A 288,358-nucleotide genomic window follows, 5' to 3' on the forward strand; every position below is an offset into this window, starting at 1 on the left:
TTTTGTTTAACTCTTCCAACCTGCTCAACAGCATCCTTGCTGCGACAATTTGTACGTTGCATAAAAATTCCGTTATCCTCAATGTGCTGAATATTCTTCTGGGACTCCATCACCTTGCACGTCGTCAACCGTGCAAACTCAGTGGGAAATATATATAGGTTCTGCTTTCGGCTGTGAACAATTGTGTAAGAAGATACAGCCTCTCGAATGCACTTTCGTTATTGTTGGGGTCTGTTGTCTGTTTTACTGAAGATCAAAATAGCGGCTTGTAAACATGCTCTTTCTAGTGTACTTCGATGTGTGCGTCAGTCATTTATACTCCGTTCCATACATAGTAGTCAACACTGTGGAAGCTACACAAGAAGTTCGGCCAAGAAAAGTTATTTTGCACACTCCGTCCATGCTTGGCTGCTTGGCAACAGCGTCCGCTCGCGCGAGCATGCATGTGAGGCTCCTCGTGACGGGTTGCAAATAAAAAACGCGGAAAGAACAAATGAAAATGTTCTAAAACAACGCATTAGCAGCTGTACACCACAGTGTGTTTGTTTCTGAGGATTAAAACTTGCTTCATTCAATACTGAGCCTACATTAAAAAAAAAGAAACAGTTGCGCACAATTGCGGTAAAAAAACATTGAACTATATTCAAGCGCGAATGAAGCCACTGCAAGAAGTCTCTCTAGCCTCCACGGTGTTAACTACTATACAACGAATGCAGGGCCTGAAAAAATTGCCCCTTTCACACGCTTATTACGCTTCACCGTACTACTTCACGTACGCTTCACCGCGAAACATAGCTGTACTAAGGCGAAGCTGCCCTTCAGAAACCGGGATTATGCAATGCGCCATGCTTTCTAAGCTTCGAAGCAAATCGCGAGGACCACAGAGGCGGAGTCGGTGCCATTGCTGACAGCAGCGAATTCTTTAAATGAGAAACACGGTACCGAACGGTAAAAAGCTCAATAGCGAACGTCGAAGCAGCTGCTAGGCCTAGCACAGCCGAGGTGATGGCTAGGGCTGCCAGCAGATCTGCGTGCGAGAGCGCCAGTTCGAGGCGGCGAGGTAATCAAAATGGCGCTGGTGGTGGCTTTGATTAATGCCGTTTCGGACCTGCGGTCATGGCAAAAAGTTAGGAAAATCGGACGGCGAAGTGTTCTTACGTCCGAAATTTCACACGTTCTTATGCATTGACTCCATGGGGTACGTGGTGGTGTACGGAAAGTCGGTCGTTCACTGTACACTGGCAACTCCTCCAGCCGGCGAAACAGCGTCAAAGACCATTCGTTACGATTCCTTTTTACTTGAGCCAGCATTACCGCGACATTCGTTCCCTTTCAATAAAATCACGGCAAATTTTTCCCTGTAGAAGCACACATTCCCCGAGTTTTCCCAGAGTATTTTCAGACTGCTCAAAATCCGAGAGAATTACCGGTTTTCCCCGATTCCAAGTGGACATGTCTTGCAATCTCAGTGGCTATAGTTCATAAATTGCAAAATGTGCTGTAAAGTAATTATGACATTAATTAGCAAATCTTTGTTAATTTTTGAATACATGTTATGATTTCTCATGCTATTACTGTCTGCCTCTGAATAATCCAGCTCTAAGACAAGAATTATGCTATCAGCCTCAGGCGATTTTTGGGAATTCCGTAGAAGTTAGAAATGATGACTCCGTATAGCTGTCGCTTGAGTGAAACTAGAGGAAAGCACAAAAACCAAAATGTAGTTCAAGGCAGCTCACCAACACATTCAGGCTGCCTGAAACCACAGGAGGCCAAGCACACAAGCTCGAGAGCATTGGCAAAGCAAAGCTTAAGTTTATGTGCTTATTTAACCATCAAAACAGATCAGTTCAAGTTTCAGACTGCTGCGGTTTTACTTCCATATTCAATCTCCCTCGTCACATCTGGCTGGTACAATCAGGGCAAGTATAAATGCTGAGCTACAACAAGACAAAACTCCCAAAGAACATTTTCCTGACATTTGGATGCTGAGTGCATGGAATCCTTGGAAACGACACAATGAGTTGGAGCAGGCTTCTCATCACCTTGATTAAATGATTTAGACGGCAAATGCCTAGTGTGTCAGAAAATTTACTGAACACCGTTTCACACAAAGACACAAATTTAAACATCACGGCTTAGACGAACAAGGTTTTTGTTGACTTTGTGCTGCATTCTGGGTCAAGGGGCAATTTAAGACATGGGTGTCGTTTTTCCATTGAACTGGTGCACAAACATGCACAGCAAACAAGCATGGTGGTGTATTTTTAGCAATAAAATCGCCAAGCATCTTTAAGCTCACATTGCGAGCGCGAAAAGTCAACTTAGTGAACACATGCGAAGCACCATTCACTAAGTTGTGGCAGGCCTCTCTACCACAGTCAAGGATTTAAATAAAATTAGCACAGTGCTCAAGTGGCCATGACTGCAGGAATGATGGTGTTCATAAAACAAATATGCAGGACGAGATCGGCGTGTCTACAGGTGAAGTTTCAGCTTTCTGTGATGACACTGTAACACTCTCCCATGTTCACAAGAACTTTGGACATGGAATAAAGGTTCTGGAGCTTGCACCATACTGGTGCTGAAATTTCTTCACAAGTTTTTCAGCTTCTCCAACAACACAAATTCAATTTATACAACAAGTATAGCCAAAGATTGTTTACTCTGGACATGGAAAACAGATTATGCAGGTTGCTCTATGCCGAACCAAAACTTAAGTGTTCCTCAGCTTTTCCAGCTTTAGCATGAATTGGCATGAATTCATATGTGAACAACTCTAAGCTGCTCCAATATATTGACATGTGTACTTGTCTTTATCGGTCGACACCTAACAAATGTTATTGCACAGCGCAGGACGCGCTTGCATGTGTGGGAAGTTTCTGGAATGTTATCGATGGTTCCATCCACTGTCTGTGACCAAAACTTGTGTGCGCGACGCGAATAATGTAGAACTTTGCGGAAGACGTGTGGGTCCCAGCGATTAGTCTGCAACATTCGACGATTGATGTATAAAAGCCGACACGCTTGACCCGTTGATCAGATTTTCGACGATCGCCGACTGTGTTCGCCGCTCTCGTTGTGCTTTCAGTGTAGCCTGTTTTGTGGGCACAGGTTCGCCCAATAAAAGTTAGTTTTGTCTTTCACAGTATTGCTACTGTGTTCTTCAACGTCACCACCACGTGACAATATTGTTCCATTTCCAGGTTCACCAGCATTTGCAACAGTGACTTAATGCAGATTCTAAAACATACACTTTGGACTACTCCATGCTTGGGAACCTACTACAGTCAAACCCTGTTACAACGAACACCACATTAATGAACATTTCAGATTAACGAACTTTTAAGAAATCCCATGCAGACTACTTATAGTTTCGATGTAAAAATATTTCACTACTACAAACTTCAGAATAACGATTGTTATTTAATTTCCGTGTCATCTTAACAACACCTCTGTACTACGAACTCATATCCCAAAATGCAAGGATTCTTAGATTTCAGTGTATCCGTCATGGCAGTCGGAGCTCTAAGCTAGCAGACGACGCAGCGCGAAGAACGGGCGCCTTGCAACTTGCTTCCCGCAAAAACCTGAGATGGCGCGGGAGGAGAAAGATGCGGGCTTTTGTTTTTTCCTTCTCCGTTGAGGAGGCAATGACGCGCCAGGTTTTGTGAGTGGAGAGGCGCGGAGCATGGGCTCGTAAAACCTGAGATTGTGCGGCAGAAGGAAAAAAAAAGTTGTAATTAACGCTGAAGTGGGCCTTTTCTTTTTTTCCTGTTGCGGAGGCGACAATGCATCATGTTTTTCTTGCTTGTTTTCTCAGTTGTTCGCGTGCTGTCACCCATATCAGGCCTGTCCATCTTGATTTTTTTTTTCTGGTTGTATTATTGTGTTAGAAGTGCGTGCCGGCGTTCGCGCTGCCATGAGCTCAAGAACTCTAACCATGGCGAAGAAGCGAAAGCAGTTTTCTTTGAGCGAGAAAGTAGACATTCTTCGCAAGATAGAAGACGGGAAGAAACAATCCATCGTGGCGCAGTTGACGATCGCCACGATTCTCAAAGATAAAACCTTTAAGCACCAGCAAGAATCTCAGCTTACCTCATCAAGGAAGCAATTGCGGCTTGGCGATTTCCAGAATATTGACGCAGCAGTGCTGACTTGGTTTAAAGACGTGAGAGCACAGAATGTGCCCGTGTCAGGCCCAATGCTGCAGGAGAAGGTGCGGCAGTTCGCTGCAATTTTCGAGGTCACTGGCTTCGAAGCGTCTTCTGGCCGGCTCCACCGTTTTCGCCAATGAAATGGCATAACCTGGCAATCTGTGTCTGGCGAGGAGAAGGCAGCAGATGAAGCAGCAGCAGCCACATGGAAGGAGGAAAGCTTCCACGAAATGGTCAAGTCTTACGCAGCAGCTCATGTTTTTAATGCAGACGAGACGGCCTGCTTTTATCAGCTGCTCCTGGGCAAGACAATGCATTTTAAAGGAGGACAGTGCAGAGGCGGCAAAAAGTTGAAGCTTCACGTCACGGTGCTGTATTGCTGCAATGCAGATGGCACTGAAAAGTTGAAGCCTCTGGTGATCGGGAGGTTTTCGAAGCCACGCTGCATGAAAAATGTAGTGTCGCTGCCGTGCCAGTATAGGGCGAATCAGCGTGCCTGGATGACCCGCAAGCTCTTTTCCGAGTGGCTGCTGACGGTAAACGAGAAGATGAGGAAGGAGGGGCGGCACATTTTGATGATTGTGGACAATTGCTCAGCATACATTGTCAACATACGGCTCACGAATGTGCGTCTCGAGTATCTGCCGCCGAACTGCACATCAGTACTTCAGCCACTGGACCAAGCAATAATAAGGAGCGTGAAATCGCACTTCCGGAAGTGCCTTGTTCATAGGCTGCTCATCAACCTGCGCCTGCAGCACTCGACAGCCATCAACGTCCGACAGGCTGCGGAAATGCTGACAGGCGCATGGTAGAGCGTCACGTCCACCACCATCCAAAACTGCTGGAAGAAGGCCGGCCTGACTATCACAGATGGCAAACCACAAACCGATGAACCAGCAGCGGAGGACAGTTCGAGCGAGCTTTGGAGCGAAGTGGCCGAGCAGCTAGCTGTCAATGCTTCAGTCACATTTGACGACTATGTCCAGTGTGACGAGGCGACGTGGACCTCAACGGAGCTTACCACTGATGACATACTGCAGAGCGTCCAGGGCACGGTGACTCAAGGTGAGGAATGCAGCGACGACATGGACGATGACGTTACGGCAGCACCAAACACCGCGACGAGTCCGTGTCGGCCACAGATGCGTTGGACTGCTTGCGAAAACTCCGCATATTTATAGCCAAAAGTGGCACAGCGACCGAAGGGGTGCATAAAAATGTGGACGGTCTGGAATCGTTCGTGCTGCAGAGTCTGTGCCGCACCCGTCAGAAGACGATCATGGACTATTTCAAATAAATGTGCCTTGTCTGACGATCACGTGTGCATTGTGTGAGAAACGAGTTCAAGGAGGTACCGTTTCAAAGGTAGGACGTTTGCGTTACTGAAATGCTATTGTTATGGCTAATTTTTGGGCTTTCACTATAACGACCTTTCAGAATAACAAACATTTTCCCGCAGTCCCCTGAAGTTCGTTATACCGAGATTTCACTGTACGGAGCAATTATATGTCTCACTTTCATGTAATTATGTATAATGGTGATTCTGATCAGTCATTTCTTATGTGTGTTTCGATTTATCCTGATCGTACACATATAGCAAAATGTTACATATCATACTATGTCTCCAGTGCTGCAGGAAAGGAAGCAAGCAAATGATTCAGAATCTGCATATGCAATAGCACAAAGTCCTCATTATAAATATTTTCAATCAGGAAGCAGAGAACTTCACAATATGCCCACTGAAACAGAGTATGCACATTTATTTTACAATTTCAGTTTCGTAACAAGATGAGCAGCCATGCCATTCTGGAGGAATGCCTGCACAAATCACTGCTCACCACTGCTGCACACGACTTTTCTTACAAAAAATATACAACAATGCAGCTGGCGGCTTAAGGTACGAAATATATTACACAGTGTACACAATCAACATCTGTGATACAATAAAAGCCTTGATGCATTAACACTACAGGCAAACCAACAGATGAAAGGGCAATTTTATGAAATTAGTGATTCCTAGAGAAGAAACTGCCATGTCTTTACAGCTCGAGCCTTAGCATTCATCTAGCACACGTAAAGTTGCATACCTGTATTGAACAGAGTGCTGATGCCTGAACAACACAAGTGGCCTAACACTGGCTGAAGCAGAAGTTCGCACAAGATGAGCGAGTCCTTCAAACGCACAGTAACCAAGTCCCCTGCCGCACGCTGATGAGAAACAGTAGTCCCCGCTCACCACACCCCCCAATAAAAGTCTTGAGCAACTCTTGACCACGCCGCTTACTGCCGGCCTCGCTAGCAACTCTTCAATAGTTGGTCTGGGTGCTTTACGATTCTTCAGTTTGGTGTCTTTCTGTTTCTTCAACCTCCTCAGGCGCTCGCATGGCGCTTCCGCTGAGTCAGCAGAATTGCTTTGCTTTATTGCCAGCATGTCCTCCGCTGTGGGTAGAGAGATGGAGTCAAACTGTTTCGGTACTCCCCTTGAACAGCTGACAAGTTCTACGCAGACAAGCGCGTGCGAGAGATCCAGGTTCGTTGCCCCTGCCGTGGTACGAATTTCGTCTAACTGCTTGGACACTGCTGTCGGTGAAACCGTACCTTTCTTCCATTTCTTGTTGACATCTGCGAACAGAGCTGCCAGCCTCCTGAGGACTTTACGGCTTCTAAGGACGTAGAAAGTCGACTCGTTACGGCTGGCGTCAGCACTCAGCTGGTCCAATGTGCTGCGCCACTCTTGAACAAGTTGTGACCATGGGAAGAAGAAAGGGCACGAGATGCGCAGCTTCTGGAACGATGGCCGCTTGTCAGGAGGGTACCTGTAACGATGGGACAGACTATGTAACAATGGTACACTAGCAGAAACCACAGACACCCGTTTGATTTGTTTGTGTTTGTTTTAAATGCTGGATAGCACCAGTCAGGCTGCATTATGAAAATGCACACGAGTGACCTTACAGCTGTAGCATGAATCCCACAGATGCACACCGTGTTTTCTCCCTTAGTTATGCATCTGCTGCTTGCTCTGTTCTGTACTTCTGGCTCATTTCCAGGATGGTCATCTGAATGTCTGCCTTTTTAACCCCTCTGCCTCCTCCTGCCCTTTTGACAGGTACGGCTCTGTCGCTGTCACAGAGCTACCTGCTTACCTTGTGATGCACTTGGAGTGTCCCACTTACGCACCCCCGACACGACACACTCAGTTTTCTACAGTGCACTCTCCTACTGCACACCACCTCTCCTTTCATGGTTTTGCTCCAAACTGCTCACATGAAATTTTTTTTTCTCGACTTACTGTTAGCGCTAAATGCACATGCCAGCAAGAAAAAAGTACTGTAGCAAGAAAAGGCGGCAACTTTCTGTGGCAATGAGAAGTAAGTTAGAAAAGTGAAACCCTCTGTCACGGTGGGGAAGTTGGCGAAGCACTGATCAATGGGCGGCAAAAGGTCGTGGGAATAGGAACAGGCGAGCAAGATGGTTATTGCTGGCCACTCGGGTACGCGGCCGAAAAAAGTCGAAGGCAGATTAGGAGATTATTTTTTTTTGTTGTTGTTGGCACGACCGTGATGCCCCGACAGCTTCTTGCAGGAACCACTGTGTATTCTCTGCCCCACGCGTGCATTGAGAAGCTTGCCAAGATGGCAGGGGTGCAAATACCCTGAAATATGTGGTGTCTCTGTGCAACCCCGTGTCCACGAATTGCTGACAGTGTACGTGTGTCAGAGGGTTTGGCGCCGTACGGCCGGCTGCCATCATTGCTTCTGTGTTTGTCAACGAACAATAGAGGTTCGCCATGGACTCAAGGGTGTGCGTGTGTGTGCGTGGTGCAATGCAAGTGCGCAACCTCTAACAGCAAGGGGGAAACACCCGTTCCCTCGCCCCTAATTAAAAGGGGCGCGGCCAAGGCCTTGTGAGGAGTTGTGATACAATTTAGTGAACTTGATTGGATCGTCACCAATATCTGCCGCTCCACGACCCAGGGGAGTAGGAACCAGGGGGGAGTCATTTAAACTCAGGTTTTAGGCCGAGCTAAGGAGTCTGAAAGCTGAGCCTATAACCATCTGAGAAGTGCTGAGGAGCTAGTGCCGTCCAGTATCGCCTGGCCGCCTAGCCGCGTCTGAACTGCAAGTTACTAGTTGGAGTAAGAGACGAAAAACAAACGTTTGCAACGAAGCTCACGGTAGATCCACTCAAGTTAGCTCAACCTGCTCGAGGGAAGACGTCAGACGTAGACTCCGGGGAAACCCAGCACAGCAATCGCATCCACCACAACGAGATCGGCTCGCCACTGTTCTTCGGAAAAGCTCTGCTGTCGACTCCACATTTTATGTACTTGCTGTGGCTGCCCGGACATGCGTATACCATCATTTGTTTTTTGAACTCTATTTTAGCGGAGCTCTGTTAAGTGTATTCTTGTGTAGTGTTAGTTTTTATATCCACTGTTAATTGTTTGTTGTATTTCTTTTGTCTTCATCATTGATCTATATTAAGTGCATGCGTGTTAGTGTACTTGTGTTTTTGTTACTTTTAATTTGTGTATCGCTGTCAGTCGATAATTTTTTTTCCTCCCTTTTTCCCTACTCCGACTTCTTGGCTGTATTCACTTGAGTACGGTACAACCAACCTGCTTGTATACCCCATTGACGACTTCGTGCTGATGGCGAATGGGTGAGAAGCCTTGACACGCTCCCTAACAGTCCTAATGTCTCATTCATATTTGTTTAAGCTGGGGAAGAGGAAATATAAATTTGTTATTTACTACAGCACATATATTAAAGATAAAAGATAAAATAAGCAACTCAGTGCCATGTATGAATTTTATTTTTGCACTTTGCTGGCTGCCTGTTCGGTTTTCCACCAGCACAGCCAGCTTTTCTCTCACAGTGCTGGCTGCCGGTTTGACTCTTAAACCGGCACGTCATGTGCCAGTTTTCCAGTTCTTTCTAAACAGGCACAGTATTAAGTTCATTGCACACACTCTCTTGAGTTTCCATCCATATCAGACAACCAAACTGTCACAAGTGTGTTCATTCTTAATTTTCACTTTTCACCATCATGTGGCAAGCCCTCCATCCTTTCACTTATTTTTCTTCTTCCAAGTCCAAGCGCTTCGTTTGCTTCTCTCAGATACATATTCTCAACGGTCGCCCACTGCTGGTGCTCATCATATCAGCTGGTACAACCAGTTTGGGTCATGCAAGAAAAATGAATGCAAATTGTTTGTCCCCCTGCTCTCACACAACCAACCTGGGACTATGCGAATGATGTCAAAAGGTATACCAAATTTGTAGCGTTCAATAAATTTCAGTCATGCAATGTTGATACTTGGTATGAGAGAAAAATAGAGTGGTGATACACTATTTTTGCTTACAATACTCTTAAGAAAAAAACATTGAAATACCTTAAAAAGCCAATCACGTCTATACAATGTCCTCACAAATGGCGTGGCAGTGATGAATCCTACTGAACGTTGCAAACATGCATTTTCATTTATTCCACCTTAAAGGCTCATAGCGATTACACAAGGTTTGTTGTACAGCAATACTACATGTAAATGAGCAAGCTACTACACTACAATGAAAAAACACAACAGTAGGGGCTATCAAAGTACTATTATGGTAACAATGGAAAGAACATTTCTGCAATTACAGTTTGGAAACGCAACTGTAAGTAAGTAGTATGTTAAATACAAAAAAAAAAAACTTTTTGTGTTTTGGTTTTCAGAAGTGCGCCGGCTGCAAAGCATCTGCAGTCACAATGGAGTTTGATTAGTTTAGCCTTCCAACAGCTTCTTTCGATAGAAGCAAGTAAATTGGTAAGTACAACGCTTGTATCTGTGCGCTTGACCCTTTGAGCACATGTGCAAGTGCAAAGAAGGTTGAATAACACAGATTCGATCTTGTTTCTTTAGCTGTCCAGGCTAGTGTGGTGTCCAGAAATCAGGATCACCACAAGTGAAGCCTTGCCAGCACCACTTGCCATGCAAAATTTGCATGAATAAGTGTGTACAGAACCGCACCAAAGATGCAGACAAAGAACAAGAGGACAATGACTTAAGCTCCTGTGTCGTCACCTTCGGGTCCTTTGTCTGCTCCCTTTGTGCTGTTTTTCAAATTAAGAATGCACACCAACTAGCACGGCTTGCAGTCTTGATGCAATCCCTATATTATTATTATCATTATTTCACTTGAAAACATATATACTTGAAAAAGACGAAAGGAAAGCAAGGAGCAGGCTGGCCACTGCAACTGGAATGCAGGCACAATGCCTGCATACTCTTCAGGAAGGAGGGTACACTGTACAGAAACGCAGAAATGGGCATTGGGCATTTGAGGCACTTCTGCTGGAGCGGTATTTCCGAAGTGCAACAAATTCCATTTCTATTCAAGTGACATATTACCAAGCTTTAAATGCAGATGCTATTTATTTGCGACGTTGCTGAACATCTTACATTAATCCGAAAATTCTAAAAAAAGAAATATTAAGACTTAATGGTGATTTTAATTAGGATAATTAGTGTGCTGCAACCAACATGGCCTCTTTGTTGCTGTCATTGTCACTTGAAGACCCATTGTTATCCACACCAAGATCCACAGAAATAGGGTTTGTAAGAAACTAGTGGATTTTTGCATTGTTCAGGAAATGTGCAGCCTCTTTGCACCAACCTGCCATGTTGGAAAACAAGGTATGCAAGCAACACCAGCAGATCAGCTTCGTCACACCATCAGCCGTAAAAAAACAAAACCTGCCATACAATGTTAGTTTAATCAACTTCAGCGGTGGAACTTCAGTCTACAGCCTCAATCTGATAGAACCAGATTACGAATATTTCCCATTTGCAAATTGTCTCGAGAAAGGCAGGGAGCATTCAGAAATAATCAAACAGCTTTATCCGGGCACGGCCAGTGGTGTGCGGTGGTGCCCGAGCAAGTGCAGTCTTTGACTGACAATTCCAACTTGACAGGGGCACTGCCAACATGCCCTAATATAATTGGGAGTTCGCAATACCAGATTCACATTCGAAAATATGTGACTTTATTTCACAAGTGGCCAAGAAAGGTGCGCCGTATTCTTGGATCATCACTTTCGGAGATACCTTCGATTTTACGTGACCAAAACAAGACACATTAGAGTTTAGGAGCTATGGTATTGACATGTGTACTTCCTTATCATTCTCCAGTGACCGCTTTTCACCAGCCAACAAATGTTGAATGTTATCGCTTGGCACAGGACCCACCTGCATGTAAGTTTCTGGAATGTTATCGATGGTTCTATCCGTTGTCTGCTGTCACCGAACTTTGTGTAATCTGATTGTATGCGTGACGTGAATTTTGTAGCACAGTCGAATCCACTTATAACGATACCGGTTTCAACAATATATCGGTTATAACAATTAGAAGCTGCAGTACCGTCAACTTTTGTATGTTTTCCATGGTGAAACGGCCAGTTTACTACAATGCCCAAATGCTGCATTATCAGTTATAACGATGAAGTCTGGCTGCTGGGTGTCCAAGCCGAAAGGTAGTGAAATGCGAAATCGTTGAAAAGATAAAAAGAGAAAATCAAGTTGCTGCACATTGGGCCACGGCTCCAACAGCCATCGCGCACTCATTTTTTAGCCATCTCTGCGCATGTCTTTCACGTCGCCCTTCCACCCCTCCAAACACAAATGGGCTGTGCTCATATCTCTACGCTGCCCCACCCTCCAAAACCCGAATGGACCGTGCCAACTGCACTGCTCGCATGTTGCTCGCTGGCTCCTCATTCAGCGCAGTTCTGCAAACAGCTTAACCGCTTGGGTTTGTCTTTCTTGGTTGCATCGAAATCGTTCCTGGCCATGTAGTTTCTCAGCCTCGTTTGACTAGCCGCCGAAAGGAAAGACAGTTGATCCGCCCGCAGATCATCGGCAAAGCACGATGTTGACGGTGAAGAAAAGACTTGGAAACTAAGTGCTTCTAACCGATGATGTGATCGTTGCGAACGTGCTTGCATCAGATAGCGATGACGCGGTTGGGCCGGCTGCCTTAACATTGCCCTCACGGGAGGCCCGGAAGATGATTCAGTCCCTCCAGGGCTTCGTTTTCACGAGGAACCTTCCACCGCACTACATGGAGCACGTGGATGCCTTAGAAAAGGATGTCAGAAAGCTTTGCATAAAGCATGCAAGGCTGACGAACGTAGGGTTCTCTCGTGCAAGCCAGTGGGAAGCATGTGGCGAGATGCTCGTGGCGATATCTCCTCAGCGTTTCTTCTGGATTTCTCAAGCTGACATGCTGCGCAGCAGCCTTTTCACAATGTTTAAAATTCACCTTTTTTTGGGGCCACCAAAGCGATGCCTCGGCGATGCTCGCATATCGCTTGCCACCCCTGACACCCCTTTGGATTTGTTATAGCAGTGCCATTCTTTAACGCAGACAGCCGCAGCTTGTTTCACGTGATTGGAGCTCCCCGGAAGCTGTTCAATGAGTGAACACAATCAGAAGCCAGATGGAGGAAGGTGGTGGGGAGGGGCACTGGCCTACCCGCCATTATAGTTTTCTCACATCAGCTCTGCCATCCTCCGTTTTTTTTTTTTTTCATGCAACCCGGTTATAACAATTATTGGTTATAACAATGGTATATTTGTGGCACTTGAATATTGTTATAAGTGGGTTCGACTGTACTTTCTGAAGGACACGCAGGCACCAGCGATTACTATGGAACTTTTGATGACTCGTGTATAAAAGCTGAGGCACTTGACCCACAGATCAGATTTCAACGATTGCCAAGTGTGTTTGCGGCTGTTGTTATGGTTTGAGTGTAACCTGCTTTTGTGGGCACAGGGTTGCCCAATAAAGAGTAAAGTTACTCGCAGTTTTGCTGCAGTGTTTTTCATCGTCACTATAATATGCGACAGTTTCCTTGGCACAATGCCAAGCATGCTACCTTTTGCGTGAGTAGTGCAAGACATGTAAGCACCTAAGAGCAACGCTATTCTTGGCACAGTGCCGAGCACGCTGTTTTATCACAGGACAGAAACGCTCCAGCCCATCGACGTGTCCGGTGCTAGTCACACATACCATCACGAAAATGAAGGTATCTTTTTTAAAGTGATCGTCCAACAATACACCCCAAGTTTGTCAATGCATGTTTCTGCATGCACACATGCTTGCCCTTGGCCTAGGCATTCCGTGACCGCGATTTTCCAGCAGTGTCTCTTATAATATTTTCATTTTCACACTTTTTGCGCGTCGTCAGTGGCCAGAGCGAACCTCTGCACCCCTTACCTACAGAATCAGCCGGTCATGAACAGTGGATGATAAGAGCGGCATCAAATTGAAAGGAAATCATCACTACTACATCGTGGCCCGTAGCTGAACCACTGTAATGCTGTCGTTACAAATAAAAAAAAAGTACAGTCAATGTATGTGCTTAACTCTCTTCGACGACAATGCCAAAGACGTCTCAAAACAAAAATATTTTTCTTTCCTTGACTTCGTGGCCAAATTAGCACATGGTCATGCTGTCAGAGTCTAAATTACTGCACAATGCGTGCGGTGTAAGGTGTTCAACATTTTGGTTGTCCTTATACATTACATCTATGGGGCTAGTGGCGGTGCCACAGGCTGTCCAAATAATCAAGCATGTTCGAATTATACGTGTCCAAATAATCGGTCACTGATTCTATACTCAGGCACGGCACTTTAAAGGGTTAAAAGGACCCTCATTGGGCCTTGTCACAAATTTTAATTATACACAATAGGAGTACGGCCATCCACGAAGCATTACACCACAATGATGTTTAACCAGGGTATTTTAGCAGCAGCAGAATAGAAGCGAACTGTCATAAAGCAATGGCGAGAGCAGCTTAGACCCTTGCCACAGCAGAGGCTCTCCCCCGTTGCCTCAACTACCTCCTGCAAGCAAAATTCTTCACCTGCCTTCACCGATGTCGAAGCCAAGTGTAACTCTTTCTCCTTTGTGCATAAAGCCCCCCACATCTGTGGCACCCACCTTCTTGTTGCATGGCACATTTTCAGAGACAGTTCTGCACCCTCTGCATTTCATATGAGCACTGCTGCTGGTACTGCTGCACTGCAGGTGGCATTGTGTGCGACACGACCACCATGGGCTTGCATCATCAAAATTAAAAAATACAGTTTTACGTGGCAGATCCATGACATCATAGTGTGGAACTCCAGACAAAATAAATAAATTAATTAAATTGTGAGCTTACTTGAACCACCCAATGTACATGGGCGCTTTTGCATTTCCATACCTGCCAACCTGGCGAGATAAAAAATCTGGAGACCTTTTATTCACTGTTTCAACTTCCAGTGGGACAGGGGGGACCTTGCAGCAGGGACCTTGCAGTAGCAGGCTTTGCTCACTTCCAAAATTTGTCAGAGTAGCTTTGCTCAAAACATGGTCCAGACTGATGGCCCTTCACTAGCAGCAGGTGCTGGAGGGTTGTGTTGTACATTGATGAGCGGAATTAAGTCCTAATTTTTCAAGCTGTGCTAAAATCCTTTCACACTCTGCCTTGCTATGTGGTATCACGAGTAAATCGAGCATCACCTTAGCAACTCTGTGAAACATGTTTTTCATCAGTGTGTTTTTCATTCTTCCAACCACAGACCTCTGCACGTCCCACCTTTCTTCATTCAGAATGTGCTCTTGAAGACTGTACGCCTGTAGTGTGACAAACTCAGCTTTGAGAGCATCTAAAGCGTATTCAGCAGATTCACTGGAATCTCGGGGCAGCAGCTGAGGGAAACTCTGAATAAAAAAACGAAAACTGGAGAGCGATGCCTGTGAAATAAATTTCAGGTTGGCCACCTCCGCATTCTTCCGAGTTGCGTTTCAGAGTTGCGTCGACAACCATAACGCTTCGCCTCGCCGCATTTCGGAAACATTTTCAATAGGCCCAACGTAGTCGCTGACACTAAGGGGTAGGTTGTGTTCGATGAGGAATCCCGTAAACAGGCACTCCACATGTATGACACTGTCGTCGCAGTTGTTCCGGAGAAGGTTCACTACGTTGTCTTGCTGCTCAGCGGTGCGCCATGGAAATGTGCAGTTTCAAGTCGCCTTTGCCACCGTGTGCTGACGTTGCATCAACACGTTGTACAAAATGCATAAGGTTCTCCTTTTCTTGATGACGAAAAGCACGGAAATTCAGAAGTATAAGATCGCAAAAACTTCTGCAAGTACCTTGTCTTGGGCTTTGGCAGCGCCATGGCATCAAGCACACAAGGATTGTAACTTTATACTGTGCACCGCAGGCACACGGCCTAGCCAACACTAATCATGCACACAAGCAGCAACGCCTTGCAAGCAGCAGCAACAAGATGCACCATGGAGGAAGGCCTGCATGAAATGCAAGAGCTACATTGGCTCTGGCTTTGGTCGGCTTACTAGGCACCGTAGTCGGCTGCTTAGTCGATGATACCGATGGTGCTAGTGTGGCAGTTGTTGGTGATGCTGACAATTATGATGTGGCTTTAGATTTCGCAAAAACCATTATTGCGCGAACAGAGACCACTTTTCGGGAGATATAAGACAGTGATCGTACAATCGGAAAGTTCAGTAAAAAATCGGGAGTCTCCTGGGCTATTCGGGAGGGTTGGCAGGTATGCATTTCGCCCCCATCGAAATACAGCCGCACTGGCCAAAATTTGATCCTGCAAACTCGTACTTGGCAGCGACGAGTAGCGTGACGTCATATTGTTTGTGACCAGGGTGACTCCTTTATGGAGAAGAGCATGCCAGCGTTTTGTGTGAATTTTTCAGATGTTCTCGCAGCAAATATTGGATCAATACTTTGCAGGCGCAATCGTCACTGTGCGATTGCCCTGCAACTGTTTCTTTGCAAGGCCTGAACCTGGCAAATGTTCCTTTAGAGCAATACTAAATGCTACCAAGACTGCAACTTATATTTCTAAGTTAGCAACGATTATTTTACGCCAAGCACCAACTAGGTCCTAATAAAATAGCAAGAGGAAAGGCCACACAATTATTCTGCAATAGTGGGTGTCCCGAACAAGGTGTCTACTACGTGTGTCTGGTTCAGCAGTAGCTTCCGACACATGCAGTGAGCAAAAGCATGGCCTTCAAGATCAGCTTCTGCCACCCAGACACAGCCGTCGGGATAGTGTGAATTTGAACCATCTGTTGAAAACAGCCGCAACAGTGATATGGACAACCTTTTCCGTTGGGCACTACAACTTGCTTTGAGTGAGAGGGCTACACAGAAAGGGCACCACACATATTTATTCATTTATTTATTTAAAAAGCCTCACAGGCTCCAGCAGGAGTATAAAAATGTGGATGTGGAGTATAAAATGTGGAAATGGATGTTTTTCTCATTGATGCTGAAGTCTCACCCAGCTTGAATGTTTGACGATGCCTCTGCAGCTAGCACAAATTTTTGTTTGTGGCATCGCTTGTTTGGTGCCATTATGATAACCCCATGCCACCTGTCAATACGACACAGGTCAAAATGACAACGCTGTTTGTGTACTTCAGTTGGCTACTGGTGCAGCTGTGATACTGACATTCCTACATGGCACTAGCTATGCACCATATTTATCATCTTCAATACAAACTGGCGTGTTTTTTAAAATCCTGGAATCTAAGCCGACCCTAGGCTTTGGTATATGATTATATGAAAAAAAAGAAAAAAAAAACATAAATATGGTAATAAAATTGCCAGACAGCACTTTCCATGATGCATGTATGCCACAAAAAAAATTTATTTCTTTTTGTTATCAGCATGTGACTAAAATTAAAAAGTGGCTCAGTTGGCAGTACCCATGTCGATATGAAGGACACATACAGTCAATCCCATATACATATATCAAACTTGAATACAATCGCCAAATATTTCGACTTATCAATCGTTCGAAATATAAAATATGCGTATATGAAAACTATGCCCATCTCAGACCGTTTCCAGAGATTCTGACAAGCAGGAACTTACAGAAGTTGGATGTTGGGCTTGTTGGTATGTGATGAAGGAGGCAAAAGGCATAGCGCATCAGAAACAGGACAAAAAAAGAACACAGAAACACACACGTTTGGTGCCAAATGTGTATGTTGTCTGTGTTATTCTTTTGTCCTGTTTCTGATGTGCTACACCGTTTGCCTCATTCAGGAACTTACAGATCTCTTTTTCAGAAGCCTGCAATACACAAGATGCAGCGCGATAACCATCACACTTTACCTGGCATAAAAAAAGTCTGTAAGCTTACCTTGCTTTTCTTTTCTCCACCATAAAATTCATTAAACCATTCTCAAACTGCTTCATGCCATCTAAATAAAGCAGGCCAGTACCTTCTTCTGCACCACAACAGCAACGAAAGATGGTGAATGCAGATGCAAGCTTAGCTGTGGAGCAAGGCAGTTTGGGATCTTCACTGCTGTTAAGGTCAACTTCCTCAGCATTGGCGATGTCAGCTGCAATCTCTGCACTATTGCGATTCACTATGGCTTCCACATCGTTGTCAGCACTGACAAAATCCCTCGCCGTTGCCCTATCCAAGACTGTGGCTGGGAATACACGGAGCCCGTGAAATTTGTCATTGAGGTAGGCAAAGCCACCATCTGCTACCACAGAGCCTGCTCTGAAGAAATCCAACTTCCAGCCAAACATGCATTAAGAGCCTCTGCAGCAGTCGTCTGCATCCTACCTTGAATGCTTTTATAATACCTTGGCTGAGAAGCTGCAGCTTTGAAGTAATGTTAGGCAGCAGATAAACCCCAAAGAATGCCAAAGAATTTGTTGGAGAAAACCCAGTGATAAATTGCTCCATTTTTTTCTCCAGCGCCACTTTTATGGTGCAATTTTGCTCCACTGAACAACCGCCGAGTTGTTTTTGGTGAAGCAGTGCACTCGGAAGAAAAAAAAAAATAAAGAAGATGACCACACAAACATCAATGATGAGGACATACACAAGTGCCGAGTTATGCTGCTCACCTCAGGTGCTTGGTCATGAGCTCCCGGCGGTGATCCTCTTCAGATTGCTGGGTGGCTGCCGTGTCTGGGTAGTCGAAGGGAAAGCAGGGCAGGCCCATCTCCAGCGACAGGCTCTGCAGCTCCCTGAGGCCGGATGCACGGGCACCCCGGTAAACTAGAGCGATCCAAAATGGCCGACCCCAGCCTGCTGGCAGCATCAAGTCCCAGCCACTGCCAAAACCTGTGAGGTCAGTAAATGGAGAAGGGCAAGTATTGATTGACTGATTGACTCTTTATGGCTAGTAATGCTGGGACAGGAGTTAGTGGAACAACATGACTACAAATATGGTGGCCGCGAGCACAGTTGCTGCCATTCAGGCTGTTGCATGTGCCCTCACTTTCGTTGAAGCCATTTTTCGGCTTTCCTAGTGCCATGTAACCATTGTGAAGAGAGTTTGGCCAACTCCAACACCAAGCTGCAACATTCACTGCTGATTCTCGACAAAGTGGGGCTACTTATGTTAGGCCTTGCAACCAGGGGTGGCCAGTGGCAAGCTGCCGCTGGAATCTTGCGTTTGATGTATCCCTACCCACATACAAACTACGTCGGAGACCAGGCATGAGGTCACGAGCATGGGCTGGAATGACGACCACACATGTGGAGCAAAGTTTAGGTTTGCAGGTGATCAGCCACCAACTACCACAAACACCTAACAAGTTTGCATGTGCTTACTGGATGAAACGGTGTAAGCTTGTGTATAGGCATAAAGCCAATAAAGTTCCAAACTAATTTTGTGTAGCACAGCATAAAATGACAGTGTCGAAGAGCACAGGTCGGCAAGATAAACGGAACTCACTCAGACCCACTCACAAATTACATTTTTGCTTAAGGCTTACTCGGACTCAAACTCTCCAGAATGATACTCAACCGGGTCTATTGAGACTCACCAGAATTTTACTCAGCCGGGCTTACCTGGACTCAGACTCGCTGAAACTCTACTCGGGCTCACTCAGACTCACTCACGAGAATCAGACTCAGGTAGGTCTACTTGGCCAACAGACTCACAAAATCAGGCTTGCTTGTGAATTCAACATATCAATGATTAAACGAACTTCATACAAGATATATAACACACGCAGAGGGATTAGAAACACTAAATGTGAGGAAAATGTGCACACAAGAGGCTTAAACAAACGAGAAAGTTCTCTATTTTCCGTGTGTCACTATGCCTTTTAAGAAACAAATACCGTATAAACATGTGTAAAAGCTCTTTTCCTGGATAAAACATTAAAACAAATTTAAAAATCCATAAGAGGGTTGGAACCACCTTTTCAATGACGCATATGCAAATAGCCCTCAAACGTGCACGCGCAAGCTTCTAAGCGCAGCCCACAGATCGTACAAGAGAATGTGGCTTCAGCTTCTTTCTCGCCACGAACTTACGCTGCCCTTAATGTTTGCGCAATTACACTGTTACATTGTCACTTACCGTAAAAACCGGAAGGTAAGTTGAACTTTTTTGCAAAAAACCATTGCGAAAAGTCGACCCTCGTCTTATATACCGGACATTCGCGGAAAAACTACGGAAGTCTTGCAACAATGGGCAGATGAAGTAAAGAGCCGCCCTCGCCATCGCCACCAGCAGCAGCGCGGCATGGCAACATTGTGGCACCGCCAATTTGTGTTTACATTGTCACAAAGTTATAAAGGCTGCTTTCTCACATTTTGTTTCAAAATGAGCGGAAGCCAACGGCAATTCACCGTTGCCTTCAAAAAAAGGCGATTGAGTGCGCGGACGCCCACGGCAACCTCGCGGCACAGCACGAATTTGCAGTATTCAAAAAGAGCATTCGGTACTGGTGGAGACAGAAGCAGCAAACCAACAGAAGACGTCATTTCGTGGCCGGACCACACAACTGGAAGACAAGGTTGCGGAGTTCGTCCGGGAGCTGCGTGTAAGGCTGCTGCCTATGACTGCCGAATGCATCCGTTTGAAAGCGGTAGAGATCTCGCACGCCTCTGGACTGGGCAGCGAGAAGCACTCGTCATCCGACTCTAGTTCGGACGACTCTGATCAAAGGCGTTGCTCTGATTCGGAGTAGTGCTTGCGCACTTCGTGCCCTTCTGTGTACTGTACACCCGGCCAATTTTTAACAGTATCGCGCGACCATCGACCCGCGTGTTTGTCAGCACCTTATCATCACGGCACGGAGCGGCGAAATAGCAGAAGCAAGCGCACGTGTACACATGCCCGTATCTCATCGTTTCGCCGCTCAGCGCTGTTAAGGGGGAACGTGGCTTTGAAAATCAACTTCCTTACTTCTTCATGGATTTTGATGTTTAGAATGTCTCCCTGATGCTCCCATAAAAGTTTCAGAGTGATACCTTGAGAACATTTCATTAAATTTGATTCAGCAGAATGTTTCAATCTCGAACTTTGTGAAGAGCCTGGGGAAATTAAAAAACGTGATAGAAGGCTTGTTAAGTACTAACTGCATAGCTAAATGCACGCTGAAGGTCGTGACATTCTTGCTTTCTTTTTTTTTTTCAACACAGATTTTTTGGAGTGTCATTTTTAATGTTGCCTTCATATTAGGCACACTTTCGGGGTGAACGACTAGCCACATCATAAATTTATAAAACATCAAGGCCTAAAAGCAAGAATGTCACGACCTGCACTGTAGACCAAGGAACAAGACAAAAAAAAAAAAAAAAAAAACAGAGTCAGAATAGGCCAAACGGTAACAAAGAAATCAGCTCTGCAAACTGAGCAGAAAGGCAAAAACACAGTTTTGAGAAAAAGGCCTTCAAAGTTTTGCCTTGCCTCCACTCTTCTAAAATGCACCAGGATTGTATTCCTTGGTGTCCTTAGCACAGCGGGGCTTCTTGGGCATGTGGCCTTTCATCTGATGTTTTTTCGATGCCTTTTTTTCTTGTAGGGCATCCTTTTCTGCAGCTCTTTGAAGGGAATGCTTTCCTGGCTTCAAGCCAAGTGAGGCACAAAACTGTCTGTATGCACGAAGCGTTCCGGCGTTGTACTTGTAGACTGCCTCATTGACAGCTGTCTCCACTGCGATCAATGAAGCATTTTGCTCTTTTGGTAGAATTGACCAAATGACACAGTGGAGACTCTCGGCTGCATTCTAAGTCTTCTTGCCTTGGCAACGGCTGAGTAGCTGAGGATCCGAAAGGCGTTGATACACAGGCAGCAACGCAGCTGAAACATGTGTTGCCAATTTGTACTTGTGTTCTGGCGGAGCTTTACCTTCAGCTTCTGCAGCCAAGTGTCTGCACCAGCTCAGGGGTCCTGGAGGGCAGAGCTCATGATGAGGGTCTTTATCTGTTGAAGTGATATGATAGAAGGTTGCCATTATGGCCCTTTGCATATCATCTACTTCACTATTGTTACGTATAGCCATGCCATAATAATTGGTGAGCTTTTTGATTAGGTCTTGGGTCAGGCCACCATTCCCTCCAATTGGTTTACTTCTGCTTTTTGAGACAAGTGTTCGCACGGCTGTACCCATCCTCTTTTTCATGTGATTGATACAGTCCTCTTTGTTGAATGTAATGAAGCCATAAGCCTTGTCTTCACAAAGGGCCTGGAAAGTATGGCTATCCCCATTACAAACAATAGACGTGTAGCGGAGGTCATTCCTTTCCATTGACCTTCTGAACAAGATCAACGCTGCCTCGACCTCCATTCGGCTTGAGTTTGCATCGGTGTTCTTTTGGCACACGTGATTCTCTTTCCATTCACTGTAGCCTGTATCGTTTTCTTTCGGCCCCAGCGTGCATCCATGGCATCTGTTCGAGAGCACAACGCAGTCAAAAATTCAATTATTGTGCCCACACCAATATGGGATGCATGACCACATGTCATCCATATCCCGTCGTAGACTACCGTCACATTTATAGTGAATGCCAGGTCCATTTCGCTGTAAACTTTCCACACGGCTGCCACAGCATCAGAAAAGAGACTTGCCGCAGCCATCTCACCAGCAGGCCTGAATTTTGATTTCAGATGCCTTGGAATGTCTTATTGTGCAAGCCTCGGTGTGAAAGGTTCATTACTGACCAAAAGTCAGTCAGTGCAGTTGCCCCTCTGCCGGTGGTTTTAATTGCTTGCATTGCACGCATATTCACGTCAAAAGTGATGACCATTCACTTGCAACAATGCCGCAGGCATTGCAGGTCAGTAGCATTCATGCAGCCAATCCATGCCTTGTTCCCAAATGAACAGTCAGTCCCAGCTGAGAGCATTCTTGGCACAACGCATTCTTGTACAAAGCATTCAATGCTGTGACCTGCACAACCAAAAACTCATCCGCCAGCTCCACATCGGCACAACTTCCTCTCTCACCTGTGAGCTTCATTTTTCTCTCGGTCGCCGAAACAGAACCGAGTGATGCTTGCATTGTCTCAGCTTGCCCACGAGAAGCTTCTATTGATATGCAGTGCAGTTCCAAGTAAGCCTGAATTGTACTGCCGAATCTCGACTGCGTTTCATCCACGCGCGAGGTGCTTGGCCGCAGGTCCAAGTCGTCGGCGCGTGAAGTGCTTGGTCGTGGGTCCGAGTCGTCGGCGCGCGAGGTGCTTGGTCGCGGATCCGGGACGTCGGCGCCTGTAGTGCTTAGTCGCGGATCCGAGACGTCGGCGCCTGAAGTGCTTGGTCGCGGGTCCGAGACGTCAGCGCGCGAGGTGCTGGTTGCGGGTCCGAGGCATCGATACATTGAGGGAACTGCTGCTACGTTCTCCATCGGCCGTATCACGAGCCTCTCCATAGTTTCGGTAGCGGCTCCGAAGCTCCGTGGCGTGGTTTCGCGTTGGATGTCAGCTGTGATCATGGATCATGGCGCCGCTGTCACATAGCGCGCGCCGCCAATCAGGAACCTCCGTGAGACCTCGAAACTTTAGCTTTTTCTGTGTTTGTTCTCGCTCAGGGGAGGCCGGGAAGGCGGCAGATTTGAAGCTTAAGAAATACTCTTTCTGTTGCGAACAAGATGGCGGTGCTCGGTTGCGCCGTTACGGAGATATCGTGGCTTGAAAAACACCGTCTTTTTGCGATTTCCACAAAACTTCTCGTCGCCGTGGCTGATACAAAAATTTTTTTAAAGCACTTCTAAGCGGTTTTCAGGGAAGACATATTGGAATCAGGTAGAGAAAGGGTTATAAAAACTGAAAATGTGATTTTCGAAAAATCGGTTTTTCAGTCCTATTTCGGGCACACGCCCACGATGTCCGCGCCGCACTGAACATCAGCAGAATCAGCACTGGAAGCTGTTGATGACGCTTTACTTTTGGGCATTGGAGACTTGCACTTGCAGCTGTCAAATTGATGCAAAGTTTTGTATTTCTTCTTGTGCCATCGCCGATCCATGATCACAGCTGACATCCAACGCGAAACCACGCCACGGAGCTTCGGAGCCGCTACCGAAACTATGGAGAGGCTCGTGATACGGCCGATGGAGAACGTGGCTGCGGGAAGAGCAGACAACACGCGGCACTTCGCCCGCCGTTGCTAGGGGCAACCGCTCCGGAGACCAACGGGGCCGCGCGCCGCTGTCACATAGCGCGCGCCGCCAATCAGGAACCTCCGTGAGACCTCGAAACTTTAGCTTTTTCTGCGTTTGTTCTCGCTCAGGGGAGGCCGGGAAGGCGGCAGATTTGAAGCTTAAGAAATACTCTTTCTGTTGCGAACAAGATGGCGGTGCTCGGTTGCGCCGTTACGGAGGTATCGTGGCTTGAAAAACACCGTCTTTTTGAGATTTCCACAAAACTTCTCGTCGCCGTGGCTGATACAAAAATTTTTTTAAAGCACTTCTAAGCGGTTTTCAGGGAAGACATATTGGAATCAGGTAGAGAAAGGGTTATAAAAACTGAAAATGTGATTTTCGAAAAATCGGTTTTTCAGTCCTATTTCGTGATGCGAAAGCCGCGTCCCCCCTAAAATAAGGTGCTGACAAGCACGTGGGTCAATGGTCGAGCGATACTGTTAAAAACTTGGCCAGGTCCACATGCGAGCAGCATTTAAATAAATACTGTAACAATTGTGCATGAGTCACATTTGTTTCAAGGTAAGGGTGTTTTTCGGTATTTTCGCCATTGAAAAAGATTTTTTTCATTTTTAGAATTCGTTAGTTGGCGGATCGACCTACATTCCCGTCCGACCTATAGTCCGGTTTTTACGGTAATTACATTGTTAATTACACTGTTACACTGTCCATATTGTTTGCACACAAAAAGTTTTAAAAAATGAATCTGTTCCAACTAGGCCGACTCGCAGTTATGTCCATATTGGCTATCCGCATCAGCAACACCAGTTCCGGCTTTTGAGGCTGTCAATGGTGTGTCATTTAGCTGCTTACTGCAGGTGAATACATGCGTGCATTGTTCACTGTCTGGCTTTTCATATGCCATTTGCGTCCTTTAGAGCACAGCTCTTAGGCGCCCCCTCCTACGGCAAGCAGTTATGTAACCAAGCAAACGAGCACAGCAAAAGATGAAAATGAACACGGAGTGCTGCAGGGGATGAAAGGCATGAGGAGGAAAGCGGAGGAGAGTGCAGAGGAAAGGCGGAGGAGGATACGGCGAAAGCGTGAGAAGAAAAGCGTAGTGTGGCAACGATGGCTACGAGACGGCGCCAGAGTAGCGCGCGTAGTCTGGGAGGTCTGGTGGCGGCGGCTGCTGAGAATCACGTCTATGTGTCACCCACGCACTGGCTCTCACAATCTCCAGATTAGCGGGGCAGTTGCGCCACACTTCACTCCGTTTGCAACATGCTGCATGAGACAGATTGTCTGCACCAGCCAATATATTCCGAAACGAAAGCACCTATAAAGCTGCGCTCGAATTTCACATTAGGGAGCAACGCAATCATCAGTGAATTCCCCCCCCCCTCCCCAGGGGAATCAAAGTTCGAGCCCAAGAAAAGGGCTGGATGGATGATGAACTTGTTCTTGACTGGCGTTTGGCAGAACCGGCCAGGTCTATTCTTGTCTCGGACAGCTTCCGCAGTAATTTGCAGATAATAATGTTAAAGACGAGCTGCACTGTATTCGCAGGGATGGCTGTTATGTTGAGCGGACTCACAGGTAAGTTGCAACCAATGGACATCAGCATAAACTGGCCTATTAAGGTTGAGTTCCGAATGCAGTACTCGAATTGGATAGCATGTGGCAGCTGCAAGCTGACCCCGACTGGGAGGCTCAAAAGGCCGCTGCTCGTGACTGTGCTTGGCTGGATCCTGTCCTTGTGGAAGTGTCAACAGACATTGCCTCCTAAAGTTTCAAGGGAAGCGAAATTTTGAACAACTTGGACAGTGCCGAAGACTTCTTTTGGGATGACCATGCACTGGAGCACAGCACAAGTTTGGAGTCGGAGGAATTGGCGAGTGATGATGACTGAGCATAGATGACAAAATCTAGCAAGGCATGTCCTTCATATGCTAAATGGTGCGTTGTTTTCACTTAAAAAAAAAAAAAAAATTTCGCACCGAGTGTGGGCCACGCCCTGGAAATAGACCCTAGAATCTGGAAAAATAGTGTGGTCCTTACACGATTTTCACACAATTTTAGCAGTGCTGAAAGTATTTCGCCTAAGGTTAAAATGTGCTAAAGGGATGTTTAAAAAAACATGGAAATGCTTATATGTGTGTTTCTGCACGCATGCAGCCCATGCTTGCGTTTTTTGCTGCTCAGAGTAGCACTGGGTCTTTTCTTTCTGGAACTCAGCAGTACAAATGCCGACCTGATAAACAAAAGTAGATGCTGCTAAAATTGTGCACAAAGAAAACTTCACTTTAATTAATGCGAATTTTTAACTATGATTCACAATATCAAAGGTACGAATCACTGTTTTGCTTTTTTGTGTTGTCAGACATTGCGCCACTGTAAAAACCCGCGTATAATACGAGTTTTTCCCTATTATTAGCATCCAAAAATTTTTGCCTTGTACTATATGCGGATCCGAACAAAAATTTTAGTCAGAAATTTGGGCTAGAAGTTTCGGTTTCGTTATTACTGCGTGGCTATGGCTTGACTTCATTACAGTCAACGATTGAATTTTCGGACGCCCAAATTTTCGGACATGCCCGATATTTCGGACGTCTTCGCGGCACCGCCACGAGTCCCATAGAATCAATGTATAAGGACATCTGAAGTTTCGGATGCTCGAACCCCCCCGCCGTCCAATTTTCCGGACTTTTTGACGCAATGGAAGGTCCTTTGGCTCCTCGCGCAGCACCCTTGCGAAGGAAATCGAGTTGCAGCCGAAGCATATCACCGCTTTGAACCACAACTAGCCGAATCCAGCTGTCACACACCGATTTGGTCTGGCCACGCTGGCTATGTTATTGCCGCACTTCCGCCTCCGGCGGAGTTTCCGGAGCGGCGCCATTTCGTTTGTTTGTGCAGGCCACGTTATGGTGGCTAGCCACGTTTTGGCTAGCGTGGTGTGTGGTTGTGCTGTTGTGTCAAGTGTGTTCTGCGACGCTAATCCTAGGTGCTTCGATGCTCGTCAGCGAACTCCACTGTTTGCAACTTGAGGATTTTGCTTGCCTTCGATGGCCCCCACTCCATCTTCGTCCTCGCCGATGGCATCGAAGCGCGGAAAGCAGCACCGTCGGTTAACGATGGAGAAGAAAGCCGCCATTATTAAGCAAGTCGTGAGCGGCCGACAGGTGGCTGACGTGAGCAAGGAGTTTGGCATCGGCTCCGCTCTGCAGGGGTTTCCATACCCGCGGAAATAACTTTTGAACAGTTTGTTGACGCTGACAATGAGCTCGACTTCTGCGCAGAACTGACTGACGAGGAAATAGTCCGTCAGGTTGTGGGGGATTCAGAAGACACCGATGTTGAAAATGAGGAGCCAATGCCTGCGCCGAGTTGATGCGAGCACTGTTGACTCTTTCATCGGTGTACAGTGCTGACGCGACCCTTGCTCAGATCGAGGCGAATATGAACGCATGCAACCGGAACGCCGTCCAAACAACAATCAAGTTCTTCAAGCCACTGCAGCAATAACACCGGCTGCCCGACGATGCACATGCACTACATAATAAACCGGCAGTCGGCTATATACAGAGTTTTTGAACGCCTCTTTTTATAGCCACTTCACTCCGGGTTTCGGAAGCCTGGTACTTCGCCCTTTACCTCTAGATCCGAGAAAAAAAGAAAAAAAGTCAGTTTTTTGCATGTATTCATTTTTTCGGACTGCCTGAATTTTCGGACGTTTTTACATCCCCTAGAGGGTCCGAAAAATCGGTCGTTGACTGTATTGCTGTGTGGCTGCGGCTTGGCCTCATTCTTGCTGCGAGACTACAGCATCGTTTCTTTATTGTTGAGTGCGCACCCTAGCAGCACACCTACAAACCACGCTTCCAAAGTGCATCTATTTTATTCCACATTGAAGGACCAAGATGCCTGGACCACAAAAACAGTACTCAGTTGCTTTCAAGAGAAAGGCTATTTTAGCCACACAGGACATCGGCAACAGTGTGGCCAGGAGGCAGTTTGGCGTCAATGAGGAAAGTATTCACGGCCCGAAGAGTGGGACATTCCCAGAAATCGAACTTGCCCTGACGGAGTTCGTATGCCAACATCAAGCCACGCATCTAGCTGTGAGCATGGAGCTTATGCAGGCAAAAGCTAACGAGCTTGCAAGAGAAAAAGGGCTACCGAGCTCCGCCTTCAAAGCGAGCAAGCACTGGATTTATTGCTACATATGCCGTGCTGGATTTTACTTATGCCGCCGAAGTTCGATTTTGCAAAAGCTGCCCAAATTGTTCGAAGATCTGCTTGTGGCTTTCTAGCACCACATTATTTCGCTGTGCAAGTCCAAGAACTTCCAGCTAAGGCAAATCGGCAATGCGGACCAAATGCCGGTTTATCGGGACATGCCATCGCCCCTCACCGTGCACAAAAAGGGCTCTAAACAAGTTTATGTCCGATCCACTGGCAACGAGAAAACGCGAGTTACTGTGATGTCGTGCCTGGCAGACGGACACAAGCTCTCGCTTTATGTTGCCTTCAAGCATAAGACAGTGCCTAAAGGTGAGGAGCTGCCAAAAAATGTGGTCGTGAGATGCCATGAGAAAGGCTGGATGAATGAGAAACTTGTGCTCGACTGTATAAAGTCAGTCTGGTGTAGGCGGCCCGGCGCATTGTTGTCGTTCTCGTCCATCCTCATGCTGGACGCATTTTGTTGCCATTTGGCCGACTCAATGAAGACGCTGTTGCGTGAATCCAGCACTGAACTCGTCGTTATCCCGGGTGGGATGTCGCAGCTGCAGCCTTTAGATGTTTGGGGGACAAGCCGTTCAAGGACGCGGTCAAGCGGTGTTACGCAGATTGGATGCACTCAAGTGAGCCTGCAGTGATGCCGATCGGGCGGCTGAAGCGGGCTTCACCAGCCACGCTATGCAAGTGGATTGTGGACGCATGGGCCAGCATACCAGAGGACCTCGTGCGCCGCGCATTCAAGATGTGCAGCAGCTTGAACGTGCTCAATGGCACAGAGGATGAGTACCTCTGGGAAGACATGTCCGACAAGGAACTATCTGAAGAGAGCGCAGCTGAGGAAGACAGCGATTGAAGTCCGGAGTGCAATTTAAGAAAATGTCTTCCTCGAGTTTTCCTAACTCGTATTATACACGGATAAAACATTTTTTTCCATTATGCATTCCAAAAATTTCACCTCGTACTATATGCGGGTTTTTACAGTAAATGCTGGCTTTTGCAAGTCTGCTCTGTTCACAAAGCGAACAGTATTTTTGGCTGATACTACATGCCATAAGTGCAGATGTACAGCTCCAGCAGTGACACTACACTACTAACATCCATATTTGTTGTCAACCGAGCTGAACACGACCGTGAAACACCAAGGAACAAAAAGGACCAGGAGGGAGCGTCTTGTGACAATCCTGAAGCCTAATCACAAAAATATAAAGGAAAGGCTTATGGGAAATAGGCCCTCACAAGTGATGTGCAAGTGTTCATTTCTAGCTGCTGAGCGCGAGCAGAGTGTTCAAAAAGAATAGACCGTAGAGCATGTGATGAGGATCGATTGTGAAGAGGGCACCACTAAGAGTTACAATGTTCCAAAAAGTGTCTCGAAAAGACCCGGCAACCCGAAAAGGCCTAGTCCTCAAGAATCGCTGTGCAAATAGGCTCCGGAGAGAAAGTAGCAGAGCTTGAGGAGATTAGTCATGCTCCCTAATATAGTTGTTTTTTTCTGTGCTTCGCGGTACTGAACTGTCCACAGGAAAGCCACATGGCCAACATTCAACTGAAGTACGATTCACAAGAGCACTGCTGCTCACTCCAGCTCACCTCGTTGCTCTCGAAGGTTGAGCTGGCCACTGACCATTAGGAAAATCCAGTTGCTCTGCAGAAGCAACAGGAGTACCACTAATTGTAGAAATTTCACTGCCAGACCAGAAAACGAGCAATGTGGTGATGTCAGTCAGTTGCACTGAATGCCAGCTATCACTGCATTTGCTCGAAAGCAAAAGTGCCTATGGTACTACGTTCATTCGAGACAAATTAAGGAAGGAATCGAACAAGCACTGAACGGGAATGATAGCTCAGCTGACCAAACACCAAAACTCTAGAAACTCGCACTCCTTTGATATCGCTTACTTCTTTCAATACTGTATCCCACAGCACCATAGCGTCTACAGTAAAAGCTTGTTAATTCACAACTCGTTAATTTGAAATTTCAGATAATTCGAAGTAGCCGCTGCGGTCGCTCCAACAATGCACTGAACGCAATATGTAACACATCCCGCTAATTCACACTGAAATAAGCACTGACACCGATAATTCGAACTCCGCACCATTGTAGATTGGGAGAGTGCTAGTACAGCACTGTCCCCATCCAGTACAGGCCACACAGCTTTGCTTTTTCCATCAGCAGCAAGGACGATAACACCATCGCAGTATGCCACGTTTTTTGTGTACGAGAAAAGTGTGAGAGGGTGAGCCTGCAAACTTGGCTCAATCTCGCATGCGCGAGTGAGGCACGGGGGTAAAACGAGGGAGGGAGGGAGGGAGGGGGGACATTCTTTTCTAGTGGCTGCTGCTTAGGGCACAGCCATGCGGGCGCCGTATATTGAAAGCGATCTGCGACATGGCCAAAATGCGCACCCGCATGGGCCTCATCTTCAAAGCGATCTCCGATGTTTGCATAGTGCGCTTAGTGTCAGTAGGTTCATATGTGACTAGCTTTCTACGTTTTGTTCGCACTGAAGTGAAAGCTGTATGAAGGTCAATTTGCTTGTTGCTATTGCCACGTTTCCTCACTCGTGTTCTTTAGTGAGTTTCCGTAGTCATCGAGCGAGATGTGTTCATGCTTACCTGTGCGCATGTGACACCGTGCTTGTTAATTTAGTTAGTAAGCGAATGTTTACAACTTTATACAGCTGATAAAACTATCTTTACTTAGTATAGCTATCTATCAATTTGCTGTCGCAATCAATGCTTCACTTTTCAGGCGAAACTGTGAAAATTGTTTTTCTCCACGCCAGTCAGCGTGACGAACGCATGGATGGATGTCGGGCATGTCGGACCACGTTGGCCGCATCCGGTTACGTTGGCTGCGCCAGTGATTCGAAGTATAGACATTGTTCACGCCAACGCGACGTAGCGCGTGCGTGTTCATGCCACGTCGGACTATATACGCACCTTAACTGAGCTATTTTTTTCTCTGACTTTCATTAGTACGAATTCTGTATAATTCAAATTTTTATAGCATCCCTGCGGAATGCGAATTAACAAGCTTTTTCTGCATATAGCCTTCTCTGCCCTTGGCCACAAAAGTCAAAGGAAACACTCACACAGCATACACTACTCGCATGTGCCGGAGTATATTGAGCTTCACAGCAAGCCTTCCCACCCTTCCCTTCCAAACCTGCCTCCCGCGTTCTGCATGGCACGAATAGGAGCAAAACGCAAAGCGGAGGCAATACAAGAAGGCAGGGAGGTTTGAGGCTTGGCACCATGAGTCTGGACTAAGGTGTGCCAACTTGCATTGCTGGTGCTGCAAAGGGACGGACGTAAAACTGGTGGCACGCGTTCGGGAGAGGAGGGGGGGGGGGGGGGGTTGGGAGGCGCGGTGTGGTGCAGAGCCGGATGACAACATGAATGATGGTGTAAAGAACTTAAGACAATGTATGCACCACGTGGAGGGCCTGCATGGTTGTGGTTCAGAATGATTATTGCGACGCCTGCAGCGTCGACACCGTATTTTCTGCAACACGGGGCCCTTAACGCTATTGCGTTAGTACATAACAGGAGTGTGGCACAAAGGAAAGATGACCAGAGAAGCTTGTGTCAAGATTTACGCCACATCGCATCTGCACAACACCCTCTGGACGCCGTAACTAGGCGTGACCCCTATCAAATGCTGTGCAGGAGCTGCTGCGCTCACCTCCATGCTCACCCGCGATGACGGTAGAGGGAGGAGGTGGGGAGAACATTAGAGAGAGAGAGAGAGAAATGAGGCAGTTTTGTGAGCTACAACCCTACAACCCAGAATGGCGCCGAAGTGTGCACTTAGTGCCGCTCGAGTGAAGCAGGCAAGGTAACATTTCACATCCCGTCACAACTGTCATATGCCATCAGTATATCACCGCCAAATAATGTTAATGAACGCAAACAGCAGTCAAAGTTTCACTTACATCAATTCCCACAGTGCATGGGATCTGCATATTTTTTATTATTTTTATTGTCCCCACCACCGTGACTTTAGCGATGTTTTTTCCTTAGGTCAGCGAAATAAACTAACTCGGACTCACTCACAAAATATATCTTTAGCTTACGGCTAGCTCGGACTGATTCCCACCAAAATTTCACTCAGCCAGGCTCACTCAGATTCACAGATCGGTCAAAGTCTGAACGTGCAGCCCTGTGTGCAGAGCACACAGGGCTGCATGTTGGGAGAATACAAAACACACCCGTAACCTCGACCATCAGAAGATTTCAACTACAGTGGAACCCCGTTCATACATTTTTCACCGGACCGGGGAAAAAAAACGTAACAGCCGGGAAAACGCAACAGTGAGAAAAGCTCCGAATGAATGAAAAAAGTGCAGCGTCAACTATAGAGAATTTATTTCCACAGAGTGTGCCTAAGACTTAAAAAAGTCCAGAATGGTGGCTTGTCGTTTCTTTCGCTCGCTAGAAATCACCACGTTTCTCAATAGCCTGGAAGGCTGCATTGCTGTCAGCGTCGCTGTGAGGTGCGACGTACATGCGGAGGAGGTCCACAGCCGCGACGGCTTCTCCAAAGCTAGGATTTGGCAACTCCCCGGCATCATGCGGCTAGTGCTTCTCGTCGTCACCGCGCCACGGCAATGGCAATGGACGAAGGAATATCCGCGGGAAATTTTGCCCTCTTTGGCGTAATCATGCTAACGATTGTTTAGTATTGCTGCGGAGCGCCCGCGTCCGAGCAGCCTGGTTGCATGCAGCGCGGTGTGGTTTCGCGAGAAATGTAAACAAGAGAGGAGAGCTGGCCCGATAGGCGGAGCAACGCCACGAGCAACGCCAACTTCCAGCTTCACTTTAGCTTCCCAAAGAGTGACGTCAGGGCCTCTCCTGAGTTTCCTTCCTCCGTGAGTCGACCCGTCCAACAACCATGCGGGGACCGTAATCACAGTGATGATAGTAAGAGCCTTTTTCACGAATGGCCACCTAGTGGCGGCCTCTCGAACTGGCATGTGGCTTCTTGCAGCCAGTTCCATAGCCAAGCCCAGCCAAAATTCGTCAAAAGCCAAAATGGCGGTTGGAGCGCGTTGCCTACTTTAGCCCAGGCGTACAGTGTTCTAGAAGGGGGCAGTGGGCTCACTGTCGTATCCCTGCGCCGCTCCGCCGCGGCGCACTCAGCGTCGACTTCCCGCATGCCCGCCAGGGGCGCTGACGCATGTTTCACCTGAAAAACTTCTCTTGCCTCGTGTTGCGGTTGCGGTGGTGCGCTCGGTACAGCTCGCTTGGTTCGGCGTTGTCGGCGCTCGACTGCAAATACCACCGGCGTTGTATGCATGGCAATATCTCTCTGTGCCTGTGCTGTGCTTGGTGCTTGGCTCAATGTGCAGTATGTGTGCGTGAGAATGCCTGGCCGCCGTCGAAATTACTGTTTCGCGCCCGGGTGCCGGACTGGATACAGTCGTGCGAAGGATGCACCAAAGGCGTCTTTGTTCACCCAATTTCTCATTACGGTGAACTGCATGTCTTTTTACAGTTTAGTGAAAACCGTGAGATATGGTAATGCGGATCTATGTGCGGTAGCTGCCTTGCTAAACACACAGCAGAGCAGCGCAAGTTGCTCTCCCAGCAACAACTTGTGGGACCAGGTAGATGCTCTCATTGTTTCGGGGAATTTACCAGGCGCCGAAGTAGTGTTGTCTTCGGTCGATCACGACCAGCACATAGAGAGGAGCGACTCTCGGATAACTTACTATGTGTCTGGATATGTCGCACGAAAGTGCGTAATGAAAACCAACTGCCAGGACTGCATGAATGCGCTAACCGTGTCGTCCGAAGATGAGAATCCTGGGCTTGCTGCGTTGACACTGCACAGGGATAGAGGCGGGCTTCTCTACCCACGTGGAACACTTTTTTCGTTTGTAAAAATGCTTGAAGACATGTTTACTGAATGCTTCAGCAAAAAACAACTACATGCTGATAGCATCTTGGATGTGCTTAGTCTGGTGAAAGCAAAGTGCTCGCACAAAATTGGTTGCAGTGAGCATTCAGCCGAACTCACCAAGAATGTAATAAGCTTTTATATTACAACGCAGTTCCATTTTTTTTACAAAGGGCATTAACTCGGAAAAACACGAGAGAAGAAAAACAGTCATGCACAGGAAGATCGCGAAAACTTCCTGAGGCGAGTCTGCAGGTGCATGTTTATATCAATTTGTAAACATCTCCACTTATAAACATTCAGCCTTCTTGAGCCTGATTTTTCTGGTTCACATTCCTTCCTCGTTTCTTTGTAAATAAACATTGCATAAATGTACCTGGATTTTGTATTTCCTTTCTATATGCTGTGTCGTGTTAACAGTGCGAACGATGTCATGCATATAAATCATGAGCTTAACACTTGAAAAAGCGATTATCTAATGTTAAGTGTCGTGGAAAAAATTTTACTTTGTAGCGCGCATTCCCGCTGCAGGCCAGCGATTACGAAAAAAAAAAGGCAATGCTAAAATTCTGTCCAATATGACTGCTGCATTAGCGAAACCACATTGCACATTTTAATAGCAGGAAATAAAAGAGGATCGTCCGTTGCTTCGCGCCCTGTATATGCGTTAATAGCCAGGCGCGTTCATCCGCGCTTTCGGTACAAGACATCGCCTACGCTCCGTAGATCAGCCACAGCGGCGGTAATTATTTTCTCTGTACACTGATAAGACGCACCAGAACAAGTATCGCGCATTGCACATCGTGAGTGTTGCATTTCTTTCGGGAACTGCAGCAATGCGCGGTACCCGTTCTACTCCGACATGGCAGTGAGTTTCAGGTGACGCTGCGAACCGCGCCACCTGTCGGCGGCGACACGAAGTGCATCAAGCGCCGCCACCATGTGAGTGCACTACCTCCTTCTAGAACACTGTACCCAGGCGGGTTCGGGATGCTAAGTTGCGACGTATCATGCGGGAATGTTTTCACAGCTGCTACGTAACAGCGGGGTTCCTTATACATTGGATCCTATGGAAGCTATGCCGGGACCGGACGAAAACGACATAGCAGTCAGGAAAACGCAGCAGTGAGGAACGTAACAGCGGAGTTCTACTGTATAGATATTATTTTACTTATGCACAACACTGAGCAAAAGTCTGTAAAGAAGTTTTCCATTGTGGTGGCATTCTAAGAACTAACAAAATTTCTTTTACGAAACGGCAATTCGCTTTTACAACTGCCATTTTTGCAGTTTTAAATGGACATTTTTGCAGCCCTGCCTGTTTACAAAAAATTGGCCAGCGACTATAGTTGAAAGAAGAGCTTTGCTGTACAGTGGAACCCCGTTCATACGTTTTTCACCGGACCGGGGAAAAAAAACGTAACAGCCGGGAAAACGCAACAGTGAGGAAAGCTCCGAAAATGAATGAAAAAAAGTGCAGCTTCAACTATAGACAATTTATTTCCACAGAGTGCGCTTAGGACCTAAAAAAAAGTCCAGAATTGTGGCTTGCCGTTTCTTTCGGTCGCTAGAAATCACCACACGTTTCTCACTAGCCTGGAAGGCCGCATTGCTGTCAGCGTCGCTGTGAGGTGCGACGTACCTGCGGAGGAGGTCCAGAGCCGCAACGGCTTTTCGAAAGCTACGATTTGGCAACTCCCCGGCATCATGCGGCTCGTGCATCGCAGTCTGCGACTTCACTCGCGACCGAGATCCCAACGATCTCGGCGATGCTCTGACACTCTGACGTCCCGACAACAACATCCACGGCGACGTAGTCGTCGTATGTGACCGCCATTTTGGCTTTTGGCGAGCTTTGGCCGGGCTTGGCTATGGAGCTGGCTGCAAGAAGCCGCACGCCAATTCGATGGCGGCATCTCGAACTGGCGTGCGGCTTCTTGCAGCCAGTTCCATAGCCAAGCCCAGCCAAAACTTGTCAAAAGCCAAAATGGCGGTTGGAGCGCGTTGCCTACTTTAGCCCAGGCGGGTTCGGGGGGCTAAGTTGCGACGTATCATGCGGGAACGTTTTCACAGCTACGACGTAACAGCGGGGTTCCTTATACATTGGATCCTATGGAAGCTATGCCGGGACCGGATGAAAACGACGTAGCAGCCGGGAAAACGCAGCAGTGAGGAACGTAACAGCGGGGTTCTACTGTATAAGCAAAGAAAGAAACCAAACAAATCCAGAGTGTGCCTGTGCGCTTGACCCTTAGAGCACATGTGCAAGTGCAGAAATGGTTGAATAACACAGGCTTCCTCTGTTTTCTTTAGCTGTCCAGGCTAACGTCGTGTCCATGAAGTAAGGGAGCATCAACAACAGCCGTGGCAGCAACTGCCCGTGGCACAACACCAGCGGAACATTTTGACCCAGGCAGGAAAATATGAGCTACCACACCACATTGCAACTATGCTCACACAGAATGAAACACGACAGGAAATGTTACGCTAGAACATCCAATACTGTACGCGCATTTACTTGAGGCTGTGACGTCACGCCGCTAAGTATTTGGTTGCTAAAGGTGGTGTAAACTCTGATCTAGGCACAGAGTCAAACCACAGCAATCTAACACAAACTGAAGTTGGCGGAAAAAGAAGTATGCGTATTAGTTAGGCCTAAACTGAATGATTTACAGTGGACGCTCTTTAAACGGAACCTCAAGGCATGAGGGATATCGGTTCCGTTAACCAAGAGTTCTGATTATCAGGAGATAAAGCGTTTAGCACTCCGTCAATACAAAACCAACCAAGCATGACATCGGTGTTCTGTTTAAGTGGCAGTTCCGTTTAAGCTATTTCCGTTTATTAAGATTCCAGTGTATTCTGTGTGAATAGTACACTCAGAACTTCAGCTAATATCTCAGCTAGTGTTCCGTTTGCTAAATATGTGCCTCGATCTCCTGATGCTATTCACCAGAAGTGACGAGAATGTTATCACCAATCATATCTCTACGAAAGGTGAAAAGGAAATCAGAAGGGGGCACGTCTGCTTGTGACAAGGCATTACAAGACCAAGAGATAAGATAATCCGAGAGACAAACCTAAATTGGTTCGGGAACCTTCCTTCCGAATAGCCACGATGGGTATCCTAGATTCAGTGTCTCCCAGCTCAAGTAGCATGCCTGCAAAAATCACAGCAGTTGCATCTGGCAGACACCAAAAAAGTGTAGGTCCTTCAGAAAAATACTAAAACAGCCACAAGAAAGCAACACCAATAAAATTTTACTTTTCGTAAATTGGTAATACAGTTGAAACCGGACATATCGAACTGAACAAGGATCACAAAATAGTTTGATATATTGATGATTCGAATGATAAAATATGCCAATCAGAACCTTATCTTGGACATATTCACAGTGGAAATTCACAGTGGAAATTCAAAGATTTGCTTCTCTCAAGGCCTGGAGATTACTTATTTTTTTGCACACTAATGTTGCTAGTCACTCACACTGCAGAAAAGTCTTCAGTAAACTGATCGCAACGATAACCTTAAAGGCTCATGCTGCCCGGATGCAAAACAGCAGTGTGCGTCATACGCGTCAAGGTGCTTGTTGCACATTATTATTCAGGATAAGGGGCAGAACAAAAGCAAACCAACCTGCGTAGGTAAGTGCTGTGGCACCCATCTATTACACTATGCCGTTTAAACTACCAATCGTCATACACGCGAGTCAACCAGCCAAACTTTTGTGCGGGGTTTCAGTTTCTGTACCGAATATTTGCTAGAGCAAGTCATCTTTATTTGTAGCCCCTCTAAATCTACCCATCTCTTCTTACATGCCGCTTGGCGCTTTGATGCCTCGTGTACCCTTAGTTCTCAGTCCTTCTACAGCCACTGCATTGGTGAGTGCCAACACTAGATGGTCACTGTTACATTTAAGGTGGCTGTACGGAGTTGGTGAAGTGAAATCTCACGAAAGTGACTGCACAACCCCCAAAAGTGAACAACAGAGAATGCCGCCCCTGACTTTCAGCCTGCACTGTCAGACTTCAATTAGAAATTATCTATAATGGTGCACCACAGATTGAGAGCCAATCTTTTGTCTGAGCACTTCAAAATTGACTGAATGATACATGATCACAGGAAAGTGCAAGCATGGTGCCAAAACTAAATGTCCTGTTTTGCTTAGGTTTTGTCTTTTTAAGCTTCTGAAAAAAGAAAGGAGAAAAAGAAAAGCAGTTTCAATTTGAAAGCTGCAATTTAGCAATGCGGTTATAAATTATAATGACAAGCAATGGCTAGTTCTTCTTCACAAGCAAATTCTGTATGTACAGTGGAACCCCGGTTATACATCCCCCGGTTTTTATGACGGATTAGCGCAGTCCCGGCGAAGTCCCTATAGAAGCAATGCATTAAAAATCCCGGATATCAGACGGAATTTTACGCCTGACCCGCGTTGTACGACCCTTGCAAAGCGCGGGACGGAACGGCGGACAAAAGAAAAGTGCCGCGGATCTCTTTCCTCGCCCACTTTCTCCCTCTCATCTCGATGGTGTCACCTCTCATCGAGTTGGGGAAGCGTTTCTCTACCCCCCCCCCCACCAGCAGCCACCTGCGACACCCGCTGTGCTAAAATAGCGCCTTTTGTTCTCCACAATCACTTTCTCCCTCTCTTCTCAGCGGTGTCACCTCTCATCGCGTTGGGGAAGCATTTCTCTCCTTCCAGTTTCTCAGCAGCAGATCGCCAACAAGGTTGCGCGGAGAGGCCTAGGTTTATCACACGTGTCCTTCGTCATAGACCTAGCGACCAGCGTTCAGCGGAGGTTTTCGAGTTGTGTGGAGCAACGCAACGCACGATGTCCAGAAAGCAGACAGTTCTGTTGCTCGGCGATAAGCTGAATATTATCAAGAAAGCGGAAAAGCGGCATGGAGCCACGAAAGCCAGCATTGCCCGGGACCCTAAGATACCCGAATCTTCACTTAAGACTATCGTGGCTAACAAAGCAGTGATATTGCAGAATGCCAACAAATTTGGGCTCAAGTGCAAAGCGGCAAAAGGAGGACAGCATGAGAAGTTAGAAAAAGTTCTTGTCAAGTGGCTGCATCAAACACGGAGCTCTGCAATCAACGTTGATGGTGCTATTCTAAAAGAAAAGGCGGAACTTGTGGCATTGCATCTGGGCATCGACGACTTTCAGGCATCGAATGGGTGGCTGGATCGCTTTAAAAAACAAAACAGGATTGTGTACAGCCACTCCTGCGGGGAAAGCACTTCTGTGGACGTTTAGACGGTGAACGAGTGGAAAGAGTCGCTGCCAGAGATGATTGCTGCATACAAGCCCTGCGACGTTTTCAACGCTGATTAGAGTGGTATTTTTTACCATATGCAGCCCGAGCAAACCCCTGCATTTAAGGGTGACAGCTGTCATGGTGGCAAGCGTAGTAAAGAGCGTGTGACGACACTATTCTGTGCTAACTCATTCAAGCACTGTGGCTTTAAGCGAGAGACTGCCTCCTCTGCTTTGGACGCAACAACCTCAATGCCGCTCAAGGCCGATGCAGGCTTTGCCGACGACGATTTCGAGGGTTTAAACCTCACCACGACCTTCGCCGAGTACGTGGAGGCCGCCGACAATGTTGCGATCCGCGGCGAGGTGTCACTAGATGACGCCATCGAGAAGGCTTTGCCTATTGCCGACACTGCTGCGACATCAGACGAGGACAACGACAACGCCACAGATGCCATGTCTGTGCCTACCACGTTCGCCTAGGTGCTATGGCAATAGACGGCATCCGAAACTTCAACTGTACACGCGACGCCGCAGAGGACCTCCTTTTGGACGTTGGCCAACCTGAGCGAAAGCTCTTGGTTCACGGATCAAACAAGGTCCAAAAGAAACTTAGACTTTTTTTAAAGTTCGCGCCGGCTGGCAGGAATCGTGGCAGTGGGCACTGGAATGCCGTAATGGTTTGTTTGAATAAAGCATGATTGGTACCTGTACTGCAGCATTAATTCTTATCGCATTTACTTTTTTGGTAATTTGGGTTTCCAAGCCCTGCAGAGTATGTTAGTAGTTTACATTGAAGTTTCTCGTAAACCCGTCACGCGAAATAAGTAGTATTTTTATAGGCATAACTTATGTTCGGATTTTACGACGCCGGCATATTACTACGCTTTTTCGCGGTCCCGAGAAAGTGGTATAATCGGGGTTCCACTGAACTTCTTTGTCTTTTTTCAGTGATCGTTTATCACCAGCTAACAAGTGTTACAAAATGCAAGACTTGCATTCGTGTATCGGAACTTTTTCGCATGTTGTTGCTGATTCTCTCTGTTGTCTGTGTTGTCACTGAACCTTGTCTAATTGTGTGCACGACACAAATGGTGTTGCACATTCTAGAATGCACGCAAGCATCAGTGATAACACTGCAATCTTCGGGCGAGTCAGGTTTATGTGATCAATAATCATGCTCACAGCTTTGTTGTGCTCTGAATGTCAGTTGTCTTTGTGGGCACAAGTACGCCTAATAAAGAGCTAAATTAGTGACTTACAGTTTTTTCACCGTCACTACAATGTGAAAATATGCAGTGACAATATGCAAAATGTAGCAAACTTGGAATGCAGCAAACTCCAAAACTGCAGCAAACTTGGAACAACATTGTGACGAGCAGCACACTCTTTCTAGATAACAATCAGTTTGCTGTTGCTAATTTGGCTTGCTTTAGGAACTTGTATGAATAACGTTGTTCAAGGCAACTACCTCACCAGCATGTGGTTACTTGGGCTGCCACAAAGAGGATGGCGCATGTATCATTACAATTTCCCTTTTATGCACACTGTTTTAAGATGTTGCATCATCCCACCTTTCAACATCTTATTTTCCATAAAACTTAACAGCATTCACAAAATCATGTAGCAAGCCAAAATTCATAAACTTTATGACTAATTTGGGAGAGTTGGCACGTATTGTACTGCCACATCCACACACACATGGGTATATTACCGCCAGTCTCATTCTCACAGAAATTACCTCTGTTCCTGTGCGCTTGACCCCCAAGGTCCACACACAAGGACCGAGACGGTTGAATAACACAGGACAGTTTCCTTTAGCTGTCCATGTGGGGATGACGGCCAGAGGAGGGGCCTGTCATCCCGAAGCTAGAGACAGCAGAGAAGCATCAGCTACGATTTCCCAACACAACAGGCGAAATAATAACCTAACAATATCAAAATCTACGTCAAGACCAGGGATTTTATTTATAATAATTTGGAAGTTAGTTGTGTTCTTAGGAGCAACAGTTTGGCAAGCCCTAACTTACATTTTTATATGGGTGCACAAATATCAAAATTTTCTCATTCGAATTGAATAAGGATACTTTGCTTGAAATATCAAATCGAATAATGATATCCACATGCATTTATTAGCAAGCTTGGTTATTTTAGCATGTTGGAACATTGCAATCACATTGTCAACGGAAAATATTAGACTAGTAAGCCATTACACTAAATGATTGTCCCTTTGGCTCATGTTAATTCAGTAATTCTCACTAGCTGTCTGTTCTCGCCAACCTGTGCCTTTTAGCGTGCAGTGCCCATGCACTCGGAGGCACTTGATCCTGTGCTAGCCATTATTCATCGCATTTGCTGTCAAAGAATAAGCTCAGGATCGAGGCACTGCTGCTAAGGATCTGCCCATTGAATCTGTACTCCCAAACGAGCATTCTTATTGCATTTAGATTCTCTTTCACAGCCCTTCCCCCCCCCCCCCCATCCCCTTTCGTTGCGCTATAAGTGCCCTTCATTATCTGCAATTCTCTGCCCCTCACTACTGAGACGCTGTCTTTTCTGCACGGCTTAGCTGTCTAATGGCTGAGAGTGCTTTAAAGAAAAAATTTCGCCAACAGCACAAAATCAAACACATACTCTTAGATTACATAGAAATGAACGCTAAGGACCATGCTACCACAAGCCATCAATATATTTGATTTGTTTGAAATATTCCTATCAAATTGAATATTTGAAAATTTTCGAATACGCAGTTATAGAATTGAATACGAATTTTAAGGTTGCAATAATTCAATGGTATTCCAAATTTCTTAACATTTGCACACCCATACATTTTCAGTCTTCAATAATTGCTTACTACGCATTTTTCTCGAGCTGAGCCTCGTACCGAAATGGACACATAGACACCAAAGAAAACAGTGCAATAACAAAAATGCAGACTCCTAAAACACTGGATATTCACATTGAACTTCTTCCCCAAACAAAACTGCCAAATAAGTGAAGTACAGTGGTGGTCCAGCCAGTTTAGGATTTGGAGCAATTTTTGGAGCAGGAAAATTGTCATTCTGGAGCAGTTATGGAGCAGAAAAATTTGTGTTTTTGGAGCATTTGGAGTAGTACGGCAGTAATCTGTAGCCATTTGGCAAAGCTTGTTATTACTGTGCAATCAGTAAGTGAAGAGTGACACAAGACACAAAGCCAACGGCAGCACAAAATTACGAATGCGCCAGAACGATTTGCGCCGTTATGCGTGCACAAGACAAAAAGTGATGGCCAATGTCCTATGTGCATTCCAAATGACCGATGTGCTTTGATTGACTTTACCGCACCGCACAAAATGTGTATTAGTATGCCTAAAACAATGCTAGAAGCTTTACAAGACTATGCGTATATGAACAGTGCCAAAATGAGTACCGTTGTGCACCATGTCGCAAAGATGGTACACTCGCTTTCGTTGCGAGGCAGATTGTCGCCTTCCCGTGTGTCGTGTGGCATCCGCAAATAAGTATCAGTCGATTCGGCGCAAAACCGTAATTTTTCTCACCTATACCCGACTGACCATTCGTAGCGCTACCGATTAGGCCCAACTAGGCCGAGGCAGTGTGCCAAGGCGAAAATTGGCTGTTAGCCAATTTGACCGGCAAGCTTTCCACTAGTCATCACGGAAAGCTTGCCGCTAATATATTCGTATGAGTGGCTAACCGGCGATCGGTTCCGAGATCATGTAGTACGTGTTTTTGACAACTGTCGAAGCCGGCAGCTACTGCAATCGCGCATAGAAGCTTGCAGATTGGCAGAAGGTTCCGAACTGCATGTGCAAACGCATGAATCCGCGTGCATGAACACGTATATGATACGATCTCCGTGCCTTCTAGTGGCTAATTGGCCCTATACCTTCGCACATGAGCGCTGCTTTCGTCGCCGTTCCCTTTGTCGGCGTCGGGTATAAGAATTGTTTCGATTAGAGTTGATGACCGGGACGACCCTTGTACCAATACAGGCGTGCCTCATAATCAGATTGTGGTTCAGCCACGTAACTGTTTCTGTCCCGGACTTTCCTGTCCTGAAACCATCCGAGTGCCCCGGTTAGGCTACGTGCAATGCATCGGCCTCAGCCGAATATTTCATTTAATATGCAAAAACAGAGAAGCAAATAATTGAGTCGCGAAATGAATTATTTGAATGTTAAATTTATTCGTATAGTTGATTCGTAACGTCCGATTTTCGCACTCCCTAGAGGCCGTGAAAACGTCCGAAAAACGAATCTGCCTTTTACTGCCCCCAAGGGCTCAAATCACCACATAAACGTTCGAAATAGCTCTGAAGGCCTGAAAGTACAGTTACTAGGCTTATCGGTGCTCGCACTGTGACAGAGAAGCGAGTGCACGGATGTGTAATTAAGGAATACAGTACATACTGCGTGCCGTGATAATTGCCCCTTCCACTTTTGCAATGCTTCACCGCAACAATATTTCGCGTACGCTTCACCGCATAACACTGCTGTATTAAGAAGAAGCTGACTTTCAGAAGCCGGCATTATTTAAACGCGTCGTGCTTTCCGAGCTTCGAAGCCATGGGGGAGGATTACAAAGACGGAGTCGGCGCGATTGCTAACATCGACGAATTGCTTTAATGAAAAACAAGGCACCGAACAGCAAGAAGCTTGGTTGCGGACGTCGAAGTAGCTGTAGGCCTAGCTGCGGTGGCCTAGCGCAGCGTTGCCGCGGCAGTGGGCGGCGGCCAGTGGATCTGCGTGCGCGAGCGCCTGTTCTAAACGGCGAGATAATAAAAATGGCGGCGGAGGTGGCTTCGATTAATGCCGTTTCGGATCTACGATCATGGAAAAAGTCCGGAAAATGGGACGGCGAAGAGTTTTTGCATCAGAAATTTGAGACATTCTTATACATTGATTGTGCGGTACCATGGCAGTGGCGCGAAGGCGTCCGATCATTGGGCATGTCCGAAAAGTCGGGCGTCCGGAAAATCGTTCGTTGACTGTAGTCGCAAACCCCACTGAAAACATTGCATTGCCGCAAAATACCGCGCTTTTGCGCAGTTGGCGCAAATGGCACTTGAGTGGGCGCAGCCAGGAGCAGGCAAGTCGAATTGTAGCAGAATGGCGCAAATGGCGCAGTTGGACCACCACTTTCAAGTAGGTGCCCAGTGCCAACTACTGCCATAAATTATCAAAAGTAGTCATATAAAATAAACTTGCACTCTGTTTCTAGTTTTGATAAAAATATCATACATAGCACTTTTTTTTTACTAAGAAAAGAATGAAGTGCACATTTACCAGGCCTGGGGCTCTGCGATCTCAGTCGGTTGAGCTCAGCCTCAGACATTTTCTGGGATGACACAGCGTTGCGCAGAAGTGGATCCCACAATGCTGAATCACTTGCCTGTGGAAGCAGAGGCAGCCCGTTGAGTTTGTCTGGCGGACCTGCATAAGCAATTCATTAGTATTCTAATTATTACTACAATACACCATGTCTGAAAAGGTCAGTTCAGTGCTGCAAGAACCAAACTGAGCCAGAAGGATGCACCAGTGCATTTTGTTACACTGGAACTCAGTATAACTGCCAGGATGTTATACTGCATAACTTTGTCGCCATAATACACACAATAGTAGAGGGAGGGCTACGCAGGAAACTAATCTTTTTTTTTCTTTTTTTTTCCAATAGTATCGCTACACTGTCCTCAATCGAGTGTCGAACAATTTTGCCTTTTGGACGTATTAATGGAATAAATGCAAGCCAGCCTACAGAGGTCACTGAACGTCACAGGGACAAATAAATGCATAGCTCACCGCCATCAAAATGAGCGTTAAATGTGCACCTGCAATTAAAATCTGCATCAGTCCATAGGGGTGCGTCCGGTGCACACATGGCAGAAGTAACGCACCACAACACTCTTTTTTTGTCTTTTTATCGTTTCTTTTGTTTTCATTTTTACCTAGCCAAATACAGCACTGTGGCTATCTGAAGCTCCCATATCTTCTCTTTATGACGGTACCAAGATGAGTCAACAGAAAGCTGCACAATCTGCGATCCGATGGCACCTGCTAAACCTGATTTCCTATCTCATTTTTGTTGAGATTTTCAATTGTTGAAATTGCAATTTTCCCAGCTTCCACTTCACATTTTTTTTTAAAGTACTTCCCCACATCATTAAAGATGGAACACTTGAGGATTGCAAAAAAAAAAAAAATCTAAATTTTGATCGAATGAAATCATCCTTGAAGGGTGGCCAGTAGAGAAGGGGTGGTTAACGTCCTTTCTCCCACTACTTACCATGGAAAAACACTGGATGCACATCATCATCATTTACTTGGTTATGTGCACTGCAGGATGAAGGTCCCTACCAACGATCTCCAACCACCATTGTGTCAGCTGACTCTAATCTCGTCTCAACACTTAATCTACTGCCAGCATCTTTGAGGCAGTCCAATTTGGCGGCAACGCGAGTGGAAGTTTCATGAAATTATTGCTGTGGAGAGAAATTCAAGGAGAAAGACGCTCACCAGCAGAACTTTAAGCAGTAGTGCCTGCATTGTAAGCCCTCGGGCATGGACAGAACTTGCTGTCACTAGAACGCTGCACTGCTGATGCTTGTTGCAAAACAGCAATGGCGACATTGGTGGTGTGAGAGCAAGACTTTAAGCCCAGACCACACGTATGCAAGCTCACTCTACATGCCTTGTGCCTTCCACGCCTCGCGAGGAATGGTGGTTTGCATACACAAAGACGTGTGACAGCGTGCACTCACTGGTTTCATTCATAGATGCCCTGGAGGATGCTACTTCGTACTTTGTTACTGACAGTGTTTCAAAGTGTTTTGATATCTATAAACGTAATTGTTATATTTTTATAGCTGTTAGATCAGCACAAGAAGGAAAGACTAAGCACTTTCTTGCATCATATAAATCTTCTTCATTAGGAGTTGCATGTATTGCACGGTAGCTGCATAGCCAGGTGTGCCGATGCGAGGCAGCCCAAGCACGCGATAACAGAGAGGAGTGGTTCTCCGAGATCGCACCGCATTTCGACATATACGAGCTGTGCCGCACTGTCTGCGCATGCGTGGGTGCAGACAGTGGGCGTGCGGATGCAAGCTTACGTGCATCCACAAACGCACATGTGGTCTGGGCTTTAGAGCACAGTTGTTGTTCCTGCAGCAAGCATCGGCGGTGCAAAGGCACATTTACAGTCCGACGTTTTCGGCATGCGTCACTTCTGGATGGGCATGTTGCATCGCTTGTGCTGCGCTCAGAGAATAAAGAACGCTGCACCAGCTGAAATGCTGTCCCCCCTGGATTTCGACGCATGTGCCGTTCGCTGCTCTCTTCGGAGCATGCGCAGAACAATCCCCGACCTGCGTACCGCTTTGAACAGCTGTCTCCGATCATCGGCGAAATGGTGTGGGCACCTTTTTACACCATGCATTGTGGGTCGGTGCAGTTGGTGTGACAAATGCGCGGATGCAGCAAGAGCCATCTCAACATCGGACCGCGTTGGCCCTGTCCGGTTACACTGGCTGCACCATTGCTTCAAACGGTAGAAGGTCATTCTCGCCAACGTGATGCAGTGTGTATGTGCGCGCACTTACTGTACATGCGCCTTAACTGTCAGACAATACATGTGCCTTAACTGAGCAATTTTTAACTGGCTTTCATTATTTCGAATTTTGTATAATTTGAATTTTTGTAGTGTCCCTGCGGAATTCGAATTAACGAGCTTTTACTGTATAAGCATGCATTGTATAATTCAATGTAAAAATTAGACCTCATACTTCTACGTTGCAAAATGTGACGCAGTTACATAGAAGGCATTCCAGATCTGAAACCTATTTAACAATGAACAAGCAAACTGAAACGTTTCTCACAATCGTTTATCAACGTTATCAAACGTTTATCACAATGCCCGAACTTGCGTCCAAAACAAAGCCTGGCACATACTGGACACATGATGGTGCACAAATAATATGCAATTTGACCAACATCAGGTCCACAAGTTGTACTTGCAATACATGAAGTAGTTACTCCTTAGATGGCTTCACAAATAAAAAAAAACAACTGCATTGCGAACCACATAGGGTGAGACTTCTCTGACTGTGCTATTTGCATATCTTCCGCAGTGTTGCCTAAGTTTGAAACAGATTATACAGCATTAAAATGGAGTTAAACCTTGACGTAACAAACTCCAGTATAATGAAATTCTTGGTATAACAAAGCATTCTACTTTTTTTATAACTTAGTATCCATAGAACACCATGTACTTAGAGTCTCAATATAACAAAGTGTGTTTATGCAAGATTGCGACGCGACAAATTTTACTGCCACCACGAAGGAATACCGCACAATAAATAGAAACTTCTGCGGATGTAGCTGGTCACATGGCTTAATTACAAGCGGCTGCTTACGAATGCCATCCTCAAATCGCACACCATGCCACAGCCAGCGACTGCAGAGGAGCAGCATCATGTTCCTTGTACCATTTTAGAAGTGTTTTAGAAGTAATCTGCAGCGTGTGCAAAAAGTGGACATGCTGACATGGCGTGGGATCAGGTGCGCTGACTTCCCAGGTCTTTAGTACAAGAGGTAGTGTTTATTTAGAGTTTTGAAGACGCATTGAAGCGAGAAGCAGACAAAGCATACGCTCCCTGCTGCTGGCTCTTTTCATGAGAGAGCACCAGTCTGACTGCGGGCAAGCTGTGGGGGCAGAGTGGACACGAAAGTGTGGCTGGCTTTGCTTCGTACAGCCAATGCGAAGACAAATCATGAAACTGAATCTTTCACTGCCAACTCTCAAATCCAACAAAGTGATTTTTTGTTTCTCATTAAAAACTGCTTTTTCCGATTCCCCAATTTGGAAAATGTTGTGGCACTTTCCGTGTGAAAAAAATGTAAAAAGGTACTGTACTTATTCACATAAAATCTTGAATTTCATTACAAAATTTTTATACAATGAAGCGAATTCCCAATTTTAATGACTTAATCAGATCGTGGTTTAACCGTATATGTCGTGTTTTTTCTGGAATAAAATGTTGCAAGTCATCACTCATCCCGTGTAGTACAGTCGACCTCCGTAAATTTGGCTACGGTTAATTCGATCCCTACCAAATGTCCCGGCCAGCAGCCATGCATTTCAATGAACTCAAGCTTTTGTTATTTCAATCCTAAAATTCGCCTTCGCTGAATAATTCGAACTTGAGCAGACAGCATGCATGCACTTGACCCCATAGCGTCCTCAATAGCTACACCTTTAGTGGCAGAGTCTGTCTCTGCAAAGCTTAGGGGACAGCGAGTGCGTTGAACGCACATAAAAAAAAAAAAAAATCACCCTTCGAAAACGCCTATTTTTGGTCTGCCCCAAGAAGATTTTCAAGCAATAATGTTAACTCACGATGTCTGATGACGGTATTTATCCAATTCTAGCACGCGGCTTCATTTTTTAAAAATAGAAATTAGATATAAAATTGCCTGCACACTTCAATCGCACTAAAACTGCCTTCGCTGCGTTTGTATGCTTTGCCGCCTAACACTACCGTATTGCGGCAAAGCTGACCTAAAATCGTGAGGCGAAGCTGGCTTTAGGAACCAGCCATCATTGTGCAACACATCTTTTTTTTTTCTTTTGCCAAAAAAACCAGGCACGCATTATACCCCTGTCACACTGGGAGCTTTAATGGCATTAGATTCGAATTACATTCGGTGCAACGAATGCTATTCGACCCATGGTGGTGCTACACATGAAAAATTAATGCCATCCGGTCATGATATCAATATGTAGCGATCCTGCCAAGAAATTTGGGAAGTAGAAGGTATGTGCGAGTGTCTGAAAAGTAAATCAATATATTTTTAAATAAATATGGAGTGTCACTTCACTGAAATAACATGCATATAAAGCTTCTATTTCAGAATTTCTGGTCACAATAAGCCAGGACAAGGCTTAGCCAGCTTAGTAGTCATAGCCGACAAATTGAACACAAACACTACGACTGACATGGCACTGCTGAACGGTGATGTTCTATTGCAGCAGGTGAAGCAGTTAGTTGCTGCATACCTTGCTTTGTACATGCACACAGGTGCCCATTTGTTTGCAGTATGGCCGACTAGTAAAGCGACGGCAACCAGACGCCACTAAGGTGGAGAGTAAAAACATTTTGTGACAACCTACCGTACAGCTTTCCTCTCATTGAACAAATGCCTTCAAACATGCAAAATAATTACCTTTTTACATGAACGCTTCCCAAATTACGAACACTCAATATCATATTTTACCTTGTCTCGGGGGTAGAGAGTACACATTTGCTTCGAGTGTGAAGCCGAATGAGTTTATCAAACTCATTCGATTCTAGTGGCATTAAATATCGCTGTGTAACAGCCGAATAATGTCATTCGATGCTCATGCCATTCAGTTCAAATGGCATTAAAACATCCATGTCATAAAAGCCAACAAGCACTGACACCAAGGAGAACATAGGGGAAATTGCTTGTGCTTAATAAATGAAATAAAGAAACAATAAATTAATGGATGAAAAAACAACTTGGCACAGGTGGGGAATGATCCCACCTTGGTGTCAGTGTTTGTTAGCTTCTTACGATATGACTAATAGGAATTGGGCCCCCCGGTTCACCTCCCCTCTTCTTGATTAAAACATTCAGTGTGACAGGGGTACTGGATTTCTACTGTTTTGGACTTTAATGTTTCTATATTAGTTTACTACTTTGGACACATAGAATGTGGGCGCACGTTTGATGCAAGGACGCCACAGAATCCGGCAAATACTGCCAAATGAATCAGCAGTATGTTTTGGCGTTTTTGCTGCACTTGTTGAATTTGACTTGCCAGATAATTCGATCAACTTCGTCGTTATTGTCAGGGTCGAAATAACAGAAGTTGCCTGTGCTGCGCTCTTATTTTATCACTTTTCTGCCGTATACCAAATGCAGTTCAACACACCTACCCAAATTTTCAGTTCGATTCTGGCATCTGCACACTTCGTTAGACAAGAATTGATCCAACTTTTAGTCCTAACTCTGGATAACGCAAAATCTGCCATCAAAGAATTAGATGCCAGCGTCATGGGGTGCTCACAGTGGCCAGTCACCTTGGTCTTGCAGGCCGGCAAAAGGATCCGCGGGTCCCTCACAGTCCGCCCCAGGACACGGGGAAGCAGCGCCGACTCGCACTCGGCGCCTTCGCTTTGCAGCCTCTCCCAGGCTGCCTCCTGTGCCTCCTTCTCCTCCGCCCGCTTGTTCCACCACACGTCCGTCTCTGGTGATGAAGCTTGCAGGGATGGCACGAACGTGTTGAGCACAACTCCCGTCGCAAGCGGCCCCGTCAACGAGAACCTCACCATCTGTTCCTTGAGCTGCACCATCGTCACCGAGCCGTTTGTGTATACAGGCAATTGCAACACCTCGGCAACCGATGGTGCATCGTCTTTTTCCAACTCTGCATTGGCAGCAGCAACCGTGAAGGCTGCCTTCTTTTCTTTGGCTTTCCTTCTTTTCGGTGACTTCGCACGGTTCTTTGTCGCCACCTTTTCCTGTTTCTGCGCTCTGTGGGAACTGGTCATCGATGCCTTCCTTTGAGACTCTGTCCTGTCTGCAGAAACTGTTGACTGCGCTGATGGCTGGTTAGGTTTGATTCTCTCCTTTGTAATCGGGCTATCCTCTGCGTCTCCCATTGACTCATAGTTTGTCGCAGGCGCCAAGTCTCCACACTTCACATGTTGAAAGTCACCAGCTGTAGCTCCTACAGTGGACACTTGAATGCCACTCTCACACTTTTCGCTAACACCACTGCTTTGGACTTTCACTATCGCTGCATGTGCGGGCATTGCTTGCACCCTTCGAAGACCAAACAATGCCACCAGTTCCTCAGATACTTTTCTGTGAATGGTGGGGTGCACCCAAAGCCACAGTTGGCGATCACCTTTCGCATTGCCAATGCCACTCTGGTTAGCAGGGGCACGCCACAGAAACTTCACTGGTCCAATGGCACCAAATGGGTAACAGTCACGGTGGTACAACACAACTGTGCCTTCCCGCGTTCCAGGGAGGTAGGACTTGGCTCCAAATGTAAGACCTGCAGCAGAGGAGCGTTTTAGTACCAACAATATTGACTTCAACACAACTGGTAGCACAAATGAACAAAGGGAAAGACTGTCCTCCACTCTACTCTAGAACAACACTGCAAAGAAAACTCAATACAGGTTTCTCAGAAAGGAAAACCTTGCAGTTGGAGACAAAATCGTTCTCGTCCGAGGACTGAACATGGGACTGAACGTGCTAGCTGCTCCCAGAGCAATTGGGGCAGCCGTATGATCAAGTTTGTCAAATCTCGGTTGTGTATCCAGCTCGAAGGTGAGAGCACCTGTAAGCACTCCGAGCTGCATGGCGCTCTGTATTAACCAGACAAATGTGCCCCGAGCGCTCAATTTTGACCAGCCAAATGTAAGCTAAACTGTGAGGTCGCTCGAAAGCGACCAGTCAAATGTACTATATTAGCAACATAACGCGACAATCACTGAACCACCGCCACCGATCTGCTGACACAGGTGTGCAGTGTAACATTCCCAGAGCTTCGCACCACACAAACCATAAATGAGCTGTTGCACTAACCTGCGTCTGCGTTTGTCACAAGAGCCAGCTTGGAGATGAGCTCTTCTGCATTGCCAATCAGCTCGATGCAGTTGTAGTATGACAAGTCCTGCGTAAGCAAACAAACAAAGTGCAGTTGCTTAGCAGACCTCAGTAATAAAATGTATCGGGCCAGTTGGGCATATGATCTTCACATAAAACTGCACAATGTAACAGCGACAAAAGGAAGGCACAAAAACGACAGACACAAGCACTCTCTGTGCGTTTCTTTTTCTTTTTTTGTGCGCATCTCGTTGTTTACCTGAAGCTAACCTCAGCAGTTTAGAGGGAAGAATAAAAGCTGCCAAAGAAACATCAAATTTGCCAGAATGCATACACGATAGCTCCGAAATTCAAAAGAGAAAACCCATAGAACTTATGAATGAGAGATTTTCAGGTTCACAACCGCTGTCTGCATCGCGTCCAGCTGCTGCGTGAACACTAGCGCCAATAATTTAGCATGCATGAAGTCAATGAGCGACTTGATCGACAACAATGCACTTCGCATGAACATAGGGTATTAGTGTCAAGTACGGGTCATTGTTAATCTTGTTGCTTCCATTGTATAACACTGCCGTCTGACACGGCAGTGATTGCCCCGTCAGAGGCAGCTCATAATGCACAATGAGGCAGCACTATCTGCACTCAGAAACTCCTCCATCGAAGGTTTAGCTGCTTCATCATCACTAGTGACATGCTCCCAGAGCTCGGCAATGTCAGCGGCTTCCATCGTGTTGGTTCCACTATCATGGGGGCGGTTTTCGCCCTGGCGCACAAAGCCCGCCTTTTCTGTTGGTCAGCATGGCGCCTGGTTGCAGCCGTCATGATCACGGCGCTCCTACGTGAGCTCATACTCTGAGTCTTGCAAAACTTGCAGCTTCATCTCAAGTGACACAACATTCCGCTTTGTCGGCGCCATCATCAGCTAGGCTGTCCGCTGCTGCTTCCGCGGTACATTTCCGCACTCGCTGAGAAGGGGCAAAGGGCAGGCGGCACTTCGTTTCTAGTTGTTTTCCCCCTCTCCTCAAGTGTAGCATGATCATGGTTGAAGCGGCTGGCACCACCTTGTAGTGAACTGTGCCAACTAGCGTTGCTCTCCGTGGCTTTTGCAATCAGCACACAGGCAGGGCGCACTGCGCGGTTAACGGCAGCAGATACGAACTCATGCAGGCAAACGTATCACCCCGTCTCGGCATTGTTCATTTAAGGGAAACCTAGCAATGCAAATATCATGATTGTTCTGCTTGGAAAACACCGTCCAGAAGGCAAAATTTTGATTGTTATATCCAACATACGGTGAATAATGTATCATTATATACAGTCGAACAGACTTAAAACATATTCAAATGCCACGAAAATTCCATAACCGATAATTGTTATAGCCAGCTTGCATTAAAAAATCTAAATATGGGAATGGCAGAGTTGTGAAATCTTGCCATCTGCCGCAGGTGTCCCGTTGCCGTCATTTCTTTCCAGACAAAGTTGCTGATATATTATACCTTGTTTGAATAGCATCTGAATCACTGTGTGCTCGCATGGGCTACCACCACGAAACGTAATCTTCGTGCACTTCTTCAACTTCAAAAACGAGCACTTTGACATGTAGCAAATGTACCTTATTTCCATTCTACTGCGCAACTTTTTGAAACTTATAACATAGTACAGGTAACTATCCTTTATGAATACCGGCCACTGCATTCTTTTTCCTTCGTCTCTGAAAATTCCACAACATTTTTAAAACAAACGTCACGACTTCAATGTGAAAGAAGTGATGCGCATACCCGCAGCTATGACAGGTGGTTAGCACCGTACAGGCGTACAAAATACCTCATGCAGTCGCTGAGATACATACCTTCACTGTCAAATAAATTTGGGAAAGAAAATGCTATCCTAAGTACCTTGACTCGAGAACAAATTACAGTGTATTTCTGTAAACATACTTTTGAAATCTGATCTTTGTAATTAATGTAAATGTGACCCATTGTAATTGTATACCCTAATAGATCAGTGTTTCATATGTTGACTTACTGCTGCCATGTGAGGGCCTTCTGGCACATTCCAGCTGTATGTTGCAGCTTTTCGCCTGGACGACCCTCAACAAGTTTTGTTGGACATAAAGGATTTGATTAATCTTGGAGAACTATAATGGAGGGGAGGCCAGTGCCTCTCCCCACTACTTTCCTCCGTCCGGCTGCTTATTGTACTCGCTCGTTTAACTGCTTCCTGGGCACTCCGATTGCTTGTAACAAGCCACGGCTGTCGGCATTGAAGAATGGCACTGCTTAACAACTGCAAAGCGTTGTCACGGATGGCAAGCGATGTGCAAGCACCGCCGAGGCAACGCTCTGGTGGTCGCACTGCATTGCACGAGAAAACCCTATGTCCGCTAGCCTTGCATGCTTTACATGAAGCTTGCAGACATCCTTCTGCACGGTATTCAGGTGCTCCACATAGTGCAGCGGAAGGTTCCTCGTGAAAACGAAGCCTCGGAAGGATGGAATCCGGGTCTCGTGCGATTGTGTTGAGGCAGCCTGCCCTACCGCGTCATCGCTGCCGTCGTCGCTATCCGATGCAAGCACGTTTGCGACGATCGCCTCATCGGTTAGCACTTAGTTTCCAAATCTATAGCTGTGCACTTCCTTTTCACCGGCAAGGTCGTGCATTGCCGATTATCAGCAGGCAGATCAGCCATCTTCCATTTCGGTGGCGAGTCAAAAGAGGCTGAGAAACCACATGGCCAGGAACTATTTCGACACAACCAACAAAGATGAACACAGGCTGTTTGCAGAACTGCGCTGAATGAGCAGCCAGCGAGCAAGATGTGGGCAGCGCAGTTGGCACGGTCCGTTCGTGTTTCGGAGGGTGGGTCGGCGTAGAGCTACGGGCACAGCCCATTCGAGTTTGGAAGGGTGGAAGGGCGACAGGAGAGAGGCGAGCGGAGAAGGCTGGGAAATGAGCGCTCGGCGGCCGATGGAACAGCAGGCCATCGTGCAGCGGCTCGAATTTCTCGTTTTCTTTTTTTTTTTGTGTTCAAGGATTTCACATTTCACTACCTTTCGGCTCGGACACTGAGCAGCCAGACTTCATCGTTATAACTGATTATGGGCACCTGTGCATTGTAGTAAACGGGTTATTTCATCATGCAAGACATACAAAAGTTGACGGTGCAGCAGCTTCTCATTGTTATAACTGATACATTGTTAAAACGGTACCATTATAAGCGGGTTTGGCTGTATGTGTTCTTTTCTCGTAGGCCTAATGTATAAGTTGGCACTATTATGTCAACTCATCATTATAACTGATATATTGTTACAGTGATAAACCTCGATATAACAAAATAGGCAAAATTGGGAATCTGCTTCGTTATAGTGAAATTTCGTTGTATTGAAAGTCGACCTTTCTGCAAATAAGTACAGTTGCCAATCTATTTTTCTTACGCAGAAAGGGGCCGCAGAATTTTCCGAATTATCGGGCAGTCGAAAAAAGCAAATTTGAATGAGAAAACTATTAATTTTCACGCATTTTTGAGTCGGCGACAAATGATATGGTTTAATGCCCATCAATTATATCTTCACATCGGCAGTATGAATTAAGTGAAGCCAGTCACACTTTTGCGTGCAGTGGGGAGTGAATGCTTCATCTGCCTGCCTCTCAACAGCTCGTTGTCGAAACTCAAGAATACACAGCCTCCAATACCAAACGTGGTGGCGCAGTAAGACAGCTTACCTGACTGATGTCACACCATCTCCCTACGCCCACTCATTACACAGAGGCAGATTATCTCTAAAGTAGGGTGCCCGGATGCTATGTGCTCAGCAGCGCTCACAGCCATGTAGCCATGGCCCAGACGGAGACCAACTTACCTCCTCACCTACACCCCCCCCTACCCCACCGTGAGCTCGCTCACCTACCCTTCTTTCCCTCTACTCACAAGGGAAGGTGGCACTTGAGAAGCCACCATCTCTCTTGTCTCAACCTGGCACACTTTCACTCGCACCTAAAGCACAAAGTGCATGGGGCGCAATAGGAGCTTATCGCACTTGGAATTTATACAGAATGTGATATGGCTCCACTTCAGTAGTGGCTCTTGCGTCGCAGTGGCTGGTGATTTGAAAGGTGTGTTTGCAAGCGGCTGCTTGTAATTCAACCATTTGGCCATCTGCGTCTACGGAAGTTTCCATTTATTGTGTCAGCATTCCTTTGTAGTGGAAGCGAAATTTCGTTACATTGAAATAGCATACAAACATACTTCGTTAAATTGAGGTTCTAAACACATGGTGTTCTATGGACAAGAGGTTATGAAAAGTTAAATACTTCATAATATTGAGAATCTTGTTATATGGAAGTTTGCTATATCGAGGTTTAACTGTACGTGGTATCGCTATAAGTGGACTGCACTGTATATGACAAAGATGCCACATGCGAGCCCTGAATATGTGCTTACATGGAGCAAGACATGCTTGGCACTGCCACGATAGGCTGCTCGAATGCCCTTGTCTGTCGGGTGGAGCGGCACACGGTAGCCCCACAGGTCGGCCATCTTGAAACGTTTGGCATGCCAGATGTGAGTCTCGAGCCAGACGTGGCGCCGCTGACGCCGCGCATACTCTGCCAGCAGGTTGCGTGGCCGACGGCGGTGCTTACGGCTGGGACGCTTGCCCTTGGGTGGGTCAGGCTGCAGTGGGGCAATGTGACTATAAATGAAATGTCACTGCAAAACAACAAAGCCCCAATGGCTAACAGCCCATTCAAATAGTCACATCTGAGTGTTCCAAGCAGGTAAGTTGAACAGCAAGGGAGAATAAGTTTCATGAGATGAAGGTTTCCCGTTCACCCAAACATAGCACAAATGTACACAGGTCTCTTGCAAGGTTTCACAGCTCAGCGAAAAACCTTTCTAATTCTAGGAAACAGACCAGGATGAATCTTTCAACTGTGAATTGTTGTTTACAAGAAACCAATGTAGGCTTCCTGTTGTCCTATATTCAGTTGAACCATTGACCCTGCCCCCTAGCCAATATTTTTTAAAAAGGGGCTTAAAGGGTTCCTACCTTCATTTAACACAACTAAATGACCAATCGAAAATGTCATGCAACTGTATCCATAACATGTTTTAACGTAAATCGAACAGCATAGTTTTCTTTTTCTTTTTTGTCTTCTTTGTAGTTGTTACATGCCTCGTGTGCAAGCTTTTCCTGAAGGCGCTTGGGCAGGCGTCTCTTGTCGTGGCTGACTGTACGCCTCCGCATGTGCCGAGGCACCTGCTGCGAGATGAGCTTCGGGTACTTGCGCTCAACATCTTTCACGAGTGACGCGATCTCGTCTGCTCGGCTTCCCAGGAATTGAAACAGCTGCACCTCTGAAATGAAAGGGACAGAAGCAAAGAACACCACATCAACAAGTATCATGGCCTAGAAGCACAATCAATCCAATTTTAATGTTGCCTTCAGGCATGCACATCAGTGTCCTGGTCAGCCTAAACAAAAGGGAGTTTCTTGGGAACCCTGTAGTTGGCGAAGCATAACCAGTAGTGAAGACATGTAACAGTACATAAAAATGCATGCTCATGGATGTATCAAAAACTCAATGTTTCTTTCAAATTGATGATGCTCTTTTCTATCAGAATTAAAACCAAGACTGACAAATATATTGGCTTAACCCTTTCAGCATCACTAATGTATTGGTATGTTTCTGCGTTTCTATCTCGCCATGGTCCTTTTAACATTCTTTTTGTCAGACAGAAATGTGAGGACCACACCAAGAGCATTTGTCATTATTCGTGTCACTTTTTCATTTCTGCAAAGCCAAAAACAAATCACTTTATTCATTTTATAATACTGTTACAAAGAGGAAGCCCATTGCACAAATGTATGTACAACTATTTACATGGGGAAAAGTTTGTATGGGGAAAGATCGCGCAGGCTGGTACAAAGGTCACAGCTCTAGGAGACAGTGTACCACTTCCTCTTCGTCTCCCTCTTGCGCGCACAGTCCTGTCTAAATGTATCATAATATAACCTCCGAGAGCTGAAGCGCTGTCCCGGCGCTTCTTAGAATGATAGTGAAGTGGATGAAATGGGTTATGTGGACTAGTGAAATGGGTCATGTGGACATCAGTTCGTAGCTGGGAGCAGGACAGCATGTCTTCAACTGGGGCGATTTTGTCATTTCAGGGATCTAATTGTCGCAATACATGGTAGGGCGCAGTATAGTGTGACAGCAGTTTTTTGGACAGGCCGACATGGCGACTTGAAGTCCACAGATGAACGAGATTTCTGGGAGAGAACTGAAGGTTCTGGTGGCAACTGTCGTAGCAAGTCTGTTGTGACACCTGAATCGTTGCAAGTTGATCACAAGCAATTTGGCGAGCCATACGAGCCCGTCCAATTGCATCATGCGCGTATTGCGTGGTATGGCGCGACACCGAAGGTAGCAAGGTGTCAAAAAGCAGAGTGGGATGGTGACCAAACCAGAGGTAGGGAGGCGAAAAACCGATGGTATCAAGACGTGATTAATTGTATGCAATGTAGGACTAAGTGCGATTCCAATCATGATGGTCTGCTGAAACGCACATAGACGTCTCTGTAAGGGTGCGATTCAGTTATTTAGTCAGTCTGTTTGTTTGTGGGTGATATGCAGTTGCGAGCTCATGTTCACTGGAGCATGAACAAAGTATGTCTTCAACAACTTGGGACAGGAAGTAGCGGCCACGATCTCTCAGCAAATGCCTTGGTGCGCCATGGTGAAGAATCACGTCTTGAAGTAAAATGTCTGCTACATCTGTAGCACAGCTGGTGGACAGGGCACGTGTAACAGCATAGTGCATCGCATAGTCTGTGGTCATGGCTATCCATTTGTTCCCTTTTATGGATGTGAGGAAGGGGCCAAGAACGTCCATGTTGACATGGAAGGCTCCATGGGAACATAGATTGGATGAAGGTGGCCAGCAGGTTGCGCACATGGCCTCTTTCGATGTTGGCAGGGGTCGCAAGCAGCAATGTAATGTTGCACAGAGCGGTAAAAGTCTGGCCAGAAGAAGTGTCAGTGAACTCTGCCGTAAGTGCGGGAGATGCCAAGGTGTCTGGCAGTGGGTGCGTCATGGAGCTCAGCAAGAACAGTAGAACAAGAAACAAGAGATGACAAGAAACAACTAGCAGTAAATCTAGTCCATCAGAGCTGATGTTGCATCGATAAAGAACATCGAGCACAAACATTCTGGTTGAGCGATCCGACTGTCCTGAAGTCAAGTGATCAATGATCGACCGGAGAGAGTTGTCCTTTAGCTGCTCGGTAGCAATGTCATGAAAGTCAGAAATGGCCAGAAGGCAAATGTCGGCATCCTATTTGTCGTTGTTAGGAGGATCGATGGGATGACGAGACAAGCAGTCGGTGTCCAGATGTATGTGGCCAGACTTGTACATCACAACGAAAGAATACTCCTTAAGGCTGAGTGCCCAGTGACCAAGGTGGCCAGTCGGGTCTTTCAGTGATGATAGCCAGCACAGGGCATGGTGGTCCGTGATGACAGAAAATGGGTGGCCAAACAAGTAAGGGCGAAATTTAGCCACTGCCCACACCAGAGCAAGGCACTCGCGCTCGGTGACAGAAAAACTGCGTTCTGAAGGAGACAAGAGGCGACATAGGCAATAACGCACTTGACTCCATTTTGCTTTTGGGCAAGGACAGTACCTATGCCATAGCCACTGGCGTCTGTGCGAACTTGAGTTGGTGCAGATGGATCAAAGTGACCTAATATTGGAGGCGTTGTCAACAAGCGGAATAGGGTATAGAAGGTGTCAGCTTGTTCACGGCCCCAAAAGAACAGTGTCCTTTTCGAGAAAGTCAGTCAGTGGCTGAGTGATATTCCCAAAATTTTAGCAAAACGGTGAAAATAGGTGCATAAGCCCACGAAGCTGTGCACATCTTTTGCTGAGCAGGGCACAGGAAAGTTCTTGACTGCGTGAATCTTATCAAGGTCAGGATGTATACCGGCAGCACTGACAAGGTGGCCAAGAATGCTGACTTTGCAGGGTCCAAAATGGCACTTAGAAGAGTTAAGTTGAAGGCCAGCTTCCCTAAAGACTTCAAGAATAGCGGCTAAGCGACTCAGATGGCTGTCAAATGTAGGGGCAAATACGATGACATCGTCCAGATAACATAAGCAGGTGGACCACTTATAGCCCTGAAGGAGAGAGTCCATCATTGTTTCTAAAGTTGCTGGGGCATTACGAAGTCCGAAAGGCATAACCTTAAAATGGTAAAGGCCGTCCGGTGCAACGAAAGCGATCTTCTCATGGTTGAATTGATCAGTCGAAATCTGCCAATAACCAGATCGGAGGTCAATTGAAGAGAAATACTTCGACCTGTACCTGTGAAGGCAGTCGAGAGCGTCATCAGTCCGCAGGAGAGGGTGCACATCCTTTTTCGTTATCTGGTTCAGTCGACACTACTCAATACAAAATCGCCAGCTGCCATCCTTCTCTTTGACCAAGACAACCGGTGATGCCCAACGACTTGAAAAGGGCTCAATTACACTTTTGATTAGTATCTTGTCTACTTCAGCTTGGATAACATGGCGTTCTGTGCGAGACATGTGATAATGTCGTCGGCAGATAGGGCTACTGGCACCGGTGTCAATCTTATGGGTCACAACGGAAGTCTGTCCCAGCGGGCGATCCTCAAGAAAGTCACGATAAGACACCAGGACGCAACAAAGATCCACAGCTTGTTCGGGTTGAGCTATCATCTTCGAAAATATGCTGGGATCAGACATTGCGGAACTGACCGAACAGCATGTGGCTGCAGATGAGCACAGAACATCTAATACAGAGATGGCGGTATCATCGATGGGAGAAATGTTGCCGAGCGACATGCCTTCGGGCATATCTTGTGTATGTAAACCAATATTTAAAACAGGAAGAAATACGCGGTTATTGGCGATAGTCACAATGGTATGAGGAACGGCACTGTGAGTTGCAGGAGGTCATTAACATTAGGAGTCAGCACATAGTCGCCGTCAGTAATAGATGGGAACCACATCAAAGGCATATACATGCAGGCTTGGGGCGGCAACCGTACAGGCAGCTAGAGTGGGAGGAGGCTAGACTGCATGGCAACGGTGAACAACGGCACCATGCAGTCGTACCATCAGTGGCTTGGCTTGCACCTGGATATGGCGAAAACCGCCGTCTGGATGAGAGTTGTTTGAGAACAGCATCAAGGACCAGTGGTTGCGACAGTATCGGGCGACGTGACCAACGTGGCGAAAATTGAAGCAAATAGGTCGGTCATCCGGTGTTCACCACTCTGCCATGTTGCAAGTACTTTGAGGGATCCATTAATTTTGAGCATGCACGAGCGAAGGACGTTCGGTTGGCTGGGAACTGGCCATGGTGCAAACTGATTGCAAGCTAATATTGGTGAATTCCTGGTGCACAATAGCCTAAAAAAAGGGTAACCACATGAGCGCATGTATTGTTGACAGGTCGGTACAGAGCCACGGGACACATGGCTTCCAGGTTATGATGCACAATCTTCGTCAGCTGCTCTGAAGGCTACTCCTGCCGCGAAGGAGAGTCCTGTCGGTCTTCACAAACAATGAAGCCGTATTGGGAAGCCGTGCAAATGACTGATAGATACAGCTGCTTTTTAGCTGCTCGAAACGCTTGCACTCCCGTGATTATGTCATTAACCGAAGCACAGTTCTTACAAATGAGTAAATTGAAGGCGTCATCAGCGATATTTTTTAAGACATGCCCAACTTTTATTTTGCTTGCCATAGGTAGAGAAAATGTTCGGTTTAATGCATCTTACACACATTAACATCAAGAACTCCCAACACAAAACATTTTTCCTTAGTAGATACTTATAGTAAATGTCTTCCATAAGTGAAAATTGTTTAGGCTCTTGTTATTGTGTTGTCAATTATTCTTACTTATCGGAGTAGGTCCTGTATAAACTTGAAACAAGCAATAGGTTCCACTAATGATCTACACATGTTGAGCCTTAAGTTATCAGAGATTTCACTTGGAGTATATAAATCATAACCGCCATAATTCTCAGCTTTTTACAAGTATGCATTACGTGATTATTCTAACTGAAATGTTCTATAAAGAGCCCAATTCATTTTACTTAGCATGCATTTGCAAAGGTGAGAGAGACAACTAAAAAAAAAAGTTTCACGCATGCTTTGCCGGGATTTCAAAAGCATACGAAGGCAATTTAAAGACGACATTTTCCATTTACGGAAGTTAAAGGACACAATCGAGGCACCATTCCATGCATGTAAGTAGACTTTCTCAGTGTGTTGCTGACGTAGTTATGTTTCCAAATCTTTGACCTTGTTTATTGGAATCAACAAGAACACTTTACAAATCTGCGCTTAAGAACAACCATTGTAGAGTTCGAAGTGAAAAGCGTTGACACATACCTCGTGGCACCTTCACGTCTTCTACCTCCGAAGCATCTTCTAGACGTGGCTTCTTGGATTCACCACACGCTTTGCCATCGTCAGCTGCTCGCTGAAATGACATTCATTGCCGGGTCAGTAGACTGAATAAAGTGTCCCGTTGAGCAGCGAATTCAGATGCAAGCTTTACGCGAACACTCGATTTGAAAAAAAAAAAAAAATACGTCCCCGCAACAAGTACTTGAAGGTGAAGCCTCCCCGTGCGACCAATGAATTACTCACATAAATTTAGGGCTGACGGGCGAAGTTTTTTTGTGAGGCCTGTTGTGAGGCTTGCACTTACTTTTCCGGTCAGGGTCTTCCCAGAAGAAAGTTCCGTGTCTTTACTGTCACCACCCGCAAGCTTCGTCGTTTCACCGTTGACACTGGTTGATGAAAAAGCAACATTCTTGTAGTACTCTGCTGGGTTTTCCATTCCCGCCGGCATTTTGCATGAGCACGCTAGGATCCGGGCGATCACCTTCCGACGCCTGCTTGAAGCTGCCGGCAATGAGGTGATCGTAAAACGATCCAAATACTACACGCGCTCGGTACTAGCTCAGTGTTCGGGTCATTTCTGCAACAATTTCGTCATAACCTAGCCGTGCTCTGAGAGAAAGTTTGAATAAATAAGCTGCGCAAAGTACGTAACGCTAACACGTGCCGAATCAGCGCCGCCATTTTCGTCGAATAGAGAAGCTAATAAAATATCCAATCCAAGCCATTAAACATTTTTTTGTTTCGGTTTCGAAATCAAGTTTTAAAGGGACCCTGAAACGCTTTTGACGATTTTCTACAAACGTATTGAGACGTTAGAGTGGGTCCTTCTGATCATTAATTGACACATCTAAGTGCTCCGCGTAAAGCGTGTAATTTATTATAGGGTTTTAAATATGCACATCGCTGCCGATCGCAGCGTACTGCTCGGCGGAATTTTAAGCCGCCCCTACCCATATGACCATAGAGTTCATAGAGTTAGTAGAACAACTCTAGAGGAAAAGCTGGGCCGGAAAAGTGGGAACCTCTAGGGCGCCGCCCTGTTGCTACTGGTCAATGTGGCCAGCGCAATTACTATTGAAAGAGCTGAAAACAAGTACAGGTCACCTTATGGTTTGTCATCTAAAAACGCATACCTGATGGCTTTATGAAGATGGTACGTCAATATTAAGTTTACAGAAAGCGATCGCTAAGTCCGTGACTTATGTAAATCACGATGTACGCATTCATGCAATAAAAGATGACGCGAATTTCGGTTTCGAATCTGTTTTTTGGATGCGTAGTAGTTTCGCACAGTTTAGGTTTGACATGCGATCGCGCGTCGACCTTTCTCTATGCGTCGACAGCGGACGCTAAGGCACACTCGTGCCTTATGTGCCACCGAAGCCCCGAAGTGCTCTGGCATATACCGTCACATGTAAGTAAACGAATGTATCTCCTTGTTGAGACTATCACGCGAGTATGCAGCTCTTGTGGTGCATCACAATCGTTTGAGAAGCGTCACAGTAGAGCATTTTTCTACATGCGGAGCGGTGTTTTTATTTTGTGTTTTTATTTGTAGGTTTCCCTTCAGTAGGAAATTGCTGGACAGGCGGACCAGCGCACCGGAATTGTGCTGGCAAAGCCACAAGCAACTCATAGAATCTGTTTAATTGTTGCACTTTGAACAATCATGATTCTACAAAGGCCACAGCAGAAAAACAGTGTGATGCCGAGTATTTCTGTGCCACGAAGTAATCAAGAGGCGAGTGCCCAATGCGAACGAAATCGAGTGCATCGAGACTTAGAACGGCAGAAAGCTCAGCTACTTGGTAAGGATTCATTATGCAAAACAGAGGTGAGGCGTGCAGACAGGACACAAGAGTAGAGAAGTGGGCGGCGCTCGTGTTGTCCACTTCTCTACTCTTGTGTCCTGTCTGCACGCCTCACCTCCGTTTTGCATAACGAGTGCAGCAACCCACATATTAATAGCGTAGGCGTTTTATTAACTGTGCAATATTTTCAACACTTCCTTGCATGCCATTTCATGTGGCATATCTTTTCTGGTCACAAATTTGTGCAGCGAATCTATTTGCATGATCGACTCCGCGCCTGTGGGACCGTTCACTTGCACTTGATGCTGAGTCTTTTACATGTATCCATAAACTGCAGATATTCACATCAGATCCCTGCGAGCATTTTCAAAATTCAATTATTTTAGACAACAGGCACATATGCAATACTGTCATAATCTCAAATACCACTAAGCAGCTGGGACACATTTTTGTTGACCATACTCGCAGGTAAAATAAGTAGATCATGTGGACAGCTCCAGCTCATTCTCCTTAAATCAGTGTGTACAAGGGGTATGCAAAAATAATTTTTTTCTCGCGCACCGATTATTTTGCTGTATAAGCAAGAGAACCCACCACGTTAGTGTAACGTATCTTGCACATCACACTAATATGTGCTTTAATTTACCAAGTGAAATGAGTTACTTTTATGGCTCATTCAGTCATATCACACTGCAAGCTGCATTCATCAATCTTCAATTGGATTTTGCAAATGTTTAATGAAACATGTTTCCCTTTTATGCAGATATGCAATGGCAAGCCCTTCCGTGTGTTCCAAAGGTAAAATTTAAGCTCTAAATTAAAAAAGACATTTTTAGTCAGAAACAAGCAAAAATGGTGAATGCTGAGTATCGAAGCCCAAGGTACAGAAATTATGAGAAGTGTCGAATGATTTTAAGGAAATAGTCATATTTGAAAATGCAAGACTCTTTAGTGGAGGTCAAGCAAGTCTATATAGGTAGAATACTCTGCAAAATTATGCGAGTGAGGGGATGTCAAACAATGGGTCAGGAAATGCGTTGTTTTTCTGCAAAACAAAAGCTGATTGCCAATACATAAGTCATTTTAGCATCATGAGACTGGTGCTTGATAAATTCAGAAATAAACCAAAGAACAAGACAAGCAAAAATAAAAAAAAACAATTTAATGATGCTCTCTCCACACTGGGATAAATAAAAACAAACACATCACATCTAATGTGGACATATCAGACGCCTTGTGAAACACTAAAGGAAAAATTCAGTTTCGAGCTACGGAACTTGCCGCATAGATGTGGGGGGCCTTGCACTAATAGTGATAGTTACCACTGCATTTAGAAATTGAAAGCATTCGTGCAGACAAGGATGATTCTTTATATTTTTGGCTACCACTTCAAATGCCTCCACCAAGTGTTACAATGCTGCACGCAGCCATACTAAGGATCTCGCAGCAACACCTGCAGGTAAAAAGCAAAAGCAGTCAAAGTCCTGGTGTGTACTGGACACTATGTTTGAAAAATTTTGGGCAAGAAGAGTGCAAGAAGCAGACATAACTGCATTGATTTCAATAATTTCCCATTTGAATGGCCTTTTCTTTTTGCTTAGACAATGCCTACACCTAGTCACAGCAGCTCCCTCATACAGACTCCGCAAGCCAAGAGGCCATGGAGGCAAATGCAGGTAAGAGGCAAGAAGCAATAGCACTGGTATCGACACTCATCTAATTTCTTTCTTTTTCTTTCGTTTAGGCAGCCAGCACACCTCGAACAGCCACCTTGACTGCGGGTGTGTCACCCTAGTCGCCAAGGAAACATTTGAGGGAAAGCGGCAGACAGTGTGAACAGCCACTTCTCCATGTAAACGATACTCTTTCTCTCGGATGACTCCTAAGCCTCGCCACGCCAGCACACTTGTGCACAAAGATGTCGTGGAGGCACGTGCAGGTCAGAGGCAAGAAGCAGTGGCACTGGTGTCGACATTCACCCAATTTCTTTTTCTTACACTGAGGCAGCCAGCACACCTCGGAACAGCCACCTTGACTGCGGGTGTGTCAGTAGATTCCTGTTGTACATATGCTCATAATAAACTTCAGTAAACTTGAACTTTATAATAAACTTGAAGGCAAATGGGACATTGATGCATTGTATTTTTGAACATTTATTGTACACATACAATATATGTTACACTTTGCAGTGCTACAGAGCGTATTTTGAAGCTTTCCCCGATATTTTGCACCTTTAATTACGTATGTGTTGTGTGGCCCTCAATGCAGTTCATGTTGTAGCAGCTGCTTTGTCTGTGTATCGCACATTGGCTTAAGCTCGTGATATCCACATACTTCTCTCACATATACAAAATAAAGTTCTATGTAGTCCTCAGTGTTACAACAAAAAATGAAAGTAAACAATCCGATCGTGGAATTGTGTTTAATACAGTGATTGCTATGACAGTTACTGACAAGTTGACAACTTGAACAGGTCAATCCGTCCATAGCCTCCTCTATTTTTCAAAAATAAAGGAGGCTATGGATCCGTCATGGCAAGGAATTGTATGTATACATAAAAAGAGGGGGGTATGTGTGTGTATGTTTGTAGTAGGGCGTATAGGATTAGGGCGGTACGAAAAAATGTACCAACACCGTCCTCCAGACCCATTGCGTTAAGGTACCGTAACAAAGCGTATTATGCATAAAGTTCACACAACCAACTCTGGTATTACTGCACACGCCAGGCGACGCGAGCTACATTTGTCATGACGCATTCGCGACTGCACCGGATGCCCTCCATATTATTCTCTTTAATCGTGCTCACTGCACCGAGGCAAAAGAAAGATGATGGGCGCAGGTGCCTTTAAGGTATCTCGACCTTGCGAGGCTCTGCTGCGCGTGCCAGGGGAGCTGTCCGTGCGAACACTCCCTGGCACACACCTGCCTCGGCGGCCCCAACCTACGTACCGTTCTGCCTCGAGCTTTGATCCCCCCACTGTCCCTTGGGTGCCCTGTGGAGTTCCTGCGCCGCCTGCTTTATTATAATCTCGAGGGGGGATCAACTTCCGGTTCGGATGCGAGCGCACGTCTTTTCCTGGCGCTCCGTTTCTTTTCGACAGTTACGCGTGCTGTTCGCGTCTCACCATCTTCTGTCGCACATCCTCTTCATCGGTGTCGCTTCGGCCACACGTCGAGACAAGCCTCGGAAAGGTGCGTTGCTTTCTGGCCGTTTTACGGCCGCTTTTACGCGCCAGCGGGCGGCCTTGCTAAGCCTAATGCATGGCCACGACTGCGTTGATGACCGAGCCCGGGTCATCGCAGCTACCTCCATCTGACGACCATGAACAACGCCAGAGACAATCAGCTTTGATGACGCCTGCCCAAGACTGGGGCCAGGAAGCGGCTACGCCACGTCCCGAAGGCGTTCCGGAAGCGTCTACCACAGAACGCTCTGCTGGGATGCATGAAGAACGCTGTGGGCATGCTACCGCTGACCAACAACATAGACGCGAACGCCAAAGACGAAAGAACAATAGGGAACCGAACGAACGCAGCCGCAGCCGCCACCGTCGTGATAGAGACCGCTCTGCAAGTCTGTCAACGACGGCCAGTGCGGTATCGAAACGAACGCGGCACGACTCTTTCACGTCATCGACCTACGAAGACGCGTCCGCCCCTTCCAGTGACGAAGACGACATGCAAACACAAGCACCACCGACATCCTCAAGCCTACAGTCTGATGTGACAACGCCACGTCAAGCAGAGACTGCATTGCACGCGTCTCAAGAACTGTTTTCTTACGCAAACTCAACTGAGAAGCTAGAGACAATTCGAGACGCCGGAGCCCTCTCCCAGGACGCGTTTGAATATTACGGTGCCGAAGGAGTGTGGAAAGTGCAACGCCGTAAGCACAACCAAACGCGGCCCGAGAAGGAAACACCGCCAGAAACTTTTGTGCTAGTCGTGAAACCAAGGGTAAACGTGGCGCTCACGACTGTACCAGGCAAGGACCTCCACCGCAACTTCGTGATGGCCACACCCGCTGCCGTCAACACCAAGACTTTGACGTACACGTTGCAACCAGCATCTAACACCATAAGATTGCTCGTTCACGACAAGAGGCAAGCAGACGGGCTTCTCAAACTTTCACACCTAGACGTGAACCACGGACAGATACCAGTACAAGTGTATCAGGCACCCGGACGAGACATGTGTCGAGGTGTTATATACAACGTTGACTGCAATGAAACAAAGGCTGAACTCCGGGCAGCCTTGACCTGTGAGCACCGACGTATCCTTGACGCGCGCCCAATGGGAAAGCGTGGGGCATGTCTGCTGACTTTTGAGGGACGCCACCCTCCTAACAGAGTCGTGTATTACGGCCGCATCACCCGAGTTTCAATTTACGAACCTAAAAGCATCGTGTGTAATCGTTGTCATCGCTTTGGTCACAAGAAGGATGTCTGCCCGCACGAAGCGGTATGTCCTACATGCGGCAAGACACACGAAGGTAGTACTACTGACAATGAATGCAAACAGACGACGCCCAGATGCCGCAACTGTGAAGAAGAAGGTCACACGGCGACTGACCCGAAGTGTCCAGCTAAACTGAAGTCCGACGCGAAAATTGCTAAGAAACTCCGCTCAAGGCCCCGCTCTCGTCGTAGAAGGCAAGGCGCACACCGATCGAGAAGCCGCACTAGAACTGTCCCGTGCCATGACGTCAAATTGACGCAGCAGCTACGTGAAAGTGAAAACATCTCACCGCAGCCACGTACCATAAAGGAAGCAGTGAACGAGATTGTTTCAAAGAACTGCGTACAACCAACAACGGGAGGAAACGGCTGCAACCTCAACTACGCAGCAGCGCTCAAGCGAACTCAACCAAGTCGAGACAAACCGGCGAACTCTTTACCTTATACCACACCTATGCTGCATTCACCATCGCAGCTGGTTGATACATCGAAAGACAATGTAGAAGCTGAGATTGCGGAACTCGCACGACAGAACGTCGAACTGCGGCGGAAACTAGAAGAGAACGAAAAAAGACATGCAGCACTGCTCGAAAGTGTTCGTGCCAAGCGACAGCAGCAGCCATGCAATCCGCAGGAGCTCACTAAAACGCAAGAAACAACCTCTACTACCACACCGCAGACAGACCTGGCTCTGCTGGTACAACAACTTTTGCACCCTCTCCTCCAAGCGCAGGAGAAGCACTTCCAACGACAATATGGCTTGCTCCAACAGCTCTTCGCCTCGCGTCAATAGCCACCCGGCTTCGCGTACAGCCCTCGACAGTCCCACTCCACACGTTTTACAGTGGAACTGCCGAGGGCTCGGCACTTGTGCGACAGAACTGAACCTCTTGTTTGACTGTGTCGGACGCCCCCTTGCGCTTTTACTTCAAGAAACTAATGGCACAGATCGGACACTACGACAGTTCAATGGTTATTACCAACCGTCAATAGAGCATAGAAACAGGAAACGACACCGAAACCCGCAGCACAATGGTATCGCCAGTGCAGCCGAAGAATTTGTAATACGGGGACAAGCGGCTGTCTTTGTCCGCACAGACATTCCGCAAACGCAGATTGACACTTCTCAGTACTCGACTGCCGTGCAGGAGGTGGTGGCTGTCCGTTGCAAGATTGCAAAGCGAAATGCAGTGCTGGTATCGGTATACATGCGCCCTGAAGTTAGCTCCCGTACACGCGGTTCATTCACGTGGATTCACGCTTTGCGGAGACGTTACCCAAATGACGACTTCCTGATAGGCGGCGATTTCAACGCCAAGCATCCGCAGTGGGGCTATGACTATCACACGCCCCGCGGAATGGCGCTCGCAGATGCCACGGAGTCAGCTGACTTAGTGCTCGCAAATGACACCGACTACCCCACCCGCGCCGCCCTGCATAGTGGACAACGTAACACGACCCCAGACCTGACGTTATCCACAGCAGCCTACGTGAAAGACTGGCGATGCGATCCGGACGCCTGGGGTAGCGACCACTATCCACTGTGGATTACTTTGAACGTGGGACGAAAGCGTGCGGCCGGGCGCACTGTGCGCACGATCAGATGGGATGCCTACAGGAGAGCATTTGCGGAGCAACCCAAGACTTCATTCGTACGGGAGCGGGCGTCACGCGCCCTGCGCAAGGCCACTACTGAGACTGAGGTGAGAGCTGATGCTCCGGCGCCGGACATACATATGCTAAACCTTTGGGATGCGCGCAAGCGAGCACAGTTGACCTACGAAGCCAATGGCCGACGACATCGCGACCGCGTGCGACTTCGACGTCGCACTGCCATCGCTAGAAGATACGCCAAGCGCCTGTATCGGGAACGTTGGAGCCAGCACTGCTCCTCATTCAACGAAAGAACTGGCCTCCACAAGGTGTGGCACACGTTCAAGGCTATGACAGGTCAGCGTAAAACACGCAGCGCTATTTCAAACGTCTTGCTCAAAACTAGCCAGTCAGTCAGCCAACTCCAAGATGATGCCGCCAACACGTTTTTTCCCCAACCGGCGACGCCCCCGAACGTCGACATTTACCGGAAAACGCCGCCAGTGACCGATGAGGGCATCCAGGCTCCATTCTCACTCTTCGAGCTCGAACAGGCACTTTCTTCCATCAACGCGCGCAGCGCGCCAGGCTATGATGGCGTGACGTGGGCGGCTCTGAGAAATCTGGAAGAATACGCAAAAAAGCAACTTCTCGAGGAGATTAACGAAGTGTGGATCAACGGTGAAATCCCAGCAGGATGGAAGCATTCGATAGTCACACCCATACCGAAACCAAACAAACAGCCAGATGTACTGTCGAACATGCGCCCTGTATCTCTCACACTTACTACGTGTAAGCTGGCGGAGCGAATGGCCTTGACACGCATATCTCACTTTCTAGAAACAGAGGGTCGCTTTCATCCAGCCCAGACAGGGTTTAGACCAAACCTTGGCACTCATGACAGCCTCCTACTTGTGAGGGAAGGTGTACTGCGTCGAAAGACAGTCGGTCGCGCAAAGCGACACCCGAGTGTCCTGGTGGCGGTGGACCTCCGTAAAGCTTTTGACACTGTGACGCATGAGGCAATCATCGAGGCAGCTGAGAGGCACGGAATCACGGGCCGCCCCCTCAACTTTGTGCGTTCCTTCCTTCAAGATCGCACTTTTTCCATACGGGTCGACGGAGACGTCGGGAAGGTTTACCCAAACATAGTGGGAGTCCCACAAGGCTCCATACTATCACCCCTCCTCTTCAATTTGACTATGATAGGCCTGGCTGAGCGACTGGAGGCTATTTCCGAACTGGGCTTCACAATTTACGCAGATGACATCACGTTATGGACTGCATCACGACCAATTGATGAGCAGCAGGAGACCCTGCAGGCGGCACTTGACGTTATTGACGACTACCTGCCACAAACTGGCATGCGGCCATCTCCAGAGAAGACAACCTATGTGGTGATCCGAGGTTCAACGCAGGACGAAGCAGCCCTCACGCTCACTCTCGCAGGCAAAACGCTGCAGCGAGCAGAAAAATCAGTGCGCGTTCTCGGGATACCTATTGACCGCACAGGCACAGCGGATGCGTGGCTCGCAGACCTTCGTCGGACATGGCACAACACTCTGCACCTCATAAAACGAATCTGTTTCCGCATGGGCGGTGCTGGTACCGACGTATGCCGAAAGCTTGTTAGTGCTTTGCTGACATCCCGAGCGATATACGGAGCGCGCTGTTATGACCTGCTTGTTCGGCACTGGACACAGCTAGAGGTACTCCACAGATCAGCTCTCCGTGTTATCACAGGGCTCCCAAAACACACACGTGTCGAGGAGCTACATCGCTATGCGAAGTTGCCTACCCTCCGTGCAACCATCGAATCATCGAAGGCAGGACACGAGGAACGCCTGAAGCACACCAGACAAGGCAGGACTCTACTGGCCTACATGGGAAAGGATATATCAACTTTGCCACAACTGCCATCCGACATCTCACCGTGGGATGACATTGCTGTCGTCGACACTACACCAACGCCCCGAAACATGGGTGCCCAACATGCTCACCGCCGGGCAGCATTCGCTGCGCGTCATGTGCAGACATTGGCAGACGCACCGCCAAGCCATGAACAAGTGTACACTGACGCAGCTTTCGACCCACGCACCAACGAGGGAGCAGTCGCCTACCACGTAGTGGGTTCTTGTGAGACACATTCTACCTTTACAACTGCTGATGCTGACGACCCAACGGAACTTGAACTCCGCGCAATAGCCTGGGCATTAGAGTTTCAAGCACCACGCAAGCAAAACACATCGATATATACACCGACTCTCAGTGTGCGCTGCATGCCTGCAAGTCGCGCCACACATCATCATCGGAAGTACTCCTCGTCAAGCAGGCCTTCAGGCGCGCGGAAGCCCACGGGGTCACTGCAACACTTCATTGGATCCCTGGTCACCAGGGCATCGAGGGAAATGAGAGAGCCCACGAGGCGGCGCGCGCCCTTCTTTCCAACCGCGTCGTCTCCCGGGATCCTTCAGAAGCCCTTACAACCAGCACAGGCAACACGACAAATGGAGCCCCGTATGACCCCGACAGAGCTCTGAGAGCAGCAGCCAACCGACGCAAGAGGGAACTCCGTGCGAGTGTGCCCTCAGACCCAGACCCACTTCCAGCGGGCCTTCCCAGGTCGGGACAGGTGCTGTTGCATAGGCTCCGTTCCGGCTTCGTCCTCACACCGGATGTGCTGGAACGGTGGCGACAGTACCGGCCACGCCGGGAAAGACGCCCTCCATCTCCGTCTCCAAACTCCCTTCCATCGCAGGAACCCGGCCATCCCACAGCCTCCGCGGACCAAGAAGCGCTCCATACGCCACACAGGTGCCCTGACTGCGACATGGCTACGCGGCCATCCGCAGCCCATCTGTTTTGGGAGTGCCAGCGACACGCTCAACAGCGGGACCACCACCTGAGGGCGGTGCGAGTGTCGTCCTACGAGGAGTGGATTAGACCGGCAACTGGATCGACGGATTCTGACAGGGCCATTCTGGACTCGCTCTTGGCTTTCGCCAAGGACGCGCAGCTCCTAGGACGGCTCTGAATACGCCTCCCCCCTCCTCTTCCTATTCCCCATTATAGGCCTTCGCGCCATCCTTTAATAAATACATTTTGTCATCATCATTATAATCTCAGGTGCTCTCCTGAGACTTCCGTTTGTAGGTTACATGTGCCCTACCCCAAATGGATCAGTGCTTATAATAATAAAAAAGCCCGATCTATCGTCGCGACGATAGATCGCGAAAGCGGCTTTTGCAACATACCGCGCCCGTGCGAAGAGAATTACGGAACGCCAACGAGGAATCTGACCACAGCTTCGAGCTCGAAACCTCGTCGAGTGACACTCCTGCAACAGGCGTGACCGCTGAAAACCGCATACCACCGGAAACTTCAGCAGGATCATCCCTCGGTTGCATAACTGTCACCTGTACGGCAAACATGGACCACACCCGCACCGTCCCGCAACATAGAATAAAGAACCAACTTATAAAGCCCAAACACACGGCTGCACGCACACATCACGCCAGTACAAGCGAGACGCCATGCTGCTACGCTGCTACTGTTGCCGGATTAAAACTGACTACTGTCACCAAGTCTAGCAAGCGTCTCAGGAGCTGGCAACCTCAGCGCGTAGCAACATGGCGGCGCTCTTGCGGTTCCCGATTTTAATGCATGGGCCCACGGAGGAAGGAAACTAAGGAGAGGCCCTGACGTCACTCTTTGTGAAGCAAAAGTGAAGCCGGAATCTGGCGTTGCTCATGGCGATGCTCCGCCTTTTGGGCCACCCTCCTCGCTTGTTTACATCTTTCGCGAAACCACGCCGCGCTGCGCGTGGTGTCGCGCGCTCGCGCAACATCTGGCAGAGCACGGTGCAGGTAACACAGCGCAACAAGACACGGTGACTAACGCAAACCCGCCCACTCAGCGCCTTTGCCACGGCCCAAAACCTACCAGAGCAACACGTGTGAGCGCTCAAAACCATAACAACGCCGCCATTGTGACCCAAAAGGCGTGGCCATACAACAAAAAAAATAAAAAGCAGCAAAAAAATGAGAACCTACTACGTCATTTCCGCCACACTTTTTTCCTAGCGCGCGGAGGGGGTAGGGCCTCTCCTTAGTTTCCTTCCTCCGTGCATGGGCCCTATGGGTAGCTTGTCCTCTAGAGTCAGTATAGTAACTCTATGCATATGACCGAGATCACCCATACGACGTCAGTGGGGCGAGCTATCCGATTGGCTGACAAGGGCGCGTGATCGATAATTTTTCCAACTTTATGGTAAAAAAATGATCTTCGTAATAGTTGGAATGTTAGTTAATTTGTTTTTTTGAAAAGAGAGTAACATAAACAGAATGCACAAGAATAATTTTTCGGTACACTTAAGCACTTCCGGCACAGAGCATGTGTCGTCTGCTTGTGTTACAACCTACTCCATCTTGAAGAGAGCTCCGCGGTCAGAGTCGGTCTCAGTCTTTTCGCGAGCACTATGATTCGACTTTGTTGCCTTGTGGACGGCAAACGTAGCGACTGGCAATATGTCAAGCTGCGACATCGTGTCCCTCTGCAAGGCAGCGTACGAGCGAACTGGCTGCTGCGCATCGGACTGCCGCTATCCGATCGGCGCCAGGATTTGCGCGTTTGTGGCCGTCACTTTACACCGGAAGATTACTAACGCAATAGCGTTTCCCGAGTCCGGTATTAGGGAAAACGCAAGCGCAAGGGGACAGAGTCTGGCCGCTTGACTTTGCCGTAACGGGATGAGCCATGAGATGAGCAGAAGGGCAAATGCGAATGGCCTGCACGGTGCAGCCACCTGGAGGCACAGAGCTCAACCATACACAGTAGCAGCACCGAAGTGTATTCTTCTTTGTTGCTGGTATGTATTTTTCGTAGGAGTGTAATCATGAACACGTTGTTTTTATAAATGTTTGAAATATTTTACACTTGGTTAGAGCGATATTAGCGCTTTGTTTGGCTGGTTAAGCGCTGCACCAACAAGTGTATGGACCGTGCAGACCGATCAGGCCACTCACGTACGTCTACGCTAAAGTTCCTTCATCAGCTTGAGTTTATGCCTACAGTCATTTGCCGAAATGACCAGCTTGCCTGTGGTTACCGGAATACAAGACACGTTCGGCGCTACGACAGAATGCTCGCAACGCACGCTGCTTCGATAGCTCTCGCTTGGGGTCGACGGCCAAGCGGCTAGCGGAGCGGTCTCGCGCGGGCGGGGGCGGGCTCCAAAACAACCGGAAGTGGACGATGTGACGTCGCATCGTGACGCTGAACCAGTGAAGGCGGAGCTTAGCCCCACTCGCTCGGCGAACGAGTTGAGGAGGAAAAGCATGGCTAGGGAGGAGGGTAGCTTCTAATCGCTTGTAGCTCCATTAATACGTAACGCTTCACTTAAATTGTGGTGCGAATGTTCTACTTAAGCTGTACCCTACGCGTCTACAAAATTTGTCCGAACCGTTTCAGGGGCCCTTTAAAGCATATGATAGCCAACATCGAGTTCACTGTTGAAGCTCTTCGGTAGTATACTCTTATAAAGGTTCGCACCCTTTGGGGGCTTATCTCGTCCCGCAACTATAATCGCCATCTGCCTTTGTAACCGCTATAGACCGTTTCATCGGGCGAGGAGGATAGGGCGCACGGAGAGTTTTTCCTCCTCTCTGGCTTGGGCAATCCGGCGCGGCGTTGCTTGAAAGTATTGCTGTCGCGTGCTGCGGAACGATTTCGAGATGTTTTAGATTTTACTTTGGGAAATTTACGCCATGTCCGTTCATATAAGGTCGTCAGGGAAGCCTTTCGGTGCATCGGCAACTACTGTAGGCGGAAATATGTCTTGGGGGCGCAAAAATGTGACGCGCATAATCAGCCACGGTGTACGCGCATTATCAGTCGCGGTGCGTGTATGAGTTGTTTACTATTTTGCTTATATTGATTTTAATTCAACAAAGAAAACCGGCGTCTCTGTATTACGAGCATTAAATGGTAAATCAGCTCACTGTCTGATCGATTAGCGTAGGGAGTAAAACATAAAACATACGAGCGCATGCTCGTGCACGGCCAACCTAAGGCAACCACGAAACATCTGAGCGGCAGGCACTATCAAATATATGTGATACACTGGCATCGTTCCCACGCATTTCAAGTCTAGTGTGCTTGAAATTACCATATGTCTACGCTAGCCTTGCTGCATGAGGCCCATGGCGCTGCTCAACACAGCGATCACTGCGGTTGGTGAGCCAGCACGATACATAGATAATCTGCGTGCTTCGGCATTGCGTTTTTGGCCTGTATACAGGCATAGTAAATGAGAGGGTTCGCATAAAAAGAATGCGATGGCTATTTTTGAGCACAAAATTTCCGTAATACGTGTCAGTACGTCGTAGAGAACTGAACGAACGCAACCGAAAAAGAATTCGGTTATCTTCTTTCTCCAAAAAGCAAGTTAAACGGGCTAACGCCGCACAACGTTTATAAATATATAACCGCTGATGCCGCATGCTTGGACCATGCGCTGTATAGAACAAATATATCTGTAACCCAGCACCTACTACTGCTTAGGACGCTCGCGCAGTTCGTCAACGGTCGCTTTGCTGGGCAAGCTTAATTCAGACTCTAAGGTATGCTGCTATTACTAGCCAAAACTACTTTATTCATGGGGGGAAACCTCATCCATCCAACCAAGTAGTCACGCAATGTAACCTGCATCGAACAGTTTGAATGCTTGTCAAAGTATAACAGCAGTTAGAGCACAGCTCCTATTCTAGCAGAACGGTGCCCACGCTGTTACGATCGTCGCGTATTTTTCATGGCTCCTAAACCGCAGCTTCAAAATAGAGGATAATACTGCAATAAGGTCACATTAGTGATTGGCACATTCAGAAATACACAATTCATCCGCGCACACATCGCGCTGCGTGTTCCGTCCACCTCAACGCCAGCAGAAATTTCGGCCATGACGCCTTAAACCACTTCAGCACGTCTCACAGAACCGTTTACCACGTAGAAGACGCACGTCATACTAAACAGAACGCACGACCGCGAAAACAAACGCCAGAACCTACCGCCAAGCGTATACCTGCCATGCAAAAGACCGCTTTCACCCAAGCCAGTATGGCGCTGCTCATAGGCGGCGCCACTGCGTTCACAATATGGCGGCGCCTACGAAAAAATGGTCTATAGCAACTAGGGGCAAGCTCCACCACTGCAAAAGCTGGCGCCCCCGTCGGCGTGACGTGTAATGAGGGAATCACGTGGGCACAGCGGCCGCGTCGGCTGCTTTGGAAGTTCCGACTCCGAAGCGAGCTGAAAACGAAAGTTTGTCCCACCTGCGCTGCGGTTCTGATTAAGTGGTGAGGCTTTCCTGTCTTGGGTGTCTGCTTGACACTATAATAGGTAGTCGCTGCCTTTGGAAGCGTGCAGTATGGTAGGCTACTGTTCGGTGCGGCAGTGCCGGACCAATGCCTGCCGGACGTGCGCAACCGAGCCCGGTGTCAGCCTTATTCACACGTAGCCGCAGGACAAGAAGCTGCGTGAAGCTTGGCTCACGAAACTTAGAACCGGCAAACAGCCATCGGTTACAACTCGGGTATGCAGCAAGCACAGACGCGAGGAAGATTCTGCTACAGCGCCGGGACTGCCATGCCATGTTCAGAAAACGCGCACTGAGACGCTCGCCCGCACTCGCTGCCCGACTAATGTCATAACAGTTTGGTCTATAAACTTGTTGATGCTAGATACTGGCAAGTTCAATGGAATGAAAAGGTGCGGTAAGACGCACATTAAAAGAAGCACGGCATATGGTCATGTTTGTGTTATGAATTAAACACCCTGCATTACGATACAGACGCAGCGGGAAATCGCACGCTGCAGAGTACCGGTAAACATTCAGTGCGACGCAACTTTAGAAATAATATTGAAACGTCGAAGAATTTAGAAAAAGAAAATGAAGATTGAGTCTTCGCGACGGCACATCACAGTCACCGTAGGCATCGACGTCTCTATAACGAAATTATTTTTGAACAACTCTAATAGCGTACACTCAACAATGGTCGCTTGTGTACTGTCAACCGCTCATATTCTGCGGCCTAAAAGCTCACGGCACGGTGCGACAACGCGCTCGCAGCGAAAGCGAAACATTATTGCGCGGACATGCATGCAGACGCCCAGTCAGTTGCTGCGAATCCGTGCGATCGCTGCATTGAGGCTTCATTCTGTTATGCTCCATTTGGTTATACAGACAGCCCGCTATAAAATCATATTTCACATAGTTTGCTCTCAGCGTTTGCCTACCTTTCACGCAAGAAGCCGGTTCGAGAGACTCCATCGCGGCGATCGCGCGCAGTGGCGTTCACTTTACGTATTCGGTACGTAAACAGAGAGTCTGTAAACGATTCTGTGCATTCAGTTTGCCAAAGATTATTTCGACAGTCGAAAACTTCCTTCGTTTTGAGAGTAATTACAGAAATGTCCAGGAGGGTGGCCACGTGGTGTTTTTATTGAGCGCCGTAAGCAAAACCTGTGAGGTGCGCGCCGCGTGATCCCTCATACTACGCAAGGGAGGAGCTTCGGACAGATGGCGACTCCGTAAGTCCTCGCCCCCAACAGAGGAAAGGCGCGCACGACAGGTGCCGATTATCGTTGTGGGACAAGAAAAGCCCCAAAGGGTGCAAATATTTTAAAAGTATCTGTGGATCGAACTATTAGTAGGCATTCTAATACATCTATAGCACAAAAATGGCAAATACTACGCTTCCAAACGGCTGGAACTTATTCTCGAATGCCTACGATCGGCCTGCCGAGGCATATCCAAGTTGAAAAACTCCTCACACGGTAAACATCATCATCCCGCAGGGGACGTACTGAGGACGTCACTAGCACGACCCGATATTTGTTCCAGCCGTACGTGCATATATCAATGGCACAGCCAGCGGGTGGAACACCGGGCACGCTTGCCCGTTAAAATTTATTAGTATGCACCCTGTCCAACCTCCCTCCTTGCTCATGCTCCCCATCTCAGGTGAACTGCGCTCACTCCCTTTCAAAAACAAACATCTGGCTACGCGATTGATGCATGGTCTCATCCAGAAAGCCTCGCACGTGCCTTTGCTGAAGCCAATGGACCCGAGCAGATGACGCTATTTTACACCCAGTATCTACTATTGCGCGCGTGAGCGATCTCTCATCCCCCTTTCCATGCCCTTTTCCCCAGGCAGGGTAGCCAACTGCAGTAGTCCGCGTGGTCAGCCCCACTGCTTTACAAATGAATTGTTCAACATCCCTCTCCTTTTTTTTTTTTTATTTGTGTTCTGTGCAAACTGGTTCACTGCTTACATATATCTTTATAGTCTTATTGTGTTGTATGTACCTCTAGACTCCCTGTAATCCTGTCCACCAATTAATGGACTCATTTCCTGCGTCACGGGCCCACGAATTTATTACAACCCTCATTTCAAATTGCATCACTTTAATGAACACAAGCTTTTTGCCTCGATCACCCCTCCACCTCACTTCTGTTGATGATACTTGCCATGAGCGCCCTTCAGTCACCATACGTTTTCGCTCAGCAGTACGTCATAGCCACCCATCAGTGATGTGCAAATAAGTTCTTGAGACTGAGTGCGAATTGTGCCAGAAGCGAATCAAATTCAATAATGAATACTTTTCGAACAGTTCGCTAATTAAATGTACTGCTCACCAGCCATGGTTGCTTAGTGACTTAGTGCTGCTAAGCACGAAGTACGCTCCTAAAAAAGATTGCATCCCTTGTAGCTTATATTGTCCCGCAATAATTGCCACCTGCCTTGCTTTAGTTTTCTTAAAAACTCTACACTCGCTCTACTTTTCGGTTCAGAATGCTATGTCATGCTGATAGCACGCATGCCGTTCGCGACCTAGAAGTACTGAGTTCACAGCCTTTAAGGTAGATGACGATTATTGTTGTGGGACAAGATATGCACCAAAGGGTGCAAACATTAAGCATGCAGTGGGATCAAATCCTGGCCGTGGCAGCTGGATGCAAGAACACCCGGGTACCGAGCATTGGGTGCACGATGAACAACCCCAGGTGGTTGGAACTGATCCAGAGTGCCCCACTACTGCGTGCCTCACAATCATATTGCAATTTTCGCCAATGAAAAAAAAGATATGTATGTCCTGCTCTCCCCCCTCACGTCATTCTCATATCTTAATATTTGCAACATTATGAAGTTTGTGCAATTACACTGCAGGCCAAATACATTAGGAACCACTAAGCAGGTTGTTGGCAAACTATGGCTCTTCGGAGCATATGCAGTATGCATTTTTATAGATTTCAGAGGTAGTCTTGTGGACTCATTAAAATGTATACACCTTTTCAACAAAACCAGAAATGAGTGCCATTTACGACAATGGCAGGGCGAAAGCTTTGCTTAGTTCAAATGTTCGTGCCAGCTTGTGCCACTATTGTATCATGCCGAAATGAAACATTCAGATTTTATCCAATGAGAGGACACAGGTGCTGCATCGTATAAAAACGAGTACCAAACAGTACCCATGCACCGAGGGACCTCAATAACGTTATTCATCCATCCAGCCATCTTACTGCTGAATGCCACGCCTAAGCATTTTGCTGCAAGTGAACTTATTTAGCTGGAAAAGTAGGGCTGCCTCAGCAATGCAGCATGCTCAAGTATGTTATATCCACCATGGATAAAACGAAAGTTGTTGCATTTTGCTTGAATTTCGGATCTTGCATTGTTGACATCATGTATTTAAAACCTACCTGAAAAATATTTGCATTATTGAAGTGACTATTCAACAAACAGCAATACTAAATAAGACGAGGACAAAGAGGATTGTAACACGAGCAAGCGCTCTACTTCTACCAACTCGTCGAATTTTCATTACTATTGCAGCCATTATTCGATTTGTTACTGAAAATTACTTGCCCACCCTTCCCACTGAGCCACCATGGTAAGTCGAGCGTCTTTTACTAATACATCATTCCATTCACGTATGTGCAACACAGCTTACTATACTTTTTCTCAGCAAAATCCATGCATGGCAAAGTCAAAGCTGTGGATTGCTTCAACCGACAGCAATGAGAAGCAGGGAAAAAAGGGCTCATCCCCCCCCCCCCCCCCCGAATTCGGTGCCACTAAACCATCTGTCAATGTTACTGTCAGACATGAGGGGTTTAGCAGCAGACAGGAATGTGCTTTTCCGCAGGTTCCAGTCTTCAAATGACTGATGTGATGCACAGCACGAATTTGGCGTGACAGAGTACGGGAAGAAACAACCTAACATTAAACATGGCATGCATACAAAGTAATCGAGTGCACAATATTTTGTTTAGGTACACAGCCTCCCTTCATGCACAAGGCAATGTGGAAACTTGTGCCCATAATACTCAGGTTAAGCGAGCCTACATTAGGACGTAAAATCAGGGTGTCTACCAACCGGGAAAACCGGGCATTCTCAGGGACCTTTAGTAGTCTGGAAATACTCAGGGAATTTATGCTTCTATCAGGGAAAATTGGCTGTAATTTTATTTAAAGGGAACGAAAGTCTCTGTAATGCTGGTTCGAGTAAGAAAGAGGAATCGCAACGAATTGTCTTTGACGCGGTGTCATCGACTGGAGGAGCTGCCAGTGTACAGTCAACGGCCGACTTTTCCGATGCCTGATAATTTGGACGGCTTCGCAGCACCACCACGTACCCCGTAGAACGTCTCTGAAAGTGTCAAATTTTGGACGCAAGAACCTCTTGCCACGATTTTCTGACTTTTTGCTGTGACTGAAAGTCCGAAATAGCATTATTCAAAGCCACCACCGCTGCCGTTTTGATCGCCTCACCGCCTCGAGCTGGCGCTCTCGCACGCAGATCCGATGGCAGCCGTAGCCACGACTGCTACAACGCTAGGCCTAGCTGCTTCGACGTTTGATATTAAGCTCCTTGCCGTTCAATGCTGTGTTTTTCATTGAAAGAATTGCCGCTGTCAACAATGGCACGGTCATCGCGATTCCATGGCTTCGACGTTCGGAAAGCACAATGTGTTGCATAAAGCCGGCTTCCGAAAGTTAGTTTTGCCTTAGTACAATTCTGCCATGCAGTGAAGCATAAGTGTGGGAAGGGGCAATTCTTACGAGGCACATGTTCAGACAAAGCGCAAAAAAAAAAAAAAGACACACACAAGAGAAGGAAATCAAGACCCAGAGCTAGTCATGTAGTTCCAAATAGCCCACCATTCTTCTCTTGAACACATTATGTATTCCTTAATTATACACGCATGCACCTGTCATCTCCTGTAACAGTAGGAGCACCGATATGCCTAATGTGTACTGGCAGGCCTTCAGAGCATTTTCTGGATGTGCCTTTGGAGACTTAAACCCATGACGGCAATAGAGGACATGCATTCTTTTTTTCAAGCTGCCCGATTTCTCGGACGTTTTCACGGCCCCTAGGGAGCTCGAAAAATCAGTCATTGACTGTACAACTGACCAAGAGGATACTTCAAATGGTCCGTGGGGCGAATGCGCGGCGGAAGGACGACGTGAACACAAAGGACCCACGCATTGAGGAATGAATGGGGAAAGGAAGCGTGCCATCACTTCTTTCATGGAGCTTGGGCTCAAAAAACAAAGTGGTGGCCGACGCCGAGATGCAGGTGATCATCATCCAAACCAAATAAACACTTAAAAGCAGTGAAACGCAACACAGAGGCGTAGTGTGCGGGCTGAGAGTATGTCAAGACAGTTGAGGTTGACTTTGCAGCTGCTGAGAGAGAATCTCGCTTGTTACAAAGTTCAGGCCTCATACCAATGAGCTTACTATAAGTTGATAGAAATAGCTATTGTTTGAAAATATTTCCTTCTGCATACATCTTTTTTTCATTCATATTTTAGAATGCTCTACTGAATTTGCAATGGGCTTTACCATTTTTTCCAGATATTTTATTTGCTGTGCACTTTAGTAACACCTGCCTTCTGTTTTCTTTTGGAGCAAAATAAACGCTTCTGCTTACTATTCAAACTGGATTAAGTTGTTTTTTTTAACACGCTTGCTAGAGAGTGACAGTATTGGGCGACATGGTGTCTGCCCATTTTTACAGAAAACAAATTTCTGGGTCACTCAGGAAATTTTGCAAAGGCACTCAGGGAAAACCTGGAAAACTCAGAGAAGTTGGGAGATGTCAACTTGGTAGACACCCTGAAAATTTTACATAGATAAACCAACTCAATACAAACAGCTGTCGCACCCTTTTTATTCACATGTCCTAAGCCCTCAGTAGGGGGGCTCACGGAATTCGAATGTCACTTCCTTGCCAGTCAGCTTCTTGTACACGGCTGCAAAGGTGTCCGTCTGCAAGAACAAGAATGTTGCAGGTTACCACATGCACTGTGAGCGAAATACAAGCCACTTTTCACAGGCATGGCCATCAGAAAAAAATTAGAGTGACTTTGGAAATAAGAATCACAGAGAGTCATTTTCCAAGAAGGCTTTCATCACAATGGGCCATATGTACAAAAGATGTGGCATGTTAGAGATGATGCACGTAGTTACTTCAAACTAGAAAGAGCTTAAGAAGTTTAGCCAAATTTTGAGGTTTTACGTGCCAAAACCACAATGTAATTATGGAGCACGTAGTAGCCCCAGGGAACTCTGGTCATTTTTGACCACCTGCAGTTCTTTACCATGCACTAAATGCGCAGTACAGGTGTTTTGCATTCCACCCCTATGGAAACGTGGCCGCCAGAGCCGGGAATTCAACCAGCAACTTTGTGCTTATAAGCCCCCCCCCACCGCGGCAAATAAAAAAAAAATTGCTTGGTACAATGTTTATCATGGCCAGGCTGCCATCTCACTTTGACATGCACATGCAAATGTTCAGATGCCTGGGATTTGCATTCCCCATAATTTGTCAAGCGCTACAGATAAAACTAGTGTTTTTACAATGTCAGGAAAACCGGATTTTTCTGCGCCTTAGGTTGTATGAAAAACAAGAATACAAAGTGTTTTAATACCCAAATGCACACACAACAATGAAACTCAGTCAGGCAGCCCAGGGAGCTGCTGCGTGTGATGCACTGAGAGGCCATACTAAAAGCCCTCCGATAGTGATTTCTATCAAACAGGTTAACCCTTTGCACACACTAGTGCGTGCAAAGGGTAACAGTAGAGTACCTGTGGTCATCTTTACAAATGCAGGAACCACGCTAGCAAGGTTATTAGCATTCTGCTCGCCACTCAACCTTTCCAGACCTCTACTATTTACAGCAAATGGACAGCAGGCAACCAGTGCATTCCTCTGGCTCCGTCTGTGTTGTGTCTTTTCCAGTATTCTTAGACTGAAAATCAAGCAACTAAATGATGCAAGATCAAAAAGAAAGGGTGGGGGGTCTGACATGTACGTGATTCTGGCATAGAAGAATGCCGGGAAGGAATTTTGTTGGAGGAGGCTCGATAAGGCAAATGTGGAGTGTTTATGTTAGCAGTGAAGCTCACCTCCTGATATCCCTATAGGTTGACATTTGTATCTCTGCTCATAATGAACCAATTTGAAAAATTGCTGGAATGCTCCCTAGAAGGAACGTCACAATTTCCAAGCATACAATGAAAATTTTCTATGTCGCCTGTTAAGGGGCCCTCTCAAAGAAGGTCGAGCAATTAACAATACGAGATCAGTGCCTGAAGTCGGACGTTACCCCTACGTTTGACTGCACCAAATTGAAGAAGCGTTATTTCTTTGGCCTGTTGTAATATTTCGTCACACGATAAAGGTTTGAGGACTGTGGAAAGAAAGAATTGTGATCAATTCAGTCATTCCAGCTGCCCCGTCTCCTCTTAAGGGGGGATATGGGGATCAAAGCTAACTTTTTTATTTACCAGCCGATTTTGATGAAATTTTGCACAGATGTTAATAATATCACATAAACAAAACTGTGAAAATATGGTGAAAATATGGCTGCAATATCTGAAGTACTTTTTTGTTTACAAAATTGGTCTGCTTTCATTTTTGCAAAATGCCTGCACACCTGTATATTGATGCTAGGAGTTCAAACAAACATTGATAGCACTCCTATATGTATCCTCCACACAGTGACATTCCTGTAATTTTTTTAGCCTAACAGAATTTTTTTATATTTTCATTCTTTTGCAGCTACTTCAGTTGCATGAAAATATCGACTGTGAAAACAAAAGATAAATTATTGAAGCAACTATTTTGAAAACAAAACATGTCACTGTGTGCAGTGGTGCACAATGAGTGTAACAAAACAAACGGTGTAACAAAACAAACGGTGTAAAAATATTCATAACGGTGGCTGAGATATTGGCTTTGCAAGCAGACCTTGGCGGTAGAAAAAAGTTTTGAGAAAAAGGTGTTTGAAGTTTTGGGCCATGTTTATTCGACTAGAAACCACCGGCCTTGTAGATACAGGTGTCAGGTTGATCTCTTGGCTTCTTGGATCTTTTATGCTTGCTTTCATGTGCTTTTTGTGCCCTCTTCTTGCGCAAGGCATCTTTCTCAGCTGCTCGACTCGCTTGAGTCCGTCGCCACCGAGCATGCTCCTCCAGCCGTAAACCCTCGGTTGCCGGCACAGAACCAAGTGACGCGCGGACAGTGGCGGCGGTGATATTCAACACCTCCGACAAGATGAATTGTGACTCAAGATGCGACTGCATGGTGCGACCGTTGCTGATGCACGGTTCGTCTTCACGACCGCAGACGCACGCGCTTGGACCGCACTTTCGTCGTTCATCTCGGTGACGGCGGTGGCACAATCGGGGTACGTCGCGGAGCATCTACAGGGCGTTGCTGGCCCGGAAGCATCGGAAAAGGCCGTTATTAGTTCGGTATCATCATCACTGGAACTCAAGGCTGCAACAGCGTGCGAATTGCTCGGCAATGCGTCGACAGTCTAAGCTTGCGCGCGGACGCATCTCTGCTAGGACTACTTATCCTTCGGATGTTCGGCGGCTTGCGCTTGCGGCTGCCAAAGCAGTGCTTGGTCGCGTATTTCGCCGTCCACGTCCGCCCAGTCATGCTCGAAACCACAATATGAAATAGAAAACTCAAATCCGAATAAAACGATGAAGCGGTGGCGTACCTCGAATATCCAACACGTAAACAAAGGGGCAGCAGCGAGCGCGCGAAGAAACGGGAGAAGCAGACGCCGCAGCAGCTCGCTTCCAGGCCCGGCCAATGGGGCGGCTCATAGAACGCACGTGACGGAGCAAGCCAATTGGCGGCCGCGACAAGTAGCTCCGCGACTTTCAGACTTTTTGTTTTTTCATGCTTGCTCTTCTCTCTATCAGGAAATGAAAGAGAGGCGTCAAAAGGCGAAGAGGCGCGCTTTTCAACGGTACCAGCATGGCCGCGCCGCGTACTGCCGTTCCGGAGCTAGGGACGCTTGAAAACCGTGACTTTTCCACCGCTTTTCACGAAATTTTCGCTGTATTGCCTTATGTATATATATATTTATGGTACTTAGCAGTTGTTTTCAGTGGAAATACTTGGAAAACTTATAGAAAAGGGGTCAAAGATTCGAAATCTGCAACTTTCTAAAAAGTGATTTTTGGGTCGTTTTTCCAGAGTTGATCCCCGCGTCCCCCCTTAAACTCACTACAGTGATTGTACTAGAAGAGTACCTTTGTTCTATTTGTAGCAATTTGGCGACAGTCTTTAATGATCAGATGCAGAATGTCATGGCAAATGTGGTAGGTCACTGCCAAAGCTGTGCTGCACTTGGCGCACATTTTGAAGTGGTTACATTAAAGTGGGTCTTAAAGCCTTCTTCCTTTCCAAATTTAATGAAACCGTACAATAAAGTTCAGTTTTTGTGCTAGTTACAAATATGTAATTATCTTTATAGTAGGCCAACTAGTTCTAAAGTTAATCAGAAATACATTATTGTTTCCAGGAACAATGACCACTCACCAAAATATTGCTTGAGGAACATAGCTAGATACAGTTGAAATAACGTATAACAATATTCAAGTGCCACGAAAATTCCATTGTTATAACCGATAGCTGTTATAACCGGGTTGCATGAAAAAATAAAAACAGAGGGGATGGCAGAGCTGATGTGAGAAAACTATAATGGCGGGAGGCCAGTGCCCCTCCCCACCACCTTTCTCCATCAGGCTACTGATTGTATTTAATCATTTAACTGCTTCTTGGGTGCTCCGATCATGTGTAACAAGCCGCGGCTGGTGGTGTTAAAGAATGGCACTGCTTAACAACTGCAAAGGTGTGTCACGGATGGCAAGCGATATGCAAGCAACGCCGAGGCATTGCTTTGGTGGCCCCAAAAGGGGCATTTTAAACATTGCGAGAAGGCTGCCGCGGCAGGCTGTCAGCTTCAGAAATCCAGAAGAAACGCTGAGGAGAGATCGCCACAAGCATTTCGCCATGTACTTCTCACTGGCTTGCACGAGAAAAGCCTATGTCCATCACCCTCGCATGCTTTACGCGAAGCCTGCTGACATCCTTCTCCAATGCATCCAGGTGCTAGACATAGCGCAGTGGAAGGTTCCTCACGAAAACGAAGCCCTGGAGGGATGGAATCATCTGCCCGGCCTCCTGTGAGAACAACATTGAGGCAACCTACCCTACTGTGTCATTGCTGTTGCCGTACTGCACTGACCAGTGAGCAACAGATCAACACACGAGCAATCTGTGAGAGGCACAGTTGGTGTGGTCCATTTGTTTTGGAGGGTGGGGCTGTTGGAGCAGCGACTCATCGTGCAGCGGCTCCAATTAAAAAAAAAAAAATCTTTTCAAGCATTTCGCACTTCACTACCTTTTGGCTCGGACACCCAGCAGCCAGACTTCATCGTTATAACCGACAATGCGGCATTGTAGTAAGTGGGTTATTTCACTATGGACAACATACAAAAGTTGACGGTGCAGCAGCTTCTCATTGTTATAACCGACATATTGTTAAAACCGATATCGTTATAAGTGGGTTCGATTCAGAAGCATAAGGTTCACAATGGTATGAATAGTTTTTTCGTATAACAAGTATTAATTATACAGCACTTTAAAGTGTTCTGTTAAAAATGTAGCTAGATCATCATTTAATGAACAGAAAAAAAAACATGATTTAAAAATCTGCTCCTACCCCTACGAGCATTACGCATGTAGCTACTTGCTGTAGTATTGCTTGCATAGTACTTGCTGTAGCCTAGGCCCTGTGTGCGCTTTTTGAGGGACTGGTGCAAGTTTTCTGACACTTTGCCGCCTATCTATTCGAAGCCTACCTTAGCCATGCGGCTGCGACTTTGCTGGCATAGATTTAGACATAGTTCTTTCATTATGTCCTTTGAGGCCCTTGCATTGCCTGCACTGAACTTTAATACTGCCTCTGCCACAGCAGCCTCCACCGTGAACAAAGTGTGCCGGTCTTTTGGCGCCAGTGCCTAGATCATCGAATGCAGGCTCTCATTGTTATTTTGCATTGTACCACGCTGGCAATGTTGCAGTCGTTTCTTGTCTGAAAGACGTTCATATACAGTAGAACCCCACTGTTACGTTCCTCACTGCTGCGTTTTCATGGCTGCTACGTCGTTTTCATCCGGTCCCGGCATAGCTTCCATAGGATCCAATGTATAAGGAACCTCGCTGTTACGTAGTAGCTGTGAAAACGTTCCCGTATGATGCGTCGAAACCCGAACCCGCCTGGGCTAAAGTAGGCTACGCGCTCCAACCGCCATTTTGGCTTTTGACGAGTTTTGACCGGGCTTGGCTATGGAACTGGCTCCAAGAAGCCGCACGCCAGTTAGAGAGGCCGCCACTAGGTGGCCATTCGTGAGAAATGCTCCCACTATCATCGCTGTAATTACGGTCGCCGCATGGTTTGTTGGACGAGATGACCCTCGGAGGAAGGAAACCCAGGAGAGGCCCTGACGTCGGAAGTTGGCGTTGCTCATGGCGTTGCTCTGCCTATCGGGCCAGCTCTCCTCTCGTTTACATTTTCACGAAACCACGCCGCGCTGCGCACAACCCGGCTGCTCGGACGCGCGCTGCGCAGCAATACTAAACAATCGTTAGCACGTTAGCATGATTACGCCAAAGAGGGCAAAATTTCCCGCGGATATTCCTTCGTCTGTTGCCATTGCCGTGGCGCGGTGACGACGAAGAGCACGAGCCGCATGATGCCGGGGAGTTGCCAGATCCTAGATTTGGAGAAGCTGTCGCGGCTCTAGACCTCCTCCGCAGGTACGCCACACCTCACAGCGACGGCGGCCTTCCAGGCTATTGAGAAACGTGTGGTGATTTCTAGCGAGCGAAAGAAACGGCAAGCCACCATTCTAGACTTTTTAAAGTTCTAAGCACACTCTGCGGAAATAAATTGTCTATAGTTGAAGCTGCACTTTTTTCATTCATTTTCGGAGCTTTCCTCACTGTTGCGTTTTCCCGAATGTTAAGTTTTTTTTCCTCGGTCCAGTGAAAAACGTATGAACGGGGTTCTACTGTATGGGACGTAAACCCTGACACATGAGGAGGAAGCTTTCGAGGATGTTTTGGAACCGGCTCACTTTGGCCACTGCAGCATTTTGCTTGCACCAGGAGTTTGGGCCTGACGGACAAAGAGTGTGATTAGCCCCATCATCGTTTGATGTAATGTGATATGTGGCCATCACTGCATTTTAAGTGGCATCTACATCTCCTTTGTGGGTCTACAGAACCCATCCATAGTATGAGGTTAACTTGCAGATCAAGTCTGCTGTCAAGCGGCCCTTTCCACCAAGACTCTGATGTCCAGGGCCTCTGTGTTTTGCCGCGAAGTTGCGCAAAGCCGTCCCCATGTGCTATTGCACGTGATTCATGCAGTCCTCCTTTTCAATTGGGATATACCCATACACTTCATTATCTTGTAAAGCGAGATAACTGCGGTTGTCCCCGTCACAAAGTACTGATGTATACAGCAGATTGTGCCGCTCCAATGATTGCCTGAAAAGGATGAGGGCAGCTTCCACCTCCATCTCCCCAGCTTTCTTATTAGTGTTCTTCTGACACTTGTGGCCTTTCTTCCAGGCTCCATAGGAAAGGTCACCCTCTGCAGGCCTCGGCTCGCACCCAGCACAGAAATTGCTCAATACAGTCGCCGACCGTTTATTCGGACCTCACGGGGACTGCGAAAATGTCCGAATAAACAGGTGTCCGAAAAAGCAGATTATGAAAAAAAAAATGAAATCCTTTATTTCTACGCACTTATTCGGGCTCGGCAGTAGGCTTGAAGAAATCGTGAATGCGCCGTAGCACGCCTTTCCGTTTACGTGCAATCGGATAAGCCTGATCTCGGAGAGGGTCGTACGATCACTATAGGTGGCTGAAAGCACAGTCACTGCTTGTACACGCTCCGCATGCGACGGCAGCGTAGCACATGGTGCGTCATCTTCCGACTCGAGAGTCATCGTCCAGCGGTGCAGCAGAAATCTGACGAATGATCTCGCCGTCGTCGAGTTCTGCGCACGTCAGTACAGCTGTGTCGGCACCTGTGAAACTGTCAAATGAGACGGTGTCCGGAGTCGCAATGCAACCACTGCGCAGGTCTCGGCAGAACATTTTCCGCGTCAGTAGGGAGCACATCGGAAGGCGATAAATCTTAGGCCTCCCGGCACCCGCTTGCCGGCATTCCCCAGCGCAGTCTGTGCGGGCACTGTCGGCGCCATTAGACACTTGACGCGATGTTTCCGTATGCCGTGTTGGATCACCGAAACCTCGGCAAAGCGCACAAAGCAAACACCACCGTGCCGAGACCAGTCGCACAAACGAAAAACGCGGCCTACTCGCAGCGTCGTGCGCGAAGAAACAAATCAGCTGCTGGATTGTCTTGACATGGCTTACTAAGCTGAAACCGGAACTGCTGTAGAGCCACTCTATCGAACCAGTAGAAACGATGATGATGAGCGGGGATTTCCAGTAGCGCCACTTCGTGGGGCAGCAAGGAGGCTCCGTGCAAAACAAAAATGGCGTTTAGCAAGTCGAGCCATGCGCCGGTCAGAGTCGGTGCATGGTGCCCTCGATCGAGTTCGCTCAAGGAGTGTCCGAAAAATCAGACGAGAGGTTGCAAGGTGTCCGAACTTTCGGCAGTTGTTATACATTATGGTCTATGGGGAGAATGGCGGTGCCGCGAAGCTGACCGAATAATCGGACATGTCCGAATTTTCGGAGTCCGGAAAATCGGTCTGCGACTGTACAACAAAGTCGAGCACAAGTCCGCTGAACAACTTCATTGCGGTGCAGACGCCAACATGGGACGTATGACCATGGGTCATCCATGACCGGTCATACAACACCGTGATGTTCCTGGTATGACCCCACGTTCAGTTCGGCGTAAAGTTCGCAAACCGACCGCGCACAGACACTCGTCAGATTACGCGCCGCGCGATCGGCCGCTGGCGTCAACTTCGTCTTCACGTAGCTCTGCCGCGTTTTCGTGTGAAGAGCCCGACGGCTGATGCCCACCAATGAGAAAATGTCATTGAACGCGGTCTGTCTGTTCCCCATTGCCTGCATGGCATGCGTAGCCAAAACGTTCACAGCAAAGGGTTTCATTCGTTCATCACTGTGAACATGCGACCAGCTTCACACCAACACAATCTCTCCACACTTTGCGCACATGAAACGCAGCTTTACAGTGTGTCCGTATTCCCGCTCGTCTCGGACGATTTTTAAGGCACCATTGCAGATATTGCAGTTCGCAAACGTTAATAAAGTGTTCACGACACTCAAATCCACAATCGTAAACATAGTCTCATAAGGCGGGCAAAGTGCATCGCTGGTACTGTCACCCACGAACTCGAATTTCGTCTGCCGTTGCAGTAGAAGACAACTCCGATACAGCTTTGCTTTGGCTTCCTCCTCCTCCAGCTCGTAAGGTTGCTGGTAGATCATATCCTGCTTTTCGCGAGCGCTGGTTGAAGAGTTCGCGACTGACTGGCTTGTCACAGTATCCGCAGCAGCCGATGCGGTCGTTAGGCCTGCTGTTGCTGCATCTACGATTTCAGCATCGGATGCCGAGGTTGTGGCGTCCTGGGCATGTTGCAGTGTCGAGCACCGTTTTTAAAATTTGATGAGTGTCCGTCACACTTATTCTGCATCAAACTTGTGCCGCGTCCGAAATTTGTGCTCTGTTTCAGACATTGCGTCTCGCTTCCTCGCTGACACAGGTGGGGCAAGATAGCGCGCCTCAATCAGAAATTTGCGCTCCATTTCAGACATTGCGTCTCACTTCCTCGCTGACACAGGTGGGGCAAGATGGTGTGCCTTAATGCGCAGCTCCGAGCACGGAACAGACGATGGCCATGCAGTTCCGCCAATCGGGAGGCAAGCTCAAGTCACGTGCACCAAGTGACGAAGAGGAGAATGTTCTAGTACCTTTTCTTGCCGCGCACTTTCTAAGTGGCCAATGGCTGAATGGGGCCCATTCTCGCGGGAATTTGAAGGGAAAAGTCGGCTCTTTCAAATGAGACCAAGATGTCTGCACTAGCACATGTGGAAGAGTAGGCACGCGTTACATAAAATGTGCAGCTTCAGCGCAAGTTTCGCCTGAAATTCTGCTAGTACATGTCGTATAAGGTGTCACTGCAGCTAAAATATTGATGTTATCGGCATGAAATGAACAATGTAGATGCAATAATATCTATACACTCAAAAAATGCCATAAAGAAATCCGTTTGTCGCAATTTTTGGTCGCCACAACCCGTGTCCCCCTTTAAGAGTAACGTGATAGCGTTCGAAGATCCCTGACTGCTGCTCATGCTTCCCGGTAACTGCAGCTTACGTAGCTGTAATGTTTACTGGGAAACACTGGCAGTGAACATTATGCACAAAGACGAGAGCGCGAGCTTTCTGGTAGTAATGCAGCCTCTTGCGTAGGCCACGGAAACATAGTGTTCCTGTATATGCTCCCGCAGGGAGCAGAGTTGCGCATACCTTTTCCGGTGCCACTCGCACCGCTATTCGCCAAGCTACAAAATGACGTGAAATGTTCAACTGCGCCGTGCGAAGCAAACTTTGCGGGCGCGACGCCGACTCGTCCTTTCCATCAGTGCCATCGACGTTGCAATAGCAGACCATTGAGCGTACGTTGCATTCATCAGCTCCGGGCTGTAGGTACGTTATTCAACGATATTGAGGGGGGACACGGGTCTTGAAACGGCAAAAAATCACAAAAAAGCCGATTTTCGGAAAAGTGCATTTTCGCTACGTTTATACATTCAAGAATCCCTCCGCGAAATCTAGAAGCTAAATTTAATCGGAAAATAATAAAAAATCGCGCTTAAAGGGGCCAGGGTGAACGCGAAATCAGCAAAATTTGGTCAAAAATGTTCAAACTTCGCGCCGTCACCATTTGCGAACGCGGTGGCCGATGGCCGCCATCTTGCGCTTGTTTTGAAGCTGTTTTCTTTGTGCGCATTTTGCACCAGTTCAAAATGGCGTCGGTGAAGGGAAACCGACGCTATCGCGTCATTTCTGGAGGATGCGTCCGTGCCGCCAATTGGCCAACGCGCGCACACCCCCCGCGCGCCTCGCTCCTATTGGTCCGGTGCTCGTCGGCGCGCGCTCGACCGCTCTCGCGTCTCGCTACGTTTGTTTATCTCTGGTTTCATCGCGCCGCTGTCTACATTTGTTCAGCCGCTTGCTTCGCGACGTTTGATAAGATGCTCATTTCGCTGCCCGAATGGCTGGAAAAGATTGTCGTCTCAAGGCTACTACGCGTCAAGCGGCTGTGGAATGCGCGACGGAAGGCGGCTAGGCCTGTCATACTCGCGGAGTTGCCGGTTGCTGGTCTGCCTGGACATTCTACCGGATCGAGTTCCGAGCTGCAAACTGGCACGTCTAGCGTCAACACTTCGTCCGCCCACGCCATGCGTGTTGGCACAGATCGTGCAGGCACCGTTTTCTTCACGACCGAAGAAAGTAGCGAGCGCCGGAAAAGGTCCGGAGCGCCAGACCTTCGAAGTGCTAACTCCAGCAAGAAGCCTCTTTGAGTGCAAGGAAGCTGGCCAAAAAGCGGCAAAAAGATAGGATGTATCCAGATTATGCCCCTGGTGAATTTCCTTGAGATTTTATTGGTATGTTCTCAATAAAGATGTTGCAGAATGTTTTTCCTTGATTTCTCAAAACAACAATTCCTACAGACTTCCAATTTTGGAGGTAAAATAGCTTCTGTCCTATCTCAGCTATCAACTTAATTTTTTTTTTTGCCAGAAAGATAAATGTATGCAGTAAGCAATATGCACCTTTTCAAAGCAGCACTCTTCTCAAAAAGGTTTTGAAATGGGTCACATGCTTGACATGTCAAGATGGCATTTTTTTCTCACAACTTTGATGAGCTCTAACTCTTGCTCACATTAGCCTAGAACATTGAATAATACCTTATGGCACTCCCTGAACATCCTAGATAGTCTTTATACTCAAATTACTGTGTTAGGGTTTTCTGTTTAGATGCTAATTTTCCTCCAAACAAAGGACTCAGCTTATACAATGCATTTAGAGTATATCAGAAACTACTTATCCTGTGGCAAAATTAATTAATTTTTTAGAATCTGCATATTAAAATGCACAAAGTGTGAAAATTTCATTCAGATCTGTCCACAAATAAAAAAAGTTGTATTTCAAGTGTAGCCTGCCCTTAAGTCAAGGACCTTGGTGAAGTGTTATGGAACATAACACATGGACACTTGTATTCCAGTATGACGGGATGCAAAGAACCAAATTGCACAAACCGCACGGAAGCTGGCAAAGCTTATGTGGTGCTGTGCGAACGGACAGACCCTACACCAGTGATGACTATTGCTACTGCGCATCAGCCGGGACTGGCTGGATCCGAAAGGGACCAGAATAGGCACGATGCATTCTCCTTATTTACATTGGTGAGTTTGCCTTGTTTACAATAATGCAACATTTATCTTGAGTAACACCCCTTGTAACACTGAGATGTGTATGGGTGGCATGAAAGATTGTTCACTTGTATGCTTCTTTCTTGGCGTATATATGAAGCGCGACAGACACGAGAAAAAAATGAACGACACGTCTGTGTCGCGCTGCACATATATGCCAGGAATATTACGTTCCCAAGTAGCCCAATTCGCTGTCTTGCTTGTATGATCGTTCTGAATACGCATCTCTAGAACAGCGTTTTCAAAACTGAGTAAGTACCAGCGGATACAATTTGCCTGCTGCACCCTGGCTTTTTCCTACCGCTTTAAAATTTTGTTGGCATTCCGATTTTTTCATGTAATGTTGATTCATGTGCTAGTGTTCATTGTTTTGTAGCAAGCCAGAACTTCGCGCGATCCTGTTTACGAGACAGCAACATGATAGCTTCGGCATTTACCGCCGGCAATATCTTGCTTGTTTGATCGACCTTAGTCGACGCGAGCAATGTAAATTATGCCTGTATGTTTAATAAGCGCTGTGTTATAGCAAATTAACCAGAGTAGTGTAAAAAGATCATGAAAAATGTGCCATACTACACTAAGTATGGATAGCTGGGCTAGTTGGTTGTGATTAGCATTATGAAACATCTTCCCAGCGCACAATTGAACATGGACGAGAAGAGAAAGACAACACGAACGCCGGTACTAGAAAGTATATCGTTAAGTATGGACAGCTGGGCTAGTTGGTTGTGATTAGCATTATAAAACATTGTTCCAGGGCACAATTGTTTCAATTCATCCGTGTTCAATTGTGCGCTGGAACGATGTTCCAGCCTCCGGCCTCCGTGAGAAAACTTAACATGCATGCTGGAAAACATTGCATCGCATTTTGTTGCAAAGTACAGCGAGGGTGCATACAAACTTTTGAGCTGTTCGAGCCATGGGCGTGGTCAGGATTTTATTTCGGGTGATCGAGGGGGGCCCTACCCCTTAAAATACATGCGTATTGCATGTTTCTTGTGGACGATGCACACACGCCCCCCGACGAAGAGGAAGAATGCTCTCTGGCTCTCGAGCTGTCGGCTAAACTGGCCAGCACTGCAGTTATTTATAGATATACTTAGTAAATAGTCTCCAATCCTTAATCTTTCGTTTGCATAACAATATGTACGTTCGTGCGCGTTTCTATATGTGTGTATATATGTACATGCAAACAAAATTTCGGAGTTCGAACCCTGCCCCGTTCCGGCTATGCCAATAGCTCGAGCATAGCCTACATTAAAATGTGCCACCTTGCTCAGTGCTTGCGAACAATTGGTGAATCTAGCTCACCACTAGGCAAAAAAGCAAATGGAGCACAGCGCAGCATTTGCCTCCTACGCGTGCGAGGAGTGGCTTCACTGCATAGCTTGAACATACGGGCGGACCTATGCACAACTCTGCTCCCTGTGGGAGCATATACAGGGACACTACGGAAGTACGAAGGCAAGCGCCATCTGGATGCTGTTGCAAGTAACCGAAAACAGCGTGCCACTCAATGAATGGTAAAAACGCTCGAAAAGAGGTTTATATTTGCAATTCTGCATAACAGAATTATGTTTTCTGGTATATTCAAATTACTATCCTACGCTATCATGCGTGTAGGTTGTGTTTAGGTTGTACTTTACGATTTTCCGACTCGTCTTACTCTGAAGAATTCAATTAGTTCAGTAACGCCTCTGCACCACGTAGAGGGCCTGCATGGTTGCGGTTCAGAATCTCTTTTCACTTAACGTCAGACACAAGACGCCGACGCCAGATTTTATGCGACACGAGGCCTTTGATGCTGTCGCATCAAAAGCTGCATGCACATCACTGCACAGCGCCCTTGAGATACGGTGCTGGCAATACCGAGCACAATGCAGCAGACAACAAACTGTTGACACACTGATAGGAGCAAGCTTTAAGAAAACAGCATTTTCTGTTGATGGCAACACAATAGCGATTTGCACAATATTTGGCTGCCTAAACGACAAGCAAATGTACTAAGTCAAATGAAAAGGCACAGGGAAGTACTGCTTGGCGAAGGCGACAAACCAGTAAAACCATACGCAGGTGCTCGAGAAGATGCTCAGCTGCTCTGACTCCTTAGACAATGTAGAGAAGTGCGTGCGTTGCAGGCAGCGAAATTTCCCAAGCAGAAGGAAATGCAGGACTATTTTATGTGAAACTAAGCTAGTTTCATCAATAAGGTGATTTTATAAATGGCATGTGCTTTTATGACATTTAATTATTTAGCAGGCTTATGTCGAATTATGCTCTATATCGAACTGATAGGCATTTTTTTGCGAGTTCGATATAGCCGAGTTCGACTGTACTACGCAGACAAACAGCAGCGCACGCAAGGTAACGTTAAGATCAACTCACCACTCTCGTGTTAGCCTAAACGTTGAAGAAATTAAGCTTTAGCCATCAATGTCACTGCTAATTATTGTCAATTAAAGCATCCAATACGGAAAGCTTTGCTTACATCGATTCCCACAGTACGTGGGATCTGCGTAATTTTTAGACAATGTGAAGTGCATGCTTTCTCAAGCCGCGTGCTCAAGCAGAACAAGATACAGGACTAATTCAAGCGAAACTAAGCCAGTTTCACCAATAAAGTGCTCTTATAAATGGTATGTGCTTTTATGACGTCCAATGCTTTTTGCAGACTTACATCGAATTATGCCCTACATCGAACTGATAGGCGTTTTTCTTTTTTTTTCGAGTTCACTGTAAACAGGTCCGGCTGTAGCTCAGTTGCCAACTGCAATCAGATGTGCAGCGAGTACACAAACCTTGTGTTCAATGTTCGTCTGCTGGCTGCGTTCGAGGTGCACCTTGATGAGCCGGCTTCCGTCTAGGCGCACACGCACCCTCTTGCCGACGATCTCGGCCGGGAAGACCAGGTCTTCAAGCAGGGCGTCATGCACGGCAGTTAGGGTGCGCGAGCGTGGCCGCTTCTGGCGCTGGCGCGTCTTGCGCGTTGGCTTGGGCAGGATGTTGCGCTTGGCCAGGAAGACCACGTATTGGCCACTGTACTTCTTCTCCAGCTCACGTACCAGTCGTGCCTGGATGCGCTGGTAAGCCTTCAGTTGAGGCACTGGCACGTAGATCAGGATGGCCTGGGCGCAGAAAAAAAAGGTAAAAATAGAGAGAAGGGTGTAAATAGACAGCTTCATGCCACCTAGCATTGGAAAACTAACCGAAGTCAACATGAATGTTACGTTTTATTACTTTGTGGTTATAAACCCCACGAGATCAAGACGTGGGTTACTCTAAGCATTAAACAAACCCAGACTACACTCTTGTGCACACGTGAACTTTTCATCGACCTTGCAGGCAAGCTACTCAGCTACCATCTTGTTTGGCAAGAAAAACAGCCTGAGGTTGTACTCCTGGACAACCACTTTCAAGTACACTTTCGGTTTGCACGGGACTGCGTGACTAATGGAAATGAGGTTTAAGCCTTACATTGTAATGAAAAGTGTAGGGGCCAATAAAATAGAGATGTCTTGAGAGTTTCACAGGCTCTGGTTAATTAATCAAAGACGATTTGCATGCTAGAAATCGTCCCCACTGGTGGTGCGATGCTGCCAGTGGGGCAAATTTATCTTTAAACCAAAAATCTTGGGCAGGCTATCTACATCTCATATCTCAAAACAGATGCCGAAAGTTTGTTAGCAAAGTGTACTCAGTGGTTTCTGCACCTTTTCCACATATGGATAACAACTGCAGAGTGGAACAGCTCAACAATAAAACAACTGTTGTCTTGCTGTCACACTAACCCAAGCACTCAAGCAAAATGCGCCTTGCATGCCACTGCAGTCTTCAGAAAAAAATTAGAGTGCATAATGTGTTTGCGATCAGAGCTTCATCACTCGTCACATTGTTCATCACTAGACTGAAAACGGCATTGCAAGGTTCCATGCCTCAAGCTTGAAACAACTGGAAATGTCACTACCTAACAGCTATGGAGCAATGTGAACAAAAAGTGTTCAGATTGTGTCAGTAACACCTGGCAGATGACTTCAATAAACTCGGCCAGTGCAGCTTTGATGGCTAAGATAGCTTTAAATCCAAGTACTGGAAAGCACTTCTGCTACTTGATGCCACCTCGCGTTGACAAAATGCAAGGAAACACAAACCTTGTGTTTTAACACCTTGCATGTGCGACCCCGAACTTATTTGAAGTGCTAGACAAACCCGGAAAATGCTTTCTTGTGTGCAAGTGAACTTTCTGCCAGGCTTCCAGACAGGCTACTCAGCCACGATCTTGTTTGGACAGGAAAAATAGCCTGAGGCTGCACTCCTGGTGAACCACTTTTCAAGTATATTCCCTTTGCCAGATTGCGTGCCTAGCTCCGACCTCAACAGCGGCAACGAGTGAAGATATTGCTGAAAACATCCCTGCGTCGCTTTCGACTTTGATGCCATTTCCACAAAGGAGATTTTTTTAATTATATGAATAAGACAGCCAGTCTGCTTGGGCGTCTAGCTGTCTACGGCAAGTGTTGGAACACAACCATCAGCTTGTTACGTCCTTTGTCAACAAAAGCCTCATCCGGCAATCCAGCAACTCTAGCTTGCACATAATGTCACAGATGCAGCTTCTCACACAATGGTTCACCAGTATGGTGCCTTGGATGACATCTGTATCATATACATTGCCACAGGTAGCCTGCTTCCATGGAGGAAGGAAAGAGGGCCCTGCCCTACCGGCTGTGTTGGTTCCGTGCTAGATGACAACAGATGCAGCTGCTCACCATGCTGGTTCGCTAACATGGCACCCAGAATGTCACTGCAAGCCGTTTATATACTTACGGATAACCTTCAGGTAAAGAGAAAAGGGGCAAAGCACGCACAGGCAACAGCGCTTCTGAAAACAGTCTCGCATCTTCATTCGTGTTAGTTTAAGCTGGGCAAGAGAAAACCTAACCATATTATTCACAACAGAAAAATAAGACAAAACGTGCCACTGGGTGTTAAGGTTGACCCATCTTTCTGCTCTTGTCTTCTGTGTATAGGCAAATTCAAAGCTGTAGCATGTGGAAGCTACGATGTTTCATTATCTGTTCCAAGAAACCGATAGTGCTGTCAAATGCTGCCGCAATACTTGGTGCAGTTATGTGCAATAAAATGCTCCACCCTCACAGCATTCCCTTGATTGCCACAGAAAGTTGTCCACAAGTATAAGCCTGCAATTTCCTAGCCCTGCCACATGCCATCCTTGACCGTTTCCTTCCCCAAGGAACTCATTCTGTTACTCTATCTGAACATCTCTGCATGACCCGCTCAACGTTGTTCCTTCCTGTAACTTCACCTACAGTATCTGCTACTTACATTTTATCTCCAAGCCACACTGCCACCATGTCTTAATGTTGTGCCTATAGATCCCGTTGCTTGCCTGATCCACAACATTTCACATTTTCTTGCTGTCTTTTCAGTTTTAACCCCAGAGCTCAAGTGGCAAAATGCCCCCCCCCCTCCCCCCCCCCCGCTTCCTGCCTGCCTCTGGTCGCAAGTACATGCTGTACTTGCGACCAGAGGCAGGACCTACAACTGGTGCCAGTACCGACAAATGACCCGATGTGTAACTACTAGTAGGTATTGTTAGAATAATGCATCACAGGTAAATGACCAGTATGAGCCCTATGAGTACAAGCATCTACATTAAAACAGGGTGGCGACAGATGCTGCGGAACTGGTTATTCTTCTGCTGCATTTTATTCCAGCCCTTATGACCCTTTGCGCTGTTTCACATTGCAATGAAAAGTACAATGAAAAGTATAACACAAATGTGTTCAGAGTTCTGCTGGCTCTTGATATCCAACATCAGTGTCAATTTACAAGCAGGAAATTGTCCCCACTGGCGGTGACCACCATGCAAATTTCCCTTGCCATTTCTAGAACGGAAAATTTTGTGGCAGGCTACCCACATAGTGTCTATACAGAGTTCGTAGGCAAAGCGTACTGAATGATTTCTGTGCCTTTGCACATGCGAGTAACAACTGCAGAGGAATGGCACAGCTCACAATAAAACAACCGTCGTATTGCTGTCAGAACAAACAGAGCACTCATGCAAAATGCGCCCCGCATTCCACCGCAGCCTTCAGAAAAAAATTAGAGTGCATAACGTGTTTGCGATCAGCACTGCATCACTTGTCACATGGTTCATCACTAGGCTGCAAGCTGTATAGCAGGGTTTCGTTCTCAAGTTTGAAACGATGCCAGTTGTCAGCTACGGATCAGTCGGAAGTAGCGCTCAGATCGGGTCAGTTTACCTTTTTGCCGTTGACTTCGACAAGCTTGGCCTCGACGATGTGCAGCTCCCGGAGCTGAGCCTTTAGGTCACTGTTCATTTCCAGTTCGAGGAGGGTCTGCGTGAGACAGGTTACAAGAGCGCTGAGGCACCGACATCAAACTGCACCACAAAAGGTCGCAAACGTCCGCGTCTTACCTGGGAAATACCCGCCTCGAACGGGTCCACCTTTTCGCCCTGAGGCTTTATAATCTTCACGTTTTGAGAATACATCTGTAAGCAAGGCAAAGCAGGGTTCAGTCATCACCGAGTCACCAATCTGATTGGAAGCGATGTCACGCGAATGCAATGCCACAACCATTGCAGCCTGTCAACGACAAGAGTAGGTTGCACACTGGCCCGGCCAAGAAGCAGCTAATCAAATATATCCGGCAGCATCTTAAGAAGCCCAAATGCATTGTTTGACCCGGCCACCGACACGGCGCGGTATGCCAATGCACGCACCTCGGTGATCAATCTGATGTCATCAAAGGAAATACTGTTTGGGTGCAGCCTTACTGCTGTGAATACAACAAATCTACTTTTATGCTGCCTCACCAAGTGAAAATTTACTCGACTATTTGGCTAATTATGCTAAAATTGAAGAGCTTGAAACATAAGGATCGCAAATGCATACCCTACCTTAGGCGCTTGCGCCGGAAAAGGAAGTGATCAAGTTTAACTGTGAGGATCGACACAAACTTCAATAATAATATACTGCAAGATGGCGCCACAAGTATGCTACAAATGTGCAACACTGTAGTTCGCCGCAGGGCGCCGCTAGTTGCCACGACGATACGCGCATACAGCCATATAGGCGTTCTGTGGTACAGCTTGGGACCACACATAGAATTCCACAGATGCATCGCGTTCATGCCAATCATGCATCGCCAGGGCACGAGATGGCACGAGTAGGAGAGGGCGCGAGAGACGAACGCATACAACGCGCGCCAGGAAACCTCTTCTGTGTAGATTTTCTCTCATGCGCCCGCTCTTACTCGCGTCTGCGCACAAACGTGACCGTGAGTTTAGTCGCAGTGCTTTCATAGAATAAACTGCTTTCGAAGGAAACCGCAGACCATCGTCGGGTCTCTCGGGGCCTATTCCATTTTATCAGGCCCCACGGTCAACGTTGCCCAGCTGCCGTTGCTAACGCAACACATCTAGAACAAATGGGAGAGTAAGTACTTCTCGGAGTTTTGCGTGGTTACGTATTCTTTTGCTATTGTAGGAACAACCGCGTTTGCAAATTCGTGCGGTATAACGTGATCTCGAAATTTCAGCTAGCGCGAAACGGTTGCTACACTCTCGCAGAGATCGCAGGAGCATCTATTCGTATCTTCGATGAGAACTTCTGCAGTTCCTATGCGCTGCCCCGAGTTGCAACAGTAGAGTGCCACTGTTGGTAATGTGCAACATGCGTGTGCTTAGTCGCGATGTGCCACCTCTCACGCGCCAACACTTGCAATGCACTGAACTGTCAGTGCTGCGAATATTGTGTCACGGGTCTTTCTTTCTCGACCTTTATCTGGTGCCGTGCGTACCTTATGTGGTTATCACGGCATCGTTGTGCTATTGTGCTCAGCAGTGGTCACGCACACGGCCGAATTGTTTAATTCTTACTCCCTTACTCAATTTTTAATAGTGATGACCACTCCAGCTAAAGTGTCAGCACTTACCATTTGTTGCTGTCAAATAGTGACAGTACATTTCCTTCACTTAAAGCATGTTAGCAGTTCTTACGTGTGAGCTGTGGAGTTGTCAGCGAGCGGATGAACAAATTCACTTCCCTGCTGCTGTCGCTTAAGAGTACTTTCAAAGGCAAACATGCGTAAGTGCATGAATCAGCTCGTTGTACCCACGTCCATTGCATTCTTTCTTCATGTTGTAACGGCACATTTGTGCACATGAAGAAGAAAAGCTTGCAAGCCGCTTAAGCTTTGCCTTTGAGTGGAACGCAATAGCATTAAAAATCTGACTGCTTCTCACACTTCCCGGAAACTGCAGTTTATGTAACTGTAATGTGGGAAATTCTCTACAGAAGCAGGCCCGAAGCTGTGGGCAGTACAGTTTGTAAGTGATGGTGCCAATTCATGGTGAGGACGGTGATGCGACATCCACTGCGGAGCTCCGTTTCTAGCCGTGGTACCCCGCACCTCCACCACTATGTTACGGGGATGTTGGGAGTATAAGACAGTATTTACAATGTATAGACAAGGACATCCAAGTGGGTTAAAATGGCTGACTAGTAACAACACGTAGCTGCCAGCGTCTTGAGATCTTCCTCTCTCTCTTCTTTCACCCTTCTGTAACAATATCTACTTCCATGTATATTTATTTATCTGACAAGTGTTTATGCAAGCCCTTCTGTATTCATGAATAAACAATGCATGTTTACCTGCATGAAATATTTTTTTCTACTTTATCATCACTCTGGTAAGTTGGGGTAACATTTTTGGAAAATTGGCGAGTCTGAATATTTTACATCGACAATAAATGTATTCGACCCTGGGGATTCGCATTTGGAGAAAAAATAGACTTTCAGAGATTTAAGAGCAAGAAAATTAGTGGTGCATCGATTCATTAGAAGTGATTGGCCACTTTAATGTCATAGCAATATTATGATTCGTGCACAGTTGATTATATTGCCGCGACAACTTGGTCACATTTAAGTTGCGTGCCCTTTGTATTAGACACTGTGCATGCCGTATCGTGGTGTTCGCTATTGCCATTGCTATTCATCATTGATCCTCACTCCTAAGCATTCCCATCTTAATAGCTTGAATACTTCTTGCAAGGATGCAGTGAATACCATTGGAGAGATTGTCTCCTTGCCTGACCCCTTTCTTTGTAGGTATCTTTCTACTTGTGAGGAATCAAGGTATCTGTGGAATCTTTGTAGATACTTACGTAAGCCTCCTGTACTCCTTGATTATGTAATGCCTCTATGACTGCTGGTAGCTCTACTGAATCAAATGCCTTTTCGTAATTTATGAAAGCCATAATATAAAGAGGCTGATTATACTCTGCAGATTTCTAAATTATCTGATTGATGACAAGGATGTGACCCCTTGTAGAGCATCTCTTCCTGAAACCAGCCTGTTCCCTTGGTTGAATGAAGTCCAGTGTTGCCCTTATTCTATGTGAGATTATCTAGGTGAATATTTTGTATAATACTGGAAGTAAGCTAATGGGCCTATAATTTTTCAATTCTTTACCGTGTCTCTTTTTGTGGCTTAGTATAAAGTTGGCATTCTTCCAGTTCTCTTTGACCCTTAAAGTCTTAAGACATTTTGTATAAAGGACTGCAAGCTTTCCGAGCATGATGTCTGATTAAATCGACTGTTATTCCACCTTCTGCTGCTGCTTTCTCTCGTTTCATGTCTTGCAAGGCCCTTCTAACTTTATTGCTAGTTATAGAAGGAGCCTCTGTAATCTGCTCATTACGACTTCAAATGGAGGTATCGTGGCTGCTCTGGGTACTGATCAGGTCAGTATAGAATTCTTCCAGTGCTTTTACTATATCTTCGAGATTGCTGATAATATTACCCTGCTTATCTTCCAGCGCATAAATCTTTGCTTGTCCTATGTAAAGTTTTATTCTTGCTGATTTCATGCTGCATCCATCTTTTTTTTACTGCTTTCTCGGTCTTTCTTATGTTATAATTTCTTTCTTCTTGGCGATCATTTTTGACAGTTTCGCGAATTCGATCTGATCTCTTGAGTTGGACGCTCAAACTTTGTCATTTCTTAATGAGGTCTTTCGTTACTTGGGAGGGCTTATTTACTGGTTGCCTTGGTGCTTTACCTCCTACTTCAGTTGCTGCTAATGAAGGCAGTCTAGTTATGCTTTCATTCATTATCTCTATGTGATCTTCATCTTTCTGTTCTAAGGCTGAATATTTTTTTGCAAGCACCAGCCTAAATTGGTCTGCTTTTACTCTTACTGCATCTATGTTGGCCTGTTTCTTCTTGATCAATTTTACTGTTCCTCTCTTTTTCCAATGATTTTTCGACAAATGATCGGATCAAACCTTTTTCCTGACCAGATTAACACTGTCTGCTGGGTTTTGGCCTCATATACACTCTTAGACAAAGGTACACCTTTTGGGGTTTATATCTGCCACACGATGATAATTATCATGTGCCTTGGTTGTGTTTCCTTCCTTGAAAATGCCGCACCCGCTATTTTCCTGTCGGCAATGCTATGTCATGCTGATAACGCGCATGCCGTTTGTTACTGGCAAGTACCAGGCTTGCTGTGTTAAAGAAAAAAAATGCGGACAAGACAAATGACGTTTATTGTTGGGTGGCAAGATACAACCCAAAGGGTGTAATCTTGTTTTAGAGTGTAGTGACATTTTCGACATCTGTGATCGACCCTTGGCCCAGACTAAGATTGTCTGTCGCCCACTGCATCAGCACTGGTGATTCTTTGCCCATTCACCGTTGGCTTTACCGTGTGTCCGCATCGGAGCGCAATGTGATTCACAAAGAAGTGGCCAAAATGCTTGCAAAAGACATCATCGAACCATCATCTAGTCCTTAGGCCTCTCCCGTCGTCTTAGTAAAGGAGAAAGGCGTCTTCTGGCATTTCTGTATAGATTTCTGGCACCTCTACAAAATCACCAAGAAGTATGTGTACCCTCTTCCCCGTATTGACGATGCCCTCAGCTGCCTCCAAGGTGCCACCTACTTTTTATCTCTGGACCTTCGCTCAGGCTACTGGCAAATTGCTGTAGACGACACGGATAGCGAGAAGACCGCCCTTGTGACCCCTAAATGCCTTGACCCCTAAATGCCCTTTCAAAGTCATGCCTTTCAGTCTGCAACACGCCAGCTACCTTTGAGAGAATGATGGACACGCTGCTTCACGGATTTAAATGGTCGACGTGTTTGTAACCTAGGCGACATGATAATCTTCTCACCCACTTTCAAAACACATCTTGAGTGGCTTTTGACCATGTGAGCAATATTCCGACGAACGTACCTCCAGATAAATTCCTCAAAGTGCCACTTTGCTCTTAGTCAAATTACTGTGCTGGGCCACCTTGTTGACACTTCTGGTGTCCGACGAATGCACAGCTGCATTCGGCTCGGCACTTCAGTGAACGTGCCGAATGCAGCAAAGGAACGCGTGGGCCCTGCAAAGCGGTACGTAGTGCGTTCATTGCGTCCGGCTCGGGACTAGCGAAACCTACGGGAGAATGAAGTGCGGGCGCGCTCGGGCCTCGGCTAGCGCAGAAAGTGCACACCAGACCATATTGGCACCGCAGCACTAACCAACATTTTAGCAGACAATGAGGGGGAAAAAAAGCTCCAAGGGATTACACTATTTCAATCCTAGCAGCCGCGCCTTCAAAGTAGCTTCAAATTTCATTGCACTGCACAGCGAAGATACCAAATGTCTGGGGCATGTATCGCATGTATCGACGCGCATTTTTCTAGCCGCACCCTGTCAATAATGTGAATTGTCGAGTTTGCTGCAGCTCCTCTGTGAATTTTTACCATCATCGCCGTACTCCTGAAGGCAGGGCCGGAGCGTATCGGGCGTTGCTGTGAGGGTGAGCACTGGCGGCCTCTACCGGCACGCTTGGTCCCTACTCGATGATCACGTTGTATTTCTTCGGCCGCGCGCTGCCGTAGGCGACCACGGGATGCGCAGGTCGCTCTTTATACAGTAGGTTGAGAGTTAGGGTATCTGACAACTAATTTCTTTAAAGCATCGTGAAGGTCATTGCAAAATGATGTGGAAGCAGTTGGAGGCTGATAGCATATGTAAAAAATGATATTTCTGTTGTCGAGTACAACGCACACGCAAACAAATTCAAGTGGTGTTTCTATGGAAACAGAGTTCAAAATGAGCGTTTCAGTAACTGCAATCAAGACACCTACCTCCACTTTATTGCACACCGCAATCGCAGCGATAACGTGAATACTGTGTTTTACAATCAAAAAGTTCGTTAGTCTTTATCTTAGCAGAGAGCCACGCTTCGGTGAGGCGTGCGGTGTCAGCAACGCATGAATCAATTAATGTGGACATTGCAGCACGTTTATTTAGTTGCAGGTTAGTGAAAAATACTGATATGCTATGATTCCATTGCGCATGTGCTAGTAATGTCGTACTGTTTCCTTCGATAGTTTGACATGACCAAACCGAAGAGCGTGCTTCATGTAACATGCTGACTTCGCATGCATTGTCCGTGACAGAACAGTAAACGTAGCATTTCTTGTTCAAAAATAGCTTGTTTAGCCATAGCGAGTATGGTTGGCTTGTTGCCTTAGCAAAACCTAGTAGCTTTTTCTAGGCTGGCGTGTTGCTTGGCAAAAATCTTCACTCACAAATACGCCGGTGGATTTCAGGTTACATTTCAGTGCCAGAATGTTGTCCTGTACTTTACAGCAAGAAAATTTAATTATGTATAATTGGGTGAGTTTTATTAGCATCTTACAAGCCAAGTTGGTGGGTTCTACATACCATATTCTCGGGGACCACAAAGTTAATACAGTGAAACCTCGTTAAACCGTAGTTGGCTGGAGCTCGGAAAAAGTATGTACTGAACGGTAGTACTGCTTAACCGAAATAGCATGAGATCCCATTTACCTGTCAAAAACGGAACTCAGTGAGAGTCTGATGAAAGGGCAAAAATATGCTGTATTTATTCACTTCACTCGACAAAAATATGTTACAAAGTTTGTTTGATGCCGCGGCGGCCTAGCGATCATAGTGGCCTCAAACTTACTGAAGCTGTGAGCCAGCTTTTTAGCTAGCCTCTATTCTCGGCAAACACTCGCATGGCAGATTCCTCGTTGGTGTGCATGGGCACGTAGCGCTGCAGAAGTTGCAGGGCGCCTTTTTCATTGCGGGATGCTGTTCTCGTCGCTACAATTCCATTCATGAGGCTGACGTAACTCGCAGCTTCTGCCACTGTTGGGCCTGAATCTCCCATGCTTTTGCCTTCCGTGTCATAAGGCGACATTTTGGCAACAACAGAGGCAACAATGGTGAGAAGTCGAACCTCGTAGCCGACATTTTTTCGCGGTTGCAGCAGCGCTGCCGAGCAACTTCTTCGCATTCTGAATGCCGCACACCGTAATCTTGTCCTTGTTCCCCAGTCAAATGGCGCAACTCACTCTAGGGGATAGGCCGTAGTCAACAGTAGATCACTGTCGCATGCCAGCGTTGACTTCTTCATGCCATGTTCGATAGCACGAACGATATACAATTTTTCTTCTATGCTGAGCACCCAGTGTTTTTTTATCCGAGCTTCAGCATGACGCAAGTCCCAGCTTGCACGACACCTCAACACTGACACGGCATTGAAATGATGTTGATGTTGATGTGGCTTCACGCACAAATGCTCAGGGTGCTTGGAAACCGTTGTTCCAATCTCTGAGGCTTGTTTTTCTGCAGGGCCGCATGAGGGGGAAGATGCACTGCTGTGATTGCGCAACGAAAAGTGGAAACACTGCGTGTTAACCAATATGTACGCAATAAGCTGGTATAGTTTATGCGAATACAAAATGCATTATGTTCAATGGCCGCTGAGCTGGGGATTTGACTTTACTACTTTTCAAACGAAACTACTGTTTAAGCGGGTACGGTTTAATGAGGTTTTACTGTATGAAGGAATAAAAGGTCACACACCAATTTTTCGGACTGCACCCACGTTTATGGTGGATTGTTGGAAATACCATAAAATACTAAGTTATCATGGTGGGAGCAACCTTCTAAGTCATCGAGATGCATCAGGCGAGAGACATTTTCATTTTTAACGGCGTGAGCTACAACTGGACTTCGACTCTCTCGACTCGAGACAACAGTACTTTGCCTACTATGGCTCAGCATCGCTTTCACAAGATCTTTTGCCTTCCAAGTGAGTATGGATGAGAGTGCGGCTTGCAGTCACTGTGGCAGTGACAAGACTATAGAACATCTACATTGCCACTTTCCGCGATACAGCACGCTCCAGCTGTCGCTAGTGGCCTTGTTGGCACGCGTTGATGACAGGCCACTTTCAGAACAGTCAGTCTTGGAATGCCAACATGAACAGTTGGCACACCGAAAGTCAGTCAATGCTTTGTTGACCTTTTTACGTAGCAGTGGCATAGTAGAAAGACTATAATGATCCTGTCTTCTTTTTTTTTTATGCCTTTCTTTTTGTCCTCGCTCTTCTTTCCGTCTTTACTTCACCTTTCCCTTCCTCTAGTGCAGGGTAACGAACAAGAGGCTTTAACTCTGGTTAACCTCCCTGCCTTTCTCTCATTTGCATCTCTCTCTCTCTCTCTCTCTCTCTCTCTCTGAGCTGCCAACGGGTAAAGCTCAAGTGATTCCACAAACGATTCAACTGTCTTTAATCTAGTGGTTAAATCTGACTCTATTAGTTAATTCCACTTGCTTTTATGTTAAATTGGTGAGGCCACTCATTACCTTGTGGTGACGGAATTGATGAAACGCTGAAAGTATTGGCCCGCGTTCCGTAAGCCGAAAGGCATGTGGAAATTCAAAAAGACCGAAGGATGTGGTGATGGCAGTCTTGGGAATGTCTTCTTCAGCGACCAGTAGTTGATGACAGGTGCAAACGAGATCAATCTTAGAAAAGATTGTCGCACCGTGCAATACTACCGTGAAGTCCTGAATGTTCAGTAGAGGGTAGTGACTAGCAACTGTAACATTGTTTAGTGCCTGGTAATCGCCGCGTGGGTGCCAGTCTCCTGTCTTCTTAGGCACCATGTGAAGTGATCATGCCCAATTACTGGAGGAAGAGCGGATGATGCCTTGTTGCAGTATGTATTCGAACTCCGCACATGTGATCTTGAATTTCTCCGGGGACAAACGCCGGGGTCAGAAATAGACTAGTGGGCCGGATGTGATGATGTGATGGCACACGTCATGTAGCACTCGTTGCGTCCAGTCTGGCAGGCGCGTCTAAGTGGAAAACTCGCGTAGCAGCACGGCGAAAGGTTAGTCTAACATGGCAGAAATAGGCGCGATCAGTGATGTGCCTGATGATGGGACCCCGGGAACAGATAGGTGGGTCATAGAGTCGATGAGACGGCATCATTGGATGGCGACAAGGAGTCCGTAGTTGTGCAACAAGTCTGCTCCAATGACTGCACGATGGATGTCTGCAACCAGGAAAATCCAGCAGAACGCCCGTCGAAGGCCAAGGTTTAGCATGACGGAGCGTGAGGAGAAAACTGGAATCCTGATGCCGTTGACGGCTTACAAGAACGACACAGGTGTCGCTTTTGGGTCGGAGTGGTGGGCGGGGAGAATGCTGACGTCAGCTCCTGTGTCGACTAAGAACCGTTGTCCCATAACCCTGTCCGTCACATAGAAAAGGCGACTTGTGTGTTGGGCTGGACTACTCATCCCCATTAGAGGTCGGCCGGACTGTTTCCCTGCCAAGCGCAGGGACGCCGACAGTGACGAGCATCATTTCCAAAACAGCGGTGGTAGTAGCAAACACCAGGCGTAGTAGTTGAGGTTTCATTGCGGGTGCCCGTGCGTCTTGATCTGCTGGAACTGCAGCTGTGTGGGCGACGAGATGTGTGGCAATGTTCCACTCCACAGATGATGTGTTCCAGGCGCTCACACAAGGAGTCCAGCAGAGATTGCACTGCTGAAGAGCAGGGAAGGGTTTGCAGGGCAGTTGTATTGTCACCCGGAGACGATGCCGTGGCTGCAGTGGTTGGGGTGGCTACTTCCATGACTTTGTCGACCAAACCGGCAAATCCAGTAAGGTCCATGGTAGAGGCTGTCGCCAGGACCATCTGCACTTTAGCCGGGAGTCGTTGCAAAAACAGTTCGCGCAACAGTGTGTCGTCGATGGATCTCTCATTGTTTCCGAGCAGCTGCCTCATTCGGCGAAGAAGTTGACTAGGGCGTCGGTTGCGGAGTTCTTCATCAGACAGAAGCTGCAGGATGCGAGAACGCTGTGAAGTTGCTGTGTGCTGTAGCAGGGCTGCCTTGAGATTGTCATAGGCGGCGGTAGACAATGGGGAGTTCAACAAATGTGCTACTTCGTCGATGGCGGCGGGCGTCACTTGGGCCCGATTCCGTCACCTGAGGCTTGCCTTTCGTTTTTGCATACATTGGCGACCTTCTCATCCCAAGCTCTTCCGCAGAAGAACATCTTCACCACTTGCGGTTGTTGTTTTCATGCCTTGCCAGTAAAGGAATTGTCATCAACACCACCAAGAGCGAATTCGGTCAACCTGAACTCTAGTTCCACAGCCATATTGTCGATGCTAACGGCATTCAACTGCCGTCCAAGATTCGCATCATTTAAAACCTTCCCCGACCGACCATACTTGCAAACCTTCGCCAATTTCTCGGATTCGTGAATTTCGACCGCCGATTCATTGCCGATTGCGCACGACTTCCAGACGTGCACGACGCGAACCACTAGACGCTCCGCTGGTAAACAAACATAAATAAGTACTTTAGTGAACTGAAGAGGCCAGCGACACTTTCACAAAAGTCAAGTCTGCCCTCGCGGATGTCACGCTGCTTAGACACCCAAAGTCAGACGCGCCCACTGCCATCATGACCAATGCGTCAAACACCGCCATTGGTGCCATTCTGCAGCAATTCATCGACAATGGGCTTCTTCGATTTTCCACTTCTGGCTACCCGCAGGCTGCCAGAGCCAGCCAGAGCATCTTTGTTTTTCTCGGGTTGCTCCGGCCACCGCGCCACGCACACCCGCCGGGCGTTCGTTTTGCTCGGGCTGGACGGTTCTGGCTACCCACGGGCTGCCAGAACCTGCCAGGACGATTTTGGTCTAGCTGCTCACTGGAAGTTCTCTGGCTAGCAGACGACTGAAAGAGACGATGGGCGCTCGCCGCCATCTTTGTGGGGACTTCACGGATTGCAACGCTGGCGCTTGAGGACTTAAATTTACCTCGCTCAGCCAACTGTCTACGGTCATCTTTGGATTTCCTTACTTCTAGCGTTATCTTTTTAGGCGCTAATGCTCCGTTCTGCATTGCGAAGCGGTGTGATACGAGCAAAGTGAAACATTTGAAGCTTTTGTGTGTGTATGTGTGTGTGTCCCCTGAAGGCTTCTTCACAGTGGTGATCAGCGCTCCGCACTCTCATGCGTGCCTGTTATCTGCATCGTGTTCCATGCAAGTTGTAGATGCTCATTCACACATTGCAGTACATTTTGGGTTCGTCTTTCTCTGGTGGCGTTCCTTTTCAAATATCTCACTTATTTATGCGGAGATATGTCCTTTATCTGCAGTTAGCAAAGGCTTTGCAGCTCGCCCGTGTTCACTCCGTCTCTCTGTTATATGCTTGGGTGGCAGCTCTAAACCAATATGTGTTTGAACTGCAGGCCATTGATCTACACATCTAGACCATACATTCCGGTGCCCCTTCGCAGACGTCTATTCGAAACCATACACAACCTGTCACATCCTGGCAGACGTGTGACACAGAAGCTTCTTTCCAGTCATTTGGTTTGGCCTCGGCTAAACACACAAGTTCGCGATTGGGTTCGTTGCTGTTTGTCGTGTCAATGCTCTAAGATCCAGCGTCACTCTATTCCACCTGCCAAGTCTTTTCTTCCACCGGATGCTCGTTTTGACAACGTACACCTGGACTTCGTTGGCCCTCTCGCACCTTTGAAAAGTTACTGCTAGATACTAACATCCATCGACTGCTGTAGGCCTCGTGCACCGCCTATAGAGGCGCCACTGATAGCCACCTAGCGGGCGCTTCCAACAATACGCGCGGGAGCAGTAGCAGACGACAACGCTTTGCAGCAAGGGTGACTGAAGTTCGCGGCTGCGATTTGTCCTTTGTTCGGGCGCCAGACTGCTTCTTCTGCGGTGACAGCTGTAGGGAAGACGCAGACCTCTGTGGGAGCGGGTATGAACAAGATGTTACCGGTGTTTGGGGCAACATGGTCCACATACGCGCCAGGTGCGTCCCGCAGACAAACGCCATGAAGACCATTTACATGAAGTGGAGCTCATGTAAACTAGCCGACAAATTTTGTTGACTAATGCGATGTCTCGACCGTGTTTTTTCTTTAATTCTACCCTTGCCGTAATGCTGCTTCTGTACTTCAATAATAAGCACCCGTCGTTAGTGCAGACTTAGATAACAAATCCGCATGGTGCGATGTCTGCATATGCCGTTGTGATTTTTCTGCCGATGAATACATGTGACGCCGCCGAATAAGTGTAGTGAAAGTCGCCTGAAGAATAATAATTGCGAATTTATTGATAGAAACGCGTACACTGTAGTCAACGAAGCCACCAAACGCACGGGTTAATAAAAGCGCGTGTTAGCGCTGTACCGCCGATGAACTGCCGTTCGCGCTGCAGTTTTTGCAATTTTAAATTCCCTAAGGTAGCTGCTTGGAAACGTACAAAGTTATAGTCTAACGTTGCAGTACTTTTTTTAAATGTTACTAGAGAGAGGTGCCACATGATATATTTAAAGGCAGAGCAGCGCCAGTCAAATTAGATCCAGCGCTGGCGGCAAGGCCGGGTTTAGTCCTATGCGGCGTAAGCATAACAAGAAATAATTCAGTTGAGTACAAAATTCACTTGCAAGAAGCGACTACGTTGTGAAACAAACGAATCACTTGGTGTGTTAAGTCTGCTCTGACAGCATCAAGGTGTGATGACTTACCAAACGTGACGCGAACCATTCAGCGAAAAATGGATCAGCGAAAAATGGACCAAAATGCCATATGCAGCAACTATTAGCAATTCTCGCCCTGAGCTACCTATTTTCTAAACACATTTCCCAAAAAACCACGATATCTAAGATGCCCTCGGGCGAAATGCATAAAGCTGTTAAAGAAGCACTTGCTTGGTGTCATTCCGATAAGACACTGCGTAATTTATACCCTTTACAAACGAGGCAGGGTGAAAACCTCGCAGCCCAAAAGAATCAAGAGTTATGCATGAAGCAACTAGCAACAGTTAAACATGTGCGAAGCCACGCATAAAATAGATGTAAAAACATGATGTCCACGACAGCTGGTGCGAGGATTTACCGGGCCACATAAAACTAACAATTTCAGTTCTTGCAAACTTCTGTAGCTTTAACATACAACACAATGCGCTCATGCAGTCGTGCTGCCTAGCTAGCCCAACGCGGTAAAGAAGCGGAAAACAATATTAGCGGCAAACGGCGTTCCGAACTTTAGCAAAATGCCTTTAAACCACATGCTGCACTGCAGAAGGACTTCGTCGCTTACGCGTCTAACTACAATCGTGTAAAAATATATTAATAAAGGAAACCGAAGCGACGAAGGAAAGGATGAGAACAAGAAATTTCGCGCCGAAGCGACGATCCATTGCCAACGTTGCTCCTGCTGATGAGGCTTTGCGGGGAATAATTAGAACCCTATCGCCGGCACGTTTTCGCCGGTATTTGAGCCCCCCACCCTGCAACAATTCTTCTTCGACATTCTTCGGAAGCTTTGGCCATCCCACACATGCGAAGGGTGTGTGGGATTTGCTATTTTAACGCGATAGCGTTAAGGAGCTCGTGTCGCAGAAAAGCCGGTGTCGTCGGCGTCGGCGTCGGCGTCCGCGGCGTTGGCCGTGAGCGATAAATCCCGGCTGGCACTTCATAAATAAAAAGCAACTTCCAAGATGGGCTGGGTGGGAATCGAACCAGGGTCTCCGGAGTGTGAGACGGAGACGTTACCACTGAGCCACGAGTTCGATGCTTCAAAGCGGTACAAAAGCGCCTCTAGTGAACGCGGTGTTACCTTAGAAACGAGCTGTTTCTAAGGCTCCGGCGTGCGTCGCTTGCTGAGGCGCACATTTCGTTGTCGCGCCGAACGCTGCGTTGCTCGACGCTCACCGCGTCCGATGCGGGGCGCGTAGTCGCTGCGCCGTAGCCCAATACCCCTTGGCGGGTCGACGGGAACGCTGTCGCGTTCCACTCTTGAAGGCGAAGCTTAAGCGTCCTCCAATTTTTGCTCTCAAAACACAAATAAGACGGAGAAGCACTATCAGCGACGCAGCAAACTACGGCGTGCTACGGCGCGCGGCTCGCTCCTTTCCCATGCGTTCCGCGCAAGGCCGCCACCAGTGGCGTGGCCATCGGCGTGCATGCCGCCTATACGCAGTGGCCAGAAGCTACACCTATATCTGACATCTCGGCGCTCACTGTTGCAGCAGCTTTCGTGTCTACATGGATGGCAAGGTTCAGCTGCCCATTCACAATAATCACCGATCACGGTCGGCACTTTGACTCGGCACTCTTCAATGAGCTACTCAAACTACTCGGAATGACACATTTTCGCACGACTGCTTACCTCCTGCAGTCCACTAGACTAGTTGAACATTCTCACTGGCGTCTCAATGCCTCTCTTATGGTGCATGAATCGCCGGAGAAGTGGGTTCTACATTTGCCTCTCGTCTTACTTGGCATCAAAGCCGCACTGAAGAGCGACCTAGGTTGCTCCTGTGCTGAGCTAGTCTACAGCACTCACCTACACCTTCCGTGCGATTTCTTTGTCGCCACCACCAAAACAACTATGCCATCACCTGCCGACTACGTTGCTGAACTGCAAGCTTTCTTCAGCCACATACACCCCATGCCTACACGTTCGCAAGAAGCAAGGTCTCTGTATGTTTCTCCCGAACTCACCTTTGCTACCCACGTTTTCATGTGTAACTGTGCCGTGCGGAAGCCTTTGCAGCCACACTATTCCTGGCCATATTGTGTTCTCGAGCGTCGTCCGATGACTTTTGGCGTGAATGTCAACGGCCGATCAGACACAATTGCCCTGGAACGTCTCCAACCCGCCTAAATTGAAGCACCCGCGCCATCAGCCCCACCAATGTGCGACGCAACCCTGCTGCATCCTTCGATGCCGCCTCCGTACGTGATACCCAAGACCAACGCCAAAACATGCCATGTCACGTGGACTTTCCATTGTTCGTCGAATTTTCCTCCTCTCTAGGGGGGAGCCCTCTGTAGCGGCAGCAGCATCGGCGTCGCATGAGAATTACATAGACGCTTGCGTCTACACGAGGCGCGAGGGCTGGCATGCTCCAGCACGGGCTAGCGTTCCGAAAGGAATTTAAAAAATGCTATGCTAAGAGATTGAGCGTCGGTTTTTTCTCTTCCGTGAGAGCCTGAGATTTTACTGGTCTACGTGGTCGCTCGTCACCACAACCTCATTGTGTCATTTGTCTATTTTTGCTAAAAGGGCAGAAATGGCTGAAAAAAGTTCTTTGTACTGCTTGTCAGTTCCAGGTCCCGGATTAAGTTCAGTGTCGCCACATAGAATGAGTAGCCTTGCAACAAATGCACATTCACACAATGAGGCATAAAATGACACTTGGGCACAGGAAGAGTTGCAGACAGGCATTACTCAGACGCTTAGAATAAAGAGATGGAACTACACAAACCTGCATGTAGAAGCAAAAAGGGTTTCCGCGCCCATTGCTTACCCGTGCCCACTGAAAGTGGCTGGACGAGGGCAGCTGCTTCAGTACAGCCAGAAGGGTGTTGCTGCTCCTGGTGGCTGTGAATTCTTGTGCAAAGGTATGAAAATGACGCTCTGGATTATGTGCTGGCACCAGAGATCTTGTGTCAGGTAGCAGGACTGGCAGCGGTGTAGGTGAGTTGGGAAAGACCAGCCATGCGAGACCACGCTTGCACAAGTTGATGAATACAGCCATGCTCCAAGAAGCGGGAAGAACTGCATGTAGAAGCAAAAGGGGTTTAGCGGTGACTGGATGGTTGCTACAATGTGCTAGAAGCTCATCCGCCTTTGCTGATGCAACAAGTCAAGCCTTCTTCCTTTCAGAAATTAGACACTAGTTGCAATGAATTGTATCTGCTGTCATTGGGAGTATCATACGTGGTGCTCACAAAACAAATTCCACCACAATGTCGAGTTCACTGTCAACAGGGTAGCATTTGCACAACAATGCTTCCAGTGAAAATCGACAGCTGCACTGTTTTGCTTTCTATTCACAGAATGCACTGCCACAATCCTGCTGCACGACTCCACCCATTTTATCACGTTTTTTTCAAACGCAGATATAAAGTCGAGCCCTGGCATGTCATTTTTGCACCCCAAGCAGTATCAACGCGTGTTTGCACAAAGTTGGCAAAGCTGGAATGTTTTCCACAGTAACAACCAAAAGGCGATGCTGTCTCCATTTTTTTGACACCTACAAAGAAGAAAACATTATTTTAAAGTGGAGCTGTTAGAACCTCGCTGGGTTTTGCTTGATGTCTGCAGCTTCACCGAGCTGGGGGAGGAGAGAGAGCTGGGAGAGAGTGAAAGCAGAGTATAAAAATCGCATTGCGCAGCATAGCGATGTGGTGAGGGTAGGTGTAGCCTGGCAGGGGAGGAGCGGCATGGCAGGGAAACAGTGACGTCATTGCTCTCCAATAAAACCCCGTGCGCTCACTTCGGCGGTCCTCTTTCTCACAGTGGGGAAAAAGATTGTGTGTGGCTCTGCTTTCGCAAACACCAGAGACCAGTGGACCCCCAGTGCCATTGGTCTCTGGTGTTTGCAATAGCAGAGCCACGCATAATTTTTGTTTCACAGTACACATGGCAAAGACAAAAAGGATGTGCCAAAGGTTTCTTGCATCACCTGACCAAAGCCCAACCACTCCTTATTAACTTACGCACATGCTGTCGCAGAATAAGATTTGCAAAATGGTTTACAAAATGTTTACTGGCACTAAATGGAATTTTAATACAGTCAAATCTCGTTATACAATGAATCCCATATTAACGAATTTCTTAAATTTACAAATGTTAGAAATCCCTGCCAGATTGCCTATATTTTCAATGTAAAAAATATTTCAGACTTACGAATTTCAATACAGTGCATATTTCAGAATAACGCATATAGTTTATTTTCCCCTTTATAACCGAGGAACATCAGTATTTCGAATTCAGCTAAAAGTAACAGCGTCGCAACTCTCACGTGAAACAGAAACGACGAGTGCAGTAGCTATCATCATCACCACCACCATGTCGAGTGCCAACTGCTTCACCACAAACTTCACCAAGACTTGGCGACGAAGGTTGGCAATGTTCACGCGAGATCCAACGATGAATGCAGCTAGCGACGGCGCCAAAAAGCGAAAGCAGTTTTCGCTGCAGGACAAATTGGACATATTACAGGAAATCAATGCAGGAAAAAAGCAAATCGACATGTGTAGACAGCATGGCATTTCCTCATCGACCATCACAACCTTTTTGGTAGACCGAGACAAAACTGTCAAATTTCACCGGGAATCGCAACTCGCTCCTACGAGGAAACGGCTGTGACTGGGAAACTTTCAAAATGTCGACCAAGCTGTTCACACGTGGTTCAAAGATGCCAGACTGCAAATCGTTCTCTTGTCTGACTCAATGCTCAAAGAAAAAGCCCGTGAATAACTGGGTTCGACGCCAGTGTGGGTTGGCTTTTTCGTTTCCGCCAGAGGAACGGAATAGCTTGGCAGGTAGTCTCGGGTGAGGAAAAGGCTGCTGACAGAGAAGGCATGGATTCCTGGTGCAATGATCGTTTTCTAGAGGTGGCTGAATCGTACTTCGAAGACTATATTTTCAATGTGGAAGAGACTGCATGTTTTTATCAGCTCCTGCCAGACCAGACAATGCACTTCAAAGGGCAGCAGTGCAAAGGAGGGAAGAAGTTGCATCTTTGCATGACAGTCCTGCTCTGCTGCATTGTAACGGGCTCGGAGAAAATTAAACTGCTTGTTGTCGGCAAGTACGCGAAGCCTCACTGCATGAAAAATGTCATGTAGTTACCGTACGACTACTGCGTTAACAAATAAGCCTCGATGACCAGAGAACTCTTTTCCAAGTGGCTCATCAAACTCGACCAAATGAGGAGGGGTGACCGAAGAATTCTACTGGTTGTCAACAACTCCTCTGGTCACATTGTGAGTGTTCACTTGGAGTTTCTGCTGCCAAATAACACATCCTTGCTGCTACCCCTAGACCAGGTCATTATAAAGAGTGTGAAAGCAGAATTTCATAAGTGCCTTTTGCAGCCATTGCTCCGCCTAAAGCAGCAGACTGCAATCAATATTCGTCAAGAAGCGGAAATGCTCACAGGAGCTTGGTGGAACTTGAAGGCATCCACCATTAGCAACTGCGGGCGAAAAGCAGGGCTAGTCAAAAGTGCCTGTGCAGCTTGAAGATGGCCTGGAGGTGACTGACAACAGCCCAGGAGACCTGTGGACCAAGGTTGTGGAGCTGCTGCCCGCCGTCTCTTCCTTCAACAACGACATGGAGAGCAACAGTGCAGCAGTAACGGCGGCAGACCTGACAGTCGAAGAGATCGTTAACTGCACTCACAACGTCTCCAGTGACGATGATGACCCAAAGGAAGACAGCTGTGGGTCACCGAACACAGAAGGTGAGATCATGTCGAACATTGATGTTTTAGTGCACAGGAACAAAGTCCGCACTTTAATCGCTCGGTGCAATGATGTACCCGATGAGGTATTGCGCAAAGTGAAAGATGTAGACGCATTCCTTATCGGTCGTGCGTGCTACACGCGCTAGAAGAAAATCACTGATGTCTTCAAATAAAGCAGCTTTGAAGTGAGTGAAACATTTTTATTAGAGAGTATGCTTGTCTGCACACGCATCTACTGCCAAGGTACATGATTTTCATTCCTAGGTTTGGCCACTGGTTTATAACCACAAGTTTTTCATTAGAACAATATTTAAAAATACCGAACTATTTTTGGCGGTCCTGTGTGATTCATTATGTCGAGATTTGACTGTATATTCTTTATTGCAGCATAATAATGATACATTCGTTTTTCGACACTCTATTTTCGGGGCCTGCCCGAATATTGGTCTCTGCCATGGCACCTCCATGTGCTCCATAGAGTCATTGTATAACAACTAATTTTGCATGTTTCAAGCTCTTCTCGTTTGACTTTTTGGACTTTTTCTCACGATCGCAAGTCAAAATCTGGCAAAAACGTAAACAGCATTGCCATCATTTTGTTTTCCTGCAGGAAAACAGCCAGAGTTGCACACATCTCACATGCCATTTCATAGCTGCCATTTCTGGTACAGCCTCGATAGCAGGCACCGCTTGCTGCACTCTTTCGCGAGCCTTTGCGCTGCCATTGCTGTCAGCACTCGTCAGCTGCATATGGTCGGTGGTACCGTTTGTATTGGCTCTCGTGCGCATTGGGTTTATTTCAGCTGTATACCACAATGCTAGGCTTAGCAGCTTCAACAACCAATCATCTTCAGTAGTTTAATCGGCAGCTGTTATCAATGGCGCCGACACCACCTTCGTCGGCTGCCTCCAACTCGACAAAGGCTTCGAAGCGAAGAAAATGTAGTAGGTTAACAATGGAAAAGAAGGCCGCCATTATCAAGATAGTGCAAAGTAGCCAGTTGCAAGTGGACGTTGCGAAAGAATTGGATACCTTGAAGCAGGCATTGTCAGACTACATAAACAACAAGGTGAAGATTTTGGAAGCTGCCAAGGAATCTGCTGAATCCTGACAGAAGAATGTCAGCCAAGGTGCCCACCCAAAATTTGGGGAAGCTATTCTGATGTGGCTGGAAGCCATGATCGCCATGCACGTGCGGGTGTCCTATGATTTAAGGTATGTGCAATAAGTCCGAGAGTAGCTAGTGGAGCCAAGGGTGAGGTTAATAGGAACATTCCATGATAAGTTTGACTGAAGATTAATACCAAGCTAGTTGTAAGTTGTGGTGAGTTCTAAAGTATTTTTATCAAGGTAGTAGGTGGTTGGAAGTTGTGGCCTATAGGTTTAGTTTAGTTTTGGAAACATTTAACGGCATCAACCAATTGGAACACCATGCACATATCGCATCTAGGTCAATTTGTAGTAAGTGGCTATCAGTGTTGCTTGGTACACATTGATAAACTACACAGTCATATGCAAATAGTCTGATTTGTGACGTCACGCAACTGGGTAAATCATCAGTATAGATAAGAAAGAGTAAAGGACCAAGTACGCTACCTTGTGGAACTCCAAGCATAACATCAGCATAACATGAGTTCGCAATTTCCTCTCGAATCATCAGCAGTTCACAGCAGTTAATTTTTCCTCTCCTCTTTTGCACATTACTTCAGGTGTACCACAAGGTAGCATTCTTGGGCCATTACTATTTATAATATACATTAATGACTTACCGAATAACATTTCCTCACATGTGCACATTTTTGCAGACTGCATCCTTTATCGTTCCATCAAGTCTGCCGATGATCATGCAGTCCTCCAAAATGATCAAGAACTTATTTTTCTTTAGTGTAACACTTGGCTAATGAAGCTTAACATTTCTAAATATAAAATTATCTCTTTTAGCTGCAAGCATACTAAACCTACGTTTCTTTATCGCATAAATAGCATCACTATTTTGCATAATACTTAATATAATTATCCTGGTGTTAATCTAACTTTGACTTTTTCGTTGTCAATGCACATCGCATACATATGTGCCAATGCTTCGAGATCATTAGCGTACATAAGACGCAATTTACATAATTGTACTGAAGACATTCGTAAACTAGCTTATCTAACATTTGTTCGACCTCAGCTTGAATACACCGCACCACGTCCGTCTGGTCTCCCCATCAGAAATACTTGATCGAAAAACTTGAATCTATTCAGAATAGGGCTGTGCATTATATTTCACGTTGTTATGACTATAATAAAAGCATAACACAAATTAAACTTGACCTCCCACTACAGCCCTTGCATGATCGTCGTGATATGGCCCTGCTACCATTATTTCATAAGCACATCCATAATACGGTGCCGTCAATTCTGCCTCTTGAAACTCCTCATTACAGGTCACACCGGTTGTACAATCAGTTCAGTTTCGTGCGCATCTACGGAAAGACTAATTCATTTAACTACTCTGCTCTTCCAAGAGCCATTCGCATTTAAAACGATCCTCCTAACGCCATCACTTATGAGAGTGTCCAAGAAAATTTCTGGTGTCTTCTTACAATGGCATTTTTGAAACTACATAACCTAACATGTTATTTTTTCCTGCCTTTCCCATTATTAATGTGCTACTATCCCTTAAATACTGTTTTGTTATAGCCAAATATGTCCCGCTCACTCTGTAATTCTATTGATTATATTTTGTGAAAGTTTCTTGTTCAGTGACCTCTCGCATTCAAAAGCATTCGGTTTGTGCATTGTACAATTTTAATACCACATTACTGTATGTTAGCGCATTTCTTACACTGTATTTTTTGTATGTGTATTCTAATTATTGTATATTATAATCCTTGAGTGTACTCTCCCCCCTTATAAAATGCCTCTAAGGGCCTGTAAGATATCTTTATAAAAATAAAAAAAATAAATAAGTAAATTATTAACTGATATAAACAGAATTCTAGATGAGAGAAAATTGGTGTTCCATGCAATTATACTAGGGTGAATGTTAAGTTGTGAAAGTTTAAGTAACAACCTATTGTGTGTAATGCAATCAAATGCCTTAGAAAAATCTAAAATGTTGCATCAACATGAAACCTAGTGTCTATCGGTACATGTATGTCGTTAATACAGCCGACAAGTTGGGCATCGCATGAGTAGCCCTTGCGAAAACCGTGCTGATGCATGAAAATAATGTGATGGTCTTCAAGGAAGTTGATGACTTTACTGTGAATGATACTTTAGAGTAATGTACAAATAGTGCTGGTAAGGAGATGGGATCATTATTCAGCCTAGAAGCACGGTCACCTGATTTGAATACGGGTATTATTTTAGCAATGCCCCAGCCATTAGGAATGCAGCCAGTTGATAGCGACCAGGAAAATAGAGCAGTTAATGTGGAGCAAATACTATGAGATGTATTCAAAATTTTATTATTAAAGCCTATATATAGTATAAATATATACCATAAATCATCAGATAAAAAAAATCATTTTTGTTTGCCAGTCTATTTGTTTGAAAACTTGTCTGCCAGAGCTGATAAACTATCTATGCAAGCAACTATTTACATAGACAGCATTTGTTATATCAAAATACTGATACTTCCACTTTAAAAAACTTGTATGATGTGGAGATAACGCCCTCGTGGAAAGGTAAAAATTCAAAAATAAAGTAGCCACTTTCATTTAGAGAGGTAGAGAAGGGGGGTGCGCCTATATTATGCTGTGCTGTATTATTAGCGTAGTTGTTTTTCACAGAATGCTGCATTTTAAAGGACACACATACAGCAGCAAGGTCATGCTGAATGTTCTCAAAACTACAAAGTCTGCTTGTAGTATAAGTGCTTCCATTATTTTCTAAGCCACTGAAGTCGTTTATGAGTGCATCTTAGGCACCACTGCTTTGTAACAGTTCATAGCAAGCACTGCGATGAAAGGGGTGCATTATGTTTAGTGTTTGGATTGAGTTTATGAATGAGTGACCACTTACTGCTTTCACATAGCTTGCCCACTGTAAAAACTTCATTTAATATAGTTTGCAATTGGTTTAAGAACCTGCTCTGGATGTCAGTTTTACTGCTACAAAATGCATTTCTAGCTGCTCCGAAATGGGATGCACCAGGAGCATCACTGTGCACAACATGTGGGAAGCGCTGGAGGAAGCTTGTCAAACAAGTCAACAAGCAGTTCGCGACCGCCTCGGTTGCCACCTGGGACACAGACTCAGCCAAAGAGACAGCAGTTGCCCTCCCGGCTGCCGCAGTGAGGGGAAAGGAGCAGTTAGCGGTGGTAGCGGGCTTGCAAGCGGTGTGTAGGCATACCTACCTGGAAGGATAAGTGCTCCAGCTTTATACCTACTCAAGAGGACCTCTGGACACATACAGTCTGGACTCCATGATACGAGCCGCTGGCGAGAAACATGGCAGCAAATGCTTCAGCCCGAGAACACTTTCCAGGCTGACCTGCTGGGGTCCATGCCATGGAGGACCAGGACGAAGGCGCATCCAGGCAATACACCGAATCCGTGGTGCATTACAAACTCGGCAGAAGAATGTATCTTCCACTGCACCACAAATTGCAGTCATAGAACACAAATGCAAAATTTCATTGTCGTTTACCTTGCAAACATGTCCTCGAAGGATTCACAAGATGGTTTGTATGCTTCGTTGCCAGCAGCTTCAGGGAGCTCGCGCTCCACCTCTTTTACATATGGTATTGGCGTTGATCAGCGGGCATTCTCAAAGAATTGTGGCAGCACAGGAGAAGCAGGTACATATGCATGCTCTGGTGTTCTTTCCAAGATGACTTCGGCAGAACTAGCACTCTGCATGCTTTTAGACACCAGCAAATCTGCAGTAAGGTGTGCCTGCGTGTATGTTTGATTTCCCTACATTACTTCACTATCGCAAACATACCTTGTTTTCATAAGACGTACAGCACTTAGTAATATACATGATTGCTGCCAGTTGTAGCTGCTCTCCTAATAGCAAACCCTCTTTCTAAAGTCCAGTGACCCGATTAAGCAGGTGTTCACGTGCACAACATGCAAAATCGTGTTCTGTGTGAAAAAAGACAAATGGCTTGCACACAAGACTGTCGCTGGCAGTGTGCCACTCTCCACAAATGCAAGTGACAGAAAAAGAAAGAAAAGAAAAAGAAAGCGAGGCCAAACACGTCTCCGTCACACAGTCTTCCGGTTCAGTTATTGGAGAATGGAGGGAAGGAATTTCGCTTGTGGAGGCAAGACAGGAGCAAGTGTAGTGAGTGTCTATGTTGACCAGACCCTCACCTCCTGAAATCATAAGTTCGCAGCATTTCAAAAATTTTCATCTCTGCTTTTAACGAAATAATTTAAATATTCTTGCCACAGAGCACTAGTAGGCACCCAACTTTTAGCACGTAGCTAAAATTTGCTATGTGGCCTGGTGTGTAACCCTTTAAGACGCAGCAGTGCAGGCTACTTATGTCAGTAGATGCATTAGATCCTGGGCCAAGATTGAAGGTGAACCCAAATGTAAGAAGATACTAACATTGTGTGCACTTGCCTGCTTTGTTTTTCTTCAACTGCATTTATTATGTTATGTTATACCTTTCCCTGCTAGTCTGTTAAATTGCTTCGCGCTTTACAAAGGGAGCAGTTTATAGCATTCCTTATTAGTTCCAGCAATCATTTGCCTCTATTTTGTGATGGCAGAGCACAAGGAGCAGAGTGCGTGTCAAATGTTTTCACTATTAACAAATATGTGACTGTTGTCATACTTTAAGCCTATAATGATGACACTGAAAGGTTAGCAAGTAGTATTCTTGGGTGAAGAATGGCCAGACCACTGATAAAGAAGTTGCCGTATGTTGGTGTGTATAACCCCCACCGAAAATTGTAAAAATTTCACAGTAAGGTGAGCGTGTTGGTGTGAATCACAGGAATTTCGATTTAAAGTCTGGCTTCATGGCAGTACCATGTGCACGGCCACAAAGCCACACTTCAGGGCAAGATTCTCGACTAAAACTTTCATTATCTCTTGGGGAACCCCACTGTCTTTACAACCCTCTGTGTTAAAGCTCCCTTCTATGTTGTCGGTACAGGTCGCCATTTTGCATTGAGCAGTTAGCGAATAGTGCGCAAGGCACCAGCAAAGTACAACTTGGATAACGATAAGCTGTGCCCAGTGGCCCAGCAGCGTCTCTGAAAAAGCTGGAACAGAGTCACTGGCTGAAAATACAGCATGGAGAAGTTGCTTATCCACAAACAGATGCTGTTTTTGTAAACACCTGAGGGTTGTATGCAGTTATTTCGTTGGGTTATACGTGCATTTTTTTTTTCTTTCTGGCTTCTTCTGAAAGCATTATGAAACATTGTTCCAGCACAAAAATAAGCACGGACGAGCAGAGAAGGACAACCAGAACGCTGCTTCTTGTTGTCTTTCTCTGCTTGTATGTGTTTGTGTGCTGAAACAATGTTTCATAATGCTATTCACAACCAACTAGCCCAACTGTCCAAGCTGAGCGACTGTTCCAAAGGAGCATGTGGGTTGTACATGTTGGCGGGTTATATGGGGAAAAATACAGTATGTATTTCCTAGTCAGCACCTCGCAATCTCAACTTAGGAAAATGTTGCCAAAGGTCAGCGTGTGATTGAGAAGAAATTTACTGATGAAATCTTCTATGAGACAAATTTCTTGTGCCAGCGAAACCTAACGAGTTTTGCAAGTAGTGCCAAAACTCTGGGCCTCGAGTGCTCATAAGGATCAGAGAATGAGCTAGGTCAAAGCGTTTTAAACTGTTCTCTAAGGATTGCAGAAATCCATGCAAATCTTCAAACATTGCAGATTCTCTTACTTTGTCGTTTCTTGCCTTTCTGAAAAGTAATTTTTGTTGGTGTACTTCACAGGTAGGGTCATGAAGCATTCAAATGCAGAAATATTTGGTAAATTAAAAAAAGACCATTAGGAGTTGTTTGTTTAATTGTAATATCACCCTCAGGATCTCCCAAATAAAAAAAAAGAAAGCTTGTCATACAATTTTGCAACTGTGTTCTTTTTTGGCATTTCACTTTTATACCCCCATTTTGGGGCATTACATAAAGGGTGGGGTTAATGTCGGAGATTATATTTTCCTCATGATCACTGGTGCAGCGTAATTTTATTTAGGAATGCTGATGTGTAGGTGATGGCTGCGATATTGTGGGGAAGTACGTTCCACTGACTTGCTGTTTGAAGAAAAAATTATTTGGAAAAGTAGTCGTACAGGCACTTTGGCGTGAGTCTTTAAATGGATCATGGTGTGTTGAGACGTGCATTATGGAGGTGTGCTGATATAAGGTTCTTGTTTGATCTGGGAAGAGTAAAATTTATGAAATAGACACAGGATAACATTTACTCACAATAACATTTACTTTATTTTGTTTTCTTGGTGCAGCATCGAGGCCTTCTATTTCTCCCACTGCCAAAAGTGACAACTCAAAGCAAGGATGCCTCCACCAATGTCACTTATGTGACTGTGAGACTGATAATCTGTCTCATCTGGAAACACATGCCAGCCTCCATACTAGCAAGAAGCCATTTCATTGCCCTTTATATCCTCAGAGCTTTTCACAAAAGCCCAACCTGAAAACCCACCTGCTCACTCACACAAACGAGAAGCCATTTCAGTGCCCTTTGTGCTCTCGGAGCTTCTCATAAAAATGCAACCTTATGAAACACCAGTGCATCCACACAGGCGAGAAGTCATTTCAGTGCCCTTTGTGCTCTCACAGCTGCTCACGAAAGGACAACCTTATGAAACACCTGTGCAACCATACAGGCGAGAAGCCATTTCACTGCCCTTCATGCTCTCAAAGCTTCTCACAAAATACACTTCTTGAACTGCACCTGCGCACCCACACAGGTGAGAAGCCATTTCAATGCCCTTCATGCTCTCGGAGCTTCTCGCAAAAGGCCACCTTTACAAAACACTTGCGCACCCACACAGGCAAGAAGCCACATCAGTGCCCTTCATGCTCTCGAAGCTTCTCAATAAAATTCAACCTTATGAAACACCTGTGCACCCACACAGGCAACAAGCCATTTCAGTGCTCTTCATGCTTTCAGAGCTTCTCGGAAAAGGCTCACCTGAAAGAGCACTTGTGCACCCACACAGGCGAGAAGCCATTTGAGTGCCCTTCATGCTCTCGGAGCTTCTCACGAAAGGACTACCTGAAAGACCAGCTGCGCACCCACACAGGCGAGAAGCCCTTTCAGTGCCCTTCATGCTCTCAAGAGCTTCTCACGAAAGACCCATTTGAAACAGCACCTGTGCACCCATTCAGGTGAGAAGCCATTTGAGTGTGCTTCATGCTGTCGGAGCTTCTCACGGAAGGACCACCTGAAGGACCACCTGCGCACCCACACAGGCGAGAAGCCCTTTCAGTGCCCTTCATGCTCTCGGAGCTTCTCACGAAAGGCCTATCTGGAACAGCACCTGAGCACCCCCACTGGTGAGAAGCCATTTGAGTATGCTTCATGCTCTCTGAGCTTCTCACGAAAGGACTGCCTGAAAAGCCACCTGCATACTCGCACTAGTGAGAAGCCATTTCAGTGCTCTTCATGTTTTCAGAGCTTCTAGGGAAAGGCTCGCTTGAAAGAGCACCTGTGCACCCACACAGGCAAGGAGCCATTTCAGTGCTCTTCATGCTGTCGGAGCTTCTCACGAAAGGGCCGCCTGAAAAGCCATCTGCGTACACACACAGGTGAGAAGTCATAGCAGTGCCCCTTCATGCTCTCAGAGCTTCTTACAAAAGATTTGGCTGAAAGCCCACCTGTGCACCCACACAGGTGAGAAGCCATTTCAATATCCTTCGTGCCTTCAGAGCTTCTCACAGAAGGCCAGCCTGAAATCCTACCTGCACATCCTCACTGGCAAAAAGCCATATAAGTGCCCTTCATGCTCTCTGACCTCAGTAAATAGCAACCTTATGAAACACCTGTGCATCTACACAGGTGAAAAACCATTTCAGTGCTCCTCATGTTCTTGGGAGTATCTCGTTGAAAAGGTCCTTGAAGATACACTAATGCATTCATACGGGTGACCGGCCATACAGCTGCATAGTCTGCTTCAGGACTTTTATGCAATCTCATCACTTCATCAGATGTAAGAGAGCACAGCACCGCAATACTGTAAGTAGGTCAACAACCATGTTGAAGTAGAGTCTGAATTAAAAATTACAAATGTGTAGTATGCTGCATAGTGTTCTACTGCATCAGTTAGCACAATGTGTCTATGTTCTCTTAAAGAGGCAATGAAACACTTTTTTCAGGTCACCATATTTGCTCTAGATCTTTTGGCACTATCTCATAGAACATACCGTAAATTTCTGAGCAAGCTGCATTTGAAATTTGCGCCAACTACCGAACAAGCACCCCTCCCTTTCTTCACCCTGTTCACCGCTTCATGCATTTTCAATGGACCGCTTGGCTACAGTTATTGTGGCAGTTTTTTACGAAATTACATACGAAATTACATGACACATTTTGTTGAGAAAGAAATTTATACCGGTGTCACACGTACACCTGTGATTGTGATCGGGCCGATCTGGATTGGGTGTTGCTACACAGTCATTTGTGAGGCCCGGATCTCGGTGATTGCGATCAGGCTCATTGTTCGCGATTGCAGGCTGGCATCTGCGCACTTTAGCACAGTATTCTGAAAATGCTAAAGCAAGAAGGCAGCTCAATAAAAAACAATTCAAATCATTTTACCAGTTAATAATAAGCTGTAAAATTGAAATATCCAAATTTAACCATATTTTGCTAAAACCTGAGACTGTGCCCTATAAAGAAAGAATGCAGGTGAGCGGAGGCAACCGCTTTACCCTTGTTTCTGCGCACGCCTCTTTATTTCGCGCTTCTTTCTACGGCCGTACCAGCCACGCACGCGGTGAAATGTAACCTCTGCATGTGCAGGATGCCGCACGGTCGCTCTTTCCAGACGGTGTCGTATGCGCACGCTTGCGCTTTTACATAGCTGGTGCATCTGCCTCGAGCGACACAGTTGTGGTGTCCACGTCAAGAAATGTGAAAAACAAACAAAAACCAAGAAACATTACGTTTTGGAGATGACATGGAGCTATCTTTTTGTTGCCAATTTTCTCGGCATCGCCACCTGTATTGCGCGCATCACTTTTATTATACGATGCTTCAGTTGTGTGTGGCGGCAAAATCTGGAAAATAGCAACAGCTTGTGTCGATTGCCAACAGTGACATTTCTATGGGTAGCTCAAACGGTCACAACCTATCAGCTGATGGATTGATGGGCGGAATGGTTAATTTTGGGGCTTTTACTATAGCGATCTTTCAGAATAACAAACAATTTACCGCGGTCCCCTGAGGTTTGTTCTGTCGAGATTCTACTGTACCTGCATAGCCATAGCCTTTGTCACTTGCTTTTTTGGTCGTAGATTTGAAATGTCACATTTGAATTAAGCACAAAGCACATGGTGCAATTTTTCATGCAATCTGTCATGCGACGCATTGGAGTCTGACTTGCCACATACGAAGATTCGGGACACATGGTATCAATGAGCGAGCGGTGCGTAGTAAAAGCTTAATGAGAGAACTTTTGTTAATTAGTCGATTGTGAAGTTTAATGTATTGTGCAAGTAATGCCAACTTCGAGTAAGCCAGCTGATGGACTAGAATATTGCTATCTGTCTCAGGCAATCAAAAAAAAAATTTTGAAAGTGTTCGCTGAAACAACCGATATGCACCTGCACTTTAAAAAAGAATGTTTTAATCATGTGCTAATGCAGATCACTGGTACTGGTATGCTTTTCTTGAAACCAGTGTCATGATTCAGGATTTCTAGTAAATGTACATGCATTGAGTATGAGTGGTTCTAACTTGAAAATTAAAACGCACCAAAATCTGCTAATCTGAAAAACATTCAGTATTGTGGGCTAAATGTGTGCTTTTCCAAAGACATACATTACTGATAGCAGCTGCATAGATTCCACATTTTGGAATAAAATCTGTGAGGTTATAAGATTCTGTATAGCAATCTGTGAAAGTATAAGATACCACGCAAACATGTTCACAATGTGGCAGCCATGCCACTTCAGCACCAAAATTAAATTCTTGGCGAATGAATAGTCTTGCAACAGCATAACACTCTGCAAGTGAATAGCACTTCAGAAAGGACCATTGCATTGAGGAATAACTGGCAAAGTAACTGCGCTGCTGCTTCTTTGAAGGAGCTTGAGCTCAAAATGTTGGCTAACGCTATGAAGGAAGTGACTCTCATCCAAACCAAAACAAACTCTTTGAAGCATTGAAATGCAACACTGAGGCATTGTGCACAGGCTGAAAGTATGTCAGAACAGCTGAGATTGACTTTCCAGCTGCTGAGAGAACTCACCTGTGACATCATCATCATCATCATCAGCCTGATTACGCCCACTGTAGGGCAAAGGCCTCTGCCATACTTCTCCAACTACCCAGGTCATGTACTGATTGTGGCGATGTTGTCCTAGCAAACTTCTTAATCTCATCCGCCCACCTTACTTTCTGCCGCCCTCTGCTACGCTTCCCTTCCCTTGGAATCCAGTCCGTAACCCTTAATGACCATCGGTTATGTTCCCTCCTCATTACATGTCCATCCCATGCCCATTTCTTTTTCTTGATTTCAATTAAGATATCAGTAACTCGCGTTTGTTCCCTCACCCAATCTCCTCTTTTCTTATCCCTTAACGTTGCACCTATCATTCTTCTTTCCATAGCTCGTTGCGTCCTCCTCAATTTAAGTAGAACCCTTTTAGTAAGCCTCCAGGTTTCTGCCCCGTACGTGAGTAATGGTAAGACACGGCTGTTACATACTTTTCTCTTGAGGGATAATGGCAACCTGCTGTTCATGATCTGAGAATGCCTGCCAAACGCACCCCAGCCCATTCTTATTCTTCTGATTATTTCAGTCTCATGATCCGGATCCACAGTCACTACCTGTCCTAAGTAGATGTATTCCCTTACCAGTTCCAGTGCCTCACTACCTATCGTAAACTGCTGTTCTCTTCCGAGACTGTTAAACATTACTTTAGTTTTCTGCAGATTAATTTTTAGACCCAGCCTTCGGCTTTGCCTCTCCAGGTCAGTGAGCATGCATTGCATTTGGTCCCCTGAGTTACTAAGCAAGGCAATATCATCAGCGATTCGCAAGTTACTAAGGTATTCTCCATTAACTCTTATCCCCAATTCTTCCCAATCCAGGCCTCGGAATACCTCCTGTAAACACGCTCTGAATAGCATTGGACAGATCGTATCTCCTTGTCTGACGCCTTTCTTTATTGGAATTTTGTTGCTTTCTTTATGGAGGACTACGGTGGCTGTGGAGCTGTTATAGATATCGTTCAGTATCTTTACATATGGCTCCTCTACACCCTGATTCCGTAATGCCTCCATGACTGCTGAGGTGTCGACTGAATCAAACGCTTTCTTGTAATCAATGAAAGCTATATATAATGGTTCGTTATATTCTGCACATTTCTCTATCACTTGATTGATAGTGTGAATATGGTCTATTGTTGAGTAGCCCTTACAGAATCCTGCCTGGTCCTTTCGTTGACGGAAGTCTAAGCTGTTCCTGATTCTATTTGCAATTACCTTAGTAAATACTTTGTAGGCAACGGACAGTAAGCTGATCGGTCTATAATTTTTCTAGTCTTTGGCGTCCCCTTTCTTATGGATTAGGATTATGTTAGCGTTTTTCCAAGATTCCGGTACGCTCGAAGTCGTGAGGCATTGCGTATACAGGGTGGCTTTTTCTAGAACAATCTGCCCACCATCCTAATTCGGGCCTAATACCAAAGAGCTTGCTATCAGTTGATAGAAATAGCTCATAGCTCATTTTCGAACATATTTGCTTCTGTATGAATTTCTTTTTATTCGTAATTGAAAATGTTCGACTCGATTTGCAGTGGGCTTTGCCATGTTTTTCCAAAGATATTTTATTCGCTGTGCATTTTACTAAACCCTCCCTCCAGTTTTCTTTCTTTAATAAAATAAACACTGCTCCTTACTATTCAAACTGGATTAAGTCATCTTTTTATTTTTTTACATGCTTACTAGAGAGGGACAGCAGCAAGCGACATGGTTTCAGCCCGTCTTGACATAAAACAAAGTTCTTATTTAAGGGAAAATTGTAGCAATTGCTACGATTGGGTGAAAGTCTAATTTCCTCTTAATTACTTCTCTCCACATTGCAAGTTCCGCAGAACTATTACGTCAAAACAATGTTCTATGTCACTCAAGAAACTTTGCAAAGGCACTCGGGGGAAACCTGGAAAACACAGGGAATTCGAAACTGTCAACTTGGTAGACACCCTGTTTTAGCTTTTTTTGACTTTGCATCTTCTTGGCAAGCAGCCTTGAACACGAATTACAACCGCAATAACTGCATGTCTTACATCAGTGTTCCAAAAATTTATTGTGTCTAAAGCAGAAGATATCTTTATGTACACAAGTTTCCGTATGACCACAGTAAAGCATGATGTCGCAACAGCATGCTTAGATGGTCCTCGGACATTATCTGGCCATTGTCAATAGGTATTTGATGACCACATGTGACAGTTGATGTAAGTACAGTTTAGAACCAAAAGACAATATTAATCACATACCATACACATAATTCTTATGTAGAACCAACAGTCAGTTTTATTGAAATGTAAACATGCTACACAATGCTGACTTAGTCAATAACATTAGGGTAGTTTAAATTTCCAAATACGAACTAAGTGAACAATAAGCATAATGTAACATGCCAACTTCTTACCTGCCGGCAAACTGCAATTCTTCAATCAGGTGACTGCTGCTTGGCAAATGGCATGGGTCGTCGCATTTTCTCATGTGGAATAGCTTCGAATAACTTCTAAAATACCAAACTATCTAGTCACACAATACAAGTCATACACAGTATCAGCCGTTTTTGCTGATATCCGGATCACAGTCACATACGAACAGTTCTGCAACTAATAAATGAAATTTGTGGAAACTATTCTGTGGAACTGCAAGAGGTGGGGGAGTTTTATATAAAAAGATGCCCTCCACCCAACTGTAGCTACACTGGGTGCATGACAATTTTTTCTTTAAGATGTCATTTTTTTTTTTTTTCATTCCGAACACCATGAATTCTGGGAGTAAGAATCGCTGCACTTATGCCTAGTCATACAACAGCCCTCTCAAGTGACCTTCAATGACGCTGTAGACATGCAGGTCCTTTTCTACCACTGGCCTTGAGTGCTAAAATTTCCACCCAAGCTATCTGAAAATACTGGATAGGATGCATGCAGTGAAGCATCTTAAAGGGACACTAAAGCAAAACAATAAATCAGTTTAGACTTATAAAGCATATTTTGAGAACCTTGCAGGCAGTCATTTCAAAATAGATTCATTATTAGATGAGAAAATGAAGGTCAAAGTATCAGTATTTCAATTTCGCGTCGAAACTCTTAACGCCGGTACGTCAGTGTGACGTCAGGGATTCCAAAGTATGTTTTCGCATTTGGGCCGCGTTGGCTGAGTAAAGGTTCCCAAAACGTTCTATGTTTAATATGTGGTTCCTTTAGAACACAATGTGGTCAATCTGTACCGCTATATAAGTAAGCCTTAGAATACGCCATCAAAATCCATGACGTCACAACGACCAGATGTGGGAACTTCAAGAAGGCGTCGCCACCCGTCTTTCGTTCTTGCGCTTTTTCTGGCTTACCAAACGTCTTATTGCGGTAAGAGTGTAGTTTTCAGTGTCGTGGAAAGGTAATTTACTGATGCAGAAGAAATCATTTTTCTCTTTAGTGTCCCTTTAAGTCCCTGCCCCCCATAAGAGCCGTCATGTCTGGAAAAAAACGAGAGCAAAAAAAAAAAAAATGCTAAAAACACTAACCTACACAATGTGGCTATTATAATGGCAGCATTAAGAGGAAGCTTTAGCTCGGGCCCAACTCCGACGCGGCCTATTCAAATACATGTAAAATGCAAAAACGCTTGTCTGAGATAACCCCTGGACTGAAATGAAATTTGTTGCATTTGAAAGAGAAAGTAAAATTCTAGTGGCTGTTGGAAGCGGAGTTTCGATTTAGGGCGTCGATATTGTGAAAGGAATTGTCAAAAATTGAAAAAAAAAATAAACGCATGACGTTCATAAATTAATAGCTCTGCGTCAAGAACAGATATAGCAGTTCTGTAAACGGCATCCATTAGATCGTTCAAAGCGGACAAAATTGATGTGCCAATTTATATCTTACTTGAATTCGTTGCGTTGTGTACGATGGTTCTGCAAAAGCGATATTTTCATGTTATTGAATTTCTTTACATTCATGTGTAACATACCAATTCTGTCCACTTTTGATGTAATATCACATGAAATTCGGGGAATTGTGATAAAATTTTTTCCTTGCCGAGTTGGAGAGTTCTAAACTTCATAGTTTCGCATTCAGAAAATTTTTGATTTGTGCCAATTTTCAATAAAAATTTACGATCTAAATAAATAATTTGCAACCAGCAGTCACTAGACAACGTTCTTCCTTTAAATGCAACAAACGTCGTCAAATTTGATTCAGTGGTTGCCGAGAAAAACGAATTCTCCTTTTACATATATTCAGATAGGAACACCCGAGCCCTAAAGCTTCCTCTTAAAGGGACCCGTAGCAAATTTTGGTTATACGCTGAAAGCTGTTACGTGTCCTTTAGGGAGCGTTCTGCCTCAAAATTTTTTCAAAACTGCTCAATAATACCAGAGACATAAATATTTTAGTGCCGCGAACCCATGATTTCAGGAGGCGAGCTCCACTGGATAGCGAGACACTGTCCACTCGCCCCCGTCTAGCTTCCGCAAGCGAAATTCCTTCCCTGCGTTCTCCCATACCGGACCTCGAGGATCGCTTGACGCATACGTTACGTGTCTCGCCTTTGTCTTTTTCTCCTCGCCTTTTTCTTTTTTGCGGCGATGTGCATGAGCTGTTGTGATTGGCTTCGCGCAGCCCACGATTTTGCCCGCTGTGCACTAGGACACATGACTAGCGGTATAATTCAGTGCTACACGAATACTGAGGCAGAACAAGTGGATCGCAGAGCATGATCACGCGCTGGAACACGGTAGAAAATGGCATAGTTTCGGTACCTGCGCACGTGACCGCACAACCGTGGGAACAAGCAGACGAAGCGGAAGTACATTTCCCTTGCTTCGGTGCAAAGTAAAGCAAGAAAACACGCAGACATTCCGTTTGTATGTTTTATTACTCTAAACTTCAATTTGTCAATTCAAGCAACATATCACACAAATAACAGTGCCTTGAATAGCTCTCGAAGTCACGTAACACCACGATCGACGTCACGCTGTGGACCAGAGTACGTAGGCACAGGGACGCGAGTACGTCACCGTCCGGCTTGGAGCGCAGCGGCCGCGAGAAGGGAAAACGGCGTTCGGATTGAACTTTTAGACCTTTCCGCGGCGCGTCGCTATCTAATTCTTTGCAAACACGATCGTTGGCGCGCATTGTATGCCCTGCGCTTGTCAGATCAGAATGGCCAGACCTGGTGAGGGGCCCTTTAAGGCAGGAATGAAAGTCCCAGGAAACGTAAGGCAGAACAGCCAATCGTACTGGATGATTGTACACTCCTGAGACATATTGCAGCAACATGTAAGCACAAAAACTGCAAGATGTAAACAATCATAGTATAAAATAGTTATAACTGAACCTCAACATTTTTAGTTGCTGAAACTACTGTGTACAGAACTAAAAAACGAAGCCACAATATGTCAAACAATGGGTTTAGGTAGCATGTTGTGGGTGTATTGACTAGTTGCCTTCACGCGAAAAGATCACGTACTCGTGATGCCTGCAGCAGAAAAGATGTTCCGGATCTGCCGCCGTATCTCCAGATTCCAGATCTGGCGGAATGTCCAGAACCAGAATAGCACTGTTTTGGACATTCAGACATTTTCTTCAATGCGTGACGTAGACGCGACGCGAATAAAATGGCGCTTATGGCCCCATTTAGCTTTCGTAACGTGACGCCAACTTGACGCTTTGCCTAAGAAACTGAAATGAAGGCACTAAGGTTCTCGGTAAAGCAAAACAGGGGCTGAATATTATAACGGTTCGGAATACGAACCGTTCGATTCGCCGCCTACGTCACTTATGTGCCACTCCCAAGCGGTGGATGAAGAAGGGGAGGACGCGACCAGTAGATGAGAGGGTACCACTTCTGAAGTGTACGTCATTATATGACGAGCTAATCGAGGAATTGCAGAATGTTCCTGCTTGCTAAATAACTGTAAAATATAAATTAAGTATTATACGCCAAGTTCTGAACTATAAACGTGTGGTGAGTGAGTGAAAAACTTTATTTCGGTCCAGAGAAGACGCAGGGGGGACCCCGCGCCACCCGACTGTTCCACGTAGGGTCCGCCAAGCCGAGCTTGACGGCCCGATCGCGGGCACTCTGGACGGCCAGGGTTTGGTCGTTGATTTCAGGGCTGCCCAAGAGCGCAGCCCACCTATCCTCGCTGAAGGAGGAGCCGATGGCTTCGCACTCCCACAACACATGAGTCAATGTTGCCCTTAGTCCACAGGCCGGGCAAACCGCACTGGGATACCTTTCAGGGTATATGGCACGAAGAACCGCAAGGTTAGGATAGGCACGGGCTTGTAAAAGTCGAAGCGTCACTGCCCGCGCCCTGCATAAGGCGGGGTGCGGGAGGGGGAGTACCCGCCTTGACAGATAGTAGTGTTTGGTAACCTCATTGAACGTGAGCAAGGGTTCCCCGCGGGGCAGGTGGACTGCTGAGGCGGCGCAGTCAGTGAGTCCTCGCGCGGCCTCGGGCGCGCCCTCGTTAGGTTTAGAGGGAGAGCCCTCAGTCGGCGCCAAGTGAGCGGGAAACCAAGTGAGAATGGGGAGAGATAGTTTTGGCGCTTTGGAGAATGCGGATGGCCTGAGGGGAGACCATCCCGGTTTGGTAGGCCTTAATGACTGCCTTGGAATCGCTATGTATTGCCTCTCTGCGACCATCGAGCACAGCCAGAGCGATTGCAACCTGTTCGGCTACCACGGGCCTCGAATTGCGTACCGTAGCGCAGCAAGTGAGCCTGGAATTGGAGTCGACGATGGAGACTGCGAATGCCTCTTCTTGGACATATGCCGCGGCATCCACGAAGCTTGCCTCAATGTAGTTATTGCGGACATGCTCGAGTAAAGCCCTCTGGCCCGACGTCTGCTGACGTTGTTTGCGGGGTGCATATTGCGGGGAAGGGGCGCGATGTGCAGTTGAGACCTGGTGTCGCTGGGAATCCGCATGACGTCGGGGCACTGGTCGACAGGATTGAGGCCCATCTCGTCGAGTATCTTGCGACCCGCCGGGGTGCCGGATAGCATGAGCAACTGTGAGCGCTCTTGTGCCTCGATAATTTCTTTGAGCGTGTTGTGGACTCCGAGCATGAGCAGGTTTTCGGTGTGGGTGCTTACAGGTAAGCCGAGGGCAAGCTTAAAGACCTTTCTGATGAGGGAATTGAGCTTGTTCCTCTGCAACATGCCAGTTATGCATGACCGCCGAGTATGAGAGGTGGCAGAGAACAAAATCGTGTATAATGCGGATGAAATTGCTTTCCTTGATTCTCCGGTGCCTGTTGGCGATCCTCCGAACGAGGTCGAGAGCACTCTCCGTCTTGGCGGTGATCTTTCTGTGTGCGGTTCCATGGACACCGTTAGATTCGATATACATCCCCAATATTCGGAGCGAATCCACTCTGGGCACCGGGGACCCATCACCACTGAAAAGCCGTATTTCGCTTTCGGATGCCGGTTTCCAATCACGATGGCCGCTGCTTCTGGGTCTTGTGGAGAAGTAGCTCAGATTTGGATGGAGAATATCTGAGCCCAGTGGGGCGGAGGAAGCGCTCGGTGGCATCGATGGCGCTCTGCCAGTGGCGTAGCAACAGGGGGAGCCGGGTGTCCGTGGGCCCCGGGTGCAAGGGCCCAGGGGGGGTGTCATATATGTCTGAAGACACCCCTCTTTCCGCCGGCTACACCCGGGGGGGGGGGACAAAAGACCTATGGGCCCCTGGTGCCAGACGACCTAGCTACGCCACTGCGCTCTGCATGGTGGCCTCAACTTGGCCGTCGCTCCCGCCGACGTACCAGATGGTGATGTCATAAGCGTAGATGGTATGGTTGATTCCTTGAATCCTCGCGAGCTCCTTGGAAAGCCCGATCATTGCGATGTTAAATAATGTTGGCGAGATGACTGAGACGTACCGCGTGAACCGAGGTTGATCCCTTGAGAGAGGTATCCTTCGAGCTTGAGCTTGTCAGTTCTCTGGCTAAGAAAGGATCGGACGAAGTCGTAGGCCCTCTTCCAGAGCCCGAGGTTGGCAATAGACAGGAGAATAAATTTATGTGAGATATTGTCGAATGCGTTGTGCAGGTATAATCCAAGGATGGCTCTGGTACCTCCTGTGCTCCTGTCGATGATCTGTTTGGGGATGAGTACCGTACATTCCGCCTTCCACTGCTTGGGGACCTGACCACTGTGCCAGACTTCATTAATCCTTTCAGTGAGGAGGTCGATCGACTCAATGCAATTAAAGTAATTTATTAATGTCATTCTTGTTCATTCTCAGCCGACAGGTGGCATCGCAAGCGTAAATAGAGAATTTTAGTGCGTCCGGTATTCCGTCAAGCGCGGGCGGTTTGCCAGATGAGCGGGGGCGTAAACGCGAGCGGCCAGATTGGTGGATCCAGCTGGTGGTGCAAAGCTGAAACACAGATATAAATACTAGCTGATGTTGTAAACTTTCGACAACGACGTAATCGTGTTCACAATTACGCCGCTGCCGCAAATTCGCACCAGCAGCGAAGCAGTATGTAATAGGTTACTGCAATTTTAGCACTGTGTTTGTCTGGTTGAGCTCTACGCCACCAGGCGGCTGCACCGCTGCGGTCACTCACGCTTACGCCCCCGCCCATCCGGCAATCCGCTCAAACCATCCCCGTTTGCCGGAATAGCGGACAAGCTAAATGTCCCTAATGAGTTGGCAGAGCGCAGCGCTATGTCGTCTGCTAACAGGAGCTCGCACGATGCACGCAACAGGAACGCACTGCCAGCACTTCTTAAGTAGCGAGCGCGACAAAATAGTGAACTGGTTCTTAGGGACACCTTTACTAGCCGACTATATCAATTTTCCTTCTTTTTTCGCCCTTCGTCATTGGCTCGGACATGACTTGCTCGCCGCCGCGCTGCCGCTATACTTGCGATCTGCCCCTCGACGCGTCGCGTGGTAGAAGCAATGGAACTTGAAATCGAACATCGCGATATACGCGGGCCCTGCATTGCCTGCGCGAAGTAAAATCGAAGAGCGTGCACGACGCTGACGGTGCGCGCTGTGCTGTGAAATTGAGGAACAAAGTGCGGCACTCCCGAACTAGAGAAAAAAGAGGGCAGCCAAATAAGAGATCTCCACAATATCTTCCCGTCCTGATTGTATAGTTTTACCAGCCGAACGAAGGAAGCGCTGAACCAGCCTAGGTTTAACCCTTCTGACTGCTGACCGGCGATCTGCTCGGACCTATTAGAGAGTTTTCGAATAGCGGGCCCAATAGCTTGAGGCCCCAAAGAGCTTTGCGGGTGTTAGCGTTGGGGCACGCAGGAGTGAACAATTTTAGAATAGGGCTTTAAATTTGCGGATAGCGTCTTGCGCTGACGGCGCCACTACGACGTCAAAGGAAAGCTATTAGAAATAATTAAATAAAATATATCATTTTATGATAGGAATAGTAATTTTTACTGACGTGTGTTCGCGTTTAATTACAATTTAGAGGTTATTTTGTAGGCAGCAAACAATTACTTGCGCTTAGTTTTGAGCAAACCAACTTTACATGCCTTCACCAGCCAAGCTTAGCCGTGTTAGGCCTACGAGCCATAAAATTCACAATCGAATTCGGAATCAGCGGCGTCGAATGAATCGATCCTCATAACACACGCTAGTTGAGAGAAAGCGATAACCGCAGTCACTCTTTTAGCTTGCGAACTTCACGGGTTACCACGAATCGAACCCAGTTGGTGCTAGGTTAGAGCCGTCGCTTCGATGGGTGCCGCCATGTTTGCTGACGCAAAGCTTTTGGGGCCGCTATTTGGGGTCCCGCTCAGTCGGTGAAATAGCGTTCCCAACGCAAAACCCAAACGCCGTTTGCGACTCGCGCATGCGCAGTGGCTTCGACGCTATTTCTTAGGGGCCCCAAAACGTTTGGGGTCCCTATTCTAAAATTCTCTATTCACGCTGTCGATAGCACTGGGAATTCGATCTCACCATGCAAATATCTCCTTGGCATTGACTTTGAAGTGGAAGTCACGGGAAAGCTGACCCAGTTCTACCGGCCAACACAGTAATTACGAGAGCAACTTTGTGGACAGTGTTGGCAGCAGATATCTATGCCATTCCGATGAATGCTTCGCGTCCGACTGACCTCTGGTAGCTGCAGGCCGGTGGCGATGAACCGCAGCGCGCAATATTCCTTCCTCTGCGTGGAATGACTAGTGGTAAGCTTGCACCCGAGTCTCCTCCATTTGATAGCGTAGCCTGCAAAAGGTCTACTTAGAAAGCCGACAAGGGCGATGCAACTCATTATCCGTCACTTCTTCGAACGCGTATCGCACTTCCAGCTGTGGTCGACAGCTAAAGAGCAACGCCAAGCAGACGACGAAGGCAAGTAATAGCCTCCGAAGCAACCAACGCACATGCGCGTGACGCCCGCGTGTCTCCGGGGTCGCAAGCCAACAGCCAAGCCACAGCAAAGGAACCCAAAGCGGACTACCCCTTCGCCGGTTCCGCTCTTAGCCAAAGACGGGTTCGCTTTGGAAATGATTGACAGATGCGTGACGTGATCATCGTTTGCGGGGCCGCCCCACTGTCTCTGACGGCCCCTGACGCAAGCAAAATTTTGCCCAATCAAATGAGGCCAAGTGAACTGGTTTCCTTCCGAACCGTTATGATTCGGCCCTAGTTTTCCTCCGCACTAAATATAAATCAGCTGGTTCAAAGCGCATGATTCCGCCGAAAACGCTTGTCGCTTCCATCGTCTGCTTCATTAGATGCGTGTCCCCGGGAAATGGAATGAGTCATCATATGTTGGCGCCAACACGCTTGTTTTCTTCCTTGAGACAACATGCGCGACCTACCAGTGGTAATGCGCGCACGTTCTAGGCCACGTTACCACTATCTCGTGAAACGTGATTCATCCCGACTCGGCTGGTTAGAAGATATGATAGGATGTCTGGTGGATGCACCCATTCGTACGTGACGCGCCTCCGAGCACGCTCAGAAGCAGATAGCGAGGCCGGTTACTGTAACAGCCCTATTTGCGTATAGCACTGAAGTAATCAGCAAAGCTGTTTTAAATATACTTCAGGCACTTCCCATTAACGAGCGCATCCGTACAGATCCGCTTTCCTTACGAACAGCTGAACAAGTATAGCAGACGTGCTCGCTAAACCAACGCGCCTCCTTTTTGTTCCTAGCTTCGTGCTGATACACGGGACACGCCAAACAGCGCGCACCGACGTGGCTGAGGGGGTCACATTAGCCCTAGCAGTGGCGCATGCGCATTCTACCATTACAGAAATCTGCACCGATTCCCAAAGTGCATACCGTTACTTCCTTCAAGGCGTAGCACCTAAGACGGTCACACGCATTTTGCAAAACATTCCTTCGCTTCCCCACCAGGTGACTATCACGTGGATACCTGGGCATGAGTGTGTCCCCGGGAACGAGCGCGTTAATGCGCATGTCCGAGGCCTTTCCCTCCGGACCCTGGACGACCACTCACCCAACCCCATGGAAAAAACCAAAAGAGGGGATATGCACCTACCACCAGATTACCACGTATTACAGGGAAGGTAGACGATATTTACCTCCCCCTCACCATTCCCTTACCACCCATCAGAGTTCGATCTGGCGGCAGATCCAGACCAAAGCATTGATTTCTCCCTATCTGGCAATCTTACGCTGGTCTCCCCACAATGTACAACCTGCCTAGCGCCCCGGGCAGATCTTTTCCACTGTTTGTGGAGCTGCCCCACGCCCATAGCGGTAGAGCCTATTCCCAACCCTTCATTTTGCTCGTGGGAGGCCGCTCTTCGGGCCACTTGCTCGGATGACCAGCTCTGTCTGATAGGACTGCGCTTGCCTAGAGATGTCAGCCAGGAGGCTCCCGGACGTCTATGGGCCCAACCACATTTAAATAGATCCAATAAAGTTTTATCCATCCATCCATCCAACATTTCTTCGTTCTGTGCGCGTATATGGACGTTTTAGCGCGATAGCGTAAAGGAGCTCGTGTCACAGAAACCGGTTTCGTCGTCGGCGTTGGCCGTGAGCGAAAAATGGCGGAAGGCAATTCATAAATAAAAACTACTTGCAAGATGGGCTCGGTGGGAATCGAACCAGGGTCTCTGGAGTGTGAGACGGAGACGCCACCACTCGGCCATGAGCTTTTCTTTATTTATTGCCTCGCTTTTCTCAGAGTTTACGAGATCAGAAGAACAGATCGAATTCATGGCTGAGTGATTAACAGCTGAAGGTTCTCGGTACTATTATCTTGTTAATCACTCAGCCATGAGTTCGATGCTTCAAAGCTAAAGCCCCTCAATTTTTCAAAAGTAGCGCCATTCTTAGATCTTTCCGCACCCCCCCCCCCCCCGCTCACCCTGGCGCTTCCTCCTCCACGCCTCCTGTCTCCCCAGCCTCCTCCGCTCCCCCATTGACCAATCTGTGTCACGTGGAAGCAGGCGCCGCGCTTTTGTATATTTTTTTCTTTCCGGAGCGGAGCAGGCGCCGCGCTTTTGTTTATTTTTTTTTCCCAGCGCGCTCCGACCTCCATTGTTGGGCCTACGCGACGAAAGTACGGCAGGCGTACTGACGGAATGCGTTAGCGTAATAGGATGTGTTAGGGCCGAGAACTTAATCGCGATGCCGTGCTGCTGCGCCTTCGGTTGCCGCAACAGACACAGCGAGGGCAAAAAGCTTTTTGCTTTGCCATCCGGCGGGCGCAACGCAAAATGAAAACTGTGGATTCACAGGATCGGGCGGGTTGACTTCGAGGAAGTGGCAAAGAACGCACGGCTTCGTGAAGTAAGTGCCACGGCTCCCCACAACCTCTTCTTTTGAGCCTAGTTGACAACTTCCGCTTCGAAAAAGTGTAAGTGTTCATATTCTGCGTGGTTTTTAGCGCGTTGAAGTTGATTTTTTTTCTCGAATGTGCTCTCTTTGTTTCATGTAGTTTCGTCTTGCGGTGAAAGTGCACGCATCTGCTGCTGGCCTGTGACATAAAAGCGACTTTACTCTGGGTGTGTTTTGAGCTCCACCAGAAGTTAGCACATTCTCGACGCTTTTGCTAAGCTCGCTATGACTTATGGATGCAGTCTTTTAGCTTCGAATGTACGCCCGCATGTATTGATTTGGTTTGTGGTGATTAACGTTTTTAACGTCCCGAAGCGACTAAAGCTGTGAAGGAGGTCGTTGTGGATGGCTCCGGATAACTTTATCATGTGTCGCCAGGGGATGTTTAACGTGCACTTTGATAGTAGAGTCGTACGTGGGCCGGTAAATTCCTCGTTGGCGTTTCATAATTCTCGCGCAGGCGTGCTAGCGCTACTTTAAAAGTTGGCGCCTCGGCGCGATTGTATTTCTTGAATATATTTTATTTACTAGTTGTAACAACGTGCACTGATTGTACACCTTCCTAGTCAATGATAACGGTAAGCTTCCAATCAGGAGCTGACAATGTCTGCCATATGCGATCCAACCCATTTTTATTCTTCTGTGAATTTCCTTCTCATGATCAGGGTTCTCTGTGATTAATTTACCTAGGTAAACGTACTCTTTCACACAATCTAGAGACCGACTGGCTCTGAACCTGAACTGAACTCTTGTTCCTTTGCTCGGCTATTTATCATTATCTTTGTCTTCTGCACATTAATCTTCAATGCCACTCTTACACTCTCTCTGTTAAGGTCCTCAATCATTTGTTGTAGCTCGTCTGCATTATTGCTGAATAGAACAATGGCATCGGCAAACCGAACGTTGCTGAGATATTCGCCGTCGATCTTTACTCCTAAGTCTTTCCAGTTTAATAGCTTGAATACTTCTTCCAAGCACGCAGCATTGGAGAGGTCTGAGTCTCCCTGTCTGACCCCTTTCTTTATAGGTATCTTCCTGATTTTCTTGCGTAGAATTAAGGTAGCTGTAGAACCTCAAGATATTTTCCAAGGTATTTACGTAAGCGTTCTGTACTCCTTGATTACGTAATGCCGCTATGACTGCTGGTATCTTTACTGAATAAAATGCTTTTTCGTAATCTATTAAAGCCACATAGAGAGGCTTATTGTACTGTGCGGATTTGTCGATTACCTGATTAATGACATGGATCTGATCCATTGTGGAGTATCCTTTCCTGAAACCTGCCTGTTTCTTTGGTTGACTAAAGTACAATGTTGCCCTTATTCTATTGGAGATTATCTTGGTGAATAATTTATATAAACTGGGAGTAACGCAATGGGCCTATTCTTTTTCAATTCTTTGACGTCTCCTTTTTTTGTGGATTAGTATAATGTTGGCATTCTTCCAGTTTTCTGGGACCCTTGGCAGTCGATAGACACTTCGTACTGGGAGCCGCCAGTTTTCCAAGCATTATGTCTCGTCCATCTTTGATTAAATCGACTGTTAGTCCATCTTCTCTTGCCGCTCTTCCTCGTTTGATGTCTTGCAGGGCCCTTCTGACTTATCGCTAGTTATAGGAGGAGCTTCTGTATCCTGTTCATTACTGTAGCGGAGGTATCCTGACTCCTCTGGGTACTGTACAGGTCAGTATAGGATTCTTCCACTGCTTTTACTATATCTTCGAAATTGCTTGTGGTATTACCCTGTCTGTCTTTCAGTGCATACATCTTGGTTTGTCCGATGCCTAGTTCCCTTCTTACTGATTTCAGGCCGCGTCCATTTGTTACGGCTTATCTTCATTCTTTCTCATGTTTTAATTTCGAATATCGCTTATTTTCGCCTTGTTCAGTTTTCACAGTTCCGCAAATTCTATGTTATCTTTTGAGTTGGACACTTTCATTCTTTGTCACTTTTTTATTAGGTCCTTTGTTACTTGGGTGAGCTTGCCAACTGGTTGCCTTGGTGCCTTGCTTACCACTTCAATTGCTGCCTCTAAAGCCAGCCTAGTTACTGTTTCATTCATTACGTCTGTCATCTTCATCGCCCTGTTCTAAGGCTACATATTTGTTTACAAGTACCAGTCTGAATTTGTCTGCTTTTACCCCTACTGTCTCTAGGTTGACCTGAGTCTTCTTGACCAATCTTACCCTTTCTCTCTTTAAGTTAATGTGAATCCTAGCCCTCACTAAGCTATGATCACTGGGATTTGCCCTGCCTATCACTTCTACATCCTGCACTATGCTGGGATCTGCAGAAAGTAGGAAATCAATTTCATTTCTTGTTTCACCATTAGGGCTTTTCCATGTCCACTTTCTGTTGCTGCGCTTCCTGAAAAAGGTGTTTATTATTCTTAGTTTATTCCTTTCTGCGAATTCTACCAGCATCTCTCGTCTAGCGTTCCTAGAATCGACGCCGTAGTTGCGAATTGCTTGTTCACCAGCTTGCTTTTTCTCCACTTTTGCATTGAAGTCGCCCATACAGTATACTGAGTTTGCACTTTTCTCATCGTTCACTTGACACCTTTTCTCACCTGACAGACCTGTAACAGGTCTGTCAGGTGCTCCGCAGCTGCTGGTGAGTGAGGGTCGTGGGTTAATTGTAGGAATCATGAGGGAGGGAGCGGCCGAATACTGCACCAGGGAGGCCAATTCCTGTTCTGGTGGGGGAGTGTCTTTGTAGAAGTTTGGTGGGCCTTCCTAATTTCGTTGTACCTGGATTAGCGCAAGTCCCACTCGCTCTCGCCATCTTTTGCCGGTGTCAGGCGTCACTTCAATATGTAGTGCACTCGATTGATTTTAATGCCGCTCGGTGACTGCGCGTGCATTGCGGCCGCAGTGTCGGCTTTCATTCTACGACGTTGCTGTGCGCGGCTCACTTTGGAGAACATTTTTTCTCTCGTTCTTCAAGCAGTATGGATCCCTCGCGTGTATTTTTCCGCATATGGTTTTTCATCAGTAGGTCTTGCGGAACGGAGACGAAAAAAACAAACAAACATGTAAACTGCCTGCTTGCCGGTTCAAACAAATAAAACATATCGACCCCATGCGGCGCCCTGGACTCAGATTTACGGGAGGTATTTTTATCGAAAAAAAAAAAAAAGAAACTGCAGTGCAATATTCCATTCATGTTTCCGTCTTCCTCGCGTAACAGAACGCGGAGTAACTGGCACGGGTTCTTTTATTGCGGTCGGCACTTGGACGCAGAAAACAGTTTTCGGCAGCTATTCAATCAATCAATCAAATCTTTATTTCCAACGACAGTTGGGGGTCCGTTAGGCGAAACGCGGTAGTAACACCACTTGAAAATACCTAAAGGCCCACGTACATGACAGCGGCATTACGATTCATACGTTCAAAAACAAATTTACAATAATCAAGTAAAATATGCAGTTCAAAAAAAAATTAAGAAGAGGTTGTGCAAATACAACAACGGAACAATAGAACAAATAATGTCAATATATAAGTACACTCCGGAACAGTTGTACATTATAGTTGAAATATTCAATGTTCACGTGAACACACATCATAAAATGACGAAAATAAACGGGTTACAAGGAATAATGAAACATACTTGATCATGTTCGGGCAGTACAAAACACATTAGACAAGAGTTAGAAAAAATTCACGCATTTCTTTTTTTGTAAACGTAGAAAAGTTGGCGTCTTTCTCTTCATATTTATTAAGTAGGGACGGCAGTGTGAATCTAAGAGACTGCAAAAAATAGGTCGTGCGGGAACGAGGAACAAGCCACTTGTCGGTGCTGCGGGTGCGTGAATCAGTGTAATGCCTGCTTATATTAGATAAATCTTTAATAAAAACTATGTAAAAATTTAATAATAATAATAATAATCTTTATTAAAAATTATATATGCTAATCTTCGGCCCGTAAGCCATGTGAAATTTTTTTGTGGAGTCCATGCTTAACAACAACCAAACTCGCTGCCCTTCCACTCTGTGAAGAAGGATGACCATTGAAGCTGTGCATGTGGGCCCCTCAATGGCGAACTGCACCTCCGCTGCGGGTCGGCCCGGCATTGCACTACCTTCGGGATAGGCCCACGTAGGGGGAGCGCTTAACGCCTGCGTCACCTCCGCCGCGGGTCGGCCTGGCATTGCACTAAGTCTTTCATTCTCTCTAATCTTTTTCTCCCCACTTCCCCTACCCTGTGCAGTGCTGTTGAGGTGTCCTCCTTTGAGAGACAGTTACGGCACTGCACTTCTCTCTTCCCTTCAACTAATAATCACTACACACACACACACATTGCACTAACTTCGGGATTTTTTTTCTACACGCGAACGTGATAGTGGAGAAAGTAGCGCTTAACAGCTTCTCTGGTAAGTGGCTATGACGTTGAGCTGCTAAACTCGAGCTCACGGGTCCAAACCAGGTCGCAGAATTCGATGGGAACGAAATGGAATAACACTCGTGTGTATAAGCATATTCAGAAGCATATTCTGTTTAGGTGCGCGTTAACGAACCCCAGGTGATGAGAACTGAACAGGGTGTCTCATAAGCTTATCGCCAGACGTAAAACGCTAGAGTTTGTTTAATTAAAAACAAAAAGGTAGCTGCATCCTTCGGCTTTTTTTTTTGTAGGGGTGTAAATGAAATAAATTATTCTCGAGTCTAATATCTGAAAGAACTTGTTACGCTTATCTTATATTTCATGCCTAAATGTAATGCCGTTCCCGACTGTACTTCCGCTCAACTAAGCAGCTTCTGTGTTATTATAAACGGCTATATTCAATTATCCGGTGCACTATCATAAGGACAATAATGAAGCAATTAAAGGAACGGTATGCCTCACGTACACTTAGATATATTTCTAGGTCTGCTCTGTTCGTTGAAGATAAGTATGGTATCGCATTGCGCACCCAGTTTCAATGGGTTGCAGTCTTGCAGACATGGTGAAATAGTAAGGAACATATCAAGCTTGCAGATTTACAGGCTGTCCCAAAACGGGGCAGCTATATTGAATAACAGCTAGGAACTGGTTCAGCAGAACCGATTAGCACTCGAGCGTTAATTCTCCCAGCGCCTCTGCGCAACCGGCGCCACTCTCCAGCAGCACAATCATTCGGAATACGAGTCCTCACTTGCATCGGCCCCTCACCTTCGAGATTTCAAAAGTGCTGTTATTCGTTAGACTATAACGTAAGCGGTTATTCTATGATTTTTAATAGTTAATTCTGAAGTCGAATACGATCTCAATAGCAAATACCATTCGCTTAGACTATATGTTTGTACTTCATTTCGCCTGTTGGCACGTTGAAGGAGATCGCCAGACAAACCATGGAGATTACTTTGGTGAAGACTTCCCGGTCTCCCCGATTCAGTGTGAGTACGTACATTGTCCCTAACACTGTTGTTCATATTAACGTCCAATAATTGTCTTGATTCCTTTACTCGGAAAGTCGGTTGGTTCACCGGGGGCTCGTGCAGCTTTTAGAAGAAACACGCTTATCCTAGTCGGGAGTTTTAATTTTTTCAATCAGTGCTTTTAGAATATTTGATCATTTCTTTCTTGCACATATGTCGTGGATATATACGCAAGCGTACCCTTACATTTACCTAGACGTGCATTATCTGCATCTCTTCACGCCATGCAGTTAATAAACCTTGTTTATTTCACTGTGGTATTGTTTTCTTTGATCATTGGCCCTGATCAATATTCCGCCAACAAGACGCGCGCGTCAAATGACGCGATATCAAAAACAGTTTCTTTCGTAGCTTCATGTTGCAGATAGGCGGCCCCTGTCGCAAAATTACGTGTTACATTTAGAAAACAATATTAAAAACGGCAGTTCACCTGGCAAAAACTACGATTGATACCGGCCGACAAGAGTCGCGGGCGCACCAATGCAAGCAAAACCACAAAAAATCTTACTGCACGCGCTTTCTGCGAGAAAACTGGACGTCCGCGCAGCGAGCGCGCGCTCGCTAGCAGACGACGCACTTGACAATCAGAGCAAAATTGAAGACGTCATGTTGTAGAACCGATCCCTCAAATATGTATACGCAGTAAAAGGGTGTCAGTATGAATTTTCAGTGGAAATAAAGCACTATTGTGGGAGTGTTCGCGCGCAATCGCTCTCATGACCCGCAGCGAATTGCGTTGAAAATGCCGAGAAGTGCGTCTTCGCCCCAATACAGTTCGCTCGCAGCGCCCTCGCAAAATTTTTCCACACGCAGCCCCTCAGTGAGACAGCGCCGTTCGGCCCGCTCGACTATAGTCTGGCACCCTCTAGAGTGTTGTTGGACCAGCCACCACACGACAGCAGACGCCCCGAGGTCGTGGTGACGACATCGAGGGGTGCGCCGTTCACGTGACTTGCATGACGTCAGTGTAGCGCTGCCGTAAGTTTGTGGCGTCGTATGAGTAAACACGCCTTGTGTGGTACGCAATCGTGGGCGTTTCGCGGAAAGTTTCCTTCGTTCTTGTTTGGCTGCGCACAATGCTGGCTACCAAAACAAAAATGGAAGATAGGCGAGAACACAAAAACACATTGAACGCGCGTTTTTGGGAGCTATTGCCCGCGTTATTCATTTAACAAAGACGTCGTTAAGCGTAATGGCTAGCTTTATTACTGAAAACGATGTTATTTCGCAATGCAAACACGCAATAATACTTCAGATTCGTACAAAATTTCACAAGCTTTCGCATACTTGTTGAATGCGTGTTCTTGGACAACACGAATGGGTCGTGAACTGTAGTGCAATATACTTGCAGTCTCGCAGGACGATGCCACCGTATTCACGGTTGTTTCAGATTCCTTTAGCAGCATAGTGCGTATGAATATTGCAGAGCAAATGCTAGAGTGTATATCCTGAGAAAATCGCATCGCATTCCTAACACGATGAGGGGCCAGAACGGGGAGATATTTTCACGCGTTCACGTTGGGCTGCCCAAAAGCGCGCCCCCAGCAACAGCGGAGAGACCAAGCGACGCTGTTTTGCGCTGTTTATTCCAAGGAGCCTCCCCTCCGGTCGGTCAGCCGGGGAGCACGCAGTTCAGCAGCCGCCGCGCACGTGCTCAAATACATCCCAGACACGCCGCGATCACGTGCACGGCGGCCTACCATTGGACGGCTCCGCCGAGCCCTCGGCGGTCGATTGGTCGGCACACGGCGCGGCCCCCCAAGCTCGACCTTACAAAAGGGCTTCTCGACGCGCCGGCCGCTTTTTCCCGCTGTGCTACCCCCTGCGTTCGAGACGTTCCGAGACGGAATAGTGCGTTGCGTTGGCCGAGAACAATTTTTTGTACTATTGTGGTGACTGGGCAGAAGCTTTCCATGACACGTTTCGTGCAAACGCCTCCTCCGCACGAAGAAGAAGACTCTGTAAGTACAGACTGCAACCCACGGCGACTGCCAGCCGTCCCGTCATTTTTTGGGGCTGTTTTATCTGTCCTGCGCACACCCGAACTTGTGCTCTCTGTGTTCCTCCGGTGGCTTAAGCTTTTTCTTTTTTTTTTTTACACTTTTGCGGGTCTTTGGAAAAGCGAAATACTTGCGCGCGCGCTGACTGGTGCAAATAAAAAGCCGCCCCCTAGCTGGGGCGCGCCAATCTCGTGAAACACTGGCTCTCGGCGTGTCTTCCATCCCCTCTGGCGTGTATATTATATCCGTTTTTGCTGTCCCGTCTTGTCCCCAGTCTTATTCGGACCGCCCGAAAGGTAAGAGGCCACAAGGCGCCGATCATCGTCTCAGCCACCGACCGAGCCAGTCAGCTGACGATCAGACACTCCCGGAAATGCCACTGCAGGAACCACTTCCGCGTTGCACGTCGCCCGCATATATAACCCGATGGTGTGCGCATTATGTGTGTTATTTCGTTCTCACAGCGTGCTTTGCTAGCTGCTCGCCTCGTTTGGGCCGCCAGAATGATAACTGAAGCCAAGAGCGCCCTCCCTCGTTCCTGTGTGATAAGAGCGCAGCTCTCCGTGTTTGCTTTTCAGCGGGAGCGGCCATGCTGCGCCGGAGCAGACGACGTGTGCCTCGCGCGATAGCTCGCAAAGTGCAGATAGGGGCTGAGATAAGCTGTCCGCGCAAAGCGGCGGAGTTTTAGGCAACTCTGCTAACACTACGTGCACGAGATCCTCCTAGCGGAGTACGCACACACAGCGCACCAAAAACATTGTTCAGGAATTACGTGCTGCAAGCGTTTCGAGCTTGTTTGAGAGTTGTTTTCGTTGTAGTTAAGGCTTCCACAGTCTCTGCCAGCCGTAATATAGCAAAACTCAAAAGTGTGTAAGTGCTAAAAAAATGCATACGAAGTAATGAAAGCTGCGTTGGAGCGATTTCTAGCGTTCCAGGTCTCGATGTACGCTCGAAGCGAAAGGTAGATTCCGTGTGTCAATTTGGGGCTGCCGAAGTGCAGTACATGCTATTTGTTAAGATTGTGCCATTATCTTGAAATCTCTGTGGAGAGACTCAGTTCCTGGATACTATAAACAGTACATCAGCCTTGTTCTCTGCACTTATGGCTGATTCAATTGAGATACCATCAATTTCAAACAGTTCTTGCCGTCGGGAATAGTTATTGTTGACAACTTGTGTATTAAGTGGCAAAGCAAGGCCTCTTGTCTAGCGTAGACCACAGTGTATTCCCACTTTTGAAGACATAAATGATTAAGTATCTAACAAGAAGGTTGACAGTGTTCCATGTTATCTGTGCTTTATGCTAGTTGCTCATAACTGGAAGCATTACACCATTACCGTATGTTATATTGCATCTTAAATCCTTCAAAACGGTTCTTGGCTGGCTTTTAGAGGTTGGGGACCTACATTTGATCACTTCAAGACCTTCAGAGTAGGCAAGCTGTGTTTCTGCAGCATTTCTAGATTGGTTGGCGTTGTTGTGATCAAGTATACTTCCCATTAAACTCTCTGCTGCACAATGTCTTTAAGAAACTCTTGGCCTATTCTGGATAAGTTGTTGGTCACTGTGACTATATCAAGGTTGCAAGCCAGGACCAACCAACATTTGGACACAAGTGCTTGAGTGAAATACCTGTGTTGACACCATTCTTTGTTCTCTGACGTGTGTCGTTAATGCATAAATCCTGTGGTTGCAACTCTCAAAACACAAAGTTCTGCGAGTGACTCCTTTGCTTTGGCATTGGGCAGGCTTTCTTATTAAAGACAATGCCGCAACAAAAGGGCAAAAGCTGGATGGGAGTGTTCGTGGTGGGGCAGCAGTGTGTGTGTGTAGGGGGCGCGGGCATTCCAGGTACGACATGGTGCTCAGAGAGTGAGCGACCATGGGTGTCTTTCAGATGGACAGCACAGCAGACGGCAGCAGCGGCGGCAACGTTGTTGCGCACCTGGCACGCGCAGACTATTTCGCAGTGGAGACACTGCTCTCCATGAGTGGTCGAAGCAAGGAGGCTTCCGGGATGCCTCCTCCTCCACCACCAGCTAGCGACCTCACGCCGCCAAACTCCGAAGACGAGCAGGAAGAGACGACCACACCCATTCATCGCCAGCAAACCATGCCCGGCTCATCGGAGCTGGCCAGGGTACGCCACACACAACCCCTCCTCTTCATCAGATGCACCATTCTGCTGCTGCGGCACGACAGGAGGCAGAGCAGCAAACGTCATGTCACAAATGCACTCATCCGTCACAAAAGACACCTGCTAGAGTACTTTGCCTCACTAGTTCTGTGCATTCCCACTGAAGCTGCAGTTTTAGTGAATCTGACACGAGCTGTGTATAGGCAGGTGGCTTGTGTGTAAACGAAGGATCACAGTGTAGGCAACAAAGATCAGATAGCTACATTTACACTTTTCTTCACTGCTGTGAACAATGCTTTTTGCTAAGTAACCTTTGAAAATTTTGCTTCATCTCTTGATCACCTTTGGGGATAGGTCGTGTCAGTTAAATTTTTTTCTTTTGCATTTGCTGAATGTGATGACAGCTCTGCTGCATGTGATGCCAGACACTGCAGTTTGTTCATTGTGTGTCAAACGTAGGAGCTGCTCTGTCTACATAATGGAATATTTTTAAAAGACTACAGCCAACAATAAGGAGTTCTTGCATTGCAGAACTTCCCTGCACATTTCCTATCTCCTGCTAATGCATGAAAAGTTGCAACAGAATTTTAATAGTGAACCCTAGTTTCGCACAATGACCTGTTGTTTAGACATAACTTCACATTTCACGTTTGCATGCATGCATCTGTCAAATGATTTCGTTACTGTATTTCTAATAAGAGCAAGCTTCTAAAGACAACAGTTGCCTTTTGTAAGCTGTGGGAGTTCATTGCCTTAGGTAGAATGCATTGGCAATATGTATTTGTTTGTTTTCCATGTGCTTGGGGGCAGCACAGAACTGATGAGGCACAGTACAATGTGGTCGCAAGGGCTTTCTCGGATAACGAAACTTGTAGCGCTTAACTATCGCAAGAGCAAAAATGTGATTATAGTAAAATTGGCTTCTAAATTTTCATTCTGATCATCCCATATCACCCAATATATTTTTCTTCTGGTGCTTCAGTTTGCTGTGACATGAAAGAGCGAGTGCAGCTTGTGTAGCAGTTACGCAACAGGCGGCCTTGCGTTAAATTTCAGTGACAGGGGACATGATGGGCCAGCTGATAAGAGTGTACAGCTTACTGATAAGAGTGTCAATGAGGAAGCCTGATATAAACGTCTTTTCCAGCAAATCATCTGGTGCTTTTGCACTGTAACCTGTACAGTGTTAATGTAATGGATGTCTTCCTTTTGCTAAATTCTATTTATCATGTGCCAATCATGACTAGCCAATCTTAATGATAATGTAGTTGCAGCTTTGCCTGGATTATTGATGAAGTCTGAAAAGGACTGGAAATGATGCATTATTGCAGAGGTTCAGTTGCATGGTAGGTTTTGTTTGACCATGCTTGGATGCTGCAATTGCCTGGTTCATTGATAAAATATTTTATTGGGCAAAGATGTCATCAGTAGCAATACCTATATTTTTTTCTTTGCAAAAGGTGTGCTGGCATGTGTGGGAGTATAACTGCTGCACTAGGACAGGTGGCACCACCTTTCTTTCACTGCAGAAAGCCTACATATTTTTTTTCACATCCCCATATGTAACTAAAATTAGATTTATTCTGCATGAAACAAGAAAGTCCTGCATCGCAGGCGTGATGGTAATCAAGATCTACTGAGGAATTTTAGTACAAATGAGAGATTTTGCCGAGAGTGAGAAAAAGGGTTCGCTCAGTATCTAGTGCCTTAGGGAGCTCTGCGACAGCCCAGATATGAGAGCTACCTATACCAGGACCGTTCCTAGAGGTAATATAACTTGCATACTGTGTCAATGCACTAAGCCACCTGCAAGGCCTAGAAATGGTTGGTGCACTTTTGGTCAGTGTCGACTACACCAGAGACTGGTAGCTCCCCCGTGTGGCTCACTTTACACAGGTGGCCATTGCTATAGTGACAACCATGTATCTATTCCCAAAGTTTTTGATGCTTACTCTTTATTTTACATGCCTTATCTTTTGCACCAATACTGAAAGCTGCGCTTCACAGAACTGCAGCATTACACAAAATCTGTTAGGGCCAGAAACCAGTCTTTATGGTGGGAAGTAAAATGGGAATGAAAGCTTCTGTTACTGTATGAATTCCTTGCAGGAATTAATGAGCTACAACTTTTTTTTCCGAGAAAAATACTGTGTGACCACTCAACGTTATTTGCGCACAAGGCTACTAGGTCATCACACCCAAAACATTGCTTCCACCTAACCGAGAAAAAGAAAAGAAGAAAGTGATATGCACTGACAAAGCTGCATTAAAATCGAAGAAGTTAATCTAGCAAAAGAATAAGACAACTGACAGTGATGCTGTAGGTGTAAGTTAGGCCCAGGCACTGTCATTGCCTTCACTTTTAATTAAGCAAGCTCTATAATGCTAACATACTCAACACACATGGAAATATGCAACATAATTTACTGCTTATTTCTATGGCACCCCTTTCATGTGTGAAGTTGTGAAGCTTACGAGTGCTGTGATCCAATAGCATGTATTTTCTGTCGCATCTGGGAGGTTTGAATGACACTGAGCACCTTGCATACAGCAGCTGCTTCATATTTTAACAATGTGATATATGTGTGTCAGACGAAACATAGAGCTTGTAGCTATTCTGCACAACTTAACTGCATTGCACAGTAGTAGCAGCATGCGAAGCCATCGCTACTGTTTTGCAGGTGGCCATCATTGAAGAACCATCTATAAGCAGTTGATGGTTTGACTACCGAACCACATGTAAACACAACATGAATTGTTTGTCTAGATTTTATAGCACGCATTTAAAGAACTAATTTTTTCACTTACAGCTCAATTTTTTTCAAAGGCACTTCAGTTATGTGCAGCCAAAAACGGAACCTTTTCTTTCAATTGATAGAACATGCTAGCCGTGAAGCACTTGAGGCCACATCTTGCCAGCAGTGCTGCAGCATATATGACTACCCTGCTCCCCTATCAGCATGATGCCCTATTGCAGCTTACTTGAGGGAAATGTGGGTGAGCTGACATCTAGCCAGACTGATACAGATTACATTGATTTTTCTACAATTTGGCCTGACTTCAAAGCACACTTCAACTTCTGTATTAGTATTTGTAGTGCAATGCTTTATTTAAAGCAGTAGCTAATTCTCCCTTATCGTATAACCTGTAGCGTTTAAGTCTCTGCACTTTTAAGAGTGTGTTGCTAAGTCTAAATGACACTTGTATAACAATGCTATGCGGAATGGATTAGTAATTTTGGTATTTGAACCGTTTCTTTATTTCTAATTTTATTTCTATTCATTTCTGTACTACAAATCTGCCATAACAGAATGGGTTAAAATAAGAAACGAGACGTTTGTGAGGGTCGAAAGGATTAAGTGTGCACAAATTCATGTAACTATGCATCATTCTCATACTGGATGAAGCACTTTACTAGTAGCCAAATTTCCGTCTAGTATTGCGAGTACAAAACATTGTGCTATATACTAAGTACAGTTCTTGTTCAGCACATTTCGTTTAATAATGGGCAAAAATAGATAATGCTTATTAAAGAGTAAGTCCAATATTCCAGACATGGCTACAGATGCTCAACAAGTAGCCTCCATAAAAAATTTGCCAATGTATTGGGGCCAACTGGTCCTCGGAAGTGGATGTAGTGCTGCGAAGAAGCACCTCCCTTGTATTGCCAGCCCACTGTGTACAGGCTGTCTGTGCACCTTGTTACTGGTATCATATGGAGGCCATTGTATACACTGGGCCCACATATGCTACTGATTGTACTTGTCAGGTTGCCTGAATTTCACACACCCACCTCCTTCCCAGAGTCTGCAAGCAATATGTGGACATCCAACTTATGGAGGTCAACTATATGTACATAAGGGCAAAAACTTGCAGGTTAACAAAGATGTTTGTGAAGTCAAGGACTGTGCAATGAGCGATGAAATGAAAAATGTTAGGCATAATGTTAAGAGACTGGAAGACAGCAGTGGTGATTAAAGAGGAAGCAGGGGTTGTCAATATTTTAGTTGTCATTGCGAGCAAAAAAAATGGAGCTGGGCAGGACATCCGATGCATAGGGTGGATAACCAGTTGTCTGAGTTGCGGAATGGGTGTCAAGGGAAGGGAAGCACAGTTGAGGATGGCACAGAATGTAAAGGTGTGACGCATCATAAGGTGGTGTCAGCTGAGGTGCCGTTTCTGACGCCATCTGTAGGTAGCTGGGAGAGGCCTTCATCCTGAAGTGGACATAAAAATAGGTGGATGGTGATAGCGTGGACATCTTCAAAGGAGTGCTATGGGCATGGCCCTTTTCAGAGTTGTATGTTGACGTTTGAGTTGCAGCACAGTACCACCACTCTGTGCTGTGAGCGTCATACTGCACTGCAGTTGAAGATGCGCACATGGTCACTACTAAAGCTAATCTCATTTGGAGGCTTTTTGTAGAATTTCGCCATGTTTGGAAACTGCTGGTAAAATGAAACTGATCACTGGTAATGTGTACTGCAAGGGCCACAATCGTGCTGCTGGGATAGCGAGCCACTGCTGGCTTTGAATATGTGCAATGAGCTGGTGACATAATATAGGTGTTGTTCCTGTGCCACTAAGTCATCACTTGAAAAAGGGTTGTCTACAATATGTTGCATAACTCATCATTACTAAAGAATTACTTTTATCATTGAAAGAGCCAGTAGTTCGTACATCTCATAATTTGATATCACATGGTTGTGAATATCTCTAGCACAAGAATGGCCACAGACATGAAAAAAACGGGCTTTGCTCAACATGCAAGACAAGCATTCTGGCATCAGTGCACTCAATTTTTGCTCTGTCACCAACCTCGCACTGCTACACGGTTTCTCATGTAACTTTCATCCGTTTCAGCTCATCCTTCTAGTGTGTGCTTGTATTTTGTGTTGCTGTGCGGTGAGAGTGCAGTCTGCCACTTTTTTTCTCCTCCCCTACCAACAGCTCCTTCTGTCAGCCAACCCAGTCACTTCAACAACAGCGACAAGTACTCAGCGAACCTGCACTCCTGTTTCTGTGATCGTCCGTGCTCCACCTCGTACCAGCCCACCACCACCAGTCATCGCACCGCCTGCCACCATACGTCAAGAGCCGGCAAGGCCTGTGGTAGCCATTGCCCCCAAACCTACCACCACGACTCTTCTCCCCGTGATGCACACGACTGCTGATGAAGCCCTCGTGCAAACTGCACTGGTTCCGGTCGGGGCCGTGCAACTTCTCGTTGCCCGTCCCGTGCAAGCCGCGTTGCTTGTCAATGCTGCCCCAGCTCCAGTGCCCGAAGAGCGCAGGCGCTCTTATGTGTGTAGCTATGCTGGCTGTGGCAAGACGTACTTCAAGAGCTCCCACCTGAAGGCGCACGTCCGCACGCACACAGGCGAGCGGCCATTTGGGTGTCAATGGGCGGGCTGCGGGCGGCGATTCTCACGTTCCGACGAGCTGTCACGACATCGCCGAACGCACACGGGCGAGAAGCGCTTCTGCTGTCAGCTGTGTGATCGGCGCTTTATGCGCAGCGATCACTTGGCCAAGCATGTCAAGCGACACGGCAGCAGCAGGCGTGTGGCATTGTGGCCACCAGTACGATCGGTTTGAGATGGATGATGGCGATTGCACCTCCTGTTCCCACCACATTGTGGGATTCTTCACAAAAACTAATGTGCCAGTTTTGAGCCAGGACAGCCAGACTGTGCTTGTGAGTTGCCTGGCTTGTGATGAGTGATGCCAGAGCACCACACGCAAGTTGCCAATGAAGGCAGTTGCACAAGAGAGAAGCAGACCTCAGGACGATCTCCAGACCGAACCTGGAGTACGAAAACGCAGTGTGCCAAAAATGCGCAATATTCTGGCACAAACTTTGAGGAACCTCAAGACGAGGCATGAGAAGGTGATGAAGTGTTTCCAGCTTAAGGAAGCAAGCTTTTAATGCTGATGTGCTCCTGCTGCTTTTAGCCCAGGTGGCTGAGGCAGCACTGTTCATTGTGTATATATACTTGTACAAAGACATTTTGACAAGATATATATAAATATATAATTTATAAATAAATGCCAAAGGGTGCTGGTCTCCCTTTGTGTTCCATTGCAAGCACAACACTATTCCTTCAATATGGGCCGAAGGTAAGCCATGCCACATAGCAGCGAGGCTGACAAGTTCATCATTCTTCATCATTTGGCGAAGTGTCATTGTACATTACTTAGTTGAAAAACATGAATGAATGAGTAAGTTGGTGGTTGTGATCTATTTCAGCTCTTTTCACAGGCTTAGCTATTGTTTTAAAACTGCCTCATGGAATATGCTTTTGCAACTACACAGTGGGGCAATATTGTTTTAGAGCTGCGACTGAATGTGTGCTTGGTACATTGGTCATTGTACACAAGAAACAACACTGATAGTGAAAGACGTTCCCGCTGAGTGCTGTTTTTTTTGCAGGCTGTGGCTACAGAATGTATCTGTTAAACATTTGCCATTGCTAATGCATAGTATGCACAGCCTCTGTAGAGGCTGTCAACAGTGGACTTTGAAAGTGCTGGAAATATAAACTGCATGAGAGTTTGGAAGTTCAATCTCTTTGAAGCAAATGAGAACAATGAAATTCCAGCAACATTATCGCGAGCAGTGAAAACAGACAGCAGAGTGAAGGAATGCTATGAAGCGCTGTAAATCAAAGGCAAACTTTTGTTTACAGGTGGTGTAATACTGTGCAGTAGAGAGAGCATTAATTTATTTTTGGTGAAACAGTTTGTGCTGGCAGATGTCTGAACAATCAGTGCAACAATCGTTGACGAGTTAATTCACTAATGCTTCACTTCAAGAAATGTGCTACAATTAATTCGAAGGCTAGTCTGTACACAAAGCTTATGCTAGCTCTCAGGTATCCAAAGACCAGCACCAGTTTAAAGACAGTGTGCAAATGTATGGTGCAAAATGCACTTTAAATGATTTCCTCTGAAAGCCTTTCTTTCACACTGGGCCAAAATTGAATTTCGGCATAAGCATCATTGAAACGGGGTGGCAATGTAAGGGTCCCGAATAAGTGGAGATATGTCACGAGCGCTGCTGAGCTTGAGTTTGTGCAATTGCAACATGTTATTCAGCAACTAATTAAGAGGCCAACTGTAGAGAGCTCTTGTTAAACAGTGTCACTATTTCTCATATGCACAGGCAGGTTATTGTGTTGCAAAAAACTCTCCCTTTGTTGAAGTGTTTAAGGAATTCATCTCCACTGAAATGTGATGAGTGTCACAGGAAGCATATTTTGCTAAAGGGACTTATTCTCCTTTCATTGCCATTCGTACAGACCTAAATGAGACTCAAGGAAGTCAAAATTCAATTTGCACGTTTTCTAAGACAATGAAAGTAGTTGAAGCGGACAGCACTAAAGGACTGGACATGCGGGAGCAATAAAGAGCACTGTTTTTCAGTTCGTCTTTTCATTTGTACGCTTTTAAAAACAGATACTTCTTATGCTGAATAAACAAAAATCGGGTCCCTAATTAGTTCTCCTTGTCATTTCTTGCACATACGAACCTTTAGTGCTGCCCCCAGCAACTATGATGCCTAACTATTAGCTACCTCGTATTCGGACAATATATTAAAGACTCATTTCTTTTGAGGTATTTGCACTTGCCCAGTGAGAAACATGCTGCTAGTCAATAAGACCGTCTGGAGCACACAGCTGGAGACATTATATCAACATGGCCTTTGTGCTATGACTTGCACCTGCTTCTCGTGACTCGCAACTTGCAGGTGTAGGCCAGGTGTGTCAGCTGTGAACTGGAAGGAGGTCCCATTCTTTGTAAATGTCGAGCTATTTATCTAACATGGCATATGCTCGGTCTACGGGATGGGAAGAATTGAGTCTAGCTCAAAATAGTAGAATACGTAAAATACAATAGAAACAAAATGAGAGCTCGGTGATTAGTATATATAAATTAAAATGAAGGAGTAAATCTGAACATAAACACACAACTAAATTTGTTGAAAGTAAACCTATTTAGGTTAGAATTTCGCAGATCGCACATAACCCACAAGAGTCCCAAATGGCATACGTGTCCAAAAAGAGCATATATGGCCGTAGGTGCCAACTACGGGAAGGCTCCGGGTCCAGAGCCCCCTCCGGAGTTCGGGGGGAGGGAGGAACTGAGCACACCCCCCCTCCCTCCACGCACACACCTAAAGTGCCATTACCAGAGTTTTGTCACGCACATCATTTGGGGTTTCTTTTGACTTTCCTCGACCTCTTCAGTTGAAATTTTACTGAGGCTAATAGCTTTGTGCATCATTGTTGGTGCGGACGTGCACGGCTTTTAATTCATTGTTTCTCTTTATTCCTTCAAATCCTCGCAATAGGAAGACACGCGCATTAGAAGCACTAGCGGCCGTGGCCTCGTCCGTATTTTCTCACTTCCACATTGTTTTAAATTTCCACTACAAACAGCATGCACACACAAAATGTATTTAAATATACACACAAGACAAAGTTTATCACGTTTTTTAACATGGAGGTAGCCAATTAAAAATTATTTTTAAAGGTATGGATAGCCTGTGCCTAGAGAACGAGTATATTGCTGTATGTTCACCGCGCTTCAAATTGCTTTGCATGCTTTTTTGACCATGAAAAAAAAAAAAAAAAACCCAAAGACTTCAGTGACCCCTTCAACAGTCTTATCAATGGTGTCTGAAAGGCACGTGAATGTTGTCTCAGTATTGCTTCTCTTTGCAGTCATTGGTAAAGACTTAAGGAAAAGAAGCATTTCTAATAATTTACAACATTTATTAGGGATGATCCGAAACATCGTCAGTAACATGTAAAGGTCATAAATATATACAGGGTGTCCCAATTAACTTGCCGCAAGATTCAAAAATAGAGCAGTGCGTTACTCGAAGAAAACCTAGTGCATATTGTTTACAGTACGGTGGAGTAGCTGCCAGTAATTTTTTCGTTACTATGATTTAATTATGTAATTATAATTATCTAACTCGAAATGTGTCACCCTAATTACCAATGAGGCATTTGAAGGCACAGCCGACGGACATCTAAATGCGGTATTTTCAGCGACGTACTAATTTCGTACAAAATTTTTTTCCGACTGATAAACCCCGCGTAATATGGAGGAGACCACGTGATTGCGCTCCCACACAAATTAGAGTTGCTGTATATAGACCGTTTCATCGGGCGAGGAGGATAGGGCGCGCGGAGAGCCTTTCCTCCTCTCTGGCTTGGGCGATCCGGCGCGGCGCTGCTTGAAAGCATTGCTGTCGCGTGCTGCGGAACGATTTCGAGATGTTTTAGGTGGTACTTTGTGAAATTTACGCCGTGTCCGTTCATATAAGGTCGTCAGGGAAGCCTTTCGGTGCATCGGTAACTACAGTAGGCGGAAATATCTTTTGGGGGCGCAAAAATGTGACGCGTTTTATCAGCCGCGGTGTACGTACATTATCAGTCGCGGTGTGTGTATGTGTTGTGAACCATTTTGCTTATATCGGTTTTAATTCAACAAAGAAAAGCGGTGTGTCTGTATTAGCAGCATGAAATGGTAAATCTGCTCAATATCTGATCGCTTGGCGTAGGGAGTAAAACATAAAGCATAAGAGCGCATGCTCGTGCACGGCCAACCTCAGGCAACCACGAAACATCTAAGCGACAGGCGCAATCAAATATTTGTGATACACCGGCATCGTTCTCGCGCATTTCAAGTTTAGTAGGCTTCAAATTACCATATGTCTACGCTAGCCTTCCTGCATCAGGCCGATGGCGCTGCTCAACAAAGCGATCACTGCGGTTGGTGAACCAGCACGGTGCATATGTAAGCTGTGCGCTTCGGCATTGCCTTTTGGCCTGCATACAGCCATAATATATGAGGGATCGCATAAAAAGGATGCGATGCCTATTTTTGAGGACAAAATTTCCGTAATGTGTGTGAGTGCGTCGTAGAGAATGGAACGAACACAACCGATAAAGAAATTCGGTTATCATCCTCTTTCTCGAAAAAGCAAGAGAAAACGGGCTAACGCCGCAATAGGGCCTCGCATAGTCACGCCGCACAACGTTTATAAATATGTAACCGCTGATGCGGTATATAGAACAAAGATATATGTAATCCAGCACCTACCACTGCTTAGGACGCTCGCGCAGTTCGTAAACAGTCCCTTTGCTGGACAAGCGTAATTCAGACTGTAAGGTATGCTGCTATCACTTGCCAAAACTATTTTATTCAGGGGCGGAAACCTCATCCATCGAACCAAGTAGTCCCGCAATGTAACCTGCAGCGAACAGTTTGAACGCTTGTCAAAGTATAACATCACAGCTCCTATCGTAGTAGAACGGTACCCACGCTCACGCTGTTACGATCGTCGCGTATGTTTCACGGCTCCTAAACCGCAGCTTAGAAATAGAGGATAATACTGCAATAAGGTCACGTTAGTGACTGGAACATTCAGAAATACACAATTCATCTCCGAGGCTGATTGTAGACTCGAATATGCGCGCTCGCATCGTGCTGCGTGTTCCGTCCAACTCAACGCCAGCAGAAATTCCGGCCATGACTCCTTAAACCCCTTCGGCACGTCTCACAGAACCGTTTACCACGTAGAAGACGCACGTCATACTAAGCAGACCGCACGACCGCGAAAACAAACGCCAGAACCTGCCGCCGAGCGTATACCTGCCATGCAAAAGACCGCTTTCACCCAAGCCAGTATGGCGCTGCTCATAGGCGGCGCCACTGCGTTCACAATATGGCGGCGCCTACGAAAAAACGGTCTATAAGCATGTAGAGTAACTCTAACCCGGATCATAAAGCAGCGCCCTCGAACAGGCTCCCTCCTAGTTATCCACAACAAAATAAAAGGAAATATCGTGACCGAGCTGGTGCCTTATCTGCCACGCCCCGGCCGAAGTAACACGTCGCGTTTAGTGTTAGCTGGAAACAAGCTGTGATAGCTGTTGTCTTAGCGTGGATAAAGTGCGCGGATGTTTTTTTTCTTTTTGCCACTATATATATATCACCGCAAAATCGAATTGACAACGTCAGTGCAAAGGCTTGAAGGTGCGTTTTGTTTCGGCCAGTCGCAATGTGCTTCTCTAATGAGCCAAAGGTAAGCATGATCCTTGCCTTGGATCTGCAAATGGTAACAAGAAGAAGGCCACAATTCCATGACTGATATATATATATATATATATATATATATATATATATATATATATATATATATATATATATATATAAACGAGAAGAAAGGGGGTTAACAGAGGGTCCCGATTTTATTAGTCATATCATAAGAAGCCAACAAACATTGACACCAAGGACAACATAGGGGAAATTACTTGTGCTTAATAAATGAAATAAAGAAACGAAGAATTAATGGAAAATAAAGTGGATGAAAAAACAACTTGCCGCAGGTGGGAACCCAACCCACAACCTTCGCATTTCGCGTGCGATGCTCTACCAATTGAGCTACCGCGGCGCTGTTTTCCCATCCGCTTTCTTGGGTATTGGGTATCTTGGGTATATATATATTTATATACATATATATATATATATCAGTCATGGAAGTGTGGCGTTACACGAAACGCATGGGCTATCATCGGAAATTATGAAAACCTAAGACAAACCGTCAGCTTCAAAAAAACAGCAGCGGAGGACTCCATATTTGAGTCCTAGCCTACGCACGGATGTTCTAGCATTTATGGCCTCAAACCCTCAAGCTAGCGTGCGGGGACGTGGCCGCCCAGGTACCTGTTTCCAACTTATCACTTTGGAGGATTCTAAACGAGGGCCTTTCACCCGCACCACCTTACCCAGCACAAATGCTTGGAAGATAGGGGCCCAGACCTGTAGAATCGTCTAGATTTCTCGAGTTGGGTCCTCACAAAATCCGGTGAGTCACCGGACTTTTTGAGCAACATCATGTGCACAGATGAAGCCAAATTTCGCAGAAACGCCTAGGTAAATTGCACGCTATTGGAGGGACTGGGTAAAGCGCGATCGGCACCAGTACCAGTGGTCGCTCAATGAGTGGTTCGGAATTTACGCCGGTGCTATAATCGGTCCCATCTTCGATCACACATTGGACAGCATTACGTGAACGGAATCCTTGAAGCAGTGGTGAATGAATTTCTCTTGATCGGGAATTCGCCGAGCAAGGTGAGAAGATCGACAAGAGAACACATGCTGTACAAACTGAGTGGAGGCAGCTGATCGTAAAAACAACGGGCTCTACTATTGTAGAAAGGGCAGAAAAGTCCTATAGGCTCGAGCTGCACAACATCGGACAGGGCTATGCTTGGAAGTCATGGCTAGAAGCCCCAGGGGCCTTGGGGAAACCACATATGTCTGGCAGTGGAACTGCAGAGGGTTCTGGCGTAAAAAGGGACTGCTAGAGCAGCTCGTGAAGTCCCAACGGACGCCACCGGCCACAATAGCACTCCAGGAGGTTGGAACCGTACCAAGGATGCAGGGCTATGAAACATACAGCCCCGCAAGAAGCACACAGGGTAGCAACGCTAATACACAGATCCGTAACGGTAATCAAACACGATACCGGTGCCGATACGGACATCCCTCACCTATTAGTCGAAACTCTGTGCAAGGGCCCCGTACGACAGTGTTCTCTCCTAAACATCTATGGCACCCCCCGCTCCCGCCAAAAGGCAGCGGATTTTACCGAGATAATTGAAGAAGCGGTTAGAAAAGCGCACATCAAACCACTATTAATTGCCTGAGATTTTAATGCAATGGCCCGGGCATGGGGCTACCCCATCCAAGACGTCAAAGGAAGACAGGTTGTAGAACTTGTGGACAAGTGGTATCTACAACTACTCAGAGACCCCACAATCCCAACAAGGATAGGGAATAGCGCACAAACAGGCACTACTCCCGACCTGACAATGGGAAGGAATCTTGTAAGCGCCATGTGGCTGAACACTCTCAAGAACCTGGGGAGTGATCACTACATACTCGGCACCTCCTTTACAACCCGCAAAATTAGAAGGCAGATTGGCACCGCCGTAGTCAGAGATTGACACGCATACAGGCAACGCACAACAGATGCGGATGTCGACATAGGAACCCTGGACAAATGGCGTGATAACCTCCGCAGGCAAAAAAAGGCGGTCACCAAGAAGGTGGCCACCACGGAGGAAGCTCCAGGCGTCAATATGCTCCACCTTTGGGAAGCTTGCAGAGGGCTCACCAAACGGTGGAAGAGGCAAACGCTAAATAGGAAACTCAAAATCCGCATTGCTGAAATCACAAAGGAGGAGGAAGACTACGTCCTAGAATCGGCTGAAAACAATTGGAAGAAATTCTGCGACAGCCCGGACGGAACGCTGAGTACGGGCAAAACCTGGCGAATACTCAGAACCCCCACAGACTGGACCAAAACTAAGGGCGGAAACAATGAGGCGCTAGAACACCTGCTCCATACGTATGCAGGCGCGGAGGATGAATTCCTGGCCGAGGTGGAGGCGAAATGATTTGGAGGAGGCATATCACCCCGTCCCTACGACGCAGAATATCAAGGGAAACCCAACCATACGTTGGACGCCCCCATTAGCGAATTCGAGGTCCGCGCAGCCATCGGCTGCATGACAAAGAATACGGCAGCAGGAGCGGACAAAATCACCAACGCAATGATCAAAAATATGAGCGACTGCTCGATCCCGACCTTTACAAAATTCATTAACGAGCACTGGGCACGAGGCACTATCCCACAACAGTGGAAACATGCCCAGGTAATCCTAATCCCGAAGGCCGGCAAGAAATTGGTGGTAGCACACATGCGGCCCATCTCCCTCACTTCATGTCTAGCCAAATTATACGAGATGGTGGTAAACAAACGGCTACCGGACCATCACGAAAACAATGACCTAATGCCGCACAACACCTTTGGCTTCAGGTCCCACCTCTCAGCTCAGGGCGTCCTCCTCCAGCTGAAAGAGGAGGTGCTGATACAACCCACAGCAGAATGCGAGCACGTTGTCCTGCCAGTCGACATAAAAGGCGCCTTTGACAACGTGAGTCATCAGGGGATCCTGGACGGCCTCACCGACACAAAATGCAGGCAAGGAATCTGCAAATACGTTAGGGCCTTCCTGAGTCATCGCGCGGCTGAAATCAAGATCGGCACTCTAGAGTCACGATTAATACAAGTGCCACATCGCGGAACACCACAGTGGGCAGTAATCCCTCCGACCCTCTTCAACGTAGCCATACTAGGCCTAGCTAGGACACTCCAGAACCAGCCGCTTATACGGTCCGCCATGTATGCGGACGACATCACGGTCTGGACGACCACAGGCTCGCTGGAGCAAAAGGAGGACAGACTGCAGGAAGCCGCAAGCCACATCGAGGCATACGTAGCGGAACGCGGCATGCAGTGCGCCCCAAAGAAATCGGAGGTAAACAGGATATCGAAAGGCAAGGCCAGCCGATCGGTCCCGACGGACGTGCAACACAATTTAGACGTCTACATGGCTGGGAAAAAGATAGAGGAGAAAAGTGCCATCGGCATCCTAGGCATGTGGCTTCAGTCAAACCAAAGATGCACCCTAAATCTAAACCACATTCAGGTGTCCGTAAAACAGGTGTCTAGAATGATCAGAAGGGCCACCAGTACAAAGATTGGCATGAGAGAAAACGACGCAATTCGGCTTGTCAAAAGTGTGGTCGAAAGTAGAATTCTATACAGTCTTCCCTACTACAACTTGCTAAATACGGAGACACTCCATTGAAACATGTCTGCGGGGAGCTTACAAAACGGGCCTGCAGCTCCCCCAAACGACCTCAACCGAACTCCTTTTGGCCCTTGGGGTCTCGGATACATTTGACGAACTCATGGAGGCACATCTCAATTTGCAAAAGCTAAAACAACGGGACGAGACATTTTACGCAGATTGAGTTTCCGAGACTGCGCAGAACTCCAGCACAGGCAGGCGGACTTCACAACCGCCCAGAGGGACAAAATCACCATTGCTCCAATCCCAAAAGGGATGAACCCCGTCCTAAACCCGGGATGCAGAGAGGCTAGGGCTAAACATTGCCAGAAAACATGAGGGCAGGAGTAACACATACTACACTGACGCCACCGTACACAGAACACGTACACCATAGTTTACAATCACAGTGATAGATGGCTTTTACAGAGAAGGAACGAGCACCACAGCGCGGGCCTACAACATCTGCGAGGCCGATGAGATAGCCATCACTACGGCTGTTGCGGCGCACACCAACACAAGTGAAGAAACCTACATCCTGACGGATTCCATGCAGGCGTTGTTACGTTTCGCCTACGACGCGCGGTTTAGCCGGCGCGGATGCAACGGACGCCGGGGCTTCGTTCAAAGCGGCAGACATTTTGGCCCGTTCGGCGCCGCCGCTACGCCTCCCCGCCAAGCGCGTCCAGGCATGTTCCGATGCCACGTGTCTTCATGTGCGTGTGTGAGTGTATGCGCATATTGGTGCCCACGCTTGTCGAAGCGCGGCAGCCGGGGAGAGGAGCTCCCAACAACTGTGAAGCGAGGGGGTCTGACAGGCGCCGACACGACGTATGAGCCACCTTCTCTTCCCATTGTGCCCCAGCGGCGCCGGCACGACGGCTGCGCCACCTTATCTCATTGTGCCCGAGCGGCACAGTCACGTGCTCGTCTATAGAGGGGTTCCTTCTCGCCCTCAACTGCGAGAGTATAAAAGCAGCTGCCCCCGGACGCCAAAGGAGGGCTCCGATTTCTTCTGTTGAGTAAAGTGCACTCCCGTCTCTCTACTTCGGTCAACCTGACCGCCAACTCTTTGCGATGTTAGAATAAACAAGTTGTTTTGTTGTTACCAGTCGACTCATGCTTTGCCGGGACCTTCGGATGCTTCCAGTTGTACGCCAGGCCAACGCTACCCTTGGGGCTTGCGACCCAGGTGCAACAACGGGCGTCAGCGCCGAGTTCCCAACAACTCGCGCCAGCGGTGCGATTACAACAGCGTGTATAAACTACCGAAACGGTAGGCATGACAGCAGCCAAGATAATAAATAAAACCAAGGACCTTGGCGCAGTCAAACTCATCTGGATACCAGGTCATACTGGCATCGGGGGAAATGAACTCGCCCACGTGGTGGCCACTGCGCACGCAACATACCATGCAGTGGCGCCCCGACAGTGAGGCGAGCGTGGAACCCGAACCGGTAGACTGGAGCCGATCGGCAATCCTTGAATGTTACAAAAAGGCTCGAATTAAATTCGTCCCGCCCCTTCAGAAATTAAGCAAACCGGAACAAGTCACTTGGAGGAAGTTGCAAACCAAAACTTACCCGCACCTACATCTCCTACACAAAATAGATAGAGCGATATCCAGATGAGTGCCCTTGGTGTGGGGTCGAGCCCACACTGGACCACATCACGTGGGAATGCGTTAAGGCTCCTCAAGACAACACTCGCGAAACCACAACGCGAGAGGGATGGGAGGCCTTGCTCTCCAGCTCGGAGAGGCAGCCCAGAGAGCTGCCACACTCCAGGCAAGCCGCAGAGCTCAAGCCAGCGCAGCCCTAGAAAAGAGGCCCCGACTAGCCTGAAGGCCGCTCGTGATATATATTGCACAATAAATGTTTTCTTCCGTCTTCAGCGAAATCCCGCGGTCACGTCTTCCCCTTCTGTAGTGTCAGCATGCTGGTGTGCCAGCACACAGCAGCAGCCGAGCACGAAACTGGCTGGATGCGACTTTTCATGTGCAATAGATTGCACTAGTCAACCAAGTGCAATGGCACCAGGCCACACCATGCTGCTGAGAGTGCTGATCGAGCCACTCGTAGCAGTATCAGATCAGCCCTTTCCTTTTAATCCGTCTCAATGCAACAAATAAATAAATAAATAATGCTTTCCGTACACTCAGCCTGACACCAGGTAACAGGATTCTACATTTTTCATATTTTTGAAAACAACAGCACTACTTATAATGCAATCAGGTGCCACGAAAGACCAAAGCATTGATTCAGCTGATGCCGGAGACTAGCTACTATATCTCCATCTCCGTAGCGTTATCTGGTCGGTGTTCATACACTGGGCTCAACATAGCAGCAGTGGTTAATCGCATTAGCCCCCGCATCAGTACTACCAAGGAAACATGTTGTAGTGAGTGCTATCTTAAGAGGAAGCTTTAGCTTAGGCCCAACTCCAACGCGGCCTATTCAAATACATGTAAAACGTGGAAACACTTTTCTTAGATAACCACTGGAGCAATTTTAATGAAATTTGTTGCATCAGAGAAAGTTAAATTCTAGTGACTGTTGGAAGCGGAGTTTCGACTTAGGGTGTGAATTTTGTTAAAAGAATTTTGAAAAATTCGGAAAATACAGAAGCACGAAGTTTACAATAGCTCTGCATCAAAAACAGATATCCCGGTTCTGTAAACGGCATCCATTAGATCATTCAAAGCGGACAAATTCGGTATGTCAATTTATGTCTCATGTGAATGTGTTACGTTGTGTACAAGGGTTCTGCAAAAGCTGTATTTCCATATTATTAATTTTTTTTCAGATTCATGCGTAACATATCAATTTCTTCCGCTTTAGATATACTATCATATGCAATTCACAGAATTTTGGTACCTTTTTTTATTGCTGAGTTATAGTTGTAAACGTTACAGTTTCGTTTTCTGAAAATATGCGATTTTTGCCAATATTTATCAAAAAATGACGTCCTAAATGAGAAATTCGAAAGAAATAGTCACTAGGTTTTAAGTTTTTCTTTTAAATGCAACAAACGTCGTCAAATTTGGGGCACTGGTTACCGATAAAAACGAATTCTCCTTTTAGTGTATTTAGACAGGACACACGAGCTAAAGCTTCCTCTGAAGGTTGGCACTTCCAAGGGAACCTTATTTTTATGCGCTGAAGACACTGAGGTCTAGCCTTGTAGTTATTACCGTGATTACGAGTTAGATCGCTACCAGTTTCAAAAGAGAAGAAAATTTGTGAGCACTCCTAAAGGGCACACGGTATACGATGCTGTTGCGTTTCGCCTGCGACACGCGGTTTTGCCGGCGCGACTGCGGCGGGGCGGCAGACATTTTGGCCCGTTCGGCGTCGCCGCAACGCTCCCCGCCAGGCGTTTCCAGGCGCGACTGCGGCGGGGCGGCAGACATTTTGGCCCGTTCGGCGTTGCCGCAACGCTCCCCGCCAGGCGTTCCAGGCGTTTCCAGGCATGTTCCGATGCCACGTGTCTTCATGTGCGTGTGTGAGTGTATGTGCCATTGTGCCCGAACGGCGGCGATGCGACAGCAGGAAGTTACCTTCTCCTCCCAGTCTTTGTGCCCGACCGGCGGCGCTACGACAGTGTGCGTCACCATTAGCCCATTGTACAATCACGTGCTCGTCTATTGAGGGGTTCCTTCTTGCCCTCAACTGCGAGAGTATAAAAACAGCTGCCCCCGGACGCCAAAAGGAGGGCTCCGATTTCTTCTGTTGAGTAAAGTGCTCTCCCGTCTCTCTACTTCGGTCAACCTGACCGCCAACTCTTTGCGATGTTAAAATAAACAAGTTGTTTTGTTGTTACCAGTCGACTCATGCTTTGCCGGGACCTTCGGATGCTTCCAGTTGTACCCCAGGCCGCCAGGCCAACGCTACCCTTGGGGCTTGCGACCCAGGTACAACCACGGGCGTCAGCGCCGAGTTCCCAACAACCGATGCCATCGGTGGGATCCAAACAACTGTCTGCCAGCGGTGAGATCGCGACAACGGAGGCCAGCAGCGAAGATATGCAGTTGACTGTATGCTGAGCAGCTCAACGACGATCCGGGAGCAGTGCAACGAGCCCTGTGTGATGACTGGTTGCCTGCAGCGGAACGACTGCGCTGGACTCTTGGCTGCGAGGTTTGGTGAGTGCGGGACTTTCTTCTTCTGAGCTTTGCCAGGCTTTTGTTAGTGTCAGAAACAGAGCTGGTAATTGTGGTTGTCGTTGCTGCCGGGTTAGTTTGCGGCAAGACAATAGTAAGCAGTAGAGAAAGCAGCATTCAGAGCAGCCATGGATTTGAAGTCGTTGCGCAAACCGAAATTGTTGGAGCTTGCAAGAGAGTTGGGTCTGGATGTCTCAGACAAACTAAGAAAACCTGAACTGCTAAAGGCTATTCTTGAGTTAGAGGCTGAGGATGACGAGCTGTCGGAATGCCTTGAGACCATTGAGGAGAGGTCAAAAAGACATGAGCGCGAACTTAAAGAGCAAAAAGAGAAACAGGAGCGCGAACTTAAAGAGCAGAAAGAAAAAGAAGAGCGCGACCACGCTTTGGAAATGAAGCGTCTCGAGGTAGAGATGGAACGCGCTCGTAATGGAAGTCAGGCACACGGTGCAGGAGAACGCGTATTGTTCAAAATGACTGACCTGATGCGGCCGTTTAAGCTTGGAGAGGACATTGGTTTGTTCCTGGTTAACTTTGAGCGAACGTGCGAGAAGCAGGGGTTCTCTCGGGAAACGTGGCCACAGCGCTTGCTCACTTTGTTACCCGGCGAGGCGGCCGACGTAGTCGCTCGCTTGGATAGAGAGGAGGCAGAGGATTTCGACACAGTGAAATCGAGTCTTCTAAAAAAGTACCGGCTGTCTGCGGAGGCGTTCCGTCGGAAGTTTCGGGAAAGTGAGAAAGGCAAGAGTGAGTCATATACAGAGTTTGCCTACAAGCTTATGTCAAACATGCAGGAGTGGCTCAAAGAAGAGAAAGCGTTCGGTGACCACGATAAAGTTCTGCAGTGTTTCGGGCTAGAACAGTTTTATAGTCGGTTACCTGAGAACGTGCGGTACTGGGTCTTGGATAGGCCAGACGTTTGTACGGTGGCTAAAGCCGCTGAGCTAGCCGAGGAGTTTGTGACGCGTCGGGCTCGCGGAGCTAAGGACGGTCAAAAGGGTGAATTTGGCTCGAAGTTTGAGAGGCCGAAGTTCACACCCATGAGAGCAAAGGGGAACACGCGTAGTGCGGATGCGAGTGGAAGCAGTGCGACCGAACCTAAGGAGACGGCGGCAGCCGAAGCCGAACGCAGAAAGCGGTTCGAGATGAGGCAAGAGCGCGTTTGTTATACGTGCCAGAAGCCGGGTCACTTTTCGGCGCAGTGTCCGGAAACAACACCAAAAGTTGTGTTTTTTTCAATAGGCAGCACTGACGAGAACATGAAGCTTCTCGAGCCTTACATGCGAGACCTCCTCGTGAACGGGAAAGAGTGCCGAGTGCTTCGCGATTCCGCAGCTACGATGGATGTAGTTCACCCGTCTTACGTAGAACCCCATATGTTCACGGGCGAGTGCGCATGGATCAAGCAAGCCGTGGAAGCTCATAGCGTGTGTCTGCCAGTAGCAAAGGTGCTTATTGAAGGACCTTTCGGAACGCTTGAGACGGAGGCGGCAGTGTCATCTATGCTGCCCCCCCCCAGTACCCGTACCTATTTTCAAACAGGTCCGATCACCTCCTGCGCGAGAAGGGGCTTTTGTTTGGTGAAGCTAGTGTTCAGGCCTTAACCAGATCGAAGGTTCGGGAGCTCGCTGCAAAGGCGGTAGTTGCGGGGCCGACGTTATCAAACAACGAAAAAGGGTCAGAGGCGCAGCAAGCTGATATTCAGAGCACGCCCGAACTGAATAAACTTGAGTCTGTAACGTTAAAGGCACCAGATACCGGAGAGGAAAATCCCGATGCGGGAAAGTTAGAAGAGCTATCTACTGATTTGCTCATCGCGCCTACGTCAGACGGACTTAATAGGTTGCTAAAAGTCAGCCGGTCGGCTTTGATAGCAGAGCAAAAAAAGGATGGCAGCCTGGAAAACGTGCGCTGCAATGTCAAAGAAGGTATCGCCAGGAAAACTGCGCGTTTTGTGGAAAGAGGTGGAGTCCTGTACCGGAAGTATCTAGACCGCCGAGGAGTGGAGTTCGATCAGCTGATCGTGCCTCAATGCTATCGTCAGGATCTGTTGCGCTTGTCACACGGGGGTTCGTGGTCCGGACACCTAGGAGTTAAGAAAACTAAGGACCGTCTCTTGCAAGAGTTCTATTGGCCAGGGTGTTTTCGGGACGCAGACCACTTCGTGAGGTCATGTGACACCTGTCAGCGGGTGGGCAAACCAGGGGACAAATCGAGGGCGCCGTTGAAATTGGTACCTATCATTACGGAGCCTTTTAGACGGCTCGTTATTGATACAGTGGGACCTCTGCCGGTAACAGCCACGGGGTACAGACACATTTTGACTGTGATCTGCCCAGCGACAAAGTTCCCTGAAGCAGTGCCGCTTAAAGAACTCAGCTCAGTTGAGATAGTCAATGCACTACTGTCCATATTTGCGCGAGTTGGTTTTCCTGCAGAAATCCAATCAGATCAGGGCACAGTGTTTACTAGCGCTTTGACGACAACTTTTCTTGAAAGGTGTGGGGTAAAGCTGCTACACAGCTCAGTGTACCACCCACAGTCGAATTCCGTTGAGAAGCTCCACTCCGTCATGAAGCGCGTGTTGAGAGCATTGTGTTTTGAACATCGAACTGACTGGGAGCTGTGTCTGCCTGGGGTGATGTTTGCAATAAGGACCGCGCCGCATGCAGCTACGGGGTTTTCGCCAGCTGAGCTGGTGTACGGTCGCTCGCTTCGATCTCCGCTTCGCATGCTTCGAGAATCGTGGGAAGGCAGGGGCGACGACCCAGTCGTGGTGGAGTACGTGCTTAAGCTCCTCGAACGCTTAAGAAGGGCACAGGAGTTGTCAGGTGAAGCAATGGCAAAGGCCCAGCAGAGGGCCAAGGTTTATTATGATCGGACAGCCAGGGCCCGTCGTTTTGAGGTGGGCGATGAGGTCATGATATTGCGCACATCGCTAAACGACAAACTAGACGTGCAGTGGGAGGGCCCAGCACGAATTGTTCAGAAACTGTCGGACGTTAACTACGTGGTAAGTCTGCCAGGAAAGCGGAAAGCACAGCAAGTTTACCACTGTAATCTGCTCAAACCTTATAGACAAAGGGAAGCAGTGGTGTGCATGATGGTAAACGTTCCTGAAGAGCTTCCGGTCGAGCTTCCGGGACTAGGCTCAGTGACGAACAGGGAAGACACCGGTCAAGTCATTAGTGACCTTATCAGTAAAGCACCGCTGTCGCCCGAGCAGAAAACCGAACTACACCAGCTATTACAAGAGTTTCAAGGTCTGTTCTCTGAGAGGCCTGGTAGGACTTCTGTACTTACTCATGATATAGAACTTACCTCCCCAGAGCCAGTACGATCCAAGGCGTATCGGGTGTCACCCCGCCAGAGCGATATTATGGAGGCTGAGGTAAAGAAAATGCTACAGCTCGGTGTTATTGAGGCAGGTGAGAGTGATTATACCTCCCCTTTGATTTTAGTTGAGGTACCGGGCAAGGAACCTCGTCCTTGCGTCGACTACCGCAGGCTTAATTCCATCACTAAGGATCAAATTTATCCGATCCCTAACATCGAGGAGCGCCTTGAGAAAGTTAGTAGCGCTCAGTTTATTTCCACCCTAGATCTTGTCAGGGGTTATTGGCAGGTTCCACTCACAGAAGAGGCTAGTAGGTATGCGGCGTTCATTTCACCAATGGGAACATTCCGTCCTAAAGTGTTGAGTTTTGGTTTGAAGAACGCGCCATACTGTTTTTCAAGCCTCATGGATAAAGTGTTGCGGGGACAGCAAGAATTCGCTTTACCGTATCTAGACGACGTAGCGATATTCTCCGCATCCTGGTCTGAGCATATGGCACACTTGCGGGCAGTGCTAACCCGCCTGCGCGAAGCGGGCTTGACAGTAAAGGCTCCTAAGTGCCAGTTAGCACAGGCCGAGGTTGTCTACCTCGGTCACGTGATTGGTCAGGGTCGTCGCCGCCCCTCTGAAATAAAAGTGGCCGCTGTGCGAGACTTTCCGCAACCGCGCACAAAGACCGATATTCGGTCGTTCTTAGGTGTCACCGGCTACTATCAGAGGTACATCCCCAGGTACTCTGATATCGCGGCTCCCCTGACGGATGCTCTAAGAAAAACAGAGCCCCAAACAGTCGTCTGGGACGAGACAAAGGAAAGAGCGTTTAGCGCCCTAAAGAGTGCCCTAACAAGCCAGCCTGTGCTACGATCGCCAGACTATACAAAAGGGTTCGTTGTTCAGTGCGATGCTAGTGAGCGAGGCATGGGCGTTGTACTGTGCCAACGGGAAAATGGAGAAGTAGAACACCCCGTCCTGTATGCTAGTCGTAAGCTGACCAGTCGTGAGCAGGCGTATAGCGCCACCGAGAAGGAGTGTGCGTGTCTCGTGTGGGCCGTTCAGAAATTGTCATGCTATCTAGCCGGCTCGAGGTTTATCATTGAGACGGATCACTGCCCTCTCCAATGGCTGCGGACCATCTCTCCCAAAAATGGCCGCCTCCTGCGCTGGAGCCTCGCTTTACAACAATATTCCTTTGAGGTGCGTTACAAAAAGGGGAGTCTCAACGGTAACGCCGATGGCTTAAGTCGAAGCCCCTAACGTAGGAATCAGCCTCAAAATTGTTTGTTACTGATGTTTTTCTTCCTGAGGCAGGATTTTTTTTAACATATTGCTTTTGTTTAGTGTTTCAAAGTGATGATATGCTTTCTAGTGCAATTTTCCAATTTGTGGACGCGTTCTGAGTGATGCTAGACTACTGTAAGGAACTAGGCAGTGGTATAAAAAGGGGAAAGAGCCTGGCAGGGCTTAGTGAGGGTTGTGCCGTGCTTGCTGACTGAGCGGTTGAGTTTCAGCGTAGTTCTAACGCTTGCCGGGAACGAGAACAAAAATGTGAACTCTCCCGAAGTCACTTTGCAGTGTCCCGTGCGAACCTGAACGAGAGAACGAGGCCTTCTCTGTGCGCTGCGCTCAAGAAACGTCGAGGGACGCCCGACTTCGGTTATGAGCATCATCGAGCGACATCCCTCCGGACAGCGGATGCAGTCCCCTGTCCATCGGGATCTCCTTCCCCCGGCGGGGCGGTCTGTTGCGTTTCGCCTGCGACACGCGGTTTTGCCAGCGCGACTGCGGCGGGGCGGCAGACATTTTGGCCCGTTCGGCGTCGCCGCAACGCTCCCCGCCAGGCGTTTCCAGGCGTTTCCAGGCGCGACTGCGGTGGGGCGGCAGACATTTTGGCCCGTTCGGCGTCGCCGCAACGCTCCCCGCCAGGCGTTTCCAGGCGTTTCCAGGCATGTTCCGATGCCACGTGTCTTCATGTGCGTGTGTGAGTGTATGTGCCATTGTGCCCGAACGGCGGCGATGCGACAGCAGGAAGTTACCTTCTCCTCCCAGTCTTTGTGCCCGACCGGCGGCGCTACGACAGTGTGCGTCACCATTAGCCCATTGTACAATCACGTGCTCGTCTATTGAGGGGTTCCTTCTTGCCCTCAACTGCGAGAGTATAAAAACAGCTGCCCCCGGACGCCAAAAGGAGGGCTCCGATTTCTGTTGAGTAAAGTGCTCTCCCGTCTCTCTACTTCGGTCAACCTGACCGCCAACTCTTTGCGATGTAAAAATAAACAAGTTGTTTTGTTGTTACCAGTCGACTCATGCTTTGCCGGGACCTTCGGATGCTTCCAGTTGTACCCCAGGCCGCCAGGCCAACGCTACCCTTGGGGCTTGCGACCCAGGTACAACCACGGGCGTCAGCGCCGAGTTCCCAACAACCGATGCCATCGGTGGGATCCAAACAATGCTAAGTGGGGCTGGAGGGCGAATCGCACTTGGAAGACTGCTCTCTTGCTGGCTGGCTTGAGCATCCTAAACATGAAAAAGAGGACAGAATCTTTACAACTTTACAAACACATCGCTTATTACTTACCCCGCATTCAGATATTCACCCTTACTTAAATCTCATGCTTGACTTTGTCACTACAAAGACAGGCGTGAAATTGTCCAAGACACTCATTGCCTTTCCTTGGGCACGTTCGCGTCGGGCTTTATCTTGACCAAATCAAGCATGGGCTTCAAGTTAAGGCACATTTCTGAATGACGGGGTAAGACATACAATGTAGCATAAGACGTACGCCTAAAGTAACTGGTTTTCAGCTTCTCTAAATTCAGTGATTAGGTTAAAAGCCCAGAGTAGAAATCCACACCTTAAGCATTTTTATCATGGAGGCAGACCTAAGGCATCTACTTAAATAGTACCCCTGACAACAAAATTTGTCCTTGCAAGCAGTAGAGCACAGCGAAGCTTTTTATAATGTGCAAAAAGACTGACTATTCAAGAACACGTGAAAGTATATGGCTTGTGCCTACAAATGATACAAGCATGTATTACTGCACAGAAGCTATGTAAAGGTACAGAGGAGCAACAATGCGGGCAAAATAACACGTAGCTCTACAGTCAGCCTTTATTGCAAAATACTTCAACCGGCAGGCAGAACAAAAGCAATGTGTGAACGGTGGATACCTTACAACATCGAGCACCACTATCGAAAACGTGTGCCAGAACCACTGAAACTATTGTGCCGTTGTGCACAAAACCTGCATGCGGACCGCGAGAAGCACAGTACAAGAAATACCAAGACGAGTATGAGAAGCTGAACTGAAACAAGCGACAAAGAAAGATAAACAAGAACGCCGCTTGTCTATCGCCATTTGTTTCGGGTTGCAGTTCAGCTGTTCAAACTAGTCTTAGCTATGCACCAATTGGCTTAGTTTAATACTATTCCGAGAAGAAACACCGCCGACATGCCTTGAAGGGTACCGAAGAAACCGTTGTACGTTGACGTTGTGCATCAGCTCTTCCGGCCCATGCTAAGCACTCATTACTGGCATAAAAGAGAAGAAAGTACAAAAAACAAACCGCCGACATAACTTGAAAATCATGTGCCTGCTGACGACCGGACACCACTGCAGACATGGCGAGAATAAAGAAATGAAGTGTCACAGCATCAGAACTGCAACCTATAAGTGGTTCGCTTCGCCCACTACTTGTACATTTTGTTCTATTGAGAAAAATGTACGTTTCATGCGCAAACATCCATTTTATGAAGTAGCAACGATCGATCGATGTCCAGCAAAAGAATGGGACGTCTTATGTACATAGCAGATCACGGTCAAGCGCGCACAAACAAGGACAAAGTGACGAGTAGACAACACAAGCCAACACTTATGGACATCCATTACATGTGAACTGATGATACTGCGCGATATAATCGCACCCAACTACAGGCACCAAATGCGTAGCATCGTCCACGTCAAAATCATATAAGGGCGTATACAATGCGAAAGTTTTGGGGAGCCTACAATGCACGCCTAACGTACAAACTTTATGGAGGTTCCGTGGACATCTAAACCTTTGTGCAATGTACGCCTGAAGTGCTGTTTTTAGAGACGTTATATGGACATACAACATTTTGTCCGCTGTGCGTCTGATGAATGAACTAAATGGATGTTCAATGGTCATCCAAAACTTTTATACCACTGTACATCCCTTAGATTTATGTGCATGTAAAGGATGTCCAAAGGACATCCCATTTTTTGCTGGTTGTTTGGATCAGTCCGGTACATCTATTGGATATCTCTGGCCATCAGTGTTCTGTGGTCGTTGGACATCCTGAAGACGTCAAAGTAACGGATCTTTTGCGGACAATTGTAAGGGAGTTTTAGGCGAGGCGGATGTACTCTAACGATAATAACGTGAATTTCAGAACACGGAAACGTCCTGTGACTAAGTTTGAATGATGGCATATCGAGGCAAATAATGATACTGCACGCTGCTGCATAGGTTTGCCAAGCAAAACGCGCCGTATCAGTATTTGGCGCGAAGTTCAGTTTTAAACTTCGTCGCACGCTTCGTTACGGGGTGTTTCTATCTGATATGATAGCGGGGCTGCGTTTTCTGTGCTCTCGGTGCGCTCTTTTTCAATATTGCCTGGATTGAGCATGGAAAGCCGTGGATGGATATCTTGAATGAGGCGCAACTTTCAAGATTTTTTTTTATAGGGGTGCACTCAAATTTGACTGGCTCTAAGTTTGCCATTTAAACTACCCTCAGCGCACTAATAAAATAGTAAATTAGAAAGAATTTGTTAACTGTTCTGAAACACACGCTATTACCGGCAAAGTACGTCCGCCTCGCGTAGGAAGCTCCTCTGCAGAAATGCCAAGTTTGCTACGCTCAGAGCTTCTTTTTATAAAAAAAAATCTGTGTGTTAAAAAAAAGCACCCTATATGACGAGCAACAAAGGGACAGGAAAGCCGCAAACTGGGAAATTGATTTTAAAAAAAATATGTACACACCAGAACAGCGGCAGTAATCTAAATAGTGCTCACTATTTCTTTAATTTTCGTGTAAGTTTGTACGCTACACCAGCTTTCTTTTCTTTTTGGACATCACTGTCCTACTGTACAGGCTCTACGCTCTGCCAGAGCCTGTTGTGCCCCTTCTTTCACTGCTTGTGTTGCGTCATTTATTTAACGAGCATAATCACTAAGATTATTTGTACAATTAAGTCACCGACAATATATGCGACAGGCAACATTTCAGTGTTGCTGGAATTTGCACTCATGGGAATAGATTATGTATCACTTAGTTAACACTGTTGCAGTGTTTTTACGCACACTCTTGCGAATTATATCCTATGTACTACACAAAGCGCAAATGGAGCATAGAACAGGCACCGGCTCACTAGTATATATATATATATATATATATAATAATCAATTTTATTTCTGCCTCAAAGATACATGGACAGAGGAGCTGCAGAAAAAGCTGTAAAAATACAGCTTGACAAAGCCGCAGCCCCCATTTTACAGGCAACAGCAGAAGACAAACAACGACTCAACTTCAGGTATATATATATATATATATATATATATATATATATATATATATATATATATATATATAAACAAAAAGGCACGGCACAAGGGCAAGAATTCGCATGAAGAGAGTGACACGCGTACTGTATTGTACGTGTACTGCTACTCTTCTAGCGTATGCATTATTTGCATTTGAAGAACGAAAATAATTTTGCAACTTGGCAACAGTCAGCTTCAATCTTTATTGAGCATTTACTGCATATAGTGCAGCTTACTATATCACTAGAACTCTTGTCCCATTTCAGATATATATGTGGGCACTGCTGGCTTGTTCAAACTTGAATTCCACATGTGCCATTAAGACTTTGTGCACATGTCAAAAACCATTTACAGCAAACTGTCAGCTGTACGAACGTCAGTTTAACGAATATTTCAGAATAACGAACCTTTAGGTAATCTCGGGTGGGTTTCCTATGAATTCTATGCAGAAGGCTTTCAGTTAAACAAAATTCTGAATTGCGAATATTTCAGTTGAATGAACTTGAGGCTCCGGGTGTACAGTAACACCAGCTACAAGTAGAAAGTGCAGGTATAAATCCGGCCTTTGCCCCCTGTGCGGTGAAAGTGAGCAAGAGGAACATTGCGACGAGGTGATTGACCCCGAGATGTGGACAGATGCCTGTCGACGGCTAGATGTTGACAACAACACTTAGTTTGAAGTCCATGTGCGGTGACAAAGAGCTCGTTACCTGTGCTGTACTAGATCTGGGAATTCTTTCCAGTGTTCGTCCCGAAGAAGAGTGCGACGACGAAGATGCAATGGCAGATTCAGATTCAAATACTATAACTGTAGTCGAGGCTGTATGATACCTTGGAAAGTTGCGAGACTTGCGTGTCCCAGCAACAAGCCGTGCCAGAGGAAGTGCACAAAAACATAGACTCTGTCACATATAAGAGGGAAGATGAATTAAAATGGTAGACGAAGAAAGGTTTCCAGAAGACGACGAGGATGGCGTTAAGAATGACGTGGATTAACCGAAGACGAAAGAAGATAAAGAAGAGGTTCGCAGTGAGGTGACAAGAGATGATTGGTGGAGAAGTATCCGGTGAGATGGAAAGCGACGATTGGTGGAGAAGAGAAGAAGACGAAGAGAAGGATTACGTGGACTAACAAGAAGGCTATAAAAGGGCGAGGAAGGGCGAGACACGGGGGGAGAAGAAAGCAGCGGAGACTCGGCGGGTGAGGGACGGTTCGACCGGAAGAGAGCGACGCCGGCTACTGCTTCGGCGTGCTCGTGTTCTACGGCTTTGCACCACAGACTTTCTGCCGTTCCTGAGCCCGTTCCGGGGAGTCCACGGAGGACGCCACCACCTGCTACGGCCAGGGGTGTGTCTACCGCTGTCACCACTCTTCCGGGTGGTGCCCCAACGCCAACATCATCGGCCACACCTCCACGGGCGCTTGGACCGGGAGCGTGCACGACGCAGCCAACGACGCCTCCAGCGACGCCAGTCCTCGAACGTCGAACGCCACTCCGATGCCGGCTACGGGACCCACACCACGCCACATCCGCACCGAACCAGACGTAAGCACGAACGCCAACCACTCTCAATGGAACGCTAGTGGCAGTGTTACCGGTTCGTGTGTACTGATAGTTTTTGTATATTGTGTGTTAATTTGGTTAGGTTTGTGTGCTGCTGTTCTTGTCGCGTGGGTTGTATTAAATGTGCATCTGTGTGGGTACGCCTGTCGCCTAGTCCATTCTTTCGGCCAGAGGGTTCTCCGGAGGAGATCCGTGACAGACTCTCTGGACAGTTGTGTCCATTGAATTTCATTTATTTATTTTCTGAAAGTGCCCAAAAACAGCCCTTTACGCTATAATAATAGAGTTACTTCTTGCGCTTGAAGAGCACCAATGCAAATGAAGATTAGATAAAGAAATGAAATAGGCTGCAACGTAACTGTTACTCACTTCGTATATACTGATGTACACAACTCCATAAATTGCATTTCGCCCTTTTGACTCATTTTCTACTGTCTTACACTGTTCTATATTCTAGCGAACATTCATTTTAGTGAATTTTCAGGTAGATGTACTAATCCATTGAAGTTCACTCAAGTGAGAGTTTGCTGTATATAGTGAATTAAGGCATCGTCAGGCTAAAACAGGTACACATCTTTTTATTAGTGAAAGCAGCAACAGCAAATGGTGAACTGCCACACAATAAGGCCTAACTTCATAAAGACATAAAATATTGAATGCATGGTGTATGGCGACTAGATGGGCAGTGGCTCAACTCTTGATTGCACAAACTACAAACAAGAGTGACTGAACATATGGTATGGTTACGCAAAAAAAAAAAGCAAACGGCAAAAAAGTGATTACAAACTACACCACAGAAATAAACGTGTATAGTATAAAGGAATTCGTAGCAACTAGTGAATTAAGAGAACAAAATATGATATCAACATGAATGGTATGACGTGGCACAATATCTTACTCGAGTAGGATCACTAGACAGCAAAGACGGCATAAATTAGATAAAAAACGCGAGTAGCATAATATATTTTCTATACTTTGACTAAATAACACGAATATGTGAAAATGACAAATGACAAATATTTTGAGGTTTTTACGTGCCGACACCATGATACGATTATGAGGCACACAGTAGCGCGGGGGCACCGGAATAAATTTTGACCACCTGAGGTTCTTTAACGTCAACACAATACAAGGTACGCGTTTTTGGATTTCACCCCCATCGAAATGTGGCCGCCGTGAGTGGGATGTGATCTAGTGCCCTTGGACTTAGCAGCAAAACACCATAGTCAACACGCCACCACGGCAGGTTATCACAAAAATAATCAAAGCAAGCTTAAATGATATTACAGATGACATAGCTTTACATAGAGCTCACTGCCGACAAAATTCAAGAGATAGAAGATACCATGCAGCATACATTCAAAATGATGGAACCGTTAATTTTCTTGAGGTAAGAAAGAATACTTCGTAAATGTTTGCCCGTACATCATATGCTTGAGCCAAAGTATAAAAATTATCCTGCTACTCGGTGACTGACCTCCCAGCTAAGCACTTAAGTGCGCATCACACAAATATTTTGCTGCAACTATGCAATTTAAACTAAAATAACAATTTATCTCTGGCAACAGCTCATAAGACATGCATGGCGGTACGCATACAAGTTGATAAAACACATAAATAAGACATTCGCTGCATGAGATCATTAGGACAGGCACAGAGATGAATGCTTTTGTCAATTAAAATCTTTGTTGCTGGACTAGTTGGTTCATGCTTAACAACTGAATACTAGTAAGCGCTATTCCAAGACGGGACAGAAGATAGACACAGAAGCACTGTACAAGCACACCACCACCACCACCACCACCACCACCACCACCACCACCACCATCATCATCATCACCATCATCATCATCAACCTGTTTTATGTCTACTGCAGGACGAAGGCTTCTCCCTGCGATCTCTAATTGTCTCCGTCCTGTGCCAACCGATTCCAACTTGCGCCTGCAAATTTTCTAATTTCGTCACCTCACCTTGTCTTCTGTTGTACTCGACTGCGTTTCCCTTCTCTTGGGACCCATTCTGTAACCCTAATGGTCCAACGGCTATCTAACCTGCGCATTACATGACCTACCCAGGGCCATTTTTTTCTCTTAATGTCAGATAGAATATCGGCTACACCCGTTTGTTCTCTGATTAAAACCGCTTTCTGTCTGTTAACGCTATGCCTAGCATTCTTCATTCCATCGCTCTTTACGCGGTCCTTAACTTGTTCTCAGGCTTCTTTGTCGGTCTCTAAGTCCCTGCCCCCTATGTCAGCACCGGTAAAATCCACTGATTGTACACTTTCCTTTTCACTGATAATGGTAAGCTTCCAATCAGGAGCTGGCAATGTATGCCGTAGCGATCCAAGCCATTTTTATTCTTCTGTGAATTTCCTTCTCATGATCAGGGTTCCCTACGATTAATTTACCTAGGTAAACATACTCCTTCACACACTCTAGATGCCAACTGGCGATCGTGAACTCTTGTTCCTTTGCCCGGCTATTTATCATTATCTTTGTCTTCTGCATATTAATCTTCAACCCCACTCTTACACTCTCTCTATTAAAGTCCTCAATCATTTTTTGTTACTCTTTTGCATTGTTGCTGACTAGAACAATGTCATTGGCAAACCGAAGGTTGCTGAGATATTCGCCGTCGATCCTTACTCCTAAGCCTTCCCAGTTTAATAGCTTGAATACTTCTTCCAAGCACGTAATGAATAGCATTGGAGAGATTGTGTCTCCCTGTCTGACCCCTTTCTTTATAGGTATCTTTCTGCTTTTCTTGTGTAGAATTAAGGTAGCTGTAGAACCTCTGTACATATTTGCCAAGGTATTTACGCAAGCGTTTTGTACTCCTCGATTACGCAATGTCCCTATGACTGCTGGTATCTCTACTGAATCAAATGCGTTGTAATCTATGAAAGTCATATAGAAAGACTTATTGTACTCTGCGGATTTGTCGATTACCTAATTAATGACATGGATGTGATCCATTGTACAGTACCCCTTCCTGAAGCCAGCCTGTTCCCTTGGCTGACCAAAGTCCAGTGTCGGCCTTATTCTATTGCAGATTGTTTTGGTAAACCCTGTAGGAGGATAACGAAGGTGGCAGGGTAAGTCCGGTCGTGAATGGCAATTCTTGTCGTGCATATCCCAGTCAGCGTTATGAAGTGTCCTCCAGCGGCCCGAATTTGAGGGCCTTCCCATGTAGTCTTAACTTTCTTCAACTGGGCTGCGATGAGTCCACTCATGACGGAGTAATCAGCCCCTGTGTCGACTAAGGCGGTGACTGCGTGGCCGTCGAAAAGCACATCGAGGTCGGTGGTTCTTTGTCTTGCATTACAGTTCGGTTATGGCGTCGGATCACGGCTGCGTTGCGTTGACCTGTGGCTGGTATGTGACGTCTTCAGGTCGTCTTTCGTCGTCGTATTTGCTTCCAGATTTCGTCGGGACGGCGGCGTGTCGTTATGTCGTCGAGGTAGTTTCTTCGGTGTCTTCGGGGGCGGTGGAGGATCTTCGTCAGTTCGACGAACAGCAACCGCACCTCCATCGGTTGCTGGTTTTAGTTTTCCGGATATGGGCTCGCTGACCGGCCCCGGGCTGGGCCAGTGTAAGGTCGGCGCTGCGGCGACAGGTAGCGGCCTGATGATGACGAACGGGACGGTCGTCGAGAGCTCCGCAGAGTAGCGGCGAGGTAGTCGGCGATATCGCGAGGGTGTTCACCTTGCTGCGGGCGGGGAGCGTTGACGGCGAACCCTCGCAGTCCCACCTCCCGGTATGGGCATCGTCGGTAGGCGTGACCCGCTTCTCGACAGTGGTAGCAGAGCGGGCGGTGGTCAGAAGTGCGCCAAACGTCCGTCTTCCTCGAGTAGCTGCGCTGGCGTGCTGGCGGCGGGGGCGGTGGTCGACGGAATTGCGGCGTTAGGTCATGGAGGGGGACCTTGATGGCGGGCGACGGCGGCGTAGGTCATCGCTTCAGGCTGTGGCTGCGATGACTGTGGTTGCACCTCGGGAACTCCAAGCGATCGCTGGACTTCCTCTTTGACAATTTCGGCGATTGAGGCCACTTGAGGTTGCGATGAAGGGAAGATCTTCTGAAGCTCCTATCGTACGACTGCCCTGATAGTGTCGCGCAGGTCGTCGGTGGCCAGTGATTGAACTCCGGCGTAGTTTACTGACTCGGTGCGGCGGTCGAATTGCCGGTTCCGCATTTCCAGTGTCTTCTCGATGCTCGTCGCCTCACGAAGAAACTCGTCGACGGTCTTCGGTGGGCTTCTTACCATTTCGGCGAAAAGTTCCTCCTTACGCATCAGTAGGCGGACTTTCTTCTCTTCGGACATTTCCTGGTCGGCGTGGCGGAACAGACAGCTCACTTCCTCCGTGAAGATCGCGATCGTCTCAATCGGCAGCTGTGGTCTCCAGTAGAGCTTGGGCTCGCTCTTTTCGCACGACGCTTGTAAATGTTTGCAGGAAACCGCTTCGGAACAGGTCCCACGCCGTCGAGGTGGCTTTTCGATTATCGAACCACGTCCTGGCGGTGTCCTCCAATGCGAAATACACAAGTCGCAGCTTGTCGTCGCTGTCCCCGCTGTTAAACGTAGCGACCCTCTCATACGTCTCCAGCCAGCTTTCCGGGTCCTCAAATGTGGAACCACGGAACGTCGTTGGTTCCCTGGGCTGCTGCAGAATTATGGGGGCCGCTGCGACTGCCATTGGGGATGTATCCTTGGTCGTCTCTGGACTATCTTCTTGGACTGTCTTCTTGGACTGTCTTCTTGGTCTGTCTGGTAGAAGACCGTGTTCCGGGGGCAGCAGCTGTAGCCGGCGGCTTGCTCGATGTTCCGGGACGACGTTGGTTTTGTCTTTGTGGTCCGGGCTTGGATTACGGCTTGTCAGGGGCGTCCGGCACATGAACGTAAAGCACCTCCACCAGATGCCACGTGGTAGCGACGGCGAAGAAGGCAGCAAAACTGTGATTAACGAAACTAGCGTTTTATTTGGAGAACTTGTGCCCTCAAAAGGAGGCTACACTCAAAGAACGATAGCGGCGAATACACTCGGCGATCGTCGAAAATCTGATCAGCGGGTCAAGCGCGTCGGCTTTTATACATCAGTCGTCGACTGTTCCAGAGTAATCGCTGGGACCCGCGTGCCTTCCACAAAGTTCTGCACCATTCGCGTCGCACATATATGCAATCAGATTACGCAAGGTTCGGCGATAACAGACAGCGGATAGAACCATCGACAACATTCCAGAAACTTCCAAAACATGCCGGCGCGTCCTGCGCTGTGCGATAACATTTAGTTAGGCGTTGAAATGTGTCGCCCGATAAACACAAGTACACGTGTCAATATTTTATATAATACTGAGAATAAGCTAATGAGCCCATAATTTTTCAATTGTTTAACGTCTCCCTTTTTTGTGGATTAGTATAATATTTGCATTCCAGTTTTCTGGGACCCTTCCAGTCGATAGGCACTTCGTATAAAGAGCCGCCAATTTTTCAAGCATTATGTCTCCTCCATCTTTGAATAAGTCGACTGTTATTCCATCTTCTCTTGCCGCTCTTCCTCGTTTCATGTCTTTCAAGGCCCTTCTGACCTCATCGCTAGTTATAGGAGTTTCTGTATCCTGTTCATTACTGTTTCTAATGGAGGTATCCTGACTCCTCTGTGCAAGTGTGACTCCTCCTGAATATACTGTACAAGTCAGTATAGAATTCTTCCGCTTCTTTTACTATATCTTCGAGATTGCTGATGATATTACCCTGCTTATCTTTCAGTGCATACATATTGATTTGTCCTATGCCAAGTTTCTTTCACACTGATTTCAGGCTGCGTCCATTTTTTACGGCTTCTTCAGTCTTTCTCACGTTATAGTTTCGAATATCACTTATTTTCACCTTGTCGATCAGTTTTGACAGTTCCGCGTATTCTATCTTATCTTTTTGAGTTATACACTTTCATTGTTTGTCGTTTCTTTATTAGGTACTTTGTTACTTGGGAGAGCCTGCCTACTGGTTGCCTTGGTGCCTCGCTTCCCACTTCGCCTCTGAAGCCAGCCTCGTTGCGATTTTATTGATTATCTTTGTGTCATCTTCGTCTCTCTGTTCTAAGGCTGCATATTTCTTCGCAAGTACCAGCCTGAATTTGTCTGCTTTCACCCTAACTGCCTCTAGGTTGACCTGTTTCTTCTTCACCAATTTTACTCTTTCTCTCTTCAAATTGAGGCGAATCCTAGTCCTCACTAACCCATGATTACTGCTTTTTACCCTACCTATCACTTATACACCCTGCACTATGCTGGGATCAGCAGGGGGGATTTCGAAGCTGGGAAACCGTGACGGCGCACTTGGGAACGTAATTTTGCGCACTCATCTTGTTCTGTAGATAGGTATGCCCTGAACGTATGTTCATTTTGTTACCTTTAGCAATAGAAACAAACCTTGCGCAGGCTACGTCCATATATTGCGTTTTGGATCTGTGCGGCCAGCATATGCTGTTGTCGATCACGTAAATAATTTTTGTTTGACGTGTCAGTGCGTAGATAATAACTGGAAATCTCAACGGTACCGCGCCAGTGACCTGCTCTTCAAGAAGACAGTCATGCCCTTCACGAATGATCAGAAGGCTAAAATTATCCTAGCTCTGGGGGCAGCACACGGCGACAAGATGAGACAGCCAATTAAACTATTCCGGATGTGACATTGTATAGAACGCCCTAGACCACGTACGAAGTCCTTTGCGAGACGTGTAGCTTCACAAGAAAGCGGCAGTAGTTCAAGAAGCGGAAAGAGATGTTTTGGCATTCTTTGCTGCTGACCCTAGTGTGCGCGACACCAGTGCCGATGCCGGAACTTCAAGGTAATCAGTGGGAAGGATGTTAAAATAAGGTCATATACACCGGTATCACGTACATCTTCATCAAAAACTTGGAAGACCGAGATTTTTAAAATAGGCTTGACTTTGCCAATTGGATTTTCACGAAATGTTAAGAAGAGCAGGACTTTCTCACTAGCGTGTTTGGATGGCTGAGGCTAATTTCTCCAGAAACACACAAGTTAATCTTCACAACGGAGACTACTGGAGTGATAGGAATCCCCACTGGCTGGCACAAACACGACGCCAATGCCAGTGGCCATTTAATGTGTGGTGCGGCATTTTTTTATGGCAACATCATCGGACCCATATTTTTTAACGACGCAACGCTACGTCAACGACATCCTCGAGGGCGCCGTGAATGACGTCTGTTGCAACGTTCCACTTGTGCACCTTCCGAACATCTGGTTTCAACACGATGGTACTCCTGCGCATAGTAGTTGTCAGTCTCGAGCGTGGCTCAACAAGCTTTTTCCTGGATAGTGGATTGGCCGGCACAGACCTGTACCATGGCCTGCAAGGTCGCCGGACATGGCACCACTGGACTTCTCCTTGTGGGGCTACGTGAAAGATCGCGTGCATAGCAGCGAAACTGCCGCACCGAACGCCCTGAAGGCAAAAATAAGCAGAGTACGCCGTGAGATTCCAACGTCGTTGGTCAAGGCTGCAACAACACAAGTGTTGGAAAGAAGTAATTACTGTTTTAGTTCAGACGATGACCTGTTTGAGCACGTGCTATAAGTGACAGTGGAAAATAACCGCTCAAAGCTGGTGTAAAACGTTCACTGTTTAACGCACCTTCATGATGTCACCTTATCCTTACATAAAAAAGCTTGCGACAAAGATAGAAATAGGTAAAAAACTCCTTTGTTTTGCTTCTTTTCCGGAGTTCATGAGACAGAAAGGGTAAACGGCTAAACCAGTTGCATTTTTTATGTTTCTTAGTGGGCGGCTGAGTAGCCTTACGCGCTTTTGGTTCGTTCTTTATTGAAATTAACTCCTGAGTAGCTCTTTTCTGTTCTCCCGAGAGCTGCTTTTTTTCTTTTTTTGTGCTATTCTGCGCACTGTTTTTTAAAACATTGGTTGAATTTTTTTTGTAGTTTTGCTTCACGATACACGAAGGTTAAAGCTATCCCGAGTGCCACATGATCGAGCACAACATTCTTCCTTCCGCAGATGCTGACGTTTATCGCACCACGCCAGTTAGGTCGCGAAACCTCTCGAGCCATCCTACATGACGAGTCCTTGTACTAAGCGGCGATAGATATATTGATTGAAACTTTTATTAGAAAGGATGGCCCTTGGCCTAAGGGATCAGGTGAAAGGAAGGATGCCTGCCTCTTTAACAAAGGACAGCATTCTTCTGGTGGCATCTGCTTGCGGTGTGACCCAGTTTTCGTACGATGCCACCTTTAGAGGTCTGGTGTGCTTGTCCCTGAGGCTGGCTGTGGCAGGAAAGGACCATATCTTATGTTTGAGATCGACGTTGATCGCAGGGCAGTTGAGGCATTCCAATTGTGTTCCTCTCCACTTGCTCAGAACATCCGGTGTAATGGATGCCTTCGCTATTGCCTTGTGGATGAGAACTTGGCTGTTCTGGGAAGAGGAGAATGGCAGGAAGGACGCTAGGAATGGACTCCCGTAGTAGAGCCTTCCTTTTTTTTAAATTATGGGGTTTTACGTGCCAAAACCACTTTCTGATTATGAGGCACGCCGTAGTGGAGGACTCCGGAAATTTCGACCACCTGGGGTTCTTTAACGTGCACCTAAATCTAAGCACACGGGTGTTTTCGCATTTCGCCCCCACCGAAATGCGGCCGCCGTGGCCGGGATTCGATCCCGCGACCTCGTGCTCAGCAGCCTAACACCATAGCCACTGAGCAACCACGGCGGGTAACCTTCCTTTCGTGTCTCAACCGAGCAATCTGGTGATCTGGTACAACCACGAATGACGGGGAGCTATAGGTGAGGGCCAACAGTGACGGGCTCACTTCAGGGCTGCGATGGCGGTCTTCTCTGCCAGCAGCCCCATGGGCCGCCCTGTTCCCCGCTCCCCTCATGTTGTGACCTGGTGTCCAGTGTACGAAGATGCGTGCATGTCTATTATCACGCAGGTGGCGGCAGGCTTGTTTTATGCGGTGCGCTATGGTGGTCGTGTAGGATCGGGAGTTAAGTTGCTTGAGGGCCTCTTAACTGTCAGTATAGATGTGAACCGTGCCTTCTGTGCGCCCATCACATAGTTGAATGGCTTCTTCAATGGCTATAGTAGTTCAAGATCGGTGGCTGTCCAGTGAGCATAGCCGCTGTGGCTCACGGCGTGTGCTTGCCCGCTTTCTCTGTAAGAAGCGGTAGCGGCATACATTTTGCGTGAATGTTCATCCTATTGAAAGGCAGCATCAGTATATATTTTTGTTCCTTTGTGATTTTCTTGTGCCTCTAATACTTTTTGTTGTCGGTGTGCCCTGCCTTCATTTTGTGTTTTCGTGGGTATTCGTGTGGGATCCGTAACCTTTATTTCACCCTAGGGTGGAAGGAGGTGATCTAGCTCTTGAAGGTGCAGGCTCGTGCCATGCAATGTAGATATCAGTCGCTGACCATTCCACGTGTTCTTCAGCCTCGTTTCGTGGTTGCGCTTGTGGGTTTTAACCAGTGCTTCCACCGTCGGGAGGCAGGAATATCTGTACAGCTATTATGTTTTTGCGTGTATCGGTAGGCCGTGATTGCTCTCGTAGCCATGTTGTGTAGCTTGTCAAGTTGCTTGTAGTTTGCAGCCGTCAGGTCGTAATGTACGTGGTGCTCCGTACCTTATCTTGGCGATGAGAACAGTTACCGTAGGCCGTCGCGCAACCTCTGTTCCTGCCCCTCCGTTGTGGTGGGTTAGCCTCTTGATAAGGTGCACCATTACTGCTTCAAATGTTGCAGCCTTGTGCTTGCCGTGCCGTCTTTGTTGATTCGGATGCCCAATATTGTGAGGTATCCCTCTAAGTAAAAGGTTACGTCGGACCTTCCATGTTTGTCATGTATTGTGATGCAGTGCGTCTTCTCCAGCGAGGGCCTCATGCCTGTTGGCTTCAGCTCCTGATCAATTATGTCCATTGCATTTTGTAGCGTTGTTACTTGTTCAGCTGAACTCAGCCTATAGGTCGTCCACAGGGCGATATTATCAGCTTACATTGTAAACAAAAGGTTTTCAACTGCGTCTAACTTCCACGCGATCTTGGCCATGGCGACATCAAAGAGTGTAGGGGAGATGACCGACCCCTGTGGGACTCCTACAGAGTAGGTGAAGTGCCTGGCTAAATGACCGGGAGATAGCTGAAATTCGTATGTCCTATCTTTTAGGAATGCCTTCACGAAGTTTACAATTCTGATGCCTGCTTGGGTGCTTCCCACTGCTTTGATCATAGCAGGGTGGCCAATGGTATCAAAAGCTTTCTTCAAGTCAGCTGCTACTAGAATGTCTGCTCGTCCTCTGCAAAATTTCCTCTCGTGGTTGATGGTGGTATGCAGAAGATAGGGGTTATCCTGTGAGCTTGTTGATAAACTCTAGGAGCTTGTGCTTAGTAGCTGTGTCTGCGTTGCGGAGCGTGCTCCAGGAGATCCTGTCTTGTCCTGGGACACTGTTCCGCTTCACTTGCGAAAGTGCTAGCTCTAACTCAAACAGGCTGAATGGTGCACTGATGCCGTCCGCGTTCTCAGACGACGGAGGGGTGTAGATATCGGATGGTGGCAAATAAACGGGCCGCGGGAAAAAAGGTGCATGCTGCCTTTGGCTCTGCTTCCTCGACGGTCTGACTGGTGGTAGGTGTGGATCAGTATCTTCTCTATGTTATTACTAGTCTTCTTTTGACCATTCATAGCTCGGAAAGTGCGCCACGAGCGCCCTGGACCGGAACGGTGTGACAGAGTGCTACATAAGTCTAGCCATCTCTCCCGGCTGAGCTGCTTAGCGCATCTTCTCGCCTCTGCATGCTGTTTTCTTTTTGGCACAAAGTAAACAATTTCTTATAATGCTTTCATGATAATAGCTATCCTTGCTCTGCCTGCTTCCTGCTCTCCCAGAGGCTGAGGAGGTGGGCGTCTGGTGTGGGAACATCTGTTGTCACCAGTGCGGTAGCAGCGACTTGTTCTTCGGCCCTTCGCAGGAGATCCTCAACAGCAAGTTCTAGATGTTCATCGAGCGCCTCTGAACTTTTGCCAATTGACTGAGTAGTGCGTCTTCGTTTTCTCTGAGTTGAGTTCAGCTCAATCTAAATTGGGTAGTGATGACTACCCATCGTCTCACGGCCGCAACGCCAATCGTTAATGATGTTGCCAAAGTACCAGGTCAGGTCTGGAATTGTGTCACGTTGTCCAGGTTGCAAACCACGTCGCGTGGGATAGTCGAGATTATTGGCCAATATAAGCCCCGCCTTTTCGCTGGCTGCATTGTCTTGTTCGTTTTGAGCTTGAGTTTCAGTAGCCCCATGTTTCATGCGGCGCATTGAAGTTCCCACCTACGAGAATGGTATCTCTTGGGTAGGCGTTTTTCAGCTGCCATAGCCAATCATAATTTGTGTCCTGTGATTTTGCCGATGGTCTGTAGTATGCACTAGCGATGACGATGCTTGTTATTGTAACGTATTCTCGCTGCTACAATTTCTTGATACGGCGTGCAGAAGGTGGCCGGCGGTGTCCAGCTACGCATGCGGTGGGTTTTTGTGTACAAAAATGGCGGCTTAATTTATACTTGTGTTTTCTCCTGTCCATAATGAGCATGCGTGAGGCTAGGAGTGATGAAGACCCGGAGACGTTTCCTTGGTCTCCTGCAGCCGAAGAATGCTGGGATAACCTATACGCTCGAATGGAAGATTCAATTCTGATGCACAGGGTTGAAGACCTCGACAATTACCGCACCGTTATCAGGTGGACCTGTCGCCAAGCGAACCGGGTAGCGTCCTCTATGCGGCGATAAATGAATGCAGCATTATATATTTGAAATGTTGCTTGGAGGCGCTTGAGTAGCGGCGCGCGAGCGCGCATCTATTCATATTTGGAGTATCTCGCGGGATTTTGTTTCTCTTTGGAAAAAACGACCAGGCACATTTCAGCACGAAATAAATGCGCGCATCTATTCATATTTGGAGTATTTCACGGGCTTTTGTTTCTCTTTGGAAAAAACAACCAGGCACACTTCAGCACGAAATAATTGCTTGGTTCAGAGGTTATTTAAGGTGCCCTACATCTTCGTAATTGACATGTCTGCGATTCAAGCAAAAATAAAAAAGTTCACTAAATACAAAAAACACTTCGTGGTGAAAAAATACTGACTGTAAGTACACACAACTGCTGCTATTATGCAGTAGGTACAATTTCTCTAGAGCTCTTGTTTTCTTTTTAAAGTCATGGTCCAAGTTAACTGAGACACCCAGTATATATGCGACGACTTAATAAGAATGACTAACTGAACAGTTCGAGCACATTCACATACATGTTATATATACGGTGTGTCCGAGTTAACGTTAGGCAAGCTGTTCAACGAAAATCAAAATATCTTTAAGAAACAAGGCGCACGATGGAACTATAAGACCTGCGGGGTTCGGTAGGTCGGCTGGTGCACTACGCTTGGCTATCCCCTTGAGGAAGAGGTGCACGTCCGAAGGTCGGTGATGGGGAGGAGGAAGAACCACTGCCATATGTAGATGAACTGCCTCCTCATAGAGGCGGCACAGGCTGCCCATGCGTGAAGCCAGCAGGTTCCGGAGCCGGGCTAGGAGATCTTGGCCGTCTGGTGCGCGGTGTAGCCTGTCAGTATGCCCCAGTCCCCGCTGCAACATGAGCAGTGACAGTGGCCATTCACCGGCCTCTGCCGAGGTTTCGCCGTTCTTGGTGTGCCTTGGAAACCCCAGGACATTTCTGATGGCCGTCCTGTGCAGGACCTCTAGTTGTCCTTTCCTGGCATGCATCAGGGAAACCAACGGCAGGGCATACAACAGGGACGATGTTGCCGCAGCCTTGTTCAGGCGCAGGGACCACTTGGGGCATTCTTGGGCTCCACAAAGCTCATGAGACAGTCCTATCTCCTCCTCGCAACTTGGTAGCGAGGCAGTCTACTATAAATTTGCTCCTACCCTCGGCCCCCGTCCCCTTCATGATAGCGGCGTCACAAAGTAGGAGCTCCCGTCTCCCGCCCCCCTTGACCCTAGCAAGAAAATTTAATGAAGTTTTCTCCCTCTCCCTTTAGGGAGAGGAAGTGTGTACAGTAACTTATCCTCCCCTGCTACGCCTCCAGGTTGGCTGCTCCTCGGACGGCATGCCGAAGGTACGGCAAAGGCCTGACTTCCTCAATGTGCGACGAGGCTGAAACAATCGAGCATCTTTGTTTGTGCCCCGCTTTCTCCAAAGAGAGGACTTCTTTTTACGCGTCATTTTAACGCCTGGGATTCCCTGCGATCTCGGCATCGCAACTACTGTTCCCCGGCCAATACCACAGCTCCTCCTTCAGGCACCTTTTCACGTTCCTGGAGGACACGGGGCTGTCGTGTAACTTGTGACTAGGTCGCCTGGCTACCGCTGACGGCCAAAGGCTCTCTAAACGTCTTGACCTTCTCTCTCTTCTTTTTTCTTCTTCATACACCCTTCCCTTCCTCAAGATGCTGAGTCGTGCTCCCTAAAGAGACCGTTGGGGAAAACAGAGCCTCTTCGTCTTCGCAATCATCCTGTTAAATATTATGCTCCGAAAAAGAAGAGAAGAAGACGAAGTGAAAAACGAGCGTGGAGCCGAACGCGCGCCTGCATTTTTTTAGTTGTTTTTACAAGCGTTGAATAAAAGAAGACGTTCACTACTGCGGCTCCGCTTCCTGGTTTTCAACATATGGTGCCGTGACCAGGATTTCAGATCTGCAGTTGAAGACCCCTGACGATGAAGCGAGCTGCCTGAAGAGGTCGACCGACCGACGCGATCAACACGACGACGCTGCGACAGAATCGAAGAATGATCCACGTCATCACGAAGCCACCGATTCCCGACGTGACGACATGGAAAGACTACGACGGAAGCGTGCTACGTACCGTTCGAGCGGCGGTCACCAGGATCATCAACGAGATGACAACTCTTATGCAGACGGAACCAACGCCATATGGTGAGCTGACCGACCATCTTAACCTGTTGAAGATAAAGGAAACTATGCTTACGGACCTTGATAACCAAGTAGAAGAGCATGTTACGGATGATAACCTTGAGGATGAGCTTCAAAGCGTCGGACAGTATCAAGAATCTATCGTCCTCGCGAAATCCCGCGCTGAACGCATTTTATCCGCTCAGCAAACAACGGCTGCGCACACATCTCACGATGACTTTCATCAAGCACGCGCACACGTTAAGCTACCGAAGCTCGATGTGCCGAAGTTTCATGGTGACCCCATTAAATGGCCGGAATTTTGGGATCAATTTGAGCCTACTATTCACCAGAACCGATATATTACCGACGTAGACAAATTGAAATATCTTCGGAGCTACTTGATGGGTAAAGCGGAAGGTGTCATCAGCGGCCTGTCGACAACTAACAAGAGCTATAGCACGGCTATAGAACTTCTCAAAGACAGATTTGGTCAGAAATCACTGATTGTTAACGACCACATGCGTCGCCTTCTAAACCTACGTAAAGTTCGTTCTTGCGAAGATTTCGAAGGGCTTCAAAGGTTGCATGAAGAAGTGCAGACTCGCGTGAGATCCCTGCATAACCTTGGCGTCGAAGAAAAAGAATATGGAGTGCTTCTGAAAGTTGTTGTAATACAAAATCTTCCGCAAGAAATGGTACTCCGTTATAATCAGCGCATCTTGTCTTCGACAAATACAGGCGTTACTAGTGACAGGCTAAATGAAATGTCTGTTCTTCTAGACTTCTTGAGTCTTGAAGTAAGAAGCCGGGAACAGACTATAATGATGACTTCTGACAAGAGCAAGCCTCAACAGCAAAACGACAATCTAATGAGCATTTCCAAGGTTCTGCATCAATGCTAACCGTGAAACTGACTCCAGAGAGTTGTATATTATGCGGAAACAAAAATCACTCGGTGGATGTCTGCACAACGGAACTAACATTAGACGAAAAGAAAGACAAACTACGCAAATTAGGGTGTTGTTTCCGCTGCGCTCGACAACTTCACAAAGCTGAGGAATGCCGAAACTGGAAGAGATTAAGCTGTGCAAAATGCAGGGGGCGACATATCACCACGATGTGTGACCCAAAATGGAAGCAGAAGAATACGGAAACGCAGACAACTGTTTCCAGCTCGTCAACAGACTCGATAAAGTGCACAATTCTTCTGCAGACCGACCAAGTTTGGGCTCTGGGCACTGGAAGCAAATGCTTTGTAAGAATGTTGATTGATGGTGGCAGTCAACGCAGCTTCACCACGGAAGAATTGTCTAGGAAGCTGAAAGCCACTGTGTTAGCGGAAGAGCAGCTCACAATCTCGGGATTTGGAAACGTTTCAGCACCGCGGAAATATTATCGAAGAGTACGAGTCACGCTGCATAGCCAGTACGACTCAAACTCACTAGAAGTAGAGGCGATAGAAGTTCCCGAAATATGCAATGACTTGTCAGCATTAACAGAGACAAATGTACTTGCAAAGTTGAAAAGCAAGAACTTACGTTTGGCTGACGTCAAAGCAGTTCAGGTCTCACCTGAGCCTGGAATAAGCGTCCTTATAGGTGCAGACTATTACTGGCAGCTTGTCAGCGGAAGAATTCATCGACTGGACGACTCCTTGACAGCCATCGAAACTATCATAGGATGGACACTTCATGGAGATACGAGAAGTCCACCTAAGTTCTACAAGCGGGAAACCATAAGGAACTTCAATATATGCCTAACGGAAGCCAACGTTTCCCAGCAACTGAGGTCTTTCTGGGAAGTAGAACATCTGGGACTGACTAACGACGACAGACTTTCGAAAGATGACGAACACGTCCTGAAGAACTTCGTGGAAACAACTGTTAGAAACAATGGTCGCTATCAAGTTGAATTTCCGTGGCGCAGCAATTGTTCCCAGCTTAAAGATAACCGGGATGTTGCGTTAAAGAGGCTGGAGTCTTTGCAGAGAACGCTACATCGAGAACCAGTTTCAGAAGGAATATGACACTGTCATTAGGAGCTACTATAACAAAGACTTCGCTGAGAAGGTCACAATGGGCAGTACGAGTGAACATATCACGCACTATATGCCACACCGAGCAGTAGTGCGACGCGAGAGAACTACGACTAAAGTACGGGTGGTATTCGACGCCTCTTCTCATGCTTCGGGCTCGCGTTCACTTAACCACGTCTTGTGGACAGGGCCGAATTTGAACCCCAACATCCTCGACTTACTGCTGAAGTTTCGCAGCTTCAAGATTGGAATTTCCGCCGACATCGAAAAAGCGTTTCTCCAAATATCGCTGGCTGAACAAGACCGAGACGCGTTTCGTTACTTCTGGTTTGAAGAAGGGTCTTCCAATATTGAAGAATTGCGCATGACAAGGGTTCCTTTTGGCGCCTGCAGCAGTCCATTTCTCCTGGCTGCAACTCTGCGACACCACTTCCAACTGGTAGAAGACAAATACCTATCTACTGCCAAACTATTGGAAGATCATTTCTACGTAGATGACTTGGTTATCGGGGCACAGAACAAAGAAGAAGCGCAGCAAGTTGTTAGCGATTGTGTCAGTATCTTGAAAGAGGCAGGAATGCATCTAACAAAGTGGACGACAAATGATGGACACTTACGAAACTTTTACAATAGTAGAGACTTAAAGGTACAGTTCGATGTAGAAAAAGAAAAGAAGATTCTTGGACTCATTTAGGATACCGCCAAAGACATCTTAAAGCCATCACTAACGAAGATGATTGAATCATTGAGCGAACAAAGGGTTACGAAGAGACAGATCTTAAGCTTCGCCTCACTCATGTACGATCCCTTTGGATTCTTAGCGCCGTTCGTGCTGGTAGTCAAGTTATTTATACAAAAACTGTGGTTAGAGAAATACACATGGGATGCGCCACTTCCTGAGTCTCTCCTTATAGAGTGGACAGCGTGGACTAAAGGCCTCAGAACTGTTGATCAGCTGGAAGTCAAGAGATATTTTGGTCAAACCCTCCTGGGCAAGAATGTGCAGGTTACAATACATGCTTTTAGTGACGCTAGCCCAGTTGCGTACGGCGCCGTGCTTTACCTTCAGATACGAGATTTCAAGGGAGCCACAACAGTTCAGCTACTACTAGCCAAGTCGAGAGTCGCACCTATACAAAGGATAACTGTGCCACGATTAGAACTGATGGGAGCCCTAGTTGCAGCTCGACTAGCTGCAACAGTGAAACGTGCCCTAAATCTAGTGGACATTGAAACAGTTATGTGGACAGATTCTATGATCGTGATTCAATGGCTACGCGGTTCAGCGAAACGTTGGGAACAGTTCGTAGCAAACCGAGTTACAGAGATACTCTCCCTAACTGATTTGAACATGTGGAGACATTGTCCGCGTGATCAAAATCCAGCCGATTTACTGTCAAGAGGATCCACTGCGGAACAACTCTTACAAAGTTCAATTTGGTGGAAAGGACCAAACTTTCTCTACACTGAGACGACAATCAACGAGCCCTGCTACACCGAGGATACAGTCGAAATAGAAGAAACTACCTGTACAGCAGCAGCAACGCAGGATACAGTCGGCCTAGAAGAGGAAATTACGTGTTTGAAAGCAGCTGCTCGACCAGTGCTTACAATTGTGAACATCAACGACTACAGATCTTATAACCGACTGATGCGTATAACTGCGTGGATACAACGATTTGCTAGAAATTGCAGGTACACAGACACCAGGAAGAAGGGACCTTTAGACGCAACTGAAGTACAAGAGGCTGAAATTTATTGGATACGTCGAACACAAGATAAAGTATTTGGACCGGATGTCAGCCGAATGGACGTTACACTCCAGCGGTTCAGACCGTGTCACGACGAATTAGGGCTTCTTCGCTTGGGAGGTCGTCTCCAGTTCAGCAACCTCTGGGAAAGTTCCAAGCACCCCATTCTGCTTCCTGCGTCAGACACATTCACAACGCTGTTGGTCAAGAAGGAACACCAACGACTTTTACACGCCGGAGTCAGTTTTCTTTTGACTGAACTGAGAGAAAACGTTTGGATATTGAGGGCCAGGCAGGTTGTAAAGAGTCATTCACGAATGCACAGTCTGCAGACGATATTCCTGCAAGCCATACTCGGAGTCCTTCGCGCCTCTGACAGCTGAACGTGTTCAACCCTCTCCACCTTTAGAAGTCAGTGGTATCGATTTTGCCGGACCGCTTCTACACAAAGATAACGGAGGACCAACGAAGAAGTGTTATATACTCATCTTCACATGTGCAGTCGTCAGAGCGGTTCATCTGGAGCTTGTCACCAGTCTTACGACAAATTCCTGCTAGCATTTAAACGATTTGTGGCACGACGAGGAATTTGTAAGACTGTATATTCCGACAACGCCAAGACATCTAGAAAGGCCTCAAGGGAGATCCAGCGACTTTATGAATTAAAGAAATCACAGGAAGAACAATCGTATTTCGGAAGTCACAGGATTGTTTGGAAATTTATCACCGAACAAGCTCCCTGGTGGGGAGGATATTGGGAACGACTCATTCGATCTGTGAAGTCTACATTGACGAAAACACTGGGAAACAGTTTCTTTACCTTTGAAGAACTTTCGACCACGCTCTACCAAGTAGAAGCGATGATAAATTCACGACCGATAACATTTGTGTATGCAGAAGCCTCTGAACCAATGCCGCTTACGCCAAGTCATTTCCTCACAGGCCAAAGATTGACTATGCTTCCTCAAGACTTGTCGAGCACAGCATCAAAAAAGACACCGTCGTCACGCGAATTACTTCAGAGAAGATGGAAACACAGAGAACATGTGTTAAACAATCTCTGGAACCGGTGGCGACGAGAGTACCTCCAAGAACTTCGTTCAGCTCACATTAATGAAACTAGACACTCAGAATCAGTGAAGCTTGGAGACATAGTACTCATAAAAGAATTAAACTCGCCAAGACAATTGTGGAAGATAGGACAAGTGACTGAATTATTTCCGGGCAGCGACGGTAAAGTTCGCTCATGCAAAGTGCGCACTTCTGGTGGCAACACGTTGCGGAGACCGGTACAGATGCTGTACCGCCTAGAATCTGCTGGACAAGCTGCGTCTCGAAAAGAAACAAGCACTCGCTAATTGTTCGGCCGGGAGCTGTTGAATATTATGCTCCGAAAAAGAAGAGAAGAAGACGAAGTGAAAACCGAGCGTGGAGCCGAGCGCGCGCCTGCATTTTTTTGTTTGTTTTTACAAGCGTCGAATAAAAGATGTTCTCTACTTCGGCTCCGCTTCCTGGTTTTCATACACCCTTCCCTTCCTCAAGATGCGGAGTCGTGCTCCCTAAAGGGACCGTTGCGGTAAATAGCGCCTCTTCGTCTTCGCAATCATCCCTTTCTCTTTGGTCTTAACCTCCCCGCAATTCGGTTGTGAGAGAGCACGCTCCCTTTCCCTCGACGTCTTTGTATCGCAACTCCCACCACCGACAATCCCGAAAACGGGCGAAACAAGCACAGAAAGCTATTCGCCAGAAAAAAAATGCAATTTCGCCCGAAAGGCGAAGCATCGATTGCGATAGCAAATTACTAGACAGCTATACGAAGTAAGGATAGTAGTTTTACCGGCCGTATACACTTGTGAGCATTCGCTTACAAACTAATTTAATAAACACGACGTCAGCGTGCTCACTCAAGCACATAACACTCGATGACCGCCGACACTCGCTCTCAAAACGCTGGCGTGAGGAAGCGCGGCAGCAGCAGTGAGCAAAGCGACCTTCATGCTGTCTCTTAAGCCCAAACTGAGCGGCGAGAACACAGCACCTACAAAGCTATGAGCCATCGGCGCACCTAGACTCTGCCCCCCGTCGCAGATCGCTTTCAAGATAGTGACCGTGCCATACGCAGTTGCCGCCAGTGTAGAACGCTCTTCTACCTCTCCTTCATCCGGTGCCTTGCGCATGACGGAAACGGCGCGCTTCCTCCTGTTTGGATCGGACTGCTGGTACGATCTGTTGGGAACTCGGCGCTGACGCCCGTGGTTGTACCTGGGTCGCAAGCCCCAAGGGTAGCGTTGGCCTGGCGGCCTGGGGTACAACTGGAAGCATCCGAAGGTCCCGGCAAAGCATGAGTCGACTGGTAACAACGAAACAACTTGTTTATTTTAACATCGCAAAGAGTTGGCGGTCAGGTTTGACCGAAGTAGAGAGACGGGAGAGCACTTCACTCAACAGAAGAAATCGGAGCCCTCCGTTTTGCGTCCGGGGGCAGCTGTTTTTATACTCTCGCAGTTGAGGGCAAGAAGGAACCCCTCAAAAGACGAGCACGTGAATGTACAATGGGCTAATGGTGACGCACACTGTCGTAGCGATGCCGTAGCACCATGACGAGCACGATCTCGTAGCACCCTGTCGAGCACGATCTCGTAGCACCCTGTTGTAGCGCTGCCGGTCGGGCACAATGACTGTAATGAGAGGATGGTCCCTGCTTTGGCATCGCCTGTTTCGGGCACAATGACTGGAATGAGAGGATGGTCCCTGCTTTGGCATCGCCTGTTTCGGGCACAATGACTGGAATGAGAGGATGATCTTTTGCGGTCGCATCGCCGCAGTCGCGCCTGGAAACACCTGCCGATGAGTGTTGCGGCGACGACGATCGGGCCAAAATGTCTGCCGCCCCGCCGCAGTCGCGCCGGCAAAACCACGTGTCGCAGGCGAATCGCAACAGACCGCCCCGCCGGGGGAAGGAGATCCCGATGGACAGGGGACTGCATCCGCTGTCCGGAGGGATGTCGCTCGATGATGCTCATAACCGAAGTCGGGCGTCACTCGACGTTTCTTGAGCGCAGCGCACAGAGAAGGCCTCGTTCTCTTGTTCAGGTTCGCACGGGACACTGCAAAGTGACTTCGGGAGAGTTCACATTTTTGTTCTCGTTCCCGGTAAGCGTTAGAACTACGCTGAAACTCAACCGCTCAGTCAGCAAGCACGGCACAACCCTCACTAAGCCCTGCCAGGCTCTTTCCCCTTTTTATACCACTGCCTAGTTCCTTACAGTAGTCTAGCATCACTCAGAACGCGTCCACAAATTGAAAACTTGCACTAGAAAGCATATCATCACTTTGAAACACTAAACAAAAGCAATATGTTAAAAAAATCCTGCCTCAGGAAAAAAAACATCAGTAACAAACAATTTTGAGGCTGATTCCTACGTTAGGGGCTTCGACTTAAGCCATCGGCGTTACCGTTGAGACTCCCCTTTTTGTAACGCACCTCAAAGGAATATTGTTGTAAAGCGAGGCTCCAGCGCAGGAGGCGGCCATTTTTGGGAGAGATGGTCTGCAGCCATTGGAGAGGGCAGTGATCCGTCTCAATGATAAACCTCGAGCCGGCTAGATAGCATGACAATTTCTGAACGGCCCACACGAGACACGCACACTCTTTCTCGGTGGCGCTATACGCCTGCTCACGACTGGTCAGCTTACGACTAGCATACAGGACGGGGTGTTCTACTTCTCCATTTTCCCGTTGGCACAGTACAACGCCCATGCCTCGCTCACTAGCATCGCACTGAACAATGAACCCTTTTGTATAGTCTGGCGATCGTAGCACAGGCTGGCTTGTTAGGGCACTCTTTAGGGCGCTAAAAGCTCTTTCCTTTGTCTCGTCTCAGACGACTGTTTGAGGCTCTGTCTTTCTTAGAGCATCCGTCAGGGGAGCCGCGATATCAGAGTACCTAGGGATGTACCTCTGATAGTAGCCGGCGACACCTAAGAACGACCGAATATCGGTCTTTGTGCGCGGTTGCGGAAAGTCTCGCACAGCGGCCACTTTTATTTCAGAGGGGCGGCGACGACCCTGACCAATCACGTGACCGAGGTAGACAACCTCGGCCTGTGCTAACTGGCACTTAGGAGCCTTTACTGTCAAGCCTGCTTCGCGCAGGCGGGTTAGCACTGCCCGCAAGTGTGTCATATGCTCAGACCAGGATGCGGAGAATATCGCTACGTCGTCTAGATACGGTAAAGCGAATTCTTGCTGTCCCCGCAACACTTTATCCATGAGACTTGAAAAACAGTATGGCGCGTTCTTCAAACCAAAACTCAACACTTTAGGACGGAATGTTCCCATTGGTGAAATGAACGCCGCATACCTACTAGCCTCTTCTGTAAGTGGAACCTGCCAATAACCCCTGACAAGATCTAGGGTGGAAATAAACTGAGCGCTACTAACTTTCTCAAGGCGCTCCTCGATGTTAGGGATCGGATAAATTTGATCCTTAGTGATGGAATTAAGCCTGCGGTAGTCGACGCAAGGACGAGGTTCCTTGCCCGGTACCTCAACTAAAATCAAAGGGGAGGTATAATCACTCTCACCTGCCTCAATAACACCGAGCTGTAGCATTTTCTTTACCTCAGCCTCCATAATATCGCTCTGGCGGGGTGACACCCGATACGCCTTGGATCGTACTGGCTCTGGGGAGGTAAGTTCTATATCATGAGTAAGTACCGAAGTCCTACCAGGCCTCTCAGAGAACAGACCTTGAAACTCTTGTAATAGCTGGTGTAGTTCGGTTTTCTGCTCAGGCGACAGCGGTGCTTTACTGATAAGGTCACTAATGACTTGACCGGTGTCTTCCCTGTTCGTTACTGAGCCTAGTCCCGGAAGCTCGACCGGAAGCTCTTCAGGAACGTTTACCATCATGCACACCACTGCTTCCCTTTGTCTATAAGGTTTGAGCAGATTACAGTGGTAAACTTGCTGTGCTTTCCGCTTTCCTGGCAGACTTACCACGTAGTTAACGTCCGACAGTTTCTGAACAATTCGTGCTGGGCCCTCCCACTGCACGTCTAGTTTGTTGTTTAGCGATGTGCGCAATATCATGACCTCATCGCCAACCTCAAAACGACGGGCCCTGGCTGTCCGATCATAATAAACCTTGGCCCTCTGCTGGGCCTTTGTCATTGCTTCACCTGACAACTCCTGTGCCCTTCTTAAGCGTTCGAGGAGCTTAAGCACGTACTCCACCACGACTGGGTCGTCGCCCCTACCTTCCCACGATTCTCGAAGCATGCGAAGCGGAGATCGAAGCGAGCGACCGTACACCAGTTCAGCTGGCGAAAACCCCGTAGCCGCATGCGGCGCGGTCCTTAAAGCAAACATCACCCCAGGCAGACACAGCTCCCAGTCAGTTCGATGTTCAAAACACAACGCTCTCAACACGCGCTTCATGACGGAGTGGAGCTTCTCAACGGAATTCGACTGTGGGTGGTACACTGAGCTGTGTAACAGCTTTACCCCACACCTTTCGAGAAAAGTTGTCGTCAAAGCGCTAGTAAACACTGTGCCCTGATCTGATTGGATTTCCGCAGGAAAACCAACTCGCGCAAATATGGACAGTAGTGCATTAACTATCTCAACTGAGCTGAGTTCTTTAAGCGGCACTGCTTCAGGGAACTTTGTCGCTGGGCAGATCACAGTCAAAATGTGTCTGTACCCCGTGGCTGTTACCGGCAGAGGTCCCACAGTATCAATAACGAGCCGTCTAAAAGGCTCCGTAATGATAGGTACCAATTTCAACGGCGCCCTCGATTTGTCCCCTGGTTTGCCCGCCCGCTGACAAGTGTCACATGTCCTCACGAAATGGTCTGCGTCCCGAAAACACCCTGGCCAATAGTACTCTTGCAAGAGACGGTCCTTAGTTTTCTTAACTCCTAGGTGTCCGGACCACGAACCCCCATGCGACAAGCGCAACAGATCCTGACGATAGCATTGAGGCACGATCAGCTGATCGAACTCCACTCCTCTTCGGTCTAGATACTTCCGGTACAGGACTCCACCTCTTTCCACAAAACGCGCAGTTTTCCTGGCGATACCTTCTTTGACATTGCAGCGCACGTTTTCCAGGCTGCCATCCTTTTTTTTGCTCGGCTATCAAAGCCGACCGGCTGACTTTTAGCAACCTATCAAGTCCGTCTGACGTAGGCGCGATGAGCAAATCAGTAGATAGCTCTTCTAACTTTCCCGAATCGGGATTTTCCTCTCCAGTATCTGGCGCCTTCAACGCTACAGACTCAATTTTATTCAGTTCGGGCGTGCTCTGAATATCAGCTTGCTGCGCCTCTGACCCTTTTTCGTTGTTTGATAACGTCGGCCCCGCAACTACCGCCTTTGCAGCGAGCTCCCGAACCTTCGATCTGGTTAAGGCCTGAACACTAGCTTCACCAAACAAAAGCCCCTTCTCGCGCAGGAGGTGATCGGACCTGTTTGAAAATAGGTACGGGTACTGGGGTGGCAGCATAGATGACACTGCCGCCTCCGTTTCAAGTGCTCCGAAAGGTCCTTCAATAAGCACCTTTGCTACTGGCAGACACACGCTATGAGCTTCCACGGCTTGCTTGATCCATGCGCACTCGCTCGTGAACATATGGGGTTCTACGTAAGATGGGTGAACTACATCCATCGTAGCTGCGGAATCGCGAAGCACTCGGCACTCTTTCCCGTTCACGAGGAGGTCTCGCATGTAAGGCTCGAGAAGCTTCATGTTCTCGTCAGTGCTGCCTATTGAAAAAAACACAACTTTTGGTGTTGTTTCCGGACACTGCGCCGAAAAGTGACCCGGCTTCTGGCACGTATAACACAAGCGCGCTCGCCTCATCTCGAACCGCTTTCTGCGTTTGGCTGCCGCCGTCTCTTTACGTTTGGTCGGACTGCTTTCGCTCGCATCCGCACTACGCGTGTCCCCCTTTAATCTCATGGGCGTGAACTTCGGCCTCTCAAACTTCGAGCCAAATTCACCCTTTTGACCGTCCTTAGCTCCGCGAGCCCGACGCGTCACAAACTCCTCGGCTAGCTCAGCGGCTTTAGCCACCGTACAAACGTCTGGCCTATCCAAGACCCAGTATCGCACGTTCTCCGGTAACCGACTATAAAACTGTTCTAGCCCGAAACACTGCAGAACTTTATCGTGGTCACCAAACGCTTTCTCTTCTTTGAGCCACTCCTGCATGTTCGACATAAGCCTATACGCAAACTCTGTATATGACTCACTTCTGCCTTTCTCATTTTCCCGAAACTTCCGACGGAACGCCTCCGCAGACAGCCGGTACTTTTTTAGCAGACTCGATTTTACTTTGTCGAACTCCTCTGCTTCCTCTCTATCCAAGCGAGCGACTACGTCGGCCGCCTCGCCGGGTATCAAAGTGAGCAAGCGCTGTGGCCACGTTTCCCGAGAGAACCCCTGCTTCTCGCACGTTCGCTCAAAGTTAACCAGGAACAAACCAATGTCCTCTCCAAGCTTAAACGGCCGCATCAGGTCAGTCATTTTGAACAATACTCGTTCTCCTGCACCGTGTGCCTGACTTCCATTACGAGCGCGTTCCATCTCTATCTCGAGACGCTTCATTTCCAAAGCGTGTTGACGGTCACGCTCTTCTTTTTTCTCTTGTTGCTCTCGCTCTTTCTGTTCTTTACGTTCGCGCTCTTCTTTTTCTTTTTGCTCTTTAAGTTCGCGCTCCTGTCTTTTTGCAGTCTCTCTCTCTTCAATGGTCTCAAGGCATTCCGACAGCTCGTCATCCTCAGCCTCTAACTCAAGAATAGCCTTTATCAGTTCTGGTTTTCTTAGTTTGTCTGAGACATCCAGACCCAACTCTCTTGCAAGCTCCAACAATTTCGGTTTGCGCAACGACTTCAAATCCATGGCTGCTCTGAATGCTGCTTTCTCTACTGCTTACTATTGTCTTGCCGCAAACTAACCCGGCAGCAACGACAACCACAATTACCAGCTCTGTTTCTGACACTAACAAAAGCCTGGCAAAGCTCAGAAGAAGAAAGTCCCGCACTCGCCAAACCTCGCAGCCAAGAGTCCAGCGCAGTCGTTCCGCTGCAGGCAACCAGTCATCACACAGGGCTCGTTGCACTGCTCCCGGATCGTCGTTGAGCTGCTCAGCATACAGTCAACTGCATCTCTTCGCTGCTGGCCTCCGTTGTCGCGATCTCACCGCTGGCAGACAGTTGTTTGAAGTCGGAGGCGATCTCACCGCTGCCAACCAGATGTTTGGATCGGACTGCTGGTACGATCTGTTGGGAACTCGGCGCTGACGCCCGTGGTTGTACCTGGGTCGCAAGCCCCAAGGGTAGCGTTGGCCTGGCGGCCTGGGGTACAACTGGAAGCATCCGAAGGTCCCGGCAAAGCATGAGTCGACTGGTAACAACGAAACAACTTGTTTATTTTAACATCGCAAAGAGTTGGCGGTCAGGTTTGACCGAAGTAGAGAGACGGGAGAGCACTTCACTCAACAGAAGAAATCGGAGCCCTCCTTTTTGCGTCCGGGGGCAGCTGTTTTTATACTCTCGCAGTTGAGGGCAAGAAGGAACCCCTCAAAAGACGAGCACGTGAATGTACAATGGGCTAATGGTGACGCACACTGTCGTAGCGATGCCGTAGCACCATGACGAGCACGATCTCGTAGCACCCTGTCGAGCACGATCTCGTAGCACCCTGTTGTAGCGCTGCCGGTCGGGCACAATGACTGTAATGAGAGGATGGTCCCTGCTTTGGCATCGCCTGTTTCGGGCACAATGACTGGAATGAGAGGATGGTCCCTGCTTTGGCATCGCCTGTTTCGGGCACAATGACTGGAATGAGAGGATGATCTTTTGCGGTCGCATCGCCGCAGTCGCGCCTGGAAACACCTGCCGATGAGTGTTGCGGCGACGACGATCGGGCCAAAATGTCTGCCGCCCCGCCGCAGTCGCGCCGGCAAAACCACGTGTCGCAGGCGAAACGCAACACTCCCTTGCGCGCGTGAGACAGCCATCATCGCCGGCTCACCCTCGCACGCTTTCCCTCACACATACAGCATACGGCGCACGGCGACGATGTTATCGCCCTAGGACTTTATACGGACATCACGGCTACGCCGACGGTGATGCGCCTCGAGTATCCATATAGTTGCTGTCGCAATAAAAAGGACACCTGAAGAACAGATTATGTTGATACAGACAGCAAGCTGTGTATTGCACCCTTTCTAAACATAAGGCATTTCTCTCCTGTATCCTGAAGGGAAGTGAACTTCCGATGTTTATAAGAGAAGGCAGCAAAACAAGACACGTGCGTGAAAATGCGGAGCATATAGACCGTTTCATCGGGCGAGGAGGATAGGGCGCGCGGAGAGCCTTTCCTCCTCTCTGGCTTGGGCGATCCGGCGCGGCGCTGCTTGAAAGTATTGCTGTCGCGTGCTGCGGAACGATTTCGAGATGTTTTAGATGGTACTTTGTGAGATTTACGCCATGTTCGTTCATATAAGGTCGTCAAGGAAGCCTTTCGGTGCATCGGTAACTACTGTAGGCAGAAATATGTCTTGGGGGCGCAATAATGTGAAGCGCATAATCAGCCGCAGTGTACGCGCATTGTCAGTCGCGGTGCGTGTATGTGTTGTTTACTATTTTGCTTATATCGATTTTAATTCAACAAAGAAAACCGGCGTCTCTGTACTACCAGCATTAAATGGTAAATCAGCTCACTGTCTGATCGATTGGCGTAGGGAGTAAAACATAAAACATAAGAGCGCATGCTCTTGCACGGCCAACCTAAGGAAACCACGAAACATCTGAGCGGCAGGCGCTATCAAATATTTCTGATACACTGGCATCGTTCTCACGCATTTCAAGTCTAGTATGCTTGAAATTATCATATGTCTACGCTAGCCTTGCTGCATGAGGCCCATGGCGCTGCTCAACACACCGATCACTGCGGTTGGTGAGCCGGCACGATACATATATAAGCTGTGTGCTTCGACATTGCCTTTTTGGCCTGTATACAGCCATAATATATGAGAGGGTTCGCATAAAAAAATGCGATGGCTATTTTTGAGAGCAAGATTTCCGTAATACGTGTGAGTGCGTCGTAGAGAACTGAACGAACACAACCGAAAAAAGAAAATTCGGTTATCCTCTTTCTCTAAAAAGCAAGAGAAAACGGGCTAACGCCGCACAACGTTTATACATATATAACCGCTGATGCCGTATGCTTGGACCATGTGCTATATAGAACAAAAATATCTGTAATCCAGCACCTACTACTGCTTAGGACGCTCGCGCAGTTCGTAAACGGTCGCTTTGCTGGACAAGCTTAATTCAGACTGCAAGGTATGCTGCCATTACTAGCCAAAACTTTTATTCATGGGTGCAAACCTAATCCATCCAACCTAGTAGTCACGCAATGTAACCTGCAGCGAACAGTTTGAACGCTTGTCAAAGTATAACAGCATAGCTCCTATCGTAGCAGAACGCTACCCACGCTGTTAGGATCGTCGCGTATGTTTCATGGCTCCTAAACCGCAGCTTAGAAATAGAGGATAATACTGCAATAAGGTCACATTAGTGATTGGAACATTCAGAAATACACAATTGATCTCCGAGGCTGATTGTAGGCTCAAATATGCGCGCACACATCGCGCTGCGTGTTCCGTCCACCTCAACGCCAGCAGAAATTCCGGCCATGACGCCTTAAACCACTTCAGCACGTCTCACAGAACCGTTTACCACGTAGAAGACGCACGTCATGCTAAGCAGACCGCACGACCGCGAAAACAAACGCCAGAACCTGCCGCCGAGCGTATACCTGCCATGCAAAAGACCGCTTTCACCCAAGCCAGTATGGCGCTGCTCATAGGCGGCGCCACTGCGTTCACAATATGGCGGCGCCTACGAAAAAACGGTCTATACTTTAATTTCATGATGATGAAGGAGCAGGAATTATGCTAGGTTGAAAAGCAAAGCAGATTAGTTTGCAACTTCCTTTGAAGATATCAAAACATTTTCCTTTCTTGATTTTTTTGAACATATACATCTATCGATAATGACTACAACTTACTGCGGATACGTAAAAAAGCTTCTGACAAGTTAACCACTATTAGTATGCAGTAACTCCACCGGAGTTGCCTAACGTATGCTTACACATACTTAGATGCATACCCAAAGTTTCAAGTTCCCAACCCAAAATTTTAAGTCGGCCCTCCCAGCCGACCGCCAAATTTTAGTTGGCCCACCCCCAAATTTCAGTTGGTCAACTCCTAAATTTCAAGTTGGCATACCCTCAAATTTCAGTTGGCTCACACCCAAATTGTAATTTGGCCCATCCCCAAATTTAAGTTGACCCAAGCTGAAATTTCAGCTGGCCCACCCTTACTATATAGGCTTCCCCATGCATTTTCTATGGAACCCTATGTATCCTTATGGGTATGCATAAATATGATCATATGCGTATTCTGGCTGATCATTTTTTGGGGGTTTCAATTCTTCCTTATCACTTATAAAGCGACGAATAACCTAAATTTACACTATTATAACGACTAAATGTCTTTGCAAATTACGCATTCTTGCGGAGATACAACAGATTACACTTTTGTATGATGAACAGATTTTGCTGGGGTAGTCGCCAAAAAAATGCTTACACATTAAAACTCAACAATTGGTTAAAACCATCTTAAAATGATGACATTAAAGGATGTTATTTAGAAAGTGTGAAGGTTGAAATATGAATGAAACACATAAGAAATATTCCACATTGATGTTGTTTCGAAATTGTGGACCTTACACCATTGTCATATATGGTGTCGTGACACACAGTAAAATTTGTTGACGTGTGAAGCAATAACTGGGCTACGTGCGATGGTACTGCTCACAAAAATATTTACTGGGGGTGCCGTGCGGATATTTGCAAAGCCTCAGTCAAATAACTTCGTCCGTAGGGCATCTGAATCATGTCCCACTGCCCATGCGCTACTTCTGTGACAGGTAGGACATCCGCAGGACGTCAAGTTTCGAATATTGCCGCTAGTTGTCACGCGCCAGCGCTGAAAAAGAAGTGACTTGAACGCGCGCTCGGCAAGAGGTGGACGCTAAAGAAGAAGAAGCAGAGGCTGAGGACGCCAGCTTGAGTTTTGTGTACGCCATCTTGTACAACTGTCTGTCTCGCCGACGCCAGGTACATCTTCAATTGTCTTTTCGTGACAAAACTGGTGGAGGTGCTGGGTACGGTTCATCCGATGCCACAAACTCCTCCTGGTAGCTGGAGTACCAGCCCTATACTAGTGGACACCCCTGTTCACCGGGCCAGCAGGAGAATCCGAGGATTACCTCCGGAGCTCGATCACCTCTCCGCAACAACATCGACGCCCCCACGGACCAGTATGGAAGGAACATCGACGTCTCCATCGACCATTATGCAAGGTACGGCCACAACGGCAACTCAGTACCTGCTCCAGGATCTCAGAGTGCCGAAAGTGTTCCACGGGGATGTCTTCGAGGATGTTGAAGACTGGTTAGCCCAGTTTGAGCGCGTTGCTGAGATAAACGAATGGAGCGACGCGGCGAAGCTGAGAAACGTGTACTTCAGCTTGGAGGACGGTGCTCGCACTTGGTACGAGAACCGAGAAGGGCTCCTGAAATCGTGGCTCGAGTTCCGCCGTGCCTTGCTGGAGACATACACCAATGCTGATCGCCGCGAACGAGCCGAACGGGCTCTCCAATCCCGTATTCATCTGCCGAATAAAAGCGCGACGTCGTACGTAGAGGATATGACGCGCCTCTTCCGTCGGGTGGACCCTACCATGTCAGAAGAAAAGAAGCTGCGCCATCTAATGCGGGGAGTTAAAGAACAGCTATTTGCTGGCCTGGTTCGAAGCCCGCCGAAGACCGTGGGTGAATTCTTAACCGAAGCCACCACGATGGAAAAGATGCTGCACCATCGCTCAGCCTTCTATGAAAGGCAAATGAACGCTACTTGACCTTCGGACCAGCGCTCAGCTACTTATGACAGACACGCGAATGCTGCTTCACTGAGGGACGCGGCTGCCTTTGGAAACCTAGACGTTCTCCGAGACCTTATCCGCTCTGTGGTTCGTGAGGACCTTCAACGGCTCAGCTGCCCGCCTCAGCCCACGCTGGGTTCTATTTCTGCCCTCGTGAGAAGTGAAGTGCAGCAAGCGAGCCAAGGTCCCGTCCCAAGCAGCAATGCGCCGCCTGTGACAGCACAGTTGCAGCGGCCGTCGTATGCGGAAGTTTTGGGGCGAGTCCCTCCCTGTCCACACTCCGACCCATTTCATCCCCGCCAGGTCTTATGCTACGTTCACACTGAGGAATCCGGCGTCTACGGCGAATGGAATTCTCCTGCCGCCGAAAATCGCGTTGTTCACACTGCTTGCGGACCGCGCCGCCGGAAAGACATACAGCGCCATCTGCCCCATAAAGTGCTAACCTCCAATCAAGCGCGGGATATCCCGGATGTTCGCGTGGCTCGAAGTTGCGCAGTTGTCTCCGCTCGCGTCAAGTTAGTGTGTTTATGTTGCGCGTTTCCCCCATTGCTTGGAAAGACAATGATGAACCCCGAGCAAGAAGAGGCAGTACTGCTCGGCCTGTTGGCAAGCACCTTTCTGGCGATGCATGAGGCGCAGAAGCATTCGCCGAAGAGACGGCGGCAGCGGCGTTGGTGGGTTCGCCCAGCTCTGCAAGAGCGCGAACAGCTTGGTCACGCCACGCAACTGCTACCCCTCCTGCGAAATCGCGACGTGGAGTACTACAGACGCTACGCCGAGACGAAAGCTGTACAACGTGCCACCGCCTACGAAGTTGCCAAGTTCTTTATCGATCAGATAGTCCTAAGACATGGTGCCCCATCACATGTCATCACCGACAGAGGAACTGCCTTTACGGCCCAACTGATAGAGGACATATTCGAGCTGATCTGCACGCTGCATCGCAAGGCCCCTGCCTATCATCCGCAGACCAACGGACAGACGGAACGGCTAAACAAAACCATTGCTGACATGCTGTCTATGTATGTAGACGTCCACCTTAAAACATGGGATCAAGTCCTTCCGTACGTTACATTCGCGTACAACACCGCCATTCAGGAAACAACACGCTTCACACCGTTCCGTCTTGTCTACGGGCGCGAGGTCCAGACCGCGCTAGACGCAATGCTCCCGCACGACACCGACGCATCACTTACTTCCGACGCCGAGCAACTTACTCAACACGCCGCGGAAGCTCGTCAACTCGCGCGCATACACATCACGACGCAGCAGAGTGCAGACGTGCGACGCTACAACCTTCGACATCGGCAAGTCGAATACCAGCCAGGTGACCAAGTCTGGGTGTGGACTCCAATTCGTCGCCAGGGGTTGTCTGAGAAGCTGCTGAGTAGATACTTTGGACCGTACGCGACGGTGCCGCGTCGCCTCGGCGTCGACAGCAACACTCAGAGATAGTGCATGTTGTTCGCCTCAAACCGTATTTCGCGAATAAGGCGGCGCCAACTGCTCTCATACGACTACCTCACTTCCACTTTCTTTTAGTAAGCATCGTAGTTTAGTAAGCATCGGGTCGATGCTTTTCTTTTGGCGGAGGGATAATGTCGCTAGTTGTCACGCGCCAGCGCTGAAAAAGAAGTGACTTGAACGCGCGCTCGGCAAGAGGTGGACGCTAAAGAAGAAGAAGCAGAGGCTGAGGACGCCAGCTTGAGTTTTGTGTACGCCATCTTGTACAACTTACTGTCTCGCCGACGCCGGGTACATCTTGAATTGTCTTTTCGTGACAATATCTTACAACGAATTCCTCAGAGATATTGCTCATGGACCTGTTTCGGATATCCTACATCCGGATGTTCTGCCACCGGACGTTCGCAGCACACGCTGCGTGACAGATGCAACGGGCAGAGCACCAACGCGTCAAGAACAGGTTTATCACGTGCGCACGTTACGCGCGCACGCACGGAAGTGCAGTATTCTTCTCATTCTTCTTCTAGGCTTTCCACTTCGCGCAAGTGGCGCATCGAACTAAACTTTTCAGACTAAATTACGCGAGAAAATTCGCAAAGCACACGAGCTGCAGCCACAACTTCAAATTGTAATTCGAACATGCGAGAAAACATAATCCTATTACGAGGAAATGTAAAGACAAAGCCGTTGGAAGACAGACATTGACGTGTATGCCAGAAAAGGTCCACGTGCTATATCTTTGGGACATGCGCGGTGCGTTATCTAAAGCTGGACGCTCCGGTGGACGTCCCATTTGTATTCGAAACTGTGCATGGAGATGTGGATAGGATTCAGTCGCCCTAAAGACGGAAGTGCTTTCACTGGAATGAAGGATCCGCACAGGGCACAAACAACTGTATTGCCTTGAAATGGCCACTCATCGGCTGGTGTGGAAGGAACATATAGCCAGGGGGGGGGGGGGGGGAACGCCGGCCACGTGGCCCCCTCCTCTCTCTCATCACATCCCGTACCTGGTCAAGTGGTGCCCCCCCCCCCCCCCTAAAAAGATGAAAAAGCGTGGCTATGTCACCGGGTGAGAAGTAAGCTTTGGCCACTCCCAAGCAAAATTGGCCGAGGGCCGACCATCGTGCGTTGCTCGGCGGAACGCTGGGAGCCGATTACGCTGGCATAAAGAGCTTCCACCGTAAAAAGGCCGACTTATGTTGCCGGCCCCGTCGGCGCTGGCTCGGTCACGGATGCCGGCACGGACGCGTTGGGCTGCGCAATGCCGAGCGCGAAAGTTTTGGCTGGGCATAGACGTCGGCTTCACGCTGGCCCGACACCGCTTGCCGATCATGTAGGATGCCGCCGCCGCCGCCTAGTCGGCGCCTGCCGGTGCCGATGTGCGCACTGGAGCGGGCGGCGGGTATCGGGGAGCGGAAGAATAAAGACTGTCGATCGCCTCAACCGTCTGTGGCAGTCGTGTCAGGCAGCATTCACAGGGAAGGAACGGCATGAGGCGGTCGCCTAGGTGGTGGCTGTTCGTGCTGCGCACGGTTTCTGTGGCGCTGCGCTTCTTGTTCCCGAGAAACGGACATTTCCCGTGTGCAGATTTTCGTGTTCTACGGACACATTTACACGTAAATCGCACGTATTATTTATGCTATTGGAGCCTATCTTTTCAAGCATTCATTTGGAAGGAGAACATGTAAGGCTGTGTTTCTTTGTTTCTAGAGCTTGTCTGCCCTTTTCGATCTGTTGAAATTAAACGACATGTTAATAGCGCGGCCTAAATTCGATGCCTTGTGGTCTTTGAAGCTAAACATTTCGACAGAATTGCCTCTCTGGTTGGGAAATTGATTAGGACTTTCAAACTGAGTCCAACCAAATAATTGAATTTTATTAGCCCGACGTTTCGGAGCCCATTCAGATCCTTCTTCAGGGGTTCTTCGCGGATGGCGGTGTGCAGCTTTTGAAGAGTCTTTTGTAAAGAAAGGAGGGGAGAGTACGGAAGGTGGGGAGATGGGAAGGGGGGTGGGGGCGAACAAAAGGGTTAGACGACTGCCGTGGCGTTGGGCGGCGGGGATGACTGGTGCTGGGGGAGCTTGACTCGCGAGAGTGCCGCTAAAGTCTAAATGAAAGTATCAGGCAACGCCACAACGACGTCAGAACATTCAACCGTATACGCAGCGCCGTCGCCGAACACTCTGAAGACGCCGACAAGATTGCTTTCCAGGAAACTCAAATCCTTCAAACAGAGACGAACTCGCGAAAAAGACTACTACTGGACTCATGGCACATTCAGAATACGCGGGGGGGGGGGGGGTAACACAAACCGCGTGAAGGGCAACCTACCCTCGGTGTATACCCATGGCCTTGGCGACATGACGAAAAGAAGAAAACGACGCCCAGCCAGGTAGATTGCCGCTCGAGTTCACCAACACAAGAACGTCGGTGCTGCCCCGTAAACGCCCCCCCCCCCCCCCTGCCTCCCATCAGCGGCACTTTCGTGGGTCAAGCTCCCCCAGCACCGGTCATCCCAGCCGCCCAGCGCCACGGCAGCCGTCTCGCCCTTTTGTTCCCCCCCCCTCCTGTATGTGAAGTGTCTCCCCACCTTCCGTACTCTCCCCTCCTTTCTTTACAATAGACCCTTTAAAAGCTGCACACCGCCACTCCAGAAGAACAACCCTTGAAGAAGGAGCCAATGGGCTGCGAAACGTCGTCGGGCTAATAAAATTCAGTTATTTGGTTGGAGTCAGCTTGAAAGTCCTTGTGGTCTTTGTAGCTGCACTTAATGTGCAAGAGCTCGCATGCCAAAGCTTGTCGTGCAAGCGAATTAAGAGACTGAGTGTATCGTGATATGCATGAAGCACGGACATGTGCGTCCAGTGCCCGTAGCGTACTGTGCAGGGTGTTGCAGCTAACTTTAGCCAGAGTTTAAAAATATGCCGATACACTCTAAAACGACGCGACCAAATGCATATTGCTGACTATTGTATGGAGTAAATTGCACTATTTCTTGTATTCTCTTTAATTGCATAATCAGTCAAGATGAATCAATCAACTGCGGAAGCAACGAAGTTAGGCAAAACATTCCGATGAGAAAGTTGTTGGGTCTAACTTTCTATCTATTAGGCATTAGTGTTTTTCCGCTTACTGCAGATGCCTGCGAAATAAAAAAAATTAGCTGTGGTTTAGCTCTGGTTAAACCTGGTTGAATTGCGAAAGCAACGTTGCAACCTCTTTCTCTCATTCTTCCTAGCTTGCTTAGCTTCCGCCTTAGAATTTAACTATTCCGAAGCAGTAAAGCAACTAGATTCAGATATAGACTCTTCGTCGGTAACTTCCATGGCAAGACTGATCAACCAACGTGTAGCGCACCGCTATATATCCCAGTGAAGCCGCCACGGAGCGAGCGCAAGGCGAGGAAGTCGACCGTCGTATCAACGAAGAGGCCACCTGTTAGGCGCGGCGCCGGCTCGGAGGCCACGGCACACGCGACCAGCGGCTCCCTTCTAGCTGCGGCGGGAGCAACCTGACGTCACACCACCTGCGTCGGCTCTGGGGGGGGGGGGACGGGGGGACGGCATACGCGACGAGTGGTTAGACCTGGCGTAGTATTGCTTTCACAATAAAATACCACGTGAAATGTGCAGTCGCGCGTCCTGATTGCAGCACTGCCAAACGCTCCGCGCACAAACTAATATAGCATTAGCCGGGTGTGCTGCGGCTGCGCCTGCTTATCGCTATCATGAACCGCCGCGAGGGAAGCACAGCGGTGGCGTAAATTGCACAGCCAATGCCTGCGTCACTGCCCTGTCTCCTTTTAAGCGGCAGCACACCCTGACAGATGCTACATTCGTTCGTACGAGAAACGTTTCGCAGCGCTGCAATCACGGCGCGAAAGCGAACATGTCACGTGGTTTCATAGACAGACTATTATTCCGAAGATGCAAAGAATACGAACATGGAAGCAAGCAACCATTTACAGCGTTAACCACGGAGGCAGTTGATTCCGCGATCAAAGCTAGAGTTCAAAAGCACCTCCAGGCTTTCGAGGACGTCTTCACAAAGAACACCCTCGCCCTCATTGAAAACATCACCAAGCCTATCGTCGAGAAGATTGCGACCCGTAACACCCTAGTCACCACTCTCGCAAATCAAGTCGCCACTCTCACAAGCCAGGTTACCGGCCTAACAGCCTAGGTCAACAATTTCATAGCACACGCAAATAGCAATTATGTCACCAAGTCCTACCTCGACAGCCTTCTCAACACGACCAAGCAGGGTAGAAACAAGGCTCGCACGAACAGTCGCAATGCCTCCCGCTCGATCTCACCCAACCATGAAGCTGCCTGTGAAGCTGAAGAGCCTCATGATGGCGACACCTAAAACCACAACAAAGAGCCCGCAAAAAACTGTGCGCATCTGGCAATGGAACTGTCGATCCTTCCGTCCCCGGTATGCAAACCTACAAGCACTCGTCAAACTGTACCACACTGATGTAATTGCCCTACGGGAAATCAATACCCACAACGTTCGACTTCAAGGATACGCCGCTCATACACAAACTCAACACACATCCATCCTTACCAAGAAAACTCTCACAATGCAGGAACACGAAATAGAAGACATCCCCATCAAGTACAACCTAGTGGAGATCATACCAGACAGAAAAACGCAGCAAAGCCTCTTTATCGCCAGCATATACAGCCCTCCTCGTGATCAACTTCCGGAATTCGACCACTTTGTCCGTGAACTCAAAAAACGCACGAAAGGCCATCAATTTGTCATAATGAAAGATTTCAACGCACCACATACAGCATGGGCTTATCCAAACACCACCAAGAAGGCAGCCTGAGTACACGACACTGCTTAAAAACACAGGCCAAGCCTCTGGAACGACCCACTGCAGGCCACGAGAGTCGGGAACAGTGCCTCCAGGGACACAAACGCGGACCTTACGGTCACAGCGAACGTCCACTGGGCCGAGTGCAGTCGACTCTCAGAGACGCTCAAAAATGACCACCACCTTATCCAACTTGATATCGCGCATAACCGGAAACCAACCGACACTGGAGTTGCTCGACTAACAGACACGAAGTCCTTCAAAGACAACCTCAGCGGCGACACAACAATCGATGACATCGACCATTGGCTCAAGGGCCTTCTCATCACCGCAGAAAACCCCACCAAGAGCATCCAGCTTAGCACCAGCACCCCTCCAGTCGACCCGCATCTCCTTCATCTCTGGGAGGCCGGAAGAAGCCTCCCGAAGAGGTGGAAGAGACAAAAGCTCAATAGAAAACTTAAGCAACGAATCGCCCTTCTCATATACAGGCCCAAGATTACGTGGAGAAACTAAGCAGGCAAAATTGGCACACCTTTTGTGACAGCATACAAGGGACACTCAGCACCAAGAAAACCTGGTATCTCCTATGCGCTCTCTTAGCTACCGATTGCACCAAAATGCAACAGAGGCAAGATCTGCGCAGACTGATCCACAATCATGCTAGATCGGAGCATGATCTCCTTCGTGAGCTTCAGCAAAAACTTAGCAGCAACAAGCCCACTTCATCAGCGAGCGGAAAGACGTACGACGGCGCACCAAACCCAGATCTCGATCGACCATTCTCCCAGGCAGAGCTCCACGCAGCCTTAGCCAAACTCACTAGAAAGACCAGTCCTGGCAAGGACAGAATAACTAATAAGCTCCTACGCAACCTCCCGCAATCTGCCACTACAGCACTGCTACAGTACTACAACGACTGCCGGGAAAAGGGGGACCTACCAGCAGCCTGGAAGCATTCGGAGGTCACCATGATCCCCAAACCCAACCCCTTCGCATCGAAAACCTCCGTCCCATTTCCCTCACATCTTGGGTGGGCAAACTCCTCGAGCACATGGTGCACGACCGGTGAACACTCTACCTCGAGGACAATGGACACTTGCCGCACACTATGTTCGGATTCCAGCAGCATCTGTCCATGCAGGACGGACTCTTGCTCCTCAGAGAAGACTTGCTTGACTACCTTGATCACAGACGCAAATCATCAATCCTGGCATTCGACGTAAAGGGCGCATTCGACAACGTGAGCCACGAAGCCATTCTCCGCGACCTCGAAGATACAGGCTGCGAAGCCCGGATCTGTAACAACATCAACAGCTTTTTGACACACCGAACAGCAACAGTAGGCGTCTGCAACCTCCGCAGCGGTAAATTTCGGCTACCCAACAAAGTAACCCCACAAGGATCAGTTATTTCACACCCCTTTTCAATATCGAAAAGATCAATTAAGCTACCGAAACAACTGAACGCCATCCCAAACCTATGCCATGCCCTTTACGCCGACGACATCACGCTCTGGACCAAAGCACCTACTACTGGACAACAAGAATGCAATCTACAAGAAGCCGTCGATACTATCGAAAGATACCTCCGAGACTGCGGTCTCCAATGTGCACCTGAAACGTCGGAGCTTCTCGTCCTGAGAGCAAGCACGGACACGAGGAAGACCTGTTAACTATATCGAACCCGATCCTAGTGTCTCACTCAACGGAACCAAAATCCCTACAATCGACCCTCTTCGCGTACTCGTACTTCACATCCACAAGGACGGATCAGGGGCGGCCACTGTCTCGCGTCTCCAACGCACACTGTCACAAATTACGTGCCTCGTCAAGAGGATCACAAACCAAAGAAGCGGACTCAAGGAGCACGACACACTAAGCATAATTCAAGCTCTCCTAACTAGCCGTATCACCTACGGAACTCCCTACTTGACGCTCAAGCCGGCAGAAATCAAGAAACTCAATGTTGTCATTCCGAAGGCAATCAAAGTAGCCTTGACCCTCCCACACATGGCATCAACGGAGAAACTCCTCAAGCTCGGCGTCCACAATATGTGGGAAGAGCTTGCCGAGGCTCATAAAATCAGCCAACTAGAGCGGCTCAAGCTCACACTCATCGGACGTGCAGTTTTGCGCTACCTCAACTACGGTGAAAGCGGTGAAAGACCAGAAAGCAAGAATCCCACCTGCAGTATGGGACTGTATCAGCGTTGCAAGTATACCGTGCAATATGCATCTAACTTACCATAAGGAGCGTCGGCAAAGCAGAATCCGCGCATTCAGCAAGAAATACGGGAGAGACCCCACGTTGCAACTCGGCCTACTCCTTAAGAGGAAACATTAGGTCGGATGCTCCTATCTAAATACATGTAGAAGGAGAATTCGTTTTTCTCGGCAACCACTGCATCAAATTGGACGAGGTTTGTTGCATTTAAAAGAAAATTCTAGTGACTGTCTGTTTCGAATTTTGGATTTAGGTTGTCAATATCTTATTGTAAAGTGGCAAAAATCGAAAATTTTCAGTTAACGAAACAATAAAGTTTACAACTCTGTAAATTAGCAATGAAAATTGATATCACAATTCTGTGAATTGCACATAATAGTACATCTACAGCAGACAAAACTGATATGTTACACATGAGTCTCAAAAAAATAAGTATTACGGAAATACGGCTTGTGCAGAACCCTTCTACATAACATAACCAATTCACGCAAGATACAAATTGACATATCGAATTTGTTCGCTTTGAATGGTGTAATGGATGCCGATTACAGAACCACGATATCTGTTCTTCATGCAGAGCTATTAATTTGTAAACTTCGTGCTTCTATTTTTTTCGAACTTTCGAATTTTTGAATATATTTTAAGCAAAGTTCAGGCCCCAAATCGAAATTCCGCTTCCAACAGACATTAGCATTTAACTTACTCTCTCAAATGCAACAAATTTCATTAAAAGCGATTCAGTAGTTATCTGCGTTTCTGCGTTTTACATGTATCTGAATCGGCCGCGTCGGAGTTTGGCCCGAGCTAAAGCTTCCTCTTAAACAATTTGGCTAGGGATCAAATATACGAATAATAACTGGATTGCCATCGCCAAAGATGCTGAAAACGAATTTTTGAACGCTACGCACTGTCAATAAAAGTAAAATATGTATTTTTTCATAAAAATACACTCGTATGTGCCAAAAATTGTGCCCAACATAACTGATGTCAATGCTTCCATGTTTTTTTGTCTATTTAATAAGTAACGAAAATATCACCCGAACTTTAGAACTATATCAGTTCGAAACCAGCAAAGCAGTGCATGCCGCTGATATGAAGAATGTAAAGGCCGTGAAATGAACTAGTTCAGGACAAATATGTTAATGACGCTTTGTCATTCAGGATCCTTGTTTACATTCTTGTACATATGCAACGGCCAGTGAAAAATCTCAATGACGCTGTCATTTATTCCAATGTATTACGCAGCAGCAGCTGTCAGCGGTCGTGTATCGTGAGTAATTGCACCGCAACAGAGAGCACGTATAGAAAGCAGTTCTGCAGAATATACGAGGGCGGGTCAAATGAAAGTGAGCCAATGCGAATATATGACAAACGGGGTACTGTATTTAAAAGTAGCCCCCATGAGCATTTAGACATTTGTCCCATTGACTAACGAGTCGCGCGATTCCCGTCTCATAAAGCTCCTTGCGTTGCTGCTTCAAAACGTCTGCAACTGACTTTCACGTCATCGTTCGAGACGCATCTGGTTCCCTTGAGCTGTTTTTTCGGTTGCCCCAAAATGTGGAAGTCGAAAGGCGACAGGTCTGAGCTGTATGGCGGACGTTGCAGGGTTTCCCGCTTGAACTTTGCCAATTTCGTATTAACCACATCAGCGACGTGGGGACGGGCATTGTCGTTGAACAAGATGACCCCATTCGCCAATTTTCCACGTAGTTTATTCTTGATTGCGACACGCAGCCGATCCGGCGTTTCACAATATCGGAAACAAATGATAGGCTCTCAAGATTTAGCAAATTCTATCAGTAATGGCCCCCGACGATCGAAAAATAAAAGTCAACAACACCTTTCCGGCGGAAATGACGGCCTTTGCTTTCTTTGGGGGTGGTGAATTCGAATGTTTCCATTGTAAGCTTTGCCGTTTTGTTTCAGGCTCGTAGTAGTGGCATGATGGTTCGTCTCCGATCACAATTGCAGGCAAGAAATCGTCATTATTGTAATACCGGATCAGATGAGTAAAGGCAGCGCCGATCTTCTCCGTATTCTGGCGGTGGTTCAAAATCTTGCGCATCCATTGGGCACCCAAGAGACGATAACCGAGATGTTCGTGAATTATGGCGTGAACCGAACCGTGACTGATGTTCCAGTTCATCGATGCTTATCCTCCGTTCTTGTCTCATCAGCTCATCAACCTTTGCAATTTTGTTAGGGGTGATTGCAGGATGGCTTTTGCCCGGTCTGGAATCGTCTTTGCAACTTTCCCGTCCTTCTTTGAACAGTTTGTTCCAACGCTTGACAGTGGCAAATGAAATGCAATGTTCAATTTACACGGCATCCATACGGCGAATAATTTCTTTTTGGGAAACACCTTCAGCTGTCAAAAACCTCACGACACCACGCTACTCAACTTCTGGAGCGTCCATTACGGCACGCAACCATGTTCAACCCAGTGTACTAAACCATGTTCAACCCAGTGTATTAAAGAACATTTATCCTCACACCTGCGTGTCACTTTGTAAATGAGAGATGCATGTGTACGCTACGCGCAGGCCTTGGAGATAATGAACAGAACCATAATTACGCGGGGTGGGTAGGCTCACTTCATTTGACTCGCCCTCGTATATTAGAAATGCGGAGATACAATGGAATATACAAATGCGAAGATACAGCTTGATAAAGGACAAAAAAGTGCCACTGGAAACAAAGTTCACTGCACGTATGCACAAAACCTCGCAACAAGATATTTAAACATACGTATAAGTAAGTCTCCAATAAATATACGTATCTAAGAAAAAGTCACGGTATATAATGCGTCAAATAAGGAAAATAAACAAGATGCGCAATCACAGATTCACAGAATCCTAGATGCTGCCCCCATTCCATCCACTCACCCCGATGTATCGCGCGCGACAGAAGGCGGCGCGCTTGCTCCTCACTTTTCTTCCTTGCGCACACAAGACTGAGCCACCATCGTCGGCTCACCCATTCCCCCGACTCCCCACACGCTTTCACTCGCACATACAACATGCGGTGCGAGGTCACGATGTTATCGCCCTTGGACTTTATGCGGAACAAGAGAGCGACGGCGACGGCAGGAATGCGCCTATACAGTGTCCATATAATTGCTATCGCAATAATATAATAAGAGTATCCGGCAAATGAAGCGTCCCATGGCCCATTACTTTCCGCAAAAGAAGTAACAAAATAGAACTTTCACCATGCGACAATTCGCTGCACCGCAACAACGCTTTCTTTTTCCTTGTGTGGGGCGGGGGCACCGTAATGAAAAAAAAAAACGCAAAGTATGTTGGTCATAATCGAATGCCTACTTTGGGCAACTAATGTGGCTATTAAAGGAATCTCGAAGAAAACACGAGACGCTTGGTCCACCAAGAACCATGCGCATCCTGCTCGGTATCATACACCGGCGAGACAAGACTTTCTGGAGAGGTTGCGCTCAAGCGAACGCGGTGCAACTCGTCGAGTCCCCACAGGAATGGCGGCTAGCGACCATTGTTTCTTTTTCTCGTCTGCTAGCAGGAAAGTGTCCAAAACTCTGCCAGGCGAAAACGCCCTCGGCCAGAGAAAACCGAACGCGCACCGAAGTGCTCCGCGCGATGGTCGGGGCAACACGAGAAAAACGCATGCGCTCTGGCTGGCTCTGGCAGCCCGCGGGTAGGGGAGCGAGAACAAACAAATTGAAGAGGCTCAATGTGTGTGTCCTCGCGATTAAAAGTCAAAGAAGAAAAAATAAATAAGAACGTAGTTACCTTGCCTGGCTTTAGTGTCTTCACTGGATGCTTTGGCGCAGGTAAAAAAAAAAAATGTTATTTTTTGTGTGACATGACGGCACGTATGAACCATCAAGACGCTCCGTCTCATCGGGCCTCGCTGCGGGCTTTGTCAGCTTCTCTGACAGTGTGTTGATTTGGCTTGTTTCGTTGTATGGCCCGATGTACGACTTTGAGAAATCAATGCACCTTTGGCATCAAATATTTATTCGAGCATTAAACTAACAAAGTTCCGCCATTGAACATATGAAGCACACGTTTGGAAATGTCAATGCACCATTCACATCAAAAGTTTATGAGCACTTCATACCCATAAAGTTTCGGAATTGACATCCACGCGCTCCGTAAATTCCATGATAGTGTAGATTCCGCAGCCTCCGCGAGATGCCGCGGCGAGCCCGTTCGCCATCAAAACATCCTTTAAACTTTGTGATCGGAGGGGGCTGCTTGCGTTATGTGACTCCCTGTGCATGGGCGTTGCCGCGAAATCCAGCCCGAGTTCGCAATTTTCGCGGTGAAGTGGCTTTTCGAGCGTGAAAAAGACGCTCTAGACAAAATCCAGAATGATTTCTGGCGCCAGGACTTGCTTTGGTCGGCGGTGCATGGACAGCACGAAAAAATTTCGGGGGGGGGGGCTGAACCACATAAGCCCCCCCCCCCCCCGGCTACGCCCCTGCCTCCCACCTAAGGTGAACCGGGTTCTGACTCGGATTGCCGTTTCAGAAAATAAAAGTTTGTTCACTCTCTCGCGCGAGCATCTGAAGTAAGCGGAAAAACACAGTAAGCTGTTTGCGCAGTGTTTGCCAGTGACGTTTGCAGCACATGCTGTATGATATATATAACAGCCATAGCGCCCACGCATCAAGAGATACGTGCACACGCACGTGTGCAGAAGGGCGGCATACTCCTCATTCTTCTAGGCCTTCCGCCAAGTGCAAGTGGCTTATTTATATAACTGAAGTTTTTGAAATTGCGTCACAAAATTCGTAAAGTATGACGTACACACGAGCTGCAGGCATGACCGCTTCAACTTGTAATTCGAACGTGCGAGAAACATAATTTTGTTACGAGGAAACCGAAAGACAAAGCCTCAATCGGAAGACAAATATTCACATCTGTGCCAAAAAAAGGTCCACGTGGGTTAACCTTGGGACATCCGTGGTAGGATACTTGAAACAAGTCCATGTGCGATATCTTTGGGACATCTGCGGTAGGATATGTGAAACCTAACGGTAGGCAGGTGTCCTATTTGGCTCCAAAATGGTGCATGGACATTGGCACATGATTCAGATGTCCCACAATATGTTTTCGCTGGGTTGCTACTGATTCCTCTGCGTGCATCATTTTTAACAAGCTTCTTATGTAAAATAACCACTCCTGCTTAGGCCACTTCCTGGCCTGCAGTACTCTGAAATAAATGATTTTCATACCATAGCACACCACTCTATCAAAAATGGCATGGCTAAGCATCTTCATGGCTCCTGAAACATGTCACTGCGAGGCCATCACCCACTAACATCACCCACTGAATGAGTCTTCTTTTTACCCTTTGTCCATGTCAGAATATTGGCTACAATCAAGCAAAACCTTGGCTACACATCCATGGAGCTGCTCAGGGGTCGGTCTTGTCGCCCCTGCTCTTCAATCTGGCCCTGCTGCCCCTGCCCGATCTACTCAAGCAAATCGAAGGCGTGGACCACACGTTCTACGCCGACGATATTACGGTGTGGACGGCCCGAACCAGATCCGATGCCTGGATGGAGGAAGTCTTGCAGCGGGCGGCAACGACTGTGCACGAGTATGCAAAGTCGTGCGGACTGAGCTGCGCTCCCCAGAAATCAGCTGCTCATGATCCAACCGGAAATATCCAAGAAGGAGCTGCCACCGAACGTGATTATCACGATCGCCGGAACGACCATCAAGCCACCACAGCAGATTAGGATTCTCGGCCTACTACACAGCGACGGAAAGGCACAGACCGCCATTACAAAGATGAAGACTACAACCGAACAGATACTTGGTATGATTCGGAGGGTATCCAACAGAAACCGAGGCCTTAAAGAGGACGACGCCATGCGCCTGGTACGCGCGTTCGTTGTGTCGCGGGTTACCTACTCCGCCCCGTATCTCCAGCTGACGAAGGCGAATAGGGACACCCTAAACACGATGCTTCGTAAGGCAACGAAACAAGCACTGGGCATGCCCATGTACTCGTCCACGCAAAAACTGCTAGACATGGGCGCCCACAACACGGTGGAGGAGCTCATCGAAGCCCACCTCTCTAATAAGAGAATTCAGCTCAGTCACACGGAACACGGACGAGCCGTCCTACGCAAGATAAAATGGCAGATCAAGCCAGTACCCATCAAGATGGCCCTTCAGGAAGACTGGAAAACAATCATTCAGAAAAAACCCCTTCCCCGGAACATGACGCCGGGCAAGGACGATGAGAGGTGCACCGCGCGAGCCAAAGCCCTAGCCCGGAAGGTGGAAGAGAACTCTAGGGTCCTCTACGCGGACGCCTCGCTCCGAAAACACAGTGACCGTGCAGCGGTGGTGGTTGCATCAAAAGACAGGCTGATCGTCAGCGCGTCCCTGAAGACAACAGACCCCGCAGTTGCCAAAGAAGCGGCCGTGGCCCTCGCACTCGCACAGCCGAGCATGGACACCGTATAGTCACCGACTCAAAGACAGCCTACAGAAGCTTCCGCTGGGGGGTAATCTGCTCCGTGACCCGAGCCATTCTAGCCAAGCACAAGCCTACGGGAAGAGCCATAGAGCTCGTGTGGAGCCCGGCTCACTCGCAGGCAGCTGGCAACACCATCGCCGACTACCATGCCCGAGAAATGTCAATCCGGGCCGAGCACGAGCCGGAAGAGCTACCGCACCCGGTTACCAGCTTTCGGGACATTACCCGGATGTACCGAGAGGAAAGGTGCAGAGTGCCAGAACCGCACCCCTAACTCACCAGGCAACAACAGACAATGCTGCGTCGAGCGCAGGCGGGATCGCTTGCGCATCCCGTACTGATGAACCGCATGTACCCTGCGGAATACGATATGCTATGTCCTTTTTGCAGAAGTGAAAAAGGCACCCTGCCGTGCGTCTTGGCAGAGTGCACAGAACTCAAGACCCCCCCTCCTCCCCTTCCCACCAACACCCCCAATCAACAACCCCTTGAGCAATGGGAGACCTTGTTATCCAGCCCCGCCCTACCGATTCAGCTCGCACTGACGGACAGGAGCCAGGAGCTGCTGGAAACATATGGGTCCCGTAACTAGGGAACCACCCCATCTGGTGCCTGCGTGCACCACCGATTTATTTCGGGCCCAGTAAATGTTGCTTCATCATCATCATGCTCTTCAACCCTGCACTTTGCTTTATTCTAACCCAATAAACTGTGTCACCAAGCTCTATGGGCATTTTAGATGCACTTTAAAAGCAGTTTATGGCATTAGGGGTGCATCTTTGTCTCACAACAATAATTATCATCTATGTTGTGTGTCTCTCCTTTCTTTAAAACGGTATGCCTGATACTTTCAGGTATCATGGCATGGCATGTTCATTATCAGTGCAACGTAGCATTCTTGATGGGATAGTAGCAAGTGGTTTTTAAGAAACGAAACACAAGCAAGACAGATAATGGTTATTGTCATAGGGCACACCTCAGAAGGTTGCAGGAAACACATGAGAGAGTGGAAAGTGTTTTTAAACTCAACATGCACTATAGCCCCGATCCCAACAGCCTCTTTAGCTTGAATCTCACGCTTCAGCTGGCACACAACTGCATCAGCCGTTTAGATGTGTTCTCTTCCTGGTGACAGACAGGCTGCTCTAGGGCATTTCATTGCTTGTTTGTGGTTTGCCTGGCTCCCTCACCATGCAACAGCGCAACAATATTATCCTAAGCTACTAGCAAAAAATCAGATCCTGCAGCCGCCATGGTCATGGTAGATGCCCACGCTGTTTCCACTCTATTGCTATGACCTCAAGACAAGAGCTGACCAATTAGCGCAGTAGCCTCCCATCCCCCAATGACGTCATCACTTGCACGAACTAATCAGGGCATGGGCCATTACTTCTCCCTCCACTTAACAACGCACCAACATTCCCCACCTTATCACCTGCTACCCTCCTCTCCAGCGTCCCACCACACATCGCAGCAGTTACACCCACCTGACGCCACAGAAATATGCAACAGTACTTTGCCAAAGTAAGTGATGAAAAACATGGGCTGCTTATCAACCTCTGAAACAGGTGTGGCTGGACATCAGCAATAAAAATGGCCACACCCTTGGACAGTCATATAGCACAGTATTTCGATCCCATGTAAGGCTGTTTGTAAAGCTCCTGGGACCTGCTACTTACACCACCACACAGGATTTTTTGGTGCATTCTGCATGATGTTAGCAACCCACTGTAGTAGTACAAACCATGCAGTGTAGTGATCCTCAAATTTGGTTCTACACCATGGATGGCATTTTGGGTGCCTGCACAGCACAGGTGTATGTGTTAGATGTGATATGGATGGCTCAAAATTATAATGTGAACAGATCAACAATGCCCGACAGCCTCGGCACTGCCACAATATTGTTTGGCTCCAAAGACCCAGATTCTTCTATGCGTGTATGCACTAGCACGTGAAATTGTTGAAGCATGTTTTATTGAAGAAGACAAATGCACGTGTGTGAGCCAAGCTTCCGTGAGCTTGCACGACAGTGAGATTAATTCCCGAGGCCTGTTCTGTGCAGTGGAGAATAAATTGGGGATGTAACCTCATCTTATTGAGTGCACTAACAAGCTTCTATTTGAGCATGTACACACAGTGAGGTCCACACAAGCATGTCAATCTCTGACAGAACTTAAAACCCTTTAGCTTGACAGTAAATGCTCATCCTGTGTTCTTCCTTGTCCCTTTGAGCTTTACTAACCATGAAACCACAACTTGTACGGTTTGCCATCTTGCAGAACACATTTATCTCACATGGAAACAGAAAGGTGATGGCAGCCACACTGCTATCCAAACGCCATTGACGAGCAAGTTTGACGAGTCCCTTATTGCAGTTGCAGTAAAAGCGCCACATTATTGTCATTTTCATGGCTTTCTCGGTGAAAAACAGTGGCCTTCACTATTCAAAATAATCAGTTTGATCAGAAACTGTGAAAGCTAGCTCTTGGTGGCGTCACTGCACTTTTCATCATTATTGTCAGTCTTACATATCTCAAGAGTTGCAACATTATGCTGACATAATTACTACCCAAGCATAAATTAAGACTAAATTCTGTGGTTTTACGTGCCAAAACCACAATCCGATCATGAGGCACACCATAGTGGGGGACTCTGGTTTAATTTTGGGGTTCTTTAACGTGCACCTAATGCACAGCACAAAGATGTTCTTGCATTGCAGCCACCGACTAGGGACGGTGCAAGCATCTTGGTGACAGGCCAAAATGTGTCGTCATGGTTTCATCTAGAATCACTCACCATTCAAACTATTGACAAATCCTTGTAACAGAATGAATCTTCATCCCATCTATGCAAAGTCACTTTGTTACACGACCATTTTCTACTTCTGTTTTGTGAAGGTTCTCGGACGAGCACTGAAACGTCAGTTTTGTCGCTTTACTTGTTGGTGACAAGATTTGTACAATGCTGTACAAGGGCTTTACTTGGCCAAATAGTTTTCCATCAAACTTGTGACTACACTATTGGAGCTGTGACATTAGGGGCAAGCCACATGCAACGTGTTCGTTCTAGCCCGCTACTGAACCTGCATGTGCATTAGTTAAAAGGATCATAGTGAAAGTAAAAAGCAACAACCTTTCACAAATCATTATGTTGCATTATTGAAAGTGAAACTGTGCAACATTACTTTAAAGTCTTTTGTTCCTTTCTTCACTGAGTCTTCATTCTCTGCGAGCATGTGGCCTGTCAATCGGGAAGCTTGAAAATACTCCTCCAATAGAACTCCATTCTAGTTCGGTATGGACAGTGATGCACTAGGGTGAGCACAGGCTTTGTATTTAATCACATTTGAAGTGGGTAAGGAAGCATTTCCCTTCTCATTCTGACAATTCTCTTCACTATTAAGTTACAAGTGTGAAGGCACACATTTTTGTGCTGTATGGTCACTTTGCTTTTAAGTTGCCTATTGTGCAATGAGCAATGGAGCCTCTGCAGTTTCTTAAAATATCCAGCAGCATTTATTTTCAGGTAACCTAAGTGTTCAATTGTCTTTTCAACTGCGCTATTCCTATTTCAATCATTCTCATTAGTTCATCTATTGTTACTTTCCTGTCTTCTTTAATAAGTGCATCAATGGCCTCTTCCTTGCCTTCAGTTGTTGTCTCAGAGTGACTACTCCGAGGCTGATATTCAATGCTTGCTGGTCATTTTTATAATGCCTGACCTAGCTCCACACACCACTACAGCTTCTTCATGAATTGCCATTCATCAATGATTAATTTTGGGAGCTGAATTTTGTTCTTAAACAAAAATTATGCCACCACAAGTTTACTAAATAAGGCGTCATATAGAGAGTTCCTTATAATATTACCTGGAGGGAAATTTGGCCCCACTGTTTATGCAAGTTTACCAATTTTTACTGTCGCCTTGGGAATGCCCAGATGTGGGTGTGCGGCGCTTTGTTCTGAATGTGGTTTGGTATAAAACACAGTCATGGCTGCACAGATAAAGTCCTAAAGAAAATACTCATAAAAAAAGTGTATATTTGACTGCACTAAATCTTTCAATAACGTTTACTTATGTATAGCACATAAGCAAGTGAGAGAAACAAAAACAGACAACTGAAACTATTGCACAGTGAGTGCAGACCTTCTCATTTGTCCTTCAATTTTAGTAGCCCATTGATACTGTTTACATTTGGTATATTTGCACAGTGCACAGCAATTGAAATGCAACGCTCTGGGCAAATGGCTGTCGGCACTTTTTGTAGGACCAGATAGTGCTAGGGATACTGAGCGGATGCATTACTGTTTACAACTCAAGCGAGAGCCATTATGATACATTGTGACTGCATCTGGCCCCTCAGAGCTCACTTAGCATGGCCACCGATGTCCCAGCACAAGTTTTCAAGACAGAACAAAAAAACATTTTTGCCTAATATTAAAGAAAGAAACTGAATTTTACATGCTGCTTTAGCACAGAATAAACTATTGTGAAAGACAGAACAGTGCCAGCCAGACGAATCTCCAAGGTGTTCTTGCTATCCAAGAAGGATGCGAACTTGAAACCACATCCTGGTATTCCCATGCATACAACAGTACCACAACATGAGATTTCGATCTGGGTAATACTTTCACTTTGTGGCATAATGTACTGCCATCTTGTTTAGTGTACTGGTGGATACACAGTGCCGAGTATTGATGCCAAATGGCCATTCATGAATGCAGAAATGATTAGTGCCATGTGCTACCAAACACTCATTCCTGTGCACACCTGTGACTTGTGTGCAAAAACAAATTGACTATTACTTTCGGCATGGCCCTCGTACAATGGCACGACAACTAGGTTTCCAAATTTTAGTTGGCTGCTATCAGAATGATAATAAGTGTTAACACTTACCGACTTTCTGAGCTCTTAAACCAAAAAAGGCTGAAGTTGGCATAATTCAGTGTGTGTTTGCGAGATTAAAATTATAGGACAATGTCAGTGGAAAACACGAAGCGCAATCCCAAGTTCGTGATGATCAAAGTTGCATACTCACTACACCTTCAGCAGATGGCAGGCCTGCCATGTTGTGGTGAGGCTGCGATCTCTTGTGTCTCACCTATACATATTTATGTACAAGCACAGTAAAAAGTTTACGAGCTGCTGGTTCCATGAAAGAGTGGAATGTCAGTGTCAGTATTCAAATACTGCGTCCTATATACTTTTGGACCTTTCCTGTACTAGGTCTCAGCCAATTTCTTGCATCATGGGAGGCAAGAGCTACTATGGAAGCACAGGAAGAAGAATGGTAGTGCCGAGTTTCACTAATTTCTATTGTGCTAACTGTTATGCTAACCATTGCTTGCTAAAGAAGCTGCATTTGTCACGAGCAGTTTCACAGCTGTGTCTTTCCCTCGGATAAGCACCACTTGCTGGTAAAAGTAGGTTCGTGTATTTTAAAAACTTCTTCGTCCAGTGCTTGGACGATATTAAGTATACTTCACGGTGTTCTTGCAACAGACATCTAGCAGTAATGAAAAACCGCTGGCAGCAGTGCACTATACTGCCACGCATCGTTTTACATTTTGCTGGTGTTACTTTTCACCACACTGTCATTGCTGTCAAGTTCTCACTGGGTGCAATGTGCCTATTGTTTAAACGTTTGCAAACATTGCAAATTTTAAAGCAGAGGAGGCATGTCCGATCAGATTCTGCAGGTCATAAATAGTGTTGTAGAGCCTTGGATGCATGTGAGCACCAGCAGTCACTCTGGTGATTAGATTTAATGGACAATGACTGTGCTTATCACTATCATTGTCATACGAGTGTTGCTTGTTTTTAACTCCTAGGTTTGGTAGTGTATGGTCCTTCACTGTCATTAGAACGCATAGGTTGACATGCTCACTGAAGTGTGTGTTGAGTCATGCTCACACCACACTCATTTACCAGGTGTGAGATAAAGCATTAGTGAATGACTAAGGGTGTGAGTGTACAGGGGTATGAATGGGACTGAGTGCCGGTGTGCTTGTGCTGCTGAATATAAATGGGAGTGAGCATTGGTTAATGTGAGCTTTAGAAGAAGCAAGTACCAACGAGAGTGACTGTTGGCAGAGTGCTGGCAAATGCGAATGGAAGCAACTATGAACTTGAGCGAGTATTGGTGAGCATGAAGGTGAGTGAGCGAGTGCCAAGGTATTACCAAGTAAGCATCCACTTATTCTGCCGACCTATGCTAGAAAGTGAGTTACTTGCAATATCTCTATGTGTGCTATGCAAACTGTAAATTAATTGGCCGTGTATGTAGCAGCCTTTCTAATGTTTCGCGTTAGGTAAGTTCACTAAGAACTCTAAGCTTTTTTATAAGAACAGCATAAGATTCTGAATGTGCAATGCACCCTGCATTTATCTTGCATGCTGCTTTATGTGCCACGAATTCCTCATTGACTGGGAATTACCAGTGGCACTGTACAATGACCGCGTGGTGCCTATATATATATATATATATATAAACTTTATTTGTCAGGAAGAGATTTCAAGGAGAGGTGGTTGGAGCAGCCCAGTCCAGGGCCCCACTGGCCTCTGCTGCCTGCCTGACCTGGCTAATTAAGGACTTTTGTCCTGCCAAGTCAGAACGGGCGAGTTGGGCCTCCCACTGCTCCATTGTGTCGTTGCTATTTGGCCTATGAGGATTCTTAGTGCACTCCCAGGTTACAAGTATTAGGGTAGGTATGCCACCGCACCAAGGGCAGTTGGCCCTATAGCGAGTGGGATACATGGCGTTTAGCAATTTTAGATGGGGGAATACCCCAGTCTGTATTTTGCGCAAATTGACGGCCTCTTCTCCGCTAAGTTGTGAGTGAGGCAGCAGTTATTTTCTGCGGACTCCGTGCTGATGAGCAAAGATGTCTTTGGCAATTAAATTGATGAGATTTTGAGAGAGATAGTATGAGTGCTTTGGGTTAGAAGAGGCGGCCATCACTCGGTTGGTACACCCTAGAGCTAATGCGTTGGCCTGTTCCTTCCTTTGTGCCCCCTCGTGCCCCAGGCACCAGAGTAGGCGATGATGGTGGGTGAAAGATTTGGGAATTATCGCGACAGCTGCAGTCACGTGCCCCTTGAGAAATATGTGACATGTCTTCCAGGAGTCCGTAACCACAACCGAGTCTCTTTGCGAGCGAGGGTGATCGCCACTGCTAACATTTCGGCCGAGTTGGGTGATCCCGCCATGGCTGACGCGGTTATTTGCTGCTGGCAGATCGCATTCACGACTGCCAGGGTGCACGCACCTCTTCTGGTAGCGCTGCCCAGTCGCCTCTCCATACGCAGCTGCATCCGTGTAGCACGTATAGTACCTAGGTTTATTAGAGCACACAGATTGAATATGTTGTGTGCATGCTTTGTGCTTTTCCTTGTTGTATAAGAGATGCATATTCTGGAGAATTGGAGCTACTGTAATTTTGGATCTCGCCGAAGGAGGGAGAACCACAGCCTGTTCGGCGTGATAAATGGTGTATGCTGGAATATTGAGTCGAGCCAATATTGCCCTATCAGTTTTTGTGAGGCTGAGGCGTTCCCTCTGTTTCATCAGTGGCCTGCCTGAGTTCACTGAAAGTATTACGTACTCCCAAAGCTAGCATGTGCTCCGTGGAGGTACATTTACGCAAGCCCAGAGCCGCCTTGAAAGTGGTTCAAATTATCGTGTTGGCCTGCCTTTCCTCTTCTCTGTTCAAGATTTGGTAAGGTAAGTCATACATGATTTGACTAATTACTAAGGCCTGTACAAGCCTCAGGGTATCGTCTTCTCGCATGCCCACCTTTCGGTACGTCACTCGACGTATCATTTCGGCTATGTTGTGGGCTGCGGATTTGAGGGTTTTGAGTGTCTGTGCTGCTCTCCCATCACTCTATCGACACAAATCCAGGTCTCGCATCGTGGGTACCTCTCGGACCATGTGGCCCTCAACCACAATGTTAATCGACGCTCTGGATTTATAGCCTTTCGTGTGTATCCGGATGACCTTGGACTTTTCGGGCGCACGGCTCAGTCCGCCTCCTCGGGAAAATTTCTCCACTGCTAATACTGTGCTTTGGAGTGTATATTTTTTATCCCCTAGAGAACCTCTGCACGCCCACAGCACGATAACCGGGAGGCACGTATCAGTAATGGCCAAATCACATTGGAGACATTTAAAATGCCTAGCAAAGGAACACCTCAAGGAGCGATAATATTGCCTCTGCTCTTTAACATGGAGATGTGTCGCTTCGCACAGGATCTGGATCAGATACCTGACCTAGGTTACACGCTCTATGGTGCGTGTAAGATATACTTTTCGGGTGAGCCAAGAAGTATGGTGACTTGATGCGTGCCGTGTGCTGTGTGTGCAGTAATGTGCTCTAGCAAATGCTAAAGGAGAGGAGGGTGCTGGCAAGTTCGCGCATCCTTTTTTTAGCCTGGCAACTTCTACGCATGGTGTGGCTGTGTGTGCCCAATCTTGGAGGTAATCTGTGGTGGGTGCAAAGTTTAGGAGAGATGGCTGGTGGCTTTGTGTACTGTTCTCCCATGGGCCTAGTGTTGGAGGTGGCGTAATCAAGCGAGAGGCAGCACGAAGTGTTCACTCGCCACTGCTTCTGCTCTTCATCACGCTAGCATTAGGACAGTGAGTGTCTGCATTCGGCCGATAAAACTATGACCCTTACTATGTGTAGTTCTCTGATACGAGTTCTAGCACTTTGCTATCGCTATCAATGCTGCACATTTTGAGTGAAACTGCAATTTATTTTTTTAATTACTGGCTATTTTCAGATCCATCTCATTGATGCATTGGAAGAGTTGCACAAGTCTGATACTCTGTCCTTGAGCCTCTCCATTCAAGAAATACCTATAAAATGGTGCAGTTTCATGCATGTATTCGTTTTTTGGGCCTGCCCAATTTTTCGACAGTTTGGGAATCCAAGGGAGTCCGAAAAATTAGACACTGACTGCAGTTGTGAAGCAGAGTATAAAATTTCAGCTTCTGTGATACACTGGTGCTATAAATTGGTGTCGCTGCAGCACAGGTGTCAGCATATAATCAACAGGTCCAATATTCCAGCTATTAAAATTGGTGAGTGACACTACTTATATTTTTTATGATTTTTTGCTCTAAACTAGATGCAAATAAAGAATGGTAAGGTTGCTGGTGCCGATATGGCATATGTAAGCAAGCTCTAAATATCAGCCATTTTACTATAAGATCATAAAATTTCACAGGTATGTATTGTGAATATTTGGAGTGTCCGTTTGGGTCTAGCTAACTGCTTGTGATTAAAGTAGCATTATGCTTCATTTTAAAGGAACCAAAAATTCAACCTAGCAAGTTTCAGTAACATTTTCTACGTGGGAATGACTAAAATAAAAAAAAATGGTTTGCTATTTGTGATTCCAAATTGGTTAGCGGTGCTAAATTGAAAACGAAGTATACTTCCTTCACTTTCTCCAGCAGTAGTTGACCCATTTTAGCCAAATTAATAAAATTTTGGTTTTGAAACACTTTACTACTTTAAACTGATTTACTGTAGCTCTTCAGTGTTAGAACAACATGATCGCACACCAGTCAGGTCTGCAAAACAAGACAAACTTTTTATAAATCAGATTGTTGGGTGTAGTACAGGTATTGACAGTGCAAACACACTTTGCAGCCATTCTTCAAATCTGACGGCTACACCAACTTCAATCCTTTGTGTAGGGTAGCAGAAAAATTGGAGCATGAGCCCAGCTGCCAGGTTTATCCCTTTTAATGACTTGTCGGTGGGCTAGTTGCTTTTGGGCGACGGTGAAATGTGTTTGCAGAGTGAGAATGATAAAGACAATACACGAAAGGCAACATGAAGGGGCGCTGCAAGATCTTTATCCGCCTGTCATGCCACCAGAAGCGGGTGTCCAGGAGTGAAAATTTACCTCTGCAGACAGCAAACTGATGTGTGAAAGATGCCACAACTGGATCGATCAGTTAAAGGTTCATTACGTAAGCACTTAGTTCAGGCATAGTTCAGGCACAGTTCAGCAATCATGATATGGAAGTGCACATGGTGTAGCACACGACTAACTGATAATGTTATACAACCAGCCTAGGTTTAGGTATCAAAAAGAACTAAGCGTGCCGTAATGTTACAAGTCCTTGGTGTTGGTGTTGACATCTGAGGAACAGCGGCCTTATACCACATTGAACTACAGAAAACTGAATGCATTCAAGTTCTTAAATGGGTTAATTCGGAAGGTGCACAGAGTTATCGTACGTGATGCAAAAGCATCTACATCTTGTACCTGTAATGAAGCTCGTAGTAACAACAAGCTCTTCAGGTCTTTGAGGATGGGTGAAGAGCTTCCTTGCACAAGTGGTCAGGATGGTCCATCTCAAGAACTTTGAAGCACCCTGGGGTATTAATGTTAACGAGACTTTGTTCCGTAAGCTGTCTCCTTCATCCCTACAACAGTCAATCTTTGCTATTTGTGCACGTGGTTTGTGACTGTGGTGCTTTTGCTACTACTGTACTGGGGGCACCCTCTCAATACCTGTTCGATGCATAAGAGAAATATCCAGCAGCATGGAAGTATGGAAAGACGACACAGCACACATTTGCGAGAGGAGCCTCTCCAGCAAGCTTGCAATTGTCACTGACAGTGGTTACAAACATCACTTACAGCACGTAAACATCACTCACAGGGACAAGGCACCAAAAGAACGATGAAGACAAGTGATGTTCATTGTTCTTTTGGTCCCTTGTCCCTGTACGCGCTGTAAGTGATGTTTGAAACAATGGAATACCAACTAGCCTGTACCCAAACCTTGCTTCAGTAGTTACAACGTGACCCGTATTCGTCTGTATTTCTGGCACTAGGTTAACATAATATCTCAATTCAAAAATGGTCGCAGGATATAGCTAGTGCCAAGTTTGCGTATAATCAGTGTGCATTACAAGGCTCTGCTTGGTGACTGTGACATTGCATCGTGCAGTGGTCTCTTACAAAAAAAGAAAACTGTAAAGTTAGCCAGAATCACATCTACTCGAACTTTGAGGTCATATCATTTATAAAGCTGTAGTCAATGAACACAAACTGTGCTTGTGGCAAGGTCCTGCATAGGTGGACCCAATATGTAAAACATTGTCACAACTCAGAGGCTGCCCATAAACTGCTGAAGTTCTAATTTTAGCAAGTATAACATTGTATGAAGCAGAAAAAAAAAGGCGCAATGTTTCAATGCGGGATAACCACACAGTTTGACAGCAATAATGTCTACTTCTTGCAGCACAGAGTCTACGGAGTATTTCCACAGGAATTTTCCTTGGGCAATAAATATTCACATAACGTTCCATGTACAAAAAGCATGTGAGGCACTGGAGTTCAACATGGCTGCTCTCACCACCAGTGACAGGTGTCAAAGCTGAGTCTCTGGTCCATGTGGACGGCCCAGGAATGTTCGGCAAGTACGGAACCTCGCAGAGGCATCCTCGTCAGCCGAGTCCACATCACCATCACTCGAATTGCTCTCGCGGAATGTGAATGGCCTTTGGGTCCACCGGACTTCACGCGGCTGGGGTGGCACACGAAGGCTGCCAATGGCTCGCTCTGGGTCTAGGCGCTGTGGGCAGAGCAGGATCTCAGGAGAGCCGCCGAGCAGTGACCGGTAGCAGAACTGTGGAGGGCTGCGTAGCCAGGGTTGCTTCTTGGAGCGTGGAATCGGCTGCCGTGGTGTGGGACCCTGCATCTCAAGAGACAAAACCGAAAACCGAAAATGCAACACAGGAAAAAGTTGGAAGGTGATTTAATGTCTAGCCGACGTTGGTCAAAGACAAAATGTTCCTGAGTGAGTTAGGAGTGAGAATAGGGTGATCATTAAGTACAGCACTCTATCTTGTCACCCCTTGCATGAGAGGAGTAGCAAGAGCAATGGACTGCCCGTATCTTTAGAGTGCAGCTTTTTGGCAGCCGTTCCTTGGCAAGCGTTGGCGTTGTCTTTCGTAACTGAGCGAATGAACACAGTGAAGGTTGGAAGCGAATGTGGAGTGCAGTGCGAGATGAAAGGTGGCGACAGCATAGAGAGCGTGAAGAGGAAAGCGGAGGAGCAGGGTGCGGAGAAATTGTGAGAAGAAAAGCATAGTGCCGTGCAAGGCGTGCTTTGCATTGACAATGGTTACAAGGTTGCGCCAGAGTAGCAGCTGTCGTCTTTATGGAAACAAAGCACTGCATGGGCGGAGGTCTGTCTACGGTGGCTGCTATGAATAACATCCATGCGTCACCCATGCACTGCCTCCCACGATCTCATGATTTGTGAGGGAGATCGTTCGCACTAACCAATATATCGCGAAATGAAAACATGTATACAGTCGAGCTAAAATGTTACACTAGGGAGAATTGTCGGTGAATTTTTTTCTTACTGTGATATGTTGAGGAATGGCCCACATTTTAGTGCACATACCCATGGGAATTGTCCACATTTTCAGACTGCGCTGTCTTTGGGAGTGGCCCACATTTTTAGACTGCACTATCTCTAGGATCAGCCAATGAAAGAGGCTAGAAACACACACCTGATACAGAAAAGTGAGGATAACTAACTAAGAAAAAGATTGTTTTTGAAACTGTTTTAGCACTAAGATTAATGATAGCTGTAACATTAGGAGTCACATAGATGGCAGTGTTAGAAAACAAATTGATGTAGCTGAAATTCTGGCAAACATACATTGGCTGACGTGCATTTTTGGGGCATTTAAAGTACGAACACAAAGGTGATGTTAAGCAAGTTTGTTGTTGGGCTAGCTGATACATGGTGCTAAGAAAAAATAAAAACAGCAAAAAGAAGGGGAGGTGATTGTTTGATGCCATTTATAGGAAATATGACATTTGCCCCCATTAGCACTCTGTATACAATCCCATCAACAAAGGAAGAGGTCTGTCTGAACAAACTCACGGCGCTGTTCATGTGTGTAAAGAGTCCGATCCTGTATGATGATGTCAGTGTGCTGTGTTAATGGTGCGTGTCAACTACACAGCAAGAATTTTATACGGACGTTGTGATCATTGTTGCATATTAAAGACTAGTTGAATATCAGATTTTATATTTTGCACTAGCAGCCCAAACAGAAACATGAACAAGGAAAAACTGATTGCAATACCTGCTATCACAATAGACAGGGCTGTGCAGTCATACTGTAGCCAGTTTCTAAGGATGCTGTGTTTCCACATCCCAGTTTTGGGTCCTGAATTAGGCCATTTGTTATAAACACAACGATGCTGCACACTTATCAGGCACTGCTGTAGAAACTACATGGTCACAGAAGTCACACTCCATGTGTTCTGCAGTACAGTTTGATATACAATGCTTTCCTGTGGATTAACTACTTCATATATAACAATTACCACTACTGGCAAAATGTTACTAAAAAAAAGCAGTATTTATGCAACTTTCTCCTTGCAGATTATGACATACTATGTTGTGGTTGAAAGTGCAAGCAGTGCTCTGAGGCCTCCGGTTACAGAGACAGGTCATTCTGCTCATTTGGTGGAAAACAGGTTTGTTCAAATTTGCAGTGCCTTCAACGTGATAATTACATATTATTTTGTGACATAAAAATATTACAGTTAATGTTACAGTTATGCGACAAATATCCATATCTTATTTCATTTGTGACACACTCTGTTTAGGTTGCAAACTTGAGCAGACCTACCACAGTGGCCTAGTGGTAATGGCGTTGCTGAACTTGAGGTCACAGGTTTGATCCCGGCCATGGTGGCTGGATTCCAAAGCAGGAACACTCATATACCGTGCTTTCGGTGCACATTACAGAACTTCAAGTGGTCCAAATTAATCCAGTGCCTTCCACTGCGGCATGCCTCATAATCAGTTTGTGGTTTTGGCTCCTGGAAGTTAAATTTATTTCAATGCGAGTAGAGAGAGCTTTGTAGCCTAAATGGCAATGCGTGCTGTGTATGAAACAAGATCACATTTATTTCTAACTTGTTCACATTTGAATTCATGTTGACAGCGCATCTTGCTTTGTCCCATCTAAAGTGCTCATAAATTACCCACCATGGTTGTTTAGTGGCTATGGTGTTGGGCTGCCAAAAACAAGGTCGCGGGATCTAATCTCGGCCACGGCGGCTGCATTTCGATGGGCGCGAAATGCGCGAACACCTGTGTACTTAGATTTAGGTGCATGTTGAAGAAACCTGGCTTGTACAAATTCCCGGAATGCCCCACTACAGCATGCCTCATAATTAAATTGTGGTTTTGGCATGTAAAACCTCAGAATCTGTATCTGCTCGTAAATTTGAGTTCACAGGAGTCCGACTCTTTTTCCTTTGTTTACAGCAAAGCAATGCGAAACCACAAGCAAATGCACAATTGTTCCTGCGTAGATTAAATTTTAAGACTTGGAGCACAGCTGCTCAATGCTTCAGCTGAAAAACTCGCTTACAAAATGTTAACACCAACAAAGCTTGCCAAGTGATGTAGCAAATGCATACCTGCCAACCTCTGAACTTTTCTGAACTTTAAAAGTAGTAAAAAACCTGCACACTTGACAGCCTGCACTTCTTTAAAGCTTCACCTAAGCACACACTTATTGTGGGATAGATGCTAACTTTATATTACTGATTGTTTACCTTTAGATGCAGCTGCTCAAGCAGCGGCAAACTTAATATAGCAGATACTCACAAGCTACTCTATACTATAGATCACAGTGAGCTTTTCAGTCACTTTTCTGTTGCCTATTTCGCCAGCTGAAGGAGCTTTTCCAAGTAAGATTTTTCAAAGTAAGTACCTTCTGGGATATATGGCACCTTGCTCTGCCACAAGAGGGCAGCACAAATATTATCAAAATTTATTTCTTGCATGCATTTTCTTGGAGTTATGCACAGCTCCAACTTTCGCATGCTTTCAAACATGATCACGAACAGGACTGGCGTTACCTAAAGCTTAATGCGATGTTCATGAAGTCGCAGACCAAGCCGAAATACGTAAACTATAAAAAATTTGGGAGAGTTGGCAGGTATGCAAATGTCTCCAAAACAGTTCTGCACTGTGCAATACTGTCAACAGAAGGGCAGTATACCTGTAGTGTTCCTCTGGGAGGAAGCTTTCCCTGCTTCATTTCCTCTTCAATGGCTAGGAGGTCTTGAAGTTGCTGGCGCCGCTTCTCTTGGAGCTTTTGCTGTATGTCGACAGCTGGCACCACGTTGCTGCCAACTGGAGCACGCTTCCAGAAAGGCTGCGCAGGTGGAACGAATGATGACGGCTTCTTGCGCTTCCTCTTGAGTGCTGCTGGATTCAAACGGCAGTTGAACACCCCCGTGGGTGCCGCTGGAGCAGGTGCTCTTGGCGGAGGCACAAGCCTCCGTACGTGACACCATCGGTAGTAAAGGAGCATGAAGCCCAGCCCAAGAAAGAACCCTCCCCACACCACAAACAGCACCAGGTCCTGACCCCAGTGCGGGCCTGGCTTCAACGCGAGCCAAACGGCCGTCAGAAGACTGTTCTCTAGAAGCATGGCAGTGTAGAAAGCAGCACAGCGGGCCCGACCGGGTCGCCCAGGATTAGGCCTCAGGTTGACGTAACAAATGGTGTGCACGTAAGCTAGCAGAGCCCAGTAAGCCAGTCGGCGGGCAGGTGCATCTCCACGGAACAGCCGTGGTGGTGGAGAAGCCAGCCAGACCAACATGGCGAGCCAGTGTAAAAGCAGCACCACCAACACCCAGTGGCCATAAAGTGAAGCGTAAAGGATCAGGGCACAAGCTCTTGCAGACACTGTCCCCAGCCGCCAAGCCAACTGACAAACCACACCTAGCCACGTGAGGACAAGCCGGTGAAGTTGCTGGCGACGGATGTTCTTGCTAAAGGAGGCCAGAGCCCAGCAGACACTGAATAGAGAAAGCAATGCTGAGACTCGGTCGAGCGGTGCTACCATGCTTGGCGCTGGCTGTGCCCAGGCTAGATGTAGCTGCAGCAGCAGCATCGGGGCGGCTTCACCAAAGCCATGGATGAGACGCAGCAGGCACAAGTCGGCCACCTCCTGCTTGACACGGCTTAGGTGTACTGGCAGAAGTAGCTTGAAGTAGCGCCACAGTACGCCCGTCTGGAAGGCATGGAGCAACAACACACCGCCTCGGCGTGCCTTGGTCTTTGCACCACGCTGAAGGTACCAGTGGAGAGATAGGCCCTGGCTGACCAGGAGTGATCCCAGGATGCTGGTGAGGGCAACCGAGAACCAGACCAACTGCTGGCGCACGACCAACAGCGTGTACGCCACCATGACGTCAAAGACAATGTCGCAGAAGTACGATGCCATGGAGATGATGTTGAAGAGGACATCGCATAGCGGCAGCAGTTCCTGGCCAGAAGGCTTGCTGGAAGCTTCTTGCTCCACTGCGGTGGGTGTGCCCTCCGCAGTGCCCTCCTGGGGCAGTCGTGGTGATGGGGGAGCCAGGGCTCCGAGGGAAGCGCCAGATCTCGGCCTGGCATGCTGATCAGCACATGACTACCTGTGGCCCGCAGTGGTTGGCGTCCTGGGTTTTGAAGTCTGCAAATGTAGAAAAGGAACATCACAGTGGCATGCTATCGGGCCAGTTGAAATACTGGACATAATAAAGCAAATATAAAAATTATCTTGCTGATTTCAGCATGGAGCAAACTTGTGATATGATTTTTTTCCCCGCATTAAATGCAACAATGTCGTAAGAGACTGTAGCAGAAATACAGCAGCACAAGCACCTGTTGCTCAGACAGCAAGGGTGGAGAGCTATTAATTGTGAGTGACATGAACGTTCCTGTTCTATGTGTCACTCGCATAGATAGCTTATGGCATGTTGCAGAAGGAATGTGCCGATTTAATGGGCTTAAATCCACAACGCTGCTGCCTCTTGCAATACAATTTTTACTGAGTGTGATTGTTTATTGCTCTCTGCAAAATGTTTCCCTGTGCATTCTGCTTCCAACAGAATTATTGTGGCCGCTGTAGCAGACACACAACCTGCGACATTGTGCTGGTTAGCCGACTGCCATAACTGCTGTGTTATCACAGCAAGTAGAAAACCAACACAGAGTAATAGATTCTAGCATGCCCTATGTGGGAAAACACGGTCATGCATCGAGATTAATATGCATTCGACCAAGCAAATCGTATATACACCCATCTGCTCCTTGGTAGACTGCAAATGTGTGCAACACGGTCAAGCTGAATTTCCATCAGTGACAGAGAAGTCCGGTCCCACTAAAGTGCGAAAGTACATCGAAGACAACGCTACAACATGATTTATGACGGCTAGTTGCTCAGGATCCCAAGCATCAACAGGAATTGGAGCTTGCGTTCGTCGCGGCACATAATGGGGAGATAACTCAATGGGTTCGCCTCGTAAAGATTGACGCCATGTTATGAAACACGTCAAACTCGTTTCCAGGATTAAGGTTCGCAAGTCTAATTTCTTCTTTCACGATATTTTGAGGATCTACGGTACAATTACGAAGTTGGCGTCACCCTTCCAGCAGGCACACTCATTCATATGAGCGAGAAGTCCAACTAACGTCGATTATACAAGGTATTTCACACGTTTCTACTCCCCGCTGTCACCGTTCATCCACCAACAGCTTCTCGTACAAATGTAGGCATGATCTTTAGAAGTATACGGCTAAGAGCGCAATTGTGGGAGGTACGTGACATGCGATTGCAGAGAAACTATATCAAATGCCGGGCATTCAGCAGGCGCACAAGCGTTTCACGAAGCTTCACGTATCAAACGGACACTGAAGTGGTATAAACAGACAAATGCTTTAATAACGCGTCCAAAAAGACGCACGAGCGAGCGGCATGCAGCGCTTCGTGCGTGGCGCTCACGATGCCACTACATTGTTAAGCGCTTTAAACGGAGTGCATTGAGCGATTTGTTTACATTCCGATCATATTTGCCGGGCCTCCGATAAGATCGCGCCACTTACAAAGCGTGTCGGGTTGTGAATAGCTGTGAAGAAAATATGACTTACCGCAACTAGGTTCATGTAGGCCGGGTTCCCTGCCTATGGCTCGATATCATCGGCAGAAAATATATATCACGAACCCTCGTCGTGCCTTGGCATTGGCATGCCGAGGGGGCCAGAAGAGAAAGCACCAACACCAAACATCAAACGCTCTTGTTCTCTCTCCCTCAGCGCGCAAACAGGTTGTTGGAAGAGCAGGTGAGGAGGTAAAAGCCGACGCGCACATGCGACGCGCAGGACAACGCTATGGAAGATGGATGGATGCTATGAGCGTCCCCTTTGGAACGGAGCGGTGGGTTGCGCCAGCTGCGCCACCAAACCCTTGCTATTATACTGTTTAATGTCATACCTAGGTTAAAAAAAAAAAAGACACTATGAATTTCCAGGAGCAAATTTCCTGACCCCCTATTGCGAACTTTGCTCTTGTACGTTTCCGTTTTTTTCCCGTTTCCCTACTTTTCTTTCACAAATCTTCAATCGCCTCTTACTAATCTCTATATTGCGGACATGTTTTGCGGACATTTTTACTTTTCCACTGCTCTCGCTGAACCCAAGGGTTTCAAGGAGGCGAGTGGTGCCTGCATCGACCGCTGGGCAGACGCCTTCACATTCTAATAAAACATGCTCTACCGTTTCCTTAGCTTTACCGCAGCAAGCACATGCTTCTTCTTCCTTCTTATATCTCGTTTTATAGTTGCGTGTTCAAAGGCATCCCGATCTCGCTTCGAAAAGTAATAAAGCTTCCCTTTGCATGAGTTATCATAAATTATTTCGTTCCTGATTTCGTTTTTTCCTATTAATAGTACTTACTCATGGCCGGTTTCTTTTCCATTGAGATTGACCATTGATTGACCATGAGATTATTTCAGCTTCTCTGACTTCCTGCTTGACGTTCTTTGTTGCTGTGTTGCCCAGTCTACAGGCCGCATACTTGCTGGTAAGCTTCCTAGTTCTTTTCCTCCACTGTGAATTGATGTTTTTCCTGTACAGATACCTCAACACTCTCCCAGCCCATTTGCTATCTTCCATATTCCTCAGTCGTTCTTCATAATCAATTTTACTGCGAGATTCCCTCACTTTCAAACTAGTACAGCCCATATAATCCTGCACAGCTTCATTTGTAGTTTTCCCGTGAGCGCCCAATGCGAACCGCCCCACTAACCTTTGGTTCCCATCGAGTCCTGATTGTACCCCTGATTTAAAGCAAACAACCGCATTTCCAAAAGTAAGTCCTGGAACCATTATATCTTTCCACATACCCCGGAGCTCCTCCAACTTATTGTATCCCCATAGCGCTCTGCTTCATTATGTCTGCATTCCTCTTCCCCTTCATTGTTATTGTTTTTTCCTGTGTTTCCATATATATATTGCCTTCGTTTATCCATATACCAAGGTATTTATATTCTCTTACCCGAGGTATTTCCTGGCCCTGTATTGCCACTGTCTGTTCACTGTTTTCATTGTATACCATTACACCTGATTTTCTAACACCAAATTTCAAACCTTAATTGTTGCCTTCCTGCCCGCAGAAATTAGCCAGACGTTTCAAATCACTTTGCTTGTTAGCTAGCAAAAAATAAACCTGGAAACTGGGCTGCTCTACTACTGTACCCGCCTGTTTATATGGTCGAGATATTAAATCCGATATTGCTTCCTTCTAGCGCCCTCTCCATCTTCACCGTGTACACCATAAACAGCAATGGGGATAAAGGGCACGCCTGCCTCAGTCCCTTGTTGATATGAACTTTCTCCTCGCTCCTCATCCCTTCCCATTTAACGCAAACGGTAATTTCATGGTAAACCTCTCTCAAAAGCTGTAGACAATCGTCACCTAAGCTTTCCCCTTCGAGAATATCCCACAAAATGTCGCGGTCTACGTTGTCATAGGCTCCTGTAATGTCTAAGAAGGCCACATATAACGGTCTGCTTCCTACTTTTGATATTTCAATATTCTGAGTAAGAACAAATAAGGTATAATATCCAAACGTCTACCTATAGCTATTCTGAAGCCATTCTGAAGTTCCTCCAAAATGCCATTATTCTTTGCCCACGCTTGCAGCTTTAATTTGACTGCCTAGATTGCTAGCCTGCAGTATAATACCGATGTAATGCCGACGGTCTATACGAGTGAATTCTGTCTTTCTCCCCCTTACCTTTATAAATTAAATTCATTCTACTTTTTCCCCAACTGTCTGGTATTCGTCTAGCTTTTAAAGTTTCCTTCCACTGCTTTCACCAGAGCTTCGATCTTACTTTTTGATCCTAGTTCATTAATCAGCCTAACGGGAACCTCGTCTCACTGTGGCTGTGAGCTTAGAAATTTTCTCTTTGGCTTTCTTCCAGTTGAAATTTGTCAGCACCAGCTCCTTTTCCGCCTGGGTCTCTTTCACGCTTTTTTTCTTCAAATACAACCTCGTCATTGCCTTGGAAAGATTTGGCTGTTATTTTTCGTATGTCATTTATTGCCGCTTCCCCTTCCAGTTTGTTTCCATTTTCGTCTAGGATATGTTGTATTGTTGTTGACTTCCTGCCTAATAATTTCATGTGGTTCCAAAATATTCTAGGTGCGGCCTTCTTTTTCTCATGTATTTCTGACAACCAACGTTCACTTTCACCTTTTATCTTTGCTTGCACCAGTATTTGAACCATAGACTTTTTCTCCCGGTATATTTCCCATTTACTGGCTACTTCATCCTGCGGCAACTGCGCCTTGTTTGCCTGCCTGTTCTCTTGGGGTGCCTTCTGTCGTTCGTTGAGGAGAGCCACTTTCTGTCGAGGAGAGCCACTTGGGGGAGGGGGGTGTCGCCGCCTGCCGTCACCTGCAGAAAGCAGCGTTTCAGTAGTTCACTATAGTTTCAGGGAGGGCTGCCGTGTGTTGCCCGCTCTTGGAACAGGAGACTGCCCTCCCTCAAACATTGCTTTCTGCGGCCTCTGCGGCTGACGGCAGGCGGCGACATAAATTTATGGTTGCGCCATCTTCGGCAGCAGCTCGCATCTCCATAAACGCAGGCAAATTTGCACTTTATTTTTCTTAAAAACCAGATATTGAAGTGTGCTAAGTGTTATACTAAACAACGTAACCTGCAAAATGCGATCTTTCTGCAAAATCTGAGCAAGAGCACGTGCAGCGGTGAGCGCAAAATATTTTTTCCTACAGGCCAAAATATTAAGGACCCTGTACAGAGCGGGTTGTGCATATGTAGATAAAAATGTTCGAAAATAAAAAAAAGGATTTCGCACTTACTGCTGCACTTTTCCTGCTCAACTTTGACCGAGAGATAACATTTTGGAGTTCATTCCTTGGTTTTTAAGAACAACAAATGAAAACTTGCCTTCGATTGTGAGGATGCAATCTCCTGCTGGCGACAGCGCTAGCTTAAACTTGTGTTGTCGCCTGCCAGCAGTTGCAAAAGGCAGCAGTTCGGGGGGTGGGGGTGGGGGGGAGGTGTTGTCGCCTGTTCCAGAGGACGGGCAACAGCCCTCCTTAAACAGTTACTTTCCGCATCTGTCGGCAGATGGCGACACATGTTTATGCTGCACTTTTAAAACAGTTCCACCTTTCGGGGTCTGACAACCTTCATCTGTGTTGCCCGCATTTATTTTCTTTAACGCTGCGAGCCCCGTTCTTCCAAGTCAGGAAAGGCATGCGCGTTATCAGCATGACAGAGCACTGTGGAAGGAAAGTTGCGAGCGCAGCGTTTTCAAGAAAGGAAACGCAAGCAAGGCAGATGACTATTATCGTTGGGGGACAAATATAAACCCCAAAGGGTGCAACTGTTGTAAGAATGTACACTCTTAAGCAAAATTATACCCTTCGTATCTTGCCCCACAACAATAATCGTCATCTGTCTTGTCCGCATTTGTTGTTGCGAGACAAGATAAGCCCCAAAGGGTGTAATTTTGCTTAAGAGTGTACAGGCGCCGACAAAAGTGGTATACTCCACGCAGATTGCTACTGCAGCGGCGTCGCTCGGCATTTTGGCGAGCTGAAGCACGAAACATTGACACGAGTCAAGCGACACGCTTGCAGATAATAAAGGGCACCAACGGAGGAAGGAAACTCGGCAGAAGCCCTGACGTCACTCTTTGTGAAGCTAAAGTGAAGCCGGAAGTTGGCGTTGCTCATGGCGTTGCTCCGCCTATCGGGCCAGCTCTCTTCTCTTGTTTACATTTCTCGCGAAACCACGCCGCGCTGCGCGCAACCGTGCTGTTCGGATCCGCGCGCTCCGCAGCAAGACTAAACAATCGTTAGCACGTCAGCATGATTCCGCCAAAGAGGGCAAAATTTCCCGCGGATATTCCTTCGTCCGTTGCCATTGCCGTGGCGCGGTACATTACGTACAGCGTTGCATGCGCGTTCATTTCACGAACTTGAGTTCCTCCTGTCCCACTTGGCCACAGCAACATCCGGTAGAGCACGGTCCAGATAACGCAGGGCAACAAAACACGGAGACCAACGCAAACCTGCCCGCACGGCGCCTTTGCCACAATACGAAACCTACGGAGCAACACGTGTGAGCGCACAGAACAATAACAAAGCCGTCATTCTGGCCCGAAAGGCGTGGCCGCTATAGCAAAGAAATAAAAAAAATTCGAAAAAAAGGAGAACCGACTACGTCATTTCCTCTAAACTTTTCTCGTAGCGCGCGGAAGGGGTAGGGCCTCTCCTCAGCTTCCTTCCTCCATGAGGGCACCCATTGGCTGTCTCGATCCCAGATACTGCCTGTAGATGGCGTTGCGATGCAGTTTGCCGTTGCAGAACACGCACCTATAACGCGAGATATAAGAAGGAAGAAGAAGCATGTGCTTGCTGCGGTAAAGCTAAAGAAACGACGGAGCATGTTTTATTAGAATGTGAAGACGTCTGCCCAGCGGTCGATTTAGGCACCACTGGCCTCCTTGAAGCCCTTGGGTTCGGTGGGAGCAATGGTAAAGCAAACATGTCCGTAATAGGCATTAGTAAGAGGCGATAGGAGGATTGGTGGAGGAAAAGTAGTGAAACGACAAAAGACGGAGACGTACAAAAGCACAGATCGCAATAGGGGATCAAAAAATTTGGGCGTGGTAGTTCATAGTGTTCTTTCTTTTCTTTTTTCATTGTTTAACCTAGGTAGGAAATTAGGCAGTATAATAGCAAGAGCTTGGTGGCGCAACCCACCGCTCCGTTCCAAAGGGGACGCTCATAACATCCATCCATCCATCTATCCATCCATCCAGCCGCTGCAGTGCCGTTGCAGTTTGCGTCACAGTGGAGGAAAAGAACTAGGAAGCTTACCAGCAAGTATGTGGCCTGTAAGGTGGGCAACACAGCAACAAAGACGTTCAAGCGGAAAGTCAGAGAGGCTGAAATAATCTCGTGGGTGGCGGCAATGGAAAGGAAACCTGGCATGAGTAACTACTTAAGAGGAAGAAACGAAATCAGTAAAGAAACAATTTATGATAACTCAAAGGGAAGCTCATTACTTTTCGAAGCGAGATCGGGATGCCTTAGAACACGCGCCCATAAAGCGAGATATAAGAAGGAACAAGAATGATGTGCTTGCTGCGGTAAAGCTAGGGAAACTATGGAGCATCTTTTATTAGAATGTGAAGACGTCTACCCAGCGGTCGATTTAAGCACCACTGGCCTCCTTGAAGCCCTTGGGTTCCGCGGGAGCAGTGGAAAAGTAAACATGTCCACAATAGGCATTAGTAAGAGGCGATTGGAGGATTGGTGGACGAAAAGTAGGGAAACGACAAAAAACGGAAACGTACAAAAGCACAGTTAGCGGTGGGGGATCAGAAAATTACGTAGTGGGAGTTCATAGTGTTTATTTTTTATTTTTTATTGTTTAACTTAGGTAGGACATTAGGCACACTCTAAGAGTGAGTGAGTAAAGACTTTATTTGAAAGCAAGGTATTGACATAAGGCCTTGTTGTTAGGCAGCCCCGAGCCCCTGGGCATGGGCGGCTTCTTCAGCTCTCTCGATGACCTTGGCCTGCAGCTCAGGGTCGGAGCTGAGCAACATGGCCTCCCACTGCTCAGCATTACTTATTTCGTGCACACTCTAAGAAGATTTTACACCCTTTGGAGTGCCCCTTCTGCCACACAACGGTAATCGTCATCTGCCTTGATGCGTTTGCCTTCTTTAACGCTGCGGGCAAGCAAGGAGATGAACCCAATGAGAAAGAGAGTGTACAAAAAATGCTGAAGCACCTGGTAGAGTCAATGCGCGTGATTCTCGGTAGTATCGAGAATCCGGCCGCTAAAAGTGCCCTACAAGTGCTCGCCGTGCTGGAGGCGCTTATCGCAGCTCTTCATATATTATAAAGCTTTTGTTTGGCGCTTGTGCTGTTCACGCAGGGGAGGCCCACACACCAGCTTCGTCCTAGCGCCTTTATTTTTAAGTTCACTTGAATTGGTGACTACAGACTTGATACGAAACCTGATAGTGGCTTCATGGATGAAATTTGTGAGTATTTGTCATCAGAGTCTCGAACTTGCTTTCACCTTTGCGCATCCCTCTTGTTATGTCATCATCATCCCTCATCACACCTTTATGTCCCCGTTCCCCCTCCCCCTGTGCAGAGTAGCAGGCTAGAGCTCCTTAGCTCAGGCCGACCTCTCTGCCTTCTTTCAATTAAATTATCTCTCTCTCTCTTTAACGCTGCGAGCCCGGTACTTTCCACTAACGAACGGCATGCGCGTTATCAGCATGATAGCATTCCCGACAGGAAAGTAGCGGGCGCGGCGTTTTCAAGAAAGTAAACGCATCAAGGGAGATGACGATTATTGTTCTGTGGCAGAAGGGGCATGCCAAAGGGTGTAAAATGTTCTCAGAACATTTTACACCCCAGTAGAGTGTATAATAGTAGAGTGTATAATAGCAAGAGCTTGGTGGCGCAACCCAACGCCCCGTTCCAAAGGGGACGCTCATAAGATCCATCCATCCATCCGTTGATCCGGCACCCGCTGCGTGGAGTATACCACTTTTGTCAGCGCCTGTACACTCTTAAAACAGTTGCACCCTTTTGGGTGCATATTTGTCCCACAACAATAATGGTCATCTGTCTTGCCCGTATTCCCTTTCTTTAACGCTGCGAACCCGGTATTTCCAAGTCACGAACGGCTTGCGCGTTATCAGCGTGGCACAGTATTCCCGACAGGAAAGTAGCGAGCGCTGAGTTTTCAAGAAAGGAAACGCAAGCAATGCAGATGACGATTATCGTTGTGGGACAAATATACACCCTAAAGGATGCAACTGTTTTAAGAGTGAAGCGTGTCTCGCCGTCCTCGCAAGCAGCTTGCATCCCCATAAATGAAGTCAACTTTGCTCTTTATTTCTTAAAAACCACGCAATTAACTTTACCTAACGTTGCACTGGATCTCGTAGACTCCAAAAATGCAATCTTCCTGCAAATTTTGAGCAATAACAGTGCAGCGGTAAGCGCCAAATGGTTTCTCGAACGCGTTAAGCAAAATATACGCGCAATGCAGCCAATAAAATTAAAACTCAAGCATGGGGGCTCATAATTAAGGTATATTGGGGAACCCCAGAATGGCTTCACAATCGATAGGCGTCTGAATGATAATTTATTTGTTCTAACTCAGTGTATTCCTATATCCAGAGAAGACAGGAGACTGTTTACGTGGCTTTTTGGGACATTACCTTAGCATATGACAACGTTAACCGCAACATCTTGTGGAGTATTCTGGAATAAGAAGGCTTAGGCTCTATAAAGCTTTTGAGGGAGCTTCACTCGGAAAATACCATTCGCGTATAATGGCAAGGGATGAGGAGCGAGGAGAAAGTTGATATCTTCAAAGGACAAAGACAAGTATGTTTTGAGGCAGCAACAACAAGGGTGCTTTTTATCTCCGCTTTTGTTTATGATGTACATGGCAAGGGTAGAAATGGCACTAGAAGAAATCGACATCGGGTTTAATCTATCATACAAACAGGTGGGCACGATAATAGAGCAGCAGCACCCAGCTAAGCTTTATCCTCACCGCATTGTGTTGCTTGCTGACAAAGTGATGTGTAAAGTCTGGCTAATACCTGTGGACAGGAAGGTGAGAGTTTAGGATTTAAATTTAGCGTTAGAAATGGGGTCTCATCCATGGTTTTCAATGAAAACATTCAACAGACAGTGTCAGGGCCAGGAAATACCTCGGGTGAGAGAATACAAATACCTTTGTGTATAGCTAAGGGGAAGAGAAATGCGGCCATAATGAAACACAGAGCGCTATGGGGATACAGAAGGTACGAGGTGCTCAGGGGTATGTGGAATAGTGTAATATTGTTCCAGGACTTTTATTTGCAAATGCAAATATAATGCTGATTCTACCGGCTAGCTGACTTCAAGCAAATAGCTTGAAGTCAGCTAGCCCGTATAATCAGGACTCTATGGCAACCAAAGGTCAGTGGGACGACTCGAATTAGGTCTTAACGGGAAGGCTACATATGGAGCCGTCCACGGTGATATGGGAGTGACAAGTTTTGTGGTGAGGGAAGCTCAGAGTAAAATTAATATTGAAGAACAATTGAGGAACATGAAAGAAAGTAAATGTGTTTCGAAAGTGTTCAATTATTTGTACAGAAAAAATTAACTCACAGTGGAGGAAAAGAATTAACGAGATTACCAGCAAGTATGCGATCGGTATTGTAAGCAACATGGAAACAAAGAACGTTATGCGCATGTCGGGGAGGCTGAGGCATTCTTCTGTGTGGCGGCAATAGAAAATAAACCGGTTATGAGTAACTACCTAAGAGGGAGAAGCGAACAGGAAGGAAACAATTTATGATAATGCAAAGGGAACTCTTTACTTTTTGAAGCGAGAGATCGCGTAGTTATAAAGTTGTAAACAGCCGAGCAGCAGGAAACGAAAGAGTGGTTTATTGCGAGAAGCATGTGTGTTTATATACAGGCAGACCAGGCTTGCGCATGCGTATCAAAACATTCTTGATGAAGTAGCCACTGGTCACATCTTCCTTCCTTTGAGGAAAAAAGAAACGACATTGTACGAAAGATTAAAAAAAATTATGGGGTTTTACGTGCCAAAACCACTTTCTGATTATGAGGCACGCCGTAGTGGAGGACTCTGGAAATTTCGACAACCTGGGGTTCTTAAACGTGCACCTAAATATGAGTACACGGGTGTTTTCGCATTTCGCCCCCATCGAAATGCGGCCGCCGTGGCCGGGATTCGATCCCGCGACCTCGTGCTCAGCAGCCCAACACCGCAGCCACTGAGCAACCACGACGGGTGTACGAAAGATTGCACAACCAACTAATAAGTCAATTAGCGCAGGTTCCACTGAACTGTCTGTGTGCGGCGTTCTGGGAGAGGATACCATTGCGGCTCTCTACGCTGTGGTGTGCTTCTACGGAGCGCTTCTTGAGGTGCTTGTCGCTCGGTGTCGCTCGGTTGAGAGGAGGACTGAGGGGACCTTGTACACTCGTTCTGCTGGGGCAAAGCTTGTCCTTCTGCCGATCTCAGGTTCTCCCTCGCGCGGCGTAGATGCTGCCCATTCTCTGTCGCAGCGACATAAGAGCGCGGTGTACTTTCCGGGCCTATGACAACTGCTGGTGCCCATGTCCTGTGTGTCGTATCATAAACAGTCACCGTGGAGCCCCTGTGAACATCCGGTAGACTTCGCGTTGTTCTGTTGTAGAATACGCGTTGTTTGTGCCTTATTTTGTCCAGTCGCTTTCGTACAATTTTGGTTGGCACGGTTTGTGGTTCGATGTGGCAGTCAAGTACTGGCAGTTTAGTCCTCGTCTGACGTCCCATGAGTCGTTGTGCGGGCGACTTCAGGCGGCCGTCCCTTGGCATGTTCCTCCATTCTAGCAAGGCACTGTAGAACTGCAGCGTTCCATACCGGCACTTCTTGAGCAGTTTCTTTGCTTCTTGGACGGCCCTTTCAGCCATGCCGTTACCGCGAGGGTAATGCGGACTGGAAGTCTTGTGAACGATGCCCAAATGTGTGGAGAAAACGCAGAAGCACGCATTATTGAACGGGGGGCCATTATCAATGCATATTTTTGCTGGGATGCCATGAGTGACGAAAATCTGCATGCACACGTTTGTCACTGCTTCTGCTGTTGTTCGACGCATCTGCTTGATCTCAAACAAAAAAAAGAATAGAAATCTACGATAACAAGGTACTCATCGCTCTCGTGGTAGAAAAGGTCGACTCCGACAACTTGCCACGCGCAGAGTAGGTATGTCGGGACTAAGCATGGGTAATCTGGCGTTCCTGCTCTTGCACCTTTGACAAAGTAGGCACGTCTTCGCGAGAGATGCAATATCCGCCGACATGCCAGGCCGGTACATTACTTCTTTGGCTCTTGCCTTTATTTTCTCTTCACCCCCGTGTGCCTTTCAAGACCACAGTTGGAGCAAGGCGTTGCACTCGCTTTTATTGCGGCGACTGTCGTGTCGGCCGTTCTAGCTCTGATTTCTCCAAGTTGTACTCGTGCTTGTTCTCATGCGCGGCACATTTATACTGCTTTTGAAAATGAGGGGTTTTCCGAGAGGAGCTTCTGCTGGAAGTCTTTGTCTCTGATGCCGAGAATTATTCTGCTTCTTATCAGCCGTTCCTCACCGAATTCGCATCTGCTCGCGAGAATTCGCAGTTCCGTGAGTCACTGAAGGACTCTTCCTCTTTTTGGTCCCTGGAGCCAAATCGGAATTCGTTAAAGGTTAGGTTCTCAGATTGCTTGTAATGGACCTCGAATTTTGCTAAAAGGATTTTGAGGTCTTTCTTCTCGTCTTCGCTGTCGAACTTAAAAGTATAGTACGTTCGTCTCGCGTCTTCGCCTATCGTCATCAGAAAAGTTGCGGCTTGAACTTCCTTAGGCTGCTGGGTCAGTCCCGTCGCCGTAGCAAAAAGGTCAAACTCACTTTTACATACGGTCCAGTTATGAAACGCGTCTCCAGTCATTTCGAGTGGCCTTGGTGGCTGCAGCAGAGTCGACACCATTCTTGCAATGGGCGTTTGTGGTCGGTCCGTGGATTCATTCATTGCCGACTGGCGGCGGTAGCAAAACGAACCGCCTTCCCCACTTCTGACACCATGTAAACAGGCGAGCAGCAGGAAACGTAAGAGTGGTTTATTGCGAGAAGCATGTGTGTTTATACACAGGCAGACAAGGTTTGCGCATGCGTATCAAAACATTCTTGATGACGTAGCCACTGGTCACAAAAGTGGGGTACGCCAAGGAAGGAGAAGCATGTGTTTGTTGCAGTAAAACGAGAGAAAACATGGAACATGTTTTAATAGAATGTGAAAATATCTACCCGCCTGTTAGTTTAGGCATACCGACATACCTTGCACATGCTTTCTAGTGACAACACTAGAAAAATGACACCGACAAATTCCGAACATCAGCACTTGCCGCGATTCTGGGAGCTATAACGTAAAGCTATTCCAAACTTTTCTATTCAAATTCTGCAATCAGCCCTCCGCGATTGGTCAAAACTTTTATGGGCCACCCCCGCTTCACCTGTCTGTCATGCGACGTCACGAAAACCGCGATAGCTCCTCATCTGATATGAAGTGTACACACTAATTATGCATGATTTGACCGAACAAAAGAAAGATATTTATGATTCGACGCCTTTGCGCTATTAGCACTCGGCTATTGGTCAAACGTTTTCGGGTGGCACCCACTTCACCTGCCTCTCACGCGACGTCACAAAACCGTCAAAGCTCACTACTTCAAAGTGACGTGTACGCGTTAAAGATGCATTAATATGCCGAACAAAACTGAATTTTCTTCTGAACAGCCGCAGGCTGCCCCGTTCCGAAAGGAATAAAAGATGGCTGCCGCCGATTGCTCAGGCACTGGCTACTCGCACCTGCCGGAAAGCATGGGTTTATTTGCGTGTAATAAATGTTCTTGCGTGGCCGTGTAACTTTTTCGAGCACTTTCGGCACGTTTACGACCTCGTTCTGCCAACCTTTCTTTGTTGAGGATCCGCTTTAGCGTCATTGTTAAGCTTCCGTTGCATGCCGCCGCGATTGTCGACGAGCCACCGCCAGCTAAGTAAGGGAAAGCGGACCAATCGAAGGTGCCGGCACCACCCTCTTCATCCGGTTATCGATTTTCAGTGCACGGGCTCGGCCCCAGCGAATCTCTCTCCCCTTGAGCGTGCTCCTCGCCTCTTGTCAGCCAATTAGATAAGACGAGCTACTCAGTGTAGGCAATGTTATTCGTTTTTCGAGCAAACAAAAGTGGTCTATCAACGAGGAGAGCGCTTGATTGGTCTTTTTCTCATTAGCCCTAGTATAATATTGGAATGCATTGTGTAACCGCGAAAACGACAACGGACGGAGAAGGAAACACACATGACAAGCGCGGATCTTCAACTCAGATTTACTCCAGGAAAGCCACACATTTATACATGTATCATAATCACACTTGATAATCATCGGACAGCCATCACTCGACATTGGCATGCGGGCGTGAGTCGCACAAATTTGCATGTAAATAATTGAACACTTTTTTCACTCAGTGATACTGAAGAGCTGCTTTCGCAGTTGCGAGACTGCATTTTTATACAGTAAGCTTCATAGATTTCTCGGCTCAGTTGTGACGCAAACATCTACAAAACTTTTGTGTCGCGGAACTTAGGCGTGCAATTACGGCAGTGGCAACAAGGGTCAACCAATTTGTCACTCCCGGCCAATGCTTCTACCCCTGAGCGGTGCTCCTGCAGTCTGACGTTTAAACACCGTCCCGTCTGCCCCGTGTAGCTGCTGCCACAAGAGAGCGGTATCTGGTACACTACTCCCTCTCTGCCTCCCTCCCTCCCTCCCTCTCTTTACGATGGTGCATCTGCGTATGACATCCTCCAGTGCACTACATCTGCAGGCTTGGAGTGGCGCCTGACACCGGCGAAAGATGCCGAGAGCGAGTGGGGCTATACTAATCCAGGTACAACCAAATTGGGAAGGCCCAATAAGCTTGAACAAAGACACTTCCTCACCAGGACAGGAATCGGCCTCCCTGGTGCAGTATTCGGCCACAGCCTCCCTAATGATCTTCTCAATGAATCAATGGCCCTCAGTCCCCAGCTGCTGCGGAGCACCTGACCAAGGCGGCGGTCAGACTTGCAACACAGCAGAGGAGGATAAGAATTCCTGGGTCCGGACAGGTCGCCAATGGAAACTGACCCTTGCAACATTTAACACTCGAATCCTCTCGAGTGTGGCTGGCTTAGCAGGACTCTTCGAAGAACTATCAGACATTGTTTTGGATATTATCGGCCTTAGTGAGATTAGATGAACTGGTGAGGCTTACACATTGCTGAACAACGGCCATGTCCTCTGCTATAGAAGTCGGCTAGATAAGAAACAATGCGGGGTAGGATTCCTAATATATAAGGACATAGCGGGCAACATTGACGAATTCTACAGCATCAATGAGAGGGTCGTAATCAAACTCAGGTATAGATTGAAGGTAGTACAAACCTACGCTGAAACGTCCAGTCACGACGATGAAGAAGTAGATCAGTTTTATGAAGATCTTGAATTAGCGATGTGAAAAGTGCAAACGCGGTATACAGTAGTAAGGAGGAACTTCAATGCAAAAGTGGGGGAAGCGCAGGCGGGTGAACAGGCAATTGGCAACTACGGTGTCGGTTCTAGAAACGCTAGAGGAGAGATGCTGGTAGAATTCGCAGAAAGAAATATGCTGAGAATAATGAACACTTTTTTTCAGGAAACGTAGTAACAGAAAATGGACCTGGAAAAGCCCTGATGGTGAAACAAGAAATGAAGTTGATTTCATACTTTCTGACGATCCCAGAATAGCGCAGGATGTAGAAGTAATAGGTAGTGTAAAGTGTAGTGATCACAGGTTAGTGAGGGCCAGGATTCACCTCAATCTGAACACAGAAAGAGTAAAATTGGGCAAGAAAGAAAAGGTCAACTTAGGGGCAGTAAAGGTAAAAGCAGAGAAATTTAGGCTGGTACTTGCGAACAAATATGCGGCCTTAGAACAGAGAGATGATGATGACGACATAGAGGTAATGAATGAAACCGTAACGAGGCTGGCTTCAGAGGCAGCATTTGAAGTGGGAGGTAAGGCACCAGGGCAACCAGTAGGTAAGCTCTACCAAGTAACAAAGGACCTAATAAAGAAACGACAAAGAATGAAAGTTTCCAACTCAAGAGATAAGACAGAATTTGCGGAATTGTCAAAACTGATAAACAAGGCGAAAATAAGTGAAATTCGAAACTATAATGTGAGAAAGACTGAAAAAGCCGTAAAAAACGGACGCAGCCCAAAATCAGTGAGAAGGAAACTTGGCATAGGACAAACCAAGATGTATGCACTGAAAGATAAGCAGGGTAATATTATTACGATATAATCGGTAGATACCCGAGAGACGAGCCGCCGCGAGAACGACGATGAAGTTAGTCTGTGCCCTTGGTGCGAGAAAATGTTAGAACACAGGACAAGTAACGTTTGCTAGAGGACCCTTCCGTTCAGTGTTAGATTTGACATTTTGTAGCGCTGGCATCAAGGTTTTGTCGTGGGTAGCGGTTGACTCAGCAACCAACAGTGATGATCTTCCTGGGTCATTCGAAATCAATTGTCAAATAACATCTTTAGAATACCAGGCATGCACATTTATGGACAATTTGATTTGAATTGGATTTATTGATAGGAAAGACAGAGAGGTCGACCTGGGCTAGTGCGTTCTAGTCTACTACTCTGCACTGGGGAAGAGGGAAGGGGAGTGAAAGTACTGGGATGGATGATGATGATAAGAGAAGTGGTGAGTGCTTATGTACATAAGACAGTTGTCTTGCAAGAGCCGCTCGTCGAGCTTGGTGTCCTACAGAAACTTCAACAATGCTTTTGTTGCACGTAATGAAATTGCAGTGTCAGGCCATGGGCCGAGGATAGCTTCCTCCGACAGTGGTTGCCTGCCAACGCAGGCTAAGAAACTTTCTAACGTCCTTCGCTCCAGCATATATGCTGGGCAGTCGCACAGTAGGTGTTACAGTGTTTCAGGCATCTGGCAGTGATCACAATCAGGGCTGTTCGATTGGCCGATGAGGTGCGAGTAGCGACGGGTGAAAGCAACGCCGAGCCGAATCCTGTGTAGCAATGATGTTTTGCTCCGTATAAGCTTCGGGGGCAAACAGAATTTACCGTCAGCGTCAATCATATGTAGACGTCTGTGAATGTTGTCATAGTGGGCTCTGTAAGCTTTTGTAAGGTCCTGCATGAGTGCCTTGATCATGGAGTTGGTGTCAGGTCGCGAGTAGGCAATCCGTACTTCATCAGAGGAAGAGGACGCCGATCTTGCCTCACTGTCAGCGAGTTCATTGCCAAAAACACCACAATGACTAGGCACCCATTGAAAGGTGATCACGTGGCCACTTAACTCGGCACTGTGATGAAGTTCGAGGATTTCCAGCACGAGCAGGTAGTATGGTCCTTTCTTTAAAAAACATTTTAGCGCCTGTAGCGCTGATTTGGCATCGCACAATATCGTCCATTTATGGGGTGTCTGCATTCTCATAAAATGGACAGCCTCCCGTGTTCCCACAAGTTCCGCAGCCGTAGATGTCGATTTCTGGTCTTATCTAAATCGTCGAGTAATTCCAAGTTGTGGGATGACAAATGCGGCCGTTGTGGCAGATGGCGTGACCGAACCATCGGTATATACTTGTACAGTCCCACTATATAATGTAAATATATAGGACAGGGTGAGCTGTTTCAAGCCAATGGAGGAAACGTGAGATTTCTTCATGATTCCGGGTATCTGAAGCCTCACTAGTGGTCTTGGCAATGTCCATGGAGGTGTTTCGGGATGTCGGTGGCCTGGAATCTTGCAGGTATAATGCTTGCGTGACATGCAATAGCTTTAGAAAAACCACAGCCAAGGTTGGTGCTTGGAAGTGTTGACAGTGGATGGTGTGGGTTTCTGGTTAGCAGGCGAAGATAGGTTCGCACAGGTTCACAAGACCTGTATACGTCGATTGGACAAGCCCGTGCTTCCGCTATTGTGCCCTTAGTTGACGTGCAGCGTGGCAAGCCAAGACATATCCGTAGTGCTTGTGCCTGAAGGCTCTCCAGCGTGCGTATACAAGATGACGCCATGTTAGATAACACAGGCACGCTGTAGCGTATGTAGCCCACAAAAAGTGCCTGGTGCACTTGGCGAGAACTTCTCTCAGAGGGGCCCCATCTCAGTCCTGATATTAGACGAAGAACGTGTATGAAGTTAACAATAATAATATTTGGGGTTTTACGTGCCAAAACCGCTTTCTGATAATGAGGCACGCTGTAGTGGAGGACTCCGGAAATTTTGACCACCTGGGTTTCTTTAACGTGCACCTAAATCTAACCACACGGGTGTTTTCGTAATTCGCCCCCATCGAAATGCGGCCGCCGTGGCCGGGATTCGATCCCGCGACCTCGTGCTCAGCAGCCCAACACCATAGCCACTGAGCAACCACGGTGGGTGTGTATGAAGTTGGTCAGTTTAGCCCTAAGCGCAGTAACATGTTTGGTCCAAGAAAGACTGCGGTCTATTATCACGCCCAGAAATATGTGGTGGGTGTCTAAAGGGAGCGCCGTTCCGTCGACAACGATTGGATAATTTGACATTGATTTGCGCGTGAATGCCATGACTGCACACTTAGTTGCTGAGAGTTGCAGGCCTCTACGGCGCAAGTACTTCGCCGTTATGGTAACCGCACGTTGAAGCCTTGCACGCACTTGTGGACGTGTGACCCCAGATGACCAGATACAGATATCATCCGCGTACGTACTGATACGCGCTATTCCAGGTAGCTCGTCTGCAAGGCCCACCAGTATGATATTGAATAATATTGGGCTAAGGACACCACCCTGCGGAACACCCCTGCGAACATCATGTCTATCAGTCTCGCCATCTGAAGTGGACATGAAGATGGTGCGGCCACTGAGGTAACTCTGCAGCCATGCATACATCCGGCCACCAACTCCAATATCCCCAAGCGCCCGAAGAATCGAATGGTGGAAAACGTTGTCGTAGGCACCTTTGATATCCAGAAATATTGCGCATGGACAAAATTTAAAACTTTCTTGCGTTCTGCCGTTTCGAAACTTGACAATGCCAATGATAAGGAAATAGCTTCAACCATTTGCTCAATTTAGGGAATTCCCGGAAGCAAGCTGAATTTGTCATCCCTTCGGCTAAAGGCACCGCTTGTCGTTGGTGGAATAATGAGTGTACGCGGGACTATAGAAGAAGAAAGGCCGCTTGGAAAATGCTTCTGCACAATCAGTGCCCGACAAATTGGAAGAATTATCAGTTTCATGCTGGTGTATTTAAGTGTACTGTTAATCGAGCCAAAGCGGAATATGATATTAGACATTACAATTGTCTATCTAATTAAAAAATAAGCGTGCTTTATTTGCATTCCTTCGTGCTAGGAAGGTGCTACCAACACCCTTAACATTAGATTCAATTGTTTTGACCCCGCAGGAACTGAGCGCCTCCCTAGAAGAGATTGCTGAAGGCTTAGAAAATCGATTTACGGCCAGGCTTCCGGCTATTCATTCTACATTAGATCCTCGGGATGGCTTTACTCCAATTTCCTTACCTGAACTAAATGAGACTGCACTATGTTTACCGAATTCAGCCGCTGGCCGTGATGGCGTCGCAAATGCAATGTTAAGAATATTGTTACAGGAGTCGCCTAACGTTGTTTTAGACCTGGTGAATTATTCACTTAAATATGCTTGGATTCCGTTGCACTGGAAGCCCGCCAAAGTAATATTAATGCTTAAGAAACAAGAAGGAAGGTATGTATTGGAGAACATTAGGCCCATTACGCTACATCAAACGTAGTAAAATTCATTGACAGGCTTCTTCACCGTCGCATCATGAAATTTATTAATGATAATTCCATTCTTAGTCCCTGTCAGATTGGTTTCAGGGCCGGCTGCTCCATCTGGCATGACCACGTCGATTTAGAAAGCCGAATACAACTCGCTCGACGTCATAAGCAATACGCTGCCTTAGTGACGCTCGATATCGCTAAAGCATACGACACTGTGGAGCACACTGTATTGATCGATCGGTTAACTTCCTGTGGTGTTCCTGGGTATATAGTAGCGTGGATTCAGTCATTCTTAGGTGAAAGAGAATTCTATTGCTACGAAAGCGGCGTTTCTTCTTCTAAACACAAACAAACGAGAGGCGTACCGCAAGGCTCAGTTCTTTCCCCGGTGCTTTTTAATATTCTCATGAGCACACTACCTTGTCATCATGAAATAACTACTTATGTTTATGCAGACGAAATTGCGTTTTTTTTGCATCTGCAAACGACATCCACACGCTATACCAACGACTGCAAACTTACATTTATGATCTGTAGAGGTGGTTAGATGCTAGTCACTTCACACTCAATGCCAGCAAATGTGCTGTTCTCGTTTTTCCGATACGTGACATAGTGCACATTTCATTGTCTTACCACCTTCAAGACATACCACAGGTGGAATCTGTTAAATACCTCGGAATTATTTATAACGCTTCTCTCAACTGGCGCTCACACATAGATCATGTGACTGGGAAAGGTACCCGTGCAATTGGCATATTGCGTAGGCTGAGCAGTCGCCGAATAGGATTGAGAAGAGATACACTCTTAATGATACATCGTATGTAAGTTCGCCCTGTATTAGAATTTGGTTGCGTGCTCTTCTCTGGAGCTCCAGCCTACATGTCCCGTCCTCTAATCCTCTTAGAAAGAGAAGCATTACGTCTGTGTTTAGGTTTTCCTAAATTTGTTGCAATTTCTATTCTTTATCTAGAATCCCGTGTTCGGCCACTTTCGTGCAGGCTCCGGCTTTTGACGGTGCAGACGTTCTTAAGGATTTATGAATCACCACTGCGCCATCCCCAAATAATCTTTATTTCACAACCTGAATTGTTTTTCGGTGTCATCTGGCCACGACTACATAATCCGCAAGTTATATTCGTGCAAAAATTAGTTGACTCTTTGGGCGTGCGCATATGCGATGGACTTCCTATTCCCGAAAGAGCTGTTTCCACGGATATTCTATTCGATGACATCTTTCCTAATAATGCAAAATTACGTCCACACCGTATTCTAGACGGTATATTACAAGATCACCTGAAAAACCTTCAAACAAGCGTTGTAATTGCTACAGATGCTTCACAATGTGAAGAAAAGTCAGGCGTAGGAATATTTTCCCCGATTCTCGATTGGACATTTTCTCTTCGGCTGCCAGATTTCATACTAATTTTTTTAGCCGAATTCATGGCCGTGGTGCTGTCATTATGCAAATTAGGACCATCAATTACGTCAGCCGTGATAGTCACTGATTCGTTATCATTGTGCTCATTCCTTACTGCTTCTAGTGATTCTCGCGTGATGAGGACATTTCGATCATTGGTACCTGGTTACTTGAGAAGCGTGCGTTTGATTTGGGTGCCTGGCCATAAAGGACTAATCATTAATGAAATTGCAGACTCTCTAGCCAAGGCATCGATAAGTGGCCCGATTCTCCCTTGCTTCCCTTTGACTGCTTATGTTACTGCTGCTAGATTTCGCAGGAGTATCATTATAAAGTCAGTATCAGGCTCCGCAATTACTAACTCTGTGGATTACGGACATCTCCTACACCCTTGGAACAGAGATTTTCGCCGAACACGGAAAACTGAAGTCACGGAAAACTGAAGTGTCCATCACAAAGCTGCGCTGCCGTATACCTGCATTGAACTTCTACCTCCACAGGTCTGGTCTGGTCCCCTCACCTTTATGCGCATTCTGTGGCGAAGCGGAGACAATCGACAATTTCTTGTTGTCTTGCAGACGTTTTTCTATTATAAGAAAACGACTGCTCGAAATCCTGCTCCACTTTATTGGTCTAACTTTATCAATGCCTGTGATCCCATCTTTTGGAGCCTCCATTGTTGGGTTCAGCCACAGTAATGTTTGCTTGGCGATCCAAAATTACCTCATCGAAACCAATCGATTTCCATGTTAGATTGATCGTTATCCCTCCCAACCATATGGTATGGTATGGAGAACTTTATTGGGTCCTGAAGGTCAACCATACGTTGACGCGGGCCGCTCCCACGTTGGGACTGTCAGGCAGAGCCCTTCAGCCACATCGCGGGCCTTCTGCACTGCCCGTAATTGGTCAGAGAGTGATTCACTGTGTAGCATTTGCCGCCACCATTCTTGTTCCTTGTCACGGTCTGTGAAGACCGCGGGGCACTGCCAAAGCATGTGGTCAAGAGTAATGATGCCATTGCACTTATTACAGTTGGTTTGAATTTCCCTCTCCGGATAGATCCTGTTAATAAAATATGGACTTGGGTATGTTCTTGTCTGTAGCAAACGTAATGTGACCGCTTGGGCTCTGCAAAGCTTACCGTGTGGCAATGGGTATTCCCTTCTGCTTAAATAATAATGCTTCGTGATTTCGTTATATGTTAATAATCGATCCCTGTGTTCCCCGGGTGAAGTGTAAGTTGCTCGGTCTTGAAGAGCACGGCTAGAAAGTCCTCGTGCTGCTTCATTTGCCACCTCATTGAGGTTTCTCCGAGCTCCGTCCACCACCCCCAGATGTGCAGGAAACCAGCGGATTTCGATCCTCTCACTCTTGACCTTCTCTAATAATATTGTTGCTATCCGTGTCACATATCCGTTGGTAAAGCTGTTCTAGAGTCGCTGTAAATATGTGTCCACCGATTAGCCCGGATGGCTAAGGCGATTGCTACTTGTTCTGCTACTGTGGGGTCCTTGGTATAGACGGTGATGGCATCCTGTATGTTACCTTGAGTGTCTACGACAACGGAGGTATACGCATCCTTATTTTTAACCCAGGCAGCGTCAACGAACACCGCCTGTTGCTTATGTTGATCTACGTCTTGAAGGAGTGCCTTCGCCCTTGCCTTCAGTCTCTCGAGGTTATGTGTCGGGTGCATGTTCCTAGGGAACGGGGTCGTCTTTATTGTTTCTCGTAGTCCCGCTTGCAATTGTGTTAATAATTCTCCTTCGTTGGTGTGGTTGTTAATTTCTACGCCAATTTCTTCAAGTAGCGCCCTCCCAGGGCGTGTCCCCATTAGTCTCTCCTGGTGGGCCACCTGTTGAGCCTCAGCTATCTCCCCTAGTGTGTTATGCAGCCCTAGGCGCAATAAGCTATCATTGGCCGTGCTGATGGGAAGTCCTAGTGCAGTCTTTATAAGTCGTCTGATTAAAGCGTTTAGCTTGTTCTTATCAGCCTGTGTCCATTGTAGCATGCCAGCCACGTACGAGAAGTGGCAAAAGGCGAATGCATGTACCAATCTTATGGCACTGTCTTCTCCTAGCCCCTTATGCTTGTTGGTAACTCTACGCAGAAGCCTAATGACTTCTTCTGACTTGTTAGAGATGTATTTTATCATCCTGCAATTAGATCCGTTCGCTTGCAGGAGAAGTCCTAACACTCTAATAGTCTCCACCTGCCTGATTGGTTCTCCATTCTTGGCGCATATGTCAATGCGGGGTTCTTCCTCTGGGATATATCCGTTCGGCCTGCGCCCACGCTTACTGCTCCGTAATACCAATAGTTCTGATTTTTTAGCAGAGCAGTTCAGTCCCATACCCTCAAGTGTTGTTTCTACCACATAAATGCTTTCCTGTAGTTTGATCTCTGTTTGTCCCATATTACCTTCGGCACTTCAGATTGTTACATCATCTGCATATATAGCAAAGTGGATACCCTCAATCTGCGCGAGACCTCGAGCCACTTTTGACATTGCCAAATTAAATAACATGGGAGATAGGACAGACCCTTGTGGTGTCCCACGATTCCCAAGTTCCAGGGTTGTCGATTGGAGTTCGCCTAACCTGAGACAAGCAGAACGGCCACCGAGAAAGGCTTTGACTATATTGTGCAATCGCTTACCCAATCCCATCTCCGAGAGGATATCCAATATGGCCCTGTGCTTGATGCGATCAAAGGCCTTTTCTACATCTAGGCCTAGAAGAGCTCTCGTATGTAGCGGGCTAGCAAGAATAAGGTGATGCTTGATTAAAAGCATTGCATCTTGAGTCGAAAGTCCAGGACGGAAACCGATCAGGTTATGCGGAAGAACATTTCTGTTTTCTACATACTTAGTCAGTCTATTGAGTATGACATGCTCCATGGTTTTGCCCAGACATGATGTTAATGATATAGGTCTTAGGTTATCTAGATTGAGTTGCTTGCCTGGTTTGGGAATAAGAATTGTGTTAGCAATTCTCCATTCCTTCGGATAATCACCGTTTTTCCAGAGTTCGTTGAAATACTCTGTTAAATATTTCATGGAATGATCGTCCAAAATTTTCAACAGCCTATTGGAAATGCCATCTGGACCGGCAGCAGATCTACTGTTGAGGTCGTACAGGGCTGCACGAACTTCGCTTTCTGTGAAGTCTTGATCCATAGGCTCACAGTCTTCCCCTGTATATTCAGGCAGGTCTGTACTCTCATCGCTATCCTTAAGTGGTAAATACCTAGCTGCGAGCCGATCCAGAATGGCCTCCTCCGTTGTGTCCTGACTCTCACGATGGACGAGTCGTGCTACTGCTGTTCTCCTATTAGATTTCGTGTCGTTCTCATGAAGCAAATGTCTAAGTAAGTTCCAATTCCCACCACGTCTGATTCGACCATCTATGGAATTACAAAGCTCATCCCATTGTTGTTTCTGTAAATTTCTGGAGTGTTCTTCAATCTCCCTATTCAACAATGCTATGCGCTTCCTGAGTCTCCTGTTCAGCCGTTGCGTTTTCCATCTATTTAACATAGATTGTTTCGCTTCAATCAAGTGCGCCAGCCTACTGTCCATGATTTCGATATCCTCCTCTGTGGTAATATCCTTCGTTGCCGCCTTTACATCTTCCCTGAGCTGAGTGGTCCAAGTTTGGAGTGTTTTCTTTTGTCCTGCCTCTGTCTCAGCTCTGCTTTTCCTTGCTTTCCGAAAAAGATCCCAGTCAATGTAGTTAAAGTGCTTTATCTCATTACTTGGTGTTTCCAATAGTATTTGTAATATGTAATGATCACTACCCAGGTCAATATTGGAGTTATTCCAGCCAGCGTTCGCTAAGTTTGATACAAAAGTAAGGTCTGGGGTGGAGTCCCTGCATGTAGATGTACCACACCTAGTGGGATAAGCTGGGTCTGTGATGAGGGAGAGATTAAGATCTGTAGCTAGGTGCCAGAGTCCATCCCCTTTCTTAGTATTCCAGCGATATCCCCAGGTTTGATGTGGGGCGTTGAAATCCCCTCCAATAATGAGTGGAGCGTGCTTAGTAACAGCCATAGTCTTATTAAGAAGTGCCCTGAAACTGTTTCATGTCGCTAGGGCTGCTATAAACATTAAGACAAAAGAGGCTTTGCGGTTTGCTTCTATTCCTTTTCAAAATTATTTCCACTAGTAAGTATTGTAATTTGTTTAGTCCAAGGCGCAAATCATGTTCTATGTAAGGTATTTTCTTATCTACGAGCATGGCTAACCCCCTACCCGGCTCTTTGCCCCTGCATGTCGCTTTGTATCCGGATAGGCTGATCTCATCCGCCAAGGTTTCCTGCAGCATAATTATTTTCGGTTTGTCTGGAGAGGTTTTTATTAACTGCATAAGTGGTGCTTTTTTGTGATAAAATCCTCGGCAATTCCACTGCCACACGGTAAAGCTCCCCCTGCTAGCCATAGCCATAGCCATAGTCCCAACCATAGCTTTCTTTTATTTCTTATCTATTATTAATAATTATTGTTATTATTATTATTATTTTATACCCGGTTTTCATCTGATTATTTCCTTTTTTCTCCAAACACAAAACGTTTACTTTTAAACTCACACGCTCAAATTGTTAACTCCATTGTTATCATTATTATTTTCATGCACCTAATTAAACCACCCGATTCTTGGCCAATCCCCCACTGTGGGTATGTGCCACGGCCACTCAACAACAACAACAACAACAACAACAACAACAACAACAACAACAACAACAACAACAACAACAACAACAACAACAACAACAACAACAACAACAACATGTCGGCCTGGCGCTTTGGCTCCAGTCCAGTGTAAATAGCTTGTAAATAGCCTCTTCCGTCTGTGTCTTTCTACACTGTGGGGATGCGCGACTCTCGCGCGTCCCCTGATATGTTTTTCCCGCATGGCGCGTCTCCTGTAATCCGGCTTTGCCGCGTGGCCTGCGTGATGCCCGCGGCGGTCGATGTGGTTGGGGCGCAGTGCGAGAGATGGCGCGAGTGTTGCGCTGCTAACGCCGCTTCACGGCAGGGTTACTTGGGGGCGCAGGGGAGAACAGGCTGTCTCTTTCCCGGCGGGTCGGCGAACAGCGTGGACGACCCGCGCGCCGCCGACCCATGCTTCTGCGAGACCGCCTCGCGTGGCCGCCTTGGAACGCGCCACCGTCCGCGTGACCATACACGCGAATGACCAGGCGTTGGGACCCAGCATGGGGCGAACGTATTCGTTCGCTATCCGGTCGCGGTGAGTCGGACTTCTAGATTTGTCGCGCGCCCATCGGCATGTTTTGTGGATAGCAACTCGGCTAGCAGGCATTGATCTATGAAAGGTGCAATAAATGCCCTTGTGATTGTTTGCACTACTGTGTTGTCGTTCCTTTGTCCCCAGAGCATGGGTGAGAGAACCCCACAACACGTAACATTCTGGTGGAGGTGAGTGATCCCCGTCCTCGCCACGGAACTCCGGAGTGGCCGGTACATCGAGCTTGTAACCATGCCGCCCGGTGACGAGACCACCTCTGCAACGGCTTCGGCTTGTCCGACTGCTCCCGTCGTCACGGTTGCCCAACATCGCGACCCTGGTGTGTTCCCTGGCCTGGAGGGACAGGCTGTTGACGAATGGATCAAGCTATATGAAGATGCCAGCGCTAATAACAGGTGGGACCCAATCATTATGCTCGCCAATGTCATTTTTTATCTCGGCGGCACCCCACGCGTGTGGCACCAGACGCATGACGACGAGATAACCAGTTGGGACAGTTTCATAGAGAAGCTACGGGAACTGTTCGGCTACGCCATTTGGGCGCAAGGTTTCCGCGAGAAAGGCTCTTGCGTCTCGTGTTCAGACATCTACAGAACCGTACGTTTCATACATCCTCGACGTCTTGGCTCTATGCCGAAAAGCTGACGACGCTATGTCTGAAGCTGATAAAGTGTCACATGTTCTAAAAGTCATCGCGGACGACGCTTTCAATTTGCTTGTTTTCGGCAACGTCTCGACAATCGACGCCATCATTAAAGGATGCCGTCGCCTTGAACATGCTAAGAGCCGCCATATCACACACCACATCACACGGCAACCCAACACTGCTGCTACGTCGACATGTGAGGGTCGACCACGTCAGGCTACCACCTGTGACGATGTCACCCGCATTGTTCGCCGCGAGCTCGAGGCCGCATGTTCGCCAGCTTTCACAGCGACGTCTCCCGACCCGCCAGCAACCACGATTGCGATGATTCAGGCCGTAGTCAGACAGGAATTTGAGAACATGGGTCTGAACTCCGTGTGCACAACGTCTCAACCCAACGTTCGCCAATTCTCTACCGGCCCTCTTCGTCCCCGGCAGTACTTTTCTGCCATATCTCGCCGCAACCTGTCCGAATGGCGTACCCCTGATGACAGGCCGATCTACTTCCACTGCTGTCGCATCGGCCACGTCGCTCGTCACTGCCGCAACTGGCGGCCACCACCTCCTCGGACATACGCCGCCACTTATTCCCGCACTTTTGGACCTTCTGTTCCCTATGCCACCCGCCATGAACCCACTGTTGCTGATGCCCCTGCTCCGAACCTTCGCTACAGCCGCTCGCCCTCACCTCGACGCCATCAGTCTCGTTCGCCCCAACCCCGCCGCTTCTCTTCGCCGCCTATCGCCTCCCGGACCCAGCCGGAAAACTAGGCGCTGCAGCTTCTGGAGGTGAAGCTGCGTTGTCGACCCTGCCCTCAAATCCTCTGCTCACATTACCAACGAACCAAAACCTTCTTGACGTTGACGTTGACGGCTATCCTGTCATTGCACTCATCGATACAGGCGCACATCTTTCTATTATGAGTGCTGCCTTCCGACGACGACTCAAAAAGCTCCTCACCCCAGCGTCGGCACGCGTCGTCCGCGTTGCGGATGGCGGTACTGTGCCTATCATCGGCATGTGTACGGCACGAGTCAGCATTGCCGGCCGCCACACCTCTGTCCTCTTCACCGTGATTGCCCATTGTCCCCACGACCTCATTCTCGGCCTCGACTTTCTCTCCACGCATTCTGCCTTTATTGACTGCTCTGCCATTACCCTTCGCCTTGAGTTGCCGATTCTCGCAGAACCTTCTGACGCACCCCAGTGCTGCTTAAGCCCCATCGGCTTTCTTCGCCTGCCGCCAAAATCAATAACCTTTATTGAACTGTCGTCTTCCCCACCAGTTCCTGATGGCAAGTACCTCGTCACTCCTCTGCCCGACATTCCACTACATTATGACGTTACCGCGCCTCACACTATACTCACTATTACTGCGAACCGCACTCGAATACCTATCTTTAACTTTGGATTGGCAAAGCAAATTCTACCACATTGCCAACGTTGATTGTTTCGGCGACTATCATGTGGCAGCGTTATCAACCGATGGTTCTTGCGAGCTTCGCAGGCCCCTCGCGCCAGCCTCGGGCGCCGATCCCAACATAAAGAAAATAGTTGCGACGGACCTGTCCTCTGCGCAGGCTGAAGACCTTTGCCAAGTATTATCGTCCTACTGAGATATTTTCGACTTCAACAATCGCCCTTTAGGCCGGACGCTCGCGGTCAAGCATCGGATTGTTACTGGCGATGCTACGCCTATTCACCGACTACCGTATCGAGTTTCTGCGTCGGAACGCCGAGTAATTCAAAGTGAAGTGAACAAAATGCTAGATAATAACATCATTGAGCCTTCTTCAAGTCCCTGGGCGTCACCTGTGGCGTTGGTTAAGAAGAAGGACGGCACGTGGCGCGTCTGTGTAGACTACCGCCATGTGAACAACATTACTAAGAAAGACGTCTACCCGCTCTCACGTATAGATGATGCGCTTGACTGCCTCCACGGTTCCAGCTATTTCTCTTCCATTGATCTTCGTTCTGGATACTGGCAGATTGCTGTTGACGATATGGACAGAGTAAAAGCCGCGTTCATCACACCTGATGGCCCATACCAATTTAAAGTAATGCCGTTTGGATTATGCAACGCCCCTGCCACCTTTGAGCGTATGATGGACTCCTTGCTCCGTGGTTACAAATGGTCCACATGCCTCTGTTACCTCGACGACGTCATCGTCTTCTCGCCAACGTTCGACACTCACCTTGAGCGTCTAACAACTATACTTGATGTATTTCGCAAGGCGAAGCTGCAACTTAAGTCATCCAAATGTCGTTTTGGCCACCGTCAACTTACTCTTCTGGGCCATCTTGTTGACGCTTCCGGAGTACCGCCTGATCCTGACAAAACTCGCGCTGTCCGAGATTTTCCGATTCCGAAGACAGCCGCAGACGTCCGAAGTTTTGTAGGACTATGCTCGTACTTTCGTCGTTTTGTTCCAGATTTTGCGACAATTACTAGACCCGGCCCTCAGTAATCTTTTGAAGAAAGGCGTACAATTATCGTGGGGCACTTCAGAAGCCGCCGCCTTCTCTCGTCTCGTCACTCTTCTAACCTCGCCACCCATTCTCGCCCACTTCGACCCTGATGCCCCTAAAGAATTGCGTACAGATACCCGCGGTCATGGCGTTGGTGCCGTCTTAGCCCAGCGTCAGCGTGGCCAGAATCGCGTTATTGCTTATGCGAGCCGCCTCCCAGCACCATCGGAGCACAACTATTCCATTACGGAACGAGAGTGCCTTGCTGTTGTCTGGGCGGTTGCGAAGTTCCGTCCTCACCTTTACGGTCGCCCTTTTTCCGTAGTCACTGACCATCACGCTCTCTTCTGGCTCTCACCGCTAAAGGATCCTACAGGCCGGCTTGATCGATGGGCTTTGAGGCTACAAGAATTTTCATATTCCGTGGTCTACAAGTCTGGCCGCCCGCACCAAGACGCTGACAGCTTGTCGCGTTACCCTGTTGATGATCCTGACTCCTCCGATATTACCAGTGCTGCTTGCGTATTCTCTGTATTACAGCTGCCTCATTTCGCCGATGAGCAACGTCGTGACGCCTATATCAGAGCACTCATCGACCGTTTTGAACACTCTCCGGCCGATGCCACTCTATGCCTCTTCGTCCTCCGCGGCGGTACTCTGTACCGTCGTAACCTTCATCCGGACGGCTCTGAGTTCCTACTTGTCATACCTAAACACCTCCGCTCAACCGTTCTAGAAGAGCTTCACGACGCACCAACGGCAGGACACCTCGGCGTATCTCGAACCTATGACCGTGTACGTCGCTGTTTTTTCTGGCCGTGCCTTGCCCGTTCCGTACGACGTTACGTCGCCGCTTGTGAACTTTGCCAACGACGCAAGAAGCCTTCCCAGCTCCCCTCTGGTTACCTGCAGCCGCTCGACATCCCTGCCGAGCCCTTCCATCGTGTCGGCTTAGACCTTCTCGGCCCATTTCCGGAATCTACATCAGGAAACAAGTGGGTTGCAGTCGCGGCTGACTACGCGACCCGCTACGCCGTAACCCCCGCTTTTCCGACCAGCTGCGCAATTGACGTTGCGGACTTCCTTCTACATGATATCATTTTGATGCATGGTGCTCCGCGTCAATTGCTAACAGACCGTGGCCGCACGTTTTTGGCGAAAGTTATTGACGACATCATGTGGGCCTGCTCTATTCAGCATAACTTTACTACCTCCTACCACCCTCAAACGAACGGCCTCAATGAGCGTTCGAACCGCATCCTTGCAGACATGCTGTCCAAATACGTTTCAGACGACCACCGTGACTGGGACCTGGCTCTACCCTACATTACCTTTGCATACAACTCTTCCCGTCTCGGAACTGCCGGCTTTCCCCGTTTTACCTCTTGTATGGCCGCGAACCGACGCAACTACTAGACACCGTGCTTCCGTCCACCACAGCTTCAACTAGCGATTATGCCCGTGATGCAATCGCCCGTGCTGACCATGCTCGTCAACTTGCGCGCGTTCGTCTACAAGTCTCTCAAGACAAACAAAAGCGACGCTACGACCTCCGTCACCGTGATGTCCATTTTGCGCCCGGCACCCTCGTGTTGCTTTGGTCACCATCGCGTAAAGTTGGCCTTTGTGAGAAACTGTTTCCTGTTATACCGGCCGATATCGCGTGCTCCGCCAAGTGACCGATGACACCTATGAAATTGTTCTAGCCACGCCCACTACGTCCTCCGGTGTGACAACCAGTGGCATTGTCCACACCCCCCGTCACCCGACTTAAGCACTACAACTCTCCACGTGCCTTGGATATTTAACAGCACCGTGACGGCGCTTTTGCCGCCGGGGGGTAGTATTACGATATTATCGGTAGATACCCGAGAGACGAGCCGCCGCGAGAACGACGACGAAGCGGGTGTGTGCCCTTGGCACGAGCGAGTGTCAGCCTGGCTGCTTGGCTCCAGTCCAGTGTAAATAGCTTGTAAATAGCCTCTTCCTTCTGTGTCTTTCTACGCGTAACAATATCATCGGCAATCTCGAAGGTATAGTAAAAGCGGCTTATGAGTTCTATGCTGACCTCTACAGTACTAAGAGGAGTAAGGATACCTCCATTAGAAACAGTAATGAACAGAATACAGAAACTCCTCCTATAACTAGAGATTAGGTGAGAAAGGCCTTGCATGACATGAAACGGGGAAAAGCGACAGGAGAAGATGGAATAACAGGCGCTTTAATCAAAGATGGAGGAGACATAATGCTTGAAAAACTGGCGGCTCTCTATACGAAATGTCTATCGACTGCAAGGGTCCCAGAAAATTGGAAGAATGCAAACATTATACTAACCTACAGAAAGGGAGAGATTAAAGAACTGAAAAACTGTAGGCCTATTAGCTTACTCCCAGTATTATATAAAATATTTACCAAAATATTCTCCAAGAGAATAAGAGCAACACTAGACTTTAGGCAACCAAGGGAGTAGGCTGGCTTCAGGAAAGGTTACTCTACAATGGATCACATCCATGTCATTAACCAGGTTATCGAGAAATCCGCAGAGTACAATAAGCCTCTCTATATGGCTTTCATAGATTACGAAAAAGCATTTGATTCAGTAGAGATACCAGCAGTTATAGATGCATTGCGTAATCAAGGAGCACAGACTGCTTACGTATATACCTCGGAAAACATATACAGAGATTCCACAGCCACCTTAATTCTACACAAGAAAAGTAGGAAGATACCTATAAAGAAAGGGGTCAGACAAGGAGACACAATCTCTCCAATGCTATTCACTGCGTGCTTAGAGAAGTAGTCAAGCTATTAAACTGGGAAGGCTAAGGAGTAAAGATCGACGGCGAATAGCTCAACAACCTTCGCTTTGCCGATGACATTGTTCTATTCAGCAACAATGCAGACTAGTTACAACAAATGATTGAGGACCCTAACAGGGAGAGTGCAAGAGTGGGGCTGAAGATCAATACGCAGAAGATAAAGTTAATGATAAATAACCTGGCGAGGGAACAAGAGTTCAAGATCGCAAGTCAGCCTCTAGAGCCTTTGGAGGAGTACGTTTACCTAGGTCAACTATCACAGGGAACCCTGACCATGAGAAGGAAATTCACAGAAGAATAAAAATGGTTTGGATCGCATACGGGAGACATCGTGAGCTCCTGACTGGGAGCCTTACCGTTATCATTGAAATGGAAAGTATACAATCAGTGCATTTTACCGGTGCTGACATAGGACGCAGAGACTGGGAGGTTCACAAAGAAGCTTGAGAACAAATTAAGGACCACGCAAAGAGGGATGGAACGAAGAATGCTAGGCATAATTTTAAGAGACAGAAAGAGAATGGTTTGGATCAGAGAGCAAACGGGTATAGACGATATTCTAATAGACATTAAGAGAAAAAAGTGGCGCTGGGCAGGTCATGATGCGCAGACTAGATAACTGTTGGACAATTAGGGTGAGAGAATGGGTACCAAGAGAAGGGAAGCGCAGTAGAGGACGGCAGAAGACTAGATGGTGGGGCGAAATGAGGAAATTAGCGGGTGCTAGTTGGAATCTGTTGGCACAGGACAGGGATAATTGGAGATCGCATGAAGAGGCCTTCGTCCTGCAGTGGAAATGAATAGGCTGATGATGACGATGACTCAGGGATAGGGAAGGATGTTAAAGGCAGCTGTTAAAATGTATTGAAACCGTATGCACTGTGTAGCGTTTACTCAGTTCAGAGAACATCCAACGGTCACATAAGGTCTTGATGGCTATGTATGAGGGAACAGTTTTAGCTCTGTTTGGAGCATGAGAAATAAGATGGAAACATGAGTCACAATTCGCAGTGCAATTAAAGAATCTTGCTACACCTTTCATAATAAGGCCGTTAAATGAAATTATTCTTACAATTATTTTTTTACTATTGAGTTGAATATACTGTTGTAATAACGTAAAAAGGAGGGGGCATTAGAAATATGCCTGAATTTTATTAAAAGAATGTTCAAAAATTCGAAAGTTCGAAGAAACAGAAGCACGAAGTTTACAAATTAATAGCTCTGCATGAAGAATAGATATCGTGGTTTTGTAAGTGGCATTCATTAGATCATCAAAAGTGGACAAATTCGATATGTCAGTTTAAATCTTACGTGAATGCGTTACTTTGTGTACAAAGGTACTGCAAAAGCTGTATTTCCGTATTACTAAATCTTTTGGGATTCATGTGTAACATATCAATTTTGTCCGCTTTAGATGTACCATTAAATGCAATTCACAGAATTGTGATCATTTTTCATTGCTGTGTTAGAGTTGCAAACGTGATAGTTTCGTTTTCTGAAAGTTTGCGATATTTGCCAATTTTTAACAAAAAATTGACAAGCTAAATAAAAAGTTGAAATCAAACAGTCACTAGATTTTAAGTTTTTCTTTTAAATGCAACAAACCTCGTCAAATTTGGTGCAGTGGTAGACGAGAAAAACGAATTCTCCGTTTACATGTATTTAGAGAGGGGCACCCGAGCTAAAGCTTCCCCTTAAAGGCCCCTGAAACGGCTCGGGCAAATTTTGTAGGCGCGTAGGGCACTGCTTAAGTAGAAGATCCGCATCACAATTTAAGTGAAGCGTTACGTAATAAGGGAGCTACAAGCGATTACAAGTTACCCTCCTCCCTAGCCATGCTTTTCCTCCTCAACTCGTTCGCCGAGCGATCGCGGCTAAGCTCCGCCTTCACTGGTTCTGTGTCACGATGCGACGTCACATCATCCACTTCTGGTTGTTTTGGAGTCAACCTCCGCCCACGCGAAACCTCTCCGTTAGCCTCTTGGCCGTCGACAACCACCGATAGCTATCCAAGCAGCGTGCGTTGCAATCCTTCTGTTGATGATCATTCGCGTCATGGACCCGGAGCTTGAGGAGCGGTTACGCCGGATGAGCGAGGAGATGGGTTTGAACCCATATAGCGACAGACCTTTTCGCAATCCGCTCCACGCTGACGACGGCAGCAACGATTCGCCACCACCAGACTCACCGAATTCCCCTGACGGCCCCGACGACAACGATCACCGGTAAGCGTAAATAGGGAAATTGACTTTTTCTATTCGATACGTGTGTCTTTTCGGAGCTGTCTAGTTTGTAAAAGGAAAAAACAAAAACATTCAAATTGTACAGTGTGATCTTTTTACTATTCAAATCCTGGCGCTGACCGGATATCGATAGTCCGATGCGCTGCAGCCACTCCACTCCTCTGCTGCCTTGCAGAGGGACACGATGTCGCAAGTTGACATATTTCCAATCACTACGTATGCAGTCCACAACGCAACAATGGTGATTCATCGTGCCCACGAAAAAACAGAGCGACAATGGCGGCGGAGCTCTCGTCAAAGACTGAGCCCCTTGTAATACAAGCAGACGACACTTGTGTGCCGGAAGTGCTTAAGTGTACTGAACAATTGTTGTACATTCTCTTTATGTTACTTTCTTTTTGTAAAAACAAATTAACTGACATTGCAACTGTTACGAACATCATTTGCTTACCATAAAGTTGGAAAAATTATCCATTACGCGCCCTGGGCAGCCAGTCGGATAGTTCACCCCACTGACGTCAATTGGGCGATTTACGTCATATGGGTAGGGACGGCTTAAAATTCCGCCGAGCAGTGTGCTGCGATCGGCAGCGATGTGCATTTTTAAAACCTTATAATAAATTACACGCTCTACGCGGAGCACTTAGACGCATCAATTAATGATTAGAAGGACCTACTCTAACGACTCAGCACGTTTGTAGAAAATCATCGAAATTGTGTCAGGGTCCCCTTAAGGAGTACCTCTTAAGGGAAATATGAGATCTTTTGGATCCCGCATGAGAGCGTTGTACAGACTGGTCATGAACAAAGCTCCAGTCAAACCATCTCTTATATTGAATTTTTATGGCCGGCGTCCAATTTCCGACTCCGACAGGAGGGCTTCCATCAAACTCTTCGTTGCTTCAATGCAAATAATTAGAGATGGGCAAATATAAAAATTTTCTAATACAAATCGTATACGAACTGTAAGTATCGAATAATCGAACACAGACGCATACACTTACATCAGGCACATAATTAGCCACAGTACTTGTACTGACTAGTAAAAAAGACTGCTAACTACCATATGGACGACCAACGTCCTACAGATGTCTAGCAGAGATTCCAAGCGGGACATTCGAACGTGCCTAGGACATATGAAAGGACCGTATGGATCATTCTTGGATGTCCATGGGTGCGTCCCATGCACGCGAATTCACGTTCACAGAAACTGCCCACGCACGTCTTAATGGGATATTCGACCGTCAAAGAGATGTATAAACATGGAGTATTCTTATTGCATAACCCCGAGTACGTCCCAAGGACATTTTTGAAAGTATGTAGGACGCTTCTGGGACTTTCTGCTACCTATCTTCCAAACATTGTTTGTGGGACATGCGGTTGTGGATTTAGGCTATCCACAGGACGTACATTCCGTTCCATTCCTTTATTTCAGCATTCAACTTTAAATGTACAGATGCTAGGACAGGAGCAAGAAGCCGCTATTTTAAGCGGCTTGACAAAGGCCCCTGCCCCTACGGTATTTGGTAGCAGACAGTTTGTGAACACTTTTCACGCAACAATACACGGGTACATAAAATATATCTTGAGAAACATGTCTAAGGGAATGATAACATGCGTTTTTGAAAACACACTATAACCAACATTTTTTTTACCAGCAATACATGCCTTCTCTTAACAGAGAAATACAGATTTATGTAACGTGGTGAAACAATACATTTTTCCAATTACATAACAATATATAAAAGCACTTTCACATACAAGACAAATACAAAAATAATTCTATGCTTAAGTTACAACCAAGAAAAGGAAATGCAAATACAACATACTCTAATCACATGCAGTCGCACGGCTAATGAAATATTCCTTCAAAATTCGACGTGAAACAGTTCTAAGATCCATGTTTTCTTTTTCAAGACTGTTCAGTAATACCGATATGCGGTACGGTAGTCTGTCCTTACCATGATTAGTTCGTGAAAAAGGCACGGCCCAAGTTTCTCGCTCCCGAATGTCGTAGTTGAGGTGATGAGGTTTGCTTAGATTGCAAAGACCAGTAAATCCCGTGTGGCCTCGTTTTACGCTTTCTTTATATTTCATAGCAAGATTAAACTGATAATTGTAATGAAATGGAAGAACATGAAACTTCGAAAAAAGTGTACTTGTACGACTGCCGTAAGAAATACAAGCAACGTGGCGCAATGCTTTTTTTTTGTAAGACAGATAATGTCTGAATATTTTTTTGTGACGTTGTCCCCCATACAAGACTACAATAATTTGCATGAGAAATAAATATGGTGTTATACAGCAATAGCCGTAGTTTTAATGGAAGAACATCTCGAAGCCTACAAAGCGCACCGCACGCTTTTGCCATACTTGTTGCCACGCGTTCTACGTGTTTGTCCCAACTTAAATGCTGATCAAAAACCACTCCCAGTGTTTTCACGTCCGCGGTGACGTCAATTCGTTCTGATCGATAGAATATGTTTAGATTACGATTTAAATTTTTTTGGGCGGGTGCAAAAAGAACAGCTTTGGTTTTTTTAGAGTTAATCTGTAAAGAATTTGCCTTGCTCCACCAATATAGTTTATCAAGGACGGTGTTTGCTAGTTGTGATAAGTTATCAGCATTGCATGATTGGAAGAAAAGACTGGTGTCATCTGCGTATATTATATAGTGTGGTAGGTTACTGATGTTTGTTAAATCATTTATATATATGTTAAACAATATAGGTCCTAATATGCTCCCTTGGGGAACACCAGCTTCTAAATTCAAGGGGTCTGAGTTCTCCTGAGATGTAAACGCATTGTTTCCTATGGGTTAAGTATGACTTTAGAATGTCCAGGGGTAATCCGCGGAATCCGTAATGTTCGAGTCTTTTTTAGTAGAGTAATATGATTGATCCTGTCAAAGGCTTTGGAAAAATCGATAAATACGCCTAATGTTAATTTTTTTTCTTCATAGCCGTTCAAGATTAAATCCTTCTGTGTTAACAGAGCTAATTCAGTCGATCGGCCCTTACGAAACCCAAATTGATGCGGAGATAATAACTGATATTTTTCACAAAACGACATAACCCTTTTACAGATAACCTTCTCTAAGCATTTTGATATGACAGGGAGCACTGACACCGGCCGATAATTTGACATTTCATTTCTGTCCCCTGATTTGAACAGAGCAGTAACCTTTGCCTGTTGCATTTTTCTAGGGAAAACACCAATAGACAAGCAAACATTGAATACGTGGGTGAAAGCGGGCACTAACAACTCTATTGCAAATTTAATTGGTTTAATCTGGAGACCATCGATGTTACGTGCCTTACTGTTCTTTAAGGATATAAAAAATGAGTAAACCTCGTCCGGTGTCGTAGGCTCAAAAAACGCTGTATTTACACTAGGCGCACTCAAAAAATTGAGAGCATCTATATTGTGAGCGCTAATAACTAAATTTGTAAAGTGTTCATTGAGACGATTTGCTAATTCTATACCCTTTAGCTGCTTCCCATTCTCTGTAATCTCGAGCTCTTCATAACGACTTCTGTCGCGATTTAGGAGCTTATTAAGCGCATGCCAAACTAGGTCGCCTTTGGTATCAGCATCACTAAATAGCTTTTCCAGATACTCTTTTTTTGTATCTCGAAGAAACTTAGTTACGTAGTTTCTGTATTTCTTAAATGCAAAAAGATCATCAGGGCTTCTAGACTGCACAAAGTGAGAGTACAATTGGTTTTTTTTACGAATTAGCTTTAAACACTCATTTGTTAACCAAGGTTTCCGTATCTTCCTAGATGTTTTTATCTTCTTTAATTTAAAACAACCAGTGTACGCATTTTTAATGATATGCATGAGCGTATCATAGGCCGTATCAGCATCGTTACACTCGAATACTGGTGCCCAGTTTGCACTTCGAAGTTGGTTTCGAAAGTCAGTCATTGTTTTTGGATTTATTTCCTGCATGACGAAAGATTTACATTGGTTTGGGTTCGCTTTAAGTGTGCTATTTCGTTTAGAAAACATGTATATCGGCAAGTGATAATCTAGATCGGCGGCAATATGATACCAGCATTGATATCTAGCATTGGGCTGTTCGTAACAAATAAGTCGATAAGGGATTCAGACAGGCACGTGACTCGAGTGGGTGTTTTTATCACGTTCGCACAACCAAAAGAATCAAGGAGTAGGATCAGATTGCGGGAAACTGTATTCGATTGCAGTAAGCTTATGTTACAGTCACCGCCTATGTTTATGCACAGTCTATTCTGGTAAGCATAACACAGTAATTGTTCTAAAAAGACAAGAAATCTTTCACTATTACCATCAGGTGGTCGATACAAAACAGCGAAGATATAGGATCCACATTGTACCGTAAGCGCTTCGTAATCTGGTGTGGTTTTCGTGAGATCTGCCATAAAGTCGCATGAAAGCCTTTCTGACACCATCTGCATCACACCTCCGCCTCGGCGGTTTGGTCTATTCAGAAAGAAGCTTTGGTATCCGGGCAAGGAAATGACATCATCTTCCGAGTTGTACCATGTCTCACTTATCATTATTACGTCAAACCGGAACGTGAATTCGTTAAGAAATGCTTCTATCTGATCCTGTTTATTACGGGCAGACTGAACATTAAAATGCAAAAAGGTAAGAGAGTCGGCGTAACCAGGACGAACAAGGTTGCGTGGCACGATCATAGCAAAATAAGGTACAAAAAGTGTTCGTTGCCAATTGCCACTAGCAGATTTTAGTTAGGTCTGCCTCGCATGTGACTAACAACACTAGACTCTTCCGTTTTTCGCGCGAATACCTTTCCGTCCCTCACCCATACAAAGCGCCATTTCATTTCCTTTTTCTTTGCCACAGCCATGCCAAGCAGTTGCTTTAGTTGAGGGCACAAATGCTCGTTCACGAAGACAGACTGCTTGGAAGCAAAACTGATGTCTTTTGCGGTGATCCTTGCTTTTCGCGCTTTTTTGATCACAGCATCACGTTTCGACCGACGATTGAAAGACACTACTATGTTCTTATCAGTATCAGAATTTCGCACAGGAACGCGATGGCAAGCATCAATATCTTGCTCAGTTATCGGCACGCCAAGCACATCCCCGACCTTCTGCAGAACGTTCCCAAGGTTCTCATTCTGCAAACAAGGAACACCTTTCACCTCAATGTTCCTATTTCTCGAATATTGATCCTGTGTTACTATCTTTAGCGAGTTCTGACACACTTGCTTTCTCAGCTTCTCAACTTCTTGCAGAAGAGGCTCTTGTGCTGCTTTTAGGTTGACATTTTCCTTTCTAAGTGCTTCACATTCTAGTTTCAGAGACTCATACTGTCCACTAGTAAATTCTACACTTTGCCTGAGCTCTGGAAGTTCCTTACGGAACTCACGTTTGAGATCCGCAATTTCCCGTTTAAGTTCGTCATTTCCCATTTTGGGCAACAGCAGAAACACACGGCAAACAAGCAAAAAGTGCGAGCACCTCAGACAAAAGTTGGCAGCAGGGCAGCAAAGCAGAAAAGCAGACTATAAGCAATACAAAAAAAAAAAATGATTTCCAACCTGCAGAATAGATGAAACGTAAGTGTCGGCTCCTGCAGCTGCCCCTGCTGCCAAATGAAGGCGAAGGGCTAGCAAAGCTCCTTATAAAGGGCTTGCAGAGCAACCGACGTGACGTGGATCCACGTGGCTCCCACAATCAGTTGTAGGCGATCCAGGCAGACCAGGCAGGTAGCGATGCAGCCGCTGGGTACAGTTGCACTCAAGGCTACGATGCAACCGCCCACCGTCTTCTTGAAAGGTCGTTGAGCGTCTGCAGAAATCTGCAGAATAGATGAAACGTAAGTGTCGGCTCCTGCAGCTGCCCCTGCTGCCAAATGAAGGCGAAAGGCTAGCAAAGCTCCTTATAAAGGGCTTGCAGAGCAACCGACGTGACGTGGATCCACGTGGCTCCCACAATCAGTTGTAGGCGATCCAGGCAGATCAGGCAGGTAGCGATGCAGCCGCTGGGTACAGTTGCACTCAAGGCTACGATGCAACCGCCCACCGTCTTCTTGAAAGGTCGTTGAGCGTCTGCAGAAATCTGCAGAATAGATGAAACGTAAGTGTCGGCTCCTGCAGCTGCCCCTGCTGCCAAATGAAGGCGAAGGGCTAGCAAAGCTCCTTATAAAGGGCTTGCAGAGCAACCGACGTGACGTGGATCCACGTGGTTCCCCTAATCAGTTGTAGGCGATCCAGGCAGTCCAGGCAGGTAGCGATGCAGCCGCTGGGTTCAGTTGCACTCAAGGCTACGATGCAACCGCCCACCGTCTTCTTGAAAGGTCGTTGAGCGTCTGCAGAAATCTGCAGAATAGATGAAACGTAAGTGTCGGCTCCTGCAGCTGCCCCTGCTGCCAAATGAAGGCGAAGGGCTAGCAAAGCTCCTTATAAAGGGCTTGCAGAGCAACCGACGTGACGTGGATCCACGTGGTTCCCCTAATCAGTTGTAGGCGATCCAGGCAGTCCAGGCAGGTAGCGATGCAGCCGCTGGGTTCAGTTGCACTCAAGGCTACGATGCAACCGCCCACCGTCTTCTTGAAAGGTCGTTGAGCGTCTGAAGAAATCTGCAGAACAGATGAAACGTAAGTGTCGGCTCCTGCAGCTGCCCCTGCTGCCAAATGAAGGCGAAGGGCTAGCAAAGCTCCTTATAAAGGGCTTGCAGAGCAACCGACGTGACGTGGATCCACGTGGTTCCCCTAATCAGTTGTAGGCGATCCAGGCAGTCCAGGCAGGTAGCGATGCAGCCGCTGGGTTCAGTTGCACTCAAGGCTACGATGCAACCGCCCACCGTCTTCTTGAAAGGTCGTTGAGCGTCTGAAGAAATCTGCAGAATAGATGAAACGTAAGTGTCGGCTCCTGCAGCTGCCCCTGCTGCCAAAACGAGATCTGATTATAAATACTGATTATAAACATACTGATTATAAATTAACATAATAGGGACGTTCCTCATGATACGCCCTAGCGGTGCAGCAGGCTTGCTGCATTTTACATACTATTAACAAAGCTTGGCCTGGTGCTGTCTGGCCTGTGAGCCAATGATGAAAAGGTACTGCATGGCTCTTGAAGATCCATCCCAGCGGTCCAAAAGCTTAAGTACCAGGTGACAGGGCAGGAATACAGCCCACCGCATCTGAAAGCATGCTAGAGAAGGCTGCAGTGCAGCTAAGCATTGTGCACATAGTTCCCTGATACGGTAAGCTAATAACACAAATTGCATACAACTCGATAAAACTGCATTAAATCAAAACATATAGACATGCAGGCTCTACTTTTTCGGCCTAAGAGGAACGAAGCTGCAGAACTAAGTTCTGCAGGCTGCTGGATACTTTAACAATCTCATTAAAAATAGAGTATTTATTTTTAATAATACAGTTGCAGGGAGATCACAAGTTAAACTCTCAAATGCACTCAGCAGTTTTCAGTAAAGCGCATCAATGCAAACAAATAAAATTCAATAATTTCATTATGAAAGCTCAGCCATTAGGAGTTATTTATGATGCACCATGGTTAGTAAAAGGGTGCATAAATTAAACTGTTTGCAAATGCACTTTGGGCAGCAAGAAAATTTAGGAAGTCGAAGTGGGGCCACTACGGAAGTTACCATGAGGCTTGCTGTAGGCTCACTTTCGTGGTCGCAGGCACATCAATGCAAAATTTGCTGAACAGTTCAGATGTGTTAGCCACATTAGGTTGCCAGAGCCTTTCTCTAGGTCATATTTAGTAGATACACGCACTAACACGAGTTACGCTAAAGATTCCACAACTACATTAGGCATTAATGAATTTACATGAGACTAGTTCAGTGGTCATATATAGCACAAACAGCTGCTGTATGATCATTCATTTATATAGCAAATGCGCTCTGTATCCATAACAGATTCTGGGAAAGGTCACCAGAGCAAACATTGACGCTTTCGTGAAGTGACGAGACCACTTCAGCTGAGCTGCAAGGATGGGAGGTACAAAGGAAGTTAGTAGGAGGACTACTGCAGGCTGGCTCACTTCAGCGGTCACAGGCACATAAATGTAATATATTGGCACGCACTAGTTACGCTAGAGGTCGAGGAAGAAGAAGTGTGCGTGGTAGCTGCTGCAAACACGAACTGTAAACGGCTGTTCGCTTAGAACTGACTGGCTGGCTTTTCCTCTCGTGACAAACTGGTGGAGGTGCTGGGTACGCATCCATCGTATGCCTACGGGTCCTGAACCAGAAGCTACCGACGCCAGTACCTCGGGGACGGCAGAAATCTATCGAAGCAGCCGTCGCCTCCAAGGTCTTCCACCGCAATACAGTCCCCTGGCAAGCTCCGTGAGGAAGATGTCAACAACTACCGCAAGCCAAACCGAGGTGATCCCAAATGCTCCCGTACCATGCATTCTCAACGCGCCTCGCACGCCTAACCCGTTCCATGGCGACGCCTTTGAGGACGTTGAAGACTGGTTGGACCATTTCGACCGGGTCGCCGCCTTTAACGACTGGGACGATCGCCGTAAGTTGAAGAACGTCTACTTTTCCCTTTTAGACGCGGCGAGAGTATGGTACGAGAACCACGAAGCCTCATTTACCAGCTGGCAGGAGTTTTACCGACTGCTATGCGAAGCCTTCTGCACTCCCGAAAGGAAAGAAAGAGCCGAACAGGCACTGTCTTCGAGGTTCCAAATGCCAAACGAAACCGTCGCCATGTTCGTCGAAGACATGACGCGATTGTTCCGTCGGGCGGACCCACTAATGCCAGAAGACAAGAAGGTGCGTCTGTTAATGCGAGGCGTAAAGGAACAGCTTTTCGCGGGCCTCGTGCGTAATCCTCCTGCAACAGTCTCTCAGTTCGTTCCTGAGGCAACAGTCATGGAACGTATGCTTCGGCAGCGGCTCTAGCAGTATGAACGCCAGACCACCATGACTGCTGCATGCTCTCTCGTACCTGCAAATGATGACAGGGAGTCACTTACCGAGCTAATACGACAAATTGTTCGAGAAGAACTGCAAAAGTCCTATGCATCGGCTTCGACACCTCCTAGTGCCGCGGTTCTTACGGATGTCATTCGAGAAGAAATCGGCAAAGTGGTTCATCCCTCGCCACCAACACGACCCGAACCTCCCACGTTCTCGTACGCGGATGCTCTTCGGGCTTGCGCGCCGTCGACGGGCCGTTTTTCGCAACCGCCTGCTGGGATTTCTCGACGCTCCCAAAGTCCAAT

At 47.1% G+C, this 288,358-nt stretch overlaps 5 protein-coding genes and 2 long non-coding RNA genes across 13 annotated transcripts; 4 read left to right on the top strand and 3 right to left on the bottom strand.

The window, feature by feature from the left end:
* Positions 1-5,900: 5,900 nt before the first annotated feature.
* Positions 5,901-62,797, bottom strand: Pop1 (POP1 ribonuclease P/MRP subunit). 2 transcript variants are annotated; one of them, XM_075704108.1, is made up of 10 exons: positions 62,402-62,797; positions 62,080-62,170; positions 56,828-57,009; positions 56,095-56,325; positions 51,633-51,720; positions 50,101-51,096; positions 44,298-44,444; positions 36,820-36,900; positions 18,115-18,334; positions 5,901-6,976 (listed from the first exon to the last, which is right to left on the bottom strand). In XM_075704108.1, the coding sequence occupies exons 1-10, from the start codon at positions 62,543-62,545 to the stop codon at positions 6,214-6,216; spliced, it is 2,943 nt and encodes a 980-aa protein (XP_075560223.1). In that variant the 5' UTR covers positions 62,546-62,797; the 3' UTR covers positions 5,901-6,213. The 2 variants fall into 2 exon arrangements, with proteins under 2 accessions (XP_075560223.1, XP_075560224.1); XM_075704109.1 differs by lacking the exon at positions 36,820-36,900.
* Positions 62,798-63,097: 300 nt separating this feature from the next.
* Positions 63,098-66,035, top strand: LOC142592583 (uncharacterized). 2 transcript variants are annotated; one of them, XM_075704114.1, is made up of 5 exons: positions 63,098-63,511; positions 63,656-63,905; positions 64,672-64,706; positions 65,510-65,584; positions 65,653-66,035. In XM_075704114.1, the coding sequence occupies exons 2-5, from the start codon at positions 63,767-63,769 to the stop codon at positions 65,701-65,703; spliced, it is 300 nt and encodes a 99-aa protein (XP_075560229.1). In that variant the 5' UTR covers positions 63,098-63,511; positions 63,656-63,766; the 3' UTR covers positions 65,704-66,035. The 2 variants fall into 2 exon arrangements, with proteins under 2 accessions (XP_075560229.1, XP_075560228.1); XM_075704113.1 differs by lacking the exon at positions 63,656-63,905.
* An 11,160-nt stretch (positions 66,036-77,195) lies between these two features.
* On the top strand, positions 77,196-98,334 carry LOC142592586 (uncharacterized). The gene is made up of 3 exons (XR_012830727.1): positions 77,196-77,310; positions 94,645-94,825; positions 98,195-98,334. It is a non-coding gene; the product is annotated as an uncharacterized LOC142592586 (long non-coding RNA).
* RpS7 (ribosomal protein S7) lies at positions 83,182-101,846 on the bottom strand. Of its 2 annotated transcripts, none has more exons than XM_075704111.1 (5): positions 101,796-101,846; positions 101,313-101,387; positions 101,137-101,232; positions 97,651-97,977; positions 83,182-83,299 (listed from the first exon to the last, which is right to left on the bottom strand). In XM_075704111.1, the coding sequence occupies exons 2-5, from the start codon at positions 101,385-101,387 to the stop codon at positions 83,222-83,224; spliced, it is 576 nt and encodes a 191-aa protein (XP_075560226.1). In that variant the 5' UTR covers positions 101,796-101,846; the 3' UTR covers positions 83,182-83,221. The 2 variants fall into 2 exon arrangements, with proteins under 2 accessions (XP_075560226.1, XP_075560227.1); XM_075704112.1 differs by lacking the exon at positions 101,796-101,846 and adding an exon at positions 101,619-101,641.
* Positions 101,847-102,013: 167 nt separating this feature from the next.
* On the top strand, positions 102,014-127,628 carry LOC142592585 (uncharacterized). The gene is made up of 2 exons (XR_012830726.1): positions 102,014-102,333; positions 126,982-127,628. It is a non-coding gene; the product is annotated as an uncharacterized LOC142592585 (long non-coding RNA).
* A 23,336-nt stretch (positions 127,629-150,964) lies between these two features.
* Positions 150,965-159,402, top strand: LOC142592587 (uncharacterized). Its single transcript, XM_075704115.1, has 3 exons — positions 150,965-151,137; positions 153,075-153,317; positions 158,265-159,402. Exons 1-3 carry the CDS (start codon positions 151,090-151,092, stop codon positions 158,910-158,912), a joined length of 939 nt encoding a protein of 312 aa, XP_075560230.1. The 5' UTR covers positions 150,965-151,089; the 3' UTR covers positions 158,913-159,402.
* Positions 159,403-238,018: 78,616 nt separating this feature from the next.
* Positions 238,019-246,709, bottom strand: LOC142592588 (XK-related protein 5-like). Of its 4 annotated transcripts, none has more exons than XM_075704119.1 (4): positions 246,430-246,709; positions 243,509-244,972; positions 242,123-242,188; positions 240,027-240,165 (listed from the first exon to the last, which is right to left on the bottom strand). In XM_075704119.1, exons 2-3 carry the CDS (start codon positions 244,739-244,741, stop codon positions 242,162-242,164), a joined length of 1,260 nt encoding a protein of 419 aa, XP_075560234.1. In that variant the 5' UTR covers positions 244,742-244,972; positions 246,430-246,709; the 3' UTR covers positions 240,027-240,165; positions 242,123-242,161. The 4 variants fall into 4 exon arrangements, with proteins under 4 accessions (XP_075560232.1, XP_075560233.1, XP_075560234.1 ...); XM_075704120.1 differs by having other exon boundaries at positions 240,028-240,159; XM_075704117.1 differs by lacking the exon at positions 242,123-242,188 and having other exon boundaries at positions 238,019-240,165; positions 246,430-246,705.
* Between the last annotated feature and the right edge of the window lie 41,649 nt (positions 246,710-288,358).

Source organism: Dermacentor variabilis, chromosome 9 (assembly GCF_050947875.1).
Source record: "Dermacentor variabilis isolate Ectoservices chromosome 9, ASM5094787v1, whole genome shotgun sequence".
Taxonomy (NCBI): Eukaryota; Metazoa; Arthropoda; class Arachnida; order Ixodida; family Ixodidae; genus Dermacentor; species Dermacentor variabilis.

What these genes read in the sequence shown, in the direction of transcription:
- Pop1 (XM_075704108.1), bottom strand. Translation starts at nt 62,545, where the DNA reads ATGCCGGCGGGAATGGAAAACCCAGCAGAGTACTACAAGAATGTTGCT. An exon ending in AGGAAAAGCTTGCACACGAG is followed by an intron (nt 56,326 to 56,827) that starts GCATGTAACAAC and finishes GCCCCACTGCAG; the next exon opens with CCTGACCCACCCAAGGGCAA. An exon ending in GACCAAGGTGACTGGCCACT is followed by an intron (nt 44,445 to 50,100) that starts GTGAGCACCCCA and finishes TTGCTTATGCAG; the next exon opens with GTCCGCCAGACAAACTCAAC.
- LOC142592583 (XM_075704113.1), top strand. Translation starts at nt 63,335, where the DNA reads ATGACGCGAATTTCGGTTTCGAATCTGTTTTTTGGATGCGTAGTAGTT. An exon ending in TCTGGCATATACCGTCACAT is followed by an intron (nt 63,512 to 64,671) that starts GTAAGTAAACGA and finishes CCTTTTATGCAG; the next exon opens with ATATGCAATGGCAAGCCCTT. An exon ending in GGCCATGGAGGCAAATGCAG is followed by an intron (nt 65,585 to 65,652) that starts GTAAGAGGCAAG and finishes TCTTTCGTTTAG; the next exon opens with GCAGCCAGCACACCTCGAAC.
- RpS7 (XM_075704111.1), bottom strand. Translation starts at nt 101,387, where the DNA reads ATGTATTCTCAAAACGTGAAGATTATAAAGCCTCAGGGCGAAAAGGTG. An exon ending in TCGAGGCGGGTATTTCCCAG is followed by an intron (nt 101,233 to 101,312) that starts GTAAGACGCGGA and finishes TGTCTCACGCAG; the next exon opens with ACCCTCCTCGAACTGGAAAT. An exon ending in TCGAAGTCAACGGCAAAAAG is followed by an intron (nt 97,978 to 101,136) that starts GTAAACTGACCC and finishes TTCTGCGCCCAG; the next exon opens with GCCATCCTGATCTACGTGCC.
- LOC142592587 (XM_075704115.1), top strand. Translation starts at nt 151,090, where the DNA reads ATGACACGTTTCGTGCAAACGCCTCCTCCGCACGAAGAAGAAGACTCT. An exon ending in CGCACGAAGAAGAAGACTCT is followed by an intron (nt 151,138 to 153,074) that starts GTAAGTACAGAC and finishes GGTGTCTTTCAG; the next exon opens with ATGGACAGCACAGCAGACGG. An exon ending in GCTCATCGGAGCTGGCCAGG is followed by an intron (nt 153,318 to 158,264) that starts GTACGCCACACA and finishes CCCTACCAACAG; the next exon opens with CTCCTTCTGTCAGCCAACCC.
- LOC142592588 (XM_075704117.1), bottom strand. Translation starts at nt 244,741, where the DNA reads ATGGCATCGTACTTCTGCGACATTGTCTTTGACGTCATGGTGGCGTAC. An exon ending in CTCCCAGAGGAACACTACAG is followed by an intron (nt 240,166 to 243,508) that starts GTATACTGCCCT and finishes TTGTCTCTTGAG; the next exon opens with ATGCAGGGTCCCACACCACG.